This window comes from Cololabis saira, chromosome 20 (genome assembly GCF_033807715.1).
Source record: "Cololabis saira isolate AMF1-May2022 chromosome 20, fColSai1.1, whole genome shotgun sequence".
Classification (NCBI taxonomy): domain Eukaryota; kingdom Metazoa; phylum Chordata; class Actinopteri; order Beloniformes; family Belonidae; genus Cololabis; species Cololabis saira.
The window spans coordinates 29127327-29389400 of NC_084606.1; the positions used below are offsets into that span (position 1 = coordinate 29127327).

Below are 262074 nucleotides of genomic sequence, written 5' to 3' on the forward strand. Positions count from 1 at the left end.
TCAATGATTATTAGAGATGACCCTACCACCTTATGTCAGTGTCCTTGACAAGACATTGAACATTGAGTAGCTCCGTATCGACAGGATTTACTTTAAATAAAAGGATAATGTGTGTGAGTGAGGATATTTGATGGGTAGAAGTTCAACATGAAAGCAACCAATTATTAAATGAAGTGGCACCAGTATTTTCTAAATTACCCATAGCAGTGAGTGTGTATGGTTACTTGTGGCCCTGCAATGGACCTGTCTAGGGAGCTACTACTACAACTACTACTACTACTACTACTACTACTGTCATTTAGCAGACGCTTTTATCCAAAACTTTTATCCGAGAGCTCCAGCAGATTCTCTTTGTCCCTGAATAGGAATAAGCAGGTAGAGAGGATGGATGGATGGATGGAATGAGTACTGATCATTGTATAGGTGATCAAGTAGGAGTAAGAAAATGCTGCCATCTTTTGAAATATGAATGAGAAGCATTTTTTCAAAAAACCCATTAGTTGATGTCGATGCATCCCAGGAAGTTCTAGCAGCACAGCTGTCCTCAGCCGCAACTGACCCATCACTGACCCCAAACTAATGATTTGAGAAGGAGCATGGACAACCGAATGATGGGGTTGACCCCATGCTGAATTGCAAAGATAAAGACTGCATGAAGATCATCACACACATATATACACACAGAATAAGACCAAAGTATTAGTTTAATGTCAAGAAGTCAACACAATAAAGATATACTGACAGTCATACCTAAATGAGAAACTGTATAACTTCTTACCTTATGGGATGGAAAATAATGAAAAAAAATCTTTGCACATAAAATTTTCTAATTTTATGTTCAAATAATTTTGCACATTTACTAATTTACAAAATGTATTGATTGTTCTGTGAAGATGACATATTTTGTAAAACTTCAGCAACAATAAATTGGAAACAATTAATCTTGAACCGAAATCAGTGAAGAAAAGCACACGACACATTGCTGGTTGCAGGTGCAGCCTCAGCCCACATGGAGGCACAAGCAGGAAGTCTAATGACTAGAGGAGGAGGTTACTCCGTGTCACATTGCTTTGATTTCATTTGTTTTGCAGCAGGATGGGGTGGCATCAGCACTGATGATGCATGCTCAACATCATCCACAAAATCCAAAACAGCTGCAGTTTTTTGTGTCCATGTATTACATGTCTGTGTTGTGCAGAATCTTTTGAAAATGAGTATCATTATCTAAGAAAGAGGATGTTTATATTTGCTTGGGATAAAAAAGAGGGCTAGAAATATTGGACTTTTTACCTTTTTAAGTTCAAATGAGTTAAAAAGCAACCTTATTACTACAGAATAGTTTTTCCCCATCCTTTCATTATCTATACCTGCTTCAGTTCCCTGGATAGGTCACCGATCCATCGCAGGGTCACATATAGACATGTTTGATGTAACAAAATGTATGTTGTTTATATTTGATTGTCATGTTTTGGTTTCAAAAACAGGAAGAAAAAATAAGCTGTTCTGCACCAGCTTATGCATTCACAAAAGAGGACCACCATGACATTAGTTTTACTTTATAATAATACATTTTGATAAAAACATGGTCGGACTGAAAGCTTCACTTGTTATCATCCATTTTGCTTGTTTGTAGGATTCCAACTGTGTGACATGGGGTATGCTCATTGGTGAATACTAAGCCTCACAGATTCTGAGAACAAATAAACCCTCAGAGGTGAAAGAATAGCCTGGAGGCATGTGTTCACTGGCCTGTGCTCCATTCAGCGCACTTCTTCCATCCACTTTCTATAGCATAAAGAGACTCACTCAACTTAATCATAACAAAAGAAAATGGATTGTGTGCCAAAAGGTAAATGAACCCTTATCAGTCAAACCTCCTCCCCACTCATCTTTATGTAGATTCAAGGATTTTACCTGCTCGTGCTTTTTTTTCGTCTTTGAAGCCTGCAGCAAACTAGACTGAACTTGTAGAAGCACTCACACAGAGGAGATGACCGAGAGTAGAATAAGAATCGTTGGTTTTAGAAATGGTCTCGTAAAAGGCAGCAACAAAACGTAAAAGCACCATGTGGCTGAGTGAAACACCTGTAAGTTCTAGGTGTGGAAAAGGAAGATACACACTTGTCTGCATAAAAAGGATTTTATGAATATAACTGTTGAAAAAGATGAATTCAATCTGTTTCTCCTTTTTTTCATAACAATGTAGAGTTACTAATAATGAGTTAACCTGCAAGATTTATGTAGTATTATAGAGATAAAAGGTAGCTTTACATAGAAAGTTTTAAAAATGTATTTCCTTAAATCCTTTTACTCAAACACTCTACTTATGTCTTGCTTAAACTGAGTATAACCTATTTATGTAAGCTTTCTACTTAAATAGGGACTAAAGGGAATTATTTTACTCACGACACCACTAAACGTTAGTGATCAGTTACTTTAACTGTGCAGAGTTTAGATAAAAAAACAAAAAACAAAAAAGATTAACTCGGAAAATGTTGATGCTGTCTGTGAGTTATTGAGTCTCTTTTTTCTTAAAATATTTGAATCAGTTTTAATACAATTAATAATACAATACAATTTGTGATAGTCCACATCTCCACGAAAAAAATTAAAATAAAAAAAACAAAAGAAAAAAGGCCCAAAACTGGAAATAGACCTTGCTAAAGCAAATACTACATCCCAATACTACACAACCCTTCAAACCCATTCCTCCGTATTAATAATGTAGTAATGTTATACATGATATATTGTACTATACACAAGGACAACGCAAGAGCTTTTTTTCTATTTTAACAAGACATTGCCTTTATATAATTATGAATTTTACCTAAAAACAACCCCCTCCCCTCCCTTTCCATCTCAATGCTGAACTGTGACCTATGCTCAAACAAATTGTATTTAAAAAAAACAAAAATAAATCTGCAACAACTGAGGCTTTTATTGTGAAAAGCGCACCGGATATGGCTGTGAACTCTATTACTACAGAGGGGACTTCTCTGCGGTTTCAGGACGAGTTGGAGGAATCTTCAAACACCCTGGATAACACTTAAACAGATCATAACTTCTGTACATTTTAGGGTTTAAAGCCGCTTCCGTGTGTTTCGACCATTTGAAGTGAAGCTCATAGTTAAAAAGTGGTTGTTTTTTCCGCTTTCGCATGCGTCGGGAAAGTAATTTCCTGTGGGTCTCCGGGGATAACGCACTTATTTGGAGGAGAGTTAATACAACAACTTTAGAAAAAAAGCCTGACGGAATTTCCTGAAGTTTTGGAGTGGATAACCTGGGATGACCATCGCCTGCTTCCCGTGGAAAACAAAACACAGCAGTCAGTCCGACCGGGACGCAAAACAAAGGGAATCTCTACCTGGGCGAGTTTTTTATTTATTTATTTAACAAAGGGCAGTGGGAACATCCCCGCGTGTTGTGATTTTTTTTTTTTTTTTTTTTTTTTGTAGACTGGTAATAAAATGAACGAGTAGGACTTTATAAATGAGTGAGTTTCCAAACAAAGGGCAGCTCGGTCGTGAAGGGAGAGAAAGAAAAAGCGCTGGGAGAAATGGAGGAGGAGGACAACAACTCCCCGGCTGAAGCTCCCATCTGGCTCTGAGGGCAAGTCCTGCAACAAAGCTGCGTGTTTGGGTCTGAAAACAGCCGTCCCTCCGCCCATGCAGCAGTGCTTGTGTGGGGTGTGAACATGAGGGGCTGCTGGCTGCAGCCGGCGCTGGTCCTGCTGGCTCTGCTGGCGAGCGCCTGCCTCGGCAGCGGCGGCGGCGGAGCGCCTTTCCCCTGCAAGTCCTCCGAGGAGCGGCCCCGGAGCCCCAAGAGCCCCAAGAGCCTCTCCTCCTCCCCCGACCAGAAGGTGGTCTGCAGCAGCACGGAGCTGCACCAGGTGTTACCGCCGGAATCCCTGCCCAACAGGACGGTCACGCTGTGAGTACACCAGAGATGATACTGCCATCTTAACCACTGGAACCTGTATGTGAATCATCAGAGATCATGCAATCATCCATCATGTGTCACATAATCCTTCACACTAACATGCATGTCATCTTCCTCAGTCATATGGGTGAATAATAACGTTGGCATAGCTGACTAATAATAGTCAGGAAAACCCCCTTTGTAAGTTAACAGAATATTTTGTTTTTGTTTTTGTCTGCATACATATTAATGGTTAATACCAAGTTGGTAAAAACTTAAAGCATATATATGTATTTTAATATATATATATATATATATATATATATATATATATATATATATATATATATATATATATATATATATATATATACACAAACATTGGCATAGCTGACTAATAATAGCCAGGAAAACCCCTTTTGTAAGTTAACAGAATATTTTTTTTTTGTTTTTGTCTGCATACATATTAATGGTTAATACCAAGTTGGTAAAAACTTAAAGCACATATATGTATTTTAATATATATATATATATATATATATATATATATATATATATATATATATATATATATATATATATATATATATATATATATACACACACATACACAAATAAATATATATATATACACACATACACAAATACATATATATATATATATATATATATATATATATATATATATATATACACAAACATTGCCATAGCTGACTAATAATAGCCAGGAAAACCCCTTTTGTAAGTTAACAGAATATTTTATATTTATATATATAATATATATGTATTTTAATATATAATCAATTTAATATATGTGTGTATGTATGTATGTGTGTATATATATATATATATATATATATATATATGTATACACATACACTTTTTTATATTTACCGGTAATATAAACATATGTGAGGGGGTCGGGGTGAGCGATTGCATCCGCTGCTAGTCTAAAATGAGAGAAACGCACCACGGGCACACAAGCCTTTGAAATCTGTAAGAGAGAAAACAAACAAACAGACACGAGAACAGGCAGAGACACAAACAGCAACCATTTCAGGTCCCTGAGACTGAATCAAGAATAGGCTACTGCGATTAACTGTCCCCCAAAACTGTGGAGTGAGTATGTAGGTGAGTGAGCAGGTGTGTGTGTCTGTGTAACTGTGTGTGTGCGAAGTGAAAACAAGGCTTTACCTGAACTGCAACTACAGTGGAGGAGGGAGGGCACAACCACACCACCAGACCAGAAGCCGACAAGGGAGAGACCCGTTAACAGAATATCTTGATTACTAAACCAGTGATCACACATGACACCGTATCTGCAAGGCATGTATACGAGCTCACAGCCCAGGAATTAAGCCTTGTACTTTTTGTTTTTTTTCCCCTCTTCCAGACTGTAACATAAACTCTGATGGGATTAAAATTAGTTTCAGCCACTGACAGTTCACCAAAGTAAGCCTCCTGCTTATCCTCTTTAAGAATTACATATATCTGTGCCTCAATTATATCAAAGTGCAGTTTTCATTTGGCCAAAGTAATACTGTTAAAGTTGTTCCTGGAAACCGGCGTCTGCACATTCTGCCTTAAAGGGAACCTTATCGCCCATCACGTCCCCTCACAGGACAGAGACCCAGCAGAAGAGATTCATAATTGCAGAGTTTTTTGGAGTTTGAGATTTGGTTCATTAAAGCCTTTTTGACAGAGCAGACCAAGTGGCACAGATATAAAATAACAAAACAGGCAGAAATTCCAGGCTTTTGCATCCACAGCACTTGTGTTTTGTGCCGGTGAACAATGAAATATGAGAATACCAGGATAGGGTGTAGGAATAAGAGTAAGTAAATACTGGACTCCAGGGAGGGAGGGGAAGAGAGAGAGGGGGAGCGAGCGAGAAGAATGACTGGTACGGGAAGAGTAATGAGGCCAAAGCACTTCCTGTTTTTCTGTGCTATTAAGTCATCCCAGGACAGAACAAAACTAAAAGTGGTCCAATTATTCAAAAATGGCCAGCGCTTGAATTTCTGGGAGGTCCAAAAGGACAATATGCTGCACAGTTAATGCAGATGAGGGCGCAGGTCGATGATGAAGAATTGGTTTTTAGGTTAATGTCTAATCTTTTAAACAGTTGCCAAACCATAAAATACCCAAATTGGCTCCATTAATTTAGCTGTGATGGAACTGAACACCTAGCAGCTCATCAGAGTGATCTGACCCTTAAGACCTGCCTAATAAAGCATACTAAATGCTTCTTTTAAAGACTCAATACCACTCTTAAAACAAGATTTTATTCTTTATGTACTTCCATACGGTTATTTGTTAGGCATCTATCATTTTTAAGAAGCTAGTACAAATGTATTTGCTAATCTTGTCTGAGTCACTAAAGAAGTGCAGCTCTTCACCGACACATGAATGTAATTTAAAAGCGCTTTTTTCTTTGTAGACCAGGTGTTTTCAACATCTGCAGCTCTCAAGCGAGCATGAGGTCAGACATCTTATACTTAGACGTAGAATGAGGGTTGCCAGGGATTCCTCATGACTAAGTATTAAACTTAGACACTGTAATGTGGAGGATGGTCTCAGTAGAAGAAAGAGAATTTAATTAGAGAGCACAAAGCAGTGCTGCTCTCACGAATGTCTCCCAGGCTCCGATTTTGTATCTTTGGTCAGTTATTGTCATGAAAATAGAGGAACCCAGTTGTAATTTGTGTCGCCTCTACAGTTTCCTGTTGGTAATTTATGACTTGTAAAATCAACGAGTCCTTGGTGGCTGTGTGGTGGTTTAGTTTTAGTTTTACTCCTCTCACACCACTTCCAGGTGTGGTTGACCTTGGCCTCGGCACAACTGCACAGGACTCTGAGCAAAGATCAGAGTCTCATTTCTTTTTTCTTTTTTTTAAATGCAAATTCCACTACCATAATTCGTATGTGTATGGACATGATATTCATAATTTGTCTTGATTGTGATGTTGGTAAAGTGACAAATGACTTAATTGAACATTAAATTGTGCTACAACTTGAGCATATTATTCAATTTACATTCATTGGGATCCACAAAGCTCTGCTTTCTGTAAAAAGATTTGAATAGTAAAGTGTGTTCACAATTTTGGATCCTTTTTTTTTCTTTTTTTGTCAAACCTACAGATGTCTAATATGACACATGGATGAGCTCACATATTATTCGGGAAGGTTTTTGGTATAGATTTTGCAATGAAACTTAGAAAACAGGGTCTTGGGCTACATGAGCTCTCTGGAGTTGTTTTCCATTTGTAATGTTATTTCTTTTAAGCAACAGAGATCTTGCCAAGATCTTTTGCAAAAGTACAGAATTAATGAGTTGAAAAAAGGTGTGTTTTCTGTTTTTCATTGAAATGAAAGCCCCTTTTACATTGGTGGGTTTGACACGTGACCTAGCGTGGCGCCTGTCCTTTATACACTGGCTGACGCCTGGTGGCGTCTCGAGCTGGCCCTGCGAACAACTCCCCCCCGAGGGTTTACTTTTTGGTACACTGTTTGGCGGCATATTTCCTCCCGCTGATGTAAGGCGTAAAACGCCATCTCCACATCCACAAGTCTTACGTTATGTTATGCCGATAACGCCTCCCGACTCGCCTCAGCTCACCTTCAGGCACGGGTGGCAAATAACACGCCTTGCGTTTTATAGCAACCAACTCGCGTGAAACATGCAGTCATCATCCAGGGATAATAGCAGGATCCATTCTGAAAACGCCTGAAGATACACTTGCATGAAAGGATGGATCTCATACCTGTACCAAACTATTCTGCACAATACAGGAACACTTAAAATCATAAGATAAAATTGAGCTATGGGGTAATACGTAAGAGGTGCACAGATGGTGTTCCACAAAAACTTCCAGCTTCATACTGCGTCCCGTAATTCATTGGGTCACCATTATGGAAGTCGATCTCAGCAGTCATGTGGCTGCTTTATACTGAAGCATGACGACTTTTACAATTTCATACTGTGTACTTATGACACCACATCACACTGAATTGTGTGTACAATACATAAAACTAGGTTTTTATGCATCATTTGAGTGAACTGAAGGGAGCAGTTACATCAGAGTTTCTTTCAGTCACCATCAAACCATTGTACCCAGCAGTCATTGACGTGAATGGCCAAAATCTCTCCAAATTGATTTTCATTCATCGTGTAATGGCGTTCTTTACCTGCTGCTCAGGCGTCGTGGTGCTTGATGTGTTGGTCGCCCAATCAGAAGGTTTCCCCCACAACAGAGACTCAGTGGTGATTAGAGGCCCATTCTGTTCACAACACCGGACCCATTCTTGTGCAGAAGCCTTTTATGTTTTCATGTTTTCACTTAGAAAAAGCTTTATTTTCTTTTAAGTATTTTCTCTTCCGTTGTGGTTGAATCACTGGGATAATTGGTCTGACTTTAAGCCACAACAGTTACTTTTAATTTGTTGTCTGTGCGTGGAAAATCATCATAACGCTTAACTTGAACCATCCATGTTTGAATATGAGCAGTTGCGTAGCTATCTGGCTTTAGAGATTGGGTGTATTACTTTACCTCGACGCTGAGTACTTTAAGTTATTCATTGCCGCTCTGTTCTGAATGCCTCTCTGTAGAGAAGAAAAGTGAGTAACGCATTCCCCGCGTTTGTGCTCTCCAATTGATACCACATACCTAAGCTGTCCAGGAAGAAATGGCAAAATGTGTTTACAGCTGGCCTGTCCACTCATGTCAGCATGAGACGCGGCTAAATGAAAGGGGTTGAATGGAGCCATTACCTCTCAGAACAGATAAAGACTGGAACTGTGAGAGTAGTTTGTATGGCTGCGTGCATGTGTGCTTATTTATCTGTACCTGTTTTATGTTTCAGCGTGCATACCCATGATGTCGGGAATTGACTATATTTAAGCTTTCTTGACTTACTCAGCTCGTATTTCCTTACAGAGCTTTGTTTACTGTGATCCTTTCACAGGAGCACCTGGGTCGAACAGTGCAAATAAGCACACCTGGTTTTGCTCTCTGCAGACAAGCGCACGATTAATGTCGGAGAGAAAACAGGCATTTCCTTCCTCGCTGCAGAAAAGGCGCATAAAGGGTCGATGACACATCGGAGTGCAGTAAACTGGTTACACAACATTGCAAACTTGGAGTTGGGGTTGGACGCTCATCTGGTTTCTTAGACATTCGCTTTCCTAAAGGCATGCCTATGGAATCATTTCCTCTTGGCTTTCACTACCCATAAATCTCAAGTTGATTGTAAACGCAGTCGCGTCATTGCAGAGTGATGTGACCTTACGTCACTTATTGGATTTATTTTTCTGTGTCATGATCTGGCCTTCTAATTGCTTGTTAACAAGGACACGGATGCCTGCTGTCATGAATGTTTTAAGTGGATTTGGTTCTTGTATTTTCCAAACAAGGTTTGCTCTGAGGCGGGAAGCTCCTGTGTAGTTTTTAACATATTTTGCAGTGCTTGTATTTGAAAACCAAAATTCTCTCAGGGATTACCGCTGTGTGCTTTTATTTTTAACAATTCTGCAGGCTTTGCATACGAAAGCCAAATTCCCAAAGGCAGGGCATAGACAGCTGCGTTAACAGTCAGTTTGTAGCCTTTTCATTTCATAAATCAGTTTGTGCTTTGACTTTGGCAGCTTGGCCCAGGTATCAGTTCAAACCCAAACAACTAATTTTGTCTGGTGTGCAGACAAGGAAAAATGCCCCAACTCGTATGGATTCCTTTCACTGAATCGATAAATCCTCTGTCATGCTTCTTGTGAGCTCATTTTTACGATATTTACATAAGAGACAATAAAACTCTGACCGCTTTTGGATGCGGTGCTGCATAACTGAAAGACTTACTTTGGCAGGTTGCGGCACCTCTGCAACTGCATGAGTTCCTTTTCCTACCTGAGCAGAGGCCTGTTTTCCATCTGCTGTTTTTAGTGAGTTTTCATTACCACTAGAATTGCGCAAAACCTAAATATCACAAAGAAAAACCAGTCGTGTAAACGCCTAGAATTTGAAAAAAAAAAAAGAGTATAATGTCGTAAAAACCTTACAGATGCGTCGATAGTCCACTTTGGTGCAAAAGTGTAACTGAAACACCTTTTTTTGGCGTTTGCATTTTCTGCGGTGTCACTGGGTGTGAGGTAGTTGGTAATATTACTATTTGAATGATCACCTGCTCCCTCAGTCTTATGTTTTTACTGCTTCTGCAACAGCGGTGGCTGGAGTCGCAATATTTGATCCAAATCTAATCTTCTTCGAAGTCCAGATCATTGAGAACAAACTTGAATTGCCTTGTTGCTGAAATGTGCTGCACAAATAAATTGGCCTTGCCTCTGCAAACCTTCATCGTCTCATAGGATGAGATTTTGCAAGAAATTCACTCATTGACAAAACAGTTTAATAAAACCCACCCCACTTTGTCACATTTTCAGAAATGTTGCTTTTGTTTTGCAAAAAAGTGTCATGGAAATCCTTCTGAGGATCTAACATTGTTTCTATGATGATTTTGTTGTTGTTGTTTTTTGTCTTTAGATAATGTATTTACCTTGTGCTGCCAAAGATGTAGCTTCTGCGTAGAAACAGAAGTTAGGATTACCTTAAGCTGAGTCATATTTACTCGCTTTTAAGTCAGAGTGAAATCCAGTCTAATGCTTTTTATATTACTTTGTGACTAAGAGTGGAAATTCCGGTTTTCATCAGTATATGTAATTGAGATTTGTCTTCGGTATCAATAGACAGGATGTGACATTTGGTAGGATCCCCCTGCAGCTTTTTCCTGGCTTCAGCTCAAGCGGGTTTTATCTTTTGTATGCATCAATATCAGGAAGACTACCCCCTTGTAACCTATGAGGTCTAGCTTGGGGAGAAAAAAAAATTCCATAGATTTATTTGGAGACGTCAGGCTGATGTCCGGAGTGGAGCAGCAGGGAAGCAGACGGTCCGGCTGCAGACGTCCTGAGGGCAGTAGGGGACGGCCTGACCCGCTGACGACTGACCCGCTGATGACTATTACTTTTATAGTCAGCAGGTTTGGCGCTTTCACACCGATGTAAGAGAGCAAGGACTTTACTCTTGGACCAAAGGCATTTCTAACATGGAAAGGTCACACTCCTGTCATGAGGAAGGAGGAGGGACGGGGTTAGAGAAGGCGGGAAAACATGCACTGAAAGGGTGGTGTGTGTGTGTGCGTGTGTGTGTGTGTGTGTGTGTGTGTGGGTGGGTGGGGTAAGCCGAGGGAAAGGCTCATGACTCTCAGGAGAACTCTCTTTCACAGATTTATTTTGACGACCCACAGTCACAAGGCCTGAAATATGCACTTCTGCAGCCAAACTCAAATGGTTCCAAGATGTCTTATTTTAAATTCATAATCTACTTTCTAAACCCAATTCTTAAACTTTCAGTGAAGATGAAAGCCATTTTTATAGACTCGAATAACTTTATGTCAGAGATATTGAGGGACTTCTTTTCCAATACAGTCTTTTTTTTTATTACTATATTACAAATGGCATCAAGAGAGCCTCGGTCTTCCTGTCAGCTTATTACATCACGTAGCCGTTTATCTGCCTTGATTTTATTACTGTAAATATTGCCACATACAGTATATGTACACGTAAATGCCAATATACTCTAAATGCATTCATTTTTGTCTAGAGCATTCAAAAGTAATCTTATAAATGTGAAACTTTTATGACCACAATCCTCTCCAGTCGTGGGAGCCCTAGTGTCTCTGCGTATATCATCAGATCATGTGCATACATGCAGCGTGTCTTTGCCATTCCAGTAGTCAGAGCGCTGGAAAACATAGAAAAGGCTCTTTCTTAAAGGCAGTCAGCCAAACACCAGTTCTTGAGCAAGCCTCCTCCATCCAGCCCTGCTTTAAAACAACCCCAGATCACTCGGTAATGACTCCAATCTGGCCATAAGTTGTGGGTGCCACTAATATGTATGACACCCACCACATCCCCCTCCCCGCTGGCCAGAAACATGTGCTGACCACAAGTCCCTGCTCGGAGTTAACAATGGAGTTGGTTTGGGATCTCTTCAGGGGGGAACGTTTGGAAGAAAGACTTTTCGGAATAGGGATCCAGAACATGCAGATGACTTCTGAAGTTGGGCATGTTGTCTATTAGCGTTGCTGGTAACCAACTTGCAAATTGGTTCATAAAATGCAGTTTATTACCCAGGGAGGAAGTTATCCAGAATTCACACTGATAGTTAGAGGTTTTTCTCAAGCTTTGAAATCACACAAGATGACATTTCAATAGGAATTTGAGTTTTTCCTTGAAGTGAGTGTGTATTGTTACAAAACCAGTAATTATCATTGTTTTTCTCTTAAGCCCATTTGTTTCTGGGAGAATGCATTTAATTCTGCATGAATTATAACTGTGGGAGATATTTTTCATTAGTTTATAACCAATACTTGATGCATGTTTATTCTAAAGTACTTTGGGTAATACAGGCGTTCAGCTTGCAGGGTTTAGTGTGGAAGCCTGCTGACATGCAGGGATCTGCTCAACTTCAACCTTCCTGTGTCCGTTGGTCTGACCATGGGAAGTTGGGTCGAGTTCAGCTTCAGTCCGACGTGCATCTTTAAAGCTACAATTTCAGTCAGACTAATTTGGTAATTTGCCTGCTTTATGGAGATGTAGTTTCCATTTAGTCATCGCTTTGATTTGCAGTCCTCCAGCGAACGCGGCATCTTCTTCGATGTCAGGCCCCTTTTGGCCGACGTTCCACCAGCTACTTCATCGCTGCAGATCAGATTTATGACTTATACACCCGAGAGCTCATTTTTAATCTCTTCTTTGTGACCTCTTGTAAGCTCAGACGCTACCACTGTGACATGAAAGAGAATGTTGACGTCCTAGTAGTTCACGTTCCTTCGAATCTGGAAGCTGAGAGTGGAGAGAAAACAAAGGAGGGAGACTTAATGGTTTTAGCTAATAGCTGTCCGCTGTCTTTCCACTAATTTAAGGAAGAAAAAAAAAGACACTGGATCCTTTTATCCGACATTCATATTTGATGAACAAATATTCCTCTCAGATGTTTAGAGTGCTTCATCTTGTTTTCTGCCAAGAGGGAAATTGGACTTGATGTATGATAAGTTAACAGAAACACTTATGCTGTCATACACATCCTGCACAACACTTTTTAATGTTTTTTTTTTCCTTCCCCCACTTCAGATGCGTTTTCTATTGTTTTGTATTTATATATATTTTTCTATTTACAGGATTTTAAACAACAACAAGATTCAGGAGATCAGAAAGGGATCATTCTTTGGATTATCTGTTCTGGAAAAACTGTAAGTACGACTTCTTCGAGCGGTGATTGTATGGATCCATGCAGTTAGCACTCCTGACAGATTTATAAGTGCAACGCGCATCTGGAAAAGATGCAGAGCAGGTGTCTAAGTAGCACAAATCCACCAAATAACACAATTCTCCCCACACATCCGCCTTGCTCTCGCTGTCAAACCCCTTCAGTATTTCATATTATATCCACCAGTGCATTAGAGGAGCCATTCATCACTCCACAAGCGTAGCTTTGACTTGCGGAGCGGGAGGTTTGTAAAACACACACTGGCGTGTTGCCAGTGGATCATCCAGGTCACAGAAAATGAGTAGGCCCCCACACAGCACTTGGCCTCAGTCAAAAATATCAGTCTGTGGTGGAAGACCGGCGTTGGTACTAGAAAGGGCTAATTATAGGAGCAGCGCTGAGGTTTGGTAGTTGTCTGCCTGGTGGCACACTCTTGACGTACAGCTGCTGGGTTATTCCTGGGGTGGGGCCGTCTTTCTGCACTAGCAGAGACATAAAAGCAGAAGTGTGGCTTGTTTAGGATACAGGGAAGATAGCAGCTCTTTCATGATTCCTTAAAGAATGGAGGTCAGTCATGCCCATGTGACTCTCGTGTTCGAGGCTGGAATGTTATCACCCATGTTTCCTTCCCAGAGAATTAAAAAAACAGCGGCAGCTGCGGGCCTGCACACATGGACCACCAGTGATTTATCACTCGAAAATGGCCTCATGCAGATAAAGTAACCAGGCCATTAATGGCCTCGCTATTGGACGCAGCTACAATAACACATGACTGAAGTTATATGGAATTCATAGTGCGTTTCTCCTGCCAATTTCTTTTTCTCATGATGCTTAAAAAGGCCAACAATTTAGTAGTTGTAAAAGCAGAAGTCACACTTTTCTTTTAAGCCATGTGGTGTTTTGTTTAGAAAGAGTATTTAGATTGAATTAAGTGCTCAATTGTCAGATGTTATTGAAAGCAACTGATTTGAAGGGAGACTTTTTTTTTTCTGGACCAGGAATATTTCTTGCTCGTCTCATTTTGCAGTCTCGTTGAGCCCCATAGAAATAATATACCCAGCTTCTGGGATTGTTTACAGATTGTCAGGATATTCTCTGTGGGCTCTTTTAACTGGGTCATTTGTTAGTTTTTTAGAGCGCATGCCTTGAAGATAAAAAGCAGGATGTGTGCTGAAACTGTAAAAAAAAGAGACATCTTTGATCTTTCTTCGCCGAGAAAGGCCTCGGAGGCTTTAAGTGTTATGTTTGTGAATGGCCAGCCACTTTGGTTGTAAACCGTGCTCTGCCTGTCGTTGCATGAATCCACAAGCAAAGTCTACCTCCAATAAGCTGCTCCCATTGTTCCTCACAGACCCCACCCCGCCATGGTCCACCCCTCGACCAGTGAGGCGAGATTGCTCCATGGCTTTTGTGATTGTAATGAGGCCAAGCCAAGGCCAGAGGTGTCAGCAGTATGATTCCCACACGCATACTGTGAATGCCGAAGCCCCTCCCTTTTCCAAAATGGCCCTCCCATTTAAAAATCCCACATCCAAACTCTCAATGAGGGGGAGAAGAATGGTTCATGGGACTGTTGGAGAGCGCTGAGGCTTTCCATCTTGCCACCCACCCCTCCTTCCTCCTGTATCCACAAAAGGAGTTCTCCCTCATTTGGGCTTCCTAAATGGAGTGGCGATGACTGAGACAGCGACTGGCTGTTAGCGCCAGAGAAGGGTGGAGAATTGATTACGCCTATCCCGGCATTCTGCGTGAAATTGAAAAGTAACTGTGGAGACTGCTGTGTTTCGTTGAGGCCAAAGGTGTCCCTTCTTGTGTATAAGCCACTCAGAATCTCCATTATCACTCGTCTTATAGAAATGGGAGGCAGGCCTGGCGGCCGTCACATGCTGGTTCCTGTCTAAATCCACTGCTGTAGAGGAATGCTTAGCGTGGCAAATGGGGAAGGCAAAACACAGCAATCGTATGTGTCCTGTCCTGGAGGACTGATTGTTTTGTGCAATATATTCAGCGTATATGCATTCATGTAGAATTAGATTTTGATGGATGTTAGGGCTGTTCGATTAATCGATTTTAAATCGTAATCGCGATTATGTAATTAAAACGATGTTAAAACGTGAAACTCGTAAAATCGATTTTTCACTTTTTTTTTTTTTTTTTTTTTACCTTGTCTGCACACATATTAATGATTGATGGAAATACCTCTCAATACCTAGAAAATGTCTGTTTTATTCAATTGGAAATATAACTTACTGTACGTTTGCAAGTGCTGATTTGCTGATTTTTTTTTTCAGAGATAAAACTTTATATTTTATTATATTTTTTAAAACTTTTTTTCAACTTATTTTACAGAGTTTTGCACTTTATTCATTCATTTTTGGTTTAATAAGAGCAAAGTTTGCACTTAAAGCCCAATGGGCCAAATGTTCAATAAAAAAACTGCATATTTGAAATAATTTCTTTGCCTTTTGTCAATTCACAAAATAATCGTAATCGTAATTGAAAATCGGATTTTGAGAGAAAAAAATCGAGATTTTATTTTTGGGCAAAATCGAACAGCCCTAATGGATGTTGCATTTCAGCCTCTACTTCATGCATTTTTGGAGAAAAGAAACCTCACTGAAGTAGTTGAGAACGGTTTTGTTTGGATTTAATCTATATGCAGATATTGATACTGATGCTGCATAATTGTTCTTATTGACACCATTTCCTGTAATTTAAAGCAATCGAACAAGAAATGTCCCGTTACTTGGAGCTGAACATGATATTATATGTGTTGAATTGTGCTATATAAATAAATTTGCCTTGCCTATATAGGAAGTAGCTTGTCTGATGAAAGCTTGAGACACCTCACTCACAGGTTTAACTTGTGTTAAAGTCATGCTCACCAGTGGGGAAAAAGCTTTTCTCTAGCCAGTTTAGACAAAAGGTCCAAGTCGGGACACGTGTCATGAGGAGAAGCCGAACATTTTGTTGTAGTCTTCAGAGAAAGTGGCCAGTGGTCAACAGGACAGTACGGATGAAGCGGTCCTGAAGGAAAGAGTGACGTCTGTTGCATTCAGGTTTTTGGATATGATAAGTGAGATGTACGGCACAAAAGGGCTCTGTGTAAAAACGCGCTGGGATCCAGTTGTCGTGAGAAGAGGCAACACCACAAACCATCACCAACATTTAAAGGAGCACCACAGGCCACTGCAATGAAAGTAACAAGTCATTTCTGCAACGTCAGTCAGTCTGAGTTGCTTGTGATGGCAGCACAAACAACCATTACTATTACCCTTTTCTTGGCTGAAGATATGCCGTCTATCAACACCGTGACGAGGGTTCACTCTGAGGCAAAGCCGCCTCGTAGCCACGCCGGATTGAGCTCTAAAGTGTGGATTGTTTGTCTAGGTGAGGGGGCTGTTTCTGACTCAACCGTGGTCTCTGGTTTCTGGTTGGAGGAGGTGTGCAGGCAAGGCAGGGTGTGTACAGGATGTATCAGTGACACACACATGATCGCCAGGAGGAACTCTGGCGATCATTGAACGTTATAGTGGGGGAATCCAGAAATTCATAGATTTGAGAGGGCTGTTAACTGACCAGGAAAAACAATCAGTAGTGTTTGTTTTTAATGTTTCCTGTGCTGCTCCTCCTTGTACTGATTGTCTGAGATTACAAAAACAAACAAGCACTCGATGTAGCAACGTGATAACTTATGTAGAAGTGGCAATCATACTGAAGCTTAACTGATACTGCAGTAATATGAGCGCTGTGCAGCGGCTGGATCTGGGGGGAGGCTGTCCCGTGCCTCGGTACAGCATGGTACAACCTGACTAGTGTGAGTGTTCACAGGGCGTAGGTTTGGAAATCTTATCAGCCCTCTTGACTAAAGAGAGGCCATTCCCTCTAGCATGGATTTGTGAAAATACCCTTCAGAGGTCTATAAAGAAGCTATGAAAACAAGTTGAATTGGAGGTGGAAAATGAGTTCAGTGTCACAGCACTTGATTTGTTGTTAGTAGGAGGACTGACCCACATCACGCTTCCTCATCTCTCACTGATGATGACTTTCAGCTGAAGAGTCCCTGCCTACAAATACCATACATTCCTGTTTAACACACCCCGTCATTGTGGTGATACTTTCTAACATTGATGATGTTAGAAATCTTATCTAATACCGACTGGATATTGAATTTGGGTTTCATCATTTCAAATTTAGTTCTAATATGAGAAATATTGCAACATTATAACAAGATTGAAACGTTTAAACCCGTTTTGTCCATATAAACCCACAGTATATGTGAGTTGCTGCTACTTGAGAACCTGACATTATGTTCAGTTTGTGTAATACAACTCCTAAAGAGCCCTTTCCTCAACATGAAATGACACATTACATTACAGATGTAGTCCTCCTCTAAAAAATGGATCGAATGCACTATAAATATGATAAAGTTATCAGTTGTTGTCGAGATAACCGTCAACCTTTACTCACATGGAGGCATAACAATTATACTCAGCAGTTTGTTAACAGTTGGCTGCAGAACACGGTGAGCAATGTAACTGGTGGAAGGATACATATAACACTGGTGTTACCTTATAAGCTGACAGGAGTGTTGCTTCAGTGTGGAAGCATGTTTACTGCAGCAGAGCTTGACAGCCCGGAGGAGGCTGAACTGCAGCGATAACCGCTTTTCCAAGTTGGTTGTATTTGGGAGGATTTTGTTGGGTGATTCTCTTTAATGTAACTCATTTTTGTACATTTCACTGGATTTAAATGATTTTGAGGGAATGATGTTATACTTCATAGAGTTTGGCCATTAGTTACCACACTTGAAAGCACTTGACTGATGCCAGGAGCTTCATCATTAATGGGTAGTTATAGAGGCTTTGGTTTGAATAAATAATAATAATAGCTTCCACCTTTACTTGTCATGAAACATAAAAGTACTTAAGGACCAAGCAGTATATAAATAGGGGTGGGTATTGGGAAGGACCTCACGATACGATACGCATCACGATACTTGAGCCACGATACGATACACATTGCGATATCCCGATTATGCGATATCCCGATTATTATATTCTACATAGTTCACCGAAAAATTTAATAAATGCATTACACATCTTAAAATCCAAGTTGTATATATGTACATCAGATGATAGTGATGGATCTTAAAATCCGAGTTGCACGTTCTTCAGATTATAGTGACAATTCATGGGACAAACTGAGTCAAAACAATGTTTTATTATAACTATACAAGCTAAAGTTACAACATATTTGTATATGTTTTTCATATTATTTACATCATATGAAATTAACATTAAATTTAGTATGAGGTTGCTTTAATTATGTGGCAAATGATAATAAACACAAGAAAGATGGGTACTAAAACCAAGGACAGGCACAGTGATCAGTCAGTATAGATATAAATCCATAAATAAATAAACCTCTGTCCATTATTTTTCATTTTTTAAGGACAGGCAATTGTGTTATATAAAAAAATAAATTATAAAATGAAATAAAACGTGAAATAAAACCTGAGCTCAGTGCAGGGCCCTCCCAGGGTTGGTAGAGAGTGGCAATGCCCAGGACTGTCACTTAGGTAGGAGCACTGGGTGATATAATGGGAAAAAGATCGGGGATAAAAAAAAAAAAAAAAAAAAAAATCGATATTCAAATTTTGAATATTGATATTGAATCGGCTGGAAAAGTATCGCGATATATTGCCATATCGATATTTTTGCCCACCCCTATATATAAAGCAATACCAGTTAAGCACTGTTTAACAATAGCTATCTCTAATGATCATTGTCATTAATATTCGACCATGTGACTTCAACAGTCGTCGTGCAAATGAAAAATGTACGCAAGGGAATATTAAATGCACTCTTGCCGAGCTGAGAAAACTTAGCGAAGCCCTTTTCAAACACATTCTTCTCTCCATTAATCTGACCTCATCTGAAGGTGTCCCCAGCAAGTCTGAGGCAGGGCTTTGCTCAAGTCAAGACAATAATCCCTCTGAAACATGCTTATTGTCACGTGTTGAAAGAGAAGTTTGAAGTACATTCAGTCGTTTTCTGAATGAGGCACATGCCTGGCCTTTCAGACGTGCAGCGTCTGAGCCACTCGCTCAGGACAAACTCTGCTGAACATCACAGTTTTGGGCTTTGTGATGGGAATACTATAATTTGCATGTCCACAAAGTTGTCTGTGTGCACTTTTGAAGAGGAGTATAATCAGCCTCTGACGCACACACCTAGCTGACAGTGAAGAGGCAACAGTAAGGACAGCTGAGGCGATTTATAAAAGGTTTTTCTGCAATATAATACAATCAAAAACCCCTTTTATTAAGAAACCTTTGTAAGACCACCTGTTCACACAAACATGCATAAAGAAAAGCCATATTTTGAACTCCACCCACCATCCATTGATGGCTGGTTTTATAAAATCACGGTTCACTTGTTTGGTTAATACATCACATCTCACTTTACTATAGGGTCCAGCTTTTGTTTTGAAATTTCCACGTTACGCTTATTTTGTTAGTTAAATCCCAGCAGAAAGTATTCAGACTGCTGGCAAAGAAATTGAATTAGCAACAACAACAGTTGTATGCTCCCATTTGACTTTAGTAAGCCTGTGTTTTGGTCTGGTAATGGTTTTGAAACATGATTGTAAATGGTAACACATTTTGTATCACCAAAACAACAAACAGAACATTGTGCTGTTCAAACAAAGCAACATGCAATATATTGGTCAGTATTGAAACCAGACCCCAAAATGCAACCTTATTGCCAAATCTAGTCGAACGGCCTGGTTACCATAACATGTTTTCAATTTTTGGCCAGAACAACACATTTGACCTTTTAAAACTGCTGCAGTTGCAAAACCATCTCTCTGTTTGGGCCCAGTTCAAGAATAGTTCTGGAAAATAACAAGGCATACTCTGCCAGCTGTTTCAGTGCAAGTATGTCAGGAAAACCTGGTCTGTGTGAGTATAAAAGGTTCCAGGTCATGTGTGGTCTGCTCTCTGAAATCTGTGGTGCAGATTGATGAGTCTTTAGACTCTCCATCTGCAAGTGTGTCAGAGTTGCAGTTTTCTTATTGGTCATTAGAAGCTGTGATTCAGGCACTGGAATGCAACTTATTATAAGCATCTTATAAGCATTATAAGTCATAAGCATCCTGACGATATTATCCAGTAACGGTTTCCTTCTCATTTTTGAAGCCTAATGAACCTGACGCTGAAATTTAAACACGAACATTGTTCTTTTTTTTTGTGTGTGTTGTAGGGCTGGGCGATATGGACCAAAAGTCATATCTCGATATTTTCTAGCTGAATGGCGATACTCGATATATATCTCGATATTTTTTCTGTGCCTTAATTGGGGTTTCCCCCAAAGCATTATAGCATAGCATCTCTGTTAGCTTCATTTTTTTCTGAGGCAAACCCTTAAAAAAACCGTCAGTTTTAAGTCAAAGCCTCGTGCCAAATGTCACACAGGTACCTTTATTAACAGAGGTCTGCACAATATCAAAATGTATAAAACAAATGAAATAAAAATAAACTGCCAGCATATATAGAATAAAAATGCTTCTTGAATAAAATAAAACAAATATCCCTTTCCTGCATAACAATTAAATTAAAATACACTGTGCAATTAATACAATGTAGACAGTAACAGGCAGACTTTTCCACTGAGGTTGACAGTTGTGCAAATAACAAAACATTTGTGCAAATCTCAAATAAAACATTCAAGTCAATTTGTCACAAAATAAGCTATATCAAAATCGTAAAAAAAAAAAAAAAAAAAAAAATCATAACCATATCGCGTTTGAAAATATATCGATATATATTAAAATCTCGCTATATCGCCCAGCCCTAGTGTGTCGTAAAAATTTGACCTTTTTGTCTCAGAAAAATTACCTCTTTTTGCACTCGGCCACAGGAGAGGTTAGCAGATTGAATTTGTGTCCTACAACTATAACCACTTCAACTCTAAGCAGTTTACTTGCTTGGGTAATTGCTGGACTTAACAGGTCTCCAGAGCATATGCACTACTCTTCACATCTGGCTCTCCCTAGAAATGAGAATTAATATTTGGGCTTACTTTGTTCTGGCTTCTCATTTGTCTTTCAACACTACCTCACAGTGATACCAGCTCTGCTTGCTCACATCAAAACTTTGAACAAGTAAAAGGGCTGGGACTCATCTGTTGCCACAAACCCACTTTTAGATGACAGTTCCTCAACTTCAAAGGCGCAGAATTACCCCGAGGTCCTTTTGTGCGGGTTCAGGTGGCGAGCAGAGAGCCTCGTGAACCTCCAGTGTAATGAGTGACTCGGCACTGCCAGCGCAGGTGAGCACCGCAGGAATTCTGTGACCACAATCCTTTGAACCTCTCACAAGGGAGGGGAGGAGGGGTTGTGAGAGCAAAATACCCCTTTGAGGGTCAAGTTGTGGCAGCAGTTATGTGGTGGTGGTGGAGTTTGAAGGAGGTCTGGCCGGCTGTTGTTGGGAGGAAAAAGTGCAAGACACACTTTCCTGAAACGTATTATTATGGGTATGTCCTGAATAGTGTAACTAGCACGTTCAAAGATTGGTCTGCACAATACCGAACCCACACTTGCTGATATTTCGCAAGCCAGACATTCTATTTGCAATGAAATGTCAGTTAAATCACCAGAGTGGAGTTGAGTAAAGCCAAATTCATTATCCTTCACCGTCATTGGATCATCGCATGAGACAGATGAGATGATGTGATGCTTTGATGAACAGCTGTTTGGGTTGTAGTGGGTACACAATGGACAACTGATCAGTTACAGGGGGTCACACACTACAAGATTATTCACCAGACTCTGTAACCCCACCCCAGTTCTGCCTGTCTGGTCTTTATGAAGCAGTTACAGCTGTCATGTCGACATTAAACAGATACGTCTCTCTCCTGTCATTAAGGTTGCAATATTATAAAAATATTTTTATTTTTAAAAGAACTGGCAGCTCCTCTTCACGCCGTATCTACAACGTGCAATTTGTTTGTTGTATTCTTTTTCTTCCACCTTTTTTATTTATTTATGTTTTTGTTTTGATATTTTTATTAGGGGGTAAGGCACAGTTGAACAGGAAAAAACAAAAAAAAAAGATATACGGTCTACCTCCTTTCTTTTTTTTTTTTTGGATTAAGAACAGAACAAAAAATCCACACAAAACAATGACAAATACACGAAAATTATTATATTCTTATATATAAGTAATATTTAAGTATTTAAGCTAAACAGTATGAATTAAAAAATAGATGAATAAAAAGGGGGAGAAAAAAAAAGAAAAGAAAAAAAAACTAAAGCAAAAAAACCCCCAAAAACAAAAGAAAAGTAAATAAAAAGTTTATTTATTTATGTTTGAGAGTTTTTCCTCCTCACGTGTGCGCTCTCTTTGATTCCAACTTCATGTGGCCTCTCTCAGAGATTTATCCTAGATATCCAGCACAGTATGCTGAGGAATGCTGAGAGCTGAGCTGAGGAAAATGATCAAAAATGATAAAAGTCAATATAAGGACAAGATTGAGTCTTGTTATGGAGGATCTAACACCAAGGACATGTGGAAGGGCTCAGAGCCAACACGAATTATAAGGGTAAAACGTAAGCGTTGGGGAAGTGTCTGCCTCTGTGGGCGAGGAGCTGAACTTGTTCTATGCACGTTTTTGAGAGACAACACCAAGCCAGTAATGCCTCTGGACCAGGATGACCGTCTCTTCCAGCCGACCCAGACAGATTTGTGCAACACCCTAAAAAAAGGTGAATGCTCAGAAAGTTCCCGGTCCGGACAATATTCTTGGTAAAACTCTCAAATCATGTGCCAATGTGTTGGCAAACGTCGTCACAGATATTTTCAGTCTGTAGTTCCTGCATATCTGAGGAAAACAAAAAGAAACAGAGTGTGAGGTGTTTAAATTACTATCGCCCCATTGCACTCGCCTCCACCATTATGAAGTGCTTTGAAAGGCTCGACAAAGCTCACATCACATCATCTCTGGCAGCTACACATGACCTGCTCCAGATGATGCTGTGGCATTCGCACTCCACACTGGCCTCTCAACTGGACCAGAGGGACAGAGCGAATGCTGTTTGAAAGCTTTTTACTGCGTTTGACTGTCCACACTTGTTACTAAGCTCAAGGACTGGAACATCCATCCATCACTGCAGATGGATCTGAACTTCTTCTCAAACAGGCTGTGCAAATTGGTAGTATTCAATTCAATTTTATTTGTATAGACCCAGTACATGACTCCTGAGCAATTAGTATCACTTCCTCCACACTGACTCTAAACACGGGGCCCCCCAGGGCTGTGTCCCCAGCCCCCTCCTTTTCTCTCTGCACACTTATGACTGTACCTCCATGCACAGCTCCGTCATCACCATCAAGTTTGCAGACGACACCACCATCATCAGCTTCATCACCGACAACAATGCAGCACTCACTTCATGGAACAAAGCCAACAAGCTTGTGCTCAGCGTGGGCAAGACCAAAGAACTGACCGTCAAGGCCACAGAGATGAGGACGGGCTGCCCTTCACATAAAGAGAGTCAACTACTTTAGGTTCCTGGGGATAAATATCAGTGAGGATCTCAGCTGGTCAAACCATACTGACGTTATCAGGTCCGGGAGAAAACGTCTCTTCTTCCTGCAGTGACTTAGAAGGTTTGGCATGGACACCAGGTTACCCGTTAACTCTTATAGATGCACTATCAAGGGTATCCTGGCTGGGAACATCACGGCCTGGTATGGGAACTGTACCGTCCTCGAACGCAGCACTGCAGAAGGTGGTAAAATCAGTTCAACCCAGTACCAGGCCAGAGTTGCCAACCAGCCAGGACATTTACAAGCAGTGCTGCAGGATTTTTTATTTATTTAATTATTATTATTATTATTATTATTATTATTATTATTATTATTATTATTATTATTATTATCATTATCATTATTATCATTATTATGATTATATTTTTGTGCACATCCAAAATTTGTGTGATGCAGTTAGTCAAAAAGTGAGTTAAAAAAAGTCACTGCAAATGGTCAACATGAGTTCCTGATTTGACAGAATTTATGTAAAGATGTGTATTTGACAGGTATTGCAGGCAGGAATTGATATTTAGTCCAGAAAAATAAGAAAAAAGTCTAACTTATGTATTGTTGTTCATTTAATGCTGCATTTAGTTTTAATGTGTAATAAGAGTAAGGTTGTTTTTTCCCCCTGATGATAATAAAATCTTTTTTTCTTCTAAGTGGTGTGTGGACATTCTTTTTCACACTACTGTCGCAAATATTTTGCAGTCATGGTGGTCATTTGAAGTATCCCTAACCTAAAATCTTTTTTTTCCCCTTCCCTCCAGGGACCTGCGGAGTAACATGATCAGTCGTATTGATCCCGGGGCATTTCTGGGCTTGCCAGCACTGAAAAGATTGTGAGTACCTTTTTCTATTTATCCATATGATAAAGTTGTAATGCACCTTTTTCCAGTTTATTCCGTTAGACAGTTTAAAATGCTCTATTGAAGTGCTCTTCCGGTGTTAGAAACTTACGGAACTCATGTTCTTTCAAGAATAAGTATATCAGATAATCAAGTCAGGAATTGGAGGTAGTCAGAACCAGCGACGGTGTTTCCACTGTTCCACTGTTATCAAGTCCAGGGAGCTTTCTAAGTATCACAAAAAAAGTATATCTTTTTTTTCCGTCCTCTGCTTTGGTACTAATTTACTCGTATTACTGCCTCAAACCACCAGAACCAAGGCTAAAAACTTGTTCTGGAAAACAGGACATCTATATTTTTTCCCTCAATCTTTTCCAAAGCAATACTCACAAATGTATGACAAAGGTCGATTTGCTTATTGCATATATTTTGTGGCGAGCAGCTTTCATTTCATCTCTGGAATTTATTTGTGTGCAAGTTTTTTGTTTTGGAGTGGATCCGAAGTCCATATGAGGATGGTCAAGCAGCAGTCTATTTCTGCTTTGTTTTTTCTGGCCCTGTGCCACAGACCACCGGAGACAGCATGATGTCCTATAGACTTTCACACACTGGAGGAAGAAATGCAGGGGCTTGTATGTGCACAAGTGTGTGTGATGTCTGGGAATCTCAGGTGGAGATAATTTCGACGTGGAATACACAGAGCTGCAATTCTCCCGGGCTACTTGGTGTGTGTCTGTAAGGGAGGTCAGCAGGAAGTGCAGAGCCGCGCGTTTCCGTTGCGAGTGTGTACATTGGTATGAGGGGAGAGCAGGAACGCAGCAGGAGTTGGAATCATCCCACGGCACGGAGCCGCTGCCAACATAAACTTGAGCTTGGCTGCTGTGGAAGAGCAATAAGAGCACGACAGCAGGACTGTCAGCTCCTTGGCCCGGGCCTGATCTAGATTTCTCCTCCTCCTCCTCAGCATACTGTATATTAGTGCATATTTCTTTTCTCAGCACAGAAGTATAAAACATCACACGGTAATACTTGAACAGTTTGGATTTGCTCCGTATTAACAAAGTTTAATGAGCCCCACCACCTCTCCGTTGGTTTGAGAGGGTAGGTGTCATTCACTCGGCTGTAAAAGTGGGAAAGCATGAGAAAGAGAGTAAAACCAAGGACAACTTTGAATGACTGGGGATATGAACACAGAGCAGTACATCCATCTCCCGTTGGCATAACTACTTACACGTCAATATTACTTTTTCCAGAAGTTTTTGGAAAAAGTAAGTGAAGTTAATTGGAAGACAGGAATGAGAAACTGGATTTAACCAGGTTGTATGACTAAAGGTTTGCCAGGGTTTGAAAGGTTGTAAAAACTTGGAAAACGTATGCATGGAATCCCAAAGTTCTAGCCAGTCTTCACTTTCCCTCCATCTGTGTCCACCATATCCCCATCATTATTGACCAGTTAAGAGTTGTTGTTTTTTTTGTTTCTGTCACACCATTTGTTGTGACAGCGGGTTAAAACTGAAAGCAGCAGAAGTTTGGATCCTGATAATATGGCACATCAAATGTTGGTTCTTGTTGCATGATAAACTATTCCTGGATTAACACATCTTGCGAGGCTAACGCGTCCAGGAGGCTATGAACAAGTTGTTAACAGTCTAAATCAGCTCAGCCTGAAATGTCACAACTACTCGTCAAGCCACATCTTTCAGTGCACTTGTCTCCAGTATTATTGCAGTATTTTCTGTTGCTATGAGCCCAAACGGAGATGACCTTTTGAAGATAGAACTTAACCATCGCCATGGTTACTTTTGCAGTTTTTGCTTTCTTAAGGTTTATAAATCTGAATATTTATAATGTTTTTTTTAATGCAGTTTAGAATTTGACAGGATGAGTAATGTTAACGTTAAAAACCCGCAGACAGGTCCTTTTCAATACCGTATAATAGTTTGATACTTTAAAATTGGACACTAATTTCAGCCTCAGAACAGGACTAATACGGTATACAAGTGGTCCAGTTTGTCTTAAACTAATTTGTCTGGTAAAAAGTTGCCTTCACCATAAAGAGGCAGCATAAGTGTGTCCCTTGTTTATTTTCACACAAATCACACACAATCTTCAGCTTGAGATTTCAGAACGTATTTAAACACTTGGCCCTCAGTTCTGTCTGCAGCTACCTTTACTCTGCATTCCTCCGACAGCTGAACAGTCCCCACTTGAAACTAATCACATTGGGCTATTTTTGCTTTTGCTCGTCATATTATACACAGCAACCGGTGTGCTACTCTAAAACTCCCTCCAGCTTGTTAATTTGCGACATGCCTGTGACTAAAAGCCATAGATGAGACTTGAGGCATTCATAAAAGTGCATTTCGGTGCATTTTTAATTGTTTGTTTCTTGGTATAAGGATTCCTAAAGGAGTGACTTACAATATTGGCCATTATTGTGTCTTAAATCCTTTGTTGTGGCTGTAACTGGAGTATTTAAATCCTGTCTACCAAATTAGGCGACTTTAGCCATCTGCATCCCTCTCTGCACCCCTTCACCTCGACTCCGATATCCTTCCCATGACACACAATGCACGCTCCAATTGGCAAACTTGCAAAAGGCTGCTATTTCGTCTCCTCCAAGTGGAACTAATAACCTCACACAGTGAATTCCCCAGCTGGTATCTTAAGGACCAACACCGATAATTACATAAATGCTTGGAAGTCGGAATATGCCTGCCAGTTGTTTTCCAGGCATCATTTAGTGTTGGTATCACATTCCATAAGTACCCCTGGATTTAACTTGGCTGGTGGGCCGTGGTAATGGTGTCTTCTTCTTTCTTCTGACAATTATTTGATCATTAACAGGACTAGTTCCTTGGAATGTTGTCTCGACAGCATAGTGGGCTTGTTGTTTTATCAAGACCGGGGCTTTTGAGTGTGAAGTCTGTGACTGTTCCCTGTACTAGTACTGGCTTTCTCCGCCTACTCAGGCTTCCTCTCACAGTCCAAAAACATGCATATTTGGCTAAAATATGACTCTAAATTGACCTTGGGAGTAAGTATGATTATGATTGTTTTTCTTTGTGACCCTGGCACTCACTCACGGGTTTTAGATATAGCCAACAATTGCAGATACGTGCTTGGCTCTGTGTTCTGTCATTCCTGTAACAGTCTTGTCGTGCCAGCTGGATGCCAGTGAAAATGGTCGAGGCCTCTGCAGCAGATGCGGTCATGTGAAAAGTTATTACTCTTTAATCCTATGTTGTTGTTTACAAGAAATACAAGAAAATGAGGGAAAAAAAGTTATGTCGGCAATACTGAGGACCCCCTTCCATAGGATTCAAGCGGGTACGCTTCAACCATCCTGCTGATTATTAACTCTAGGGCCCAGCATGAGCAGGAGTTTTTGCTCTGTGGTGGTCTTAGGCGTTCAGGTATGTATTAACACAATGCCAAGAGGGAAAAAACATAAACAGGGCTCTTAAAGGAGCAATTGTTGCTGCACAATAATCTGGATAAGACTGTGAGAACCCTTTCTGTTTAATGTAATCAATGAGAAAATGTATTCTCAAGTAACACTCATGACTTTGTGCCAATAGGGGCGTTTCCTCTAGCGGGAGTTACAGTAGATAATTTTGGGGCCGGGCCATTTGTGCATGTCTCCATTACCAGGAACATCCATGTAAAAGTTGCATTCAGGAACCTTTTACAGGGTGAAAAACAGCCCTGTAGTAGGGATTTTTAGATCGCGTTAAGCACTCTCACGTGAACATGAATCATGTGACCACAAATCATTGAAGCATTTGGATCAGAAACATTTTGCTACAAGGACATTTGATGAAGTTCATTTAATTTCATTTTCATTTTATTCTTTATTTCATTCAAAAAACAAAATTTAATACAAACACAAATACAAATGTTCCTAACTTATGAATGAAAAGGGAGCAGAAAGAAGAAGAATCTTATCTGATCTGCCCCTTTCACAAATAACATAAATTAATAATAATAAAAAAAAAAAAACAACTAAGTGAATAAAAACAACTAAAATCAAATTAGAATAACATTAAATAAAATGACCACCGCCTACGGGTATGTCAATCAAACTCAACATTTTTCGTTATATTTCCTTAACATACAGGCTTTAATTGTTCTTTTGAATGTAATGTTTGATTTGGATTCTTTGTTTTCTTTGTTCAGATTGTTCCATAAATTGATTCCTTTCGCAGAAACACAACGTTCCATCAATTTTGTCCTGCATCTTGGTTTTATAAAAATCTCTGTTCCTTTTAAGTTATACTTGCTTTTTCTTTTTTCAAATCTTTTCTGAATGTTAATTGGTAAAGTTTTTTTATGAGCTTTAAACATAATTAAGTTATAGTTATATAAATTATAAATTATAATTTAATTTAAATAAATTATATAAGTTAGCGATTACGTGAAAAAAACCATGGATGGACTGATGAGTTGGTTCAGGTCTTGTGGGCGTATTACGCCAATATAGAGGTCCGGTGCTGGATTTCTTTTAATATCGAGCGCTACCACTTCCGTATATGTGTATAGCCCCTTTTCCATCATACAGTTTAACTCGATTCGGCTCGGTCTCCGTCTTTTTCCATTGGAGTTCAGTACCACCTCAATGTGGGTGGGGCCTTGTTCTCATTCTGCGTTACCCCATTGAACGCCATCGAATGCGGTTGTCTGCCACGTTTTATGCCGTTGGCCATTTGCGAACAGCAAATAAATGCTCATTACCACCACTTCGTGCAATTTTTTTCAGTCAAAGGTTCTTGTGTGGCGCTACGGCGTAATGGAGACACGCCGGCTGAAGGGGAGACGGTCCGCCCTGTTAGAGGTTCTTGTCTGGCAGATATACCCTGAATTCCTGCTAGTGGAAACGCACCTAATTTTTCCAGGAGTGGAAAACCCTGCTACGTCTGTAATTATAAGTCCACGACAGTACAGTTTGAAGACTGAATAAGTACGGCTGGTTTGAAAGTGTTGTCAGGAGAAAGCTTCTTTTTCCTGGCGGAGGTTTTTTCAAAACTTCATGTTTCCCTGCATGTTTGAGATGTTTTCCTGCTCTAACAGGCATGATTCAGATAAATGGCTCGCTATCAGCTTGTCATCTGTACAAGTCTGTTAAAGACCCATTTATTTAAATTAGGTGTGTCAGAGCAGGAAAACAAATAAATCATGCAGGACAATGGCCCCTAAGGGTCACAAATGAGGAGCACTGGGCCTGTCAGAGTTCAGATCTCAGCCAAGCTGAAATGCTGTGGCGGAGCATTCACAGAGCTGAGCACAAGCAGATGCCCTAAACCCTCAGTGAACTGAGGTTATTATTCTTATTCTTATTATTAGCAATAATAATAGTAATTATGTAAAATAAATGATTACTGTGAAAGAGGGAATATTTGGCTTTTTGTCTGAGGTTAATTTGCCTAACACGCCTCTCGTAAGCAATTAGAAATAACTATGAATATGAGAAACAAAAATAAAAAGGTTGAGGCACTAATTAAAAGTGGAGGTACAAACTTTAACACGACTATTTATATATTACTGACAGACTCGCTTTGCTTTCCAATATTTCAAAGATAGGCGGTGATTAAAGACAAACCAAAATTTGTCAACCATGTAAATGTTCTTATTTCTAATGTTTTTAACTTCACTCATTCCAAGAGAGCAACATTTAAGCTGCTCTTTGAAGTCATACTTTGCTGGTTATTGCCAAAGAACAACCTGTGCTCACACAAAAATGTTTGTCTAAAAATAACCGTCAGTCATGACCCAGTAGAAGTGTGGGGTGCTGTTTTTTATTTTTTTATTTTTTCCTGCGCTCACTCATCCTTGTTCTACATGTGCTGACTTTTTTAGCATTAGATTATGTAGAACACAACAGGTTTGAGACGGCGTGTAAAGAAGATTTGACTTCTCTGATTTATGGCGACTGATCCACTGACTACAGTCTGTTAAACTACCATACGTTATTTATGCGACTGTCGGGTTTCAGCTAGTCATCCGTGCACCGATGACTATTGTTGGAACGTTAATATGCACATAGAGCTTCCTGTGGGTATTTAATCTTCAGAGACACTTCTAAAACGTTAGCACACTCAGTAATTGACAGTGGAAGTATCTGTCTCTTCTACATTCATCTCCCGAATCACCGTCCTTTTCCCACTGAAAGGCGTCAGGTGCGTCGGATATTTCTGTCTGATATTTGCCAGAGACATCATGTCAGGTCACATCCAAAGTAGAAAAACACACTTTTGATGTATTTGACTCTAATCACGGGTGATTAATCACCTCTCACAGTGTTGCTCTGCCTTTGAAGTGCTGGATCCCCTGTGGGCCCACACAGACATTATCTAATATCATCTTGAACGTTGTAAACCTGTCGGCTGGATTTCGGAGATCTCTGCCCCAACCTGCCTCTTAAACTTGGCCGTTTTTTTTACCCCTTCTTTTATACCGACTGTGTTTTCACCACCAACATTTCTCCATTAATTCCTTTTATCACTGCGATACTATGACTTCCGTGGCTCATTTAGCTGTCAAACATCCCCAGTCCTGAGAAGATTGACCTTTTTTCTCTGTTACAGAGACCTATCCAACAACAGTATTGGCTGTCTTAACGCAGAGATCTTCAAGGGCCTCGCCAGTCTGATCCGCCTGTAAGTCTTTTGTATTGGCACAAATGTAGTAAAATACTCGCTTTGAAATAAACTCATTAAAAGGATCATTTCTCCCCCCAACAGAAACCTTTCAGGAAACATATTCTCATCATTGACTCCAGGAACCTTCGACAGCCTGGTGTCTCTGAAGGCACTGTAAGTATTGCATTGTAAGGTAACCATAAATTGTGTTAGTCACTGAAAACTGCAAAAAGAAATAAAAATATCTGTCAAGTAGGAATGGGCGATATTTTACCGTTCACGATAAACCGTCAAAAAAATTCCCCACGGTAAGAATTTGTCATCTTGCAGTAAAAATGATAAATTCCCATTGATGACGTTTTTGTGTAAAGCTGATTTTTGGTTCTGTGTTAAATCGGGAAGGAAGGAAGGAAGGAAGGAAGGAAGGAAGGAAGGAAGGAAGGAAGGAAGGAAGGAAGGAAGGAAGGAAGGAAGGAAGGAAGGAAGGAAGGAAGGAAGGAAGGAAGGAAGGAAGGAAGGAAGGAAGGAAGGAAGGAAGGAAGGAAGGAAGGAAGGAAGGAAGGAAGGAAGGAAGGAAGGAAGGAAGGAAGGAAGGAAGGAAGGAAGGAAGGAAGGAAGGAAGGAAGGAAGGAAGGAAGGAAGGAAGGAAGGAAGGAAGGAAGGAAGGAAGGAAGGAAGGAAGGAAGGAAGGAAGGAAGGAAGGAAGGAAGGAAGGAAGGAAGGAAGGAAGGAAGGAAGGAAGGAAGGAAGGAAGGAAGGAAGGAAGGAAGGAAGGAAGGAAAGAAGGAAGGAAGGGAGAAAAGAAGGAAAGAAGGAAGGAAGGGAGAAAAGAAGGAAAGAAGGAAGGAAGGGAGAAAAGAAGGAAAGAAGGAAGGAAGGGAGAAAAGAAGGAAGGGAGAAAAGAAGGGAGAAAAGAAGGAAGGGAGAAAAGAAGGAAAGAAGGGAGAAAAGAAGGAAAGAAGGAAGGAAGGGAGAAAAGAAGGAAAGAAGGAAAGAAGGAAGGAAGGGAGAAAAGAAGGAAAGAAGGAAGGAAGGAAGAAAAGAAGGAAAGAAGGGAGAAAAGAAGGAAAGAAGGAAGGAAGGGAGAAAAGAAGGAAAGAAGGAAGAAAAGAAGGAAAGAAGGAAAGAAGGAAGGAAGGGAGAAAAGAAGGAAAGAAGGAAAGAAGGAAGGAAAGAAGGAAAGAAGGAAGGAAGGAAAGAAGGAAGGAAGGGAGAAAAGAAGGAAGGAAGGAAAGAAGGAAGGAAGGGAGAAAAGAAGGAAAGAAGGAAAGAAGGAAGGAAGGGAGAAAAGAAGGAAAGAAGGAAAGAAGGAAGGAAGGGAGAAAAGAAGGAAAGAAGGAAAGAAGGAAGGAAGGGAGAAAAGAAGGAAAGAAGGAAAGAAGGAAGGAAGGGAGAAAAGAAGGAAAGAAGGAAAGAAGGAAGGAAGGGAGAAAAGAAGGAAAGAAGGAAAGAAGGAAGGAAGGGAGAAAAGAAAGAAAGAAAGAAAGAAGGAAGGAAGGGAGAAAACAAGGAAAGAAAGAAAGAAAGAAAGAAGGAAGGGAGAAAACAAGGAAAGAAAGAAAGAAAGAAAGAAAGAAAGAAAGAAAGAAAGAAAGAAAGAAAGAAAGAAAGAAAGAAAGAAAGAAAGAAAGAAAGAAAGAAAGAAAGGTAGATAAATTCCCATTGATGATGTTTTTGTGTAACAAACATGGCGGATCTGAGAGCGAGATAGATTTATAGTTACAAAGATGGAGTTGAATTGGTATTTTTATATCGTCATTTTTATCGTTATGGGGATAAATGCCAGAAATTATCGTGATACATTTTTTTAGTCCATACCGCTCATCCCTACTGTCAAGTGTCTATTTGTTGATCTGTCCCGTGTGTTTTCAGAGACTTTCAGACACCGTACCTGCTGTGTGACTGCAACCTTTCATGGCTGCTGCGTTGGATCAAAGAGAGAAACATTGCTGTGAAGAACACTAAGTGCTCGTACCCACAGTCTCTCCAGGGTCAGCTCATAACCTCCATCAGGCCAGAGCTCCTCACCTGTGGTAGGGACACACTCCCATACTCACACTTGAGCTACACAACAAGGAACATGTGTCTGACGCAACACAACACCAAGGTTTCACCCTGAACCCTGAAATACAGTATGATTGTTCATCATTTTAGCAGTGAAAATGTGCACTGTCCCTTTAATTCTACTGTTTTGATGTCACCATGGGCTTGTATTTGAGGAACGGGGGCTTGTGCAAGAACACAGGAGATAAGACGAGGGCTGCCCAAGCCAGAGCTGCCTTTGTTTGTACTTGCTCACGTCTTATCAGTTTGGCAGTCATCTCACGGAGAGATTATAAAACACGAGGCACATATTTAACAGGAGCCGGTCGCTTGACATGAATTGACAATTTGCACGAGAGCAAACAGAAATCCAGACTCAGTTTTAGCTGTGTTGGTTGTCCAAGTGTGTCAGTAGTGAAATGAAATAGTTTCCCAAATCCACTGGACTGAAAATCTAATCTGGTGACCCGCCTCCTGATTTCCTCAGATGCTCCACTTGAACTGCCCTCGTTCCAGCTGACTCCCTCCCAGGGTCAGGTTGTGTTTCAAGGGGACAGCCTGCCCTTCCAGTGTCAGGCTTCCCTGGTGGCCGACGACATGCAGGTGCTGTGGTACCAGAACGGCCGCATGGTCAAGCCGGATGCCACTCAAGGAATCTTCATCGAAAAGCGCATCGTGCAGAACTGCTCTCTGATTGCGAGGTATGACGATGCAGATTCAGTTTACCTCAGTGCGCCGATTTTATGATCTGCTCTTTTGAGTCGTGAACCTAACTTTCCCTTTTCCGTGTTTTCCATCAGCGCATTGACCATCTCCAACATCCAGCCGGGTTTTACTGGGAATTGGGAGTGTCGGGTGTGGACTAGCAGGGGCAACACCACCAGGACCGTCCAAATCGTGGTCTTGCAGAGTTCAGCCAAGTATTGTGCCCCTGAACGCGTCTCCAACAACAGGGGAGAGTTCAGGTAGGTTTTCACCTGACAGAACCCATCCACTAATAATGGACTTATTCAGAATCCCAAAGTCTCTATAAAACTCAATTTCATCCAATCCAATCCAATCCACTTTATTTATATAGCACATTTTAAAAACAACAAGGTTACCAAAGTGCTGCACAATGAGTAAAGCAAGACATAATAAAATAGTAAAAACTAAAAACAGAGTAAAATAGATAAGAGCACATAAAAGCACGAAATAAAAACACACCAGACAGACAACAACCAGTGATTCATAAACATAAAAGACAGAACAGAGACCACACAACTCTCATGCTGGATTAAACGCCAAAGAATAAAAATACGTTTTAAGACGAGATTTAAAAATTTCGACTTTTACGTTTCATGTTGAAACGTTAAAGTAACATCTTATTTTTAAAGTAGTAGTAGTAGAGTGCAGATGGTTTATGTATTCATCCAAAAATGCAAAATTGGAGGCTTGAGTCCAATGATTGTTGTAATATGATACAAAATGTGGCTGAATTCAGACCATTTTGTGGTGAACTCTTGCTGAATTGATGAAGTTTTATAGTTGTGCAAACGGCACCACCTTGTGGTTGAATCTAACGGTTTGTGCAGCACTTTGATGCATACATTATGGCTCATATTACACAAAGTAAACAGGACATCAAGACTTTGCACGGGTCATTTGCACACGATTTTATTTAAATCCTTCCAGATGGCCGCGTACTCTGGCAGGAATCAGGGCGTACCTCCCCTGCAACAGACTGCCGTCGAGTGCGGGCACCTACATGGGCAGCTCTGGCGAAGAGCAGCAGGCGTGGCGGTACTGCAGCCGCGAGGGGCTGTGGACGGAGGAGGACTACTCCCACTGCCAGTTTCAGAAGGACGTCACCCGATTTCTCTACGTCATCAACCAGGCATGTCTACAATTGTATTTATCTCTCCTTTCTGCAACAGGAACTCTTTCATCCTGCATTCCACCACACTCTTATTTATGCTCCTCTTTTTGAGCAAGAGAAGCCACCTGCGGCTGTACGTCTAACCGACTTGTGTCTTTATTTTATCTACTAGATGCCTCTAAACGAGAGCAATGTCGTCACCAAAGCACGGCGCTTGCTGCTCTACACGATAGACGCCGCCAACTTCTCAGACAAGATGGACATTATCTTTGTGGCTGAGATGATCGAGAAGTTCGGCAAGTTTGTGGAGAAGTTTAAAGATGTAAGTACCGTTTCCTCCTGACCGACTGGGAAACCAAGCTAGCTGATTCCCAGGAGTTGTTTGTTCCAATCCAATCCAATCCACTTTATTTATATAGCACATTTTAAAAACAACAAGGTTACCAAAGTGCTGCACAATGAGTAAAGCAAGACATAATAAAATAGATAAAGTAAATAAGATAAGTAGATAAGTAAAATAGATAAGAGCACATAAAAGCACGAAATAAGAACACACCAGACAGACAACAACCAGTGATTCATAAACATAAAAGACAGGACAGAGACCACACAACTCACATGCTGGATTAAAAGCCAAAGAATAAAAATACGTTTTAAGACGAGATTTAAAAATTTCGAGTGTAGGGGGGAAATTTTGATGTGGGGAGGAAGGTCGTTCCAGAGTTTAGGGGCTATTGCTGAAAAAGCACGGTCGCCCCTAGTTTTTTGCCTGGTTTCGGGAACGACAAGACGTGACTGAGTAGAAACCTGAAAGACCTCGAGGAAGTGTAAACATGTAGGAGGTCTGAGATGTACTTTGGTGCCAACCCATTTAGTGACTTAAAAACAAACAATAGTATTTTAAAATTAATTCTAAAAGAGACAGGGACCAGTGAAAGGAGGCCAGAATGGGGGTGATGTGATCATGCTTGCGGGTTCCTGTTTGTTGAACGAGAAAGAGTGTCCCATCAATCTTCAGCTGTAGATAAATGTGTTTCTAAAAGTCTCTTGTATCTTATACTTCCATGCAAGTACCATGGCGTGTGCTGTGCTGACTGTAGGCAGAGTCGGGGTGTTTCATGTGTTTAGTCTGGATGTGCTCACTCGTATTAACCCCTCTCTTGTTTTCCAGCTGGGTGAGGTTATGGTCAGCATGGCCAGTAACTTGATGCTCGCTGACGAGAGAGTTCTGTGGATGGCCCAGCGTGAAGCCCTGGCCTGCACCCGCATCATCGCCTGCCTCCAGAAGATCGCCGTCTACCGCCTGGCTACAGCTCAGGCCTTCTCTCTGGTCGGCCTCATTAGCAGCGTTGCACCATGATGCCTTTCAGATTTTTGTGTGTATACTCATTTTGACCATCTTTGGTCCTCCAGACCTCCCCCAACATCGCGCTGGAGGCCCACACCATCAAGGCCAACGACTGGAACGGCATGAACTGCATGTTGTTCCAGAGGGCCGAGCCCCGAGCGCACGCCGGGCCAAGACCGCCAACTCACCTTCAAATGTAACACGACCAGCTCCTTCACCAGCATCTTCTACAAGGTTAGCTCAAATGATCTTTTGGGGGGGTTCATTGGGGATTTCTGTTTGGAAATACAATTTTGAAGCATTTTAAAATGACCAGAACAAAAAAAGGAGTAAATAATAGGCATGTGTTGAAAAAATCGATTTTCCGATTCTAAATCGATTCTCATATTAATTCCTAAAAATCGATTCTTATGTCTAAAGATCTATTTTTTTTTTCTTTTTTTTTTTTTTTCATCATTTTTGCCAGGTGAACTTTAATCCCAGTAGTTGGACACACAGTTTGTCATGGCACTTCTGAAAAATGCCAGGTGCTTAATGGCAACATGTGTGCGTGGTGACAGAATAAATTAGTTAAGCTAAAATGATTTGTTTACTGCATGAACTGTTTGAGTTATTTATTTCTTAGTTATTTCACAATAATTATTGTGAAATTATTATTTCACTAGTTATTTTACAGTCATATAATTCAGGCAACTGCTCAAAAAACATTTTAAATAACACTAAGCCAAATCAATATCAAATTGAATCGAATCATGATAATCGATTCTAAATATTAAGAATCGGAATCGAATCTTGACATTTGAATCGATACCCAGCCCTAGTAAATAAAACAATTGGTTGTACTTCGGTTTCCCTCCAGAGCACTGTGTTTGAGGCCTCCCTGCAGCTTCCACAGTCTCTCTTCACCCAGACTGCGGTCCCGGGGCAGGCAGACGACTCCATCTACAAACTGCACCTCCTGGGTTTCCGCAACGGCAAGTTCTTCCCCTCCACTGGCAACACCTCCCAGCTGGCTGATGGAGGAAAGAGGAGGAGTGTGGCCACCCCTGTCATCATGGCCAAAATAGGTGAGCTGCACAGCTTGTTTGTGTGTCAGAGAGTGTGAAAAGACATGTGACGACATCATGATGTATGGCTTTGCTTCCCATCAGACGGCATGTCCCTGCGCGTGCTGAAGACCCCCATTAACGTCACCCTCCGGCGGTTTGCACGGGGCTCAGACGCCGTGTCTGCCTGCTGGAACTTCAGCCTGGCGGGAGGTCAGGGGGGGTGGAAGACCGAGGGCTGCCGCATCCTGGACCATCACGACAATTTCACCACCATATCGTGCAACTCTCTGGGCAACTATGGTCTCCTCATGGTAGGTTGGACCTTGATGTTTGTTCAGCAGGAGATCAAACGTTAGTTTCCCTTCAATCAGCTTGAGAAAGGAAAGCTTATTTGATTTCTTTTTTTTCTAAAAGCAATAATACAAGTTGGCTTTGTTTAATTTACGTGTGTCGCCCCCTAGTGGCCGTTATGATACACAGGAAACTGGTTATATCAGGGCAGTGAAGTTCAAAACTAGAGAGATTGATCTCCTCGTCTCTGTTGCAGGACCTCAGCGGTGTGGAGTATTTCTCTCCGAGCATCCAGCCTCTGCACCCGGTCATCTACGCCACAACTATCACACTGCTCCTCTGCCTTCTCGCCATTATTATTAGCTATATCTATCATCACAGGTAAACAAATAATATGAATGTTTCTCATAGATCCTGCTTTTATTCTCCCTTCTTTCCCCACTGATTCCTGTAATGCACCGTAGACTCGTGTTTTCCCAATCAGGTTTTCTTATATTGTGAGTTAACATCCTTTTTATTTGAGTCCTGTTTTTCCTTCAGTAGCTCAGCACTTTTAGCTTATTCTGCTCATATCTTTAATTTTGTCCTCCAAAGGCAATCTGGAAGTAAAAAACAAGCAAAGTAGTTTTTGATTAAAAGATAACTTGAATCGCGTAACAAGAGTGAGATGTGTCCTATGTGGTTTGCTGCTCATCCTTAGTTCCTCATCTAGAAATGCTATTAACATATGTTTTTCAAATTAAGTTTTCTATTACTGTTGGACTGTATTTCATCGACATATTCATATCTTTGGTGTCGGTATCTTAAAAATATTTCTGTACTCTTTGAATTTTTGCATCTCCCAGGATTGATCAGTATTTTAATGTCATGAAGCCACATATTCATGTGCACCGGTGTCACACCAGCCCTCATTTTCATTTGAACTGTATTTGTCGTGTGACTGCAGGTCTGTCCATGTGAGCCGCAAGTTTTGGCACATGCTGGTCAACCTCTGCTTCCACATCTCCCTCACCTGCGGGGTTTTCGTTGGCGGCATCAATCAGACGCGATACGCAAGCGTCTGCCAAGCTGTGAGTACACGCCGCGCCTCCTGCACACTTCAAACACACTTCCTATGTGCGCTCTGCCTTCAAACTTTACAGCCCACTGCCATAAATGAAACAGATCTTCATTTGTGCTTGCGGGGAGGAAAAAAAAAAAGAGGAAGACTGGTCTCATCAAAGTAGGACAAAAAGTTTTTCTGTTGTTTCCGTTGCTCGAGGCAAGGCGCACAAGGTTTTGTATTGAGACGGTACATATTCATTTTTTCATTGCTCTCTATCTGTCAAGAGTTTGACAAAAAAAAAACAGAGAACGTAATGCTTATTTAATCCCTCTGGCGCAAAGCTGCTTGCCGTAAGGCAGCTTTGAATCTCATGAATCAGCCGATGACACCCCGACCAGAAAATTCCTTGACATTCATGCTGATTAAAACACGCTCTACATGTTCTGACCCCATCCTCTGTTTGCAAGCTTATTGCTATAATAATATGATGTCATAGTTGGATTTGAGCATTGCATTTTTGTACACAACTGTTCTAGGTGGGCATTTTGCTGCACTACTCCACTTTGGCCACCGCTCTATGGGTGGGTGTGACCGTGCGCAACATTTACAAACAGATGACACGCAAGGCGAAGCGCTACGAGGAACTGGACGAGCCACCGCCCCCGCCGAGGCCCATGCTTAGGTTCGATTTCACTAATCATCATCATTATCATCTATATTTTACTGAATGACTGACATAATGTAATGTATGTACAGTGTCGCATCAGCTGTGGCTTTTGTTGATCTCCATGCAACATTTACATTTCTGTCATTTCAAGTAGTCCTTTATTAATACAGTTACCACATGATGTCAGTGTAGAGACCTAAAACACCACTGACATGCAAAGAGAGAGAGATGAGCTGAACTCTGTCTGTGTTTTCCCTGAAAGGTTCTACTTGATCGGCGGAGGGATACCCATCATTGTCTGTGGGATCACGGCAGCAGCCAACATCAAAAACTACGGCAGCCAGACAAACGCGCCATAGTGAGTGTGCTGTCAATCAAACTATTTGAAGGAAAAGCTTTGTGATTTTTATCTGTACAATTGTATTTACCGTAATAAGGAAACATCCAAGCAAGGGAGATAATTCAACATTCGGATCTCAACGACACGATGAGGCTTAACCAGTAGTAAATAACGGATATCTTTTTTAGAACGGGAGCAAAGTTTATTCCCCCAAACTTGTGCTTATGGCAGTCTATTAAAATGTGCATCCAAGCAACAAGCCACCGCTGCCGGTTTACAGCGAGCTCCTCCGCCCGTCTTCCTGCAGTGGCAGCTGTTTAGATTGTGTAGCGTGGCTGACTAAGTGAGAAATTTGGACCCGTATCTGTCTCGCAGTCTTTGGAGTTTAATTAATTCTGCTCAAGCAAGAGAATTTCACTCTGGTATTAAATGTAATGGGACAGTAACTTTAGAAATGAGATGCAAATGTTTCTCTGAGTTGTATTAAGTTTGTGAATATTGAGAGATGATGTGGTTTTAAGTAGCGCTTGTGTGCCTCTTCTTCCAGCTGCTGGATGGCATGGGAGCCGAGCATCGGGGCCTTTTACGGCCCGGCTGGATTCATCATCTTCGTGGACTGCATGTACTTCCTCAGCATCCTCCTCCAGCTGCGCCGACACCCTGAACGGCGTTACGAGCTGAAGGAGTCGACTGAAGAACAGCAGCACCTTCCTTCAGCCGTCAGCGAGGTCGGACCCGGTGGCCCCGGTGGTCCTGGTGGCCCCGGTGGCCACTGCCACCCCGTCACCCTGCAGCTCCAGCCACACGAGGCTTCCTCCTCCATAGTGTCGTCCCCCCACGCCGTGCCCCTGTCCGCCCTGGAGAACGAGCACACCTTTGCCGCCCAGCTGATGGGCGCGGCGGGGGCCCTGGGGCTCTACACGGCTCTCTGGGTGTTCGGGGCCATGGCCGTGTCGCAGGACCACCCCTTCGACCTGGCCTTCACCTGCCTGTTCGGGGTGGCCGCGCTGGCCCTGGGGGCCTTCATGGTGGCGCATCACTGCGTCAACCGGCAGGACATGAGGCGCTACTGGTCGCAGGCCTGCTGCTCCGGGAGGAGAGCGTACTCTGCCCAGGAGGACGCCCTGCTGCCTCAGCCCGGCATGGCCATGACGTCGGCGGCCGGCTCCGACAGCAAGGCGGACGGGGAGTCTATAAAGTGCGGCCACAGCAGCGCAGACTCCTCCTACACCAATAAGACCGCCCCGAGCATGCGCAACTCCCCGCACGGCAGCAAGCTGACCAATCTGCACGCAGAGGCGGCGCAGTGCAAGTCTGCGTCAGCGCCGGTCATCACCACGGGCACCGTCGTCTTGGACAACAGTCTGACCGAACATTCGCTCGACAATGAGATCAAAATGCACGTGGCGCCGGTGGAGGTGCAGTTCCGCCCGCTGAGCAACATCAACGGACACGCGGGCAGGCATCACAAGAACCGAGCGCGGGCGCACAGGGCCAGCAGACTGACGGTGCTGCGGGAGTACGCCTACGACGTGCCCACCAGCGTGGAGGGCAGCGTGCAGAGCGCCCCGCACCGGCGGCACCATCATTACGACATGGCGGCTCGCAACAGCCGGCGGGCGGCGTACATGGCCTACAGGGAGCGCCACCAGAGCCAGGTGCAGCAGGACAGCAGCGACAGCACCAGCCTGCCTCGCCGCTCACGCCACTCCGATAAAGGCGGCGGTGGCGTCCCGGGGAACGGGACGGCGGGGACGGCGGGGGCTGCAGAGGCGGAGCAGGCCGTCGCTCCCGGAGGCTCCAGTTTGGAAAAAGACTGCAGCCTCGTACGGCCGCCTGGCGGCACAGAACTGGAAGGCCCGAATAAGTCGTACGGGCTCAATCTCATCACTCAGAATGGTGGCTCACTGAAAGAAAACGGACAAGCGGTGCCTTTAATTAGCGGCGACAATGCAGCCAGTAAAAAGAACAGCCTGTGGAAACATGAAACTACTGTGTAGGAACAGTTTCCCCCCCCCAAAAAAACTGTTTACTGAAACCTATGACTTCAAACTGTGAAATATACTTCAAATCTCCTCTGATTGTACTTTTTTTTTGCAAAAAAAAAGCAAAACAAATCCTTTGAAATAATAATCGGAGAGTTAGCCACAACACTGCCACTGAACTGTCTTTGTAGCCATGTTTTTGTAAATGTTTTACGATTTTATTTTATTTTTTACAACTTTTAATCTTCACATCTTCATTCGTATGAAGATGTTTGTTCATGAACCGACACGGTCCGAGCTGTGGCCCTGTGCAGACGCTTAGTTTTGTACTTTTCGCTCGTTGTCTAGTTGGTTCCGACCATTAATAAAAGTTTAATTTGCCTAATTTAAAGTTTGTGTTCGTGCAACATCACCCTACAGCTTCTTCTTTTTGCCTTCTGCCACCTCCTGCGAGGTGAGCCAGAACTGCTTTTGCCTCTCGGAGTTACTCTTCCCATCAGTATATGACAAGCTGGTAATTGGGTTATTTTTTCCCCCTGACCTTCAGGTGGCCTCGGTTTCCTTTCTTCACAGCGGTGCAGCGCTTTAATTGCAACTGGCTGTGACTTTGGGCTCTATAGGTGTTTTCTTCCCGCGTGCTGGCAGGTGTGACGAGGGAGTCGTGGGTTTGTGGGCTCCTGCTCACTGCGTGCCCACTGACGTGATTGACAACTGACTCTCGGGGGCAAGTCGAGTTGAGAGGGGGAGAAGAGATAATGAGAGATGAGTCTCTGTCTTCTTCCTCCTTCTTCCTGTCGTTCTCCTTCACAGCCAACAAGTGAACTGGGGTCCTGCTCGCAGCTTGCTGCTGGGGAGAAGGCTTGGAAGACACAAATTGCGATTTGACTACTGAGTCTTTAAGGGGGATTAGCGTCACTTTTGCTGGATGAATGGCATGTATCTGACTTGCTGGAGCGGCAGCCGACCGTTAGGAGCTGATGGGGGGTCGGTTCTCTATATTTCTGGGGTTTATGAGTAGCTGAACGGTCATGAAAGAAAAACTCCCTCTGCATAAATGAACGTGCCAGTGCAACACTGAAAATCTTCTCATTCGGATCCTGTTGAAGTTGATAAACTGGATGTATCATGGACATTTTTTTAAACACTTATCTATCAGGATCAAAAGTAAACTAACAATAATTAGGCTCTTATTAGGTATTAAATGGACAACACATCACATATTTCACAGTAGGGATGGGCGGTATGGACTAAAAAATGTATCACGATAATTTCCGGCATTTATCCCCATAACGATTAAAAAATACCAATTCAACTCCACCTTTTCAACTATAAATCTATCTCGCTCTCAGATCCGCCATGTTTGTTACACAAATCGTCATCAACGGGAATTTATTCTTTCTTTCTTTCTTTCTTTCTTTCTTTCTTTCTTTCTTTCTTTCTTTCTTTCTTTCTTTCTTTCTTTCTTTCTTTCTTTCTTTCTTTCTTTCTTTCTTTCTTTCTTTCTTTCTTTCTTTCTTTCAGGCTCATTTCCTTCCTTCCTTCCTACCTTCTTTCCTCCTGCTCTCTCCTTCCCTCTTCCCTTCCTCTTTTCTCCCTTCCTTCCTCCTTTCCTTGTTTTCTCCCTTCTCCCCTTTCCTTCCTTCCTTCCTTCCTTCCTTCCTTCCTTCCTTCCTTCCTTCCTTCCTTCCTTCCTTCCTTCCTTCCTTCCTTCCTTCCTTCCTTCCTTCCTTCCTTCCTTCCTCCTGCTCTCTCCTTCCTTCCTTCCTTCCTTCCTTCCTTCCTTCCTTCCTTCCTTCCTTCCTTCCTTCCTTCCTTCCTTCCTCCTGCTCTCTCCTTCCTTCTTTCCTTCCTTCCTTCCTTCCTTCCTTCCTTCCTTCCTTCCTTCCTTCCTTCCTTCCTTCCTTCCTTCCTTCCTTCCTTCCTTCCTTCCTTCCTTCCTTCCTTCCTCCTGCTCTCTCCTTCCTTCTTTTCTTCCTCTTTCTTTCCTTTCTTTCTTCCTTCCTTCCTTCCTTCCTTCCTTCCTTCCTTCCTTCCTGTACGTTGTGGATTTAACGCAGAACCATAAATCATTTCTTATCGTGAGGAATTTTTTGGACGGTATATCGTGAACGGTAAAATATCGCCCATTCCTATTTCACAGATGGTGTTGCTGTTCTCTGTTTAACTTTTGGATCCACTTTCAGCGGCTGTAACTTGATGTTATTGATTTTGTGCAACCTTATTAGACACAAAGAAAATAGTTTGATGGATCTAAAGGCCTTTCATTGAAAGTGGCAAGACAGGACACTTGGGTAAGAGTCACAGGCGGGGATTCAAACCTGCACGAGGGCGGTAGCCTCTGTATATGATGCGCCTGCTTAACCCACTGAGCTACCCGGCCTCCAGAAAGCAATTGTTTGAGATGGTTATGATTGTCTTGAATGTTTTCAGCTCGTGAATAGTCTCTCTCACTAGGATAATTGATGGGCAGCGACAGTTTCTTATCTAAGATCATTGCTGATGTCTTTCCCCTTTGGCCTTGTCTGAACACAGCTGAATTCTCCAGACCAGCAATCTGCTTTTATTGAAGTGCTCACACTCACAGATGATTACTGAAATGAATTTGATCATCCACATCTGTGCAACCTTCCCTCCGAATCCATTAGGAAGCAGCGAGGGCGGGCCAGGTTTTACACACCCCGCCTCTGACAGCAGACTCAGATTTCGTTCAATAAAACCGCTAGAGTGCAATATATCATGTGTTGCTATTCATCTGTGGTATTGTTCGGCTGTGTGTAGGAACTGATCACTAATCAGCACCCGGAGATCACCCTCGTCACAGCAGCAGCAACCAGCGGCTCCGATTTTTCATTAATGACACATTAATAAAACACATATTTCACTCGGGCAAAGATGCATTGCCCGGCTATCATGTATGTGACAAATTATAATAAGACTTTTGAATTATGGAAAGAGCAGTTACGCCTTGATTAGTCGCAGTCCCTGGGATTCCCTCGAGGCTGGAAAGAGTGATCTTCAAATAATCGCCAAGATTCTCAAGCGCCGCCATCTGTTGTAAAGTTCATCCAAGGCTCTCGGCGAGGGAGGAAGGACCGCCAGTCCGAGGATGTTTGTGTTTAGAGAGGGGAGGAAAGCCGGTCAAGCCTAATACGCTGATGGCATCTATTCTTTAAGATCACAGGGACACCTTGGGAGAAAAATGATGGTAAATTAAGATAACAGCAAAGTCATTTTAGCCTTTATGGATTCTACTTCAACAGTCTTGCGGTAAGTAAGACCCCACCTCTCAGAAATAATCAGAGATTAAAGAATCTTTCAGATCAGATTATGGTGAAAGTGTTCTTAGATACATTTTTGATCCCTCCTGATATTTGAGAAAGTTTGCACAAAGCATCTGGCTGTGTTGTGGGAGCCAGGCCTCTGCATTTGAAATGACTGTGTAGCTGGTAATGAGGAGCCTGTGGCTGTCCGGGGGATCCCCCAGTATTTGTACCTGCTGTATGTTAATACCGGAGAAATCTCTCAGACCCGACACATGGATGAAAACGTTAATTAGCATCCAGGGTATTTGAGGATCACTGTCACCTTTAAGCAGCTGTCTGGAGATAATTGGCGACTTTTCTAGAGTTGGGTACGTTTACTTAGTTTCAGCAAGTGTCAAAGCCCCGACTGGTGCCGTTTGCAAATATATTTCAACACAACAGCTTAAATGTTTTATGAAAGCAGGCTGCAAAGACTCAGAGATCTTGGTTTGTGATCATTTATTGGGAGACTCAGAGCATCGTCCTGGGGCCACATATTTTTTTGATCCATAGACTGTGGTGGATAACCTCCCTGGTGATGGCCAGAAAAACCCGCGGTTTGTTTTCACACCACACGTGCTGAAGATTGTTCCATCTTCTTCCCGTTTCATCTGTACGCTTTGATGAATCGAAGTGATGGCATTCTAATATCGGCGCACTCTCCTCATTAAACACATGGAGAGACCTTGTGCAAACCCCAAATATATCATGATTAAACTTTGGGCACCATCAGAGATGAGGACAGAAATAGATGCTCATTTGGTTAGGGGGGTGGGGGGCTCCGTTGCTGGTTTGATCATTAGATGGAGATTGTGCAAGTGTGTACGTGAGAGTGTGCAATCAAAAACATGATTCCTTTTATTTGGACGGCTTAAACTATCAGTGTTCACCCGAGTGGATAAGTTGCTTATCTACGGATTCTTCCTGTAAATGTACCTTCATTAGTGATGCTAACTTTCCATACTTTCTTCCACTGATTAAAGCAAACACTGCCTTATAATGATGACATGAAGCCATCTGCAGAGCTCTCGTCATGTGTTGGCAGACGTGTGCTTTCATTAATGCGCTCGTATGGCCATCCATCTACCTGTGCCAGTCTGTCTCTACAGATTTGGCTTCATTTTTTCCATCCAGGTGCTCCGTTATTTATAGTGACATCAACAGCAGTATCAGTCACTGTCGCAGGTGACAGCTGCAAACAGTGTGTGTGTGTGTGTGTGTGTGTGTGTGTGTGTGTGTGTGTGTGTTCTCCTGCTGAAATACAATGTTTAATAAGTCATGACAGCAGTCATTGAGAAAACATCAAAAACTTTGTAACAACATAGAAATCAGCTAAAGCTGGGGATTTAATTTAAATTTTTTTTTTTTTACTTAAAGGAGCTTGAGGCTCCTTTTAAGAAATTACTCTCTAGCTCCACCCTTCACCACGACGGCCGTTGGGGGTACTGCAGCCAACAGTGAAGCCGGCACGGGAGAACGGGGAGAACGCACATGCAGCGTCATGTGACGTCACATCCGCAGCCCAGCGCGGGAAATTCGGGACCGAATTGCAGCACATTTTGCAGCACACAGCCTGTTCAAGGCAAAGGAGAGATACACTAGAGGGCTCATTCTTTTGGGTTTGGAACACTTCATCTGACATTATTACTAGAAAACTTAAAATGTATACGGATTTTTTTCATAAATTCTGCCACAATCCGGCCTCAAGCTCCTTTAAACATCACTATATTTTTTTTTTTAAATAGCCAACTGGTTGGAACATATCAAATGTCTGGGAGACGCTGCACAATTAATGATGCTTTTAAGATTGCTGGTACATTAATTTGAGACTTTTCAAATCTGCTATGATTAACATAAGTTTTACAAAATGAATGGATGAATAATATAAAGATTTTTAAAAGGCAAAAAGTGAAAAAAGACAATAACTAAGGTGTTTTTGCTTCACTGTTTCCTTTACCAGCCATCACGACGTCCTCTTGTCGTTTTTTTTTTATTGCTTGCTTGAAATCTCAATTCTTTTTATTCATCATACTTTACATTTTATCACGAGAAGAGTTTCATGTGCTGCTGTAATAATAAATACAGTACTGTAACAGTAAGATAATACTTGTTGTAAAGCAGAACATCAACTACATTGTCTTGCTTCATAGAATAAGGTTCTTTCTGGATTGGTGATATACATTGTTCCATTTTTATTCATTCAAGTGTTAGAAGGGCCTTTATGGATGCCATCCATTCCTACAACCTTAACCCACCATGAATACTGACTTTTTAACTGTCCACTGACGGCAAACTGGATGGTTTCTCTTTCCTCTTTATGTCTGATTTACAAGAAACATTTCAGGGTTTTGATTCTCTGTACTATTGGACAGTTTCTCACCTAATTATTAACATTTCACATCAAATCCTGTTAAAGTTCCTGAATGGCCTGGACCATATATTTAGAAAAGCAGAGTCCAGGCCATACACAATGAGACAATGGGGACAATTAAATACTGGGTTTAAATCTTTCCAAATTGCTGCTTTTGCTTTTTGTATTCACATGAGATGTTGGCAAATCAGACTTTAGTCCAATTATGTTTCTTTTCTGTGACGGTCAGTTTCTTGGCTTAAACCCGTTCTGTTTTGTTATATCTCTGAGCAGTTTTAGGATTTATGTTTAGTTTCTGTTCTTGTATAGAAATCTGTTAAAAGACCTTTGGCCTTAACGACTCGCTCTGCAACCTGACGGTTCAGAAATCACATGGACATCATTTTTTCCCCCTAACTTTGTTCAAATCTGTGTCAAGTTGTGAAGAGGAAGTAGACACCGGCTTCAAACATTGTCTCATCTGCATTTGAGTTACGTATATTCCAAAAATAAATCCCATATAAAAATATTCATTAAACTATCAGATGCTCGCAAATACATCAAAGGTGTATAAGGATGAAGCTTCTATTTTGAGAAGTGTCAGCACTTTCCCACACGGCTGCCGAACAAACAGATCCCCGTTTCATGATTTGTCTAAAAGCTGCCTATTGTGTTTAAGCGAACAGAGTACGTTTTACATTGTGACAGACAAAAACAAACACAAAATCCTTTGGTGCTTTTGAGAGACAGCTCAACAATCATTCGCAATCACTGTTTTTGCAAAACACATGCACGTTGTTCTTAAAAATGTTCTAATTTTCAGATTTGCTGACAGGCGGGTTGACCTGCTGAGAATCACGCCTGGTTTGTCTTTTCATTGGGGGGGCTTTCTTGTCTGCTCTCACCGAGTAGCTGCAGTATGTGAAATCTCTTGATTGATTTTGCTCCACACAGTTTACACATACAGTCCTCCAACACATGAGCAAATGTTTATTATCATTATAACCATGTGTGCATGGTCTCATATACGTGTTTGTGTGTGTATATATGTATATATATATATATATATATATATATATATATATATATATATATATATATATGAGAAAGACAGAGCAGAGACGTGTGTGTGTGTGTGATTGTTTGTGCCTTTCTGTGCAACCCCATTTTATCATCCAGAAGGGTTTTGTCTTGGTGCAGAATTATGTAACTGACTAAACCATTTATGGTGGGCTGAAAAACTTTACGCTGATTTATGATGAACCAAGCTTAGGGAATTCAAAAGTTTCATTTAGCCCACGGCTTGCCAAGTAAACCAACTGATATCATAAATTCGGAGTGAGGCGGTGGTTACGGCTGGTTATCACTGTCTGTGTGAGTGGGGTTCTCAAATACCATCTAGTCAGATTATAAGTGTATGCATGCGATGCATTGTCAAACATGCCATTCAAAAGCAATAAACATTAAAGTTTCCTCATTCGGGCAGGAAAAGGATTTATATAAATCCTTGGAATCTGGCTAAGCTTCAAAAAAGGTCAGCGGTTGATTCTGGCTGATGCAACCCAGCTTAAAGAAATCATGCTACATATAATTACACAATACAGTTTTTCACAATTGTTTAAACACATTTCCTGATAGACTACCTCACTTTCTCAAAACTCTAAACACAAATTACAAAACTCACACACAAAATGCAAAATCCTACACTTCTCTTGCAAAAGCACACTCTACCCTCAAAACAGTGTTAACTCTTCACTAAATGGTATTTCATTCTCAAATGCCAAACAGCAGATGGAGACACTATTAGTATGAATGTAAAACCCTATATGAATGCTCAGTAGAATCCTGCAATTGTATGTTCAGTGGTTACACCCTTCAGCTGTTGGATGTATATATCACCATATAGTATTCTTATGTATAGGCTATCAAATAGAAAACACACACTCCTCCTCCTCCTCCTTGTCACCTCTCTCTCCTCCTCCTCCTCATCCTTGTCCTCTCACCTCCTCTCCTCCTCCTCCTTGTCCTCTCCCTCCTCCTCTCCTCATCCTTGTCCTCTCCCTCCTCCTCCTCCTCCTCCTTGTCCTCTCCCCTCCTCATCCTCCTCCTCCTTGTCTCTCTCTCCTCCTCACCTTGTCCACTCTCCTCCTCACCTTGTTCCTCTCTCTCCTCCTCCTCCTTGATCCTACTTGATCCTCCTCCCCTCCTTGTCCTCATGGAGACACTTAGCTCCTCCTCCTCCTTGTCCTCTCTCTCCTCCTCCTCATCCTTGTCCTCCTCCTCCTCCTCCTCCTCCTCCTTGTCCTCTCTCCTCCTCCTCCTCTCCTTGTCCTCTCCTCCTCCTCCTCCTCCTTGTCCTCTCCTCCTCTCCTCCTCCTTGTCCTCTCTCTCCTCCTCCTTGTCCTCTCTCTCCTCCTCCTTGTCCTCTCTTTCCTCCTCCTCCTTGTCCTCTCTTTCCTCCTCCTCCTTGTCCTCTCTCTCTCTCTCCTCCTCCTTGTCCTCTCTCTCCTCCTCCTTGTCCTCTCTCTCCTCCTCCTTGTCCTCTCTCCTCCTCCTCCTTGTCCTCTCTCCTCCTCCTCCTTGTCCTCTCCCTCCTCCTCCTCCTCCTCCTTGTCCTCTCTCTCCTCCTCCTTGTCCTCTCTCCTCCTCCTCCTTGTCCTCTCTCTCCTCCTCCTCCTTGTCCTCTCTCTCCTCCTCCTTGTCCTCTCTCTCCTCCTCCTTGTCCTCTCTCTCTCCTCCTCCTTGTCCTCTCTCTCTCCTCCTCCTTGTCCTCTCTCTCTCCTCCTCCTTGTCCTCTCTCTCTCCTCCTCCTTGTCCTCTCTCTCTCCTCCTCCTTGTCCTCTCTCTCCTCCTCCTTGTCCTCTCTCTCCTCCTCCTTGTCCTCTCTTTCCTCCTCCTCCTTGTCCTCTCTTTCCTCCTCCTCCTTGTCCTCTCTCTCTCTCTCCTCCTCCTTGTCCTCTCTCTCCTCCTCCTTGTCCTCTCTCCTCCTCCTCCTTGTCCTCTCTCTCCTCCTCCTCCTTGTCCTCTCTCTCCTCCTCCTTGTCCTCTCTCTCCTCCTCCTTGTCCTCTCTCTCTCCTCCTCCTTGTCCTCTCTCTCTCCTCCTCCTTGTCCTCTCTCTCTCCTCCTCCTTGTCCTCTCTCTCTCCTCCTCCTTGTCCTCTCTCTCCTCCTCCTTGTCCTCTCTCTCCTCCTCCTTGTCCTCTCTCTCTCTCTCCTCCTCCTTGTCCTCTCTCTCCTCCTCCTTGTCCTCTCTCTCTCTCTCCTCCTCCTTGTCCTCTCTCTCTCCTCCTCCTTGTCCTCTCTCTCCTCCTCCTTGTCCTCTCTTTCCTCCTCCTCCTTGTCCTCTCTTTCCTCCTCCTCCTTGTCCTCTCTCTCTCTCTCCTCCTCCTTGTCCTCTCTCTCCTCCTCCTTGTCCTCTCTCCTCCTCCTTGTCCTCTCTCTCCTCCTCCTTGTCCTCTCTCCTCCTCCTTGTCCTCTCTCCTCCTCCTCCTTGTCCTCTCTCTCCTCCTCCTCCTTGTCCTCTCTCTCCTCCTCCTTGTCCTCTCTCTCCTCCTCCTTGTCCTCTCTCTCTCCTCCTCCTTGTCCTCTCTCTCTCCTCCTCCTTGTCCTCTCTCTCTCCTCCTCCTTGTCCTCTCTCTCTCCTCCTCCTTGTCCTCTCTCTCCTCCTCCTTGTCCTCTCTCTCCTCCTCCTTGTCCTCTCTCTCCTCCTCCTTGTCCTCTCTTTCCTCCTCCTCCTTGTCCTCTCTTTCCTCCTCCTCCTTGTCCTCTCTCTCTCTCTCCTCCTCCTTGTCCTCTCTCTCCTCCTCCTTGTCCTCTCTCCTCCTCCTTGTCCTCTCTCTCTCTCTCCTCCTCCTTGTCCTCTCTCTCCTCCTCCTTGTCCTCTCTCTCCTCCTCCTTGTCCTCTCTCCTCCTCCTTGTCCTCTCTCTCTCTCTCCTCCTCCTTGTCCTCTCTCTCCTCCTCCTTGTCCTCTCTCCTCCTCCTTGTCCTCTCTCTCTCTCTCCTCCTCCTTGTCCTCTCTCCTCCTCCTTGTCCTCTCTCCTCCTCCTCCTTGTCCTCTCTCTCCTCCTCCTTGTCCTCTCTCCTCCTCCTTGTCCTCTCTCTCTCTCTCCTCCTCCTTGTCCTCTCTCCTCCTCCTTGTCCTCTCTCTCCTCCTCCTCCTCCTTGAGCTCCTCCTTCTTGTCGTCCTCCTCCTTGTCCTCTCTCTTCCTCCTCCTTGTCCTCCTCCTCCTCCTTGTCCTCCTCCTCCTCCTTGTCCTCTCTCTCCTCCTCTTACTCTCACTCCTCTGACTTGCTGCTCACCTCTCTCAATATTGCCACCATCCGTTGTTCTCCAAACAAACCAGGAGCTCACCTGTGACCCTTTTATGGCAAATTGCATATTGCACAACAGCCTTTGGAGTTTAGAAATGTGACGGACTGTGTGTTCTGTGTGAACAGCAAGAGAGGGAATTCGGGAAGAGTGTGCAGGATATTGGGGATTGTGTGTAGTGTTGTGAGAAATGTGTGGTATGGAATGGGAATTTGAGTCTAGAGCAGTAAATGTGCTTGGAGTTCAGCAGGATTGGTTTAGCCACCTGAAACATGAGTTTGATGTTCCAATAAATGTGTTTAAACAATTGTGAAAAACTGTAAGCAGAGGTCTTGTGTAAATCTGGCCCAGCCAAGGATGAGCCTTTTGTGTAAAGCTTTGTGATAAAACATGCAAATGTACAAACTAGGGATGAACAACGCAAAGGAGGCACGCCTAGAACCGAATTAAATGACATTTGCAACTTAAAAGTGAAAGAAAATGCAGACCTTTTAGTTTAGTTTAGAGTTTATTTACAAATAATTAAAAAACACAAATACAGATAATAATCAATCGAGGTTTGTAAGATGGGACTCCCCAGAAGCTACTGTAGCTTATGAATAGGGGCCCCGTCACACAGCAGAACAACTATAAATTACACATATAATACATATACATACAGTATAATAACCTTATAACCTAAATAAGAAAAAAAACAAAACAAAAAAAAAAAACCCTCAGATTTCCTAGATACAAATATATTCTTATAAAAATAATACATCAGGTATTGGTACATAAAAATTTTAATAAGAGACATATTTTAATAACAATTTTTGTTTTAGGTTTTAGTCTTTTTTTTAAAAATTGAGAGAGATCCAGACTCTTTTACCAAGCTCATTCCAAATGTTTGGACCTTGGCAGGTTACACTGAAACTTGTACATTTTAGTTTCCTTTTCTTTCCCTCTAAAAGTTGTTTTCCCCTTGTGGTGTGTTCATGAGTGGGAGCTTAAATGGGGATGAGATGACAGAGTCTATCATTGAGTCTAAAAACTATTACACAGGCATTGTGGAAAATACTCTCAGTAAGTTTCAGAAGCTTATATCCATAAAAAAGAGGATCAGAGGGAGCATTAAATTTGCTCCATGATATAACGCGAATCACTTTCTTTTGTAAAATCTGTAGTTTGTCAACATAACTTGGAAACGTACCTTGTCTACATGATGGCCATCCCTCCCACGTCACCGCCAGGCGCGCTCCCGCCGCGGAGCAGCGGGCACGAGCAGAAGTTGAGTTGATGAGTGGCAAGTATCGCAGCTGGTCCGTCTAGGGTTGGAGCCTGTCGGCGTTTTTAACGGGGAAAAGTCTTTCTGCAGGAACCGAGAATGGACGCGAAGAGAGTGGTGACCGTTTCTGCTCAGGTGGACGCGGCGGTGCCGTCAGCTGGTAGGAAAGTGGTGGCATGTTCACACGAAATGTGAAGACTGATTTATGGTTCCGCGTCACACCAACGCAGAGAGTACGGCGTATGGTACGCGCAGGTACGCCGTAAGCTACGCCGTCTATTTAACGCGGAACCATAATTCAGGCTTTAGGCTGCTCCTCTCGCGGAGGAAGCGTTTGCATCATTCCCAAAGTTTAATATTGCCTTTATTAACGTGTTACATACTTTTAAATTCAGGTTTGAGGTGTTTTTTATTTATTTTTCAACTCAACTTTAAAGTTAACCTGTATCTAATTCTATTAAAGTCAAATGGTTAATTGGCCCCATTTTTCATTGCTCACTTCTCATTACTGCTTCAAAAGGCAATATTAAACTTATATTTTAAGCTCTATTTTTATCTTTTCTATCACCACATTTCTGATGCTTAGATTGTATTTATTTATTTTTGTCTTGTGGAAACATTTTCATAGTCATGTCGAGACTTTTGCCTTCCATTAAAAGAAAAACATTGGTTGGTTGACGGTTTACAGAAAGTTACAGACATCGTTGTTACAGTCTGTAATAAGGGCTTTTACACCACAACATACACTGTGGATGCATGCACACCAGAATCCTGGATATGATTGTATTTTTGAAGTGTCTTTGGTGGTAGTTGAACCTGTAAATGTCTTTTTCAGTTTTTAGGACCTATATAATGTTTTATTCTAGTGTGAAAGAGCTCGACCTGCCACCTACAGTACTGAGTCTGTAGTAAAGATCACAATGGCTGATCTACAGTATCTATCTATCTATCTATCTATCTATCTATCTATCTATCTATCTATCTATCTATCTATCTATCTATCTATCTATCTATCTATCTATCTATCTATCTATCTATCTATCTATCTATCTAGGTGCACATTCAAATCACCATGCATACAGGGATTATAAAAGTAATGTTTCTAATGATTCATAGTGACACCAGATAGAATATGAACAAAACAAAGAAAAGGAAACATTGTTGTTGGATTTCTTAACAATAAATATTGAATTCCTAACACTACAATTCCAGTTAATCCATTTATTTTCCTCTCTTCCCCAATTTTATCATCTTGACTTGTAAGTGCAGTGCCAGATTATAGCTATGAGACCACTTTGAATATTTTCCCATTGTTCTTCTGTGAGTGAAAGTCTTTTTTATAATTTTAAATCTTAATCCATATTTATATATAACATAACATTATTTATTTATAGTTTGCAATATACTTGAAATTATAATTATAGATCAAATAATTATCTCACCAAAGGTTGGCACTGTGTGGGGGGAAAAAAGAGAACAACCCACAATCCATCTGCTGTTTCAGCACCATGGACAGAATCATCCGTACGCATCATACACTATAATGGAACGCTTCTCCTTCAGTTTACAAACAAATATGATTCTCAATATTTTCAAACACTGTCATTATTAGAAAAAAAAGAAGAATATATTGAATTCAACTGCATACATATTTTCATGGATTTCTCCCTTCCCTGTGCTATGCTTGTCTAGTTTCTCAACAATGGGCCATTTATAATCTATATAGGTTCCCTTCTGGATGCCCCTTTGTCTCACTCTCACACCTAATTGACTTCCAATTAACTTGTTGTAAAGTTATGAGTGACTCATTCAAGATGTGTAAAGAGACTTTAATTGTTCATAGATCTCAATGATTTATTGTTGCTAAGGACTTTAGTTTTCCCATTAATTGCCGTAGCCAGGATGTTGTGTGATAAGTTGCTCCATGCAACTGCTACCACAGATGCTATTGAGAAGAAAAACTCACTTCAACTAATGAGGACATGCAGACTTTGACAGATGCTTCAGTGGGGGTTGAATACAGATTGTGAAGGTGGGTAATGTAATAATTATGAAGGTACTAGGAGTATACAGTTTGAGCTATCTTTTTTTATTTTGCAGTAATTATGCAATAAGATTATCAGAGGTGGCATTTGTTATGATAGATGAATACTGCTATTCTCCACTAAAACTTGTTTTAAAACATTTGTAACAGCAAGGTTTAGGAGTTCTGCATTTTGCCTTAAGCAGCATGTGACTCAGCCCCATCTACTGAATTTTCTCTAGACAGCTTTAGACACAGCCACTTCAGGCAATGCTTTTCATAATTCAGATATACTTTATTTCACCAGGACAAGATGTTTTGTTTAGGGACTTGTGACATGTAAGCATTTGGCACTACTTTGTTCAGTACTTGTTTCTTGTAGAGTGAAACTACTCGCTGTCGCTTCTCAACTCCTTTCATTTTCTTTCCACATACTACTTTTTCCATGGGGGATACCACATCATGAACCCTCCCCAGGGAAATTTTTAAAAACATAACAATTACTCGTTAAAAAAATGTCAGAGCCACCCAGCCATGGCTTGGTCCTCCCTAGAGTTCCTTCTTTGGTGCTGTGATTCTTTGCATCAGTGCCTTGGAGTTGTCACAGATCACCACCACATCTGCCTGTCTGCCAGCAGCTTCCCAAGACATTTCCCTGCTCGAGTGCAAAGTTTTTGATTTCAGAGAGGTGATATATGAAACACAGCCTCTATAAAGATTTGGTTTTCAGATTTAACTGCAGTTATTAGCTCCATCTTTTATAAATCATTGAAACAAAGCTTTCATCATTGTGGTTATTTTGGTAATTGCTGTTTTTAGTTCATAATTAATAAGAATTACACAGATGTAACTATGGCTCCTTTAGGAGCTCTAATAATGCGCATTAAATGATAAACAGTACAAATACAAAAATTATACTTTATTTCATAATGTTATTGGTGGTTAATGCCATTTTATTTACATTTGATTACCTGGGATCTCATTTAACCCGCTGTATGATGTAATCTTCCCAAACAAGCTAGTTTATGAGCTAGAAAATGTTGACACTTGTGTTTATTGACAGAGTAAGTAATGCATGTAATTGCACTAATCACTCAGTCGGTTGTGGCAAGTGCAAGCATATACGTCTGAGAAATACGACCACCGTTAACATTTCCATGTGCATGACCCAATTAACTGGACTGAGATTGTTCTGCACTTAATGGTGAACATTAGTGCTTAGTAAAGACACTTGGAGTAAGTGAGCCGTGTACTGTTCGCCTATGATGTAACCAAGTGCAATATCCGAGTTGCAGTATTTAGTAATCTTACCATATTCTCAATATCTCAGTGGGGAGAAGTGTATAGCTGCTTGATGTTTACAGCAAAAAGTCAACATTTAGTGGTGCTTTCACAAAGGCCGTGGGTTTATTTTGCATCTGTTCTTTGAAATCAGCATTAAGCTCATCTGGATTTGAAAACTAATAACAGTCAGTATATATTTGCTTTTCTTCCTCGGCATCCATCAGGTCTTTTGAGACGGTGATGCAGAGGTGCAGGTTGACAAAACTGCTCCAGTTCTGTCAGACAGAAGAGCGGTGTGATCCAGATTTTCAGAGGAAACTTTTGGCACAATGCAATAAAGGATCACAGATTCTGCTTTTTCATTAGATTTTTATTAGACTAGATTATATTGTACCTGGTGAGAAAGTGGAAACCTGCTCACAGGGAAAGTAATTAATAGATTTGTTTTTCATATCTCACAGTTTTGGAAAGTATCAGCAGTTACAGCAACACTTTCAGGTGGTTGAACAGGTTCATTTTTTTGTCTCTCTCTAGTCTACTCTTCAAAAATAGATTAAAAAAAGATGAATTAGCCATGTATGAAAAGCATAAAATCATCTTAGCAGCCCAACAGCCCGGGAGTTAATTGTATTTCTCAAAATAAAGAGGTATTTTTGTTGTGAAATAAAATAAAAAAATATCTTCATATTTGCTTGTTTTCTAATTGCACCATGAACACTCCTTGCTCATCTCCTGGGCATCCTAAAGCAGATTTTATTTGTTTTGGATCCAGGTTTGTGTTGTTGTTTTTTTCTTCTCGCATGGACTGGGTGGGGCGCATCTGCTCACATGGACCATCTGTCTTGGGACTCAAGCCAGAGAAGAATGATGGAAGGAGAATTTGGAGCTCAGAAAGAAAAGAGGAAAAATAAAGGAGGGCTGACAATAAACGCAGAGTCCACAGAACGAGAGCTGGACTGAGGTAGTGATGTATGAAGAGAGTTCTGCTGATTGAGATGTTGAGCAGAAAGTCCAGGAAAGGGGTCATTGTGCCGTTTCTATGGTCATAACTGCAGGGATGGTTGAACATAAGGTGCTTGTTTGTGATTTCTGTGATTCCTGAAGGCTGAAAGAAGTGGACTATCCTTCATGTTTATGTTTCCACTGTCAGGCTTGTTTATGCCACAGATCCTCTCTATTTGACGTCTTTGTATAGAGTGCCAAACAGACGGTGCCAAGTGAGGGACAAGGCTTGGTCTGAGCTTGCAAATGTGTTTTTCTTTGTTTGTGCCAAGGTGACATCAAGGATGAGCTACATTCCTTTAAAGAAAAGAAATCTTGATCACCTTAGTCATCTTTACCTTTTGTTTAGCAAATATTTATATATGACGTGTTTTACAGTACTCGAGAAGCCAGTTTTTAGGCTTTAGCAGCATGACTTTTTAATAGAAACTGTAACCTCATCAGCTTTAGATAATGGACTTGTGTTGGTATTTTTAGACATGAAGATATTAACAGCAAATCCTTAAAGTCCTGTTATCTGAGAAATGGGGCCTACCTAGGTTCTTTTCAGCACAGTTCAGTAGATGTATTTGATCTGATTGAGATATGGGCAATTTGGAGGGATTGTCAATGCAGTTTTTTTACCGTATGGCAGGATGCATCATAGCTGAAAGAGCCTTCTGCTAACAGGGAATACTATCGCTATGAAGAGGTGTACAAAGTCTTCAGCGTTTAGGGTGATTTTTGGTTTCAAAGTAACATCCACATAATTGCCAGGACCCGAGGCTTTCCAGCAGAACTTTGCCAGGAGCTTCTGCACACATCAGAGGACACATCATTCTTCTGTAACATGGTCTACTTCTGACATTTACTACTTGCATAACATTGTTTTCAGGACTGGACCTCGTCTTAAAAAAAGAAAAAAAATCCCAGTATTTCTAGTTTGAATGATGAAACAATATAAAATATGATACAACTGTATAAGTGGAGTAAATATTCAATTGTCTCATTAGGAGCCGTTCTGTGTTGAGTTTACATGTTCCTGTGGTTGGTTTTCTTCAGGTACAGCAGCTTCCTCCCACTGTCTAATGTTAAGGTAAGTTGGTGACAGGAGTAAGTGTGAGCATGTGTGGCTGCTGATCTGTGCGTGGAGCCGTGATGGACTGGCCACCTGTCCAAGGTGTACCTCTGCCATTTGACCAAAGAGAGTTGAGAGATGCTCCAGAAAACCGCCGGGGACTCTAAATAGGATTAAGTGGGTGCAGATGGATAAGATACACCTATTGACATTCCCATTACTGACTAAGATAAATGGACGATGTAGAGTTGACTCTTCAGGCAGAAACCGAGAAAACCCTTCACAGCTTTTCTGAGAATCTCCAGGATTTTTGATTATTAAATGAATAATTCAACATTTTTATAGTCAACAGTACTTCTGAGTTATTTTTTTATTTCACGTATAGCAGTGAAACACGTTTTTTGCAACTTCTGAAAGGCTGTTTTTACCACACTCGTCTGTCCACTGCGTCTGCATATTTGTGTGAAAGAAGCTGCTGCTCTGAGATGGTGTAACCTGCTGTTTTCAAACATGCTGTGTTAGAATCCAGCCGCCGTTCACAACCTTGTCTGATAATCTGTAGAAGAAATTGGATGCATGGTCTCTGTTTTTAAGCCAAGTTGATTTGTAACTCCAAATTATTAAATTGATAATTTTGTTTGTTGTTTTCAGTTGGTAACCTGGCTTTCTGTAACATGATTTGTTGACTTTTAACTATGCGTTTTTAAAAACTTTTAATAATTGGAGTTAAAAATAATTCCTTACTCTAATTATTAATTGTGCAAATTAGTTACACTGATGTTAATCACAGACCATCCCTGAATCACTTTTAAAGTAAACACATATGTGTTTGTATATGTGTGTGTATATGTATATATATATATATATATATATATATATATATATAAATTGCTGTTTTTTAAGGAAATCAGAGGAAGCAAAAATCCGTTTCGTTTGGTCAAATATTGTGAAAATAAGTCTGAATTGGCCTTTAAAAAGGACATTTGGTGCATTCCCTTGTAAAGCTACATTTCAGTACGTGCAGCAGGATGAGTTTTTCCAAGACCTTCTGGATGAAATGGTGTCAGGGTTGAGGATCACACAGGCCATATGTGGAGGCAGGACTGGCATGATTGGCCAACTGGAGGGTCCGTCTGTCTTTCTTCTCATCCCAGTAGTGGGGAGGCTCATGAGCCTATTCTGGGAATTCATTCCTCCACATGTCCATGTCCTACAGAGCACTGCCAGCCCATACTTATTATAGACACAACAACATGAAACTAAAGAGATGTCATTCCGCTGGTAGAGAACCACATGAAAACTGCATACAGACAGGTTTTTACCAGGCTGGATCAATCTCAATATTTACGCAGAACTAGATAGGAAGAGTCACAATGCTTATCTGCTTTATTTTAATCAATGATTAGCTGATCATATCAGTTGTTCAATTAGCACATATACTGTATCTGTGTGAACTATGGAGAGAATGAATCAGAATGCCAGTTGTGGGATCGGTGCAGTGTAGAAGGCTGACACCAAGTGGTGGAACAAAGGAAGGACTGTTTGGAAGAACAGCGTGTCCTTCAGTCCAGTTGACGGATGTAGTTCTGTCATTCTTTAAATTGTCCTATTGGAGTTGGTGGAGTTGGCCTCAAAGAGCCTCATAGAGCACTTGTCTTTTTCTTTGTGGTATAAATATTTTTAAAAATGATAATTTAATTAGGTTGGACTGAGTAATGTGGACAGCGTTGTCAGATGCTATTGAATTACTTACCATACTTTAAATGTTTAGGATGACATATAAAGTGTAAATATAGCAAATATAATGTAAAGCTGTTTTAATCGCTTTAATTACTAATGCGACAGCTGAACATGTCCACATTAAGAGAGTAGAAAAGGCTGATTCCTGAAGCAAATATTTAAAGTTTGCAACTTATATTCCTATTACTTTTATATTCATATTAGTTGGCAAATGTGCTCTTAGGCCTTCGAACCCACCTTTTTCTAAAACTATGACTGTACCTTGAACAATTATAGATGGCTGGTAGCTATTCTGATAAGCCCGCATTAGCTATGCAGTGACAAATTGCTCTTTGTTTGAGCTGAAAATCAAAATGTGTCCCCAGAGAAAATTAAAGTGACCTTACAACATAAACCCGCAGATGGGATGTATTCTTTTGTATGCTTGGCTGCCACAGTGACACGCATCCTTACACAGAAAGTGGCTCAAATCCCTCTAGGTGCTTGTATAGTCACCTGCACAAGGCGTGTGTACACGCTGACCGATAAAGACCTGCTGTTATCTTCAGATAGCAGGCACTGCGGCTGAATAATTTATGGAGGCATTCCAACATGCTGACTGAGAAAACTACATACCCCCGACAGAGGGCAGGGCAGCAGTAAAAGGCTTGCATGTGTCTTTGGAGGAGTGCGGGTGTGTGCAGTCTATTTCACTAATGCAGGAAGAAATGTGTGTGGAGGGGAATTATTTTTCTTTGCTATTTTGAATGCAATTTCTAAAATGTGCACTTATATATACAACTCGCTCTTAACAGTGTTGTTTGATTTTTTTTTTTTTTTTCTATGATTTAAAAAAAAAAAGATTTTAAACAGGCTGTTACATCCCTACCCACATAACAAGAGGAAGAGACAGCAATTGTACCAAGTTGAGATAATCACGTAATAAGTTATGAGCCTTATTTAAGCAATAATCAAATGTATATATGTATATGAGAGCTCCCGTGTTTCTACAGCGAGACAAGAAGTACATCAGTGATATCCACACTGCAGCTTTAGGAAAAGTTATTCAACACTTGCAACATCAAGAAGCTGCACACAGGCATCGCTTTGCAGTTACTGTACTAGTGTGTTGCTTGAAGCATTATAAGGAAGAGAAAGATGGAAAGCCGAGCTATGAGTAGAAAAATTAATGACCAAATTGATGGCTTTAAGTGATTTGTGGAGCTGTAGTTCTGTAAGTCAGCTGGCAGGGATTTCAGCCGGTGCCTCATGCAGAACCATTTAAAATGTGATTGGATGTTCATGACTGGTTGTGGAAGTGCTTGTGCGGCCTGAGTTGGTGTTTTACTGCATACAAATAATTTGTATTTACATCCACTATCGTTCTTTCAGAATTCATCCACCCATCTTTTTCCGCTTACTTCTTACTTTCAGAATTCACTGATATAATTCATCACTTTTTTACTACTAATGTGACAAAACCGGTTTTTATTTTGTACGTTTCCAATTTAAAACACGTAGTTACTTTTGATTCCTTTAATAAATATCTGTTTTTTCCAAGGAAATGTAACAAACTGGAGATCAGCAATTAGTTATTTTCCTGCTTTGAAGTGCGCTTGTATTCCAATGGGATCTTTTAGGCTAGAAACATGATTGTATGATGATGTCACACCACAGTTATACGGATATATTACACCATGAGTGTGGGTTTTTTAAATATTTTTGTACCCCAAACTCTTAAGAGATAGTTTTGTAACATTTTTTCCAGCCTGTTGAAAATCATGTCTTTCTTTCATCAGACATATCATTTGTTTAGTTAACCGTGTTTTATTTCCATGGGTGAGAATTTATTTTAAATCATATTTATGCTGAAGTATAAACCACTGTACTTTAGTTCCTTGTGATCATTTTGGATAATTATGAGAACAGTTTTTATTGAGCTTTATAAACCTACCAGATAATAATTATTATTATAATTAATAATAATTATTCAGAGGCAATTGTGATGGTTGGATTTTCCGAAAAAACCTGCTGATCAGAAGTTCTAATACCATTAATGCTAGTGTTCTAAAAAATCAATAATAGTATAATTGATTAATAATAATTTAAAAATAATAGTGACATAAAAGGAACAGAAAAGGACTTCACTTTGAAGTCCTATTTAATGAGGTATTATACCCACGTATCTTTAAATACTGCATTGCAGTGTATTTACTCCTTGATGCTGCCTCCCTCCTGTATTCTGCTAATTTTAGCTGCCAATTTGGAGGACGAGGTCAGGGTTGGCATATGAGCAGTGGGGAAGTAAGTGTGTGTGTGACACAGATGCAGACAGCCTTGAAGCCCGCCACTCAGTGTGTCTCCAGTCTGGCCTTGCTGTGACTGTCAAATGACCTGCTAACACAGAGAGACAAGTGCTTTGACTACACAGCGGCTCTGGAGAGGACTGATGGCAGAGACGGAGCTCGTTTCAAGCTATTGCAGCAGAAATTAACGAGCACTCTGGTTTATGACTCCAACTTGTGCAGGTTTGTTGCAGAGTTCTTTTGGGGGTGGGGGGTTAGGCAACTCTTGAATGAAATTGATAGTGTCTAAATGAAATTTCTCCCATCTTTTCTGGAGGACTTCACCGTATATTTTTAATATTTTTCTGCAAGGAAAAAAGTATAAATGGAAGCGGTATTAAACATAAATTTTATGCAATTAAGAGAACAGATTTCAAAATGCCAACACTCTAAAACATATAATTCATTTACACATGTATTTTTTTTAATTTTTTTTATTTGTTATAGAGGGACAATGTACATTAATGAACATTTAAAAAAAATGTAAATGCACCCAATTGTAGCCAAAAGGCTAATTTCCATTGGCATTGACATACTGTACAAACCAGTGGCAAATAACTCCAGTAAGATATGAGCACACAGTCACATTACACTACAAACATACTGCAAAGGAAAAGCAAATAGAAGGCTTTACAAAAACAAAAATGTGCCTTTTATTCTTGATTACACAACAAAGAGTAATATTTTACTACAATGCTGTCGTTTTATTTAATGAAAAGGATTTTTAAATGTGGATACATGGATGTAGATGTACAATAAAGTCATGCATTTCATAACAGAATGCATGCTTAATTCAGATGAAACAGCTAAGTGCCTTTATGCCAGCTCAGTGTTATGTGCTGATGCAGCTGGGTAGCTATTGCTATGGTTAATGGCTTCTGTGATGGCCATTTGCGTTATCTCTGGGAGTTATATGTAAATGGTGGCCTTGGTTTAAATGAATCCTGTTGTCTTGAATGTGTGAGCTTCATCAATTACACCAGGGTTGCTAATATCCTTTGGCCTCTCCAAATCCACACTCCAACACTGGCTTACGAGTCTCAGGTCTTCTTAAAGAGCCAGTGGACATAAAGGTGTTTGAAGGGTTGACAGTCAGACTCGTGTTTGACTGCACTGAATATCATATCATGGTACTGAATCTATTCTAAAAAGGTTCCCTCATTTCCATTTATTGTTATAAGAGATGCATAACTGGTCTGCTTATGATTTCTGTCCAGCTAGATCCATATATATATATTTTTTTTTTTTTTCATCTTCCAGGTCAGTATGGGTGTCATCACAGCACTTAGAATGATTTTCTTTGAGATTGTCTACAAATGCATCAACATTGATAAAAATACATTATTTATCCATTTATTTGTCTGTCAATGATGTTGTTGTCACCTAGAAGCATTTCTTTGAAGTAGCTGAGTTGATTAAACAAGTCCACAATTCCCAAATAATCTAATCGTGTGGAATTTTACGATGCTAGCTTTTCATTGTGTAAACATTTTCAAACTGATGCAAGCTGTTGAACCAACAAATACATTTAGTTAGTTAGTAAGTATGTGCATATGTACATATGATTTGATATTCATGCTTTTTTTATTAAGGACATTTTTAAATCAAAGCAGCATCACCACTTGTTACTTCAGGAACCATGAAAATACGTCACAATAGTTGTCCCTCAACGTCAGGGGTTTGGAAGTACTTGTGTATATACTGTACATCTTGCAAAGTGACCAATGTTTTATTTATTTGTTTATTTGTTAAAATGTTTTTGCTAGATGTGAAACAAGACCGTGCTGGTAATATTGATATGGCTGAATTATATTTAAGGTAAGGCCCCTTCCCATTCTCTCTGCAACAACCTGGTGAGATGGAGGCTGGTTTATTACTGTTTTAATAATCTATAATTTTAGTGAAAAATTGGTAATTCGTTTTTTAAATTTCAAATCTCCTTAATGTTGCAAAAACAATGTTAAACCAAACAACCTAAACAATACCCTTTTGTATGTATTTATGATAAATTTCATGTGAGCTCATTTATTTAATTTTATTTAAGAATATATCCGTACATAATTGATCTGTGTCTGTATGACAGGAACAGGTCAGTCTTGAGTGTGAAAGGGATACTCAAGCTACCCTTTTGCCTCTCACGTGAACCATTTATCACCTTAAGTGCTGAATTCAGCAGGTCATGTACTGTATGTGGGGTTGTCTTTCTGCAGCTGATAATCTTAAATGAGAGACAGGGATTGGAAAAGTACCCATCGGGGACGCGGGTGTCCCGGCTTTGCTGGTCCTGCTTCCTGGCTTCGGCCTCCGCTCCCCCTCTTTCCCCCCCTACACGATTCATACGTACATAGGCGAAGGGCGGGGGGTCCGGGTCGTGGGGGGCACTGTCCCGCGGGGCCCGGCACTCCCCGCCTCACGGTTTTAACAGCAAAATAGACACTGCACATTCAACACTTAATAAATACATTTGACAAAGACACGTAGTTCGGGAGGGGGGGGGGGTCGGTGTCAATCGATACTTGGCCCTCCCCCCTCCCTGTTTTTATGGCATTAATCACACGCACTCAACACCAGGGGCGGGAGGGGGTCCCACATCACCCGCGTTCCCTCACTGGCCTGGGACAGGTGGGTCGGGTTACCCGGGCCTGGCGGGGCCCGCCGTGCAGCCTGGGGTGCCTTCTGGCGGTGCTGGACCCCCCCGGGGAGGGGGAAACGGTGCGTGATTGTATGTCTGTGTCGGTGAGAATGCGGTATGGAAGGGTCCTGCCATGGAGGATTTGAGCCTCCATTGGCAGGACATCAAAACTTAATAATTTATGAATATTATATTATACAAAGATGGTTATTATTATTATTATTATTATTATTATTATTATTATTATGTATAGTATATTATATTATTATTAGTATAGGTATCTGATAGGTGAATGGATGAATGAATGGGATGCCTGGGTCTGGGGCCCTCCGTTGTCGGGCCTGCACGGGTGTCGCCTTGTTGGGGGGTTCCCTCTCTCCGGGCCCGTCTCCGGTCCCCCCCGCTGCCTCTGCGGCGGGGCGCCCCTCTGGTCTTGGAGGGCCACTTTCGTGGGGGACGGGTGCGCCTGCCCGCGTCGGCGGCCGGGGCGGCTCTGTCTCTCCGGGCAGGCTGGCCCCCTGCCGGGTGGGGGTCGTTGGCCTGAAGGGTGAGGGCCTCCTGGCCGCGTGTCCGGCCCGGACCGGGTGGCCGGGGATTGCCTGGGTCGCGGTCCGCCGCCGCGGGATCCCTGGCTGCTTCTTCCCGCGCCGTGGGGGCCCCGGCCGCTGCCGGGGGGGGGGGCCTCGCAGGCGGTGGGTTGCCTCCTCCTACTTCTCCCCTCTGTGGGGTTGCCGGTGGCCTGGGTTCCGGGCTCTTCCGTGTCGGCCTCTGGTCTCGCGGGTGGCGGGGTTGCTCCCCCCCCCTCCCCCACTATAGATACACTTCAGGTGGAGCTTTGTTTGGTTTATTACACACACACACACACACACACACACACACACACACACACACACACACACACACACACACACACATATATATATAGTCACTTAGTCACATGCATTTACACACACACACACACACACGCATGATCATATACATACACACACACACACATAGATATACACACTGGCTTGTTCACCTGCATGCTGGCTCTCTAGTTTTTGGGTTTAGGTAGCGGTAGCGATAGCTTAGCTTAGACTGCGATCAGATCTCAAGATTTAGGTCGATTGCTGTTATTGTTTTGGTTGGCTCCGTGCCGGTTTCGTGCTTTGTTTGTGGTTTTTTTGTTGCAGATTTCCAGTGCTTGACGTGTGTCTCCGTGTGTCCCTGCTTCCTGGATTGGCAGTGGAGGTCGTCACCCCCCCCCCCCCCCCCCCCCCCCCCCCCCAAAAAAAACAAAAAAAAAACAAAAAAACACTGGGTTTGTATGTGTATATTTATGTATGTGTACGCATATGTGTGCGTATATATATGTATATATATTAAATATAGTAATAATGCACACATATACACTTTTGGTTTCTACCGTCATGGTATCAATCAATAATATGTGTGCAGACAAGGTAAAAAAAAAAAAAAAAAGAAAAAAAAGTACCCACCTATTCCCCATTTACAAGGGTCTGTACTCGGACCACTGTTGTTTTCCATGTACATTAATGACTTACCAAACTGCTGTCTGCGTGTCAACTGCCAGATGTATGCTGATGACACTGTCATCTACGTGTCTGCAAAAAACACCAAGCTTGGCAGGCGAGCAGCTGACACAGGCACTACTAAACATTCATAAATGGCTTGAGCTGTCTTATTTAACTCTTAATGTAAAGAAAACTGTCTCCATGTGTTTCTCTATACGTGATAGGGCTGCTAATGACGTATTTGAAGTATGGCTCGACAATGAAAAAATTGATGTAGTGACCGAAGTCAAGTACCTAGGCGTTATTCTGGACAAAATTCGACAGTCAGGTTAAGCAAATTTCCAATAAGGTCAAACCAAATCTAAATTTATTTTGTTATATTCGAAGGAATTTGTCATGTCAAACTGCTCGATTATACATGCATGCAATGATCTTTTCACATTTGTCATATTGCGTCACATCATGGTCATTTGCCTCTCCAACAACTGTAAAACCTATAATATCATTATACAAGCAGGCAATACAAATTAAGGATCAGAAACCTATGAGATGGCACCACTGTGAAATTTTAAGAAAACACAACCTTTTCACTTTTGAAAACTTTGAATTTTAGTAGTCTTAAACTGGTTTTTAAATGTTTACATAATCATGTTTCACCCCTGTTCTCTGAAGTAGTTATTAGGCATCAGAGCTCTGGTAGAGTAACCACACGGGCCTTCACCAATGGTGATTGTCGTATCCCAAAGTATAAGACCTCTCTTGGTGAGTCTGTCTTTTCTGTGAAGGTTGCAAAACTCTGGAATTCTTTACCCACTAATTTAAAATTAGAAATGCGTGGCAATATTTTCAACAGAGGACTCAAACTATGGCTCAAATCTAAACAACAGTGCCTACATGAATAGGTCAGGTCTGGTTCTGCTCTTGAATTATGTTGTCTTTGCTTTATATTTTATGTCATCCTCTAATTTTATTGCATATTTTTATTGTCTGTACTTTTTTTAAAAGCCTCCTGTGGACAAGTGTTGCAAATTAGCATGTATCCTAAAACACTCAAACAGTGCATTTGGTTTGTCCTATGTAATTGTGATGTCCATACCAAATAAAGAAATAATAATAATAATAATAATAATAATAATAATAATAATAATTAATCCTGTTTGCTTTCTTATAAACTGCATGCACCAAAACCCGTCATCATAGAAAATAAATGAATTATTGGTACACATGTTGCCAGCATTTTATCTGGTTTTAAAATTGTGTGATAGCTTTGTTTTAGACTTGAAATAAAGTTTTGCATTTACACTGACTCGGTCTTGACTTCAGAGTCAATGATACCGGGTCTTTGAGTTGACTTGCACTTAACTTGGTGGTTTCAAATATCATGTTGCCCAGAATACCAATAGTTTCTTTAATATGAATTATTTAGCATTGGGGATGAACCTGTCAAAACTTCTCCCTGAGGATTGGGACATGCCTCAGGATGTGCGTGTTGGTGTCCAGTCTGTGCAATATGTCCATTCATACATTCATCGATAAACATGCCATCACAGAGTAAGGAGTCTTCGCCCCTGTTTCAATCATGACCATCTCCATCTGCTAAAAAACTGGAAAAAAATGACTATTCCCATTTTTTGCACCCACCCACTCTGTCTCCTCACAGAAAGAATATGTCTTTATCATCTCAAGGGAAGCAATTAGATTCAGCAATACTGCATCCCCTTAAGCATAACCATTTATCATGGTGCAGAATTTGATGCAATGTGTAACTAATTGTAAACGTAAGCCCATTTAGCCAGTAAGCAGGGACAGAAACGTTCACATACAATCTGCAGACATTTTATTATATTTACCATATGTTGAAACATTTAAAACAGAATAGTGTCAGTGATGACTACGCTGCAGCAGCTAACAATTTCTGGGAGACATTAACAGTGGAACAATATAACATGGTGTTATAAAACCTATGCAGTACTGGCTGTGTTGCAGTCTGCAGTCTGTGGATGATTTTAAAAGAACTGATAGATCATATCACAATTTTTTTAATGAAATTAATTGTACAATGTACAATAATACACTGCAATATAATACAATCATATTTTCTCCTATCTGCCTTTGACATAAAGGAAACTCAGGCACAGTTTTTTTATAGGGCGAGTTTTCAGTTTTAATTCCAAGTGACTTCTTTTCAGTGTGGAGGAAACTACATACATTTAACAACAGCTCAGATAAATCTGAGGTTAATTTTATTATTGGTTAATTTTATTATTGGCATGTTTCAAAATAGTATATTTTCACCAAAGCTATTTTATTTCACAGCAGCCAAAACAGTGTGTAGGTTTGTGCAATAATATGTGTCCTATAATTTGTGGACATGAGGTTTTCTTTCTTTAGAAGTGCTATTTAGCTTCAGAACTTCCCACTTGAGTGATCTGACTGGCAGTTTTATATAATTAGTGAGTTATTGATCAAGCAGCTTTAACATACATTCTATGAATAATACATTGATCCAGTGAGACATTGAAAATATCTAAAAATGTACAAATGTACTAAAGCTCTACTGATAAAACTTAACGGGCTCCAGTGTTAACTATACTTTGATCAACTTGTCCTTTGAACCTCAGACAATCCAGATTTTATGCAGAAACCATCAACTCACTGTATGTGTTTGTGTTTTCTTCTAAACTAGAATTAGACATATTTTTGCTTAAGTTCAGATCCCTCTTGTTATCTTGGCAGTCAGGGTTAATTCGAATTTGAAATCAAGGTGGTTACTGGGAGATGGTGCCTGTGACCATTCCTCCTGAAATGTTCTCCTTGGTCTTCTTGCCTTTGAAGGCCAGGTACGAACTGTGCACCAGGCTGTCGACTGCTCCACCTCTTTGACTCATTGTTGCTGACGACAAAACTTTACTAGATGCTTTGAATTGAAACTAGCAGAGCAGTCATGAGTCAACTGTGTAAACAGTAAGGGGCTCAGTACACACCCTTGTTGCGATCTTATTGTGCTCACTGTGATTGTTTGATATCGCACGCTATGCCAACTCTGACTCTCTGCAGTCTAAAGTCAAGTTGTTGAGGGTCCAAACTGGTTGCGAGGCATGACATTATGCAATCCATAACAAGCTGCTCTAATCATTTCAGGGCTATGGGTTCAAGGCTAAGGGGCAGTAGTTGTTTGTGGAGGCTGGGTTAGGCATCTTGGGAAATGGTTGTATGGAGGTGCTTGTTGAAAAAGATTTTTGAAACACAGGCACTCTGGGCTAGCTGAGAGAGATGTTAAATATGCCAGTGAAGATGTAATCCAGCTGTTCTGCACAGCCATTCAACACAGAATATGATCTGGACAAGCGCCCTTCTGAGGGTTGATGTGAGGGGGAAAAGAAAAAAAAAAAAGAAGTACATTCGCACTGTGCGCAAAGTAACTGGGTGGCTAGGGGCAAGGTCTGCAACCTCAAACCAAGAAACACAAAGGATTGAGGTTATCTGCAAAAGGGAGGGATTTTTATTCTGTCTGTCTGTCTGAAATCCCCTCACAAAGCATATTATGTCTTTGATGTCATCAAAATTGCTGGACAGCTCCACATCAGGAGAACATAATGTAGATATCATCCTGGCATCACAGCACCGCGACATGCTAGTGTAAACAGCCAGACCTCCAAGAGCTTACCTGATATGGACAATACTCTGTCTGCTCTGTGGAGAGAGCAACACTAGCTCAATTCTGGAGTCCGGTATTGTTTCTGTCAGCCAACAACTGTTCGTTACTCCACACTGTAGTCATCTTCACAGGCTGACGTAGTCCACCAGAGAACAAACGTGCAAGTAGAACGGAGGGAACTGCAGGTTTGATGAGGGCTGCCTTCAGCCTGGCGCTAGCTCCTCTTCGCTTCCAGTCATGATGCTTTCTTAAAAGATTGCATTTTGTGATAACATTTAAAGAAATTGCATGTCAGCACACGAATGTGATATTTCATATTGCCGGAAGTGGACTGCATGTTCCAGACAATTTAACAGTTTGGGAGGGGGAATATCTTCAGGTAGTAGAATATTGGTTGATCTGTGAGGCTTACGGGAATGCTTCTGGTAAAATTCAGCTACCATCCCAGAAATAGTTCACGCAGTACACAGTGGTGATTTTTAAAATGTGTTTCATAACATTTCTTAATAATGTGAAACCACAGTTAATATTTCCATGTTGTGTTGTCCATTATTTCCAAAACAGACTTGCAGCAGCAGCACTTTGTGGCATTGATCTGCATTGTCCTGCAAAGGAAGTGGGCTGAAGGCTTTCATGTGTTTGTCAAAATAATGAATGAGAAGGATGAAAGGGCTCCACTGCCAGCACAGCCAACAACACCTCTGACTCTTATGTCTGATGTTTGAATAAAACAAGCATGCACAGTTCTCTAACTTGGAGTAGAAGGCAGTGTCTTCTGGCAAGTCTCTCTATCTCTCTCGCCCTCCCTCCCGCTCATTCTCCCACTAGCGCTGCTTCATAGAGCAGCCCTCGCTCTCCTCTACCGCCACCTCCTCCTTCCATCCCCCTTTACACTCTGTTGATCAGCCCAGGAAGGGGAAAGTGCTTGTGTGAAACCTGAGGATCACTTGCAGACTGAGGAAGCAGCAAGAACGCGCACATCGTGTTTTAGCCTCCAGGTAAGATGATGCCCAAAGGAACAGTTGATAGCAGTTGGATCTTAGTCTCTGTACATTTATTGGCAGGTATTTCTCATACTGGAAAACAGACCAAAAAACTCAGCAGCTGAACTAACTTAATTAAAACTAAGACCTTCATTGTGATTAAAGTCATAGTCAGTCATTGCGATAGGATGTAACTTGGCTGAGTTTTAATTAGCATATGCTTGTTTTTATGTCTAAGATTAGTGGAGAAAATCACTGTTTTTGTTGGTTTAATTTGAAATATGTTAGTGTGTGGCATACTTATGGCATGAAAACAATGTGCTGTGCTATGGAAAAATATCTGACTTTCTTGAAACAGCAGCTCAGGACACATTAGCATTTTCTAGTTCAAAAAGGGCACTTTGAAATGTCTTGCATATCATTATATCTTTACATAACTGAGGCCAATAAAAGGTAAATTAGCATATATTCCCAGACATAGTGCTTTAACCTTTGGCTGTTGTAATAATCACTTCTTGATTTCAATATTCAGGAAGTCATACTCACTGCAGTTTTATTTGTATGTGCTTTTGGGGTTATCCTTCATACCTTCAGATTGTTCTTTGAGTATTACTAAAAGGAAATCCTATTTTTGATACATATATAGTGAGCTTCCAGCCATGTGCACACCAACCAAAGGGACCCAGTGTAGGGAGGGCCTGCAGCACATCCGTAAAGACCATGGCTTCTCCAAGAAAGTCCTCCTCAACTGCTGCCTGGTGCGGCGCATCGTCAGCTGGGCGTCCCCCAACCCCAAAGGTACAAACAATCACTAAACTATCAACATCTTCAAAAGAAAAACTAAATGTTAAAAGTTCCAAATTGTACTCATACACCATATTTTACTATTTTAAGCCAAGATAAATAAATAAATAAACAACCAAAACTAGAGCAAATGATCCAGAAAAACTGCTCAGGTGTCAACACCATTTTAAACATATTCATTTGTTATTGATCAGTCACTGTTGGTCTGTGAAGGAATGTCAAAGGTAGATTTTTACTGGCATGAAATAGGATCACCACAGACGTGTCCTAAGTCACAGTCGACAGCTGCTTTGAAACTTGATCAATATTGGTTCGTTGTCAGATTATATATTTACGACGGTCGGCTAACTTGTCTCACCACTTACACGAGCAGGAAAGTGCAAGGACAAAATGACGGTGTGTCTTTGTTCAGGTCTATAGAGACAGGAATTAGGCCCTAGTCTGTAAGAAGACTCATTTCCTGATAGCTATGGTGTTTACTGACTGTCTTGTTCATTTTTTTTGTTTTTATTTCTCAGTCAGCAAAAGTGTGTTCGGCTTAACTTGATGGCAAATCAGTTTAGGTGAGGGGGCATGTTGTTGATTTTATTACTGTAAGTATGCTCATATACTTGGTAACAATCAGATGTGGACAGTTTGAAATTGAACCGTCTTGTCATCCTCTTCATTTCACTCTTTATTGATACTTCTTTTGGGTCTCATTTTTGAATTACTGTATATCTTAGGACACGTCAGGCATTGGGATGAAACCTGGAGCTCTTTACAATGGACAGATGTTTTTACCATTCGCTGTAAAGATTCTTAACAAACTTCTGCAGTATCTTTTTTTCTGTAAGAGCAAAACTGAAGTCATCCAAACAATTTGTCTTGTTGTGAGTAGAAGTAATATGAATATTCAGCTTTTCATTTTGTAATGAATGCTGTCAACAAGGCAGGTGCAGTTTCTAGATCAGATCATCAGTAGTTTTTCTTTTATATTATTTACCTTGGCTTGACTGTACCCCCCTCCTCACAGTTATCATTTGAATCTGCTCCTATTGACATTTCCGCCTCTAGCCGCAGCTGCAGCTGCAGTTGGGCCCAGGTGTTTCTGTCAGCTGTGTTGAAATTACACTTTCATTCATTGTACTGCCTCGTCTCACATAAACAAGCTGTCATCTGAGAGCAGGTGCCAGTTGGTCGCTTTATGTTGTAGCTAACAAAAGACAAAAGATAAGGTGTTGATTTTTACTAAAAAAGATTGAACATTTTATTTTAGTTTTTTACCGAATATTAGTAATGGAAGTAGTAATAGAGTGCCTTATTGTTATCTTAATCTGTTTAATTTAGACCTCATGAAACAGATTTCTTCACAAATTAACGCAGCTACTGTTTCCAGTCTCCTCTCATACCATATGTTTCTGTTGTCCCTTCTCTTTAGGTAGCCTCTTAAACTAATGATATTATCCTCCTGCGTTCCCCAAAATAACCTCTCAGCATGCAGGCGCTCACAGTAAAAACCTGCAAGGTAGCAATGGTGCCCTCTGGATGTTGGATCAGTCTCCAGAAAATGAACACGCTCAATAAAGTGGGCGTTGTGTCCCTGAGACAAACGTGTGCTATGAGAGTTTGCAAAGCGCTGCTGTTTCTATGGCACTCTTATACAGGATGATTTGCTCTTTTGTAGGGACATCCAGTAGTTTTTTTTCACCAAGCTGTTGCCAACCATTTTAATGATATTTATTAAAAAAGTAAACTGTTTTTATCTATTATTACTAAAATGCCGTCAGGCTTTTAAGACATTAATGGAAACACAGGTACTCTCAATAATTTTTGTCCTCTATATTTATTTTCTATTACATCTATTATTATATTATTTTCATTTTTTGCTATGTATTGGTAGAAACTCATTTTTAATGTTAAAAAAAAAATAGTTGCACCATAACATACCTGCCAGCAGAGGGCAGCAAGGCACAGACTAATTTAATGACTTTAATGTTGAATTCACTTCATTCAGGATTTTAATGTGGAGTAAATTAAGTATTTTAACTTTGTTAAACTACTGTGCATCACAGTTTCTGTACATCTTTGAAGTATGCTCAAGTACTTTAAAGAAAAAAAAGTCTTATCTTCTAAAGATTAGTATTCAGATTTTCAGTTCTTTGTTAGAAGTTGTGTATCTGGTTACACACACACACACACACACACACACACACACACACACACACACACACACACACACACACACTCAGAGAGAGTCAGGTCCAGAAGAAATGACAGTTTTTACATTTTTAACATCACCACAATGGATTAAGTAGAAGACTCAAGATATGATCAGAATCATGTTGTGGACTGAACCTTTCATGTGTACCGCTAGTGAGGGCTCTCTGGATGTAGGTTTGGACAGAGATATGTTATTGTATTCTTACTTTTGTTGGTGTCGTGAAGGAGAATTTACACATCATGGAATGCAATCATCCACTTCAGTCTTTTTTTTTTACCCCATATTCCCATTTAGAAATGTGGTATTTTTATAGATTTGTTTTTTGTTTTCCCCCCAGCAAATTAAAGGCATCTTTAACTTGCATTGGAATCTCATTGAACTTCATGTTGGCATCTCCAGTCAAACCGCTGCCAAAAGCCACCTGAGTACCTGATATCTGATTGTGGTGACAAATAAAGGCAAATCATTGTGTGTGTGTGTGTGTGTGTGTGTGTGTGTGTGTGTGTGTGTGTGTGTGTGTGTGTGTGTGTGTGTGTGTGTGTGTGTGTGTGTGTGTGTGTGTGTGTGTGTGTGTGTGTGTGTGTGTGTGTGTGTGTGTGTGTGTGTGTGTGTGTGTGTGTGTGTGTGTGTGTGTGTGTGTGTGTGTGTGTGACTCGTTCCAACACTCAGGCAGGGGTACTGTCATAAATTCTGTGAATATCTGCACTGCACCAGAACGTAAGTGGCTCCAAATTCACACACTGGCAAAGATGCAGTTCTATTCTTACAGTAAGACAGCACAAAAGTTAAATATGGAGACAGAGAAAAGTAAACATGCCTGCTTGATTGGCACATTGGACAAAGCATATAAGCTAATTCATGGCAATCCACATGTCGCACATATTATTATTCCCATTTAGGGTCTTTTTATAGGCATACATAGAATTCACATAACTTAAAGGATAAACAATTTAAGCGAGTGAAAATTTCACCTCAAGTTTTAGTTTAATTTCTTCCAGATTCAATCTTAGCTTGTGTATCTCTTACACGTTTGAGGCCAGTACAGTAAAGATCAATGAATTGTAGCCTTAAGCATTCCAACTGGACTATTCCCCAGCTGCTGCTTCTAGAAAGTGTTCCCACATACTTGCTGTAGTTCTGTGTGCTACAAACGGCTGAATCTACTCCACTTAAGACCATTACTCAGGGTCGTGTCCTTCAGAGAACACAGAAATGACCAAATTGATTTACCTCCGTTTCGTTCCAATTCAGTGGTAATGAATCCTCTTGAGGAAGTCCATCTATTATTGTTGTCAGGCACAGAACTTGAGCTTTAGGATGGATTACCACATTTCATAGTTGTTGCCTCCAAACCTAATTGATATTTCTGGCTAATCTGAAATAAATAAGATAATATGCTTTTGTTTTGATGCCATATCTACCAATTTAATATTATGGTATGATTCACAGTTTAAAGTATCCTTAAACCTTAAGATACATTACCAGAAAGTATGTTACTGTATCCTAATGAACTTGGATGTAAATGATGGAACTGCGAGGTGTATGTCCTCGATAAACATAATGATCACAATTTCTTGAATCAGAAATCAGAAAACCTCAGTTTTCTAATTTAATTGTTCCTGTTTTCAGTTAGTCCAGAGTACAGGCCTCTGTTGAACCAAGGGGGAAATGGGAAAAGGCAATGATGGATTAAAGGGGAAGCTGAGGCAGCATGTTGTCTCTCCGAAAAACACCAAGAACAAAAGGAGAGATTGCTGGTCAGCGGAAATGCAGTCATGTCCTAATGTTGTTATTCATTTGATGCATATGCTGTGTGAACGGCTACCGGAGGTGACAACAACATGCTGCATCGTCATGCTTGTAATAGTGCATCTAATTGATACACTGTTACTGACAATGGTTCAGTTGTTAAAGCAAGAAAACTATGTACAGCTGGCTGGCGCTTTGTGCTTCCACATGGGTGACTGTTGCAAGAAGTAGGCGTACATTCACTTTTCATTTGACATAAACAAATCTTCAAGTATCTCCTTTTGAAATGGTGTGATGCTCTTTATTAGAGTCAATGTTAATTGCGTCTTTGTCTTAAATGTCACATTCCTGTAACCGAAGAAGCCCTTTCCATTATGCCACACAACAGTGAGCCTGCTGCTGTTTCTCAGTGTTGACCATGACCTGCACCCCTTTGTTGATGGACGAGGATTAGCAGCTAACAGCCAGGGATTAGTGTGAGAACAGCCAACCTCAGCAAGTCATGTTTGTATAACACCTTAAAGTAGCTGTTGAGACAATAACTCTCACACTCCTTGCTGTCCGTTGGGTCTGCCTAACTAAGGATGCCAGTTGTCTGATTACATGAGTGTTTGCTGGTCTTGGCTGTGAGCAATACAGATCTTTTTGTTCAAGCTACAGGAATATCTCACAGCGCACATAATTAATTATTAATGTCCAGCTACTTGTAGATGCTTCTGTTTCCCACAAACTCTTCTTTACTTTATTAAACGGCTAACCTAGGCAGTGAATTTACGGCTTTAATATGAAAACGAGGTGAGATCATAATATAAAAACAAGATCATATATTACATTTATCCAGGTACAACAGAACATGACAAAAGGCCATGTTTATTTAATTAATTATTTTTTTGTTGATGTATTTGTTTGAAATTTGCACCTATTTTCTTTTTGTAGAATATGTTTAACTATAAAAAATAATGAATTGATGCGAACCCCGTCATAGCTCAATCTGTGGTTTAGATGTTGTTGCAGATCAGTCGTCTTTGCTTTAGAAATCCACCCTCAACCTCACAATCTTTTTTGATTGAAATTTATGGAAAATCATACAGCAGCTAACTTTTGTCTTGTTTTGTTTCTCTCTGTTGGGATCTGACACTATTACTCGCAATGTTTCTAGCTTTGACAGCTGTAGATGATCAATCACAGACCGGCAGACAGGTGTCAGTCAGGTGGTTACTAGCTTGTAATATTAAAGCAACATTAAGTCTCACAATAACCTCTGCTGTGATTTTAAATTCATTCACTGATTTTGGTGAAAGATTTATCCCATGTTTAAGCTTTTTATTATGCTACAGATTCATCATTATGTGAAAATTGTAAACAATTGGAGTTGCAACAGTGTAAGAACTGTATGGAAAACATCAAAATGTGATAATGTATGGGATTACTGTTATCAGCTAGAAGAAACTTCAAAGAAAGTAAAAGTGACTATAATTGAATTTATATATAAAAACAAACCAAACCATTTAAAGCTGCAAGACCTATAGAACTGTAACTGATAACTTTTGAAGAGTCAAAGGAAACTGATCCATTTAAATCAAAGCCATGAACTGAAAAAGTATGACAGATTGACAAAAAAAAGATCAGTTTGTGTGAAGAGCAGAAACATTTCTGCTTAATAACATATGTTGCTTCAAAAACGTATTGTTCGTGAAGTAGAACAGAGAGAGAGCCATTTTGAGAGATTCAAATTCTGAATGTATTCATAAAGTGCATCTTTACCCTTGGAAAGTTGTCCTGAAGTGGAGTTTGATTAATCATCTGCTTCTGCATAATTCATTCTCAACTTCGCCAACTTTTACTTCTCACGCACCTTCTCTTAATGTCTGCTGGTGATACAATCGTTTTCCAGTAACCTATTTCAGTCAAGCATTTGTATTTTTCCTAATTCTATAAATAGGCCCCCCTGATTGGTACCAAGAACAGTGAAACCTTGTAAGCCTTTGACTGCTGCAGCAGAGAAATGACTTTCTTGTCCTTGTATCGCATGCTTTAACACACCTGTCCCTGCCATGATGTCATTTATCTCCTGTGCTTTTGTCAGGCAGCAGCAGAACAGCAGACGTGAGTTCATGACCCGGGCTGGGAGATCATGCAGTCATATTTCCCTTGAGATGGTCTCTAGTAATTTGTGATACATTAATATTCAACACAACTGACGGACACTGAATGCCAACTATTTAAATATTTCTGGATGAGTAGAAGGTGATATATCCCAAAGATCATATGAAACAAATCTTTTCTGAAATTGTAGCCATATGATGAAAACTCGTTTGTCATTAAAGGGCTAAAGACGTGGCTCATAAGGGAGATTTTGCTTTAATTTTGAAGTTCTGACTAAAGGTGCTATTTTTCTTTGTAGTGCTGCATAAACTGAACTTTCAACATGTTGGTTTGCTTGTCGCAAGGTCTGTGGTGGGTGCAGGGAGCGTCAACGATATTGCAATTGATTTAATGTCACCATCTGTACAATTCCTCAGAAAGGCAGCTTGTATGCCAAACTCAAGTATGGCCAAAAAAAAAATATTCTAACTGAAGTATGGCAATAAATAGTTTTATCAGTACTGCATCCATCAAACTAGCTCTTTGGCTAGTTGCATCTCAATGTACAACACAGAGACAATCATGTTGACATCTTTTACCACTTGTTTTGAGGCATCCTTTGGGAGCAATCCTGTTATCTTGCAAAACAGGTGGATTATAATAAAATCACACTCAAGAGAATCATAAGATCCCCCATATATGTAATTTTGTGGCCAAAACACAAATACTTACACCAGCCAGTGTCCTATCCGGGTGGCTCATTCCTGTTATGGTTTTGATTTATTGGTTTTATTTTGAAATTCATATTAATTTGAAATGAGCTCATCCAACTAGCTGCACCTGTTCTTTGAAACAGCTTGTTTCAACAAACCATCTGGTGTATCAGGTCTGAGCTACATATCAGTGCAGCATGTATGATCAGCGTGTCATTTGAAACAACAGTTTGACTGTAATGCAAAAAAAAATTCTAAATTGGTATTTAGAAGAATACATCTGTTTAAGGTTTAGATTTCAAAGTACATATTTGAAGACAAATGACTGTCTGCTAGTTAAATTATTATGTAGGCTTCTAAAAGCAATGGCGTTGCAGTGAGATGTATAGTAATGTATATCTTGATTTTCAACAATTCTGCAGTTAAATGTGTTAAATGTTTTAGTATGCATGTTGTTAAAGAAGAGCTGTTTTCTTTTTAAAGACATTTGTCTCCACTCTGTCCTGTAGTTGGATCAGTTCACTAAAAAACATGGACAGACAAAAAAAACAGTCATAATTAGAAACTGAAGGCTTTTGAGGCCTAAATTTGGTTAAATATAAAATGACGTTATGGGAGGCTTTTAGAGATATTTTCTGCTTTGTAGAAGATCATTAGCACTTTAGCCGTTTGAATACTCTCCCAGTCAGCCCATTCAAAGCTCTTTCATGTGCCAGTACCCTGCAGTTGATCCCAGGAGACTAGTATTCAGGGTTTGATGTGTGAATGTGGAAGCAACCTCACAACCTTGTTAACCATTAACAACCCCCATCACCCCCCCCCCCAAAAAAAAAAGTGAGTTCAGGATGTTAAACTGAAAGAAAGACATATAAGACATTAGAGGAGACGAGGGAGAGAGGGTAATTAGCAGGAGCACTGGATATATTAGTGAGGACGAAGTATTCATGAAGGAAATGAGAGTTGGAGGAGGTCGCTCTGTTTGAAATGGAAGAACAAAAGAACATTTTACTGGGCAAAGCTGACAAGCCACACAAAAATAAAAACCGTTCCCTTCGGAACACAAGCAGAAGTCTGTTGACCAGATTGAAATGTCCTGGAGCCGTTCTGTTAAAGTTCAGACTTTTGTGAAATGTTCAATCAGTTATGTGCACAGCTTTATGAAAGCATACGGCTGGACAACAGGAAAGTGTGTTTCGACGATCGCTACCGATACTCTCATAAACAGAACATTTGTGTTTTATATATCTGTAATTCACCAAATATGTGCCGTGTTTTGATTATAAATCAATAATAGCTCAGCTATAAACAGTTTTTCAGGTGTATTGATATGCGTTTCCATGTTAAACATTCAAGGGTGTAAACCATATATGTCCATTCATCTACTTCCTATTCCCATTTAGGGGTCTGCTGGATCGTGTCTCAGCTCTCTTTGGGTGAAAAGCAGGGGTTCCTCCTGGACATGATCCTATTCCACTGCAGGGCCATTTACAGAGCAACATTCACTTCTGTTGGCAATAAAGAAGTTTTGTGAGGTTCCACCAACCTCTATGAAAGTGCTGTTGTTTTGCTTCAAGTACGGACATTACAGGTTAGGGTACATTTCCAGACAGTAGTCTCCCATTTAGACAATGATCAGTTTCAACTGGCAATGAAATGGAGTTAGTTTGTTTCTTCGGAAACCCTTTTGAACTAAGAAGTGTGAAATAAAAAAATACATTTTATCTTTACGTCATACTGAAGGTCCTATTGCCAGTCCTTTGTTGGCTTTTTCACAATGAAGAACGTTCCCTTAAGGCAGTGGTTCCCAACCTTTTTTCCTTGGAGCCCCCCCTACTTGTGTCTAAGACCAGCCGGGCCCCCCGACCCGTACGTACTAGCACCAAAATAGTCCTTAATTGAAAAAATGAACATTAATTATGTTTTTTTGATACATTTCGCTTTGGTTTACTCTGTATACATATGACTTGTTTTTTCTCCAATGTCACCAATGTATAAAATACGCACAAAAGGACATAAAAGGATATTTCTGAATTTTTTTTTTACATTTTTCCTTTAACAACCTGTCGGAGTAGATTAAATGTTGAGTAATGATATAATAATAAGGAATGAAATCATTTCCTGTGTTTGTCACCAGTGTATAAATAACACAAAAAATATTCAAGACATTCATAAATTATTCCTAACAATGTCTTATGAATGACTCATTCGCAAATATAATTTTTACAACTGCATATTTACAAAGCAGACAAAGTTTTGCGCCCCCCCAGAGATCTCTGGCGCCCCCCCAGGCCAATCTCCATATTTGCTGCTCCATTAATGGCACCAGACCCATTTGTTCTCACTTTGGGGGGAAAGCAGGAGTGTCTGGTTTCCTGGTGGATAAGAACTATCCTTCATAAGTTACTATTTGAGTCTGTTGCGTATTGGTCTACTGCCAGACATGCACTCTGTAGAGAATAGGTCAACAAATACACCTGGCCTCCCTCAAGAAACCAAACTAAATGAGGTCACGAGGAGGAATGGAATACGTTCTTGCCGTTGTTTAACATTATGAAAGACGGTCAAGTAAAATCACCTATTGTGCTTTTTAGAAGCTTTTTTTTTCTCCTCCATATACATGTGTGTGTATATATGTGTGTAATAATAATAATTTGTAATTTGTGTGAGTGTGTGTGTGTCCTCACACATCCACACACAAAACTCCTGAAAGTATGATAGCAAAATAGTCTAAAGATGTTCTAAAGAAAATTTTAAGAGAAATATACTGTATACTAGTTTTTCTAGCATGTGCAACCAGGGGAGAAATTGGCTTTTTTTTTTTTTTTTTTTTTTTTTTTGTTGCTAGATCAGAGGACTAAACCACATAATGGAGTTTATCCTTGTAACTCTAAAAGTGCTTACTGGCAATCCAATTCCACTGATGAATTTCAAACATGATGGTCTCCCAGTAATTATAGTGCTAATGATCATTTGTAATGTGTTAGTGGGTGTAATTTGACCATTCCCATGGCAGCGACTATTTTGTCTTGTTTTTCTCTTCTTAAAGGCAGTCATTCAGTAAATAGCTTTTTTTTTTACATGATAAGTTAGGGCTGTGTCACTAAGTGTTAAAGTTTAATGAAGGCCCTCATGAATGGATGTAGACTAAATTATTTTGAAATGTGCTCATGGGATGAGTGTCTAAGTGCAGGATATTACTATTCTTCTACTGAAACTCACATCCCAAGTTAAGGTTGCAGAAGTTTCTTGCCTGAAAATATCCACAGTATCAAATACAGCCAGCAGCTGCATAGCTCCCAAATATAAATGACATCACGAAAATTAATAAGGAAATGTGTGATGTCCATCAGAAATCCTAAGCACAAGTTGAAACATCATCCAGTAAGGATAAAATATGGTATTCCAGTCTCGCCACAATGTATTCAATCACACTGGTCTAATATGACTAAATGCACATATGTCAACTAATTGAAGTCAATTTTTCCACTGTATTTGATTTTGATGCTGGAAGGTGCTACCGAGCTGAAACAGATGTCCCAGGGATGGGCAAATGCTGCTGCACCAGCTTTGTCATTCTGGGAAAATGTTTTAATTGGTTTTTAAGGGAATCAAGAGTCCTCCTTGGCAGAGATGCAGTGGTGCGTATTTATGGTGTATTACATTCACCTCTGGGCACATACCAGCCTAAAAATATCCACAGATGGGTATAAGAGCACATCTGGCAAAGTAAGGCCGCAGGGCCAGCATGTTACAGCGTTGACATGCAATCTTTTGTGTTTCCTGTAGAGTTTGGCTTCAGCCTTGAAGGTGATGCTTCCTCCCAGACGTCATTAGCGCTCAGGCAAAACAATTATATAAGTGAAGATAAGTACCGTCTAAAACATCCCTTTTCTTGTCATATATAACCCATAAACTCAGCTAAACTATATTTACAGTCAATCTCAATTAATTAATATCTGAATATAAAAACTGACTTTTACAAAAATGTTAATGAAACACACATGTGCAGTGTGTATTTTATATATATATATATATATATATATATATATATATATATATATATATATATATATATATATATATATATATATATATATATATATATATATATATATATAGTACATGTATGATATATTAAACCTTTTGAGCTTACTCACAGCATCATATTTAAGCATGAAAATGTGTATTCTAGCGACGCATTGAATGATATGCAGGCATCTGTGCACAAAATTAAGTGAACAAATAAATTAACATGATTTTAATTAAAATTGTTATGTTTCGTTAAACGAAGACATTTATTTCCTTTGGACTGTGCGGTAACTTCTTAAAGATAACATGTTTTATCACACTAAAGATTAAAATGAAAATTACTGAACATAGAGAGCAACAAGTTAGCTAATTTAATCTCATGTAGCTCATGTGAGTTTCCTCTGACGGTGGATCAGTGATAAATGAGGAGGAATAAAACGGTGTATTGAATACATGCCTATTTGTCACAACTACACCCTCCCCCCTTCTTGGTCAATGATGATATATGTGCTAAATAGATTTCATCTCTTCACTTTGATGCATGGATAAAGTTATCAACAAGGTCACCTTCTACATTACTACCTGCCAAAATAGATTTAATCGGATACAGTGGCTCCCTCCAGCAACTACCACCTTAAGCCACTGTATAGATCGCCTACAGCCAACGATGTAATGGGACTGTAGGTCGCTACTCTTATACAGATCTGGGAAGATACTTTCCTTGTAAAGAACGTTTTGAATAGTACAGTACACAGAATTAATATTTAGCTATCTACATGAGCAACATATTAGCTTTGTTATTGACAATGAAACCAGTAAAGATATTTTACTCTACAGTGTGAATAAATAAAACTTTAGTTGGCTAATTAGATATTTTTGATGTTTAAAACTCAAATATGCAGAATCAAAATACTCAAATAAATTGGCTGAAGGACAGCATCCATTCACCAGAATCTCCATGACTTTAGTGAAGACTGAAATATCTGGACAATTATTAGACTTGGAGTCCACGCAAGATGAATCCTGATGACAACAGTGACCACTGCTTCTGTTGAACAAAATCTCATCTTTCCATGAACCTACTTGTAAAGAGGAATTCTATTAATGATCATGTCATGATGGACATTCTTGTCACTCTTAATAGTAATTTTCTCATAGGCAGATATTTTCTCATGTGAATGTGCTGCAGTAATATTGGGAGCCACCTGACTAGTAATGTGCCATTAACAGTTTTATATAATTTTCCCTGTGAACAAACGTATCTTGTTCTGTCAGTGAGAGTTCAGTGTAGCCAAGTCTTTGATCTGCAAAACATAACTCACTCTGTTTTTTGCTGAGTAATTCTTCCTTCGGTCCTCAAGAGCTTCTTTTGTTGCCACAGTCTGCATGATGCATAATAATGGTTGCTGGTGAGACTTTGCAGTTTACTTCTAAATCCTGAGGAAAAAGCAGCTGCAGATCAGGAAACCCAGCCTGCAGCCTTGTGTTTTTCCTCTCCTCTTCATCATTGCTCAGGGCCACTTGGGCCATGTTATTAGAGACCCAACAAAAGGTGGCCTTGCTGATTTTGCCTCAGCGCACTACATCTTTTATTTATGATTTAATGCTTCGGGATTGATAGTTGCCCTGACAGCCCGTTCATCCTATGGTCTAATGACTCAAAGATTTGCGAGAATTCGGTGTTTAAGGACTTATAAAAGGAGAAAACAGAATAAACAAAAGTTATTAATACAGTTCAGTCCCTTTTAAGAATGCCTACCTGCTGACTGGTGGTTTTAAAAAATGGTACCTAAATGAATGTTTCATTTGATGAAAACTCACGCCTCTGACAAAGTATCTCTTCCTTACTTTGCAGGGGCAGAGGAATAAAGAGCATTTTTCCTGGCTCTGGATATTATAAAAATACTGTGTATGTACAATGTTTGCTCAGTTTTCACTTGCATTCGGCGCTTTGAGAAGACTCATTAGCTAAACGTTAGATCAACCAAACTCTCACAAGTTTACCATATATGCAGCTAAGACTGTAAATGTAATTAAAAATGTGTTAAAGTTACTAGATTTAAAAGAACATTGGACTTTTGGAAAAAAAAAGGAGCATCTTTTCTTTACTTTGAAGAGAATAAGCTTTAGTTGCAGCACTCTCACTTGGCTTATCTGTAGGGAGATTTCTTGGCCAGCTTATTAAGATCAATAACCTTGTATATCTTTGATTTTATTCAAACCAGAGATTTGTGTGAGATTTGCATCAAATTTCACATAATAAAAAGCTTTCTGGGCACATCCAGACCATATAAAGTGCTAAAATAAAAGAACACACCTTACAATGGACAACCTTATCAAAACCTCGACAGTCTGTGAATTTCCAGCCTTTTTAAATCTCTTTTTCATAGTATTTTTCATTTTTCAAGTATAAATTAGCCAAGGTTACAACAGTAACCACAACTAGACAAAAGATGAATATATTAAAAAATTATAATTAAATTAAAGTAAAATAACAAAAGAATAATGAAATAAAAAAGGAGGCAGAGGCTGCCAGACACCTGTAGAAAATATCTCCTTTTACATTTGGCTCTGGACCAGCATCAAGTTAAACTAAAACAGTTACAGCAGCAGTATAAACTCACTAATTTAAATCCCATCTGCTTGATTATGTAAAAAAAAAATCATAATCATGATAGGGCTGTTCGATTTTGCCCAAAAATAAAATCTCGATTTTTTTTCTCTCAAAATGCGATTTTCGATTACGATTACGATTATTTTGTGAATTGACAAAAGGCAAAGAAATGATTTCAAATATGCTGTTTTTTTATTGAACATTTGCCCCATTGGGCTTTAAGTGCAAACTTTGCTCTTATTAAACCAAAAATGAATGAATAAAGTGCAAAACTCTGTAAAATAAGTTGAAAAAAAGTTTTAAAAAATATAATAAAATATAAAGTTTTATCTCTGAAAAAAAAAAATTGCAAATCAGCACTTGCAAACATACAGTAAGTTATATTTCCAATTAAATAAAACAAGACATTTTCTAATTAAACTAAACTGGTTCTTTGCATGCTAAATAATAATGCAACCCATGAAGGAGGTAGAGGTGTGTAATGTCAGTCATTACATTTGCTATTCACATTTGCAAGTTTTTTGCAAGGAACACGAGCCGGTCTACCCGGTGGCATGTTAGTATATCACCATGGTTACAACGCCCCCTCCTACACTAAAGAGCCTCTCCGATGGGGCACTTGTCGCAGGTATTGAGAGGTATTTCCATCAATCATTAATATGGTATCAATCATTAATATGTGTGCAGACAAGGTAAAAAAAAATAAATAAATAAATAAATTAAAAAAAAAAAAAAAAAAAAGTGAAAAATCGATTTTACGATTTTCACGTTTTAACATCGTTCTAATTACATAATCGCGATTACGATTTAAAATCGATTAATCGAACAGCCCTAAATCACGATTATATGGACATTGCATTATTTTTGTGATCACTAGAGCCAAAATTGAAATCAGCATTTAAATTTGATTAATATCTATGATCATCAGCATTTTCCTGAGTGAGTTTTGTTTTCCCCACCGGGTCCTGAGATTGATGATGTCTGTGTCTTTAGTATAGCACGTCTTCAGACCTGACTGATCTAAGATTCAGTAAATATGGAGGACTCACACTTTCCAGGTCATTATTGTTGTTTTGCTCTCCCTGCAAATAAACACGAACCCCCCCGTTCAATCAATCTGAGTGATGATGTTGTGAAAAGGAGGATGAAGTTCATTACTGCCTCTGAGTTTGATGTGTTCATTACTCAAATATATTGCGATTTCTTCTTTCGTTCTTTGTTTTTCCCCATTCTCTCTTTCATTACCTCGCCACGCTTGAGTATCATAGAATATACCGATGCAGTGAAAGAAAATCCCTCACTGTTTTTAAAACTAAGTGGAAGAATTATTTTTCCCATTGGTAAAGATGAACGGGCACTATAATGCTTGGAGATGACATTAGTCTTCCAAGTACCATGGATTGTGTCAGCTGCTATTGGTTTTCACATAATGTTGGAGTAGCAGTAATTTTTGGTTTTCCTTTACTCTTGGGTTTCTCCTTCTATTATCCATTTAGCTCATTGGGGGTAGAAAACATAGTGTTTTGATTCATTTGTGTTTGCTGCTGTGGTTGAGTTCCTTTTAACCGTCATGGTTTGTCCGAACACATCTGCAGCTGCAGGTCTTTCATATTTGAATTACCTTTGATGTGTGCTATTTCCACAACAGTAAAGGGTAACACTAAAATGAGGTGAGATGGACTTGGGCTCAGAATGTTCAACATGTGGAGCACATGCAGAGGGATTTCTGAAAAACACTTAACCTCTTACAGGAATAAACCTGCATCCAGTTTTCTGGAGCTTGATTGTGTTTCATCATCTGTGCTTACGCTTGTTTAACCCCATCAGACCTAAAGCTTTGCTTTTTCTACATTGTTTTTCTATAGCTCAATAGAAAACTTTATTTTCTTGACATTTCTTAAAAAATGTAGATCATTTTTTCTGACTTTACCATTGTGTTTATGAGTCCAAAATGTTCCTATGTCTTGAAAATGTAGAAGCATTTTCCATGTCACATCAAGCCTGAATGGTAAAATGCAAAGTTAATAGCAGTAACCGGTACTAAATTCTCCCCTTTGCTAGGAGAAACTTGAAATTATTTGCATCCTCTGTGCAGTCGGGTCACCCACATGCAGTAGGGAACCCATGCATTCACCTTTTTGCCCTCATATTATAAGACAAACAACACTTGGATGTAATTCTACCAGTTCAGGTGTTTTCACACTGACAGTATTTAGGTTGTGCCAAAGAAACTCTGGGGGTGTGTGGTTCACTTGGGTCAGTGTGAACACACAACCACAGTCCGGTGTGAACCAATACTGAGACCTCTAAGAAGAGGTGGTCTCTGTAAACTGCAATACAGTCTGTTTGTGGTATGCAGGGTGGTAGTCCACATGTTTAAGCTTAAAAGGCATCCGTCTATAGTAGACTGTGTAGTATTGCTAACAGTCGTGGACAAACTTCCAGCTGCAGATGCGCTTCATTTACAGACTGTATAGTTTGCAGAGAATGATAGAAACAAACACAATAGAATAAAATTGGCAAACTCTGGGTCAAAACGCACAGTTGTTGTAGTATTGTTTTGCAGCTCTTCCTTTTTAAGGCTGGTTGTAAGGAAACATGAAGTATTGACCAATGACATCACTAACCGTTGTCACATGGCTTGTTGTGTGGCATTTCAGAGAGAATTAAAACAGCGAACATGAACTAAAGTAACCAAAAAAAAACACTGGTGTTCACCAACATATGTGAAGATGACTTTAACCTGAGGGATATAGCTAATGCAGAATATAGTAAAGCACAGATACAAAAGTAAGGTTATATGTGATGTAAATCAGTGCATCTTCGTCAGGAGTTAACTTTTGTATAACTGCATTACGTGAAACACTCACAACTTTGATATCTGGTTTCAGATCTATCTCTTTAAAGAAAACCCATATTGGATGCTTATATTCAGTCTCTTTCCTTTTCTCAACTCCCCATAGCTCATGGCCACTAAACAAGAGAGCAGGTGCCTCGCTCAGATTAGGGATGGCAGCAGCTCATTCTTGAGTCACGCCTGAGGAGCAGGTTTATAGGTAAATGTATGTTTGTTGGGTCTTGGACACAGTCCGATTGAGCAACTCAAGACCATCCTCCTGCAGGAAGGGCTGTAAAGGTCCAGTGCAATGTGGACTGTGGGTGTTTTAATAGTCCAATCTCCAGCTGCTCTAAATGGCTAAGTGATGTCATATTTGAATTTACATAACTTTCATGTCCCTCAGGGACTTTGTGACACTTCTGTATGAACAAAGTTGGCAGCACTTTCAAATAATCATAAAAAACTTGCAGTAAAGTAATAATGAGCCCTTAATCCCTTTTTTGCTTAGGAGCAGAAAACTAACCCACTTGTTGTAACTGCCCTTTTTATATATAACTCAAATGTCCCTGTAAACTTTAAGGATGATATTTTTAATTTGTTGAAGCCTAATCAATGCTTCTCCATTGAATCGGCAACGTCCCACGACAGAGTCTGTTGACGCAAAGGCCCATCTGCAGACATCATTGCCTGATGTGCACTGCGTGTCACATCGACTTGGACTTCAAGAAACATGATTGGTTGATTATGTTTTTCCAATTTCCTCCTGCTTTTTCTTCTTTGTCATTTTCAAGTCGGATAGAACGATAGTTTGCTGCATACACTACCGTCTAGCGGCCAGTGGTGTAATTACAGAGCCAGGCAGATAGTCAATAGTCATGTTTCCATGATAGTTTTTGACTGGGGGTTGGTGTTTCTATTGAACAGTATTTTTCAAATAAGCGTCATTCTCATAGCTCTTAGTGGATCTCGTCATGCAAGACTTCTCTCCAAAACAACGAAAAAGAAAATCTCAACGTTGAGGAAGAGGAAAAAAACCATCTCAGTTTTTGACAAATATTGCGTTTGCCACTACCGTTGTTAAGAAATAGGCAGATGATGAAGGCAGCAGATGATCATTCAAATGATTATTTAGAAGCAAAGCCCTTATTTAATGCAGTAATACATGACGATTAAGTAGTTTAAGTAGCTGGAAACTAGATTTTGATGACTTTAGATTGATGGACTACATCACATCCAGCGCTGCCAGAGATGAGAAAATGCACAAAAAAACGTTTCCAATACACTCTTGCATTAAACTGGATTACCAAATCCCTTGAAAAGCCAACCTGTGAGAGTGCAAAAAGGTGTTTTGCATCTCCAGTACAGGTTTTCCTTTTCTGGGGGGGGGTGACGACATTCCCTGCCAATCCAGGAAGCAGGAACACACGGAGACACACGTCAAGCACTGGAAATCTGCAACAAAAAACCACAAACAAAGCACGAAACCGGCAGGGAGCCATCCAAAACACGAACAGCAATCGACCTAAATCTTGAGATCTGATCGCAGTCTGAGCTAAGCTATCGCTACCGCTACCTAAACCCAAAAACTAGAGAGCCAGCATGCAGGTGAACAAGCCTGTGTGTGTGTGTGTGTGTGTGTGTGTGTGTGTGTGTGTGTGTGTGTGTGTGTGTGTGTGTGTGTGTGTGTGTGTGTGTGTGTGTGTGTGTGTGTGTGTGTGTGTGTGTGTGTGTGTGTGTGTGTGTGTGTGTGTGTGTGTGTGTGTGTGTGTGTGTGTGTGTGTGTGTGTGTGTGTGTGTGTGTGATAAACCTGAAGTGTATCTATAGTGGGGGAGGGGGGGGAGCAACCCTGCCACCCGCGAGACCAGAGGCCGACAAGGAAGAGCCCGGAACCCAGGCCACCGGCAACCCCACAGAGGGGAGAAGTAGGAGGGAGGCAACCCACCGCCTGCGAGGCCCCCCCCCCCACCCGGCGGCGGCCGAGGGGGCCCGCGGGCCCCCACGGCGCGGAAAGAAGCAGCCAGGGATCCCGCGGCGGCGGACCGCGACCCAGGCAATCCCCGGCCACCCGGTCCGGGCCGGACACGCGGCCAGGAGGCCCTCACCCTTCAGGCCAACGACCCCCACCCGGCAGGGGGCCAGCCTGCCCGGAGAGACAGAGCCGCCCCGGCCGCCGACGCGGGCAGGCGCACCCGTCCCCCACGAAAGTGGCCCTCCAAGACCAGAGGGTCGCCCCGCCGTAGAGGCAGCGGGGGGGACCGGTGACGGGCCCGGAGAGAGGGAACCCCCCAACAAGGCGACACCCGCGCAGGCCCGACAACGGAGGGCCCCAGACCCAGGCATCCCATTCATTCATCCATTCACCTATCCGATACCTATACTAATAATAATATAATATACTATACATAATAATAATAATAATAATAATAACCATCTTTGTATAATATAATATTGATAAATTATTAAGTTTTTGATGTCCTGCCAATGGAGGCTCAAATCCTCCATGGCAGGACCCTTCCATACCGCATTCTCACCGACACAGACATACAATCACGCACCGTTTCCCCCTCCCCGGGGGGGTCCAGCACCGCCAGAAGGCAACCCAGGCTGCACGGCGGGCCCCGCCAGGCCCGGGTAACCCGACCCACCCGTCCCAGGCCCAGGCCGGTGAGGGAACGCGGGTGATGTGGGACCCCCTCCCGCCCCTTGTGTTGAGTGCATGTGATTAATGCCATAAAAACAGGGAGGAGGGAGGGCCAAGTATCGATTGACACCGACCCCCTCCCCCCTCCCGAACTACGTGTCCTTGTCAAGTGTATTTATAAAGTGTTGAATGTGCAGTGTCTATTTTGCTGTTAAAACCGTGAGGCGGGGAGTGCCAGGCCCCGCGGGACAGTGCCCCCCACGACCCGGACCCCCCGCCTTTCGCCTATGTGCGTATGAATCGTGTAGGGGGGGCAAGAGGGGAGCGGAGGCCGAAGCCAGGAAGCAGGACCAGCAAAGCCGGCCCTGATAAGACACCCGCGTCCCCCCACCGGCCATCCAGTAGACGGGGGCCGGCCCCCCGAGCCGGGCAAGGGCCCCACCGTACCTCCAAGGGCGCCCCCGGCGCCGCCGGAGCCCCCAGACGGAGGGGGAAACGGTCCAACATCCTCCCATTCATACTGACAACATAAGACATAGATACCTGGGAATGGTGCCACCCCGCCGCCGCGCCCGCCCGTGCACCCCCCGGTCAGGGGAGGCCCGCTCCCCGGACCCGGCCCCACCCCCCCCCGAGGCCAGGTTTTCCTTTTCAATTTTGGGGTTTTGTGCAAATCTAGGAGTAATGTTTATGCGACTGATAATGCAGGACTATAAACGGCAGCAATGACATAGGGGCTGTGCGTACCCCGTGTGTGTTACTGATACACAGAAGCATGGGTCAGGCTTAACATTTACAGGCCAGGATATGTCATCTCAATGTGACATTTTCTCTGTAACAGTAATGTTAGACCTAATCCCTTTTCCAAAAGTGCTGTGACTAAATTTTACCGCAAAGGGGGAAATATAATCTCGGAATTACACTTTTTTCTTGTTTTGGGGTTAAATTGGGCAGAAAGTTCCTTTTTTAAAAATGTAAGAGTTTCCAGTCAGTTGTATCTGAATGGACATAAAGAACAGAGCAAATAATCCTTATTGGTGTCTTGTTCAAGAGACTTCATCTGCCTGAATAGCCAGGCAAGACGCTTGAATTTAGATAAAAACGCTGGCCATGAGCCAGAGGAAAATTATCACAGATGTACGGTACTCCGTTCTCACCAAAAGGAAAAGCAGAACCTTTCAGGTTTCCCATCAAGTATCCCATCAGCACATTTATAATGAAAGGGATTATGTTGGTAATGACCTTTTCAAAATTCAATTCTGAAGAAAGATATTGAATTCCAATGAAGTTGGAACACACTACATCTTAAAAAGCATTAAAGTAGTGTTTATATTTTTATGATAATGATCCATCATTCTGTAGATTAGAAGATAAAAACTGTATCGAACTGAGCTGTAAAATGCTTGTACATACAGCAGCATGTTAAATGTTAATGTTGCTGTAAAACCCATCGTTGAGTCCCGTTAGGGAGCATTGTACCTACATCCATACAGTGATGTCATAATAAATTCATTACCGTCTTCACGTCTTCCAGCTCTTATCTGCTATAACACCTTGAACTGTGGCAGCTACTGTTAACCTTTTGCTTTGGAAAAAAACACCCCGGCAGATCTCAAGTCCTAAACAACATTGAATTAGTTAAGTTTTTTTGTTATCTCCATAATTCTTGATGATCTCTAATTTAATTAATCATAAATCATATGGCGTCCGTATTAATGGTGCCATCGGTGTAAACCGGAGTCAAGTTCTCTCGTCTGATTTATGTCTGACCTGGCAATAAAGCTTTTCTGATTCTGATTCTGATTCTGATAAACACATTCCTAAACCAATCAAGTTCAAAGCTCTGCTTTTGGCGACCAAACAATTACCCAAACGGCTCCTCTCTACCTTCACTCCTTCATACAGAGCTATACTCCCTCTACTTTCACTGCTTCATCCAGAGCTACACTCCCTCTACTTTCACTGCTTCATCCAGAGCTACACTCCCTCTACTTTCACTCCTTCATCCAGAGCTACTCTCCCTCTACCTTCACTCCTTCATCCAGAGCTACACTCCTTCTACCTTCACTCCTTCATACAGAGCTACTCTCCCTCTACCTTCACTCCTTCATCCAGAGCTACTCTCCCTCTACCTTCACTCCTTCATCCAGAGCTACACTCCTTCTACCTTCACTCCTTCATACAGAGCTACTCTCCCTCTACCTTCACTCCTTCATACAGAGCTACTCTCCCTCTACCTTCACTCCTTCATCCAAAGTTACTCTCCCTCTACCTTCACTCCTTCATCCAGAGCTACACTCCCTCTACCTTCACTCCTTCATACAGAGCTACTCTCCCTCTACCTTCACTCCTTCATCCAGAGTTACTCTCCCTCTACCTTCACTCCTTCATACAGAGCTACTCTCCCCCACCTTCACTCCTTCATCCAGAGTTACTCTCCCTCTACCTTCACTCCTTCATCCAGAGCTACACTCCCTCTACTTTCACTCCTTCATCCAGAGCTACACTCCCTCTACCTTCACTCCTTCATACAGAGCTACACTCCCTCTACCTTCACTGATTCATCCAGAGCTACACTCCCTCTACCTTCACTCCTTCATCCAGAGCTACACTCCCTCTACCTTCACTCCTTCATCCAGAGCTACACTCCCTCTGCCTTCACTCCTTCATCCAGAGCTACACTCCCTCTACCTTCACTCCTTCATCCAGAGCTACACTCCCTCTACCTTCACTCCTTCATCCAGAGCTACACTCCCTCTACCTTCACTCCTTCATCCAGAGCTACACTCCCTCTACCTTCACTCCTTCATACAGAGCTACACTCCCTCTACCTTCACTGATTCATCCAGAGCTACACTCCCTCTACCTTCACTCCTTCATCCAGAGCTACACTCCCTCTACCTTCACTCCTTCATCCAGAGCTACACTCCCTCTGCCTTCACTCCTTCATCCAGAGCTACACTCCCTCTACCTTCACTCCTTCATCCAGAGCTACACTCCCTCTACCTTCACTCCTTCATCCAGAGCTACACTCCCTCTACCTTCACTCCTTCATCCAGAGCTACACTCCCTCTGCCTTCACTCCTTCATCCAGAGCTACACTCCCTCTGCCTTCACTCCTTCATCCAGAGCTACACTCCCTCTACCTTCACTCCTTCATCCAGAGCTACACCCCCCCTTACCTTCAGTCCTTCATGCAGAGCTACACTCCCTCTACCTTCACTGCTTCATGCAGGGCTTCACTCCCTCTACCTTCACTCCTTCATCCAGAGCTACTCTCCCTCTAGCTTCACTCCTTCATCCAGAGTTACTCTCCCTTGTATATCCCTTGTAGCTTTCTTGTATAAAAGGACTGTTGTATTGGGCTGGAAGGGAACAAAAAAAATGAAAATAAAATTATGGCACTGCCATGGCAGCACCTGTGCCCAACTGGACTCACATCAGTCTGACCAGCACTTATCCAGCTGTACCTTTCTATTTGATTTTGTGCTTGTGTTCTTCTCTCAGATGTAAGTCGCTTTGGATAAAAGCGTCTGCTAAATGACAATCGTAGTAGTAGTACTAAACCTTGAGGACAGCCTTCCCACAAGAGTTGAAGGTGTAGCTGCAAAGGGTGGACCAACATCATATCGAACACTATGGTTTAGGAATGGAAAGTCACTTACGGTGAGCAAATACTTTTGGCAATATAATGTATTTTACTGGAAAACACCAGCCCAGTTTGGTTGATTGATTATGTGCAATCATGTTGTCACTTTGACCTTCTACTTGGCTCCCATAAGATCACAGACTCACCAGAAAACATTCCAGTTGTCCACAGTGTAGCAGCATTACAATCTATGGGTAGAAATTGGATGCCTTTATAGCGTCTCATGCTAATTTATGGAGGGCAGCATCGATGTGGCCAAACACTTAATCCTAACCGCTGTAACGGAGAACAATGGTGAAATAATTGTGGAAAGTATTGCATGAGGTGGGTTGTGAAATGTTGTCTTGAGGATGGGAGTCAGCAGACTAATGCCCTTGTGAACTATTGTTTCCCTTTTATAAGCATTTGTGGCCACATCCACACTGTGGAATATACACCACCAGACATCAGACATCTATTTCATAACAGATGTCTGCGAGACGTAAGCTGCATCTTGTTATGGAAGTGCTTTCTCTGATCTTATCTTATCTTTCCATAGCTATATCAGTTCCTTCTCATGGTCCAATAACATTGGTGTCCATTTTTTTATTCTAAAATCTATTTAGGCTGGTTGTATAACTGACTCAGCATTAAGTGGTTATGGAAAAGAGCTGAATGGATGTTTTTCCTAATTATGGATGGATAAAATCAATTGACCGTTTTGATTATTGACGGCACCTGTGCAGTTCGTCTCTCTGTGAAGGAAACTGCTGGAACCATTTGTCTTGATCACTCTGTATTTCCTTGGCCCCCTTTTGGTCCCACAGTCCAGATCCAGAATGTGAAGGGATTTTGTCTTGATTTTCTACATTAGGTGACATACAAGACCCTTCTTGGGAACAAATGTGCATGTGTATTGGAAGTTTCACTGGTTCACCCCCTTACAGAAAATACAAAACCAGCAAAAATATGAAATCCTCCAATTGAGATGCTTTTTTGTTTTTTTGTTTTTTTTTAAGCCTGTATTGTTTTGGATTGCGAAAATGAGTTTTGATATTGGCTGTGGAAAAGTGTTTGAATTAATATTCATAGCATTTTGTAACATGTTTTCTTGCCCCTCTCATGATGGATATAGATTAATTATAGATTATTAAAACAGATTCTGCAGTCTTCTATAGTGTATTTTCTTATTTGACTGTCTGATCTGTTTTAATGAGACGATCCTGTTTAACTGTCCTTACATGTGTCTGGCAGCACATATATCATATTACTACCGTATTTTTGAGGCTCATATGTACCCAGTAAACACATCTGGGCAGAAAGCCCAGACGTAAATGTTCCATTAGGATTTGAATGCATCACCTGGAGTCTACAGTTTTTTTTTCCTTTTCCAACTATAATTTTTCCCCTTACTGTTAAAATTGACTGCAGTAGAAGTGTTTATGCAGCCTCCTACGCCCCCCCCCCTCTCTCATGCTCTCTCTCTCTCTCCCTTTTTTTTTTTTAAATCAGAGAGGGTAAACAGAAGTGAGTTCTGCAGATATCTTCTACTCCCAGCTCTCTGTGTGCTCAGCAGAATGCCCTGTGTTGAGCAGACTTATGTTGACAAACTCATAATGTATTGAATGGGTTTTTCGTGAAGCAAGGGAAAATGAAAAAAATTTGACCAATGTATTTATTTATTGCATTGTTGTGTGGTTATTGCTGTTGATTTTGCAAGTGGATACACTTTATAGTCATACACATGAGAAAAAGTTGCGGGGTGGAGGGGGGGTGTCTGCTGGACAGATCATGACTGTTGAGGGCATTGATGTCATACCTTTTACTTTCTCATGTCTGTTTTTCATATTGTAATGTAGGGCTGAACGATTTTTGAAAATCTAATTGCGATTTTTTCCTCAATATTGCGATTGCAATTTAATATGCGATTATTTTTTCAAGGTCCTGTTCTCATGTATTTTTCAACTGCACAAGCAATAAATCAGTCCGTTTTATAATAAACAATGTCAGATTTATTTAAAGCACAAATTACAACAATAAAGAAAACAAATCTAAAGCTTTACCTCTTTAACACGTCTACACACGTCTGTACACACGAGTGTTATGGGTCGTTCTCTCTGAACCCAATCGCACGACACCAAACCGGGTTAAACTTTAGCCAAAACGAGGCGTAGTTTAATAGAAAAACCCAAAAAAAACTTCCACATGGAACAAAAAAACCTTCCTCACAGGGAACTCAGAACTTCTTCACAAGTAACTCAAAAATCACAGGGAGAAAAGAACCATCAGCAAACTAACAAACAAACCAACAAAGCTCAGAGTTAACAAAACAAACCAGCAATGAACCACTCGCAGCCCCGCTCTTTAACCTCTCCTCCTGATGAGCTGACGAGCTGCAGGTTCAGGCTCACAGCGCGACTCACTTTCCGCCGTCGCGCGCCTGGCTCGTGCTCATATATTTCCTCCGCAGCCCGCTCGAGCCCTAACACTGAGGCCATGGTAGATGGGTTACTGTTCACTTTTTTTCCCCTGCCGGCTCTGCTCTTCCCGCTCTGCTCACTCGCACATTACGTGACCTGATCACGTGACTGGTCAAATTGCAGCCTTTGCGGTTAGAAAATCTCGTTTTATCACATTGCGATATTATCGCAAATGCAATGAATCGTTCAGCCCTATTGTAATGACATATTGGCGTTTCCCTCATTTACCAAAACTCATCTTTGCTGAGCTTCTACACTAGATGCTACCTATATTGCCAGTCTCGCTGTAATCTGTTGTCATGGTATACTTCAGGTGTTGAAAGAAGTGGGACATTCCCCTGACAGCCTGCAGGTATTGTATGTGCAGTGTGTAAAATGGAGGTTTTATTTAGCATTTCTGTGTGTGAGGTTTTTTTTTTTTTGTTCACTGGCAGTATGTTTAATCATTCGTATTAATTGTTCGTGTCTCCTGCATCTTGGATGCAAATTGGACACAAACATTAATATTCTGTCTATCAACTACTACAGGGGTTCGGTTCTGTAATGCTTCGTCACAAAACAAGCGCTTTTTAGAATTTTGAAATTGAAAGTCTTAAACATGAACCCTCTAATACGCCACTACAACAACTTTAAGTCAGAAATATTGGATTTTGGGAGATGAACGGCTTGCGTCTTATCCTTCAATAGCCTTTATTTGATTTAAGGTCAGGACTTTGAACTGGTTCTTCCAGTTCTAACATTTATTCCTCATTCACTACATTTTGATATATTTTCTTCTGTTTAAGACCCAGCTTTACTTTTTCGCTTTGAACCCTATTTTAAAATTCAGTTCAAAGACAAGTGTCCTGACAACTTATTAGTTTCCCCATAAATACTGTCAGGCCATCTTGACTCAAAGCTAAACATGTATAGAACATGATACTACCACCGCCATGTTTCACAGATAGAATAGATTATAAATAAGTGTTGCTGCTCAGTCACCTCAGAAGTTGTTGAGACCTGTCAGCTGGTAGGAACCTGGTTATCTAAGAACAAAGACGATTCTCAAGCAGACTTGTTACATCAGCCACATGTTTGAAGTTTAAAAATCTAAGTTTTGCCCTAAAGTACACTCCTTGACAAAATAAAAGCACTAAAGTCTGAATAGTTCCACAGCAGGTGTAAACTGCTTAGTTAATTTGCCCATATTAATGTTAAGGTGCATAGCTGGGGTAATGATGCCAATTGAATTTAGATTAAAATCAAATCAAACTTTCTTTGTATAGCACTTTTCATACAATAAAATGCAGCAAAAAGTGCTAAACAGTTAAAAAGAAAAAAATCAATCCCATCCGTCCACCCACCCTAATCCCAAACAATTTTAAAAACAGAATCAGACATTAAAAGAACCAGGGACGAGCTGACCGTCGCTCTATCAACCAGTCAACAGCACTCCCAATATAGAGGACTCAAGAAACACTGGCGTTAAAAAGTAAAAAGTATGGGAAAATATAAAAAAATAATTTTTCCTCATGTTTGATTTTAAAAAAGGAAAAAAAAAAAGAAGCTTTTTGGGGAAAACAATGGTAATGGTGCCTCAATCTGCTGGGCATCCGCAGTCACTGTTTGAGATGGGTCTATATATATATATATATATATATATATATATATATATATATATATATATATATATAGAACCATTTGATTCTAATTTGAGATGGCTGAGGCACAAATGAAGTGAACTCTCTTTTCATATTGCAATTTTCCCCCATCTCAGCTTCAAAGAGCCTGCCAGACCACGAGAATGTGAATATTAGATATGAACAAAGTGATTTTAGATTCTTCTCTACAGGAACAAAGGTAAAATTAGTCCACGCTTCATCAAGGGAGCCTTTTAAGCTCACAGCGTATACATTTGTGAAATAAGGCGACTGTTACTTCAGCTCAGTAATGGCATCTGTCTGTGAAATTTAAAAAGAAATTAAGCATCTTAAGCTGAAGAACATGGTGTTTGAGCAGGATCCCAAAAGCTGTACAACCAAAGACTAGTTTCTCTCTGTGTCCACAAGGCCTGATGGACTGGAAAAATCACAAGTACATTGAAGGATACCGACTATTGATTAAAGGAAACCATCAAATATTAAATAAATCTTAGTTTGAGTTGTTCCTGTCTCTTTAAACTTAAACCCCAAATCCATTTGATTTACAGATAACACTTGGATATTTTTGGATTTGCTAAACTTGCCCTAAACTTTTTAAAGATTTGAATGTGTAAGGTATTTTCCATATTCACTCTGCTCATTAAGATAAACAGGAGTCATGGTGAAAGTTTTTCCTGACTGTATATGGACTTGGAATGTAATGATTTGTTCCACACATCAAACCTCAGACTCAATGGGGGGTTGGGGAGGCCTTGAGAGTGATCTGCGACTTTCTTGTAGGCTTGGAAAATGCCAGACTTTCAGTTTAAGAGGACTGTTTGCCTGAAACACACACTTGAACGGTGTGTTCGGGTCAGTCAGCCTTTGCTGTTCAAGTGCCACCGGCATTTCAGAAAAATTGAGCTGTCAAACCTTGCTGAACTCATTTTGTCATTTGTGTGTGTGTGTGTTCATTGTGCGACCTGAAAACGCTCCTGCGTTGCCGTTACAGGGTTTCCCCATGGAAATTACAGAGACTTCAGGGCGTGTTTGTTTATTGGATACATGGATAGGAATGGAAACCAGGGGCTGTGTGACAGGTGATGAAGTTGCATGCACACTGAAATTAAGTTTCCTCCCCAGGGTTAATAGGTGGCCATGGCTTGCTATTGTGCTGCAAGCCTGAATCCACAAAGAGGTATGCCTCCTTCATCGCTTTCTTAAAAAACAAATAAAATAGCAGAAAATGTAAAGGACTAAACTATGCAGATCTTTACTTTCAATGTCATTCGCCATTGTCCGTGAAACTACATCTTGCCACAAAAGCTCCACTTTTCCCCGACAGGTACTGTACAATGGCAATTATTGACCCAATTCAGAAACGGCACTAGTTTACTGTGGTGGTTTTGCCACAGTAAAGAAACACTGTATTTCAAGTCCTTAAAATGTTTATTTTTCTCTTAGCACATATTTTTTGTATACCTGCCTGTGAATGCAAACTCCTAGCTGCTCATTTCTGTTAGAAATGATGTGTACTTGAACCCTCTAACAAGAACTCCAAGGTCAAACCCTGCCGTCTGTGCACATGGCAGGATCCACCAAAATAGAACTACCTCTTCTCTACTGACCTGTTCAGTCTCCTTTTTATAGCTTATCTAAGCTTAAACGATCTCATACCCGAATCTGTCAGAATGATGGACATGTGATGATAAGAAAATGTGCCTATCACTTTTTTCTTCAGGGAAGACACAGCAGAAATTGTCATGGGTTTGACTCCATGACAAGCTTTTGGGATTGCAGAGCTTGGCATTGATGGATGAGTGCGATTTGAAGCACGCTGCAGGCTAATTAATGGAAATGATGATGCACTTGGCTGGTCCTAGTGTCATCATAGATGCTGGGCGTCAGCTGTCTTAGCAATTCTGATAATACTTAATATTTTGATGCAGGAAAAACAAATCTCTTTGAGTTTCTCTCTGGCTTTTTAGGTGTATTTGTTACTTGTTTCAAGGGTTATTTCTTCAAGCACTTACCTTTCTGTCTGTCCCTGGAGCATTTCCTGTGGCATCACAATGGTCCATTACTCTTATACACTTTATAAATATGAAGTTGCACATGATACTACCAAGCTATGATTTACTGCCACTGCTGATTCACGGAGGTGGATACTTTACCCTTAATTCTCCTTTATTTCTCCCCCTCCTAATGCGACTTCTATCTCTCCACTTCTTCTCCTCCTCCTCTGCTTGGGCCAATCAGGCCACACCTCCATGGCAACCGTCAGCAAGGGTAAAACATCCACAGATGGTGTTGAGTAGAGCGAGCTGCAGGCGCACTACGAGAGCAAGTGTGGGTTTGTTTGTGTGTCTGCGAGAGACGGGGAAGGAGAGACCCACTGTGCTGAGAAGCCAGCAGAGCAGTCTCCAGTAACACAGTTGAAGGATAGGAGAGTCAGTGTTTGCTCAGAGGAGAAAAAGTGTCCAGAGGAGGAGTGAGGGTTGGAGAAAGAGGAAGGAGGGCAGTCTCTTCCCAAGAGAGCAGGAGGTAAATTGCCGGAAAGCAAATATTAAAGACCTTACAAAAGACCACAAGACGTCCCCGTGTTGAGCAGACAGCCATAGCCTGGAGCCACGCAACAGAGGAGCTTGGATACACTTACACACAACCACACCCCCCTCTCGCTGCTGTCCACTCACTGATGAGCATCACTTCTACTACACACAGACACCTGAAGGGCCACTTTGCCACATCCAGAGGTGTGGAGGACGAAAAGAGGACACCTGCCCTGTTGAGGCACTCTGCCAAAGTAGCAGTCTTCTCTGGATTTTTGTTCATTCATTTTCTCAAACCCTGAGACTAGAGTCTTCTTCTCGCTCTGACCCCTCCGAGAGCCCCCTCCCCGAGGAGCAAAGATGAGCTGCAGGAAAAGGTGCAAGCGTGAGATCTTCAAGTTCGCACAGTACCTGTTCAGACTAATCACAGGCACACTTAACACCGGTAAGACCGTGACTCTCTGGTGTTTGCGTTTGCTGTGAATAAGTCTCGTGCAGTCCTCCCCAAAGTTTTTATTTTTATTTTTTTTTTAAATAAAATTGGCTTAGCAGAATAATAACATTTAACAAACGGAGCTTTCCTACTATGACTCCCGTCTGGCTGACCAGTCAAGTTGAGTACACAGCCTGCAGTGCTCACTTGAGAACTTTGAGGATTTCCAGAGTGGGCTTAAATTTATCACCTCCTCTGGGTCATTTGTTTGACTGTGTGTGCATTTGTAAAAGGTTGACAATGAGTACAGTCAAAGTAAAAACCACTACAGTGGTGGAAAAACGATAGTCAACTAAAGCTTTAACTTCCTTTTCTGTTCAGTTCTTAATACATTAAACAATTTTACGGTAATTGAAATTGCACTCACAATTTTCCTTAAGTTTTATTTTCATTAGTTTGAATGCATTTTATAAAAATGAACCACTTAAATGATATAGTCCTATGTTCTGATATTGAATCCCTTTTTGAAATCACCTCTGAAGAAATAAGTTGTTGCAAACTGTACCCACTCTGCACTTTTCATCTCCTCACAGTACATACATGAGCTACTGTGATGCCACAAAGTGAAAGATATTTGTTTTGTTTTTTTCTGTTAGGTGATTTCCTAATAGGACCGATAGTAGTCAGAGGGGTTTAACAAGATTAATCCTTGGATTACGGAGGATTCCCAGTAGATTACTTGGTGAAAGTTTCAATTAAGGATAAAGGTTACCAAAAGCAGCGTGGACTAATCCTTCCACATCATTCTTCAAGCTTGCTGCAATACTGTATTCAGACCTGTGATGTAGATAGCATGTCATGTTTATTCTTTGGCTTGATAATGCGTTTGGTGTGGTTTTTGAACCAGTGAGCTGTGTGGATGAGGTGTTTACAGTGGTGGCAAACATAGACACCCTTGCATCGTGTAGCTCTTGTGTTATTGTCACATTAATTGAGCTGCTGTCAAGTTGGCTGATTATCACTCTGCATCGTGCTAAGCCTCAGAGCTGCTTTATGACATGCTCTTGAAAACCACAATATTTCTGAACCTGTGACATTTACAGTATCACTTTCATGTTGATCGAAATAATGCCAACCATACAGCTGTGGCCTATTTTCTTCAGATTCCCTGACCTTGAAGATGGTGAGAACAAGTGGGGGGGTGAGCACAGCCCCATCAGTGAACTGCTCTATATAAGGAGTACAAGCTTTCCAATCATAGCAATTATTCCAGAGTATTTGCTTAGAAGAACATATTGTTGGTTTCCACAGCGACCAGCAAGTCATTCAGGTCAGATTGCAATCCCCATTAGATGACATGATTAGTGTCTATTTTGAAGTAATTTCTTTTAATGTCCTCCAAGCTCTTGTTGATGAAATGTGACAAGGCATTGTGCTCTGCAGATGGCTGTAGAGTGTGCTTGGGTGCCACGTCTTCTTTCTCACTGTCACTAGTTGTTTATCGATCATGCTAAAAAAACAAGACACTTCTTCCCGATAGACAAATGTTTAAGTGAGAGAAATATTTTACTTAAAGTGTATAAGATGATCCGATACATGGGGTAGAGCATGTTTTAAGGAATGATGCAGTTTTATTCACATGGTTTTGGTGCAGTCGGATGCACTGATGCAGTTCTAGCCAGTTGTTCTCAACGGGGGGGAAGCCGTTCCTACGTTTAAATATATATATTTAACAAAAGCAGAGACAACGACAAGGGTTTTTGTTAGTTTATAGCACAGAAAAAAGATAGAAGAGAAATGTCACACCACATAATTCTTTATCGAAATAAATGCTGTTATCACATGCAATTATGTAATCAGCTTTGTTTTCAACTGCAGATTAGTTGGAAAATCTTTAATATTCAGGTCTTTTTTCCCCGTGGTCTTTATCGTTTCTTGGTTGCAGACCTTTCCAGACTTTTCTCCAATAAATGAGGTTCTAGATTTGATTAGGGATTGTAAACCATGTCGGTGTCAGGCATCAAGCTCATTGTTTTTACCTCGCTAGCAACAATGTCCTTGGGCATTACACAACATCGTCAGTGCCTTAGTGTTTAGATGATCTGATAAATGGCCTCTTCTATAGCTGTTGTGTCATTCTGTCTGAAATGTTGGACCTAACAGATGGATACATGGCTATGACTGAGTTTTCTAGCTTAACAAACACAGACCATTTCCTGAAAAGTCACAGCAATAATGACACCTCTTATGACAGTTTCAGATGTTTTCGACTAAAGGAGTTTAAAGTGGTCTAACAAACACTGCAGCGTGTTCTGAAAAGGGACGTTATGTGCAGCACTATCTCTGCAGGCAGAAGCAGGCTGCGCCCTTCTCGTCGCAAATAACTTATAGTGACCACAAAATAAACAAAAAACCCTTTAGTTAAGTCTTTAAACTGTAAATTCACCCTTTTGACCTGCTAATGAGGGGTATAAAATAGTAACAGGTGTTTTTAATATGACAGTTTTATCTTTTAGTGTTAAAATCAGGCTCTCGATTATAATTTTTTACGAACTGCAGTTATGGAAGAGTATTAGTTTGATGGGAGTTTTCTGAACAAATTATTCGCACGGATGTGGTTCCTACTTTAGCATGTTTTATGTACACTACTTGATTGTTCTGAGCCCAGGAATGCCAGATTGATTTGGGTAATCAAACTATTATTGATTCAGTTCAACATTAAGAAAAATACTGGTTTGATGCTCGCAGCTCTTGTAGACTGTTTCTATCCTGCATCTCTATAATACATCTGGAAATTCATAATGTTTAGCTTTCTTGACTGATGCTGCTAAATTCTGCTTATAAACAAGTCCTTTTTTACATTTATTGTTTAACTACAACTTCTGGGAAAAAGACATTACTTGTATAACATTATGAAATCCATTACCACTCATTTAGTAGACGGTTTCCATTTGGGTGGAACCATTTATCTATAAACATATCATATGAAGTTTTCTTCCTCAGCATGTGGTGCAGATTAATATAAATAGTTTGACCAGAGCAAAGCTGGCACAGCCATATTTGGGTGACCAGGGAATGAGAATGATAGATGGAGTCGGTTATAGACCCTGTGATTTTAATTGAGATGTTCATTGTCCTAAAACACCCCACTCATCGAACACTGTTTCAAGGGCCAACCTCACACATTCATGAGCAGATTTTGTTTAACATCACATCTGTATTGCCATAAATGGTTTTTTCGAGCTCACAAGTCTCTGAATAAAATGAACGCTTAAATCTGCCTTTGATATTCTTGTGTACTCAAAGTATCTTTTATCCATTGACCAAAACAGACCCGACATACTTAAACTGTCAAAAGAAACACAAGCCCGTCTCATTGGTATTCATGTCATCCTTGTTGCAATGCCGGACTTGAATTTTCTGAATGTTGAGGAAACAGATTACAGATCCACCGGTTCCCAGGTTATAAATCTGAGCAGCAGTGTCAGCACATATCCAATCCTTTGAAAAGCAGAGAGATATTGGTTGCACGCACCAGGGGAAATCTTCAATTCCTCTTGTGTTCTTCACGTGGCCTCCGTGACAGACAAGCAGGGAAAGCTGCTCTTTCAGCAAGGTATTCATCAGCATCAATTCGGGTCATTTTAATGCTGCTTACTTTCAGGTGACGTCTCTGTTTGTGGTGAAATCAGTGCGGCCCTTTTAAAAAACGCCTGATCATTTCCTGCTCGGCAGAACACACTAAACCTGCCATTTGTTTTCAGTCACTGATACTTTTTGGAACCGTCACCACATTTTTACAGTTTGCTTCCTCCCCAAGTGCCTGGGTGTCAGATATCCCATCCTTTGCAATACATCATCCTTTTGTCAGGATGGACCTATACGCCTCTATCCATTTCCTAGCATTTTCCTTGACATCACACATGTGTCCTTAGAGCATAGAATGATAATATTTTATTCCTTTTTTATTGCACTACAAAGGTGTTGTTGAGCTTTTTAACAGCTTTTCATTGATTTCAGTCAGGTTATTCATAGTTTCAGTGGGGCTTTGGTTGCTGTAGCTGTTTGGTTTGTTTGGTGTGTTCTGGGCAGTTGCAGGGTTTATTATCTTAAAAATCATTTACAATATGTGTACACTCCTTCAAAATGCTTAAAAAAAAAGTTCAAGGTGCTTGGCCTCATGTGGTAGGATAGTTTGAAGTGAGTGTCTATTTATATGTTGTGTAAAATCTTCGGGAAAACATGGAAACAAAAGTTGTAGTAAGAAAGAAAGGTGTTAAACGTTTCTGCAGACTGCAAGTTCTTTATTTCTCACAGTCTACAAAATAGATCTGCTTAATCTTGGGTAAGACGTCAAGAACGGCGTGCTTAGACAGTACGATGATGCCTTCTTGCATCATAGGCCAGATGTAGCGGGATGCAGAGGGAATAATAGTGAAAATGAATTGCCATATCATTGTTTTTAGATGTACCAAAAATGCTTTAAATGCTTTCACAGTCGTGATTGAGGAGAAGAGACCAACTTTGAAAGTCACATTTATACGTCATTTTAATTGACATTTTAATGAGCTCGTCAGTAGACTAAACCGTACGATTGCAGGGATGGTTGGGAGAATATATCAGGCAGTCTTTGGTCACAAGACCAGTGTGACGGTGGTTGTGGCATCACTCACTGTGCATCGAGAGACAGCCGAAATGGACCTGTGGTGATGGATAATTCCACGATTCTTTCACAACGGTCATCTTTCCTCTGAGGCGGCCAAACATGTGCAGTGTTTAGGAGCCTTGAGATTCTTTACCTTCGGTTGATGATCCATCCATCCATCCATGCGCCACATGTCACATGTCTTATCAACAAAGTGATTATAAAAAAAATAACATTAATTTAAAAAGTGAAGACTAAGCCAAATATTAACATTTGAGCACTTTTCACAGATGAGGGTGAGGCCAAGGTTGCTCACGTGTAGTGGTAGTTGATTGTGGTGTGACTCGCAGTATCGTTGGATCTGCCAACTCTCATGATGACACCAACCTTATGACCTAAACCGTTCACTAAACCCACCTTGTTTTTGTTTAAATTCTCTGGAGCCTTCTGGATACGGTCTCGCTTTCTTCAGATGTCTCACCGTTTCAACTTCCACACAGTTCCAGTCATTCACCGCTGTGAAAATCTGCTGCACGCTGGATCTAAATTAATCACAACACTTTTTCTAGCTGTTGAGTGGGTGATTATTTTTCACAGTTCTTTTTTTTTGCCACCTTGCATCATCGAGGTGCCAGCGTCTTCTAAAAAGGTCTTATCCCTTCCTTTTTTCTGGCAGTTGTGTGAAACTTACATCTTGCTTAACACTCATTTTACAGATGAGAAGATTAGATGGTTTATTCTTCTTGTACTAAAAATGTAAACATGAGTCCAACCCATTTCAGCAGCTACAATCTGGAGAAGTTGTTGTTGGATCTGGATCATGTTTCATGCTGATTTCTCTCATCAGACAAACGTCTTATACAGTTGTTGGTATGTCTTCAAGGTCTTTAAAAACCATCTCTCAGGGTAATTACTTAAATATATCATTTATTTGTCTGCTTAGAATAACTTAGAGGTTTCAGTTGTTGAATTTGTCAGGCTTCTGTAGTGTCATTGTAATAAAAACACAAATTTGGTGGCAGCCGAACAAATATAAAGAACATGAAATAGCTCTGTTGTGGTCTCAGTAACATTACACGTTAAGCTAAAGAAAAAAAAAATTCACTGACTTCTCCTCATTTACATGTGAGCATGTGTGTGGACTCCTGCCCAATGATGCGAGGGCCCTTCTTTGTTTCCCTCTTTGGTTTCCTGATGACTAGCAGGTCAGGTTCCACCTGTCCCGTGGGGACGGTACGTTCAAAGCCCATAATCCCTGACCAAACACTGAATATTTGATACCAGCAAGCAGGTTGGGTTGGCATGTCGTCCGTGCAGCAGGATCCTTATTCTAAGTGGCGTGAGACAAAGCAATACTTTACTCTGCTTGTTTTTACGAGTACATTGATGTAAGGTGATCCAGGCAGTGATAAAACTTTGCAGACATTCATTTCAAACGAGTGTTGGCAATCTAAAACCTGAGTAATTAAGGAGTTTAAAACAAACAGGGGGGCATTTAAAATATTGTCTTAGATTTTACTGCAGTTGCTAATTTGGAGCATTTCTTTTGAAACTATTATGAAGTGAAAAGTGCTTGCTTTTCACACCACGCAATAAAGCATCTCATCCCGGCGCTGTCCCTGAACATTTCTCGCATCTTTGTTTGGATAGGCGGAACAATAACAGATGGAAAATCATGTTGCATAACGTTTTCTTTCATACCCACCAAACTAATGTGGCATCTGCTGCACTCACCTGACAAGCAGGTTAAATGTTTGTATCCATGCCGTGCAAGACGAGGCTCCACAGTAGCAGTTAACTTCCAGTGTGTGTTTTTTTTTTTTTTTTTTTTTAATTTAAACCAACCCCTATATTTTTATATTGTACTTTGGGGGAATTATTTTATAGCAGCCCATTTGTCTGTGAAAGGTTCATGGAAAACACGTTAAGTAGTATATCTTATTATGATACATCATGGGTTTACTTAAAGCATAATAATCATTATTGCCTGGAGCAATCTGCATTATATAAGAATCTTCCATAATGGAACAACAACAACAACAACAGTCATCTGGTAACAGCTTTCTTTTAACCTTGCACCTTGACCTCCTTTTTTGGGTTAAGTGCATTTGGCTGGTGCAGAATGAGGACTGTGATATGTGTGTCCGTATCAGCTTCCTTGCAAGCCCTGCCTCCTCTTTGGTTTCTGGTTTCTGCTTCTGTATTGTGGTCCAACACTCATTCGGCACAGATTCTTTGGCTTTTATTTTGGTTTGGCTGCGTCTTAGGCGATAGAGCCTCGCTGCTGATTCCCTTTACAAACGCACTCCCATCCAGATCCTCCTTTGTTCGAAATTGAGCTCATGCTTGTAAGGGCCTGTTTAAGAGCATCTTGGCTGGGTTACGTCACTAAGGAAGAGGGAGGTGTGCTTACTCTAGTGGAAAATGAAAGTCACCATTCAGTTCAGAATGATAGTCTTTGAAAAGGTGAACTAGTCAACATTGGCTTTACTGAGGTTGTTGTTCCTCTCTCCCCTTTTACTTGTATTTCTGAGCAACACAAGTCCACACATCTCAACGCTGTAATCAAGTTCCTCCTCTGCACAGAAGTTTCTCTGTCCTTCAGCAGCCCTGTAATTTCATACCTTTATTAATTACCAGCGGTAATTAGCTAATAATGAGCTCATCACTAAAATGTCCCTGTAACAGATGAAAAGAGTAATTAAAGTCTTACATGCTGAGAGGCTCCTGTCAGAATTTTGTGAGCACGAAAAAAAATTCACTTTATCATTGAAATGAATGCGCTTTAGTGCTGTTTTCATAATGAGCTAACTTGTTTTGCCAGATAACCGGGCATATTTTTTACAGTGTAAACATTTCCAACTCACTTGTGTCAAACGGGTCTTATTCACATGCATGAGGGGGCTGTGCTGTGCAGCTACTCAGCCTGAAGAGTTGTGGTTTTTGTGCTTCTGTCAATAGGCCACCACAACATCCAGTGACGATTTAGATCTCCTGACTGGCATTTCTTCTCATTTGTCTGCATTTGCAACAAACATTGGCCTGGCTGCATGTCTCCTGCGCAACTGTCCTTCTGAATTTCTCCCTGGCAGCCCGAGTAATCAGTTTTCCCATTTGCTCTAATGTTGGTAAACGAGAGTCCCCCTGAGTGGAAGGAATGGCTGGTTTATTTTTAGTTGGCTGTGTATGGTTGCGCTGCAAGCATCTGTGTATGAGGAATCACTTTACTTGGGTGAATTGAGCATGAAATTCAGTTCCATGGTTATCGATTTTTCCATTGGAGGAAAAAAAAGGGTTACTAGAAATTTGAAAAGAAGGAAATAGGATCTATTGGGTGAAATTAAAGTTGACTTTGTTGTCTTTTTTGAGATAAAATGCTTTTCTGTGATTTTCCTGACTCTTGAATCTTTCATGTGGTAGTAGGGTGATATTTATGTGACATACCTGTGTTGTTGCCGTTTTATGATTACTGATTGCAAAAAAAAAAAAAAATCAAAACAGGAAGTGACCTCAAAGAGGTTGTCTTACCTCAGTGTGGCCAGAATATTTTTTATTTTCATTGAAAGGTTTATTTCCTGGTAATAATTTACTACTCCTGCTTGCATTTCCAAGTTTTAAGTCCCCCTTTCTCCACACCAGCTTAATTTTCCTCCCACTTGTAATCTCTTCGCTTCAAGGTCCTGTTGGGAAACATTTCTGGTTGTCAGTTTCCTAGGCTGTGATTTAAAAAAAGAAAAAAGTGAGCTGATCAACCCAGATGTTTGGTTATGCACGAGAGAATGTCCTCTCCACGCGTCAGTAGGTGGCACTTACTGTGCTGAAGAAAATCAATATACCTTTGACAGTTAAACACTCACAGGGAACAAGAAACGGTGTCATTGATGTGTGTTCCTTTATTCACCCACAGCTACAGCATCTTCTTAATAATCTCAGTAAAGTTCATGAAACAGCTGAAAGTAAAAGCAGAAGTCCTAGTATTGAACGCTTGATATATTATTTAAACTTCTTTTTGCTGCAGTTCTGCAGGAATATGAGCGCTTTGTGTTTTGCTTCCTTTTTTCATACATATCTTTTGTTTCTCCATCACTGTGTGGATGTTTTGATGAAAATTACTGTTCTCAAATGGTTTACATGTCCGCAATGATTGGTTGCAGGCTGAAATTTGAAACAGATCAATCTCCTTGACTGAAATGGAGGTTTGTGTGAAATGTCAAACGGTTGCATGAACAGGGAATGAAAAGCCGGACAAGAGATGGATGCAAATGACACACCATTATTCCCTCAAACAGGACTTTCTGACATTTTCACTATGCAGTGCTCTCGCTACGTTGAATGATTAAAATTGCAGTCAGGTAATTATGTCGAGGTCAACTTATTAGTATTACAAGCTTCAGGGCTTTTGGGCAGGTAATAATAATGCTGTACAAAGTCTAATATTCCTTTGGTGGGATTGTTTCAGCTACCAGCTTAATTAACTACACTGTGAGGGGGACTACATTTTTACAAGCATGTTGTATTAAGTCAGGCTATATGGAAAGTGTTACATTTTTAATTGCACCATGTTGGATCCAGTCACTTTGCACGTTGACATGTCGTCAAGTTCAGCTGCTTTGAAATCAGATATTTAAAAATGTTACTGTCCAGCGCAGAAATGGTCTCTGCTTTGCACCTGTGCCTTGTTTTTTTTCGTAGTTTTTGCGTCCTCAGATGAAGATGACAAAAAGTGACATATTTTCAATAAAAGTGCTAAACTTGACCCATATACTTAATTTTATCCAATTAATTCCCCGTGTGAATGAAAGAAACACAGATGAATGTGTGCTGTAATTACTGCGGTAAGTCGTAACTCGTCTCATCTTCCGGAGAAGAGGCAGGGCTCTCATGAAAAACATGCATCCTCACTCAGATATTACTTTACTTGCTCCTACCCTAAAGGTTTGCAGATTAGTCATCCCTGCATAGTTGTTGACAGTCGTTTTAGTAGCAACCTCCCCCAACAATGCAGCAGTGGAGCTTACAAACCTGCTTAGGAAAGGGTTAAAGAACCACGCAAGGTCTGAGGTGTTCACCGGCCTCCAGATCCCACTGATGTGATGGAATCTGAGACACAAACTGACTGAGTAGATGATAATGAAGCGGCTGATCAGTGTCGTTTGAGTCTGTGGAATGGAGTGTGTATTCTCAAAAGGCTGTTTAGGCAGTGGTCCTCAACCTTTTTTCAGTGATGTACCCCCTGTGAAATATTTTTTCAGCCAAGTACCCCCTAACCAGCGAAAAGCACTTTGGGTTGTAAAAAAAATACCTAAAACAGAGCACTGTGCCATCAGTAACTGATTTATTAAACATAAAAATATTGCTGCTATGCTTCAACCACGACTCCATCGTTGGTCCAAGTGATTGACAGGTGAAGCCAGGTGGCATTTGACAGGTTAGGTGGAACCATCCTGATGCTCTGCGGTTTTAGGATAATAAATTGAATAGCCTACTCCTGAAGATAAAATTCATTTTATGAATTTAGACTTATATTTTCCTCAATTATTTATGAAATAATTATTTTTAAAGGATTTTTGCATGGATGCTACTTTTTAAATATATGTATATTTTAAAATCTCACGTACCCCCTGGAGTGTCTTCACGTACCCCCATTTGAGAACCACTGGTTTAGAGCATCCATCCATCCATCCATCCATCCATCCATCCATCCATCCATCCATCCATCCATCCATCCATCCATCCATCCATCCATCCATCCATCCATCCATCCATCCATCCATCCATCCATCCATCCATCCATCCATCCATCCATCCATCCATCCATCCATCCATCCATCCATCCATCCATCCATCCATCCATCCATCCATCCATCCATCCATCCATCCATCCATCCATCCATCCATCGGTTTTCCTGAGGATCTCTTTCCAGTGAGAAGTGGCTGAAATACCTTACCTGGTAAATGTCAAGGAGGCATCCCAACCAGATGCCTGACCCCCTCATCTGGATCCTCTCAGTGCAGGGGAGCAGCAGCTCTACTATGAGCCCGTCCGGGATGACTGAGCTTCTCACCCAGCCTCTTTTTTGGTGCTTGTATACACAATCTCATTCTTTCGGTCCCGGCCATGTGAGGCCGGGAACGTAGATCCACTGGTAAAGAGAGTAAGAGAGTGCATTCCCTTGACCCCCCTTATGTTTTTCTGGTGTTGCAGGTTGCAGTGTATAAAGTCAATCAATCGATCAATCTTTATTTGTATAGCACTTTTAAAAAAACAACTAGTGTTGACCAAAGTGCTTCACAGTTAAGATCAAATAAACACATAGACTACAGTGTTGCTGTGTTACCAGAATGTTTCGGCCCGTCCTCTGTACCCAATCCATGATCTTGACAGTATAAGCTCTCAGTCAAGGGCACTCAAATCTAGACACATATCTGTGGGGGCTAGTATTTCTTCTGTTGTAAAGAGGTATAATCACTGTCTCTCCTTTGCAGAGCTTGTCGTGGCTGGCGATGCAGAAAATACAGCTCTGTTTCAACGCATTAAAGTGAGGCTGACAAAATGTTCACAGTCCAGTATTGTCTGTTTGTATACTTGAGCCGGAATTTTGACTGCTCTCACTGAGGCTCATATATTGTGAGGATTACACTGGATGCTTAAAAATAATTAGTATATCGGATGTAATTGACCTTGTAAAAAACAAATTATCATTATTCCCTTAGTTGTCACTTGTTACAAAACTCCCTCTTTATTTCTTTATGAAAGTGATTCACAGTCATTTGCATTAAGCTGCATCCATAAGAATTAGCATCAGAACACATCTTAATACAAATGCTGGAGCCCTGCGCACCTCTGATTACAAAACGGCTTTTATCTCGTCCAGACATCTGGCTGATTTGGCTGACCTTGAAACAACAATGCAGCCTCGCATGTGTAGACTCCCGAATTGTGATTCAGATCTCAATATATAAAAACTTGTGGGGAGGGAGCAGAAACCACAATGAACTGGACACCGATGAATGCATCTTTTCATAGTGTACATGGTACAATGGCTCCTGTTTTAGCTCTCATTCTTTCTCCAACCAAATGTCCTGAGAAGACAAGTTTGCAAAGCTGTTTTCTTTAATCTAGATACAGAGAAGAAAACTTGTGCGGATTACATTTGCCAATGTTGTGACGAGGGTAGGAGGTGATGTATGACACTCTGAGCAACAGAGCATCCTCTGTGAAAGCAAGGTGCCATTTACAATTTTATCTATAGTCTCCTGCTTATTCCATGCACTGCTGAAACCACCGCAGATTCAATTTAAATGCAAAGCAAAAGGGGAAGAGGTATTTTTGTTTGTCATTTCTGGTACTGCTGCCTCAGAAATCCCCAAGCTGTGGCCAATGCAGCAAAGGCCTGTGCTCCTTGTACTCCCCTGTACTGCCTCGGACCAGCTGCTCGACGCATTAGATTTGTACCTAATAAGGATGGATCACCCTTTTGCTCTTGTTCTTCCTTTTTGGTTCTTCTGGCTATTTTTCCTTCTGCCATCTTCTGTGATTAAAGGTTTCTCCCAAAGGAAATGTACAGCTTTTTCTCTGGGCTGTTTCTTTTGTTTTCACTGATATGCAATTATACTTACTGTCATAAGATGGAATTAAATTGTTGATCATGCTTTATTGTCCAGAGATAAGGTTAGATGGGTTAAGTAATAAATGCAACAAGCTGAGGTATTTGTACTTATTCAGTGATTTATAAAAAAAATAATTCTGAATTATTATTTAAAGTGTTATTGCAGTTAGCAAACAGTTTAAAGAGGTTGCGTCTGATATCTTGCTTGAGAACGGGGGGGGGGGGGGGGGGGGGTGTGACTATTATACATGGCTGTCTCTTGTCTCTCTCAGCTGGTCACGCTGCCTCACATCCTGTGTGGCGTCCAGAAAGACCAGTGGGAGTATGAGGAACAGTTAACTTGAAAGACTCATAGCATGCCAAAACACTGCACTGCAGTTCATAGTACTACAAGTATCGATTTCACAACTGTGGAAAGTTTTGAGATATCAGCAAGACATGAACAAAGAGGATTTACACAGCAAATATTGTGCAGTTTCAGATGTATTGTTCAGCCTGGAGATTTCCTGTTTTCTCGTGTACAGCTCTAATCTCTTATACACGGGACAAACACATTGCAGTTGTGGGGAGAGGAGAGACAGAAGTGTAATTCAAGCTTTGTTAGAGTAAATGGAGTGGTATCAGTGGTGCAGAGATGGAAAAGCTTAAGGAGAAAACAGAGATGCAGACAGAACAACATTCATTTCCTGTATTTCAGTTCTTCTCTCTCATGAAATGTAACACTTGATGTCGGCAGACGAGCCAAACGCTGTTCTCAGGAGTCCCGTCCTCTGTGTACAGTGCCAACAGAAACTAAATAAAAAATGGTACTTGTAATATTTGTTACACACACACACTCACGCACACACACACACCACTGAAATAACTTGAAACTGAAAAACAGTAATAAATAATGTACTGAAAATTAGAAATTGCTTGAGATTGCTACAAATTATATTGCTGTTGACAAATAAGTTAATACTCTTAACTTAGTATTTTGTAGGTGTTTCAGTTCTGTTCTGTGTTTTGTTCTTAGCCATGCTCTGTGTTTTGGGTGATTATATTATTGGACCTGCAACTGAGCTCAAGGTTTCAGACACCGGGCAGCATGTTTCAGTCCAGAAGTCCTTGGTAGTTGTTATGACCTGGCTCAACCAGGGAAAAGTGGAAGTAACATTAAAAACTAGATCTTAAAAGGTTTGACACTTAAGAAGTTTATTGTCCAGTTTTTGTATTTTCTTTAGACAAAAACAATAGTAAAAAGCAAAAGTCATCACAAACCAAAAGACTAAATAATGTGATGAGAATGAGAGCTATAACCAGAACTCTTAATCAACAAAACAAAACTAGACAAATCTAAGGCCAAGAAACCGAGTGGCTGCAAACCAGTAGCAGTAAAAGATCAATCTAAACACAGTCACATGAAATCAAAGTTATCCAGCTAGTTACAAAGTTATGCTGCAAGTCAAATCCTGTCAAGAAACACCCAGCAAAGAGGCACGTGGCACAAAAACACAGCTGTCCCATCTGTGAGGATGTTCTCGCTTAAATAGGGAGGCCTCTTCAGAGATTGGTAGAGCCATTAATGGCACTTTTGCACTAGGACTTACTGAGCTCGGCTCGTCACGCCTCTACCTGTTTGTTTTTCCACAGCCAGGTGAGAAGTGGGCAGGTTGGGGTGAAGCTGCTGTGACGTACTCGATTGCGCAACCGCTTTGTTCATGTCGGCGCTGATCAGAAATCAGCTGGAGCCGCGATCGGCTGAGAGTAAAACAGCCCGTCTACAACCCTTTTTTAATTCTCTCGTCAGCCACCAGGTTTATGAACATCTGCACCTCAGAGTTGGATCACCAAACAGACGTTTTGCGCTTTATAATAAAATCGCCGCGAGCCGCGGGTCGCTCTCGTGCTGACTCCCGCTTCCTGATTCAAACGTCTGACGGCCCCGCCCCCCGACCAATCAGTGGCGCGGAGGATGGTGACGTCAGAAATAGTCCCGGCTGAGCCCGGATAGAACCTCGCCAGAATGGTTACAGAAAAATGTATCGGCTTGGAGCGGCTCTACCCGTCTCAGCCCCTAGTGCAAACGTGCAAGACGGGGCCGCACCGAGCCGAGCCGGGCGGAGGCGGGACTAATGCAAAAGCGCCATTAGTGAGGATCCAATCAGCCCTGCTTAAGCCTTAAACAGGAAGTGATCCAGGAGGAGGTCTGCCCCAGTTCCCACGGTGGAGCCAGCAGGCAGGATCTGCAATTGCACCTGCAACCAAACAGAATGGGGGGAGAAAAGACAAGACCCCTGGCCGTAACAATTATCCTGAAATTCTTCCAGAAGCTTTGTAGATTTTCAATCTGCATTTTGACGAATTCCAATCTGGCTGTAAGGCATGTGGAATCCTCCTAAGTTGTCTGCTTTGGTTCAAACAGAGACAGATGGAGTGATCTGAGTCGGAAGTACCTTGACCTTGAGCTTCACCTCAAATCTCTTGGTAGTTGCTCAGGACTCTTTGGCTACTATTTGTATTTGTGTCTTCAGCAGTTTTCCTCCTGCTGCCATATCCAGTGAGGTTGGTTACAGTCCTGTAAATTCTGTTTGGGTTCGAGTCCCTCAGGTCCGAGTCCTGTAAATTCTATGATCTTTTATTTTATTGCTTTTTTTTCTTTAAACTTTAAATCATGCTTTTTATTTATGTTTTTATGTCTCTGTAAATCAATGTGAATCACCTTGTTGTTGAATTGTGCTATACAAATAAACTTGCCTTGCCTTACTGTGGACCCAAAACTTCTGAATGACGTTCGCAACGATAGTCACAGGAACATCAAGCTGCATGGTGGCTGCAGTTCATTAACTAAGACGTGTATCATATCTCAGATTGCAATTAAATTCGAGCTTGGATATGCTTAAAGGTCGCTTAAAGGCATTTTGTGTTTGAGGAGCTGACATTTAATAAGAGGATTCATTTTACATTCGTCCACAGTAGCACGGTCCAAAAGAAAATTAAATAAATGCATAACCAGATTAATAAAATTACCTTTTCAAAACTATGTTGCTGTGCCAATGTAAAGTAGAATGAAAGAGCAGAATTAAAAGATGAAAAAAATTCAAAACATTAAATAATTCAAACCATTTTAAAAAATTTTTTATTTTCTGAAATTTTGGATGTTTAATATCTTATCTTTTTCAACCTTTTTCTAAACTAATAGCATAATTTTTTTTCTAAAGAGAAATCAAACATTCATAACGCCTTAGGGTTAGGGTCAGGCTAACCCTAACCCTAGCAGACGAGAACAGACCCACCGTATGTCAATCAACGTTCACTTTGGTTATCAGCTCCTTGAGCAGATCCCCGCTGAAATATCTGCAAAGCCGACAGCAGACGTTTATAGCAAAATATACCATTTAGCATGTTCTGGTCATGGAAATAAAAAATGACTGTCACGTTTAGCTGTCACTGGCTTTGCACAAACAGTTGATTGCTTCACTAAGCACAGTAGCGTGACAGTTACAGATGAGGAAGTGATAGTGGCTCGCTATTGACTGAGCCAACTGTCAATCAATCAAATTAAAAATACATTTATTGCTTTAGATATGTTCTCCTGGTGTGGTAGAAAAAAACTACTCTGACCAAAACACTGTTGAACCAGGCTTTAAATATGTTTGTCTGCTCTAAAGTTGGACATTTTAACATGAGAGTCAATGGAGATTGACTCACTTTTGCAGCCAGCCTCTAACAGCCAGTTGAGGAACTACAATGAATCTTAGTTCTGGATGAGCTTCAGCCCAGAAATTAAAAGGTTGGCCCTTGGTCTTTTTAGTTTTTTTTAGAGGCAAACATTTATCATTTTATATTGAACAATATCCTTAGGTGTAGCCTTAAAAGTAGCACTTGTCTGTACTTACATTTATAGGTAATTTACCGCTGATTTAAGGTTTTTTTTTTTCCCTTTCTGCTTGAATGCAACAGGGTCAGGGTTAGGGTTATGGTATGGATGCTTGACTAGTGACCATTGGTTATAATCTACTTTTTATAACCCACTGTGGGAAATTTTGACACTACTCTAAAGGGGTTCACAATTTTTCACTACAAAAAGGTGACCATAGAATATAGAGGGTGTATCTGGTCAGAAGTCACATGTATTGATGTTGGTAGATTGAGACTTTTTGTCATCATTGTAAAATTACAATGTAATTTCATTGGTGAATGAAAGAAAATCTATATTAATGAATAATTGCATGAAGATGCTCATCACTGGAGGAATCCAAATGTGCACAGCAGTGTGTGGATTTCCTACCGGAGGAGTGTAAAATTACTCATTTTCAGTGCGTTCTCTGAGACAAGCATGTGGTGAAGTCTCTCATTAGAGAATTTCACATTTCAAGAACACTGCCACTAAATTAGCAACTAAAGGATTTTCCCAAACCAAAGTGCATTTGTCATTACTACTACATCACAGCTTTAGTTTGTGTTTGAGATTCTATTTCACTTAAACTGTGATGTATCACATTTATTACACACTAAATCCAGATTATCCCCCACCCAAAGCAAGTTTAGAAAGATGCTCACATGGCTCTAATAGTTTCAGGTGGGATTGTGTTTAATACTTGTGCTTTTGGCTGTAGCTGCTTAATTTTGTAAGGTAGAATCATTCTTCAATCAAATTCGCATACTTCCTACTCCTTTTTATGGTCTCCGCTCGCTGCAGATTGGACTTCATGACTTTTTATTAAGCAGTCTTTTAACTTTTCATTAGCTTTCTGATTTACTGTCTGTCACTTCACTTGGGCTGTCTGATGAGCTATGACTTCACACGTGAGGGGAAAATATGAAGTGTTCTCTCAGTGGCTGGGACCGAAGCGGTGTACTCCGCGATGCTCTGATGGAAAGTGCCATTAAAGACGGGCCCTCTTGAGATTGGCTGATATTGTCTGTCACGCAGAGCCAGTGGTGTTTTATTTCAGCGCGCTGCAGGAGGAGGCTGGATTTCTCTTAAGCTTCACACTGGCAATGTCTGTGTAATCAGATGCTCGTGGGCTTTGATTAGGTGTCGAAAAAATGGTTAGTTGCCAGTACGCAGCTGCTCTTAAATCTCTATAACCTGATTTTTCTTTCTTTCTTTCTTTTTGCACCCGATATATAACCAACTTGAATAGATTAGGGAATCAGAAGTGTTTAAAATGTAATATACTGGTATAAGAGACCCATTGTCTCCAGGTTATGCTTCTTGCATTATAAGAGTCAGTTGAAATAAATGTCTAAAACTATATTGTATTTTATATATGTGCAAATGAAACTTCAAGTATTTGTCTATTTCTAGTCTCACTGGTTCCAGTAAATAAAGTAGATACACCATATTGCCCTGCCTCCTGCACAGTGAACGCAGTGACAAATTAGAAAATTATAGCCACATCAGCAATTATCAGGATCCTGTCTTTGACCCCCAGGCCATCATTTTAAATTGTAGATTAAGCACCGGGCTGCAGCACACTTAAAATGTATAATGGAAAATACAGAGCTGGGAAATGTGTTTGACTGCACGTTTCATGTTGTGTAAGGAATTAGTGCACAAAACCGTATAAGGGTTTCAGAAGAAGGATAGATTAATGTGGTGCATTCATTCTGTATTCAGTTTCTGCTTTGAGAAGCTTGAAAAGGCATGTGTACCGCCTGTGCAGTCTGGGACTGTGCTAAATGTATGAATTGATTGTTGTACACTTAAAAAAAGGAGATAATCAAATAGCCAAATTTAAAGGCTTTAAAAACCATAATCTTGTACAATGCTTGGTCTTCAAATTGGGTTTGGTGTCATTCATCGGTTAATCATCTTAACTCCAATCCCCTCCATCCTGCGTGTTTTGATGAAAGCCTGTGAAAAATAAAATAATAACTGCAGAGATGGAGGCGAGGAGTGATCTTCAGCTGTGGCTCCTCACAAAATCAATATTAATTTGCTTCTTTTTGTCGTTCTTGAAAAAAAAATGTGGATTAGGAGTTGGATAAGGTATATTGAGAATGTATCTCAGAGCCGTAATTTCAGGTCCACCTAAATAATCCTGAACACAAAAATTGTCACTACACTGACGTCATGAATGAAAACTACATGTTTCAGCCTTCGTAGCATTATTTCCCCTTGTAATATACAGTGTCACTGAATTCCCTTTTCTCTACCTCTAGCGAGCTCGTCCCATTACTTCACCTTGAGAAAGCTGCGGTGGGAAATGGATTCCTTATGCTGACTTCACCCTCTTATAGTAGCTTCTTCATTTGAACAGCTTTAAATCTGGTCTGCTGTGCTGGTTCTATTAGTTTTTTTTGTTTTTTTTCTCCCCTCTATAGCTTTAACCTTTTGTCATGGTGTCCCTTGGAGTCTGTATCTTTATAGTATCACCTGCTACTTTGTGGAAGTGATGGCGCCAAGCTAAATGACAGTACCTGCAGGTTCATGTTTAATGGAGCACCCCATTACACATGAAAGATGGGCCTTGTTCTTTAATGGCTGGATAAATCCAGGCCCTGGAGCAACCACACAAAGGAGACACTGGTGGTGACGTCTTGACTAAAGATGCCATGTGGTATTTTGTGATGTCTTCTGAGAATATATTTCTAGGCGGTGCCACGCTGAGTGAAACATTCCCAGCATGTTGATTTTATATGGAAACAAAACATAGATTCTATTTATTGCGAAATGAATATGCTTGCTATTGATTGTTCATTGTGATGCATAGTTCTAGTAAATTGAACATTACGATCAGAAAGTTTGGTTGATTTATGAGTTTTCTCTTTCTGCAAGTCAAGGTGCTAATTCTGTGTGAAACATGGAGAATAAGTAAGACAAAGTATGAATATGAATCTGAGTTGAGTTTAATTAGTGTTAGTTATTTTAGAAGAGTTTGGCACAGAACCAGCATGATTTTTACCAACAGAGACATATTTGGTGTAAGTTTTATTAGCTAAAAGAATGCTAGATGTTGCCTTTTGTCCGGATGGAGGTTTTGTCTGCCTTGAAGAACTCTCAGGCCCAAATAGACTGTAGTGAAACGGATAAAGGTGAAATTTAGCAGATATAAAATTGTCCACGACAGTCAGGTGTGAGCAGATGGACCAACTGGAACCTTTTCTCTTCACTGCTTGTTATTGGAAGTGCATCATTACACCAAGACCAAAATGAGTTTTGATTCACATCAGACTGAAAAATTATACAAAACCATTACAACAGAGCGGGGACTCCACTAATTCTACATCAGGGTGCGCTCAGACCAACTGAGTTGTGCCATGCCCCCACTGGCACCCATTCACCTAATTTCCTTATTAAACCCCTTTGAATGCAATTTTCTGGATCTCGTCATTGCATGAATTGCCCATTTTTTAACTTGCAGCATCCACCGTCCCAGAGAAACAGCACAGTGGAGAGCAGCACAGAGAGTACAATGGCAACTCTACTGACATAATGGCCTTTTTGACTTTTTTTTCTGCACTTTTTCTTATTTTTTTTTTTTTAACTGCTGAATTATGACGCTATCTTATCTTGATGAGCTGATGCCTTCTTCCACTGCATGCGCCATTGTTCCTTGCAAAAGGGCACATCTTCCAGCCCTGCCAGAGATCAAGCATCTTTACATGCTTAATAACGATGGGAAGGCTCGCTCACATTGGCCAAACAAACCAGACTACAGGGCTCAGTTGTGCTTGGAGAGGGTGCAGATTGTCTAGTGTGAGTGAACTCAACACTAGACGATTCAGGACCATTGTCTGTGAGCTGGAACTCCTTGAATCTGATGTGTTGGACACTTACTGAACAGATTTGATTGCTTTTGTTACTTTACAAGGACACCGGAGCAGATGCTGAAAGCAAAGTGTTTGTCTATACTTACGTTATCTCACTCTCCTTTGTGGCTGCTCGGGCGAGAAAAAACAATCATTTTTCAAGAAATCTGAAGGATTTTCAAACTGTCAAGCTGTAGATATCAGTGCAAACACAAACTGAAATGAAAGCTCAAGAAATGGGTGTAATGAACTCAAAATCGCACAAACACAGACTAGGAGGAAGCACATAACGCATCAGAAGACGCTCACATTTCCCGTCAGTCTCCTCGCTGGCTTCATGCTGGGCTCTGATCCTTAACCCTCAAATGCAAGCAGACAAATTGGTTTTGAAGAGGCCCAGAGGCGATCAGGAGCTCACCACTGGCCCACAATTACTTGTGTGATCAATGTGCTGAGTGAAGTTGACCAGTGTAAGCAGGGACACACTAAAATAGACTCTCCAGTTGGCTGGATAAAGCTCTGGAATAATGAGGAAGATGAGGTAAATATTCGTAAAGGCGGTCAGTGGAAAGGTCTCAGGATTATGTCGAGTTCTTTGACTCAACATGTAGGACGACTGATTGTAGTGGTGTGTCAACCCCTTTGATTTAGAGTGCAAGTTATGTCTTTTAGGCTCTGATGAAAAGAATGACTAATTACATATAGTACAATACTTTAGGCAGATAGGCTTAATTTGAGCTGTTAGGAAATGAAGGCTCACCCTTTGATCACTAATTGAGCAACATTACTTTGCTATGGTCTCCCGGTGCAGTCGCTTCACGTGCTACTGCTGCTCTGATTGCCTACCACTGTTTTATAACCTTTGCTAATATTAATTACCCCTGCTTTGTGAGCCTGACCAGTCAACCATGGCGTTATGGGATTTCAAAAAGACTAATGAAAGGGGCAGTGGGTGTTGCTGCTCACGTGTCTCCAGACTGTTATGCACAACATGCAGTGGAGCTGTTGCCACAATTAACCAAAATCTGTCAGGCGGTCACTTCAGATCGGCTTTCCCTGGAGGTTTGAGTAGGTTTGTGTTGCGGTGACAGGGCTTTTGCAGCAATGCCAAAACACTTTTACTTGTGCATGTGTGGGCTGCAATCATGCACCTGTCTAGGGCTGAAACGATTCCTCAAATAATTCGATTACACAAAATGATCGAGGGATTTTCTCTGCCTCGAGGAATCGTCTCATTTTGCCAGCTCAAAGCAGGTATTTCGCCTGGACTACGTTTAATGCGGCACAACGCGCTGACGCCACGCAGAAGAAAGATGCGGCGGATATGTTTGGTTTTAACTAAAAGAAAAGGCAGATTAACGTTACGGTACCTTGCTAACATAATGTAAGGCTGGTGTAGAGTTAAGCCGTACCTTATTAAATTAAACCTTTTTGGGGTCGTGAGTAGGATAAACACGGGCACATCTTCTGCTGAGTTCCAGTGTACTTTAATGTCCCTCAATAGTGTAGGATTTTAGAACATCAACACAGCACCTAGTGCCGTACTGTGGCCTATCACTCCACCCAATCTAAAACAGACTAATCACTACAGATAAACTGACTAGTGTCATTATAGTCCCTGATTTACATCAGAATATAAAGAATATATTTATAAAATAATGAACCATGAATTACCAAAATAACCTTCTTAACAAAAATAAATCTCCTCTTACAATAACGTTAGCCCTGTGGAGGTCTAGGTTTATGACTACTGTCGGTGCGCATTTAATCTGTAAAAACACAGAGCTGTAGCGTGATGAGGGCGAAAAATAAAAACGTAATAAAGCTAGCTGGGTAGTTGTCAATTTTAGCTCTGTAGTCATAAATGGATAAAACATCAAGCAGCACTGGTGCCTAATGTGCTCCAATACAGCAGGTCTCTGAATTTTATTTTGAACAATGCCAAAACTCAAAATCTTATCAAGACTTTAACATTAAAACTTAACTAGAACTTCAAAGTTGCTTGACACAAATGAAAGTTAAATTGAAACACGTGGGAAAAACACCTAACCTTTTAAGTGATGTGTGTTATCAGGTGTAATGGCATTTTTAGGTTAGAAATAAGAACATTTCTTGGTAAGATCCTTAGTCGATGGAATTTTCAGTAGAATACTCGATTACTAAAATATTCGATAGCTGCAGCCCTACACCTGTCTGACAGATGAAATGTATTATTTTATGCAGACTCGTTCTGGTGCATTCGTTCAACTTTGGTTTTGATAAAATAGCTTAACTTCATTCAGCAAGTAGCAGATCCTCCAGCTATCCTTTGTACTTTTTGTTATTTTTTACAGTGGAGACCACATCCCAGCGCCTCGGCTGATCTCTTATTCATTAACTCAGCATGACTTCTCTTATCAACCATTGGTTCCAGCACATGCGCTTGTACATACAATATATTCAGGCTTTATGTTGACTCTATCCTTGTTTCCTTGTATCCTGGGGGGGGTTGGCCATCACTTTCTCACATTTTCTATTGCACATGTACTGCGTGCGTGTGTGTGTGTGTGTGTGTTTTGTATTAATAGCTGGATTTTTGACATATTTAACATCAATTCCCCACTTTTGGACAATGACATAATGTGAATAATTCATAAGTCTTGTCTGAATCCATGAATAAAGAGACTGTGTCTCTGTCTGCATTTAAAGGGTTACAGTCCTGAAAGCGGTAGAATAAGGAGTTTATCTCTGAAAAGCTCTATTTAGAGGTGGGAATATCTTTTCAACCCTGGTTTATTTTTGGAAACAATTGGATTTGTTTACACTCAACTGTTAAATTAGATTGCCTTACTGAGAAACCCCAAAACTGCATGTTTATTGGTTTTAAATGAGGAAAAAGTAGCAAATTAGGCTGTTTTTCTTCTTCTCTGTGCTACAGCTCTTGGAGATGCTTACACTTTTGTGCTAGATGTCTGCAGCTACAAATTTATGTGCATCTCTAACACAGTCAACTCTGACATTTTTAAAGTTATGAGCTGCAAAAGGGGAAAAAAAATATTAAAGCATAATGTCCATAAGATTAAAACGCTTGCTGTCAAAGAACTTTTCGTCCACGCCAACATAGACTACATTATATTTCTGCTGTTTCTTGTATATGCTCAAATCTCGTCAACTTGAAGAAAAGGAAATTAATTGCTCATTAACCTCAAGCACACGTATAAAAAAAGGAGTGACCCTTGCCTGAACATGAAACGGTATCTTGTCACACTTACATAGGTTGCCCTTTTTGTTCACTTTTAACTCTTTCTGCACGGTTTTAGCGAAGGCAGGTGCCTGAGAGTCAGGAGGCTCGTCACTGGAAAGAAGAGCAGGTTCGGTCTCTTTGTGGATGATAGGACATTATCATGCGTCACAGTAGCTCGTGCTTTCCTGAAAGGCACTTCAGCGACTCAGACACCTGCCACAACAGGGGCTCTTCCAGTCGAAGGGCCGTCTGCTTAAACCCTCTACGTACCCGAAGTACAAGATCAAACTTGTGAAATTTTTAATTGCTGCTGAACTGCTGTCAAACTTTGTGCCAGTAAGTCCCTTCACATATCCAGTCTGTGTGGGTTTGCGTCCCCCAGCTCCCCACATCTGATCGCCCACGGGTTGTGGTTTTTTTTCAAGTCTGAAATACAAGGAGACGCCATCGTGGTTGTAAGCCTGTCGGCTTCTGTAAATACACAGGCTCCCTCATTAAGTCAAGCAAGCGGCTCTCAAAAAAATGAATCCTGAAAATGAACACGGTTTCTCATGCTGGTGGTTTATGTGGGTTACAAATGTGTCAAGTTTTTAAGCTTCAGCTGGCGACTGCGTGCAAGCGTTAATGATCAAAACAAGTGCAACGCTTTGTGTCTCAGACATTGGAAACTGGTCAACAGGAGGGACGGCAGAGGGATGCCAACTACTGACTTCAAGCATAAAGGTATTTGAGAAATAGAGAAAGTTACTTTTAGTCAGAAAAAACAGACCTCTTTGAAAGAAGGAAATACAATGACAGCTATGTGAAACTTAAATTTATTTTTTGGGAAAGCAAAAGCCCCCCATTGTCTCCATCTCACTTCCAGAAAGCTATTAGCCACATGTGAGTGAGTTATTAATGGTTAAACCTTACAATATTAAAAACCATAAAACAAATAGTAGCCATTTTATGATATTATTTAGTGAACAAGAATGTTAAGAAACATCTTGGATTTAATTTCTTCTGTATGTATGTTGTTTTGGCGTGTCATGTTCCATAGACCAACAGTGTTACAGTTGTCCTTCGATTCTGTCCATATTCTTGCACCTCAGAACGTTGATGTACCATTATGTCTCATATATTAAACCTGCTTGGTCCCTCAGGTCATTCCTAAAGAGCTGGAATTATTATGGGCTGTAACCAGGCTGAAGTATGACTGACAAACTGATTTCCTTCACCAGAAAAATGACACTGTGCTGCAGCCTCTAACTGCATTAAAAGAGCTCCGTCTCATCATCTCTCTACTCTCCTGAGCCGTGACAATTCTGAGCTCACCTCAGGCTGATGTGTGCACGTGTGTTCTTTCGCATCAGCGTGTGCACATTGGCATCAATTTCCCGTATTAATACTTGAGTGGCATATGTTTGCACTGCTGAGGCGAATGAATGCCAAACAGCACTGATTTGAGGAGGCTTTGTAACAAAAGTTCACACAGTGCAGTGAGCCTGCCGACGCTCCTAATTGACCCCTACAAACAGTGTAATAGATATTAGCTGCATAATTACAGACAAACAGCCTTGCTTCCAACGTTATCTAATTGTCTAATATACCTGATTTAGAAAAATACAGTCTGCCTCAGAAAAAGGACTGTTGTGGCTCACAACATTCTTAAGCTTGCCTGCGGAAATGAATCTCTACCTCAGATGAGTGCAGACATCCTGGAATGCAGTCACCTGCTGTATTTGTCAGTACAGTTGGTGGGTGGAAGTGGAAATATAGTGACTCTGACGGGCGTTGCAGTGAAGAAAGACTTGCATGCATGTGAGTTTATCATAATGAGCTGACTTGATGATTCAGAGACTTCATCAGCTTGACGAGAATCAATGAAGGGGAGTTTGATTGGTGGAAAGAAAAGGCAGAGCTGTCTTCATGGATCAATTCATTGACAGTATGCTCTATTGAAGACAAGAAAAAGAAGTATGGTTTTTGTCTCTTTTACACATAATTCTTCTTGTAGCTGCTCCCTCTGTTTTCCTTTTGTATCTGGCTGTACTGGCTTTCTGTCTTTTTTGTCGTGCCTATCTTTTACATCATTTCACGTTGTAGTTTTAGGACTTGCATCCTGCACTTTTACCCAGACAATTCTCAACTCTTCTCCATCATATCTATGGCATGCTAACGGAGCCTAAAATACCTAAAATATCTTAGCCTGCTCCCAGAAGACCTGTTTGACTCTCAACTGACGAGCCTCGTCACTTTTCCTGCAACCAGCCTTACCACATGCTCTCTCACATCCACATATGGATTATCAATGAGCCATGACTGGATCACTTAAAGACAGCCAGAACACTTCACATCACATTAACAGCCACGGCTCCCATCATTAATATGGCAACAACACCGTTTTCCTAATCCATAGGTGCTGAGAACCGTTAAAACCTTCCCTGAGGCAGCACCATGGTGCTTTAAATGTTGACCTTATATTGAAGTGAAATGTTTTAGGAAGCATTGAACCCTGAGGTTAGTGTTTACTAGGGATGGGCGGTATGGACTAAAAAATGTATCAGGATAATTTCTGGCATTTATCCCGATAACGATAAAAATGACGATTAAAAAAAATACCAATTCATCTCCACCTTTTTAACTATAAATCTATCACCACATTCAGTCTTTGGAGCCCCCAAAACAGGTTTTCTTAGCTTATAAAATCACAAAGTAGAAAAAAATACAACTTGATAAATAAAGAAACAGGTCAAATAAATAAAAGTTCACTGAAAATAAAATCCAATCAGTGATGACCTCTTCTAATATAAATGAAATGTGCAAATTAACATGTGGTTGGAACATGCCACAAATTAGATACTATGCAATTTTTTTTCCTAATAGTCAAACGTTATATCAAAATGTAACAACCATTTCCTTTTGTTTTTGCAGACTCTGCATATAATAGATGATGTTTGCTCCTCGTCTCTCTTTATAAATCCAAACCAGTTCCCGAGCTGGAGCTGGAGCCTCGTTTAATGAGCTCCTTGCTCTCAGATCTGCCTTCCGCCATGTTTGTTACACAAAAACATCAACGGGAATTTATCGTTTTTACCGCGAGATGACAAATTCTTACCGTGGGGAATTTTTATGACGGTATATCGTGAACGGTAAAATATCGCCCATTCCTAGTGTTTACCATGTAATGTATAGTGCATACAGTAATATTTGCCAGTGAAGTTTACTTCATGTCAATTTTATCAGCAAGAACTCTAGAGGCAGCTTTGACAAGGTCCAAAGTCAGTCAGTATATTAGTCAGTGGAAGTGGGTTTAAAAGTCAAGGAGTTAGAGTGAGAAACTGTGTGTACAAAATCAGTTAGACATCAGAGTATAACTGGTTGATTAAAGAACCCATGACTTGATCACCTGGAGTACGGTGGTTAGAATCTGAGTAATGCAAAAATGGATATGCATTACTGTCACATTACAAAACAGCCAAACATGAATGCCAAGTTTAAAAGATCGGTCAACAAATTTGACAACGTTGCTTGAATTGTGCAACTTGACACTTCATTGTGGGCTTCACCTGCCAGTGATGTAGCTGTCTGCATGGGGAGAATGCTTAAAGAACAGTCAGTGTACATGTAGCAGTTAATCCCCGACGTCTCTAATGAATATTTGTTGAGATACCATGTGACAATAAGACTAGTTGTTGGCAGTGATTCTCAGGTCTGGATCACCGTGGCGCTGCACAGTTAATCAATTCTCTTGCTAGGTGCATAGCTATCAAACCCCTGCAGTGCAATGTTAATTCCTTGCAATATTAATCTACAATGTGTTGTTTTGCATACGGTATGTGTTGTTTCAGTCACTACAGTAAGTGAACATAAATTCCCATTATTACTCTCCACTGAGAGTAACTCTTATACTCTGAGCTAGTGTCAGCCAACTCCAAATTCTGAGGTGCTGCTTTTCAGTTTCTTTGGTCACAAAAATCATACATTTATTTTTCGTTTCGTTTTTATTTTCTGTTATTTCAGTTTACAGCCCAATTTTTGCACATTCTGGAAGCCAGTTAAGATGTAATTTTGTAAGGAGGAGACTTGAGCTCAGTGCAGGGCCCTCATGAGGGGGTTGGTAGGGGGAGCAATGCCCAGGACTGACTTAGGTAGGAGCACCAGGTGATAGGGATGGGTTAAAAATGTCAATATATCGATATTTTATCGATTATACATGTGTAGGAACGATTATTGATACATAAATCCAAGTATGGATTTTAAAAATCGATTGATTTATTTATTTTTTTTTATCCCGATTTCTTTTCCCAATGTATCACCCAGTGCTCCTTCCTAAGTCAGTCCTGGACATTGCTCCCTCTAACAACCCAGGGAAGTCCTACACTGAGCTCAGGTCTCCTCCTTCTTCTCACCAGACAGGGTGGAGCTTCTCTGGCCGGACATAGAGCGTGGAAGGATCCCGTTATTCCGTTATTGTAACTAGAATATCGATATCGTATCGGAAATTGTATCGTCTTAGGACCTAGTGTATCGAATCGTATCATATCGGGAGGTCAGTGATGATACCCAGCTCTACTGGGTGATAAAAATATTGAAATAAATTTAAAAAAAAAAAAACTGCTGCAAAACAGTTTCTGTCCATAGTTCACTTGGAAATACTTAATTCAAATTTCGGTCACGGTTTGGGGTTCTGTTCCTGTTTTATTTTGAAAGTCCTTGTGCTATGTGTATATCTTGTCATGTTTTTCCTCCCCATCCTGTTTCTGGTCTGTACTGTTTTCTCCTGACTGTCATGTTTCTTGTCTTGGTTAGTGTGTGGTTTTGTGAAGTTTGGCCTCTTGTTTTGGCTTTTGTCAAATAAATACCTTTAGTTTTGAAGTCCTGCCGCTCTGTCTCCTACATCTGGGTCCTACATTGCCAGGTCTTGACAATTTTTAACAATGTTTTAAGCAACTATTGACCTGACAATAGTTCCATCCAATAACCAGGGTTGACTTGAGTAAGCAAGTATCTGAACTTTATTTACCTAGATTTACGATCCTTTGTGAAAAAAGGGCAAGAAGCAAAATAAAATATGTACTAAAGATGAAATCGATTCAAAATGAAGCCAAATGCACAGCTAAAGCATAAAACATGGAAAAACAAAGACACACAGTTTGGGTTCCTTAGTTCAAGCTTTATAGTAAGTTAAAGATAAATTGATGCCAAAAAAGGTGTTAAAGATAGAATATTTCCTTTTTTAAACAATTTTAGCAATAGAACATGTATGATTTTTGTTCTGAAGAAAGGACAGGAGCACCAAAGTTATGTCCCGAAACTTAATTTGAGTTTTGTTGTTTTGAAATAATGATAGAAGAAACAACTTTCAAATATGTTTGAAATACACTTTCTTGTTAAACCATTCTCTCACAGGCAGCTAATGATAAAACCTCTAAAATGGGATAACCACTAGACTACTAATTTATCGACATCCAAATTCTACATACAGACCTCAAAAGAGCAGCACTCGCAGTGCATACAGGAAAGCCCAAGTCTCTCTGGGGAATTAGCATAATTTCTTTGGTGACAATTGCCAAAAACATCCCCATTGTTCCATCATAGTGAAGAAATGTTCCGTACAATAGATACAGAAGCATTCGTCTCTCAATTGTCTCAGCATTGTACAGCATCAGTCAAGCTTTGTTCCCAGCTTTGATGTGACGTTTGTGGATCAGAATTGGTCTGTCGGATATCTACTGAGCCATATCCACTCAGATGAAAGTTTGTAGCCGGCAGTGGTCAATTGTTTTTCTGTCATTGCAGACTGTAGATGTTAAAATTAATATGTATGTGGTTCAGTCTGAATCCTTGCGTTAGAATAATGTAGTCCAAGGCTATTTCTTGAAAGTGAGAGTGTGAACTAAAGGTTTTGTCTTATACCTAGAGCAGCTTTGAAGATTGTACATATTGACTGTCTTCTGGTTTCATACAACTGATCCTGGGAATTACATGGTCTGCAGACTGGATTTAAGTATTTTATTACCTGTACATGTTCTACAGAGTCAAGAAACAAAAGTATAGCCTTATTTCTTTTCTCAGACTGCAAAAGTTAATGCCCAGAAACAGGGGACTGGAATACAGAATTTAGATTAGATGATGAATACATCTCTTTATAGTCATCTAATCTGTTCTTGCACTGCTGGTATTCTTATTGTCTTCATGCAGCCTATCAGATAAAACTGATGATTAAAAATAAAAGAATGAATTGACTGTTCCCACTACATATCATCATTTTAAAGCCCCTCTAAATCTTCTGAGAGCTGGCTGAACATGATGAAATTTGTGCTGCAACTTCTCAGTGTTGACTCGTAACGTGTCTTGGGGAAACGTAAGAGAACGTGTGATACATGAGTATCAGTATAGCTACGGGCAGAGATCGCATCTGGTTACGGGCCGCAGGTCTGTGAGAGAAGAAGGTTTCCAACGTGTCTCACCGTTTACACAAGGAAAAAGGGTTTCCCCATCCACTCTCTGGTTTATTCATAGGGAGCTGGCGCATGTTGGTCAGGGCTGGAGCACTGCTGCGCTCTTAGCATCACTGACACGGTTTGTGTTTCACCTGTCACTGCTGCTGATAAGCTTTCATCAGAGCCTAATAGATTTTAGATGAGACAGTTGATGAATGTGTCATTCATGCTGCTTCATGAGACCCAAGGGCTTTTAAAGGTTGTATATCCAAGGACGCATTATTTTCTTTTTTTTCCCATCTGAATTTTTGAGCACATCTTGAAATAAGCTAAAACCTGAGGCCAGAAAAAACAAGTTTGATTTAAGTGCATTAAAATTAAACAATCGCTTCCACTCAGTATACATTTATTAATGCTAGACTGCTATTCAGCAAACATAAAAACCCAAAGGGTCATGGGAAATACACAAGATTTATGTAAAATGGGTCAAAATCTATAAAATACTTTTATTAATGATCTGAGATTTATGACCAGTGAAACTCAGCTTTGAAACATTATTTGCTATGATGTGGCTCATATTGGGCAACGTGAGCGAGTTTTCAATGAAATGACTCAGTGAAATAACTCAATGACTCAGCTTGCTGAGTCATTAACAACAAATCCTCCAACCTTTATGACCTCATGAGTTGCTATTTCATACTCTAAAATATGACCCAGAAGTTTAGTGTCCACATTTACGGTGCTACAGGCAGTATTTTCCCATTTTCAGGTTGAAAACATGTTTTATTGCATTTCAACAGTAAATTTCATCATGAAGTTTCTTATAAACAAGTGTCATGTTCATAACACGGGAATCGGTGGTGAGCCCAAACTAAAGAAATACAAATGTTGGAAACTATGATGCAATGACTTTTATTACTACTTTTCATTCATTCTCTTTTCACTTGTTCTTTCTTTAGACGTCGGTGTTACAGCTACTGGGGCTGGGTAAAATAACAGTTTGCTTTGTTTAATGTAGGCAATAACTGCCAGCTGGGTTAAACGCAATATTAATGTAGTAGTAGTAAGTTAATTATATTGTGTGTTGTGCATTTTCTTCTCATAGCTTAATTTGAACATTCTTTCATAAGTTGAAGGAAAAGTTGAGTAACTACTTCAAATAGGTCCCAGCATCCAGGTGAGACACGTTTTAACTTGGTATAGTGCAGTCGGAGGGATGTTTGGGGGTCTTGGACCAATCTGCATCCCAGCCATAATTAACTTTTTTTTTTCCTTGGATTTCACCTGATTAGGACTAAAAAGAATGAGTACATTTATTTCTGCACACATTTCATTTATTAAGTTGTGAGGTGATCTATAACTGAAAAAATGAGATGGAACTTAATAGTTTTAATTGAGAAAAAAAAATAATAATTTGGATAACACTGAGACAAGCTTTATATTTTGTCATCCATGTTTTCTTTGTCGTCCATTTGAACACAGGTGTCATTTAAAAAGTTTCATTACAAGTTGTAAATGTGCAGGGAGTACTGCTCCGTTCCTTCCCTGTATGCTTTTTTTCTCTTTTTATAGACTAGATAAAGCCCCTCTCCCAGTTGAGTATGATGTACAACTCAAATAAAAGGGAACTGATTAAAGTTTGCATATTTAATGCTGCTTTAGAACTCTATATAAATTATTATACATTGGACTAAACTTCACCCTTGCTATCTCAAGCGGAACATAATTGGGTGAGATAATGTGTTGAATGGTAATGTACAATATTTCTAAAAGGAAGTGGAGTGAGGAGTAATATTTATTACTCTTGCGCTTTAGGACCATGCCAGTTCAAAGGCACCAGCATCTGGATTGATTATTTAACAATATTTTTGTCCCAGAGTAACTGCAGCAATCACACTGCTGCTGATACCATGAAAGATTTTATTGCGTTCATCCTCACATCTCAGCGTGAACTTCATAGCTTTTATTTGGAGATAAATCTGGTGTGAAAAGTTATTTATTCAGAGTGAACACTGCTCATTACACTGCTGCAATGTCGTTTCCACCACATTAGGAGATGAAAAAGGAATGTGGTTGGAAAGCCATCATTTCTTTGTCTTCCTGGCCATCTGTGCAGATTTTTCATTTGTTGCTGCTTCGAGAAAATTTTGGTCATTATTTAGTTTGACACCACACATTTGTGAACTGATGATCTCGAAAAGTGGCGTTCTTGCGCCTTTTTTTTTATGGTAAATGTTGGATGCTGTCTGTTTGATGCACAGTCCTCGTCATTTACAGCTCAGTGAACAGTGATCTGTAACTGTGGGCTCAGTGTCACAGAGACACCAGCTAAGTGTCAGGGTGTAATGAAAGAACACGACACGAAGCCTATAGAGTGCACAGTGGCAGCAGGCGGGGCTGTGTTAATGACGGATCAGCTGGAGTGGGAGGTATCGAGCCTCACGCCTAACAGGAACGGCTCCACGGACGCCCGTGTCGGACAGCTCCATGGAAACGGTGGTGCAGGATGTTGGGATGTCTCTCTGCAGTCACACTGCAGTAAAAGAGAAATTGTTTTATAAGTGTCCTGTAATGCTCAATTTGCTGCTTAAGCTCTGCGGTGCAGTAGACCATGTTGATTAGAATCGGGATTGGCCAGCTCTGCTGTTTTAATCATTCCTTTAGAAATATTGCGCACTGAATGTGACATGACTTCAATTTACAATTAGAAGTTGAAAAATAGATGTTCCAACATGTATACAACTTATCAAAGCTTTGTGTTTATATAATTGTGATACATTGCTGGACAGAAAGAAAGGGGAGTGCAGAATAAAGTTTTCCTGGGATTCATTAAACATGAATTAAAAGAGGTAAGCTGTCCTGATCGATCCACAGTGTTCAAATTTGTCTTTGGCTCATTTGAAGGCATGTTAGGATGTACGTTTTTATTCTGGGCCATATTTGTCTGTGATTGATATCAGGTGACTGTTATTCACCGCAAAGCCTAATGCCCACTGATTTGGACCATCTGTGCAGGCTGCACAGCCCAGTGTCGCTGGTTAGACTGAGCTCAGGACCATCACAGAAACACTTAATTAATAAGGTAAATATCTGCTGCTTTGGAGTCTTAAGTGATTGTTGCAGAGGAATTTATTTAGTAGTTTCCTTATTTGAATTTGTTTTGTGTAAAAGTGTCCAAGCCAGCCCTCATTCAGTATGTGTCAGACATTAACGGGGCTGTAAAGCTTCCATGTGCTAATCACATGCAATCTGCTATTTGTGCTGTCAGAAAACTTATTTGCTCAGTTTGTTTTGTTTATTTCCCTGTTTGTTTTTTAATGTCTTTTTTTTTTTAAGACCATTTTCAGTTGGTTCTTCGCTGTCATTAGTGGGCTGGTTCATTTACGAAATGAAAATGTTGGGTAGGATCATGCAAAATGCTGCTTGTGAATCTGTTGCCGGTTCTCACATCTTAGCAGCAGTTGTCCATTAAAATCTGTTTAAAATTGATGAAAGCATAATACAATCCATTTCCTCATTTACAAATCTAGTGAAGCAAATGGTCCACTCCCTGAATTGCTCCTTACACTTTTCACATAAAGTCCCAAGCTGATGACTTGACACTGAAGCAGCTCAATGTCTCCCATTTGCTCGTCCCATTTTCAATTTCATTTCCTCTTGAAACATCGCCGCCGTCCTTACAATTCCTGGGTAGTTTTCAAGAGAATGTTGCTGAAAAGCACGACTGCTGCTGAGTTCCCCCTCACCAGCATGCCTCTCTGCAGCCATCAAACAGACTGGATCATCACAACCTGGTGCTTTCTGCATTTGGAGGCTCGTCCAGAGCTGACGTAGAATTCCAATATATATTGGAAAAGATTTATGGTTTGTTTTAAACCATTCTCTGACACCTTGCAGTGGACTTTTTGCAGGCAACGTAATACGTCATGGAGAAGAAAGAAGGATGTCTGCTCTCTGTTATTTACATTGTTCTTTTTGTCAAGAGCCCCTGTCTTTTGTAATAACATTGAAGTTGCATGTGATGTGCAGCTGCTTAAAGGCAGAGTGGTTTTCATCTGAATACTGTTTAGATAGGAGAAATGGCATCACAGCACGCATGCTTTTAGCAAGATAAAATGAGATTGTTGGAAGGTAAACAGCACAAAAGATTATACCTTTTTCAGAGACGGTATGCATCTGGAAGTCAAAACTGGGACTGATACCATTTTATATTTCAAGATCATTTGCTCCCTCTAGTGTCCAAAATGCCAATGCATTCTCCTTTCATTGTTCATTAACTTTCTTTTTGTCTTACTTTTATAATGTAAGGCTTTAAACTGATTTTTAAAGCAACAGAGCAGCAGGCATGATCTGTTAACGATAGATAGATGGATAGACGGATCAGATTGAATCCAAGAACATCTGTATATCAGTGCGACAGATTGGAGTCACTAATGAATCCATCATCAATTCAATTTTATTTAAAAAGGGACAGTGTACAGTTAAAACATAAATGTTGCCATCTGATGCACTGTACCAGATTATAGCTTTAAGCTAATTTGCATCTGCAGTCCCTTGAAAATTCACAATAAAAAAGAAATACAGTAACAAGTAATACAATACCAAGAAAAATACACAGATTTTCAGGAGGACATCAACTTGAATAAGGTTGATGTCCTCATGCCGTTAGCTCTTGAGATGCAAATACATTGACAGATGCTTGTTTAATACCATTTTATTTGTCCAGTCTGTAACCTCAACATAAAACTCAACAGTATATAAACGCTGACTATATTGTTCCTGTTGTGAAATGCAAGCCTGAGGACGGTGTACACTGATATGGTTTTACTGCCACATTGTGGACAACACAAGTAGTGCTTTGTTTGAAGTAAAACTAGTGGACAAATTGAGCCGTTACAAGAAAAAAAAAATTAAGCACAGTTCATGAATAAGTAAAACATAAATACTTAACATTGGTATTAGGATTCAATACCAATGTTACATATAACAGTACTTGGATATATGTATAATCAACAAGTTTTCCATAAATACATTTGTATTCAAATATAATGATGCAAACTATTCTGCTTTAATGGTCTAAAACAGAGCAGATTTTGGCATTTGTCTTCTGAAATGAGCTTTGTTTTGCTGCATGTTTCAGCTGTTATCCTGCTTCAGCGCACCGTGATACAAGTGACTGTGTCATTGTACACACCTTGATGACATGCTGATGATGACCACTAATTTGAATCAGGTGTGTTGATGCGGGGAGAAATGTAAAACATGCAGGTGGGCAGCCCTCGAGGACTGGAGTCCACCGCCTGTGATCTACAGATAGGCGAGTGACAGGTGTGACGTGGTCCCTCTCATATCTGCAGTAGAAGGTGTTGGAGTCGTCAGCTGGTGCTTCGTTGGCTTCACCAGTGGGGACGGGGCGTCTCCTGTAGCTGCTGATTAGGCCTGTGTTGAAAAAATCGATTTCTCATATTAATTCCTAAAAATCAATTCATATGTCTAAAGATCGATTTTTTTTTTTAATTAAAAAAAAAAAAAATTTTATTTGTTTTGTTTTTTTTCATCATTACATTACAAGTTTTGGTTATTTTTTTGTTTATCCCCAAAAAAGGAATGTTTTGTTGGACACAAGTCGAGAATAACTGGTGCTATGTTTTTGCCTTTAAATATGTTTAAAGGTATGAAAACATTAAAGTGTTAGGTTATAATTGCATAAATTGTCTATATTTCATTACTTTATATACTGTCTTGGGGTTACATTTGCAAAAAATGCTAAAAACCAAATGCTCAAAAATTAAAAACCAAAATAGACCGAAAATGGAACAAATAAAAACGGAATGTGGGAAAAAATAAAACCGATTTCATCCGTCTCTGTTTCCTCCCTGGATCTGTTTGATAATTCTGACCCACAATGTTTCTGAAAGCAGTTCTATCAGCATTCTGGGAGCTGATTGGTCCTTACAGCATCATTAGCTGCAATACTTGCTGTTGAATCTCAATATAATACTAGTAGTAATATTTTGCAGAACTCCAGTCATATAATTCATGCAACAGCTCAAAAAACTGTTTTAATAACACTAACCCAAATCAATATCGGATTTGAATCGAATCGAATCAAATCTTGATAATCGATTCTGAATCTTAAGAATCGGAATCGAATCGATTCTTGACATTTGAATCGATCCCCAGCCCTACTGCTGATCTCCTGAGGGCCTCTCCACACTATTATTGCTGGATAAGAAACACAAGGGGTTTGATTTGCCACCCGGGCCTGAAAGCGAGTTGAGGGGAAGGAAGGCGAGTTGGGAGGTGTTATCCGCATAACATAACATAAGATGTGTGGGCGTGTAGAAAGAGGTATTATGCCTACATCAGCAGTCAGACAAGTGTGATTTTTTTTTTTTTTTTTTCCAAAGGAGGATGGATGAACACCGGGATTACCGTTTTTATGGCTGGATTTTGCTTCTTGCAAGGCTCGGTTTGTCGTTATTTTAGCCAGTTCTTCAAACAATGGACTATCCTTTGTGGTTTCTGGACATATGCTGGTTTATGCCGTCCTCGGCTCAGAGGCTGAGTCGCTCGCAGCTCTGCTCGTCTCCCCAGTTACACATTTGCAAATATAGGCCCAAACTGTGACCTCCTGCCGATGCTGTTACTCTCATCAGCTGTTTCATTGTCTTATTTAGGGGAGGAAAAAAACCCTCCCCAGGCGGGATGCACTCAGATTACGTGATCAATAAATCCCTCCCACGACCCACCACCCCGTGTTAGTTCTGTTTACATTAGTCCTGACCACACAATTAACTGTACCCTCGGTTATTCACAGGGCCAGCTGGAGACGCCACCCCCCGCGTCAGTCAATGTTAAAAGGACAGGCTACACGCTAGATCTGCATGTTAGACGCGGGGTATCAGCCAATGTAGAAGGGTTTATCGACACAGGATCGTTAGTTGAACTGTTGTCCCTCAGCTTATCAGAATAGTGCCTTTTGGCCACTCTGATTCCCTCGATCAGCGTGTCCATGGCTTGACTGTACAGGGATCTGTCCCCACTCCTGTAGGTTTGCTCCCTGGCTCAGAGTTTTGGGCTAAACCAGGGTTTATTGTTCTTAAATGTGCAGAATATCTTGGTTTGATCCACACCAAGAGCATCAAAATGGAATCAAGGCAAACTGCTGTGGATGAGGTCAGCATCTGATTTTCATGACAAAGTGTAGAAATTACAGCTTTGACTACTAAAAATAGTCATTTTATCTGGTAGAACACAGGGTGAGTCAGTTTTAATGCTGAATGATGAGTAGAAAATGATCACTGTATTTTTAGGGAGGTGATGCATTTATTTCAGTGCTTTCCATGAATTTATGGAATATTAATTGTGTAGTTGCATATTTGGTCTCTTATTAACATTCTGCCTACTATCTAGCCACTATCCTTTCTTAACACCTACTTCTACAACTGGACAGATATGCTTTTATTATTTACCAGACAGCTTCACGAATAACTGTTGGGCTTCCCGTTTAGACTTCAGAAGTGACTGATTTTACTTGACGTTTGATCACATTTCCACTGAAAATGTCTGTTAGGATTTCATCTGCAATCTCATGTTCAATGATTAAGAAAGGAAGTGTGCATCTGCTGCTTGCATCCTAGCGGCACATGGGAACTAACAATCTGAGTCACCCACGATGACCGTCCAGCTCGCAGCCCGGCTGCAGGTGTGCAGCTATAAACTGGCAAAAGAATTCACCTATCAATGCTTTTTGTGTCATATTTAAACCATACGTTTCTTTTTTTTTTTTTTATTTAATGATTTTTTTTTATTGGAAATAGTTTCACATTGTACAACAGTAGTAAAGCAAAATAACTGGGAATACTTCCATCCTTCCATTTTTCCCATCTTTTTATATCCCTCCCACATTCCCATCCCCAACCCAGCACTCACAACAGACCCAGAGACAAGAAAAACAACCAAGAACAGTATAAAGAAAAAGAAAAAAAAATAAAATAAAAAATTATAATAATGATGTTACTCATTTTGTTTTTAATGCTAGCAGTCTGACTGCAAGCCTACAAATGAGCAAAGGCCTTGCTGGGGAATACCAGAGATTTTGTCAGACTTCATAGACATTCGTGGGTTAGCCCAGTGTATAGCACATCAGTTCCTGGGGGGAAAATCCAGGACAATGCTTCCCAAGAAAATTCCTTCCCTTCCTTAATGGACATATTAAGACTTGGGGGGAAAAAAACAGTAAGACTAACCCTTAACAAGTTCCACACATATTTTTCTTTTTTTTTTCTTTTTTTTTCCTTTTCTCTTCCCATTTCTTATATATATATATATATATATATATATATATATATATATATATATATATATATATATATATATATATATATATATATATATATATATATATATATATATATATATATTTTTTTTTTTTTTTTTTTTTTAAATAAACCATACATTTCTGAAACCTCTGCACCACCCACATAATCAAATGAATACATTTTTTTTTAGACGGTTAACAAAGTTCTATAAAATAAATAAAAATAGAAATATAATGACTGATTTACTTCATAAATTCGGGCAATAAGAGGTTAAGAGAGCAATTCTTGTGTTCAACATAATTTTATTCGTTTGTTGATTTAATTATTTTTTCCTGTGTGGTGACTCCAAAGACAGAAGTATAGTTATGTTTGCTGTCAGAAAAGGGCTTTGTTTCATCGAGAAACAGTCAGATTATTCTGAATATAGTGTCTTTTCAAACTGATATTGACATTCTCAGATTCATCTTTATATGATTTAAATGCCATTTAAGTTATGTTAGCACTGCTCCCAAAACGGTTGCTGGTTTGATTCCCAGTCTTCACATGTTTTTACTGTGGTTGGAATTTTTCCTCCACGTACTCTGGTTCCTCCCACGGTGCATGTTAGGTGAACTGGTGAATGTAAATTGGCCATAGTACTGAGTGTGAGTGTGTGGTTGTTTGCCCACATGTGACCCTGTGATGGACTAATGACCTGTCAGGGACAACCCCCGTCTTTTATGTAAAGAGAGCTGGTTTAAGCTCCAGCAGATCTCCAATAACCATTGAAAGGAAAAAGCAGGATTTGAAAATGAATGGATCAGCTGGCTCTCTTGAAACTCTGATCACCTAAAGGAATGGGTATCTATTTAAAGCGAACCTAAAGAAACTGCTCAGTCCATTTTAATGTTGCGCCTCCTGTTTTGGTTTTCACTGAGCCACTTCTGTGCAGCTCAACCTGTCTGATTCATTGCTCTCATCGTGCTTCAACTGCTGTTCACAAGCTCCCTGCAGCTATGGCTCAAGTACATTTCCATTTTCCTTTGCACACCGTTCAAAAGACAGCGGGGGCATCTACTGCACCCACCTATGGCTCAACAGTCTGTGTGTGTGTGTGTGTGTGTGTGAGTCACAAATGGCTACAGACTAGCAGATTTCTTTTAATGAGGTTCTGTATACGGCATCAGATTGATGGAGGACAGGGAGAAAAAAAAGCTTATGCTGGTCAGAGAAAAAGGCAAGAAGATCAACACACAGGATAATAGACATCCGGGGGTGGTGGAGCACCTAGGGTTTATTTTTGTTAAATAACAAGATCTTTATGTAACATGCAGAACATTTGTCCTTGAAGTTACCAGGCCTGGTGGTTGTTGAGCCGAGCGTTGCTGAATGCTCTAAAAATCAACTTTGATTTATGAAACAGTCTACTGGCTGAACTTTCTTTCCGCCCTCAAACCTAAATAGTTCATTGTATTGTATTTTTTATTTAAGTTGTAGATATATCAAGAGCTGTGGCATTAGCCATAGCGTGTTGATCTTCAAACTGGACCTACAACGTAAGGGTTCGGTGTTGATTGAGCTGCTTGAAACGTTAGAAGGTTGTTTAATTGAGCGTGCATGTTTTTCCTGCACCGCTGTGGGTTTCTTGCAGGTGCTCTGGCTTCCTCTTGCAGTGCAAAGACAGATTTAAATGGCAATTCTAACTTGATGGTAGGTATGAGTGCAAGTGTTTTTGGTTGTTTTTTTGTCTTTGTGTTGAAATGAGGTGTTTTTAGATCTAAAAATTAGCATCTGCAGTTTACAAGATATCAAGGTGGATGAAACAATATAGTTGATGTTACTCAAACGAAAACTAATCACCTTGTTTTTTTTGTAATTGTACAGACCACTGCCACTGCCACAACAGTCCATCTCTTGTCCTTTGTTGCATCTTCTCTGATATCAGTAAAACATAAATAGATGTCCAAGGCAGAACACGAGTCTACATGCTGTTTTATTTATTTATTTTTATTTATTTATTTTTTTAAATATTTTTATCCCGGTTTTTTCCCATTTTTACCACCCCGTGCTCCTACCTAAGTGACAGTCCTGGGCATTGCCATCCTCTGTCAACCCCGGGAGGACCCTGCACTGAGCTCAGGTCTCCTCCTTGACCTGAGGAGTGAGCAGGCCGCATCTTTTCACCAGACAGGGTGGGGTTTCTCCGGCCGGACGTAGCGCGTGGAAGGATCACGTTATTCTGGCCGGATCCTCCCCACCCCATCTGGCGCCCCAATTAGCCAGAGGGGGCATGTGTAGCCCAGGACTGTGTGCATGTTTTTGTGAGGGTAGCTCACATTAGCTACCCAAGGGAACACGGGGAGAACATGCAAACTCCACACAGACAGGCCCTTTCGCCAACCCCACCCATGGTGTGGGCGCTGAAGTCATGGGGGAACTAACACGCACTCATGCACATGCTGCTTTATTTTGGATTCATTTGGTTAAAACTAGCTAAGAAACCAGAAATGTATGAACAAGAAGGTAGTGTTCTTCCCTGGTATTGTTCTGCCTCCATAAGGGTTTGGTGTTGACATGCAGGGTTCATGTTGAGGTAATGGAGCTGTATTTTATTTCCAGCCTTTTTTTAAATATTTTTTTTAGAAAACTCAGTTTAATGGGTGGGGACCCTGGCCCGGCTCAGCGGACCGGCCCCCGTCATTCTGGGCGCCTATCAGGGCCAGTACCACTGGCCCTGCCTCCTGGCTTCGGCCTCCGCTCCCCCTCCTGCCCCCCCTACACGATTCACACACTCATAGGTCCGAGGGGGCGGGGGGTCCGGGGCGTGGGGGACACTGTCCCACGTGCCCCGGTACTCTCTGCCCCACGATTTTAATAACATCTTAGACACTGCACACTCAACAATTAATAGATACACTTAACAAGGATACTTAGCGTCTTTGGAGGGGGGGTCATTGTCAAATATGATACCCTGACCACCTCCTCCCTGTTATTGCATTAGCCACATGCACTCAACACCAAGGGCGGGAGAGGGGCCCACACCACCCACCCTCCTCACCTCCCACCCTTCCCTCGTCGGCCTGTTGTCAGTATACTTTATTATTATTATAGAAAGATGGATGGATGGATGGATGGATGGATGGATCTCCGGTCCCCCCCGCTGCCCGTGCGGCGGGCGCTCCTTTGGTTCTGGGGGGGGCGCTTTCGTGGGGGCGGGTGCGCCTGCCCGCGTCGGCGGCCGGGGCGGCTCTGTCTCTCCGGGCAGGCTGTCCTCTCGCCGGGTGGGGGTCGTTGGCCTGGGGGGTGAGGGCCTCCTGGCCACATGTCCGGCCCGTGCCGGGTGGTCGGGGTTCTCCTGGGTCCCGGTTCACCGCCGTGGGTTCCCTGGCTGCCTCTTCCCGTGGTCGTGGGGGCCCCGCCCGCGGGTCCCCTCGGCTGCTTGCTGGCGGTGGGTTTCCTCCCGCCCTCTTCTCGCCCTCGGTGGGTTTGCTGGTGGCTGGTGGACTTTGACTTCGGCTGCACACACAGTTTCTTGTGTGTGTGTAAGTAAGATACAGTTTTACAGAGCTTCTCCTACCAGTAGGACTTGGTTGACGGATGCTGGTAAACTGTATTGTTTCAGTGTGACCTTAGTCTCGGTTGAGCAGAGACGTCTTACTAGGGGTGGGTATTGGGAAGGACCTCACGATACGATACGCATCCCGATACTTGAGCCACGATACGATACACATTGCGATATCCCGATTATTATATTCTACATAGTTCACCGAAAAATTAAAAAATGCATTACACATCTTAAAATCCAAGTTGTATATATGTACATCAGATGATAGTGATGGATCTTAAAATCCGAGTTGCACGTTCATCAGATTATAGTGACAATTCATGGGACAAACTGAGTCAAAACAATGTTTTATTATAACTATACAAGCTAAAGTTACAACCTATTTGTATATGTTTTTCATATTATTTACATCATATGAAATTAACATTAAATTTAGTATGAGGTTGCTTTAATTATGTGGCAAATGATAATAAACACAAGAAAGATGGGTACTAAAACCAAGGACAGGCACAGTGATCAGTCAGTATAGATATAAATCCATAAATAAATAAACCTCTGTCCATTATTTTTCATTTTTTAAGGACAGGCAATTGTGTTATATAAAAAATAAATTATAAAATGAAATAAAACGTGAAATAAAACCTGAGCTCAGTGCAGGGCCCTCCCAGGGTTGGTAGAGAGTGGCAATGCCCAGGACTGTCACTTAGGTAGGAGCACTGGGTGATATAATGGGGAAAAAGATCGGGGATAAAAAATATTTAAAAAAATAAATAAAAAAATAAATAAAAAAATAAAAATCGATATTCAAATTTTGAATATCGATATTGAATCAGCTGGAAAAGTATTGCGATATATTGCCATATCGATATTTTTGCCCACCCCTACGTCTTACAGTTTTAGACAAAGTCCATGTGTCTGGCAGGAAGCAGGTTAATGGAGTGGGTGCAAATGGATGCTTGATTGCAGTGGTTGGCTGTTCTTTCTGAATTCGACTGCCGTCACGCAGTTCATGAATTGAACTGTGCGTAGGTGGCTCTGGTAGCGGAAGTAATTTTTCCTCACCATTTTTGTGTCTTAGAGTGACATGTCAGGCAAGTGTGTGATTATCATATTTTTTTTTTCCCCCACCACCTCTTAGCAAAGTGCTGCAAATGAAAAAGAGGAGGGCAGCGATGTGGTTCTGACCTGTAGACCTTGTTTATAATCCCGGGGATCTTTCCGCAATATTACGAAAAGGCAGCCATAGGATAAGCTCTGAGGAGGCAATCTCTTAATTTTCCTGTCTGTCTTGTCAGCATGGGAAATAACTTTCACGCAGAAGCGGAAGCAGGCAATTAAGTCAGTAATTGCTTACAATAAATCCATATTCCATCGCAACCTATTATCTAGTGCTTGAATATGATGTTTAAGTATTTGCTGGGGCCACTCTTGTCCTTCTTGGTGTATTTTAGCTAGTTACATGCCGAACAACTATAAAAACAATTGTAAAGATGAATACCGGGAAGGTTTACTATCATTTGGAAGCATCACAATGGTTTAATTTCAGTTTGAACTTAGGCGCGTATCCACCACCGTGGATAAATCAGATAAAGTTGTTATTACCTCAGTGTATCTGTCCCGTCTTTAATCTGTTTATAAAAATGGCTTGTCAGCAGTAGGGAGCAGAAGAGCAGCCCACCGGTGATTGCCTGTACATAATTTGAATATTTATAATGGCTCCCCTCCACTCTGAGTCCTTAGTCTTTGCCCCTTTGTGCTTTGGACACAGTGGGGTTTCTGCTCCCGTCCACAGCAGGAGAGGTGGATTTAATAGCAGCTAAAGCATAGTAGTTATTTGCAGCATGAACTCTCACAGCTTCCCCGGCTTTAACCTCCTTTCATGAAGAGGGATCTGTTAAAAGGTGGCAGTTGTACTCTTCACAGCACGTTACCGGCTTTCTCTCCATGCGCTCAATTAATCCAGATGCTCAACTGGCACAAAGTAGCTTCTGCAGAGCAGAGATCAGCCACCAAGCTCTCACTTCCAAGCCTGCAAACGGGGTTAGAGAGGGAGGCTGCGGAGTGTGTGCGTCGAAATTCAAACCTCAACAGAGGCGCGCATGTTTCACTCCCACTCCTACCCTACGACGCACAGCCCACTTAACCTGAGTGAATATAAAGGAGAAGTTTGGATCGTAGAGTGGATTTTTTTTCTTGTAAGGCTCCCGATTGCTTTTGTTCTTCTTTTTTCTTTCTCCGCTTTCACTTCAAAGCCACTCAAGTGTGGGAGTGAAAGTGTGTGAAATTTAGCAGGACTTCCAGATCACTAAGCGAGAAAGTCTGGAGGGCATCATGGGAGCTTTAATGGTCATCTTTTCTCTTCAGCCGAAACAAAGACGCAAGAGGACAGGTAGGCATGATGGGAAGGGGGAGAAACAGGTTAATATGCACCGGTCTAAGATAATCAGCTAAACAAGTCACTAAGAAAAACAAACTGCTTCTATTCTGTGATTTTAAGAATATTTATCATCATTCTGTTTGTGGTTCATGTCGGCATCCAGAAATATCCCCACTAAAAGAGTTTTTTCAATAATTCCATCTTAATTGAAGCCGCCACATCAGTAGTCCATGAAATTGACTTGAAATTGAAATTGAAACATTTCAAGCTGAACTCCACAAACTTGCCAGACTTCTGCAAATTGCTTTTCCCTTTTTTGATTTCACAGTAAGAGCGCACACACACGTTGCCAGATTCACTGTGTGCAGACGTATTCATACAAATATGTCGCATCGCTGTGTCCTTGCAATAATGTTCCGATAAGCATCACAGCTCGTCACTTTAACAGGAGTCCACTCTTTATCGAACAACGTTTGAATATTTAGTGGGCTGTAAAAGCTAAAATATTCCGTTGTGTTGTAGCAAGGAGACTGCATAGATAACAGAACAGAGTCATATTTCACTGGAGTATTGTTGGAGAGCTTGAGAGCAACATGAATGAGGGACTCTGTGTAACTCTCTTAAGCAATAGATCTTAGGCAGCTGGTTGCACAGTAAGCACATTTTACAGAGATGTAGAAAGGAGAACGTGGGATACAACGTTGCAGTATCATATTTCAAAGTAGCATGTTCATGTTCAGCACAGAATCAATGTAAAATGCTTTCAAACTAACAAGAAGCAGAAAATACCAGATATGTGCTGTAATACAGATATGTTGGTGAGAGGTTTAAATAATCGTTTGTTTCTCCATGTTTCTCTGTTTGGGGATATAGACTTGAAATTTCAAGCTAAAACAGGTTTTCTACATCTAACTGATGTTCAGCTTCACCTGCTGAAATCACTTGTAACAATATTGTTATCAGGAGAGTCAAAATTACGATAAAGATGTTTTTGGATTTAGTGTTTGTTCAAAAAATGGTTACTGGATATTGTGTTTCATGTTTTTGTTTTTGGATAGATGAACGTGGGGATGGGTTTTGCTTCTTGCAAAGCCCTCGTTTGTCATTTTTGTGATCACTTGTTCAAAAAATGGATGAACCTTTGTGGTTCTGGACATACGCTGGTTTATCACGTCCTTGGCTCTGAGGCTGAGCAGCTTGCTGATGTCTTTGTCTCCCAAGTTACTCATCTTGCATGCTGATGTCTTTGTCTCCCAAGTTACTCATCTTGCAAATGTAGGCCATACCTGGGATCTCCTGCTGCTACTGTTACTCTCATTAGCTGTTTCCTTATTTTGTAATATAATTATAATAATTGAAGCTGCAAGCAGCGATGAACGGGCCCTCGCGCCCTTGTGCACGTTCAGGCGTGCTGCAGTGGAAGCTTGTATGACTTGTATGTAGATTCTTCAGGCCTTTAGCGGATGGCACTACCCACCACTCTCTATATCAAACCATTCAAAAGTTATTAAAGAAAGTAGGAACTATCAGATATCGACCAATCAGAAGAAGGGGCGGGGCTAATTAATGCCAATGAAGGTCAAGTACTCAAAACCGAGTCCGATGACACCACCCACGACTCTCTATGTCAAACCATTTAAAAGTTATGGCAGAAAATAGGGACTATCAAATATCGACCAATCAGAAGAAGGGGCGGGACTAATTTGCACCAATTAGGTTCAAGGACTCAAAACCGAGTCCGATGACACCACCCACCAGTCTTTATGTCAAACGGTAACGCTTTTGACTGAGAAAAGTAATGCGCATCGTCGCAGGATCGAGACGCACATTTTGATGTATAACACACCTGGGTGCACGTTGGCACGCTGGCGAAGAAACGGCCGAAGAAATGGCATAAATTGCGGCAAAATTACACGATTAATTCAAAATGGCCGACTTCCTGTTCGGTTTCGTTCGGTTGAGACTTTTCTCTAAGTTGCGACATGATACAGGTGTGTACCGATTTTCTTGCATGTACGTCAAACCGTATCGTGGGGCTTGAGGCGCAAAGTTTTCTAGGGGGCGCTGTTTAGCCATTTTGCCACGCTCATTAATGCAAACATCACATTTTTCGCCAGGCCTGGCTTGCGTGCAAAATTTGGCGACTTTTGGGGCACGTTTAGGGGGGCAAAAAGGCCCTCCTTTCGTCGGAAGAAGGAAAAACCAGATACAATAGGGCCTTCGCACTGTAAGTGCTCGGGCCCTAATAAATGAATAAAAAAACCTCCCCAGGTGGGTTGTACTCAGCTTATGTGATCAAAAAATCTCTCTCACGACCTGCCATCCTGTGTTAGTTCTGTTTTATATTAGACCTGACCCGTGGTTACGACTACCCTCGGAGGTGAGTTATCGTTGGGCAGCTGGACACGCAATCCCGCATCGGTCAATGTAAAAAAGACAGGCGAGATGCTGGATCCGTGTGTTAAACGTGGGGGATCCACCAATGTAAAAGGGGCTTATGAATACTAGCAGCCTATAGAAGTGAGCCATTCAGTGCAGCATGAAAACTTCAGGTCATCCATCCATCCATCCATCCATCCATCCATCCATCCATCCATCCATCCATCCATCCATCCATCCATCCATCCATCCATCCATCCATCCATCCATCCATCCATCCATCCACCCATCCATCCAGCTGCAAAACGCTCCAGTGAGAGTTGCAGGTCATGGTATGATGAAGCCAACAGAAGCATATCATCTGCAAAAAGCAAAGACCCAATTCTGTGTTCAACAAACTGGACCCCCTTCACGTCTCTGTGCCTCGAGTTACATAATTACCTGAATTAAATTTGAATAGCAACTTTCGGAGTGAAGCCTACATTTTTTTAACCAGATTTTTCATCCAAGTATGCATGTTTTGTGTGTTTTAACTGTTCTGTAGTAGCTAATGTCAAAGCCATCATCAAAGTTAAAAAAAGAGAATTAGGCATATTTTCCTGTCATCTGTAGCAGGTATTCCTTTATTCAGTTTTTTTGATTGTTTAACAGCTGCAAAAACTACTTTTGACCAAATCATTTGAATGTTCTTTCTGCAGCCCCATCACAGGTATGGAGAAAATTTTAACAAGATCTTCTTGATGTTTTAGTAAAAACAGAAGTGGACTCTTTTCAGGAAAAAGGTATTATGGAATACTGAGTTACTGATATTCCAGGAATAACCACAAATAACTTGGTCATATGCTTTGATGTTACAATGTTAATCAAAAATGTAATAAAATGTATTTGTAGATTTTTAACAAGATTGACAGTGAGAAAAGAAATCATCACCATGTGTGGGAGGATGCTCTCACCTTTTGATAAGGTTGTAAAAAATAAGCTTAAGTAAACTTTTACTTGTACTAAAAGGGTTCATATTTTCTAACATCATGACCCTCACTGACTCATACCATGTAACACTTTTTATATGAGCACAAACAATACAACACTGCCTGAGAGGCCATAATGGTGCTCTACAACCCACTCGAATGCTCTCAATTCATTTTCACAGCCACATTTATGGAGAGGAGAAGGAACGTTGGTCCAATAAGCGCTCACTGAAACTGTGGCCTTTTCACTCACCTCAGCTGGCCCAGTTTTTCAGTGTGCCACACAGCATGAATTGCCCTAAAGATGATGGAAACATAATTGCTGCTATGGAGATATGATGCATTTGTCCCTGTGCTTTCTGTTATATAAATGCCTTGCAATATTTGTTTTAGGTGTTGTTATGAGTAGAGTTTGTGTAGGAGTGGGATAGGTCCACTCAGCCTGTTTGTCAGTCACCAGCCTGGTTTTATAACTACTTCATCAAGAACTTTGAGTTGTGATGTGCACTGAATTAAATTTTTCTCGTGCGTATTTTTTGTAGAGTTAACAGAAAGGGTGATGGGAATGTCCAGTATGCTGCTTGTTGCTGGCATCCTGTCCTTGCAAGCCTTCTGGTGTTTACAGAACTGAGCAGAGACTTTGGCCAACCACAGTGGGAGCAGCTGTCATTTTTGGGGATTGCCACCCATCACCCATGCAAGCTCACACCTCCAATCTAATATGATTTAAAATGTAGTAGTTTCCTGCTGGAATCCAGACCTTGAGGGGTAAACGAGAAGAGATCACTTTAAACTAAATTTTTCTTTAGCTGTAGCTTTGGTATAATTAACATTACCTTTGAATATTTCTCTCTGTCTCAAAACGGCTAAAGTAATATTAGTCTTAGTCTGAGTCAGAGGCAAATAATTACAGTAAAAGCTGAGTGTATGCCAAAGGCACTCTGAATGCATCTCATTAATTTCCCCCCAACCCTCCCGACACGTGCGATACCTTTCAAAGAATTACTTTTCTGGTTCAGAAAGACTTGGTGGGTGAAGTCACAGTGCGACAGATTTAAGAAAACATCTCTTGCAGTTACAGCATGAAGTATCTAAAGCATCCTTACAGCTGTGTCCTTGCCGTTTCCTGCATTAAAATTTTGTTTGGAAAAACCAAACTACCTAAACCCAAAGATGGCTTTGGGTTGCTAGCTTGTATTGGGGTTCTTGCCGTGGCGTTGCATCCTCGCTCAGCTCGTTTACATTATTCATCACATTCCCACTGCGCATGGCGACCAGCATTAGGATGTTAACTTGGTGCTGGATTAATGACCACTATCCAGCTCAGAAAAGCAGCATGGCAGCATGCAGACATTGATCTCACTAGCAATGGGTCATCAGATCTTTGAAGAGCGGCTGTCATCCCATTATGCTGCACTGATTTGCCTAATATTTCATTCCTCAACCACTAACTTATCATATGAATCAAAAGGTTTGGTTTTCATGTGCACATATCCATAATGATAATAATAGCTAGATGTGAAAAGTTTCAGATGTTCTCCCCATGCTTTGAGTTTTTCTCCAGTGTGTGGCGCTGCAGAGGACTGGCAACCTGACCAGGGTGTAACCCTGCCTTTCACCTGTAATGAGCTGTGATTGATTTAAAGCAGACCCCCCCTGACCCTTTATAGGTATAACTGGGTCTAAAAACAGATAGATGGAAGTTGTTGTTAAAAAATAAATAAATAAACCACTTCCCAGCATAAATTAATTAAATTCATGTTAAATCCTACTTTCCAGGAAACTTGGTGATTTTCATGAAATGGGGGTTAAAAAAAAGAAAAAACTAAATCTGAAACCACAGTTTGAAGTAAGAAAGTTCAAGCATAATAAAACATTGAAGCGCTAGGATCAATAAAGCACATTGGCTGACTCAACTGGCTGTCGATGCATCCAGAAATTAAATCTGTAACATTTATTATACAAGGGAGAAGCCAAATATCAGTGCATGAATGCAACAGGAACACCACTAAGTTTAGTTTTTTGTTACATCCTGAAAAATGTTTGGTTTTTAGTCTTAAATGATATTTTAGGCACCCTTTTCTTTTTTTCCCCATACTTGTACTTAGTTTTTTATTTATTCATGTTTTAAGCCATATTAAGCCAATTTTTACTAGTACAGGGAATATTTCCAGTAAAATGAGGGCTTTGACTTGTAAATTCTTGTTCTGTCCTCTTGATGGCAGCACAGGCAGACAAACGAGCTTCCTGCAGGAGCTCAGGGCCTCAGGATGATGACAGATACAGGCTGTTCATCTTCTAGACATTTTTCTTTAATCGTGAGATTTAAACAGTGATTAAGTCCAGCAGAGCTTGAAAATATGGATTTAAATCAAATATGTTCTTGGAGATTACTCATGTCTTTATTCATTATAATTCATCATTTTTCTGTTCATTTCAGACATCTAGCAGGAATAACAGAAAATTGCATGTAAGCATATAATACTTCTCCCAAAGAAGTAAAAATACCTCAGTTTAACTGTCTGTGAAAGCGGTTTATAAGATTGTGTTACCTTTCAAAAAGGATTCTCACAAATTTGTTGTACCACAGTCTAGAGAGCTGAATCACATTAGTTTAGAGTTCACCGTTGTGTTTGTCTCTTGCAGGGTTACCAGGCCACCGTGGCCAGCTCATATAATCTCTCTAAACAAATGGAACACCATTAGTTTTTATCGCCACGTTGCGGCTCTGTGCTTTGTCTTCAGACAGGAATTCAATTGTAACCTGATTTGGCTCCAGAAAACACTTTCTGCCTTCACTTGTCTTTGTCACCAGAAGGATTTACTGTGCTGCAGGCCACTCGTGATAACTTTTGATTTGATGTAATCTAAACGTAGAAAGGAGCTTGACTATCGAAAGGATCAAATATTCCAGTTACATTCATTTTACAGTGCATTGTTGGTATTTAATAACTAGTGTTAAAACATTTACTTGGAAAGAGGAATGCATTATTTTAGAAAATAACTGATTTAAACGGACATATGTGCTTTTGAGCTCCATTGTGTACAATGATCAGAGGCACCAACGATACTACAGTATGTAGTAAAAAACGTTTAAGTCAAATTTAACCCAACATTTCTGGGTTATTCTTACCATTTAATTCATGATATCCCAAAATTAGCCCATAGGAAATGCTTGCAGTAAGAAAAATGAACAATGTAATCCTTTTCCTTTTATTTACCCTTTTAAATATCAATACATAATAACTTATTTGCCAGAATGTATTATTTCAGCCATTATGAAGGTCCCCAGCTGGTAGAACTCACTTCCTTGAACTCCTTCCATGTACCACACGGCAATTACCTTCATCACCAATCACACGCTGATTGATACGGCACAGTGTGTGCTGATGACATGCACAAGTCTTGATTGTTTTCATCACCATTAGCCAAGGGCCTTGATTGCACCCTATGCAAAGTTCTGAGGTGGTTGGAGAGCAGATGCTGGTAAATGGAGGACGTTTCTGTGAGATTAGGTCATGTTCGGGTATCGGTGTTAAAATGTTACCAGGCATTGAAAAGCCTGGTAACATTTTAAGATTAAAAAATAAAAAGAATATCCATGTAAATGGAAGTTTTTCCCCTCTGTGCCCACATCCTTTCACCTTTGCAACCTCTATTCTCGTGCTGCTTCCTACACAGCCACCAGGTCTGTCATATCCATCGACAGCAGACCCACACTTACGCACACACACTTTCTGAGCTCACTATATTTAGCCCTTTCCCAGCTTCCACAAATAAGAGAAAGTAATAGTGGCATAAATTAGATGCCAAATAGTATTTGTATCAGAAAGGTTGTTTCCATGGTAAAAATGCATACTAACAGTTTCTTTTGAGCCAACAGTTTGTGAAGCTGATCATGCCTGAGAGGCGGGGAATCTTATCTGCTGACCATCTTTTAATAAGAAACTACATTGTCGTGTTTTCTAATTAAGCATGCTGGATGGCTCATCTTCCCTTTGTGTGATTGTGCCAGGAAGAGGTAGACATGGCTCTGCTTGAAAGAATTATTTAGCTGGTTGTCTTGTTTTGAATATGTGACAGAATTTGCATTCTCCTTTCATCATGATTTGGCTGCAAGATTTTAGATAAGAGTTTAAACAGCCCATATTAAAGGAACATCCACCAAAAATATTGTGGCTTGGATGCAAGTTATAGCTTAGATTCAAACTGGAATAAAGACTGATAATATTAATACACTGTCATGATGAAAAACATGAAAAGTTCTACCCTCCACTGAGAGAATCAGGAGGCACCAAATGATGTCCTTCCCTTGTCTGCAGCAGCAACCTGCTTGCACATGCCAGGTGTGAGCCTGCAGGCAGGTTTTTAGTATGAACCTCAAAGGCTTTTCCCTCCACCGTGTTGTCTTTCTGTGACCTCTCCCTCTTCATCTCTCCCTGAAGGGCTTCTGCTTCATTCAAAGTCCCATGCAGGCACGGCAAGCTTCAGCATACGGGTTATTTCTTGAGGTGACATTTTCCACCCATCAGTCATCCTGCAACCTCTTTGTGCAGCGCCGCCTCAAACAGAGGCCTAATGCAATCCTTTCATTTTGAAAAAGAAATTACTTTATTTAGACTTTAGTCGGGGCGATTAAAAAAAATCATTACAGAAGATGAATCAAAAATGTACCTTTTATTAGCAAAAATTTGACTTGATAACATTTATTTTAATGACATTATTTCCCTTTGTGGATTACGACAGTATTGTTGAATTGACCTGAAATGATCTTTTTATTTCACAAATTGCGCCTCAACATTTATACTGAGTTTATACTCAGTACTGTTGAGCAAAACACATTTCTTTTTCTTGCCAAACTAAAGACCCACTATAATTTGCCAGTGCTACAAGCGTCTTATTGAACATGACATGGCCTCAACCATCGGGATTGTTGTACTTCCCTTCATAGTTGTCATCCAAGAGGAAGTGGCAAAGTGAAAAGTATTCACATTCATTACTCAGGTAGAAGTATAGATACTAGTTTAAAGATACTCCTGTTGAAGTATCAACTCAAGTTTTTTACTCAAGTAAAAGTATAAAAGTACTGGTTTCAAAACTACTTAAAGTATAAAAGTAAAAGTAATGTAAGGGGGAAAAAGCCATTAAAGACAAAAGCCATTGAAAATGAATGCATCTTAGTATAATGCAAATATATTAAAGAACCATATATGTGTACTATTGAGCATTAACATGTGTTTCAGAGAGCAGCAGATATGATGACTAGTTGCCTATAAGTATTGTAATGGTGCAAAAAGTCAAACTTCAGAGGCATGTTATCATTTATCCTAACCTTTATTGGATTGTACATCCACGTTTAGTTGCAGGAATCTGAGGGAACGGATGTAAGAACAAAACTGGACAAGAACATCTGAAACAACCACAACCAAATTCACTCTATCCGGATGGAGCAATTTAACTGGATAGTTTTTTTTAAAGGCCAAAATGAAATAGAGTAACGAGGCTGTTTTTAAAATGTAAGGAGTAAAAAGTAGAGATAATTGCGTGAAAATGTAAGAAGTAAAAGTAAAAAGTCGTCTGAAAAACAATTACTCCAGTGAAGTATAGATAACCAAAATTTCTACTTAAGTAAGGTAAGCAAGTATTTGTACTTCGTTACTTGACACCTCTGATAGTAACACACATGAGGTGAAATAATATTCAGTAAAGAGAAAATAAAAGCCATAAAAGGATAGATATGCTTAACATTTTAAATTAATTTTTAGAAAACTATTAAGATATTGCTGTAATTTCAAAAAGCAAAGATGAAGTTGTATAAACTTTTTGTTTGACAGTAGAATATAATGATATATAACATGTTTCCAAACGTGCTTACAGGTTATAATTTGCAAATTAAAATAAATCTTCATCTGTTTTAACTGAATGATTTGAACATTTAACCTGAAAATGACCACAGGGAAAGATCAGTGTCTCTGTAGGAAATTCCTGCAGCATCCATCTGGTTGTTAAGATACAGTTTTTCACCGGTGGACCTCGTGGTGGCGTTAAAGGGAAAGTCAGACACCCACCATCCATTATTTAGATTCATCTTCTCTCTTAGCCTTCTGTCCATCATCCATCTCTGTCTTTCATGATCACTTTCATCCCTTCTCCTCTGTTTATCTCCTACTCTCTTTTCACACCCCCATGTCTTTTATCGTTGCCTTCTCCATTTCCCCCCGCCTTCCTTTCTCTTCCACTCACTTCTTTCTCCCTCCCCACCTTCCTCTCTGACTTGTGCCGGGCTCTAATCAGAGCCATAGATGCAGGGCTCTTAAGTGGAGTAAAAATGACCTGCTGGCAATACTACACGCTGAGCTCTATACGGTCGGCCATGGGCAGCCTGTGACCTGTGCAGCATGTTGACTATGAACTTGGAGGGGCTGGAAATGATTGCTGTGCTGGTTGTAGTTGTCCTGTTTGTCAAGGTGCTGGAGCAGTTTGGCTGGTTAGAAGCTGACTATGACGGTAAGAAAACCGCAAAACTCCTTGTGTGGTGTTTTTTTTCTTTTTGGTGGTCAACAATTTGTTGCTAACCATGTTTGGCTGAAGAGTGACTGATTTGATCAGGATTGTTACCTGTAATTGTTCATCTGATGGTTCGTTAGTTAAAAATGTGCCTTGAGATGTTTTCCTGTGTTTCAGGGATCCCATCTGTTGCTCATTCTCATCATACATGTCGGCTGTAAGCTGTATATGAGCATAACTACAATGTTTGGCAGAATAATATGTCTATTTATGCAGCCACTTTGATTTCTGGGTAATTTAAGTTTCAAATGTGTTTTACAGACTTTATAAGGTCATGTTTCAGTCTGTCACTCAAACCAAAGTGCCAGGCAGTCTCTGCACATTTCTTACTGAATATGTTAATTAAAGATGTTGTGTCTCTCTGAGTCACCTGGTTTTGCTGCTAATTATCTCAACAGTTAAGATGACTCATGCATTGCACATATGGCTGAGTATTATGATTTCACATTTTGATTTGAAACTGTTTGTGACTATTATTTTCACTTTTAATTTTATATTCATTTTAGCCGTTCATTTTTGCTTGATGTTGTTTAAATAAATTTATATAAAAAACAAGATTGTTGGTCAAAGCTTGCATCATCTGTGAGTTGGCTCACTTGTTTATCCAAACCAGAGAGCGAGAGCAGGCTCTGCATGTTATCCTGCAGCAGCTGGCAGCTTGAGAACCTGAAATGGACAGAATAGACATGATGAAATGTTTGCCTCTTGTTTGCTTGGAATAAAAAGTGGGGGATCAAAATTGAATTGTGTAATATGCTGGCCACTCAAAGAGGAGGTTCTCTTTTGAAAAATAAGAAGTTGCCGCAAAGTAATTTAGCTGTAGAGGCCTGTGAGTAGTTGAAGTGATTTATGACTGCATATGGACTTTAGAGACTGAATATGTCTTTGCTTGGATGGATTTTTGTTTTGGTATCCTCTCTCTTCTGTGTATAGCTTAATTGGAACCAGTGTCTGAATCAGTGCCCGCTGGAGATTTGTCAAAGTGCCACGCCAAATCTGTCTGTAAAAAGTGTGAATTGAACATTTCGTAGTTGAGTCTCTGGCTCTGAATGCCACCTGTTGTTGAAGTTATTTATAAGTTCTGCTTTCTGTTCAGGCTGCCAAGCTGTATGCCTTATGTCTGGGCTTTCACAGGCAAGAGGCAGAAACGTTTTCCAACCAGCCAAGATAGAAGAAGTAGGTGTTAGTGCTGCTTTTTCAACGATAAAAAAAAAAAAAAAAAAAGGTTTTTCCCCATTTGACTTGTATTTTCAACTGGCTGGTTTTTCCCTAAAACCCCAATGTTTTTATGGCATATTAAGCTTCAGTCTTGAGGTTTTTTTTCAGTTTTTTTCTTTTTACAGAAGGTATCTAGGGTCACTATTATAGTTAATACACTATGGGAACCAAGAAGACCACTTTGATGGAGGTGTTTTCCTCATTCTCTTGCTCAGTATAAGATCCCACAGTTCAGCACCGTCCTTGTTATACTATAGTCCCGTCAGATTCTACTAAGTAAACTATGGCTGACGGATCCGGATTGGAGGCAGATCTGTTTAGCACCTTGGCTGTACCGAGAGTCCAGCTGTTGTCATGCATGCAGAATGTGGTTTGGCTTGTTGAAATAAGCAAGACCTTAGCTGGAAAAGCTTAAAAACATCTGGATGGCAGCATATGTTGCCCCAGAACTTGTGTTTATCGGTCAGTATTAATGAGGGTTGAAAATGACTGACATATTTTTGGTAGCACTCAGTGTTTTCAAGTTGTTTTGGTATATGGTACCATATACCAAAAACAACAAACAGGATGCAGGAGCAGAGTGAAGGCAACATCATAACACACACTTTATTTGTTAAATACACAGCTTATGTAATCTGCACATGCCTTGTGCACCATCACTTTGTGTCATATTTTCCATTACATGACTTCTCACACCTTTCCTCCACCGCACTCCATCAAACATGAGACTTTTCTTAGATACTGGCAGATTTCAGCTTCAGTTTTTCATCAAATTACTTACAGGGAATGAAAGATTAATTACTTAATTATCTGCACAAATAAAAATATGTTGATTGATATGTGGCATTTAAGAAATTTGCCCTCTAATTTCACATTAATTTCCATGTCATTGCACTGTGAGCAGCGTTTTGATTAATCAGTGATTGATAAAGGTGGGCTGTCTTTGGAATTTTTAAGTCATTTTAGTAGCTTTGAGATGTATTAGAATACGTTTAAACAAAGGAAGAAATTAAATTATTGTCAGTTTAAGCAAATAAACATTTTTGTCTCTGCATTTGGCCGAACTATCCCTGTGGTACATTTGACCTTCTGGACATTGCACCTTATTTTAAGTGAAGCTATCAGGTTTAATTTTATTTGTGTGTATCATTATTATAATTTTTTTGTGTTTATATATATATTTTTTTTATTTATATGAAGAAATATTACATTTTGTCTCATCAGTGATTTTGATCAGAATTAAGAAGGATTAGTTTCTTTAAATCATAAGCTTTTTTACTCCAAAGTCACTCATAAAAGAAAAATGGTTGGGTGCCCCCCCCCCAAGCTTTTTATGGAGTTGAGTTTGTTGGTCAAAGACACTTGGATATAAAGACTGCGGAATTTGGAAATTTGATCAACAATCCTTTGATTTAAGAAGGACCTCTCTAATCTTTTAAGCTACAGCCAGCTGTATTCTTTTATTAGATGGCTGTTGGAGGAAAACAGGCTTCTAACAAAGCTCGACACCATAGGTGCTTTTCATTTTTCTGAATGAACATCATAAATAAAACACTCGGTGGACGATACCAGAACCAAGATACTTTACTGTTGTAGCACCAGATGATGGTTTATTGTGCATTTTTTGCAGAAACACTACCACGATTTTTGACTCATTAAAAGCATTTAACTTTCCTTTGATATTTAGGGCTCATTTTTATACCTGAACAGAGAAATGTGAGGGGGATGCTCACAGGAGCACTGCAGTTGTTTGAACTATAAACTTTTAAAGAACTCTGCAAACTTTGTCTTTCATCAACATGCACAACAGTTAACACAAATGCCAGCAGAGGGTAGCAGAACTTACAGTTCTACCAGCCGCCCCGCCTGCCGCTCCAATATTCAGCTGGGTTTATTGATCATATTCCAACCAGTATGTACCAGCTTCTTGTTTGTACGCCCAAAACCAACAGACACACACTGCCAAAGATCGAGTTTATTAAATAATAGCTTCAGCTGTGTTATTTAGTGGGATATGAAGAATAAATGTAATTTATACTGAATTATTGACAAGGACTTTTAAAACAGATACATTCACAACTGATAAAAGTAAAAGTGCCATTGTACAAGTCATTAGAAAAATGGGCCACAGATCTTGAGAACCAAGCCCAAAACACCCAACAAATACGTGCAATTAAGTTGAAATAAAATCTTAACAATTAGCCATGAAGACCTGTTTTGAGTATAAACATGTAATGCCTCATATTTGTGATTTCTAGAATAGGCACATCACGAAGCTCAGACCAGTTAACATGAATAAACAAACGATTAAAAATATTTCAAGTAACATTTTCAGTTGTTGACTTTGCAATAATGCTTATTTTATGTGATCTCTTTGTAATACTTGTGCAAATATTCATATTCATAGCTTAGGCAACATGCTTTAGATCCAAACATTTTATTTAGCTAGGAAAGTTTTGAAAAAATCTCTTTCTTATGCTGTTTGATACAGTCTGAAGGTTCAGGTGTTAAAGGATTGTTGTTGTCACTGTTAGCTTTCCATTGAAACAATCAGTGAAGGATGTTTCTAGCAGCATGAGCTTTCCTCTGTCATTAATCACAGCAATTTCTTGTGACTCGAGAGTTTCAGAGGAAACCGAGTGAATGATGTTTGAGGTTCTTGCTGCAGGCACACTTGAAAAAGATGTTCAGTAAGGAACCTGTGTTGCCTTGGTTACAACGAAGCAGCTTGCTTGACATTCAATGAAAAGAAGTGCGACAGTGATTACAGAACTGGCCTCCACATTGACCTGATCCCATGATCTACTTTGAATTAAGCATCTCCAATCTTTTTCTTTTGGCCAAACAACTCTTACAGTACTTCTTTACATTGCAAAACAAGACTAGGAGGTATAAAGTTTCTGATTCTGTGACTGTTTAAAGTGAGATTGCCACCCATACTGGGGACAAATGATGCAGAAATCATTCAAACCATTGTTAATCACAAAAAACATCATACAGACACCATTTTAAATTTATCCCCTTTCACTGAGGTAGAGGTTTTCTGAGATTTCTTTTACCGTGGCACTTTGTACAGCTAATTCTGGGTATTTTATCAGTTTCATTTTCCAATATAGACTTCACCCAACCACACTTGCATTCTCTATTCTCGATTTCTAAATCTTTACAGAATTCTCACATGATTTCTGACACCTTCCAATATAACACAATGTCTGGTGATGTGTCGCAGACAAAAAACTGGTGGCAGTTATTATCGCAAGCTTTGGTGCTACAATCGTTTCTTTATTCACCCTGCATTTACTCTGGATGAAAATATCTTGTCACGTCTCCTCAGTTTGCTTTAAACCACTGTATATCACTAAAATTTAGAATCTGCAGATGCAGGATTTTAAAGTAAACATATTTAAAGTATTTTATGTGTTGTTTGCTCATTTGTTTTGTTTTATGTTTTATGGCCATTTAAACGTATTTATTTTAGTGGTCTTCAGTGCTTTGTTTATACTTTTTTTTTTTTATCACAAAATAACTCCCATAAATTGTTTTGCTCTTGTTTAATAGTGTTATGGTGAGGGATGTCTCTGCACAATTACCCGAAATGAGGCAGTGTTGAACACTAGAATATTTAATAATGGAGACTAATAACTTTAATCCAAAAATTGCCTCAAGAGTGCCCCCGGCTTCAATATTAACTTAAATGGGTTATCTACTTCATTTAAGAATAAAGGTAAATCAAGTTTATTTATTTGCTTAATTCAAAATTTAAATTCAACAAAATTACATTAGTTTTCTCTGTATTGTATCTGTGTTCTTAGATTTAATAATCAATAAAGTAAGGTAAAGTATCATAAAGTCTGAAATTTATAAGGCGAAACTCAGACTGATGTTTGTTTCAATGGCTTTTTTTTTCTTTGACAGATGAGAAAACGTATAGAAGCAGCCAGACATCCCAGGATTTCTGTTTACTGTGGTCAGTTTCACACCTAAGACTAATGTCCACGGCAAGGAAACTCCACCATATCCCCCACTGTTAGTTCAGAACGAGAGGGGTAGGGTGTCAGCTTTGTCTGTCGCTAATATGGGGAAATTCTCTCTGACCAAATCAGGTTTTCATCAGTTAAAAAAAGGTTAGATCAGACTGTTGAAGAGGGCTGGTCAAGTATGCACTCACATCTATGCAAAAGTAAAGCATCTGCTGCAAGATTAAATCATGTGTATAGTCTGACTTTTAAAGGTTTTGTTAAATCTAAGTATTAACCATTCATTTATAGAGTTGTTTAAATATATCATTTCATATCTGCCATGTCATTTCTCAAAAAAAATCATCATCTGTCTTGATATTCTTTGTTTTTTTCGTCTCCATTTTTTATTTGCTGGTGAACCGAGCTCGTCATATTTCATCTCTGGACAGCGGCTCCAGCCATCCAGCGCTCCGTCGGCTGTCTTATGTCATCCCTGTCTTCTCTCTTTTTACTGTCCCTGCTAATGCGTGTTTTCCATTGACGTTTGCACTTAAAGGTCAAGCATGACTGGCACTTTTCTCCTCGTAATAGGATGCCATAAATCAGATGTACAAAGAAAACCCTAATCTGCCGTCGGCCCAGGCGTGTTATCCACACTGACGGGCGTACCAGGAAAAACATGGCCAGACTAATTACCTGGGATGACACAAAGCTGTTGGACCTGAGGCAGCAAAAAGGCTGCATTGTTGCCTTTTTGAGACTTGGGAGCTTTTTAATTGAACTTACAGCACATTTTATGATTTTAACAGTAACTTCCTTTGTTCCCTGAGCAGTCGAGAGCAGCATGAATTAATCAAGTAGCTGTAGCTCGTTAGTCATCAACCAAACCTTGGTATGAGCCAAACCAAGAGAAGTGAGAGGTGGTCATTCCTCATTTATTCATCTATGTTATCTGGTACCATGACATTTTTCTTTGCCGTTTGTTTTTCTTCTTCTTCTCTTTTTCTCCAATTTCAGCCTACAGCCTAAATTTCTTTTTCTAAAAAAAAAAAAATTAACACAAAAGTTAACGGTTTCTGATTGTTAATTGACATATTCATTGACGCTTGAAGTAAAATAACTATTGTATGCCTTTATTTTATTATTATTATAACTCCCAAGTCATACTGGCAAATTCATGAATGGACGTATTTGGTCAGGCAGGGCCGACTTTTGCAGAAAAATAAAAGATGTTGACAATGTTTTTCATCCAACTTTAAAAACTGAGCCATATATTACAGTTTCAGTTAAAAAAAAAGGACCCAAAGACAACACACGAGAGCCATTTTTGATGAAGAAGCAGTTAACCTAAGTAACTCAAGCTCACGCAGGTTAGCTGGCAAATGCTCACACAGTGAGCAGGTGAAAGCCAATAAAAGTATGCACACCCAACCAAAACATGTACAGTTCCTACAAACAAGTCCAAAGAAATGAATACAGGGAAAATGGAGAGCTTAAGAAACAAATCCAGATAGAAATTGGAAAAACTTAAAGCATGGCTTAAGACAACTGGACATTAAGGCGAGTTACAAGCCTGAATTGTCACACGATGGAGAAGAGAACAAGGATGTGGGTGTCAACACATAGGAAGGACTACGAGGGACTCAGAAAAGCAGACTCCTGATATTAACTTTAAACTACACATTTGTGTTAGAATCTTGGATATCAGCTTGCATATTATGTTCAAGTATATTTATTCAAATTCCCATCAAGCCGTCTGTACATGAATAACTCACTAAAACGAGTCGCTCCACCGAGCTCCCCCGTTGCCTGCACATGCTGCTCCAATGATGGTTGTTCATCGTCCATAACTATCGTCCCCTTCTCAGACGGTCGATATGACAGCTTCATGTCATTATAGCCTGGAGAACCTGAGCCAAACTCGAGCGCTGCTTTGCATGCCAGAGAAACTCCCCGCCCCTACAGGTGTCATCCAATTATACCAGCCGCTTGTACTTTAAGCTGATGTGTAAACGGCACATTTTCATCTTCATCTCCCATCCAGCGAGCTGCGTCGCATTGATGGATGATGGTGGCATCCACGCCTCTCCTCTTTGTGCTGGTTTCTTAATGTTGTCTGCGCTGCAAGAAGGACGACGCTTGACAAATTCTTAATGGCAATTTTGTTCTTAGGGGGCTGCTTGGTATGCACATGCTGCAACGGAGACGAGCGGGAAAAAAGCTAATAAAGCCCCAGAGGTTATTACATTTTTGAAAAAAAAAAAAGAAAAACTAACCTAAGTGACTTATGTTCCTGTAATATCCACTATGGTTTTTATCGCAACGTACTGCTCCGCTGTTCAGTTAATAGCTTAAAGGCTTTCGTGGGGATGATGAAAGGATCACTATTAATTATAGTGCGCAGAAGAAACCATTTAAGCTTTCCTGCATGCAAGTAGTAGCTTCAGTTTCAGTGCTTCTCTAAAGGGTTTCTATTGAATATACTGTGTTTGTAAGAGTGACCCGTTGACGTGCACTGCTGGCAATGTCCTCGGTCCAGAAGATGTGATAAGATATTACCCTTATGAACGCTGACTGTAGAAACTGGCAGGACACGTGGACACAATGAATGAGAGAAAATCTGTTATCTGTGCCCAGATCAGTGTTGGTCTGCAGAGGCAGACGGACAGAAAGGTCGCAGGTTTGTTGTGCGGACCACTCCTGCTCGTTACAAAGATAAGGGATTCACACCCGAGTGCAGCTTGACATTTCATGCTTGGATCTTTTTTGAGAGCTGCCGTCCAGAGGTTATGGAGGCTCTTTGTGAAGCTCTTCAGTCCCGTCACGATGTGCTGATTTGGATCAAACATTGCAGAAAAGAATATTTCTCTTTTGAATGGTTCACTATTAGCATATTTTTCTGGAAAAAAGCTTATGAGGAAGATACTACGCAAAGGAGTTTACCCAGTTAAGGAAGACAAATGCCTGTTGACATAAATGGAGAAGTTACGTTGACATGAGAACATCGTGTTACACAATATTCTTTACAGTGTTTTACACAGTTACATTTGTACAGGAGGAGTCGTTTGAATATGTAAACAATAAAACTTAGTGACTTTCTATTGCTCTGAAGCAGTTTGTATGGTGATCACTAGTCTTGTCTCCATAGAAATTCTTCGGAGGACTTGTTTCATCACTCAGAAGTGGGCTACTTTTTTATTTTTTTAACCATAGTCATGTTCTTAAAGTATCCACAGGGCAATATATTGGATAAATTAATTAAAACAAGGGAACCAGCTGCTCATTCAGGAATCTTTTTTGGACTGAGAGACATTTGACTGTGTACTGTGGGGTATTCTGTGAAGAATGCTCTGGGAGTGTGGTCCCTTTGCTACAGACCTATCAGTTCCTCTACACACTGAGCAACAGTTTGGTCTGTACTACTAGCTACCTTAAGTCACAGATTCTGTTCATAACTTTAACAGACTCTGTGCGGCCAAGGAGCAGCGGGTCTGATTCTGTGGGCTCGGGAATCCATTCCTCCTCTGCAGAGGATGCTGTCATTGTGCAGCAACATCCATGCTGTCACTGGAGCAGTTGGCAGCCAAGTGGGAAGTGGCAGTGATGACAATCAGCACTCCTACATATGAGGCCATGGTGCCCAGTTGGAGAAGGGTGAAATGCTCTCTGTGTTGGGAGGGAGCTGCTGTCTGGAATAGAGGTGTTTCAGAACCAGTAAACGCTAGAGAGAGATTATCTGTCTCAACTGGCCTGGGCCAGAAGAGATGGCTGGGCAGACTGAGGTCTGGTCCTCTCTGCTTACGCTGCTAGCGTAAGCAGAGCGTTAACGGAACACTACATGGTGAGGAGTGTAAACTTGAGTTAAATGGAAGCAGTCTTGAGTTAAAATCGAGTATTTGTTAATGTTAGTACGGTCGTGTGAAGTGGGGATAATGTTCCTACAGAAAAACTGAGCTCTTTTTAACTTTTTATTTGTACAAAAAGTCCAGTTGCTGGCATCACGTAAAAATATTGCACAAGTCGATTTGGCAACGTAAGATAAAGTATTAGCATTTATAGGCGCTAAAGGTCACGTACCAAGCAGATCACGTACCGAGGGTTGTTTTCATCCTGTAATGTTCCTTTAATACAGTAGATGTATGGATGGATTTTTTTATTTATTTTTTTTTGCTTTGCTTAAAACCTGAATAAAACACGCATGAAATCTGGGAAACAGGTTGAACTGAGACTTTTGTCTTTTCTTTTCATTTAGCCTTTCTACTCCTTACATTTCATTGATAACACACACTTGAATAAACAAACACACAAAGGCATGGACTGTTATTCATAAACTATTGTAAATGACATGTTTTATAGACTTCTGAGCCCTACGTAATATTTCTAAAGGTTGATAAAATAGCAGCATGTCTAGGATGATGCTCTGTTTAAGACCAGCTGCTATTTGCTGGTATTTTAGAGTCTGAAAGCAGGTAGGGTGTGTTCAGATTATGAATAACATTTTTGTAATTTCTTTTGTTTTTTTTGCTTATTTTTTTTCTCCAGATGTTATAATACAAAATCATTTGATACGATTTCAAAGAAAAAGCAGCATTTCATCACTTGTTGTGGTTTGATAATAAGCAGAAGGTGACTGAATAAAAGTGTGTTAGTTTTTCCATCTCTGGACCATTTATCAGCGAGCAATTCGGTAAGTGCTGAGTTATGGTTCCTTTCACAGTGCCAAAATAATATCCTGCCACGATGATTGCAATTAAGGTGGCTTTGTGCATTTACATTAGTGATGTATGGCTGCATCTCCTGCAGATGGAATCAGAGCGGGGAACGTGCAGCAGTCAAAGTAATCAAATGGAGTTCAGCTATATTGTGTTTGCAGCTGTAAAAACGACTTTTTTTTCTTTTCAAAACTAAATTATTCTTGTTTACTCGTCGAAAACAAAATGACTTTCACGGCTAGAACCAGTAGGTGGTGTTGTCTTCACTCATTTGCTACAGACACTAACTACATGTTACTTGCACTCGCCCTCTCCTCCACACTGATTCCCTGTCTCCCTTTTTCCATTAAATCTCTGTGGACTTAAAACCTTTTATGAAAACAAGCAACCAATGGGATTCTTCACCTTGCTTTCCTCTAACACTGCTGTGTACAAACACTACGTACACCTATTATAGTGTTTTTCTCTTGGCTTAAGGTGTGGATGCTCAGCTACGAGCTTGTATTTTAGTCCTTTATCACTTTTTATGACTTGATGCCACATTACCATGTGACTATGATGGATTTGTTTAAGGTAAATCATTTAAAAGGCTGTTATGGTTTTGTTTGGCCAGTGGGTTCTTAAATTTGATAACATTTTGTTTTTTAATGGACTTTTTCCTCTCCAGTCCTCTTTGTGGCTATGGAAAAGTCCCTTTTACTTTATCTGAGGATATAACACTATACTAGGTGCAAAACCTCTCCCTTTCAGGGCTGCGTTCACATTTCACAACGTGTCTGAAGTTAATTCATATATGTGGAGTTAAAGAGCAGCCGCGCTTCCTCTAACACAGCACCTCCCGCTGCCTCTCTCATCTCCCCGCCCTCCTCACTTCTTCACTCACATCCACTCCCTCTCATCCTCCCTCCCTTTACTTTGCAGAGCGGCAGTCTGAGCGCCTGAAAGGGCAAGAGAGAGAGGCAAAAACTGTCGGAGAAGAACAGACTTTGCTCTGCCGGCTTTTTCCACAGCTCTCACATGTCTCATCCTTTCTGAGGACGGGAATGAAAAGGAAGAAGGAAGCGGTGCGTGGGTTCAGCATCCGTGGACTCTATTGCACTTGATTTATTTAAAAAAAAACATTCAGAGTGACTCTGAGACATCAGAAGACTTGAGGCTTCTCAGAGTCCCGAGTCCCTCTGCGGGTTCTTAGCCTCGTCCCGCCGTAACTCCACCCAGGCTGGATTTAAGTCACCCGGCCGGTGCTCGCGGGCCGGCGTAGCGCTGGAGTGGGTGCAGGGGAACTGGAGTGCAGGACCAGGTGGGAGTGCCAGTCCTGGTCCTGGCGGGACACTAGAAGGTGAAGAGGCCGGCTCGGGCTCGGGGTTTGGGTCAGGATATGGTGGCGTGGAGTGGGTAGAGGGTGGAGAGATGCTGAGCGCCATCTGGGAGACAGAGGGGCTGCAGACGGTGGGCATTGTGGTGCTGGTGTTCGCTTCCATCAAACTGCTGCACCTTCTGGGGCTCATCAGCTTCTCAGAGGGTAAGACACCAACGGACATGAGACATGAGAGAACTAAACTTCACCAGAAAGAAGCCAAACAGCTAAACGTAGGGTAAAAAGACAGGCTTGTTGATTATTGTGTTTTTAAGTCATTTCTTCTGTCATTCCTTTCACACAGAAAGCTTATCTTAAAAACTGCCTTCAGTCAGAGTAGAGATCTGTAAGTCTGTTTGAAGTCAAACCGAGAAAAGCTCAGTAACTCCTGAGTAAAACAGAGATTGAGAAGAAATGTTTACATCAGCTTGTGAAACCGGTTTAAGGACGAGGTTATTCAGGGAGTTGTGAGGCGAGTGACGCATTTCTGAATTGAAGACTTCACCAAAGACACTGCTTCTGTCGTTTTCAACCCGTCATGTTGTTTGTCTGTACCCCCCCATAATGCTTCCTCACTGTTCTTCCTGCTTTTAAGTGCAGCTCTAAATAAAATAAGAGAAAACAGAACTTTTTGTTGTATTTTAGTATGAAAACTAACATGAAAACGCTGCAATATGCAAAGCACGTCCCCTGGAAAGTTCAGAGGATAAAATGTGTCATCCTGAGGTAAACTGTTTAGATTAGACCTGCTACACTTGTCTCATTAAATGTAGTTTAGCTGCACTGTAAGCAGCTTCAACTCAAAACCGGCCAACTTATCACAGTCATACTTTATCTTGTTGTTACAATAACCAATCAAAGGCTATTGAAGCTGCATGCGTCTTCATCAAGACGATAATAAACAAGAAGCATCAGTTGGCTTGGACAAGTGTTTAAGGCATAAAAGCTTTTGTGATGGAGAGGGTGGTGGTGTAATTTGAAAAGCACATGGGGGCAGTTTTCATCTGAGGGAGCAGTAAACCACATGCAGAGCAGAGCTCTTTACACGCCTCAGTAAACAATTACAAGTTGCCTTCCCCTCCCTCCGTCTGCCCAAATTCTCTCAACATCTTATTGATTATTTGCTTTGGGCAGACGATGCAGGCTGCAGAGGTTACATTCCACGTTCTGTTTGCCCGTCGATGCGTGCTGATGCGATCCGTTTTCCACTCACCTGCCTCGGAGTGTAATTACAGACAGACTATTATCTGAAATTATGAAACCTGACAGGCAGTTGTGTTTGCAATCATGTCATCGGGGGAAGAAAGAGGGCATTCAGGAGAGAGATAATGACAGGAGTTGGAAAAAATGCTCAAAATGATCCTCTGTGTTCGACTCGAAGTTTGCATTTTAAACATTTTTAGGGAGATGTTGGAAGCCAAACTGTTAAAGCATGACAATAAGAGGTTCATAAACCAGGGAAAGTAAACCGGATGTGCAGAGTTAAAATGTCTTATTCTTGTTTGCAATGGCAGCCGAACAAACAACTACTTGCTTCGTGAAGATACCAACGTATTCAGTTCTTATCTGCGAATGCAGCCTCTGTGAGAGTCTGTCTTTGATTTCCTGCTCATGGGCTCTTGGTTTTATTAAAGCTCTGGTCTCGAGTAAATAACATATCTTTCTGGATCGATGATATATATTGAGAGAGGGAGGAGAGCAGAGTCCATGCAAGTTCATTTTGACCTTTTTTTTTAAAGTTAATTCATACCTTTTGTTTTTTTTTTATATTTTCTATCCCTGATTTTTTTTCCCCATTTTCATCACCCGGTGCTCTACCAAAGTGTCAGTCCTGGGCATTGCCATCCTCTACCAACCCTGGGAGGGCCCTGCACTGAGCTCAGGTCTCCTCCTTAACCTGAGGAGTGAGCAGGCCGCTTCTTTTCACCAGACAGGGTGGGGTTTCTCTGGCCGGACGTAGCGCCTGGAAGGATCACGTTATTCCGGGCGGATCCTCCCCACCCCATCTGGCGCCCCGGTTGGCCAGAGGGGGCATGTATAGCCCAGGACTGTGTACATGTTTTTGTGAGGGTAGCTCACAATAGCTACCCAAGGGAACACGGGGAGAACATGCAAACTCCACACAGAAAGACCCTTTACAACCCCACCCAGGGTGCTGAAGTCATGGGGGAACTGAACACGCATTCAGCGCCCACAGCGAACCCAGGACCTTCTTGCTGTGATACGGCTGCACTATCAGCTGCGCCACCGTGCCCCCCTTGTTTTTCATTTTTCTGCAGATATAAAACAGATTTCCCAGCATGCATTATTAAATTAAAAATGTCAAAACAATACTTTTTTCCTTTTAACTTATTAATCACACACATTCTTTGTATCTTTAATGCATATTAAATGATATCCTCATATAAATATCCGAGGTACCAGCTATGTTGGAGTATATTTAAATAACCCTTTTAGATGCATATTGTGTCTTTTTTACATTTTAAAACATTTTAAAACATTTTTTATATAACTAGAATGATGTAAAGAAAGTATTAGAATACTTATAGAGTGATGTTTGGTGAAAGTTCTGAAATTAAATAATAGCATTTCTCATTGTTTGGGTACATTTAGCAAAATAACCAGCTCTATTTCAAGTTTTTAAACTTTTAAGGTTAGTAAATTAAACTGTGCTCTTCGTGCATTTTCAGTAAGAAATCCACCTGAGATGATGTTAGACGTGCTGGGGGGGGGTTGTAATGTTTCATATTTCACTCAACAAATACAACACATGACATTGTACGAAGCCATTAAGTTCAGGATTCGTCTGACCTTGCAAGCTAGCGTGGCAGTCCTGCACGCTGCTGCTCTTCGATTTTATAAAACCCAACAATCATTCCTAGTAGCTTTTGCCTCCTAAAATAGCTACAATTATCTTTTTTTTACATGGAACCTCCAAGGACACGGTTTGACTGAAGGTGCACGCTCTGCTTAGCATTCATACTGTGAAACATGTTCCCAGCTGGAAGCTGCCCAATGCCATCACATCCCTCCACCCTGGGCCACCTGAGCCGCCCCACTGGGCCGGCAGGGGACCGGGGTCTTACTTGAAAGGTCTCAGCGGGATAAAATGCTCAGGGGGGTTTCTCAGCTGGACTACAGATTTAAGCTGGCAACGGTCCAGTCAGAGAGCGTGTGGACTGATCTCATGTCGTGGGTATGTTTTCCACTCTTTACTGTACAGCGTCAGCTGGCAGCAACAAGAAACTGCCTGTTGTGTAAATCAAGTTGTGACGTTATTGCGAGCAGATGAGTTCACATCTACACTCCAGTGGTTCCAACTGTCGAGTGTGAATTATAAGGACCTTAAAAAACTGTTTATGTAAAGCCTTTTTCCCTTTGTCATTGGCCCACTTTAATTTTGAAGTAAAACAACAAGGTCTTTGCACTCATTGTTGCACAGTCATCAGATTATTTTACAGTGAGACGTATCTGGCTAGTTTAATTAAGATGCGCTGAATTGATGTTCATGTTTTATTTCTGTCAAAGCCACTACAGGCACCTGTTTATTGGCTAGTAAAATGACATAAGTACTTAGGAGACCGGCTTGTTTAAAACATTTGAGTTAAAAAATATGCTAATATATTTAATTTACTTTCATATTTTCTAGTCGGATTAAATGACATGACAGGAAACAAGTTTTCCCTGTTATGCTTTTCATATAAATGTGCAATTTTGACATTCACAGTGTTTGAAAGCAGACTGCGGAGCAAAGCTGCGTAAGGTCCAGGCTAATCACGATGATGGACTATCATTTAGTTTAGCTGTAGACGTGTACAGACACCATCATTACACAGTACAGCACGCATGAGACACACTGTCAGTTTGACCTGTTTTTTAAACCATTGGGTGCAGAGAGAGTCGTAGCTCTGGTGTTATTTAACAAGGTCTCCGTCTTGTGTGTCCTTGATTGAAAGTGTGTGGACTGACAGCAGGGAGAGCTGGGACTGTTTTGCTGCCAAATGTCTTTTCTGACTGGTTAGAAAGTGTCGTGGTACATGACATAATAAGCGGTTCTTAACGGGCGTTGGGTGAGCGTGGTGATGTATGCAACACAGAGACAGAGTTACACTCAGAGGGGATGCAGGGACAATGTCTATAACGTGTTATTGTCTAAAGCCTGCATCATGTTAGTCAGAATAAAATGTAATGACCACAATTACCATTTTGCCAACTGTAAAAATCATTGAAAGGACAAAAGGATTTGAAAAGCACTTCAAGTTTTAACTCTCTCTCGCTAGCCGACATAAGCCGACAGGATTACTTGAAATATTACAGATATTATCTGATAATATGTTGAAACATGTCATCTCAAGCGTGAAGCAGATTTAGTTTTTCTTCTTTTTTCTTTACTTTTCCTTCCTTTTTTGAATTTTTATCACATACAATCAGGATTGGCCTTTCGGCTGCTGTTTGGTGGCATTTACTGTGATGTAGTGGAACTGATGTGCTTGTCGTTTTCAATCACATCATCTGGATATAAAGCTGACACTACGCATCACTATAGTTGTGTTTTTTTTAAAGAGACCAAAATTCACAATTTAGACTCGTCCTGTCAAACATGATATTTCATGGTTTGTGCTGGGAAAAGTTTGTAGACACAAAGCGTTTTAAGGGCATGACAGAAGCCGGTTTATGCGATAAGTTTGTGTAGGTTACAAGTTAATTATTAAAGCTGAGTCAGCACATTTGCTGTATTTTTTTTATATATTAGGGCTGTTCGATTAATCGATTTTAAATCGTAATCGCGATTATGTAATTAGAACGATGTTAAAACGTGAAACTCGTAAAATCGATTTTTCACTTTTTTTTTTTTTTTTAATTTATTTTTTTACCTTGTCTGCACACATATTAACGATTGATACCATATTAATGATTGATGGAAATACCTCTCAATACCTGCGACAAGTGCCCCATCGGAGAGGCTCTTTAGTGTAGGAGGGGGCGTTGGAACATGCCACTGGGCATCCCTCAAGCCAGACGCGGTAGACCGGCTCGTGTTCCTTGCAAAAAACTTGCAAATGTGAACAGCAAATGTAATGACTGACATTCCACACCTCTACCTCCTTCATGGGTTGCATTATTATTTAGCATGCAAAGACCCAGTTTAGTTTAATTAGAAAATGTCTTGTTTTATTTAATTGGAAATATAACTTACTGTATGTTTGCAAGTGCTGATTTGCTGATTTATTTTTTTTTCAGAGATAAAACTTTATATTTTATTATATTTTTTAAAACTTTTTTTCGACTTATTTTACAGAGCTTTGCACTTTATTCATTAATTTTTGGTTTAATAAGAGCAAAGTTTGCACTTAAAGCCCAATGGGGCAAATGTTCAATAAAAAAACAGCATATTTGAAATCATTTCTTTGCCTTTTGTCAATTCACAAAATAATCGTAATCGGATTTTGAGAGAAAAAAATCGAGATTTTATTTTTGGGCAAAATCGAACAGCCCTAATACATATATATACATATATATATATATATATATATATATATATATATATATATATATATATACAGTATTATGTAAATCAATGGGATTTACAAGCTGTTGGGTAAATTTAATCGGGAATGTACGTGAGGAAACACATTTTATTCATGCAAACATTTCAGATTTAAGAAGTCAAATTCAAATATTGAAGTATAGCTTTTTCAAGCAGTTTCCCAGCAACCTGTGGGTTTGTATCCCCTTACCAGTCTAGTGAAATAACTACCACAGGCTCACTTAGCCTCTGGATATTTTTCCATGGCGCTTATATTTAGAGGTTGTGACTCGATTGACTTGACCTTTTGCTTGAGTGTCCTGACGGCCAGTCCCTCTGGTGTCTTTAGAGGGAAGAAAGGATCAAGAGCTAATTAAAAGACGCGGACTCAGTCTGTCAAATTAAGTCAGGAAGGTAGGAACAAGTGTCATTCAGGCAATGGGTTTTTGTTAAAATGTGCAAGACGAGGCGTGACGGATGCGTCTGAGCCGAGGAGCTGGTGTGGATGAATGCAGCAGCAGAGTCTCCCTGTGGGGCACAAGTCGGCTTCTATTCTCAAAGATGCACTTAATTAAATGACCTATCCTGTACACCGGCAGCGCCGTATCACCATCTTTTAAGCGCCGGACACTTGTCAAACCCTCTGATGTTATTAAACATGAATATCCTTGTTGAGTTTTGTGATACTCATTAATTCAGATCTCATGCAGCAGTGTTTGACTGCAGATTGGGAGGGTCTTATTAAAATAAAGAAGAAAAAGTGGTGTGCTGTTGCCTTTTTAAAGAGTTGAAAAGTCTTTCATAAAGGCTCAACCTTCTTTGAAGCTGCACATTTGTTATTTCTACTATGGAGATGCTCAGTATGTCCACGGCTTTAATTAGTCAGCAAAATGAATAATCATGTCACCACATGAATACACACAGAAAATTCTCCATAATTAAACCGAGGACATAGGTTCCTCATACATAATGCAGCAACCTTACTGCTAATTGTAAGTTCTGTGCTCTTTTCTCCCCTCGATGGGCTGAACGTAAAAGCTTTACAGAGTCTACTATTTTCCGTGCAAGCTCTGGAAAAAATGTTCTGACGCGAAGAGACGTAGTTGAATAGAAAGTGCTGTAATATCTGAATTATCATGCACCGTCCACATTTGAAATTATAATTCCCCACCTTAGAGGACTCGGTGATGGTCTACTTTGTAAACAAGTCGTGATTATAGAATAGAAAAGGAAAAAGAAATGTATTCCAGTGTTGGTTTGTTTAGTACCTAGCTGACTTTTGTGTTTTCTTCACAAAAGTAGCAACCGTTTCAAAGCCTCTCCGTCACACAAGTCCTCGTGCATGATGACCTGTCCGGGTCGCTTAGTTTTTAATTGTAGTCTTGTTTAATTGGGAGTTTTTCCACAAAGAATCTCAGTGTTGAGGGCTGTAAAGGGTTGTACTGGGGGGGCTCAGACGCTTAATGTCGAGTATAACCTCTATCTACCCTCGCAGAACAAAATCCATGTGATTGTGAGTTTCCTGTCTGCAGCTGGAATAAAGATGACTCACTTGGAAGTGAGTCACTTTCTCCTCTTCAAATATCCCTCTTTTCTGCAAGGAATGCTCTCGGCTGTGTAGCGAAAGTGTGATAAAGCTGCTTCCTTCCTTCCTTGTCCCATTTTATAATCTTAAAAATGATTGAAGAAAGTGCAAAGAGCCTTCCACTTCATCGCTGCAGCGAGGTTTTCTCTGGAACCGAGCATTGTTGAAGCACTTCCAGGTGACAAATGATTGCAATTAAAGTCATAGACCGTTCTTTCCCCCAGATTCTAATAAATATCTGAACCGTCTGATGGCGTGTCATTATGGCCGGAGTGAGTCGGGGCTAGCTCATAAAGAATCTTGGCATCTGGTCCCCAGACCGGCGGTCAGCGCAGTCCTTCACACTCGGCTAAGAATGGAGAAAGGTGGCTTTTTTAAACAGTTTTTATTCACATCTTGAGCATTAATGATGTGACTTTTTTACAGTCACTGTTCACATCTGCTTTCAGAAACCGATTAGAGCCACCGTTGATACCAGAAGCGAAAGACCCCTTGCAGTAATTACTGTCAAAGTCCATTTGGCTGTGAACACGAGGTCCGTTCCCATTATTTTTGGATTCATATTAGCATCTTCCTTACATTTCAGTATTGGCAGCAAAGCAGAATAAGTCAGGGGAAAAACTGCATGGTATAAAGGGTGAAAAACAAAATCCAGAATAAGAGAAAAGTTTGATCTGTGTGAACAAAGAAAAAGAAAATGGATTTTTCTGTACATAGTTGGCGGTTATTGGACAAACAAAGAAACTAACAACCCTGCCTTCTCCAGCCATTTCTCTTGATGCCAGAAGGCTTTCAAAGCTTCTCTCTCTGATTGCAAACGCAAGGTTTATTTGTATTCGCACACACCAAATGGGAACAAATGGCAAACATACATCCTCCACCTTCGTCATCCGTCTGATTCCTTCACAGTTGAGACTGTTAGAATCACTTTCTCTTATTGACTTGTATATATTTCATACTAAGAAATGTCCACTTTTGGCTAAAGGGATCGATCCATTGTATGACAAGAAAAGCATGTTTTTTGTTTTTTTTTTAAAGATTGGGAGCATTAAATGAGACAACTGCTTCCCAATTCCAGCTTCTGTCGTCACTAAAAATGTGCGTTTTGTGAGCAAGTAAAATAAAAAAGCTGACCTCATCATTCTCCATTGTCTTACAAATTATCCAGAATTGGAGCAGGTGTACATATTTAAAACTTCCCATTCCAGTGAAACACAGGAATGTTTAACTGGTCTCTACACACAGAGTATCTTAACACTTCACACATTATTTCCTTCTTATCTGGCTCATTGTGAGAATATTTTTTCTTCTGTCATTAAATGTTGCAGGTAAAGCTCATGCGTGGTCTTTAAAATACATGTTTCTGACCAGCTGTTGTCTTCATGCCACAGCATGGTCAGTTTGATATCACTTGCAATATTTTCTATTTTCAAGAAACCTGCCAATGATCAGAGGTGTCAAAAGTATTCACATTCATTACTCGGGTAGAAGTATAGATACTAGAGTTTAAAAATACTCCTGTAGAAGTTGAAGTATCAACTCAAGTTTTTTACTCAAGTAAAAGTATAAAAGTACTGGTTTCAAAACTACTTAAAGTATAAAAGTAAAAGTAATGTAAGGGGGAAAAAAGCCATTAAGGACAAAAGCCATTGAAAATGAATGCATCTTAGTATAATGCAAATATATTAAAGAACCATATATGTGTACTATTGAGCATTAACATGTGTTTCAGAGAGCAGCAGATATGATGACTAGTTGCCTATAAGTATCGTAATGGTGCAAAAAGTCAAAGTTCAGAGGCATGTTATCATTTATCCTAACCTTTATTGGAATGTACATCCAAGTTTAGTTGCAGGAATCTGAGGGAACGGATGTAAGAACAAAACTGGACAAGAACATCTGAAACAACCACAACCACATTCACTCTATCCGGATGGAGCAATTTAACTGGATAGTTTTTATTTAAAGGCCCAAATGAAATAGAGTAACGAGGCTGTTTTTAAAATGTAAGGTGTAAAAAGTACAGATAATTGCATGAAAATGTAAGGAGTAAAAGTAAAAAGTCATCTGAAAAATAATTACTCCAGTGAAGTATAGATAACCAAAATTTCTACTTAAGTAAGGTAACGAAGTATTTGTACTTTGTAACTTGACACCTATGCCAATGATGTCCACGTAGGCTGCCACTGCTGATCTCCTGTCCTCATTCTCTCTTTGGGTTTAATTCCAGTTAACTTGTGGCTACCTTGTGTCAGTCACAGTTCTCTGTTTAACCTAAAAACAACCCGCGGCCAAGGGAGTAAAACCTCCGAAATAATACCGAGCTTACAAGTTGCAGCTCCTGGGGATTCGGTTCGATATAATTGGTCCAAGAGGCTTTAGTATGGCCTTCTGTAAATGATCCTTGGTTGGACTGAGCTGACCTTTACACATATGGGGGAGTCTAAATAAAAACAATCTAAAAAGGTGTTGACAAAGGCCTTCATTGAATTCAACCTAAATATCATGCAATCAAAGCTCATATGTTGTTTCATCGTTCTTACAGCTCTCGGCTGAATTAGCAAATGTAACGTTTGCACATCCTTGTGAAGATGCAGGCTGCGGGCCATTGAACATCCACGAGCAAAAGGAGGCGGTGTGTCACGGCTGAAGACGGCGTGTTATTCGACTCACTTCATTTTAGGTTTAATGAAACAGGCAGTTGTCTGATTGTGATGCTATCTGTGTCGAGGTCTGCAGGACACAGATTAAGGTTTTAAGAGATTAACACCTGGGAAAAACTGACTTTAATACCTGGTGTGAGGACTGCAATCGGGTCGAAATGATAAATAAGCTCTGTCAGGCCGCGTTAACGTCAGCGTCCATGGTCTCCGTCACTGTCGGGTAAAAAGCAGAGAAAAACTAGAACGGATTATGAAAGGTTTAGACTTCTCAGTGTGTAAATGAAATCAGCTGCTTCAGGACTGGTGAATGATCAGTCTGAAAAGAGGTCACAGTCTTGGTTTTAAAAACATTTCTAAAGTGCCTCGAGTTTGATACTAATGAATCCCCAAAGTGGGATGTTGTTGCAGTGCAATTACTGAGAAAACGTCTCGCTCTTAAGACGGAACAACTATTCCTTCACTTCGTAGTGACAATATTTGATTTGATTCTCGATGTCATGTGACCACTGATTTAATTACTTCTGATCTTGAAGACGGGAGAGACGGGAGAGATGAGAAGCGGCGGTTTCGGCTCTGGAGAACGTTTTGGAAGATGACCACAGAATATAAAGCTTTAAAGAAGTGATACCATCACGCTCAAGAATTCATTTGAAACTGAAGTGCAGCTTTCCCTTCACGCAGATAAATCCTGCTCCCACTTACCACCACAATCTCTCATACGCTTTACAGCAATGGAAATAATTCATGGCTGTGAACATGTTTTGTCCATAGATGGACGTAGACTAGACAGAATAACGTTCAGATGAACTTGATATCCTCATATTGGTGACTTGGTTTTTTCCCTTATATGTTGTATTGCCGGGACAGCAAACACACTATATTAGGAGCGGTTGAGATAAGCTCTTCCAAAACAGGTGGAGATACAATCAGCAAAGAGTTTATTCTTCAAATGTGAGAGTCTGATTCACTAATGCATTTTTTGGGGGGACAATCTTGGATGTTGCCATCAGTCACTGTGATCACATTTCCAGCTATTGCAGCATTTGTGATGTGATGATTAAAAACTACCGTGGTCAGTTTTAGCTATTTAAATACACTTTCTCCACTAAAGATCCATTTAATGATTGTATTTTCAATCTCATTCTGAGTAAGTTCTGGTATTAAGCTCATCTGTCCCATGCGGTCCCTGAGGGGATCATTCGCCGTGTCCAGAAAGAAGCTGCCAGCTCAGTGGTGCAGCTCATCAAACTGTACGCTTTAATGCAATAACACAGACCAAATGTATTGATTCCAGGCAGCCATGCGGGGCGAGGTGAAGAACATTGTAGTTTTTACATTCCCTACATTTATCAAATATTTATTAGCCCCTCTTTTGGTTTAGGAAAGGACATTAGAGATTGGTTTTACCCTTTCAGATAAATGAAACCTGATTTATGGGACTTAAGAGATGAAGCAGCTGCGCTTTGATTAGTCCAGACTTGCTGTGAAATGTAATATTCTGACTAGGGTTGCCACCCGTCCCGTAAAATACGGAATTGTCCTTTATTTGAGAAAAAAATGTTGCGTCCCGTATTGAACTAATACGGGACACGATTTGTACCGTATTTTCATGAATTTTTACACCATATTCTAGTTGAATTATTGAAATAAATTAACTTTTACACCATATTCTAGTTGAATTATTGAAATAAATTAACTTTTACACCATATTCTAGTTGAATTATTGAAATAAATTAACTTTTACACCATATTCTAGTTGAATTATTGAAATAAATTAACTTTTACACCATATTCTAGTTGAATTATTGAAATAAATTAACTTTTACACCATATTCTAGTTGAATTATTGAAATAAGTTAACTTTTACACCATATTCTAGTTGAATTATTGAAATAAATTAACTTTTACACCATATTCTAGTTGAATTATTGAAATAAATTAACTTTTACACCATATTCTTCACCTGTATGTATATTATACATCTGGGCTGATGTGGATATACAGAGCATAGGAGGATATTTCGGTTGCTATATGGTTGTCTGTCTCTACAGTCATGAAAGTTCAATGCTATTAAAGCATTTTAAACTTTAAATCAAAGCATTTTGTTTTTCATATAAAATAAACACATTTTTATTCAGTTTAGAAGTTTTAGGGCTTTTTTTTTGGCTCCTGCGCTGCTGAAATCAGGGCGTCCCTTATTTCTATTTCTGAAAGGTGGCAACCCTAATTCTGACTATTTTTTGTAAGGGTTTAAGAGGTTTTGTGGCCTTGCCTGCTCGTTGGTGAAGAAGATACTATGTGACCATTTTATGCCTATAGTGGAAGCAAGTTCCACAGTGTCCCATGGTCATTAGATCGTGCTGAGAGATTGTTCTTAAAGACCCTCACAGGGCTCTCGCTCTCATTCTCTTGTATTGCTGCGGGGGAAAGTGGCCAGGGCAGCTTTGTTACTCAGAGGTGGCTCTGAATTACAATGCTGACGAGCTGTACACTCAGCTAAAGCCTCCAATTATTGCAGCCGTCATTCAAGAAGCCGCTTGGCTCCGAATCTTTTTTTTTTTCTTTCTTTCATGGAAGGCAAAAGTAAGACATGACTATGTGTGTTCAGCAAGAGCTGAATAAGTGAAATTTAGCATGTTTTATAATTTACAGAATGTTCTTGCTCATACGTTTGGTTCTCCAGGACAACAACACCCCTTCATGATGTCCGGTAGTTGGATGACAGTGTTACAACAGCAGCAAAATGTTTGGGAGCTTTTGTGAGAAGGGGACCCAGTATGGATACTCGCTCTGCGATGGGGGACACGCACTCCGTCAGATCCACTTTGTCAATAAAATTAAAGGGCAAGCATTTATCAGACAGCCCTGACTGCATGAATGCTCCTTTGCTGCCCGATTAAGCACTGTGCCACTCAGGCCCTGCTTTTCTTCCACTTTACAGATCTGTTATTATTGCCAGCTTATTACCCAGCTTCACACTAACACTCGCGCGCTCAGCTGTATTACGACGGTACGTCGTCATGTTTCGCTCCGTTCTTCACATTTGCACCTCAGCGTAAACTCAAGCCCCCACCGGAGTGTCCTTGAGCTCCGAGGTAATACGGCTGCATCGCTGTAGTCCAGTCAAGCTGACATCCTGTCAAGACCTAAGATACATCTTAATAACACGAGCAACATTCGTCTAGCTCAGTCTCGCGGAGGCCGCTCAAAACCACTCTAAACTCCTCTTAAGCATGAAAGTGATGACACGATTCCAGTTTTATCCTCTAAATCTCAAATTTATCGCCTCATCATAAACACCAATGGGAGCCGTTCTTCAAGCACATCAGAAGGGGATTTTTATGACATAAGCTCGTTTATGAACACTGTGCCGAGTCTGAACGCTAGCTGCTCCTGAATATTCCTGAAGGCCATGAACGCAATGTTCTATACCAGGAGTCGGCAACCCGCGGCTCTAGAGCCGCATGCGGCTCTTTAGCGCCGCCCTAGTGGCTCCTGGAGCTTTTTCAAAAATGTTTGACCTTTTTTTTCTTCTTCTTTTTTTCCTTCTTTTTTTTCTTTTTACCTTTTTTTCATTTTTTCTCTTTTTTCTTCCATTTTCCTTTCCTTTTTAATCTCAACATTTTGACTTTTTTCACAAAATTTTCAATATTTTTCTCGACATTCGCCTTTTTCTCAACATTTCGACTTTTTTCTCAACATTTCTACTTTTTTCTCATTTCGACTTTTTTCTCAAGATTGTACGTCAACATTAATCTTGTCATTTCGACTTTTTTCCCAATATTTCAACTTTTTTCTCGAAATTGTACTTCAAGTCTTCAACATTAATCTTGAAATTTTGACTTTTTTCTTGACATTTCGACTTTTTTCTCGAAGTGCATAATGAAAAAAAAATCTTCCCCCAGTTATAACTAATATATATACATGCAGCATGTGTTGCCTTCATTCTAAGGCTGATACAAGACTTTTATATGATTTTTTGCGGCTCCAGACATATTTGTTTTTTGTGTTTTTGGTTCAATACGGCTCTTTCAACATTTTGGGTTGCCGACCCCTGTTCTATACTCACCCCTGTACATTGGAAAGTATATATATGACAAATACTTTGAAAGATTAAGAATAAAAAAACATAATTTGGCTTAGCTGTATCTCTTTAACAATCATGCAAGTCAAAATATTCTGAACACATTTCAATGACACAGCGTTTTTTAAATGTTACTTTTCTTTGTCCCGACAGTTTTGTTCTGCAGTTTCAGATTTATGACCCAATTTTCACCACCTTTTGTTATATGATGTAATTGTTCCCGGCGCATCCCTTTTACAAGCCAGATTTATGGAGCCCTCTTACAACACATATCGCTTGACATTTTTTTTTATAAATGTGCCTTGGGCTCTTCCTCTGTTTTCACCTGTGAGTGCAGTCTTGCCGTTAATTACAGTAACATGATTGACAAATGATTTGCTGCACCTGAGGACTCATCTAAACACCCACAGCTGGCATCAAAGTCAAATTAAATCTTTGCAAATGGCCCCGAGTGAGAGGGGAAATGACTTCCTTCATTCGGAAGCGAGGGCGTGGACTCGTTATTTATTGATTTTGATGCTTAAAAAGGTGCCGCACATGAGACACGGGTGTTTTGTGAGTACTGTGGTCATCGGTTCATAGCTTGGATGTGCTGGTTCAAGGGCTCCTGATTTACACAGTGCCTGGTGCCGCTTTTTAGCTTAAAGGTCACGTGACATTTGTTAAAAAAGTTGAGACAATTCCCTGAATTATTCATGACATATTAGTGTCATACTCACACATACAATAGAAAAGCTCCCTTTTCAATCATACACTCGACTCCATTCCCCTCGTCCACATGATGTGCCTTTTTGACAATGCTGTTTTGTCTTTGTGCCACCCACATCAGAGCTTAAACAAATGCAGCAGGATGGATATCTGGGAAGCTTTAAAAATAGGGAGGTGAATAATGTGGATGTGCGATGTTACTCACATGAGTTCTGCAAATCTCAACAGAATGACATATTTCCAAAATGAAGTGATAAACTGCTGTCCTGCAGTTAGTCTTTTTAGTCATTTGTGATATTTCCCCTTTGATCGGGTACAAAGTACCGTGTTGTTGTCCTGAACAACCAGAGGTGGCCATCTGTCTGCTTGAACTTGAATAGACCTTCACCTTTTGCATGTCCAGTTTCCTAGAATGCACCGAGGCTGTTGCCTGGGTAACCACCAGACCTGATGCTGTATTTCCCAGGTTACCCTCAGGTTGTCCACAAGCGCGGGATGAGAGCTCGGCTCATGAGGCTCATTCCTTGCTCCACAGGCAAAAAGCCCAACTCCAGTAAACAAAGCAAGTGGATCCCCCTCTTTGTCTCTGATAAGTTTACCAAGTTTTTTGTAATTTTTTTTTCCCGTTTGTAGCATTTCCTGTTCTTTTTTTCACATTAAGTTTTATTTATCCTTTTCAAAAGGTAATATCTAAGAATATTTTGGTTTCAGGGCTCCACATTACGACATTTTGTTTGACATTTTGCAACCATTGTTTGTCAGTAATATCATTATTGTGTTTATTTGATGCACGGTGAGGAAGAAAGGGTAAGGATTTAGTGTCCGTCATGATGGAGAGAGAGAGAAAGGAATACTGACGCTAGTCTTGTCATAACAAGACCAGCTGGGATCAGTGATGGATAGGTTTTCATCTTTTGTCGCTGAGTAAGCACTTGATGTCACTTTAACGTTGCGTGGAATTTGAAAATAACTATTAATTTTTCTAAAGAAGAGATCATTTAGATGTTTCTCCAATAAAACATCACCAATCACGAAGGAAGATTAGATGTGTGATCAGTGGGTAATCTGGAGTTTAAAAAAACCATCTCTCCTGACACGGAACGCTAATGTGGTCATTTCAAAATAAATAAAGAAATGTTTACTCAATTAAATGATAAAATCAGTCTGCTGGCTCGACCACAAACTCAAGAAATGCAACATCAGTGTGAGACATTCGTGATTCAGAAACAGATGTACTGATGAACTGCAGCAAACCTGCCGGCAGTTCTTTAAAAAAAAAAAAAAAAAAGCAGGAGTCAAATAATTTGTGTCTAAACAAAAAACTGAAATGACAGTAAAATTCAATATATCCAATCAATATGTGAAAACAAAGAGGTACTATCAACTGCATACGTGGATGTCAAAGGAAGAACCGAATCCCAAGCAACAACTACATCGGAAATGATTATTTTTACATTTATTTCACTGTGAAAATTGCAATGAGATTAAAAATCCTGGAAGTGACGCAGATGTCTCATCCAACCATGCAACTTAAGTTACAAGCAACTACTTTATTAATTTAGATATACAAACCATGCAACCTACAGAAAAAACTTTTTTTTAAATAAGCCATTATTATTATTTATAAGTATTAGTAGTAGTAGTGGTAGTAGTATTGATTTATTTATTGAAAAATAAAAAAGCTTAACATAACGATTTTTATGTCTGTAAAACTATATAAAATATCATGTTTTTTACTTTCTTTAGTCTGCTCGTAACACTTTTTTCTGTCATACAATCAAGATAAGAAAAAGATGGAAATCTTTGCGATAAACTTGATTTATTGTGATGTTCCTTAACTCTGTGATTATGCTCTTAAAAATATTTAGCACCAGTGCTACTTGTGGAAAAAGTTATCCTAGAAATATGTTGACTTAATGTGTGGACTTCTGTTCTTTTTACATGTGTTTTATTGTATTTAATCTGTTATCCACAGATTAACGTAGTTACACAACCTCATGATTATATCCGATACCCACAAATGACAGAAAAACACAAATACGTTCCACAGGTCTACAGCTTTTCTACTAATATAATGATGCAAATGAAAATAAGCAGCTTTTTTTCTTATCCTTCATATGTAGGCAAATGGCTCAACGTGGTTTGCTGAAAGCTTTGGCCTTTAAGCTGTAGGGCACAGTAAAAGTATTGATGCTAATGAGGCACTTAGACAGTGTGTCACACTTCAGCCGTATGAGAGTGGAGCGCTGCGCTGCGCTGCGAGGACCGCGAGGACCGCGAGGACCGCGCAGCCGGTGACGGCGCCCAGACAGCACCCGCCATCATTACAGGGCCATTAAAACATTCCAGTGTTCAGCTGCAAACCCTCACTCAGAGATGATCTCTGCCACAAGAACCTCTGCTCTGGGGTCCCAACAACACTCATTACCTCTGATGTTACATTTGTTGTAGAGAGCAAGAAGGGTTTGGTTTAGTTTTGTGAAAGAACAAATAAGGAATCTGATTAAAATGAGGTGAAACAGGAATCGATTCACTTTAATGAGTCTGGTGGCATTTTATAGTCAAATATTGTCCTTCAGAAGTGAGGTTTTTGAAAATGTTTGTGTGAAGCTTGGAGATAGGGCTGGGCGATATGGACCAAAAGTCATATCTCGATATTTTCGAGCTAAATGGCGATACTTGATATATATCTCGATATTTTTTCTGTGCATTAATTGGGGTTTCCCCCAAAGCATTATAGCATAGCATCTCTGTTAGCTTCATTTTTTTCTGAGGCAAACCCTTAAAAAAACAGTCAGTTTTAATACAAAACCTCGTGCCAAATGTCACACAGGTTCCTTTGTTAACAGAGGTCTGCACAATATCAAAATGTATAAAACAAATGAAATAAAAATAAACTGCCTGCATATATAGAATAAAAATGCTTCTTGAATAAAATAAAACAAATATCCCTTTCCTGCATAACAATTAAATTAAAATACACTGTGCAATTAATACAATGTAGACAGTAACAGGCAGACTTTTCCACTGAGGTTGACAGTTGTGCAAATAACAAAACATTTGTGCAAATCTCAAATAAAACATTCAAGTCAATTTGTCACAAAATAAGCTATATCAAAATCATTAAAAAAAAATGTAAAAAAAAATTATTGTGTTTGAAAATATATCGATATATATTAAAATCTTGATATATCGCCCAGCCCTACTTGGAGATTTGGAAGTGTAATGGGTTCTCTTGAAGTCGAGCTTCAATCAAGCATCTGATCATGGCTGACTTTCTCCCTTTTGCTCTCCAGACAGCGTTGAAGATGAGCTTGAGCTGTCGGCCGTCCGTCATCGCCCCGAGGGCTTGGAGCAGCTCGAAGCACAGACCAGTTTCTCCCGTAAGGAGTTACAGATCCTCTACCGGGGCTTCAAGAACGTAAGTCTGAGCAGAATATGTTAGGTATAACAGTCTTAAATATGTCTCTTTCCTATAAACATATTTTACTTTTCATGGTTTTATTCTTTTACAGCCTACTCTAGGTGGTAGGGCTACTTCTACCTGAGTACTCTAAAACAGCTCATCTCTCGTCCAGCTTTTGCTGCTTCTGTAACATTTAAATCCTGTGGAACATGAATATGTCTCTATTGTTCTCCGTGTCAGGGATTTTTGAGTTGTACCTTGACATCTTGGAGAGTAATATAAAACCTCCCTTCACTGGCACCTCTGTTTTGACGTGATGACTTAAATGGAACTTGGCTTAAATGTTCTTGCAATGAAAGAGGATGGTGAAAATCCTGTGATAGATGTTCCCACAGGGTTTTAGTTTTCTGCTCTGAGTGCCAGTCAGGTCCCTGCGAAAACCTTCCCATTAGCCGGCTTCCACTGGACAAAGCATTAAAGTGCACTAATGAGGGTTTTAATTTTCCCCTGCACACTGTGCCCGACTTCCTCCGAGGTGGACAGTACCACAGATGTTTATGGACTCTTTAACCGGCAGATGTGCCACTTCATTATGAGCTGTGATCCCCGGGTGAAATCAAACTTAGTCTTTTTATGATTCATGTCATATTATATGATTATTATATTATTTAATACTATTTTGATTTATATTCCTGTGTTTCCAGTTATATCATACGTTGACTTGTACTTTAATAGTGGCATAAAATGAACCAAGGAAGGCGGTCGATAGTTAATCTCATAACTTTGTAATTGTTAAGATTTTATTTTTAATCCTTTGCCAAAATTAGGTCAAATTTTTTCATCAATCCCATAATTTAATCGGAAAATAACATAAGACCTGCTAAACCAGTGACATTTCATTCAGTATACCTTGTGCTTAATCAATTGGGATGGTAAAACCTGTCTTTATTACTAGTGTTTGATGGGAACATCATTTGTATGCAATTAATCTTTATTTAACATTCCCATGATATATAATATTAAACTTTTTTAACTCAATATTCATCTCTGTCATGCATTTGAATGTTTTCAGGGCTGAAGACTGTATAGGGACATAAAAGAGGGTGATGGCTCTTAAATTACTATTCAAAATGGTTTTTGTCCATCTGTTGGTGTCGTGTGATTTATTTTTATAACCGCGAGGTTGAAATGGCACGTCTTTGTCTCGTAGCATCGGCAGAGTGAAGGACGGATATTATGGCCAGTGAGACTAGAAGCTGGCTGCGTTCCCGGCATGACTAGTTTGCCCTTTTGTCCTTTGTGTCCAGAGTTTTGGAGCAAATCAAATGCCTCCAATGCAGGTGGCTGGACAAGGTCAGGAGTTTTTAAGGCAGTCGCTTCCAGCGCAGGTGGTGGTCGAAGTGGAGTTGTGTCTTCAGTCTGGAAATATGTCTAACACCATAACAAGACCTCTGATCCTGACCTTAACTGTTAGAGAGAGTATATATGCACCCCAGAGCACGGAACGAGACCCTGTTGTCCTCACGTCTGTCTGAATCCACTGGGCTTCCCCGGTTAATACTCTTGGGTCTGATTTGAGCATTGGACTTGATATTCCATCACTTGTGATCCCCAGACCGGGCCAAGAGGCACACCGGTGCAGGGTGCAAGACAGAATTTTAAAAAACGTACGTACAATTATGACATTAAGTCTTTGATTAATGCAGACAACAAACCAGTCTCCAAGGGCAAGTGGAAAATGTGCACTTGTAGTTTATTGTTCCATCTGTCACGCCAGTTCCCCTGAGTCCTTCATTTCAGTTTTATTTTCTCATGCAGACATTCATCAGTAAATACTGGGGTTGGGGTACAGATTGGCTTAAAGCTGAAAGATAATCCAATAATTACTTTTTAAATAAGAATATTCATGTGTAAAGTCTTTCATGTCCTCATTTTGCTAATGAATGTATCTATTTCTGTCATGGATACGCGATGAGAGAGAACCTAAAGCCGCGTTTATACTTGCAGTTCAGAACGCGTACGCGAGACGCAGGATACGCGTGACGTCACGTCTCGCGTATCCTGCGTATCCTGCGTACATTTGACGCGTCGACGTGCACGTTCTCAAAAAGACACTGAACGCGTACGCGACCTGCAGTTCTCGCTCTGGCCGCTAGTATCGCTGTTCCCGGTCTGATCCCAGCTGGCACGACTATGCTGCTCTCCCCTGGAGAAAGTTCCCCGTGCATATATTTATGCAATATTTAACTTCCCCCCAGGGTTTCCGTTGTCCGGTAAAATATGCCGAAGTCCGGTATTTTATAATCTCTCCGGTCAAAATACTCACTGGTGCTGCGGGACTAGAGTCCCCGGGAGTACCGCGGATGGCGAGCCCCGGCCGCCGAGCCCCGGACAACCCCCGGCGGCCGAGCCCCGGTGGCCGAGCCCCGGCCGCCGAGCCCCGGTGGCCGAGCCCCGGTGGCCGAGCCCCGGCCGCCTAGCCCCGGCCGCGGAGCCCCGGCGGCCGAGCCCCGGCGGAGGTACGCGCCGAGCCTCGGTGCCTCCCGGAGCCGGGAGGAAGCGGAGCCGGGAGCCGGGAGTCAATTGACGGGACTTATTTTATTTTAAATACTCTGTTTTTCAATAAAAATACTATTGAATGACTTGCAAATGAATGACTTGGAATCATATTAGGAACAATACATTTTTTGACCATGTTAATCTTTCTTATATATTGACATCTACTTCTCCATATGAACCTAAAATTAACTGGATTTATTGTTTCGTCATTCTTGTTGAGATGGGTGAGGAGAATGCTGGATAAATTAGTCTGGAAAGACTATCCACTTTTGATAATAAGCAATAATAATAAGATAAGATAAAATAGTCCTTTATTACTCTCTCAACGGGGAAACTCACGTAGCAGAAGTACACACACACACACACAGGGAAGGGGGTAAAACAGTAATATAAATAAGTAATACACATTAAAAAAAGAGTAATAATAATAATAATAATGTTATGGTTTTCTTTAGCTTCCTTCTAGGCACCCAGAGCTTTACAGAGATCATTATTCATTCACACACATTCTCCCCGGTGGTAGCTCCGTCTGTAGCCGCAGCTGCCCTGCAGACTGACGGGAGCGTGGCTGCCATATCGCGCCAAACGGCCCCTCCGACCACCACAAACATTCATACACACTCATACACATTCACACGATGTTATAATCTCCTACATCATCCAATATTGTCCTGTAAAAGTGTTCGTTTTTCTAATCTGCTACCGCTGCTGCTGCTACTACTTCTGCTACTTAATATAAGTAGCTTTTCCAACTGTTGCTCTGCTTACTGCCCCCTATCGGTCACCATCGGTATGACATGCTCTACTCGGGTGGTACGCGACGTACGCAGTGGAGCATGAACAGACACAAAGCAGGCTACGCAGGCTACGCAGGTTACGTGCGTAGAGTATATTTCCGGCTTAAGAGAACCTTCTGGATAGAAAAGCGGATGAGAGTCCTGACTTTATAAGTGATGTAAGATCAAAGTTTGTCCTGATGTAGCCTTTAGTCACAGTTAAGTTTTCTTAAACTTTAAATTGAATTGCAGGAGTAGTGGATGGTGATTAGATGACACTGTTCTCCTAGACACACATAGAATACAATCACACCAGGGGTTGTTAACCTGCAGTCCTGTCTCATGATTATGGAGACGTGTGGACGTGTTGTTTATCTGGTTGTATTCATTTAGACTGGCTTCTGTGGATGCATTGCTTTTTTAAATTATTTATGTCTGGTTGTATTCTCTTGTCCAGTTCAACACTGCCCGTCCAAGAGGAAAGTCACTACTATTATATCGGGACGCCTTTAGCTCATAATCGCTGCTTATCGGAATGATAAGCTTCTGCATTTTTTCACTTAGGCAAGTCAAGGCAAATTTATTTATATAGCACAATTCAACACAAGGTAATTCAAAGTGCTTTACATTGACATAAAAGCAGCAAGACATAATTAGACAGTAAATAACAAATAAGATTGAAAAAATTAAGAATAAGATGATAAGAAAAGAAGTCAAATAATAAAAAGCACAAGTTGTTAAAAGGTAAGGGCAGTAGAGTACAGCAGGTAAGTATTTAATTTAAGAGTAGCTTCAGTAAACAGTAATGTTTTTAACCCTGATTTAAAGGATCTACAGTTGGAGCAGACCTCAGGTCTACAGGAAGTTGGTTACACCGGTGAGGAGCAGACTAACTGAACGCTGCCTCACCTTGCTTGGTTCTGGTTCTGGAACCACAACAAACCAGATCCAGATGAACCTCAGGGGTCTGGGAGCTTCATAGGAACTAACAGATCAAGCATGTATTTTGGTCCATTTGGTCCATTTTGGACCATTCAGGTCTTTGTAGACCAGTAGTAAGATTTTAAACTCTATCCTTTGCCTCACTGGAAGCCAGTGTAGTGATTTCATGACCGGTGTAATATGGTCCAGTTTCCTGGTGTTTGTAAGGACTCTGGCGGCTCGTTCTGGATCAGCTGCAGCTGCCTGATAGATTTCTTGTTAAGGCCTGTAAAGATGCCATTGCAATAATCCAACTTAGAGTTGCATACTTTTTTCGCCAACATCATTTAGTGATGATGGGAGAGTTTGGCTGCTGCTCAGTCTTCTCCAGCACATCCCAAAGATTCTAAGTGGGGTTCAGGTCAGGTGGCCAGTCCATGTTTGAAAATAACGTCTCATGCTCCCTGAACCAATTTGAGCCCGATGAATCCTGGCATTGTCATCTCTGAATACGCCCGTGCCGTCAGGGAAGAAAAAACCCTTTGATGGAATAACTCGGTCATTCAGTGTATTCAGGTAACTGACCTCATAACGTTGCTGGACCTGGACCTGCCCGACTGCAGCGACCCCAGATCACAGCGCTGCCCCCACACACGTGACGGGAGCATCATTCCATCCACCTCTCTTCTTACTGATCAGCCCATCGCTCTGGAGCAGGGGAGATCTGGACCACATGACTTTCTTCTGCTCCACAGTCCAATTCTTTACTCCCTAGCAAATTTGAGTCTTTTTTCTTTTTGTTTGTTTTTCTTTAGTTTTCATCTGCTGTTATTTCCTTTCTTCAGTGTCAGATCCTTGTTTTTGTTTCATTACGTTTTGGTTTCCTGGTATCCCTGGTTTTCTTCCCTTCCTCTGCCTCTGCACCTGACACGCCGCTTCTGACAGAAACAGGTTCAAAGCCAACTTGAAACAAACATTTCCATTTGTGTGTAGTTCATATTGAAGGTGGTGTCTGACTGTAAAATGCACAAGAAAGCGAGCTGAAACAGTGCATATCCAAACTCCCTTCCTCTCCATTGATGGTTAATTACATGATATTTGCTAACACAACTACAAACAGGTTAAATAAGGTTGACTGGGAGCCTGAGCACTGCACTGTACCACAACATAAACAAAGAGCTAATTAACAGAGGTTCTAGTAACAGCCAAGACACACACTCTGGTTCAGATGTACAAACATGCTGTCAAAAAGTTCTGCTCTGTGGGTTGATGTGTTTGATATGAGTGGGGGTTTGATTTTCTTCTAAAACATCGCAGAATAGATATAGTTTTGAACTTCACCACTAAAAAGGAAACACGAACAACAGATACAGTAGGATATAAATGTTTGAAGTCATTTGTTTTCTTACAAAGAGTTGAGTAGGAAGATTGATAATCAGACTCACATTAGAGCAAAATTACTGTTCCAACAACTCTCTGGCTTGCTAATGATCAAACATATAAATATCCAATTTTGATAAGGTTACTTATCTGTGAGGTCGGTTTAGTATATACATAACATTTTTAACCAGTCTATATATTGAATTAAAGTTTATTTGCATTGTATTGATAACAAAATGTTTTTTTTCATTCTAGAATGTGTCTATAATATCTAAAATGCAACTATATTTTGACTTTTCGCAGAGCACTGGAACAGTAGTATCTCATAAATCCACATTTAAATTAATTCTGCTTTGTCACTTTGTGAGGGACCGGAGCGGCCTCCCCTCGTAAAAAGGGATAAGGCAAACTGGACCTGGGTGATGAGGTGGAAAGGAGAACACGCAGAGCGTGGAATGCCAAAAAAAAGGCTTTTTATTTGATGTAAAAAAAACACAAAGACATCCAAATGGAGTTAAAAATATGGCACATTGAGCATAGCCTCACATCAAGCTACCTCCACTCAGCATCCCCTTTCTGGTATGCAGCCGCTGTTTATGAAGCCAGGCAGGGTGGGGAGGCTGATTGGGCACAGGTGCAGAACCAGGCCCACCTGTGTGCTGCTCCCCCGCAGACCACGCCCAATCCTCCACCCTGCCACACACATTAAAAAAGTCCGGTGATGGTGAGAAGGGGAGGGGTTGCTCACTTTCTAACACTTATTTAAATCAGTGTATATCTAATGAGAGAAGTTATTTTAAAAGATTCATTTTTTGTTGGAAAAACATTTGTAAAATTCAGCCAATGTTTCAGTCTGGCCCGTGAAATATAGAAGTGGTAGTAACTTGATTAAAATTCCCCCGTAGCTCTGAGACTCATTAACACTCTGGGTTCACTGGCAGCCAACTTCTCAAGGTCTCATTCTTAAAAAGCAATATTAAGACCCACTTTTTATACCAGTCAGTTTTCACAAATGGAGAGAGTTGTCCAATCACATCAGGTCCACAGGTGGAGTGTTGATTTATATTCAATGTAATGACAGAACCAAGATAAATCTGACCATAGAAAATACTCATTTATATTTTAGCTTTTTATATTTACTTTGTCATTGAGTTTTTAAACCATCCATCGAGCCATTTCTCCTTCCTTCCTTCCTTCCTTCCTTCCTTCCTTCCTTCCTTCCTTCCTTCCCATTTAAAAATGAAATGAAACTGCCAAAACAAGCCAAACTGAAAGGTTAATTTGCTTCCTGATGCTTGTGTACAGTATATGTAATGCCATGATTGAATCAAAGAGATATGGACATCCTTCCTACCTGCCGGATGCTTCGTATTGTTTGATATTCAGTGTCCAGACATGAAAGCAATGCCAAATGTCACGTCCATGTCGTAGCAATGGAGCAATTTCTTTGTTGCCACAGATCATCACAAACCTAAAGCTAAAGAATTAACAGCCTAAAAAGTTTGTACAAACCATTCTTCTGTGACCAGGATGAATTAGAGGCTTAATTTTCTGTTCATGTATCTTGCAAAGTTTTCTTCACGGTGCTTCATTATCCAGATATGAGTCCAACTAATTAAGTTAATTTAACCAGATCACCGACTGCCAGGCACTATGGAGAAATATCTATCCCTTAATGTTCCCTAACTTCTGTCTCACCTCCTCCTACATGATGCTCGGCTGGGTCTGTGAGACAAAAAAAGCATTTGTTTTTTCCTCTTTTAACGGACCTGTGCAGACAGCCTTGAGGCATCTTCCTTTGTACGAAAAACAGGATGTTTCTCTGAAGAGACACTAGTTTATGTTCAGTATTTTCTCATCCCCACTGCTCTGTTTCCCAAAATGGATGTTAGATCAAGTCACAAGAAGAAGTAAATGTAGTTTATCCTGTCAATCTTGTCTATTGAGTTTAAAAACTGCCCTAGTGGGATAAAACTTTAAACCAAACAGTGGCAAGGAAACCTTGAGCAGGACCTGGATCATAGGGGGGGCTCTCCTGAGTGAGTGCCACTATATTTTACCGGTATGGTGACCGTGACTGTCATGACCAGTACTCGAGTTGTAAAAAAAAATCAGGGGGGATGGTGGATTTTATCATATGGGGACAGATAATTTGTGCTAATTACAAATAATATAATATATTATAAATAAATAATAGCGCTGACCAAAACACCTGCAGAAATACTGCAGGAATGACATAGCAGCAGTTAAATGCAGCCTTCTGTAAGCTTTAAATATCCACTGGGCTTACAGCAAATACATCAAAACACAACAATAAAAAACAGTTTTCTGAACTTATCAACATGACTCTGTCCTTCACAGGATAAGTAAAATGGATCACTGCAAAAACTCAAAATCTTAACAAGAATATTTGTCTTATTTCTAGTTAAAATGTCTTGTTTTAGTAAAAAAAAATCTCATTACACTTAAAACAAGACTCATCACTGGAAAAAAAAACAATTTTCACCTGTTTCAAGTAGATTTTCACTTAAAATAAGTACAAAAATCTGCCAGTGGAACAATATTATTTTGCTTGTAATGAGAAGATAAATCTTGTCCCATTGGCAGATTTTTCTACTTATTTCAAGTGAAAATTTACTCAAAACAGGTGAAAATTGTCAAATAAGTTATTTTTCTGGTGTTATTTTTCTGGTGATGACTCTAAATGTTGAAATAGCAGTAAAACCACATTCATTGATGAAATGACATAAGGGATGGAAAGGGGGGATGACAGTTTTACAGGGGGGATGATTTGGACCGTTTTTATTTCAGGGGGGGATGCCATCCCCCCTCATCCCCCCTCAATTCGAGTACTGGTCATGACTATACATAGAGACTTTTATTATTATGAATATGAATATGTTTTATCTCTGATGTCCAACCACAGACTCCTTTATCCCCATTCTGTCATAGAAACAACTCCGGAAAGTTCAAAGAAAAAGAATTTCTGCCGTTTCTCAATTACATTTCTTGTCACGGTGCAAAGTGCAGAGTCACTCCAGAGGAAAAAATGAAACCTTCACAGCTACCTTACTTTATCACTGCTCAGAGCAAGGTCATCTCCAATATATTTGCTTCTTAAAAAGAGACAGACAGAGAGACAAAAGTGTCCTCGGGTGGGCGTTGCGTGAGAGTTTTCTGTACCAGCAGACGGCCACAGGTGCGTGGCTTTGAGAAGCTCCGGATAAGATTTCATTTCTAGTTTCCGTGGTCGGGAGCTGAGCGACATCAGTCCGGGTTCACGGGCAGTTATTACACTCTAAAGATGGCGCTGTATGAAATAAATCCTCTACGGAATAAATCTGCTCTCAAAATAAATCTTCCCCCCGAAAGTTATACTTGACTGGCAAGTATAAGTTTGAGCCAAGGCGGTAAATAACTCGTACGTTTGTGTCTTCCAGGAATGTCCCAGCGGAGTCGTCAACGAGGAAACATTTAAAGACATCTACGCACAGTTCTTCCCACAAGGAGGTCTGTGCTCGCTGCTTTTGGTTTTTCGTCGACTCTGTGCTTTGCTGTTTGGTTGTTTGCCAGGACGTGCCCTGACTTGAGATGTAGTAATGGTGGGAGACAGATCGAGACATACTCTGTTTCTATGCAGCCTTGAGTTTTCTCCCCGTTTGCTTTTTATCACTGTGCAAAAGTCCTACTCCAGGACAAAGACGGAAAACACCGAGGCTTTGATTCATCCGCTCTGAGAGTAGAGAGGCGGGCCGGTAAACAACGGCAGACCAGACTGGAAACAAACCTCCGCGCATCTTTGTCTCCGCTCTCATCACAAGCCCAGATTCTTTGAAGCTGTACAGAAAAGCTTTATTTAAAAAAAAAGAGAAAAGCTGCCTTTGAAGCTTTTTCTTGTTTGCAGTGATGTTCCTGCAGTTGTTACTTTGGCTGTAATGTTTTTTTTAAAGTTTTATCCTTTTCATGTTCTCTTCACAGATGCGTCGACGTACGCTCACTTCCTGTTCAATGCTTTTGACACAGATCACAACGGCTCCGTGAGTTTTGAGGTAAGCCGGGGGGTTTTTTTAGTCTTACAAATAGTCAAACACCTTTTGGCTTCACACTCTGTCCAGTTGTATAACAAAAATAGATCCACTAAGATCAATATGGGATTTGCCTATCAAGTTTCAAGACTAAGTACTGAAATACAGCCTCAATCATTTCTATTCAGCCTAACAAGTTCACTGGAAATAGTAACAACAATAGTTTAATATTCATGAAGGGCACATATTTGCTTATTAGGACAGAAAAGCTGCCATCATGGCAACTACAGCCCGCTGGTTTGGTGCGGCCCGTTCTGCTTAAAAGCAAGGGCATCCCCTGAGGCCGCAGCCAGAGCATGGAGCTTCCTAGCATTTGAATAATGAAGTATTTACGATTTATAGCATCTGCACTCTCGCCGTTCCATCATCTAATTAATAGCCGACAAGGTCGTGTATGCGTGCAGACACGTTGACGCACGGAGGAGGCTGTTTTTGTTTACCTCCCGGTTCATGAAGAGCTTTTCAGTGTTATTTTGTACGGTTGAGAGTAAATCTTGTTTCTTATTCCAGGATTTTGTGATGGGGCTTTCTATCCTCCTGCGAGGCACAGTCCAGGAGAAACTCATCTGGGCTTTCAACCTTTATGATATCAATAAAGATGGATATATTTCTAAAGAGGTTTGAGTTCTTTCAGTTGTGAACATTTATGAAATGTGTTGAGTTTCGTGTTTGGGGATTTCCTTGGACTCTACAGGACTGTCTCAGAAAATTAGAATATTGTGATAAAGTTCTTTATTTTTTGTAATGCAATTTAAAAAAACAAAAATGTCATACATTCTGGATTCATTACAAATCAACTGAAATATTGCAAGCCTTTTATTATTTTAATATTGCTGATTATGGTTTACAGTTTAAGATTAAGATTCCCAGAATATTCAAATTTTTTGAGATATGATATGAGTTTTCTTAAGCTGTAAGCCATGATCAGCAATATTAAAATAATAAAAGGCTTGCAATATTTCAGTTCATTTGTAATGAATCCAGAATGTATGACATTTTTGTTTTTGTAATTGCATTACAGAAAATCACAATATTCAAATTTTCTGAGACAGTCCTGTATCTATCTCTCTCTCTTTCTTTCGCCCGATATTTTGTCACAGTCCAGCCATGAAAATGCACGTTCCTGATGTATTGCTTAACCTAAGCGCCTTATTCATTCACATTGGTGACCTTACAAAGAAAGATAAGAGAGTTATTGGTGCAAAAAATGGTCTAATTTATCAGATCTGATTGAAATTCTGAAGCTTTGCAGCTTTGCCCTAAACTTCGACTGTATTTTCAAATAAAAAATCTTGTGATTATTAAGTCATTGACCAAAGTTTGTGGTAGATTTTGATTAGATATTGGACCAGGATTAAAAGTTAACTGCATGGCCCTAAATTCTGGAGCAGAGCTGCTCTAATCTCTACTGAAGCCATTTCCTTATTGTGGAAAAAGCATCCACAAGTATTGTGAATCAATAATTTAAATTACCAATGTTTTCTTGCCACGGTGACCCTTGGCCTTGTTTGCAGGAAATGCTGGACATCATGAAGGCCATCTACGACATGATGGGTAAATGCACATACCCCGTCCTCAAGGAGGAGACGCCTCGTCAGCACGTGGAAGTATTCTTTCAGGCAAGTGTGTGGTTGGAGTTCATGTTGCTGTCTAGGACACTTTAGAAATCCCCCTTGGTTTGTTTTTCCATCTTTCCTTCTCTCCCCCCCCCTCCTCTGTCCCCAACAGAAAATGGACAAGAACAAAGATGGAGTAGTAACCATAGACGAGTTCATTGACTGTTGCCAAAACGTAAGCCGGATCCAGAACCCTTTTGTTCTCTCGTTGGCGCGACGTCAGCGTTGTTGGTGACATCGTCTCCTTTTTTCCTCAGGATGAAAACATCATGAGATCGATGCATCTCTTTGAAAACGTTCTTTAACTTTTGGGCGACTGCGGAGGCTTTGGAGGAGAAGAGCGACTTCGGCGTGGCCCGGTTGCCGGCATGGACTCGGCCCGTGTACAGTGTGCTATGCAGACCGTTGACCGTAGATACAATATTGTTCATTACCGTGGACCACAATTACTGTAGGAGTAGGCTGCATGGTACCAACACTCTGGAATGAGTTCAGTTTTTAAACATTTGTTGAATGCAGTTGGAAAAACACATAGAAAGCAGAGAAAATTGAATAAAAAAAAACAACCTTTTGATTTCCACTGGACTGGTTAAAACACACTGAGAGGGTACAAAAGGCTGGTTATAAAAGGGATTGGACTTTTATTTTGCCTCTCTGTTAGTCTTGTTTCATGTACTGCCAAGTGAAAACACTGTGACTTCGGACCGAGGTAACGTCACATCTGTTTTTAACATCCCAGGCCGTTTCTCCGTTTTAGAGTGTTCTCACACAACTTAACCAACCAGTGTGGTCTTGTCTTTTTGCTCTTTGAAAGGGACAAAGAAAACATTGGACCATTTTAAATTGTATATATTATATAGATAAAGTATTATATTAAAAAAAAAGGAAACATTTGACTTTTGTTTGCGTTTACTTGCCAGCCAGCCTGTATTGATGTCAGAGTCGGGCCGTGATGCTGGTTCTGTACCGAAGCACAGAGTAGCTAGATTTACGGAGAGTGTCACCTTAGACCATGTTCCCCTTGTCATGAGAGAAATGCTGCTTTCAGTGTCTTTTAATTCATCTTAAGTATGTATATTTTCTGTAAAGTAAATCTATAAACATGTTTTCATTTGGTTTCTGGAGCGCCGTTTAGGAGTTTTCATTAAGAACAGTGTTTAAGGTTATTTATATGGTATTATGTTAATTGTACAAAAGATCCGGTTGTACAGTATTAAATGTAAATTCACTCTGGGATGAACTCCAGGTCTTTGTTTGTCATTAATGCAGTGGGGTTCTGTTGTCGATGAAGGACCTCCTGTCAGGTAACATCCAACGTCACATCTATTCAGCCTGATTGGTGGCTAAAGCAGAGTGAAGCATGCTGGGTAAATGTTCAATATTTGGAAACTGCCTGATTATTTAAAATAACTATTTCTGAGCATTTCCTCTGATTTATTCTGTTTTTTCCCTCTTACAGTGGCTTGAATATTCTAGACAGGGGGTTTCCACCAGACTAGCCAGAAGTAGGAGGTGAACATTTTGCAGCATTTGGACAGTTAATTGAATTGTTTGAAAGTAACACGGGGTCAAACAGCTAGAAGCTCAAAGAGGTATGTTTAAAGTAGTGAGGAGAACAAGACATTTAATGTTTTTAAAGCTTCAAATCTGGAATATATTACTTGATGGTATCTGTGTTACTCTTGCATGTTGATGTTGGCTTGATTAGTTGGACTTTAACTGCAGATAGATGATAATTAAGTAACTTCAAGGAGAAAACAGAAACAAACTGCTGCATCATCATACAGTTCCGAACATTTGTGCAGTGTCTCCGGCACAAATTTTAACTGTCTCTTCACCGGTTTCAGGAATTATGTATCTATCCACATAAAGTGGTATGAGGATAGATACAGGACTGTCTCAGAAAATCTAAAAAAATTAGAATATTCTGGGAATCTTAATCTTAAACTGTAAGCCATAATCAGCAATATTAAAATAATAAAAGGCTTGCAATATTTCAGTTGATTTGTAATGAATCCAGAATGTATGACATTTTTATTTTATTTTAATTGCATTACAAAAAATAAAGAACTTTATCACAATATTCTAATTTTCTGAGACAGTCCTGTACATATATCCTGAAACCGATAAAAGGTTTTCAGTGGTTTTTGGAGTTGAGATTTGTCTGAATGCTACTTGAACAAATCAGTTACATTTTCTGAAGGTCTTGTGCCATCATAAAATTGAAAATACAAAAGACTCATCTTGCAGTCAAAAAAGCTGTCGAGGACTAATTATTTAAAAATGGTCAACTTACGCCCCCTTGTGGTGGAAACGGGGAGCTACAAAGAAGAATCAACATTGATCTGGAATTATACAACATACGGCCAATAACAGAAAAGAGTTTTATTAGATGATTTTTTTTTTGTAAGCATTGGGGATGAAATGCACATGACATACCAATCCTACTCCACCAGCAGTCCTCCATCTTTCCAGTTTGACTCAATCACTGCGTTACAACTTGGAGTAGTGAGGTACCAAATCACCTGAGATAAGTTTGCATACAAACCAAATAGAATTAAAACTCATGTTTCTCTGACATGAACATTTATGATACCAATCTAAGGCAGGTGGTCATATTTCAACACACATGTTGCACTTTTCATTTACAAAAGAAACAAGAAAAGTTGGCCGCACAAATGCAGGATCAGACATTTATCAAATGAATAACATGAATTACATAGATATATTAATTAACTGTGTATATAAAAAAGGGGGGATTACAGTTTGATGCTATAACTGTACATTACCAAGACTGAAATTTTAAATATCTTTTCTACACAAGGTTTGATTAATTTAGTGAAACAGTAAGCTGAAAAATTATCAATATTTTATTGTATTTATTTTCGGACTCTTTGGCAAAGTTTGGTTTTGTTGTATTAATTGGGGTTTAACTTTTTTTTCTTAATATTTCTACTCATAAAAAAGTTACATTGTTACAGATGGACTGTGGACTAAATCACAAATTCAGAAACACGTATAAAGACAAACTGAATATTTCCCTTTTGAAGCATTCCCATCCATTCTGCCATCTCTGTACTTGCATTTTCAGCAGCACCACTTCCTCAGACTGCCGAAAAAGAGAAGTAATTTTTAATCCGAACAAGCTAGTTGTTCACCGTGTGCTGCAGGGCGACAGCTGCGTTCACTTCCTTGTGTACTCGGAAGACCAAAACAAAATGCTCTCTGCATCATCGCACGAGTGAAGAAAGAGGCTCAGCCATAAATGGTCAAAGAATTTGATTCTGGGGGGGGGGGCATGTGTGAAACAAATGCTTTGAATCAGTGATGGTGTAAAAACAGCACAGATTTTCAGTTCTTAAAGCTCATGTTTGAATCTCAACGCTGTTCTTGTTATCTGTGTTCATACATTTAGGATAATGCCCGTTCCAGTCAGACAGCTACAGTGAGATCAAATGTAGAAACTCTTTTAGCTTTTGTTAAAAAAAAAAACATTTAAAGTCCGAGTAAAGCCAATCTAAATATGCAAACAGTCTTTAATGTCACAGATAAATCCATTCTAACCTTTACCCATTCAAAGTGTTTCTATTGCAATTCAAGAACAAACTGCAGATATCAATCTTTGTAGTCACATTCCAGCATCAGACTGAATGAATAAAGTTATGCCAGTAACACTTCCAGTGTGGGCGAGTCCCGCTGTGATGCAGCCGAGCTGTTGGCCCTCGCTAGTGGGAGAGGGAGAGACAACCCGTCATTGCAAGCTGTCTCTGGGAAAGGTTTCTCCCTCCATCATCGTGCGTCTGCCCACAATCAGTCTACAAAGCGTCCTCGTACTCGTGTACCTCTGACTAACTTTGGTCCCTCGCCACCAAATGTGTGCAGAGCAGTGTTGGCTCTTCACAAATATCTGATGTGTTTTCCTCCGGTAACTAAGCACACATGCAGTCCCACATCAACCGCAGCCTCAAACCATCATCTTGGCCGTCTGATCCAGCATCATAAATCTGATTCTCTGAGCTGGTGTGCAGCCTCCTCCATTTCATTTGAACTTCCCTATTCAAACAGTTCAGTCACGTTATTTCTCTGCAGTTAAAGCAGGAAAATACAAATTCTGCCATCTAGTTAATGCTTTGTTATTAAAATGCAGAACCATTCACAAACAAAAATGACTTTTTCTTACTTCAAATACTCTCACTGAGCCTGACTTTAGGACCCACCTGAAAATCCTGAACCAAAAAAAGAAAAAAAAAAAGTTTAGCAGTCCAATTCTACTACTTAAAATAAACAATTCTCAGGTTCTTTTTTAAAGAAATACTGTCCAACTCAAACCATGTTTCCATGTGAATGTTTGCAGTTGCTTTACTGGGACTTTAAAATGATTTGCTGAGCCTCCTCATGCACTTTGTCTTCTTGGGAGAGTAACAAAGAACGTCTTACAGCACAGCCCATAAATAACCATTTGTCTCATCCAGATGCTATAAATTTACAAAGTGAAATAAAAAAAAAAAAAGAGAATGCTTGAAGTAATTTAATACACAGTGGATGTTGTATTGCTTTGTGCCAGCAGGCCCGGTGCCAAAATGCATTTCAGCGCGAGGCAGTGAAGTCCTTCCAGTCAGTCCATCACACTAAGCATCTGAGTGGAAAATTCTGTGTTGTCCAATTCATTTCTCCAGATTTACAACAACCCTATTTAAGTGGCAAGCTGTAAGGTCATGCTGCGTGTGTTTGTGTACCGAACGGTGCCAGAGGCAGCTTTGGACCTTGGATTCTCTCTGTTCAGGTGTCTTTCTGAAGCGCTGCTTGCATCATCTTAAATATTCAAATCAAACCTACTGACACAGACCTTGTGAGTTTTCTGCACAGTCCATGAGATGCTGCGTTTCTCCCAGTCCACCTGAGCGGGGGGTCGGGGGGGGGCGAGCCTGGCCCGTTAAGTCAGCAGCTGTCTGATCTCTCTGTGGACGTAGCAAAGGAAGTCCATGTAGGAAGCCCCTCCGTGCAAACCTTTGTCCTCCACCAGGAACTGACGGAACAACATCTCCGGCTTGTCTTTCTGCCTGACGATCTGCAGCTGAGTGGGGCGGAAACAAAGAGCTTAGTGACACGTTTCCAATATCCGTTCAGCACAGTTGGCTCTCTATGTACCTACACAAAGGTTTGGTAACTGCCAGGACTGGACAAACCCTTCTTTTGGCAGCTATCAAAGCGTGCAAACACTGTTTTTAAAAAAAAAAAAAAAAAAAAAAAAAAAGAGTTCTTCAGGGTTCCTGTGTCATTGTTTGGTGGGTTGATTCTTTGAATTATCAGTCCAGCTAAACTAAAAGCCTTTGTTTTTCCTCCCCCCTCTCTGAGTATTCAGTTGTTTCATTACAAACTGGGAAAATGCATTTTGTGACCTGCCCACCCGGATAACATGTTTCATGGACAGTTGTGGCTCATGTCGTCTATTATAGATAAAAGCCTTTTTCAGGCATCAAAACTGCTCATACAAGGATATGCCTGCTTGTTAACGCGTAAATTTAGCATTACATTAATGAAGGTTATTTACTGTTCTTTACTACAGCTGCATTGTCAAACTTCTGAAAGTCACTGCACAACACTTAGATTACAATCCAAGCTCTTCTGTATAATGATGTTCACGTGCACTGGACCTGTGGTGTGCTGGGTCCTTAATCAGGGATGCCATTTGCTTTCTAGAGATGATTTGACAATTTACACAGTAACATCATCACTGAGGTATTTGTGTTACTTCTCAGCTCCACCAGAGGGCAGCAGAGCTCTAGTTCGTTTCTTCACCGTTCTCTCTTGTACTTTATAAACATTTAAAATAGTAGAGAAAGAAAATGATTGGGGTTAAACTGAGGATTGTATGGTGTGTTGTAAGATTTGTTACCTTCATGGAGTTTGGCCTCTTCTCCAGAAGGTCGGTGATGATGGTTCGGACCTTCTTCGACAACGGGTTGTCCAGCTCTGGAAGCGTACACTGAAAAACAAAATAACACAACTGTAAAAAACGGCTCATTAGCATCGGTGCGACCCGAGCATTACACCAATCTCTCAAAACGTACAATCATTTTCTTCCCATTGGCAAATGTGGCACTGGGAGATCTGCTTAGATTATACATGTCTTATACTTTGAGTCAAGTTAATTTAACATTAATTTAAAAACATTAAGTTTCGGTAGTTTTATAGGTTAAACGTGTTGATTTTAAATGAGTTTTTTTTTCCCCGTGTAAAAAGGTAACATTTGCTGAATTATAATGTGCTGACTTTCCTTCTCTTAAGTGCATTTATGAGTCCGTTGCACACAGGAAACATCCAAACAGTCTCCTGCCCAGATGTGTTTCCTCTAGGGATGAAAAGATGATCCACTTCATCTAATATCAAAATGAATTCTCACCATGAGTCCTTGCAAGTGGGCGAGGGAGGGCAGGTTGAACATGCTCTGGACGAGGTCCGGGGGGCTGGCCTGGCCCAGCCACAGAAACATGGCGTTCCCGTTCTCCAGCAGGAACATGCCGGAGTCTGCAAGACGCTCCTCCGAGCAGCGGACGGGAACAGGCACCGCCTCGCTTCCTACATCCATGTTGTGCTGAGAAGAGAAGGTACGGGTCAGTGGTCTGATAGCTGCTGCTGAATACTTCACCTGTGAATCAATTCATATAACAAGACAACCACGGTGAGTGTGTGCTCCTACCAGTGGGAGCAGGCGTGGGTAGAGCAGCAGCTGCGTGTCCTCCACCCCCATGGCCATGACGGAGAGCCTTTGGTGGGCCCGGTCATCAGTGGAGAGCTCCGTGCTGCCGACCAGAGGGGCCGTTTTCATCAGGCTGTTCATGTAGACCGGGAACACCTTCATGGCATCAGGCAGGATCAGCTGCATGAGGAGACACGCTGACGTTAGTTTCTGAGAGGCGGCTTGCATATGATGGTGTGTTTTCACTCTAAAGATCAAGGTACAAAACTAGGCCTGTGTTGAAAAAATGTTTTCCCAATTCTAAATCGATTCTCATATTAATTCCTAAAAATCGATTCATATGTCTAAAGATCGATTTTTTTTTCTTTTTTTTTTTTCTTTCATTTATTTATGTTTTTTTTTTTTCATCATTACATTACAACTTTTGTTTATTTTTTTCTTTATCCCCAAAAAAGGAATGTTTTGTTGGACACGAAAATAACTGGTGCCATATTTTTGCCTTTAAATATGTTTAAAGGTATGAAAACATTAAAGTGTTAGGTTATCATTGCATAAGTTGTCTATATTTCATTACTTTATATACTGTCTTGGGGTTACATTTGCAAAAAATGCTAAAAACCAAATGCTCAAAAATTAAAAAACCAAAATAGACCGAAAATGGAAAAAATAAAAACAGAATGTGGGAAAAAATAAAACTGATTTCATTCGTCTCTGTTTCCTCCCTGGATCTGTTTGGTAATTCTGACCCACACGATGTTTCTGAAAGCAGTTCTATCAGCATTCTGGGATCTGATTGGTCCTTACAGCATCATTAGCTGACAATACTTGCTGTTTAATCTCAATATAATACTAGTAGTAATATTTTGCATAACTAGTCATATAATTCATGCAACAGCTCAAAAAACAGTTTTAATAACACTAACCCAAATCAATATCGGAATCGAATCAAATCTTGATAATCAATTCTGAATCTTAAGAATTGGAATCGAATCGATTCTTGACATTTGAATGGATCCCCAGCCCTATACAAAACATAAATGTGCTTCCTGGTCCGTCATGAACTGACCTGGCTGGCGGCCGACGGGCTGGCACAGTTTTTCCTGTAACAAGCCAACATGTGGGCGCTCTGGTTGACTAGGATGTCCCTCACGTTCTTCACAGGCTGGTTCAGTATGGCGCGGTACGCTGAGAGGGCATGAAAAGAGTTGGGTTATGAAAGATGGAGGAGCAGGGGAGAAAAAGAAAGGTGGCTTTACAACAGTCTTCCCATAAAGAGACCAAGAGAAAAACACTAATAGGGAGAGACGTAGCACACAGAGCAGCTGAAGGGCAGCGAGACAGATGAAGAAAAGCAACCGGGTCAGCAGTACAGCTGTATTTATGTGGAGATTACAGGAGGACTTAGTGTCAGGTGAAGCATGTGCTCCTTATTTCCACAGGTCACTCTTCTTTTCTCATAAGTTACTGAGCTTTGGAAGATTATAGAAGGATACATGGGGTCATTTCAGAAAGGTTGGCTAATACCTGAGCAAATATCAGCAGACTGCATGTCTACACTTCATTACTGCTTCATCTGTTCATCCGTCTCTCCTGTACCAGCTTCTTCCTTCTCAGGGTCACATGGACCTGCTGGAGGGCGTCCACCCTGGACATGTCACGAGTCCAAACAACCACACACACTCAGAATACTTGGACAACTCAGAATACCTCGTCCCCTTTCACCTGACATACACGTTTGTGGACTGTGGAAGGAAACCGGGGTAGCTGGAGACAGCCTGTGCAAGCATCAGCGTCATGCAAACTTCAGAAGGAAAAGCATTAGGGGTGTAACAATATATCGTGCCACGAAATTTTGCGATACAAAAACGTCACGATACGTGTCGTGGAGGTAACAAACTGTATCGTGATATTGGGTTATTAATATTAATATATTGTGTTGACTAGTAACGCGCAGTGTATTGGTGCCGACCGCGCCTCGACCCACGGACCAAAATCTTACTCCGCTCAGAAGAAACTAGTTCCATTTTGCGGTCCCGATCACGGGACTCTTGCAGGGTTTTGAGCTCTGAACTTTTACTTATGTAAGGCTGGTGTAGAGTTAAGCCTTACCTTATTAAATTAAACCTTTTTCGGGTCGTGAGTAGGATAAACACGGGGACAACTTCTGCTGAGTTCCAGTGTACTTTAATGTCCCTCAACAGTGTAGGATTTTAGAACCTTAACACAGCACCTAGTGCCGTACTGTGGCGTATCACTCCGCCCAATCTAAAACAGACTAATCACTACAGATAAACTGACTAGTGTCATTATAGTCCCTGATTTACATCAGAATATATTTATAAAATAATGAACCCTTAACAAAAATAAATCTCCTCTTACACTTATAAGGTGAGCATGAATCAATCTTTTTTATGATGTAAAATTGTATGTATTTATTTACTTTTACTTATTTATTTAATTTTAGTTGTTAAATTTCTGGAAAAGAAAAAAGTCAAATCATACATGAGAGAAACTATTCAGTTTGTGGCAAAATATTTGTACTTGTATGAAACTGAAGATGCATAATGCAAACCTGACATTTACTTTTAGTTCAGTTTGTGGAAAATGGTTGGCCTGGCTTTCTCTTTAAAACTTAAACAGTTATAAAGCTTTACAAACTGTAACAATAGGGCAAATGCACAGCATTGTTTTGTTTTTTGTGTCTTTCAAATAAAAGACCATTTTTTCCAGTCATATGTTCCTCATGCAAGGTTGTTAAAAAAATACTGCTATAATATCGTATCGTTATCGTGACCTCAAAATCATGTATTGTACCGTATCGTGAGATTAGTGTATCGTTACACCCCTAAAAAGCCTTGGCAGAGATTTGAGCCAGGACCCTGTGAGGGAACATCCCAGAAAGGCAGTCCAGTTAAACCAGTCCAGGACACTGCTGCTTCTATACAAATATTATTCTTAATATTTGATAAATCTGTAACAGACCTGACAGTGAGAAAGAGCAAAACAAAGGGAAACTAAATCCACTATTCCTGAGAGAAAACAGCCTGATGAGTTAATACTCAACAGCCTCTCGTTAGTCAGTTCTGTAGCAGACTTCTCCAAGTGTAGAGTCTCTTAAAGCCTCTTGTTACTTGACCTTTACCTTGTTTACCCACCAATACTCTTAAAAGGTTACCAGACTCACCTGATTTAGCAAAGAAGTTAATGAGTGAGTCGGTCTCGCAGCTCTTGTAGAGCTCCGACAGCTGCGAGCTGCAGTTCAGGCTGAGGTTGTGGATCCGGAGACGTCGCTGGCCACTGATGGTGGTGTACAGCAAGGCACACTGGGAAACGGTGCAGACAAACATCCATTTAAATGTACTGCTCTATTTCCTCCTCCCTTAAAGAAGCTCGCGTTGAAACGCCAGATACCTGAACGAACGCCCCGGTCTCCTCGCTGAGGGTGTCGTCGTGTTTGAACTCCACCGTCACCGCCTTATCGCAGTCCACCGCTGCCATCTCGATGTCTGTGGTGTTGTTCATGTGGACGCCACCGAAGAAGTCTGTGGCTCTGAAGCCTGGAGGATGAAACACGGGTGCATGTTGTAAATTACACGAAGCCCAACTCCAGCACCCAATAGAAACACGACACAAGACGTTTCTTTACCCGTGCTGGTGCGGACACGCATGATGGCATCAAATCCAACACTCTTCTGTACATCTTTCCTCAGATCTCGGAGGAAATGCTCACCGTCCGTCTCCATCTGTCAACCAGCAGATGTCAGTGTTGGCACCGCTTGGATTTGTGCCAACAGACACTAGGCAACCTTTACACTCTATCCTTACACACTTCAGTGGAATATTACATTTGGTCAGTCATTAAAAAAAATTAAAAAGGAGGGAAAAGAGAGAATTTGATTGAAAAGCTCATCATTGGATAACGTTTATCTACTTGTGTTTAATGTCTAAACTGAACTTTTACATTATCAAACAGTTCAGTCCAGCTTTAAACTGTGTGACTGCTACTTTAGTGTTTGGTACGTTTGTACTTTTTGGAGCAACTTCCTGTACTCGTTGCGTCAGTCCTTTGGGACAGTTTTAACTCGACTGCGCAGACTCTGCACTCATTTGCTGAAGCCCGCTATTATTAGGATGCAAAAGATTTTGCATCAGTGAATAATCATGAAGTGTAATCAGAAGAGTCTGTGTACAACGGTTTTTCTCAATATAGGAGTCAAAATATAATTTGCATTTTGTTTGTAAATTTGTAATACAAAAAGCTAGAAAAGAGACTAAAAGGAGACGTATATCTGTTGTGGGAGTTAAATTATGGAATGACGCTAATATAGATTTACAAATGTGCAGCTCTTTCAGTTTACAAAAAAAAAAAGATTTGTAGAGCAATCTTTCAAAGCTACAAAGGTTCATATTTATTTGTTTGCTGCTGTTCTATGATATTTATATATATAGTGTATGTATGTATTTTTTATATATTTTGTGTATTTTTTATGTGTATATAAAAAAATATATATACATATGAAAGAATATAAAAGGATATGTATGAAGGATACATATATATATATATATATATATATATATATACATATATATACATAAAAAAAGTCTTTATTATTATTATATATGTAAACCTATATATGTAAACCTTATTGGTCCTCCTTTTCTGTTTTTTCTGGGTTAGTTTTTCTATTGTTTGTTTGTATGTAGGACAGGCATCAATATAAGCACTATGCTTCTGCCTGTGCCTTTTCAGTCACTATTGTTTTCGGTAATGTTTTTGTTCAATGTTTGTAGAATGAAATGACTGAATAAAGAATTTCAATCAAATCAAGAGAGGAAAATGTAAAAAGGTACTATTTCCATTGTTTCAACCACTACGAGTCTGCTTGGAGCACATTTTTGTTTTAAGATGGACAGTTACAGTGTAAGTGGGTGTACCAGCTACCTGGAAGTTTCCGTATTTGTAGACGGAGCCTCCGGTGTGTGAAGGCACATCAGCCATGGTTGCCAAGTCCACGTACTGGCTGGGGAAAAGGAAGAGATCCACGCAGCAGCCTTGTGCCACACAGTCTTTAGACAGCTGCTCATACACGCCCTTGTGAGGCTGGAACAGCGTCTATAGAGAAGAAGGAGCAGAAATAAAGCACAGTTTTGGGTGAGCCAGCAGTCTTCTGCAGCAGCGCTCTTCAAACAAAGCTTGAAGACGGATCCCGCTGCAGCTTATCAAACACTTTCAAGATTCTACTTTCAGTTAAGTATTAAAAGTTGCAGTGGGTTTATTTCAGATGTAGCTGCTTGAAACATTCAACACAAAAGAAAACGTATGTTATCAAAGACATCAACAACTGCCTGGGCTCAAAGGGAGCAGGCTGAGCCCAGACATCTGCCAGCGCGCAGGGAAAAAGCCAACACAAGGAGCCGCTCACTTTCTCCTTGTCAGTGTTGACCAGTTTCTTGTCGTCTCTGTTCTTCAGTTTTCCAGGAGCCTCTGCAGTGGGCATGGATGAGTGGAAGAGGAAGAGTTTTCCACTGCACTCTGCTGCCTGGAAACAGGAGGAAGATTTCCAGAAAAGATTGATTTAGACTGAGGTGCACAGCAAACCCGTCACGTTCTTTCAAGCATTTACTAAATCACGCCGAGTACAACTCAATCCCTGAGAAAACATTCAATACTCAAGTTTACTTTTTCCTTTTAAATAAAGAAATTCAATATTGGACAATAAACAGATATGAACAAACAAGTTAGTCTTTGGGTTTTTTTGCACCGTATAAATACACAACTGCTTCCAATCAAAAGTTTTCTGTGAACTTTTAGAAGCGGAACACATAAACGCAGACCTATTATCACTGGAACAGTTTCACGGAGTTAAAGTAAATACAAATATATCAGGAGGGGGAAAAAGGGAAAAAGAAACAGCTGCTTCAGTAATAAAGTAAATTATTTTGCCAAACTGAAATAATAGCACGTAGTTTTAGAGTTAAATCAGTTAAACTTATAGAGAAGTGCATTATACGAGTTGCTGGCAACAAGTCAGACTCGTAATTATAGGAATAAATAAATAGAAAGTGACGAATAAGTAAGCGTGAGGTCGAGCTGGAGGTCATTTAAGCATAAAAGCGACCACGGGTGATTCCAGGAGGCTGAAATATGTCTCGCTACACGTGCACAGATGTCACCAGCTGGCCAACCTTAAAAGCCTCCATGCCGGCTTGGATGACGGGGGCAAAGACCGTTTCACTCTCGTTGGTGTCTGCAAACATGTCAGGGATCTGGTCCAGGAGACTGGGGGGAAAAAAAGAGAAAGATTATAGTCTGGTTTGGGCCCCCCACCTTCAACTGATCATCAGTGTTGGGTGTAACGAGATTACATTCGCCAGTAACGCAGTAGTGTAACGCGTTACAGTTGTAATTTGGGTAATCCCGTTATAGTTACTCACACCGTACGGTGCGCGTCGCCGGGTACCCTACGGCCGTAAGTTCTGCGTTGGTGTAACGCAGAACCATAAATCAGCCTTTAACGTGATTTTGTGGGATTTGACGGGACATTACGAATACACATTTGTGCTGATCTGGGCACTGCAATAATAAGGTTCCAACTACATGACTGTCTCAGAAAATTTGAATATTGTGATAAAGTTCTTTATTTTCTGTTATGCAATTAAAAAAAAAAAAAAAAAAAGTCATACATTCTGGATTCATTACAAATCAACTGAAATATTGCAAGCCTTTTATTATTTTAATATTGCTGATTATGGCTTACAGTTTAAGATTAAGATTCCCAGAATATTCTAATTTTTTGAGATAGGATATTTGAGTTTTCTTAAGCTGTAAACCATGATCAGCAACATTAAAATAATAAAAGGCTTGCAATATTTCAGTTGATTTGTAATGAATCCAGAATTTATGACATTTTTGTTTTTGTAATTGCATTACAGAAAATCACAATATTCTAATTTTCTGAGACAGTCCTGTATATGTTGTTCATTGGCAATCGAGTTATGGTGTAGCTCAGGTGATATTGCGGAGTAATCCAAAAGTAATGTAACTAGTAATGTAACTACCGGTAGTTACTTTCAGCAACCAGTAACTAAGTAGTGTAAGGGATTACTTTTTTTAAAACTAACTAGTAATATGTAATGGATTACTTTTTTTGAGTAACTACCCCAACACTGCTGATCATACACGGTAACAATGCTGCAAAAGCAAATATAAGGATTTCTCCTGCAAGGATATGAGAGTGACATCAGTTTTGTCCTGCTTGATAATGGTTTAGTGATTAAATGCTTCGTACTTGTAAATTACGGCCCTGGAGTCCTGATAGTTAACGAGGAAGCCGTCGAGCAGAGGCACAAACATCTCCGCCGTGTCCGACACCACCATCATCTGCGGCTGGGCCAGAGCGCTCTTCACGTTGTAGAAGTGGAGCACCTTGTTGTAGGTGACGAAGCCGACTTTTATGGCAGAGCTCTCTGCACCTTCCTCCCTGGTGGGAAAGAGAGATAAACCACTGTAGTCCAGGTGAGAGGTTATGAGCCGTGGCTGCTCGGGTTAAACTCTGTAACTGAGCCAGCACTCAGAAGAACAGTCGGGATATTTACAAAAAGAGGTCACAGCTTCATGAACCTGCTTTATCTTCGGGCTTCGCTTTAGAGCGTTACTTATTTACTGGAAGACCGTCCAAGTCAAATAATTGGACATAAACATCATTCCAGGACTGGAGTAACAGCCATGAATAAACAAATAAAATGTTTGCTACAGGTTTGCCTTTTTCTTCTTTTTTTTTCTCCTCACCGCCACTCAAAGCCAACAAATCCACTGATATTTACCAGGATATTCAGGTCTAAGTCATGGAATTGAGCCAAACTGAACCCATCACTGTCTGAGCAGATTGAGAGCATGCTTTCCTGACACTGCCGACTGCGGTTTGTACGTCTCGCTTCCTAAATCATTCAGATATGCCAAGAAACTGTAAGTAACCGAACAGTTGTTTTCTAAATCCTAGCAGAACATACCACTGGTTGCTGACATCCCCTGGCTTCAGGAAAAAATATGGAAAACCGTGCACCATTTCAACCCAGATACTGATTAACATATACAAGTTAGGAGGAAAAACACTGCGTCCAGAGACTGGGACTACACCTGGATTTATTTAAGCTGGGCTCAGGCTTTATCTTGAATGAATTAAAAACACACGTTTTGGCAAAAACTGCAGAATTACGCCAACCACATAAAATGTGAATGATGTCCACAAACAAAAGCAAAGACGGTCTTATCTGGAGTACAGGTTTCAGACGTGCTGAAATGATGATGTCACGGCATCTCACAAGTCCTGACATGTTTCTGGCACTAAAACTCCTGAGAACAGCAAACAGCATCCAAGTTGTTTTAGGAGTAACCAAGTGGAGTACTTCATCCTCTCAGTCTGGATAAATCAAAAGCCTGAGTAAGTTTGACCACAAAGCTCAGATCTCATAGGTGGGGGGTCAGGATGCTCTCAGAAAACTCTTCTGGCAGCTTTTAGCAACCTCCCTCTTTTAAGGGAAGCTTTTTTTCCATATACTGTATACTTGAAGATAAGTTTAAAGAGCCTAACTAACAGAAGATTTATTTAAGATTACTGACAAGGCAGAAGTGTAAAATGTGGAGGAGTTCTTCAGCCGTGGATTAAACAAGTCTCCACAGAGGATGAACCTTACACACGGTCGTATTTCTTCATCCTCATTCTTATTGTACTCATTGTTATTCCGATTACCTGGGCAGATTCTCCAGCAGAGTCTTCAGCTCATCACAAATCAGTTTGACCAGGCCGCTCTTGATGTTATTGTAAGACACGTCGATCATGAAGATGAAGGCTGGAGGATTGGGAGGTTTGTTGTTCTGTGGGGAGAAATGGTTGAAGTTAGATTTGATTAGTGCCCATTTTAATCTCTCCTATGAAAACAAAAAAGTACAAACTCCATCCATCTGTTATCTATACCTCCTTATTCAAGGGTCAATTCAGATTCAATAAGAACATTCCTTGTGGAAGTCATAGGCACACTTAATTCTGCCTTTTTTTTATTACATCAACAGAAGACACAAACTTTGGGTCTAATTTTTTACCCCGGCACTTTAAAGCAACACTGTTGAACATTTCAGCTTAAAAATCCTACTTTCAAAATCCTTCCAATCAAGCTAATGGACTGGCTTTCAATCATAGACAAGAGGCGACAGAAGAAATGGGATGATGTTGAACTTGCTGGACTGTTGAGTGATATCTTATCATCGGTAGCTGACTCATGTGGGTCGTCACAGCGGTTCCTTATTTTTATATGCCATTAAAGTTCTCCTTTCTGTAATTCTGGCCATTTGCTCAGTTGTTAGACATCTTGCACACACACTCCAGCGCACTCAGTCTGATGTGCTGACTGATGTCCAAGTGAAGTGACAGAGCCATGCTGACTTGCTCTGATCCTCACGCTGTTAACAACATCTTAAACGAGCTGGGGACAGAGTGGATTTACATCTCTGGACTGTCTGAGTCTGTTCTGAGTGAGCTGATCTGAGGTTTGGCAGCGCTGATACAGTCACACAGATCTTAATGATTAATGCAGGGGACTTGCAAACTGGGTTTTTTACAGCATGGGATTGATCAAACATCTTTAACACGCAACTGTTTCAATCAGTAAATTATTCTGCCATGAAGACACTAATGAAGTGATAAACATGTGGCAGATGCCGAGCGAACCTTGCAGTAGTCCAGAGTGGCTACGAACTCATAGGAGCCCAAGGAGAGTTCAGGCCTCTCGTAGAAGTCCATCCTCCGGCCCATGTGGTCAAGATGTTGGAAGTAGAAGACCGGCACTAGAGGGGGGTAATAAGAATATATTTCAGACTTGACACATCATAGAACTATTTTTCAGTAGATACCAACCAACTGATTCTCCAGTTAACTAGTGACTTGTTTTCAGACAAACCCCTACCCTCATTGACGCAGTTGCAGAAACTGCACTGGTAGCGGCGACCTCCATCAGAGAACTGCATGTAAGGACACATGTAGGCTTTGCAGCGATTGCAGCGGATCGGGCCCGTCTCACCGTGATTCACAACATACAGTGGAGTCTACAAAAAACAAAAACCGCATACTGGTCAACCTGAGCAAAGCTTTCAAAACAGATTATACTGAAAACAGTTGCAATGCCACCATCTCCATGACGCCACAACAAAACAGAGCCTGTTTAAATAAAGAAAAGTAAAAAGTTAGTATAAATATGTTTGGTCCACCACAGCACCGTTAACTCAGCACCAAATGCAGACCTGCTGATGACAGAAGTTATTTGAGGGTCTCTGCAGGCTTTGACAACATAAATGGAAAATGTTTGATTCAAATGAACTGAACTACCATAAAAACACATACAGACAACGGAGCGAATAGTTTATTATTAGACCAGTGACCTCAGAGAGAGGGTTTTCAGTATCCTAGAACCGTTTACCGAGAACACTGAATGAAACCTTTTTAGGGCTGCAGCTATCGAATATTTTAGTAATCGAGTATTCTACTGAAAATTCCATCGATTAATCGGATAAAACATATTTTTGTTTAGTTAAAGAGCAATTATCCATACATATATATATATATATATATATATATACATACATACATACGATGTTAGATGTTAATTGACATTACTAAGACTAAATTATATAATCCAGTAGGTTCATGGCTGTGAATTTAAAAACCCTGAACTTACACCAGTTGACCAAATTCACTGCTTTCACTCAAAAAACTAAAGATCTTACCAAGAAATGTTCTTATTTCTAACCTAAAAATGCCATTACACCTGATAACACACATAACTTAAAAGGTTAGGTGTTTTTCCCACGTGTTTCAATTGAACTTTCATTTGTGTCAAGCAAATTTTAAGTTCTAGTTAAGTTTTAAGTTAAAGTATAAGATTTTGAGTTTTGGCAGTGTTGAAAATAAACTTCTGAGACCTGCTGTATTGGAACACATTAGACACCAGCGCTGCTTGTTTTATCCATTAATGACTACAGAGCTAAAACTGAAAACTACCCAGTTAGCTTTATTACGTTTTTATTTTTCTGACATTTTCTGCCTTTTCTTTTAGTTAAAACTGTAGCGGGAACAGATGTTTAGAGGAACCTATGTATGTACCGGCTTAGAGGGGGAACATATAGGATAAAAGGAAATAAAAGTTAAGCACTGAGCTACATGTGTCTCCCGTCTGGGCCATTGCAGACTGCCTGAGCATGGCATGTTACAAAAACCAAACATCCGCCGCCTCTTTCTTCTTCTTCCTTTACAGGCGCGGCGTCAGCGCGTTGTGCCGCATTAAACGTAGTCCGGGCGAAATACCTGCTTTGAGCTGCAAAATTAAACGATTCCTCGAGGCAGAGGAAATTCCTCGATCATTTTTTGTAATCGAATTATTTGAGGAATCGTTTCAGCCCTAAACCTTTTGGACAAAATGACATCCGTGCAGGTTAATTTGCTCAGCTCAGTCATGCGTGAACTCAGCACACTGATCAAGTCTGCCTGGTTCTGATTTTGGTGAGGATATCAAACCACCTTCTATGGTCCCAGCAGATCCAAAGGAGTCAACTGGTCTGAAAAGCAAACGAAAGAAAGCTAACATTGCCTACATGGAGAATGGGGGGCATCTTGGATGAGGTTCATGGACAACATTCTTTTAGGTACAGGCCATTGTTTCCATTTAAGTCAGACTTAATAAGATGTCAAACACAAATAGGAAGTGTAAGACATATTTGAAGAGATGCTATAATTTAATGCAATTACTGCATGAAAACTGGCTCTTAAAGGTTTTTTTTTTTTTTAAGTCTCAATAGTTGTGATGAAAATGCATCTCTTAGTTACAAGTACAACTGTAACCTACCTCATTCTTTGGCAAAGTGGCGAATGGTTTGATGACGGTGGCCAGCGGTACTTGGCACTGCTTGGCCAGCTCAGCGGTGCAGGGGAGAGAGTAGGAGGTGCAGCGCATGAACCTGGGACTGGCATTTCCTGGGGGTGAAAAAACAAGCACCAACATCCTCAATGGCACTACAGAGCAGACTTTCACCATCAGCACAACCAAAACATGAGTGGAAATGGAGTTTTATTAGATTTATTTAATTCTGTGTTACTGGAGAAACTTAGTAATTCAGATTTTTTTAGAACAATTTAATAAAAAGCCTGGAAATTATCAACAAATGACTCAGAAATGACAGAATCTAATGTGTTAGACAACCTGGATGCATATGGGCAATATGTGAGGAGCCCTGCAGAAGTTTAGGCACCCTCACAATTAACATTCTGTTACCGTGCCCAGAAAATGTTAATTCAATGTTGAATTATAGTCAAAAAGGTTGATTTTTGGTTAAAGTCGACAGTTGATGGTGGGTCAACCATCAAACAATCATCCAATTCTAGCCAATCAACCAATGCTGAAAAGATGTCATTAAATCAATGTTGTTTTGTGGTCGAATTTTAATGTTAACGTCTAATCAATGTTGAATCAACGTCTGCTCTTTGACGCCAGCCAGGCTTCAACATGGATACAATATTTCTGCCTCACCATATTTCAACGTTGATTCACTCATATTTCAGGGTGAACAGTTTATTTTGCAAAAAAAATATTGGATGTGGTAAGAAAAGATTGGAGCGGGGCAGGCAGAGGGGGGGCCGGTGAATCATGCCTCGTCCTTGCATTGAAACGCTTGGCACACGAACATTTCTTGGATATTAGGAGCAACGGCCTCATGTAGATAGCAGCTTATTTTAAAGGAAACCTCACACAATGTTTAAAGGCTAAAGATAATATGATGAAAAATCTGTAGATGGATGCTAACGAGTAACGCATGCAAAAATGCTGAAACCACACTATTTTTTTTAGAAAGAACAGAAGAAAATCTTGCAAACTTGAACTTGTTCAATCCATCAACTTGAAGGTGGTTGTAAAACAGTTCTGACAATAAGTGTGTGGAAATAAAACAAGAAAAACAAAGTTTGTACCAACTTCAGCGTAAATTACATAATTAACTCTTTAAAAAAAAAAAAAAAGATGTACAGATCCTTGTCTAAACTCGTTACAGACAATCTATCAACTACTTTTTGTCCCTCGGAAGGTCCCGTAGTTTTGTTTACCTTGATCCTGAACTGTGAAGTCCGTGGTAACAAGAGGAGGGACCTGTCCTCTGATATTGGTGCTGAACACTTGTCCTCCTTGCTTGGTCTTGTCATCTTCGATGACTTGGGTCTAAAAGGAGACAGGTTTTGTGTAAAGATTGTTGGGTACATAATAAATCAATGTTTAAAAATTAATAAAGGATTTTTTTGCCAGAAATGATTGAAATGTTTCTAACAGCAGGACGGGAAAGACAAATGTGTTGTTTTAGTTTATGAGGATATGCAGGTATGTGGCTACTCACAATGCTTGGGATAGAGTCAGGGTCCAGTTTCTTCTGCGGTGGGCCCGACAGAGCTCCCGGGGCTCCGGGGAACGCTCCTGGCATTCCAGGCTGGGGCCCTGCCATGTGTCCTCCAAACTGACCTGTACATTAAAAAGAAAAAAAAAAAATTATATACAGTACACACATACGTATACATACACAGCAGAAAATTCCTAAAAAACAAAAACATGTAGATTCTTCCCAAATGTACTCCTCTCCAACTCATCTGATAACCCAACAGATGTATATGATGGCGTATTTATCTGGCAGAAACGCAGCCATCTGCTGTCAATATCCTTTTCCATTTTATTCTGTTGTTTGGGATATTTCTGAGCTGTGATCTTTGGCCAGAACGTGTATAGACACTGATGGCATGTGCTTGCAATAATGAGCATATCAAACTGCAGTCACTGACACATTTATACGCCGTCAACATCGGGTTGTGGTGACTGTGGGCTCAGATTGTAACCACCGTGAAACTGTTTCTATTTTTTGTGTCTTGGATTTCAAGCTTTTTTTTCATGAATGACCATTGTCTGTTTCTCAAAAATTGAAATTGATCCGATTGAACCGATTTCTGATGTACATCTACTACACAGATGGAGAGGTTCAAGTTTGAAATGCTCCAATTACAAACAATGAACTTACTTTACCTTTACCTGTACTGTTTGTTGGTGGGAACTTATGGGCTGAGAATGATTAAACTGTGATCAGAATTCTGTTTTATAGGAAGCATTTACTTCCTGTTGTCCGTGTTTAAAACTTTTAAATGTATGCAAACATTTCAAAAGTTATCACTGGCTGTTCCTGTCCTAAACTAAGGGGTCGGTGACAGAAATGTTGTATGGTGTTCACATTATAGGGGCCTTGAGAAAAGTGAGCAACTTGTGATATTGAGCTAAATAAATAAAAATATAAAAATTTAAAAAAAAGACTAACAAATATAGAAGATGCAAGCGAATCAGGGCTTTCTGCGTCTTTGAGAAGAGCAAGCTCAGTGTTCTTACCTGGCTGCTGTGGATATCCCTGTGGACCAACTGATCCTGGACCAGGCTGCTGGAAACCTCCAGGACCTGAAGGTGGGGGTCCGGGGAAGGGTCTTCCCATGCCTGCCATCGGCGGGCCAGCCATCGACTGACCAGCCATTGGAGGCCCAGCCATCGGCTGCCCTCCCATTTGTGGGCCTGCCATTGGCTGGCCTGCCATTGGAGGCCCTCCCATCGGCTGGCCGCCCATCATCTGGCCTGCCATCGGTGGGCCAGCCATCGAGGGCCCAGCCATGGAGGGCCCAGCCATCGGCATGCCTGCGGGGGGTGACTGTGGTGGGGACATGTGGTGCGACTGCTGCATCTGCATCTGAGGCTGGCCCATCGCTGGAGGAGGTGGTGTCTGGAACGGCTGCTGTGCCCCAGGGCTCGTTGGAGGAGGACTCTGCATAGAGCCTGGCGCTATCCAATCAAAGAATGGAGATACCATCTAGTGAGTAGACGCTGACATTTTTCTCATGCATTCCACCAAACAACTATAACCCCAATGAGTAGCTACAACAAATCAGATAAGAGCAAACCTACCATATTTCCCCATGTTCATCGCACTCATTTGATTAGTGAGCAGTTGTGTTGGAGCAGGGCCGGGTGGGGCCATGCTGTTGTATGCTGATTGAGGAGGCTCACCATGAGGAGCAGCTGGGGGTGCACCGTATCTGAGTGACACAAGAACAGTCAGAGATATACAACCGTTTCACTGCTGAAGAAATATTTCCAGATTTCTGCAACTGGGACTTGTACTTGAAGCCGCTCTTGTTGCAACACTGGCCAAAGTTAAAGGGACCTATTACGGCATCTAATACCTATTTTAAACAGGCCTTGAATGTCTTAAAAACAAGCTTTAGATTGTTTTTGCTAAATAAATTAGAAATTCAGCCTCTGAGCCATGTCTGTATCTTCTCATTCTCTAACCTCATTATCTACGCAGGATTCTGATTGGCTGCCTGAATGACACGATACTCCGCTACGAAACAATGGCGGAAGCTCTGGCAGGCGGAGTTAGTTGTGGGCGTGGTTTCACGCATCGGAGGCCAACTTATGTAAATCGCTCCCGTCGTTACGTCACGACGGGAGCAGAATCTGAACGGCTCGTAGATCCACCTCACACTGGACGGCTCATCCGGGCGGCTGTACAGACACTGCAGAATTTGGTTGCTTTCCTCCTTCTCTGAGGTGACAGGCTGAGGGGAGACCACTTTATATATGTTAAAGCAAGAAAAAAAAATAATAATGATAATAATAGGTCCCCTTTAAGCATTTTCACCTATATGTTTATAGCTTTAACAGTGAACACGCGTTGTGGTCTATTATAGGAAGATATGATATGATCGGTCCTAGGTATATATTGTGATTATTATATGCATGTATATTATAAATTTAATAGTAAATATATTCTAAATCACTGTAGCCTATGAGTGTATATATAGTTTAGAAGTATGAGTATATTATAATGTATGAGTATATTATGATATGTAGTATATTTATACTACTATAAATAGAGGTATGGGTATATTATAAATGATAAAGTCGTTGCAAACTATTTTGCTCAAAAGTGGATACAGATCTGGTGATAGTAGCAAATATTGTTACTTAAGATGTGGATGGTTGGTTAATTACTCTTTTATTTTTGTTTCAATTTATTATTTCAGGAATTCTAGTGAATGTTTTTCACCCTTTTTGAGTTGTATTATTATCATCTTTTGTATGTCTATGTGTGGATCCCAGGAAGAATACTCTTCCCATGGTGAAGACTAATGGGGATCCTTTTTAAATAAACAAATAATACTACTGTATACTTTGTGCTGCCAGGCAAAAGAAAAATAACTTTTATCCACAATATTCTAATATGATGAAGATTGTTACCTTTGTGGGTGAGCGCCGTTCAGCTGGACATTTGGATTGTACTGCCCGGGCACTGGAGGTGCCGTCATTCCAGCGGCTGCAGAAGCTGGGGGCTTCATCATACCTGTTGTGAGTAACGGACATTATAAGGTAGCTCTTTAGAGCGTTGTGATGACTTTTAAAAAAAAAAAAAACTATTGACTGCATCTTCACACGTTTTGCTGGTACTTCTTGGTATATGAATGCAATTTGTGTAGTTTATCAAAATAGTTGCCATTTAAGATGCAACACGATCTGTTAAACAAGTCAGATTAATCCAAACTTCATCTGTGTAAGCTTGAAAAATGAGGACTTCAATTGTTTTTAACTGTAAAACTTACTGTACATCCTTTAGGTGGGAATACTGAACAAGCATATTATTGAGGAGACGCTGAATACAAGATGAAAATGTCTGTACTACCTGCCGGTGGAGCATTGTACGGCTGAGCCGGCCCTCCATAGTGTCCGTATGCAGGTGGTGCCGGTCCGGCTCCAAAGCCAGCTTGGTAGCCGCCCATCCCCGGCTGGGCCTGGGAGTACGGCGGCGCGGCTACATAACCCTGGTGGCTCATTCTCAGACGCTGTCACTTCCTTCTCATGCCAAAAATCTAACTCCTATGATAAACCTGTGGAGTTGAGAAGATAACATTTCAAAATGTACAGTGTAGAAATTTGAGTTTTCCCTTTAAAAATAACAGAGTTATAAAAATGAAAAAAAAACATCCAGCAAAAATGGAGTACATTACTATGACTAATCTATCAAGTTTACAAGCCACACCAACAGCTGATATCTGACCCCAGGCAATCGTCAACACTGTGCAACATGGACCTTTGACTATGCTTATTGAGAGATAAAGAAACCTATCTTTGGTCATATGTTTTGAGGAAACTACCAAGACTAAATCATGCTCAGGAATTAATTAAAAACTTTAGTGAGGACTCCATTAATCCCAATGCATTATTTAATCAATAATTGGTATTTATTAAGACAATAGGACTTGGATTGAAACTATTTCAATGTGTTAATTGTATTGTTTTTCCTGCTTTACTTGCACTCTTTGCTGCCATTAAGAACACATTAAACAATCAGAGCAGTGATAAGCCTGTCAACTTGGCACCGCTGTCACAGTCCAACAGCTGTGTAACTCCTTGAAATCCCTTTATTACGACTAAATAAACCATTTTAGTACGTTTTACCCAAGCAAAGGGCCTTTTGAACACGTATAATACCGGTTTTGAGGTTTCAATCATGACCCGTGTCTGCGACTTCCCAGAAATGCCACGTCAAAGCCCGTGATGATGGAGAAAAGGAAGAGTTGCAATACCTTTCACTAATCAATAACCCCCAACACACACGTGTTTGCATCTTCATTAATTCAGAACGTCTTTGCAATGACGTTGAAATCACAACGTGGTATTTTAGATAAACAGAGCCATTAAGGACTAGGTGAAGGCGTCTTGCTAGCTGCGTGGAAATTACAGAAAAAGTTTCCTTGACGACGGAAACGCGTTGAAGGAGAGCGTAAATACCTGCGACTACGGAGTTCTCGGGCAAAAGAAGCCCTGTGTTTAGCTGATATGGTAACTCGTTGGGGTTATTTACCTGGAGTGGGCAGAGTCCTGTGGTGTGGAGTCTTCAGTGGGAGCAGAGTGCCACGTCAAACTCTGCAGGAGAACCGCTGGCTCGGTGATGAAAACCCCCGCGATCAAGCCTCACACACGCACCCATGCTGCTTCCGCTTTGGATTTTCAAAACAAAACCACACGGCACACATTTGTATTCCATGCCAACGTCAATTTCAGTTTCTCATAATCTATATTAAACACATTAATATCTAAATACTTTATATAGTCATCACCTCATCATATTACTTTCTTATACACAATTTATTGGCGTTAATGCTGCAATGTGTTTTATGATGAAGCGTTCAAAGTCACGCTTCCGCTTTTGACATCTTGCTTTCAATTAACTTGACACCGCTCTCTCGTGTTAACCGAGGCGCGCATGCGTGAAACAGAGGGACCCCATACACGTCAGCACAGCAAAACACAGGGGTGCTAAATGATCCCCACACCACCTATTTCATCACCATGAGCCCTCAGAAAGTTCATTGACCCTTATAATAAAATAAATAAATAACATAAAAATAAAAAATAGATCTTACGTCCTAAATCCTGATCATGGTCTCTAATGTGTTGAAATATAAGTTTCCACTGTATTACATCGTCCCTAAAATTATATTTACAGTTTATGAATCTGAAGTAAATCACCTTGAATCTACTTAGTTTCAGTTAATAATCTATTCATTAATTTCCCTCAAACCTCTAGGGAGTGCTTACATATTTAAAGCGCAAACTGATTTCAGTTCAATATTCAGCAGTTATAATGCGTTCTGGATAAAAAGCAACATCAGAAGTTGCGAGAGGATTCCTGTTTCACACTTGTTTCAACTTCTTTAGCTTTTTTTAGAGAGAATTTCATTTCCCCTAGGCTCCAAAGTTTCTCACGATGCAGCAGCTTATCGGTTGAGCAAGGGTTCAAGAGCGTCTAATAAAGGCTGATTTATGGTCCCGCGTTACACCAACGCAGACGCTACGGCGTAGGTTACGCGGCGAAGCGCGCCGTACGCCGTACCCTACGGCGTAGGCTTCTACGTCGATTTAACGCGGAACCATAATTTAGGCCTAACCACCAGGACGCACCGCCCGCATGCGGGCGGGCCGTGCGCCGTGACGTCTCCAAAAGCGGGCTGGACTCTGGCAGCTCCCAGATGATGGGGACTGCACAGCGGTGGCGTGGAGGAGAACAGTGTGGAGGGATGTGAGTGTGGCTGACAGCTCCAGGAGCGCTGTGCTGAGGATCTTTGCGCACCATGGGCACCGGGGACTACATCTGCTTGACCCTGCGCGGCGCTGCGCCCTGGGGGTTCTCCCTGCAGGAGGGAGAGGGGGACACCCACACACCCTTTCTGGTTTCACAGGTATATATGTATGTGCACCCTGTTTGCTTACATATCTATACATGCTTTTGGAAGTTTTTTAATCACGTTAAAGTTGATCCTGTGTTCCTCTTTGGATCACCAAAGGTGCCAGGTGCATTTGCAGTTATGCTGGTGAATTCAGAAGGGAACAAAAGCCTTTTCAAAAAGTTGGATCTGTGGTTGGGAGAAAAATATATTAGGAGGGGTGCGTGTGGCTGCATTTTTGTGTGCTCTGGCCATGTTTTGGTGAGAGATTCCTCAGCACCCTTATATGGTCAAGGCTAAGAGAGAGTATGAAGCTCAGGGCAGGGTGATCTGTCATCAGTTACGGAGATTTCACCAAGTAAGTAAGGCTTTATTTTCGAGATTTAACTAACCCGAGGAGAGAAGCGTGTTTAATCACGGGTGCTGATGCAGGCAAACAAAAAAGGTCTTAGAGGTCATCCTTAAACTATAACATGACCATCCAGACATCACTTAAATAGAACATTCAAATGAGAGATATAGGAAAATATTTCTTAAACATGATGGTGAGGTCTTAAACTTATTGTTTGGGAGTTTTTATCCATGATGGTGAACATGATGATTCAGTTTTCATGTGATCTGCAACAGGCCTTCTTTTACATTTTGTAAGTGTCTATACCCCCAGTGCATCAGCCTGCATGTCAGTTTTTATACTTTTATCTGGCAAATTCATTTGCAACTCTGCAATTTGTTTATGTGTTGTGCATTATATCAAATGAGCCCAATATTTTTCCTTGTACTAAAGTAGTAAAGTAAAAAAGTCATTAATAGTGGCATGCACAATAAAAGCAGTAAAGCCAGGTGCCTATACTTGAAGAGCTATTAGACTAGACTGTATATGGTGTTGCAATAAATGTTCACGAGTACTGAAGCCCCACGGATCCCTCATCGGCTTGTTGTCCAAATGTTTTTCCCGAGCTGCATTCCTGTGACATCAAAGCTCCTTCAGACACTGAAATCTTCAGCAGATCACTTCAATGACAGATGCTCAGCCTGTTTTTAATAGCCGAGGCTGCAGCTCTGGAGGTCATTTGTGACGTTTATTGTGATTTCTGTGGAATTATAGACAGAATTTGAACATTTCTCCATATGAAATAATCTGGTTTTATTTTTACTGAGGCCTCTGGTGCACAAAGGTTATATCAGAGCTTGTTTCTTTTCTTTTCTTTTATCAGGAATCCGGAGTCCTTCTAATATTAATTTAAAAAAGTACCTCATGCAACCTTGCAAGAGGCTCTGCCAAAACAACCAGCATGAGAAAATGGAAAGTCTAATGCCTGTTTAGTTTCAGTTTTATATTTTTCTTGTGAGAGTGCCGAGTGTTGCGTTAAATTTCTCTCGTTGGAGGACTTGAAAGCATGTCTGTTTGTTAAAAGTTAAAGAACAACTATCATATCATGGCAAACAATCCTCAGCAGCACAATCACCTGCGTCTGACTAAATATGATTTAAAGCTTCTGTTGGAAGTAGAGGAGTCTGTGTTTTGTTTCCAGAGAGAAGGTAGTTGTTCGGCGCGCTGACAAGCGGTGCTTTGTGAGGGCACGTGGTATCCACTCTTACAAGGTTCTCTCCATATAAGGGAGGTTGTATTTTTCTTCTTATTTGGAGTCCTGGCCTGACTATGAAGTTGATGAGATCACTTTATTTTTGCAGAAAGAGAACAATACAAAAGTGTTTAACTGCTTGTGCCCAAAAACTCTCCTTAGGGTGGTTATCTTTTGGAGATTTTCTGAGGGAATGTGCATGTATGCCAAGCAGATATTCCAAAATAATCATTATTCACATAACCAAGAGATATTTTGGCCTAATTACTGAGGTATTCCATCTTGGTATGTGAAATGTCAACATGCATCAGATCAGATTTAAAATACCGAATCACAAAGCAATTTTAACCTTAGTGCAAGTTTGCAACATTTGCAGGTTTATAGCTCTTTTTATGTGTTTATTTGAACTAATACCCAGTCCATGAAATCATATTCATGGCTTGAATGAGGTATAAAAGAGTGCTTTTGTTGCTGTTGTCTCAGCCCTAACAGTGCACCACTCGGGCCGCATTAAGCTGTCAAGCAATCAGTTAAATGCCTTTGCCTCAGTCATTCATGTGTTTTCCCGAGATGTTCCCACGTCCAATATTGGACTTGTTGCATTCAGAGGATCTTTTCCAGTACGAGGAGCGATAACAAATGCCAGAGGAAGACTTGTGCTTGTCCTCCACTTCTCTGTTTCACAACATCGGAACAAATAAAGGCAGGGTTTTTTAATCCAGCAGCTTTGTTTTGATAATATTTCAAGAGCGTTTCAGTGGTTCTGGTTCTGGTCAAGAGTTTCACTTTCATCTGACCATCCAGATGATAAGGGAATATGGTTTAATGGTGTTTTTATTTTTGTTATGTGGTCCTCCTGAGTATGTTATCTTTCCAGCACATTCTTGTGATGGCAATAGGAAGTGATTGGCTATAATACATTAATAGTTTTTATGCTTCACTGACATAAATCATATTCCTTCACCACTTGTCGCTTCTGGATCTAAGATAAATGTATCTTGATTAAATATTATATAACAGAACCACATATCCATTATATTTATCCTATCTAATAATTTGGTCATTTTAATATGTTAAATCATTTTCAAATTATTATAATTTGTGTAATTGCGATAATGAAACATTGATTATCTCGTTATCTCTGGGTGAACTAAGCTTAATGCTGCTTGGCTTGATTGTGCTAAATCACTGTGTGTTCTGTGTTGATCCACAATTGAACACAATAGGATTTTATTTTATTTTTTATTTTTTCTGGAGGTGGAGGTAACTCCTTTGCTTTTAACGATGAACAGTGATAACTTGGAGGCAGTCGTGGTCCACTGTGCTACATAAGAAAGGATACTTAAAGCCTCAGTTTAACATCCAGTGTTATTTTTCATGTGATGCAGGACATATCTTTTATTCAACTTGTCAGGTAACCAAGCACTTTATTGAAAAATGTTTTAGTCAAAGGCAAGTGTTTTTGTAAGCCCTCTCAAGCGTTCCCGGAGGGAAACACTTGGACATGGTTGATTTAAACTGTCCATGTGGAGATTTCACTAACAAAAGTTCAACGTTTTCCTCTCTCCTTATAAAAAAGACAAAAATAAACGTTTTGTCTCTTAACAGCAGGTCATTGTTGTTTTGCATTGATCATCCTCATGTATCCAGGCTTGTCTCTGGTTCCTGGGTGGGACAGTTGGTGTAAATATGACTTCAGCAACTTGCCCAGTCAGGCTTCAGCACATGACATGGCTGGGGATCCACCACCATCCTATAGCCATCCATTCAGGTTTTCAGAGGAAATGCTTAAACTATTACTATCTGATTTGGTTTATGCCTCATTGCCACTGCACAGTAGAAGTATAATCACGTGAAACCTTGTGTAAAGAAAGAAAACAAGACTCTATTGTGGAAATTGTTCTGTCGTGCTGTTGATGGTCAAAGACTCTGCAGGGTACCTGAGTTCTGATTAAATGAAATTAATTCTATTATACTTGTACTCTATCTTTTTTGTCTTTCACAAAATGGAATATCTGGACTTTTCATAATGGAAAGTATTTACGCTCTTAAACAATAGAAGAACAATGAGGGAATGACTTCATTAATGCAAACCTTACCACATGCTGTGTTTGTGTGTTTTACCTGCAAGGAACCTGGAAGTTGGCCAAAAATGTAAAAGCTTGATTGCTCAAAGCTGTAAATGGGTTAGTGCCCTGTGGCCACACCATGCAGTGCCATACTTCCTGCAATTTTCTGCAGTGTTTAAGCTTATTAAATCGATAATTTGAAAATGGTTTCCTCAGACGTGCAGTTTTATGTAACTAGAGCCCCAAAGAAGTCATCAGAACACTGGGCCAATGCGTTAGTACAAACACTCCAGCTTGTTTTCACTGGGGTTTGTACAGTAAATGGTGTCTTCTTTTAGCATGACCTAACTGTGTATCTTTGAGTTGAAGGAGAGGCAATCGTTTCCCTTCCTTTTTTGGGATACGGAGTGGTTGCTGTGATTTTCCAGACAAATCCGTGCTCCCTGTAACGAGGTGTGTGTCCCCAGGGAAGGGCACGCTGCTGCCTTGTAGGGCTTGTTTACACGCTTTTAACTCCTAAAAACTGCAGCGATGATGGACTCGGGAGTTTTATATGAAGGTTACCAGCTCTAAAATGCAACTCTTAAACTATTTTAGTGTATATAATAAAACAGGAACGTTTTGCCGTCCTGCACGTTACCTTGTCAAGACTTTTGCTTTTGTTTGAATATAAAGGCGAAGACGTAACAGAAGTGACAAAACACCAAGAAAAGAGTTTGAAAGTGTTTGTTAAAGAAATACTTTTAAATGCAAGTTCTGCAGCTGGACATCAATCAAGTTTTGTGTTTAGGGACTTGGGTCTTTGTTTATCTGTGCTGCTCATGTTTTCCTCCACCTTCAAAAGTCAAAGCTGGAATTGCGGCGCCATCTAGTGGTGGAACCGATGTACTACAAGCCTCCAGAACTGCGTTTGGTGAATTATGTCAACTATTGTCATATAGTTGTATTATCACTCATTTGGATTTCACTAACTAATCCTATATAGAAACCTTAAAAGATGAATGCTTTATTTAATTACAGCTTTTGGGTTTATATGTGTTTCCATCAGTGTGATTATAACTGACAATTTAGTCTGTTTTTTTTCCCCCTCTTGTAGGCAGCACAATCTTTTTCTCCACTTCTGGATTGTCCGTGTTAAATCCAGCAAGGCATTGTATTGTTGTTAAAATGAATAGATAAACCGACAACATAGTTATTGTAAGATTTACATTCTTGACGTGAGCACACTTTACAAAAGGCCAGTGCATACAAGAAGATAAATGTGTGTTTTTCAACTGAGGAAACCATTAAACAGTGGTGTAAAAGTAACTCCGCTTGTTGCCACTTTAGCAGAGGGACTTTCATTGATTTCGGCATGACATTATTTACTTGTAGTGTCACTGATCAACTTTTATTGATTGTGATGTCATTTTTCTGTAGCCGTGTTAATCAATCCATCATGGGAATTATCCAGGACATCCACACAGCTTGAGGGTTGAGATTTGTAGCTCTGTGTCCATCAGTATTTAAAGATCATTTCATGACGTTGCCATCTGAGACTTGACAGGGGAAAAAATGGGGGATTAGGAAACTAGGATCAATAGGGTTAGAAATCAAAGAAACATTGTAGACTTTATACATCATGCAAGTTTTCTCCGCTACCCTCTTTTTAGTCATATTAAATAACTATTTAAACATATATTTCCTGGGAGCATGTCCTCTAATTGTGTGGTATTAATGTGATAATTTATTCCCTCAGCCATATAAGTGTCAGTTTGTGCAGGATTTATAGTGTATTTCCCCGTAATAAATCCTTTTATTAATGAACCATTTGGCTGCAGGAACCAATTACGAGAAAATGAAACCATAAGTCACAAGTCATTGTTTTAACTCAGTGGCCTTTAAAGAGATCTGCACTCTGCTGGCCTGCAGCTATAACACACAGCTGAAAATAAAGATGGGATGAACTTTTATTACCGAACACCTAACCTTTGGCTTCCATTTCAGTCAGACTGTTTGTAATTGTTGGCGTGAATTGTGCAAATTATCGGCTGACAAAGCAGTGACTTCACATATTTTGAAGGAATTTATGCACTATTATTTTCTCTAAAATGGAAATGAGCCCGTTTCAGTTTATCAGCCGCCGTCATCTTTCTGGCATGTCTTTAAGATGAAATATTACTGACTTTTCAAAAAAACAATCACATAATAAAAGAGACTGCAAAGATGCTAACAGAAAACAAATGATTCAAACTTGAGTTCTTTTTTTTTCTTAATATCGTTATTGTTAGCAAAACGAACTGTACTGACATATTTATCTTTTGGATTTGATATTCAGACTGGATTTTTTTCCGCTTGCAGTGCCTAAATTTTCTATTGTTTCATTCTAAGATAAAACATCTATTTCTGATTCTTCCAAATGGGACTTTTGTGATATCAGTTACAACTAACAGGAGGATTTATTTTTGCAGTCTTACTTCCAGTCTGCATGGGATGTGCTCTTTTTCTGAATTTCCATTTTTGTTTAATTTTATTTAGGGTCTCCTTCCGTCATAGTTGCTAATTAGGGCTGGATGGGAGATCTTTTGTTGTTATATTTAGCCGAGATTCTCTTGATACACTTTCAACTAACAATTAAGAAAATAATATCACAAAAATGTTAATCCCCAGTGGAACTGATGGGGATCGTAAAACACCATCTAGTCATTGTGTATGGCCCTAGCAAAGTCATAGGAGATGCAAGTTTGCAAAAGTAAAGGCATGTATTTTAATTGTTTAATTTAATTGTTTCATTTTAATTGGCCTGTTTTCTTAATTTCTCTGACTCTTGATGGTTTTTCCAATATTCCCTACCCGTCATTTAACTCGAGCATACATGTAGTGACACGATTTGGCGTGATCTGACTTTGTTTCTGTTCTCTACAATTGTATCCACCACAGGTAGAGGAAGGTGGTCGGGCCTTCCTGGCCGGAATACAGGATGGGGACGAGGTGGTGTCAATCAACGGGAATCCGTGTGCCGATCTCACCCTTTCACGAGCATTTGCTCTCATCGACACGTCAGTCGACTGCCTGCAGTTGCTTGTCAAAAGGTAATTCTACCTACAAGTCCTCAGCTGACACGGCGATAGAAATGTGCACTTGTGTGGACTTGGTAATGCAGCACTGCAGCTCCTTGCCTTTGGAGTTGTAGTGAAAAGATGATATTAGCATTTAGATAGTGTATTCTTTTATGACCTATGCCCTTTTCAACCATCCTTGTGCATCCGTGTCTGCTAGTGTTTTAATTAGATACGTACAAGCCAACGCTGACCTTTCAGTCGGCTAAGCTGAGGCGCCTTAATGATGGCTGCATCCTACTGGCGGGAAGGTTTTCTCTGGTGCCTTCTACTCATGTGAAACCGAATCATCATTAATGCCTATAATTGTCCTTTTCTGGCTGCAACATGAAACAATATATGCTGCCAGTTATTCTAAATGTATACCACTGTTTTAGGAGGGAAGCAAAAGTAAATATTTTCCTTAGATTTATTAATTTTAGATTTAAATACCATTTTGTCAAGTGTATTTGTGTGAATATTGCTGCTGTTACTACACATGGAGTATATGACTTGAATTTGTAGTTATCAATATATATGAATATGTGTCAATCTTTTCTTTTTGGAGATAAGGATTAGACTTTAAAGTCTAATTGACATGAGCTTCGAGGCTCCATTGAGATTTTGACATCCTGCGATGCTCCCCCAGGCTCACCTTGAAAGTGGAAATTAGACAAAGTGGAGATTAAATTTGATCACTTTCCACCTCAGTGCCCTGACCTTCTGATTAACTTGCCGTCTGAAGATTAGATCCACTTGACTGCTCTGAAAACGTGTTCATCACAACGATGGCTCCAGTCCAGTGGCTACATTGCTCAGTTGTTACAATCGCATTGTTCAGTAATGTTCAAAGTAGATTCATCATATGGATGTTCTCCTGTCTAAAGCTCACTCAATGAAGTCCTTTTTAAGTGCAAAAGATTCTCTGATAATTCATTTATCTCAATTCTTTTCAGCCTTGTCCCTCCAAATGCAATAAGAAGCAGAAAAAAGAATTATTTGTAATATAAAGTAACAGTGACTTATTGCAGTTCATTGCTCATTGCAGATACCACTTCACCCCCCATGGAGGCTGTGAATCAGAAGAGACATGCTGCGTCGAGGGGGCTTCATCAGACGAGCCTTTAGAGAGCACCACCCTCCACATACTCTCCACGAGGCACAAGTCCCAAATCCCTGGGGAGATCTACCTATCTACGCCCCGACGCCAGGCCAGCTATGAGGATGTGGATAGCCGCAGAGATTTTCCCAGGAGATCCCAAGTGCCTTCCACGCAGCGGTATGCTCCAGCTAATGATCAGGGAGGCCACGAGCTGGTTTTTGAGAGAGAAGTTATGGGAGTACCGTTGTCCTTCTCCTCGGGAAACACGGTGGAGCTGCAGGTGTCCCTGGCTGAGCAAACCCTGGATGATTTGGGCTCTACTTCTCTTGGGAGCGCTCGTGGGATTGATGGGGAGCTCTCAACGAGGGAGGCCGTCGAGTCTACCACCACCAGTACGTTGCACTTTGTGCCGTGCCCGGCCAGAGAGCCCCTGGGCCAGCATGGAGTGGTGGTCGGCTCCCCCTCGATGCTGGGGCAGGTGGAGGTCATTCTGCAGCAGCCGGCAGCACCGGGAGAAGGGAGGGGCGTCCTGAGCGTGGGTGGCCCCGGGGTCAGTAAAAGCGATGAATCCCAAAGGGAAGGACAGGAGGGAGGAGGGTACTGTGCGGGTGTCCCTGGGTCTTTTACTGTCTCATTTGAAATTCCATCAGAAGAGGCGACACCAGCAGAAGAGCAGGACTCAGATTCGGACGGGGATCGAGACAAACCCAACAAGCATCGGGCGAGACATGCAAGTAAGTACCTCTGGACCGCTTTTATTTGTCCCCTATGAGTATAATCCTACTGTGCATTGTTGCATCCACGCGAGTAATAGAGATTTTTACAGGGTAATCTACGGCACTAAACTGCGTTGGCCAGCGTGTGTGCATTCCAAAGCCTGATGTGTGTGTAATCCTCAAAATAGCAATTGTGTCCCACTGCAGTTGGAGACGAGGGGCTTTCATGCCTTTGAATGAAAGCAGATACAGCCAGGTTCAACTGGAATCTGTGCTGAACTTAAATACTGATCAGAGAGTCACCAAAAGACAAATATAAAGATTCAAAATGAACAAGATAAAAAACAGATGTTGTAATTATGATATTATAAGCTACTACAGTTTGTAGAACATTTAAAACTGATCATTTAAAACTATCTTGATGGTGAATATGGATCCAGAGTGGATCCTCTGAGTTGCGTTGAAGACATAAATATAACACCAGCAGCACGCTCATGATGCCTGCACAAGTAACGCTTTGACAGACACCAGCATGTGCTCTCCGAGGCTGTTACCTGATCCTTTCAAACGAGTTGCTTTAACTGAGCCGGAAAACTGAGTCTGTTGCTCACTCCTGTTGTCTCCTCCACCTTCAGGTTAGTTCTGCAGGAATAGTACAAAAGTAAGGCTGCTTGCTGTGTTTACGTTACCCTTGCATTACTGGATTGTTTGTGAGTGGATTTATCAGGCGGTGTATGTTGAGACTTTATACCAAAAATGTTATTTCTTTTTTTCGGGTGGGAGGGATAGCTCGTCTTTTCACATATAAGGAAATGCTATCATATTGGTAAATTTAATGCATGCAAGCTCTGTTTTAAGTTCGTATTCTTGGCAAGTTTATTGCTGAATAACAGATTTAATTAAGTGCATTCTCAAATGAGAATATTAGACAGGGGTCAGAAAATGTCATTACTGCTTTATTGGCTGAATGTATTATGTGCAGCTGAGTAAGCACATATGGTGTTAGACAATCCCAAAAGTACAACGTGTATAGCTATAGGCATATGAATTTAAGTGCACTAAGAATATAGATAATTATTTCCTATTTAAAGGGGTAATTTAATTTGCACACTTTAGGATCTGCAGTGCATGACGTATTAATAGTTTATTGTTATTTGTGTCTGTGCTCTTCCTGTGAGCGCTGGGTAGAATTTTAAACTCGAGTTTGAGTAAATGTTGATAGTAGTATAATGTTACAAGCTGAAACTAAATTCTGTCGGCCTTGGTCTTCTTTCAAAACTTAATATGCATTCATTTTCTATCCTAAATTTGGGGCAGGCGTGAGTGGAAAACAAAGCTTCATGATTTATAGTAATCTTAATGACTATGGATACATAAGTAATGTAGAAGTAGTTTTGCAAGGACTTCCCTCAACTTTTCCTGAAGTCATTGATCAAAGAGATGGAAAGTACAAGCAAAACCTTGACTAATTAAGGCCTTGGGGGAGTTTTTTCTTTTTCCCCGCATTCTTCTCTTACTAAAAAGTATTTTTACATGTTTTTTGCTCCATTGTAAGTAACTTTAAACAAGATTAAGACGTATCCAATCGAAACGTCTTTCCAAAACTCTCCATATATGCAGTACCCTTTCTAAACCTATTTTAAAAACAGAACTATCTTTTTTTTCTCTGTACAGGGCTGAGGCGCAATGAGAGCGTGTCTGACAAACAGCTGAAGGAGGCCAAGTCCAAGTGTAAACGCATTGCTCTCCTTCTTACGGCGGCACCACCCAACCCCAATAATAGGGGGGTGTTGATGTTCAAAAAACATCGTCAGAGGGCCAAGAAATACACACTTGTGAGCTACGGGACTGGAGAAGAACAACAGGAGTACAGTGACGAAGAGGACGAGGAAGACGAAGACAAAGAAGAAACTGTTACTGGTGAATTTACCTTTGTGGCTTCAGTCAGTGCTAAATTAAACAACACTTATCTCACTGGTGACACAAGTAGCAAAGGTGTGCTAACTGTTAATGTGGACAAGGGTCTTCTTGAAATTGAAAAGAGCATGAACAACCAAGCTGAGATGGAGTCTTTGCCGGACACCCAAGGCAAGGGTGCCTTGATGTTTGCTCAACGACGTCAGAGGATGGATGAGATTTCTGCTGAACACGATGAGCTTAGACGCCAGGGGATCCCCGTGGAAGGACTTCAGGAGGCTGAAAATAAGGTAGTGGAGCAGACATACATGCAGTCCACAACAGACGGCCATGCTTACATGGATGTAAATATGCACCAGCAAAGCCAGCAACAGCAGTACCAGCAGTATCAGGAGCAACAATACTATGAGCAGCAACAAAACTACCAACAGCAACAACAATACCAACAATATCAACAGCAGCAGTATGAACAAAGGCAATATCAACAACAGCAACTGTATCAGCAACAGCAAGATTATCATCAAGAGAAACAGCAAATGCAGCAGTACTCTACAAATGTCAACGGTATGGTGCAGCACCAAACCAGTGAAATGCAAAGTTCTTTGAGCAATCGTACTGCGAAGCCTTTCACTGCAGAAAACATGATTGCAGCCCCTTATTCTCATACAGTGAGTGGGACCACTCTAGATTCTGTGGGTCAAGGAGAGCAGATAGCTTCCCGTGATGAGCGCATTTCTACTCCTGCAATAAAGACCGGCGTTCTGTCTGATTCAAGGAGAAAGAATACTATCAAGCCGATGTTCACGTTTAAAGAAGCTCCAAAAGTATCGCCCAACCCAGAATTACTGAACCTCCTCAACAAGAGTGATAAAAAGATGGGTTTTGAGTCAGGACCTGAGGAAGACTACCTCAGCCTAGGGGCGGAAGCTTGCAATTTCCTCCAATCTCAACGAGTTAAGCCCAAGATCCCCCCCCCAGTTGCCCCAAAGCCTGCGATCAACCCCAACTCTCCTCCTTGGTCTCCACAGATAGAAGGAGCCAATCCGGACATGCCTCAATGTGCCGAAAATACTCTGTCCACACCTGCTGTAGCCCCCACCGTGGAGACTGCCCCTGCTCTAGAACTCAAGCCAAGCACTGCACCTGCCCCTCAGCCCCCTCCCCCTCCCGCCCCCCGCCCCCCAGGAGACCCCTGCCAGCGCCAACATAGCCGGACAGCATGCGTGGACTGTCCCAGAGCCAGAGTCTCAGCCTCCGCCTCCGCAAGTGATCCATCAGGAGGCAAATGGTCCGATGAAGTCCACTCTGCAGCCCGAGCCTTCCCATATGACGAGCTGGGGTGTGGAACAAACACAGGCACAGCATCAGTCATCTTCCACTTCTTGGCATCATGCTCAAGTGCAGCCCCAGGAACCAGTTTCAAGTCAGTCCCCAACACAGTCCCCATGGCTAACACGTCGGCCTACTCCGAACCAGGCACCGCCTCAACAACCCACAAATACTTGGACCCCTCAAAGTCAGCCATCTTGGGCTCAACCACAAGAACAAGCACAAGGCCAGAGCCAGCCTCAGCCACCCTGGGTCCACCCTCAAGAGCAACCACAATCTCAAGTCCAAGTTCAACCACCGTGGGGACTCCCTAATGATCAGCCACACCATCAGCATATGCAGCCAGCCTGGAGTCAAACCCAAGAATCAATGCAGCCACAATCACAGAACAAATGGCAGCAGCCATCTCAAATGGATACTCAGCACCAAACACCTTGGGTGCAACAGCCGCAGCAAAAACCCCAAGTGCAGCCTCCTTGGGCTCAACAAGTTCAGCCAGAACCCCAGGCACAACCACCATGGGTTCAGGAACAACAGCGTCAGGCTTTGCAACAGCCAGAACCCCAGGCACAACCACCATGGGTTCAGGAACAACAGCGTCAGGCTTTGCAACAGCCAGAACCCCAGGCACAACCACCATGGGTTCAGGAACAACAGCGTCAGGCTTTGCAACAGCCATGGCCACAGGCCCAATCACCTCATCAACCGCAACCACCTTGGGTTTCAAGTCAGTCTCCACAACAACCTCCAGTTAATACATGGCCCCAGTCCCAAACACAAACCCAAGTTCAGCCACCATGGATCCAAGTAGCTCAACCACAACCTCATGTACAACCTCAAGCACAACCTCCGGCACAACCTCCAGCACAGGCTCAAGCTAATCTGAATCCATGGGCACCAGTACCTGCCCAGACGCAGCCCCAACCTCCATGGACTCAGCATCCTATAGAGCATGGTCAGCACCAAATGAATTCATGGGCCCAAGAGCAAAATCAGGCCCAACATCAACCACCTTGGGCTCAACCAGCTCCATCCCAGCCTGCACAGCAGCCAAGCTGGCACCAGCCGATATCAAATCCTCCACCACAACCACAAATTGACACATGGTCTCCGTCTCAGGCTCAGGTTCAGACACCTGTGAATTCCTGGACAGCCCAATCACGGGAAACACCTGTCAATGTTTCCATGTCTACAGTTAACACCCGTCCCTCTCCTAAACCTTGGCAAGCAATGCAAAATACGCCACAAAATCAGGACATGCCTCCTCCACCACCACCACCACCACGGCGAATGCTCTCTTTCACCCTTGGTGAAAGATCTGAATCCCCTATCAACCCCATGGCCACTATCTTAAATCCCAAATCATCTCATGGTTCAGCTTTTGAGATGCCAGTTGTCAAGGGGAAAGGAGCGGATATGTTCGCCAAGAGGCTGTCTCGTATGGAGAAGTTTGTCGTGGACTCTGAGACTGTCGAGGCAAACAAGGCGATCCGATCAACATCACCAACTCCTTCCTTACCGAATGAATGGAAATATACTCCCAATGTACGTGCTCCGCCTTCACGGGCATATAATCCTATGCAGTCCCCATCCTATCCCCCAGCAGCATCAAAGCAGCCCCCTGCAGCTAGTCTTTCAAGCAAAGCAAAGAAAAAAGACCAAGCAAAGAAACCTGCCCCTAAACCTCTTAATGTTATTGATGTCATGAAGCATCAACCCTATCAACTAGATTCGTCGCTCTTTATCTTCGGGCCAGAGGCTGCCAAGCCCCCTGTGCCAAAGCCCAGCTGCCCACCTCCTAATCCACCCGCTGACAGCCAACCAGTTATTTATGAGCAAACTGGCCCAGCACAGCAACCTGGACCATTTAGTGCACCATATCCCCAGCTACCCTATGGGATGACCATGCAGCCTGTAGTGCATGATGGCAACTATCAGCCAACCCAGCCTAATGTTTATCCTTATCAGCAACCTCCAGGTGGCCCATACCAGCAACAATATAACCAACAGTATCAACAACCTGTTCACCCTGCTTATCATCCCCAATCGTCTCAGTCCTCAAACGCTCCCTATCAACAGTCACTACAGGCTGCTTACCAGCCAGCAAACAGCCCTCCCTACATGGCAGCTCCCTCTGTACCTTACGAGCCACAGTCTACCAGTTGCTATATTGCTCCTAGTTTCCCTGTAGGTGCTAGGCCTCCATCTGTATGTGGTGGTAACCCTGTAGCTGCTCCCAAACCTAAGTTTACAGCTAACAAAAGCTCAGCTCAGGTGTGGAAGCCTGCAGTAGTTGAAAAAGAGTGATTCTCATAGAATCATGGCAGTCTTATTGCCGTATTGGATCAAAACCTGTTGCCCTACACTGCAAAGTGGAATACATGAGCACATGCAGTAAACTTGTTATTGTTACTGGTCTTGTTATTGTCATAGGCCAGAGCTCTGTTCAAGTGATTTTCTAGTGATGGGTTAAGAATGTAGAGGAGCATGCTCACATGCTCACTATGAAAGGAAAGTCTTAGAGGGGAAGAAACCTAACGAGTGAATGGCTTCAGACCATGAAAGCTCGACATTTATTTTTGAAAGAAGGGAAGTAATTTAAAAAGTATTTTAAAAGAAGAAGGTTGAATTTGGTAAATGAGTAATTGTTAAAAAAAGAAGGCAAAAATGAAAAGCAGATGAAGTAAAATGAGACAAGGGTGTGGTTTGAGTGTAATTGTATGACTAAATTTGTAGTGTCAGGCGGGTCAGACATTCACAACCCTGCAGTTTCAGGCCATTTGTAGCTCTGAATACAGCAGTTCCCTTTGTTATCATGAAAAAAGGTTTGCATAATCATACATTATTCAGTTATTAATGTAACTTTTTTCTGCAGTGTTTTTTCTCCTGTATATTACCATTAGCAACTACATAAGTGGGCAAGTTTTATTTTGAGCTTTTTGACAGCGGTTGCATCATGTTAGATACTAAATTTAAACTCCCTCATGAGGGGTCCAGTTCTGAGGTCCAAAGAGCAGACTCAGATTTCAACTCAACCCGATTAAGTCTTCCAGACCTTACATTCACATCTTACAAATCATAGTTGAAACAAAAATAAATATTGGCAGAGTAACATGTGAAGGAAATTCTAAAAATTGTATTTTTTTGGTACAGGGCTCCTTTTGTTCTTCACGTTCTTTTTCCTTTTTCTTTCTGTTTTTCTCTTCATTGTGCACATTCTGTATGATTCAGTGCTATTAAAATGTCTTTCATCCTTGTTTGGTTTCTTTCCTTTTCTCCATCGATCCTGCTTGTATGATTTCTTCCATTTTTATTCTCTTTTCATCTTCACCAGTCCTCCACCATGTACTATTACAGAACACAAGCTGTTGTATAAAATTCAACTATCAGCCAGATACAGCTCATCCTCCCAATAGTTTTTCATTCAAAAAGTTGAGATGAGTGCTTGAGTAGCACATTTCTGCAGAATGACTAAGCAATTATGCATTTATGGAGGATATTATTAGATACGAGCCTTCACTCCATCCCATTAGGTAATTTTGGAGGCCACGTGAATGGGAATAAAATATACATCCATGTTGTGTCATGCAGTTTTAAAAAGGGATTAAGGGGAAGTTTTGGTATCAAATCAAACTTATTGCAACTAAAAAACAATCTGTACATCAGCCGTGGATAAAATAAGTTTTAAGCACTTATTACCAAAAAAAAAAAAGGAAATAAAATGAGACAAAGATGAAAACTTTAATCCATGACTGAAGCCTTCCCACTAATGATTCAGTCAGTGTTGAATACATGTTGATGTTGAATCAAGCTTCACTTCAGAAGAATACATCCCAGTTTGACATACCTGTGCAGATGGCTCGACCGACTTTAATGCAGTCTTATGCACTGGATGCCATTAATCTACATAAACGTGACCTTGATATTCCAGCATAGCTTCATGTGCAGACTATTTTAAAACATCTGCTTCAAATCATATTCTCTTCATCAATATTAACAGCTATTGAGACCCGCTGTGCCCTGTTTCTCAGTTACAGTATGTTCAATTCAACACATTAGAAGGTGGATGAAAAGAAGTGGCAACAAAAAAAAACATACAGGCAATCCACTTTAGCCAAAACAATGAGTAGATAGTCTGCCAATCTGCTTATGTATCATTGTGTCTTCCCTAACTTCAGGGAGGCTTCTTCCAAGTACAGTATTTGAAGCTTGGAAAACACCTGAGTCTTCTGGTAATACATTCCTTTCTGTCTGATTTATAGTTGAACTTTTTCACGACTGCTCTGTCCTGTTTCTTTTCTGTCACTTTTGTCAACTTTCATGAATAATTAGTAATAGGAGTACATACTCTCACCAGAGGATGGCAGCACTATCCTTTCTGCCTAAATGCTGGTTTTAACGCAGTGCATTAAAGAAACTAAGGCATATTTTCACCTCATGTAACCCTTGGCTGTCTGGATCTCTCAGGGAAGGCTTTGGTATTAGTCATTTAGTAGTCACTGGTGTTGTCGTCTTGCAAAGCAGATCCAATGAAAACAAGTTGATTTATTCTTGTTCAGGCCTTCTTATGAGTCAGTTGTTCTGAGAAATAAGAGGATTGTCCACTAAGTTTAGACAAACTCTATACCACTGGACTGAAGAGGCTTACAGTGGAGACGATGACTAAGACTTCAATATGTTAAATAATACGTTTTATGGAGCACTTGAGTGCCTTGAATTTAATTTCTTTTTCAGGCTATTTTTGTGGCCTATTTCAGAGAATATATTTATAGATCAGAAATAAACTAGTACAGGTTTAATCATGAAATACACCATAAAAGATGAGTATGTTGTAAAGAACTAACCAATTTCCGTGTCTTGCAAGCCAATATGCAAATCAGCCAAAAATTAAAAAAAAAAAAAAAAAAAAGCCCTTAAAGTAAATCAATCAATGAAATGAAAATAAATTCTGGATCCTTCTTTGCAGGCATTTGGCAGGAGCTACTCTCTTTCTCCACCAGCCAGGCTACCGTTTGCAAGCCAGAAACCAGCTTCTGCTTCCTCCTCTCCCAAGCCTCCAACCCGGGCCTCCACGATTCTCCCAACATCCTGGCTAGAGAAGGGCTTCAAACGGCCCACCCCCTGGGAGGCCGCGTCCCGGCACCCCCTGGGCCTGGTGGACGAGGCCTTCTCTTTTCAGAACCTCCAGCAGTCTCTCGCTTCAAACGTCTGCCTGGCGGCTCAGCGTAAAATGATGCCCGAGGCACCAGCGGAGTGGAAGGTCGGGCCTTCTCTACACGCTCAACAGAGAACCGGCAGCCAGACCTGGGGCCGAAGCTGCAGTCAGGGTCGAGCTCCCCTCCCATCGTTCATCTCCCCAACAAAAAGCCCTGTCTCCTCCCCAGTAGGTCACGCGGCTTACAGGTCTCTGCCCAGACGGTGGCAGCCTCAGAGGTACGTGGCAGAGGTGCAGCCCTCGGCGTCTCCGTCCACCTATAACAAGCATCTGGAAAAGGAAACTTTCAAGTCTGGTGCGAGTGCGAGCAGCACCTGGAGGTGGAGGCAGTAGGATGCGGCTCGGCCTGCGTGTTCATGAACGAAGACCTGTTTAGTCTTGGAGTCAACAGTACAAATCAGAAGGAGACTTGTGATAAGCTGACGTAAGCTTAGAAATTACATCAGTTACATTACAAGTGTATACAAATGTGTGTTTCTCTTTTCTTTGGTAAATACACTGAAGTTGGCGTGTACTGTAGTTCAGCGTGAGGAAATGAGTATGTTGTTCAGAATGGATATGAGTATTAATAAACACCCATCAGCGGCACACAGTTTAATCCTCGCAAAGCTATCAGGAGATAAAATAGAATAAGAATTTTAAAAAAGAAAGATGAGAGGGATTAGGTAATAGTGTATTTAAGGGTTAGCGCAGGTTTTAAGATGTAAAATCAAGATACATGATGGGTGTTCTATAAAAATGGACATAGACTTTGAAAGATTTTTAGAAAGCCAGTAGTTACTGATGTGCCAAAGTGGCCTGCCCTTATCGGTGCCACACCAGTCTTCAGCTGTGCATGAGTGAGCGTGTTACTTAAACTGAGTTAAAACTGGCTTTTGCAAAGAAAAGTGAGAGTTTGACCGCAGATTCAAACACGACGACTTCTTTTTGAGTTTTGTTTCTCACAACGTTTCCTCCTCGAGTCCGTCATTTCCTTGCATGTAGGGTTTGTCTTCCTCAGAGCAACAAACATGACATGACATTAAAGTCATTTGCTTCTTGAGGTTAATGAGGACAAGCCTGAGCAAACGCTAGTTTTACATTTTCTGCTTGTGACCAGCTTAGACTTCAACTCTTGCCATTTTTTTTTGTATACATTATGTGTCACACTTGCAGACGTCTGAGCTCCACGCCACTGTCACGGTCAACAGATTTTGTTAGCTTCCTTTCGCTCTGTTTAAGTGTTGACTTTGTCTTTTGCATTTCCATTTTTGGTGTTTTAGTTGGTGTTGCTCACTGATTTATTTTGAAAGTGTTTTTCTTCGCACCATCTGTTGAGTTTTGTATCCCACTCCGGTTTCCCACCAGTTTTTTGGTTGCTGATTTGTGATTACTCCACTAGATGTGTTTACACTTACCTTGCCTTATCTAGCAGTTTGGGTTTTTGTGCCCATTTGCTGCAGTTGAGTTTATCATTCCAGCCGCTCTTTGTTTGGTTTTTGTTGGGGCTTATTTGGACTCTTTTGGATTGCCTGCTTCATCAGCAGCAGCTTTTATTTAAAACCAAAAAAAGACATCTTATTTATTCCCCCTCCTTTAGCCTCCACCCTGTGAGCCTGAATTTAACTCCTCTTTTATCAAGACAACATGCACATTCAAAGAAGTGATGGCAACTTTTAAAATTCAAGTGATTTTAAACTTGCGTTATCTGTTCATGCTGAAAGTGTATATTGAATTTAAAGTCAAAGAAGTTAAAGAAGGTACAACTTGTTTGCAAAGAGGCTTAAGGATCCTGAAGGGTAGATATTGGATGTGTCCAAAATTGCCCCCTAGTTACTATATAGTGCAATATGAAGTGTGGTCACCATTTTTTAGTGCTCTCTGCACTGCAAGAACAACCCCTCTGGAAATAAATCTAATATTCAAGGAATCTAGTCAAAATTATCTCATTTTAAGAAAAAATATCTTAAAAAAAAAAGTCTTAAAAAAAAAAGTCTTGACTAGAATTTTTAAAACAGAAACAAAGCTTTTAGTTTCTTAGAAATTCGTTTTGTAGTGTGGTAGTGAGGCTTGCTATACCCACACTGTGTTCAGTGCATCCCTCGATAAATCATGTCAATAAATGTACAACCAACAGTCACAACATTAGCCGGGAGTAATGTGTTTATGTTTTGCGGAGCAGCAAAGATGCTATGAACAACTCTGACAGAAAGTAGTGTCTCAAATTGAATTCTGCTCATGAGCTCATTTCATTGTTGCCTACATAGAGCTCCACTATGTAGTGATCACGAAGCAGTGCACGACACAATCCTTATGAAAAAAAGAAGCCTTAATGGCCTATTTGAAGTAATTGTTCACTCATGCCAAATGGCTGCAGAGCCAAACACGGACGCGTGCCAGTGAACAGCATGCAGCCATAGTTCATCAGGATTCACAGTGGATGATGTTCATGAAGTATTTAAAAAATATAAGCAGAATTTTTTCATGGTTGTGATTTTTTTTTCTAGATTAAACATCATGCATTTGGTTTTGAAGAGAGAAAAAAAAAGTGTGAAAGCAACGGTGACCCAGCCATCATCTTGTGAGGCACAAGGGATTTTCTCCTGTGAATGATTTGCCTCCGACATGCTGGTTCCCAGAGTGATTGTATGCCCTTCTGCGCATTTTGTTTGGTGTGGAGTCCACAAAGCTGGAGGATGGGGATTTATGATGTTTTCACAACGGCAAATCATAACATCAGAGAGCAATTAGTTGTGCATTTGAGATGAGGTCTAAAACTCTGGGAAAGGTTAGCCACATAAGGCAGCATGCTGTGGGCGGATGCAATGTTACATAAGCTCTAATAAGTAACATTAATGTGCTTATTTGCCAACATGTGGCTACTTATTATGCACATGATGTGAAAGAAAGGAGTTGGTGGATATTTCCGTTGTTCAGCGCTTCTCTTTGCCCTGCAGGACAGACGAGTGGATTGTTGCATTGTCAGCTGCACATATATCTGCAATATTTAGACATATAATGGAGTTTAGATTAGAAGTAAAGTTGAAGAGTAAACAGTCACACATCCTACAAAATAACTGCTTTCATGCTTACTGGCTACATGCAGTGTTCTGTGTGTCATGGGTTTGTGGGTTATAATTGGTTTAGTCTGTTGCTATAGTCTTGTAATCATAATGAAATACTAAAGTTATGTTTTCTTTTCTCTAAAGTATCAGCATAATGCCTTAAAATGACTCTAACTAGGAAATCTCTCCAATCTCACCACCATAAATAAGATTTACTGCCTTGTATTGTGTTATGTTCTCTTCTGCATACCTGTGATGATTTCCCTGTGTTGCTGCCATTCCCACAATTATTGCATTATGGTCATAATACGATACAAATTTCTGTCCTGAACTCATTCATATATAGATATATGGGAAGCATTTTGCAAAATAAACACAGCCACGCGAGCACAGTTTCTAAAACTACTCCGTCTGTCTGTTTGTGCTCTCGACTCACTTAAAATGCTCTGGGTCATTTATTGTTTACTGTTGTGCCATCCCACGTCTTGTAGAGTCACTCCACATACAGCGCAGCGGTTGGGAGGAGGACTTGTTCCCATGGTGACTAGCGGTTACATAATAACAGTGGCCACTACAGCCGCACCATTAGAGAATGAGAGATAAGGGCACAGGGGGAGACTTTCATCAGATTTAATTTGGCCAACAGTTTAGATTTGGAAAACAGTTTACGGGATCTGAGAGGTTGGTGCTCCAAGTGGAATGCAAGCAAAGACCATAAATAGAGCGTAATTTGCAAAATATTTAAATCTGTGTGTATATTCACCTATTTACCCCGTACTGCAGTGTTTCAGTGCAGCTCAAACTCCCTCCCTGTAGCTCTCGCAGGAGTTAAGAAATGTGTCATTTAATTCTATTTACAAGGGTTCATTAAAACATTGCAGCTGTAATTAAAGGTGAGTTGACAGTGTTCATTCATCCCCAACCCTAATAATATACTTGGTCTGCAGGTCCTAAGGGGGCTATAGTCCCACTGATTATATTTACCGCTGCAGTTGAAGAAGGTGATTGGAGCTTAAAGTGCTTTGTTCTTCATACAAAAGCTTTGTCATTAAGTTTGCAGTTACTGCATATTAGTTGTGCTTCGACAATTGGGTGATATTTTGCACCAATGATCAATTTTTAGGTTTAAGGTTGAACTTTAGATTTGCACAAATGGCAGCTGTGTATTTGACTGTCAAGTAGGGATGGGCGGTATGGACTAAAAAATGTATCACAATAATTTCTGGCATTTATCCCCATAACGATAAAAATGACGATAAAAAAATACCAATTCAACTCCACCTTTTTAACTATAAATCTATCACCACATTCAATCTTTGGAGCCCCCAAATCACTGCTCTAAAAGATACTAAATGCTACTAAACTACACCAATTAAATTGAATTAATAAAAAACAATTAAATGAGTTCACCTGTACTGCAAAACTGTAATGACTCAAGCTCCTCGCTCTCAGATCCTCCATGTTTGTTGTTTCTTTCTTTCTTTCTTTCTTTCTTTCTTTCTTTCTTTCTTTCTTTCTTTCTTTCTTTCTTTCTTTCTTTCTTTCTTTCTTTCAGGCTCCTTTCTTTTTCTCTTTTTCTCTTTCTTTCTTTCTTTCTTTCTTTCTTTTTGTCTTTCTTTCTTTCTTTCAGGCTCCTTTCTTTTTCTCTTTCTTTCTTTCTTTCTTTCTTTCTTTCTTTCTTTCAGGCTCATATCTATCTTTCTTTCTTTCAGGCTCCTTTCTTTTTGTCTTTCTTTCTTTCAGGCTCCTTTCTTCTTCTCTTTCTTTCTTTCTTTCTTTCTTTCTTTCTTTCTTTCTTTCTTTCTTTCTTTCTTTCTGGCTCATATCTTTCTTTCTTTCAGGCTCATATCTATCTTTCTTTCTTTCAGGCTCCTTTCTTTTTGTCTTTCTTTCTTTCTTTCAGGCTCCTTTCTTTTTCTCTTTCTTTCTTTCTTTCTTTCTTTCTTTCTTTCTTTCTTTCTTTCTTTCTTTCTTTCTTTCTGGCTCATATCTTTCTTTCTTTCAGGCTCATATCTATCTTTCTTTCTTTTTATCATTTTTACCGCGAGATGCCAAATTCTTACCATGGGGAATTTTTTGGACGGTATATCGTGAATGGTAAAATATCGCCCATCCCTACTGTCAAGTACAAGCAGTTCAAAGATTTCTCTCCCTACTTCCATCGTTTTTTCCCCCCATCACTTACGCATACCAGTCATGTATGTATCATGTTAAGGTATCTAGTTGAGCTTCAAACAACTTCTTGCTGTCGCCACCTATCTATTTCATCCATATTTATTTTCTTAGTTTGTCCTCTTCATGGAGTTTGTACTTGACTCGCAATCCACGCAAACTTAGCCGCTATGCAACAAGTCCGGTCCTGAAATCAATGGAGGGCAAAGCGCACAGTACTGGCAGGGCTCTAAATTTAGTCGCCCTTCCGCTTGTGAACTAAATGCCAATGACAACAGACAGACCGACACCCACCCACCCACCCACCTTCTCACTCAGTCACACTGTCACTTAGGTCAGGCAGCAGCCCCCTCTGCCAAACCCTCTCCCCACATACTGGCTCCAGTATTGGGGAGTGCGAGTCCCTCACGCAGACCACACCACAGAGTCTGACCCCTCTTGCCTCTCACCTTTCTAATTTCCCACCCTGAGGAGACAAGAACAACTTGAGACTACCCCCTGAGGGTCCTTCAGGACAGGTAAGCATCACTTGAGTCTCTCCATGGGTGTGCTGTCTCGTTCTAATGTGACTCTTGTACTTTAAATCAAGCCTGGCCCTCACTGCCTCCTACAGTGGTTCAAACTGCACTTTTCTGTTGCTTTCACTCTATTGTAGTTATTTTCAACAAATATGTTACTGAATTTTATCTCTGCTTCCCTGATATTTGGATTTTAATGGTGTTCTAATTGAATCTAAACATTCTTTTCCATTAAATATTTTCTATTTTAAAAGAATGTAATAGTAAAAACAACTAACATTTCAGCATTTTCTAACAAGTGTTGCTTTGTTCCATCAAGAAACTTTGGATTTGGAAAACTTTCCTTTATTCTACTTCATCCACTATCTACTGTAACATGTCTGCTGTGACAGCACCTGATTCTCCACCTGCGCCCTTTCAGCCTACTTGGGCAATTTCAAACGTATTGATTCTCAGACCCCTGACATAGCTGGCTGCCATGTCTGAAGAGCATGTGCTTGGTGTTTAACAGCCCAAGGTTATTTAAAGTGATGTGCTAACTTTGCCCTTTTCACTACACCAATAAATTCTGCGTGCTTCCATGGGTCTTTGTGCATGTGATGGATGCTTTATGTTGACCACCTGATGGTCAGAATGCAGGAGTGCTCCCTTGCGTTTTTCTCTTGTTATTTATCGGAACAGCTTGTACTCGTGTACACACTGTCCCCCGTGACTTTCTTTTTTTATTTTTTCCTTTACTCCAAACTCCCAGGGCAGCCATGTCGCAGTTCTCCACCATGACAACCAGGGAGAGGAAAATGCAGGCAGCAGCAATCTGCAGGGAGGTTCAAGGCCAAGAAGGTACCTAGGACCATAATCTTCTCTCTGCTTCCTTATTTCACCCAAACCTCACAACCTCTCAGGTTTTCTTACTGCATCTTTTTCTTTACGTTGATTTTCATGCAATCTTTTCCTCAGATTCCACTTGTCTCCCTTCATTTTGCATAAAATTGATGACAGAGGTTAAAAAAAGACACATTTTGGCCTTTTTTTTCCCAAAATTGACACAGTTTCTGACATGTTTCAGTCACAGACGAAAAGTACCCTTATCAATCAACTTCATGGCTGTTTTCAAAGTGGGCAGTTAAAGGGGGCGGAGTCAGTCATTCCACTCCTCCATAAGGTTATACATCTTTTGAAGTCACTGTTATATCTTTACTCCACCCAGCTCTGTGCCATATCAAATGGAGCCTTATTCAAACCGATCACTGAAAATACTCTTTTTAAACTCTTGCAGCCTCAAAAAGACATCTTTTTTCCGATTAGGTAATCACTTGAGGCAATAAAATATATTCTCTTCAGAAAATACACTATTTTAAAATTAAATATCTCCACTTTAAAACATTTAAAATTTAACCTTGTTGCTAAAATGGTATTGTAGATGCCAAGTCGCCCCATTCTGAAACACACTGGCCATGTTCACTTTATAGGAGGTATGAAGCCACAATTTGCCAGAGCAGCAGTTGCCAACCCCCCCCCCCCCCCCAAAACCCAGACTATAAATACGTAAATGAATACTTTTATAGGCCCAAGTAACTAATCTCTTTGTCGTTGAACATGCTATTTCAAGGCAAGGACAACTGTGTATAGCGCTGGGATAGCGAGACTCTGAAGGCTACTGACAGCTGAAAGATATTCTGGCAAATTATGCATCTCATACTTGGATATAGGCCTGTGACATCTCCATGATCAGTATGCAGTAGCTAGCATGAGGAGCAAACCACAAAACAAGCACCAGGCATGAGTTGATTTGGAGGGAAGATGATTCCTCGTTCATCATACTGGCAGGAGTGCAACATCAGCAGTCTGTGGAAAGGGCTTCTTTTTTTCTTTTTTTTGCAGTAAGGCTTTTTTTTTTCTTTTTGGTGTTGATATAATTTGTAGTCAGCAAAGTGTGAGAGGTGGGATTATAGCATTTAGGAAAATAAATGTGTTTTAGATCACTGTACCAATAAAAAGCAAGATCTTTAGTATTTTCTCCTGTCTTCTTCCTCCAAGATGCACAGATGGAATTTGGGAAGAAAATGAGCGTGCCTAAAGACATCATGCTGGAGGAGCTGTCTCTTACCTCCAACCGGGGATCACGACTCTTCAAAATGCGCCAGAGACGCTCTGAAAAATTCACTTTTGAGAGCATCCAGAATGAAAACAACATACGGCTTAATGTAAGAGGAACTGTGGTGCAGTGATCTCAAGTGGGTGATGGTGGCAATAGTTGAACATTTACATATTTGCTCTGTGGCGAATTCAAGGCTCGCAAGTGGGCTTGGCTCTGCTTATAGTTGGAAAAACAAACTTATGCTTTAAACTTTTGACTTTAAAGCTCTCTAGTATAGAAAACCATGTCAAATCCCTTCATTTTTGTCCAACCACTTTTTTCATCATTACACAAGCTTGAAAATAAACAAAAATATAGCTCAATTTGCAACTTTTATGGGACAGACAGCATAGACGGTGTATGAAGAACTGGACAAGCCGTGTGTGATCACTGCAGGATGAAATGTTGCAGATTGGTTGATGGACCAGCCTTATTTTAGTCACAGTTAGTGTCTTGAGCTAGGTTGTCTTAGTTTATGTTAACCTTTGATGCAAATTAATATTGCTTAACATTTATTCTGATCAAATCTGCCCACACATCATTGCAAGGGTTGCTTCTGAAACAGCATTGGCCGCCAGAGCTGAAACGAGGACAAGCAGAAGCTGTCACCCACAGCCACTTGGCCTGACACTCGCGAGGCTAGACCCCTCCAGGCGTCGCGGGCTGATTGATTGTAGGTCCCAGCGGACTTCTGCTTGAAAGCATCCTAAAGTGGTTCACCTTGGCAGCTAGTTCCTTTAGTTGATCCATGCTGGATGAGGTGTGGTGCTGCCGGGGAATATTTGCAACAGGACCTCCCATCTTAAATGTTGTTTCTGTAGCCAATGGACAATTAACACAAGCTGCATGCTGCTAGGCTAAGCTCCATCATCTGATTCTTGTAGGCCAAACCACAGCCAGTCACATGTAGTACAATTAATAGTAGGCTACATCAAAATGTATTTTCACATGAATAACTAGCTCAGTTAGGTCTTTAATCAGAGCTCAGCAGCTATGCTCAGAAGTCAATAAAGGGCACTTTTAGATTAGATCCTGTTACTTATCAACTTGTGTTTAACGCTCACTGGGCAGTGTAAATACAAGCGGCCTCCCCGGTGCCTGAAGCCTAATTGAGGGGAGGGGAGAGGAGTCAGGAGGCGTTTTCCACTGCTACTGCGTAACGTGATTGCCCTGCGCGACTGGTTGGACTTGCTGGCTTCATCAACATCAGAAGAGCTGGCTGATGCAGTGCAGGGTGGGGGAGATGGAGGAAGTGCGACCCTGAATAGCAACAGGTTTTTCTGCCGTGGCTCCTCCCAAACTGTTTAGCACATATCGAACCACATCTAGAAAGATGTAGGGTCTGAAAACGACCCATTGGGCCTCCCGGTCCAAGGCACAGCATCAACGGTTGCTTTTCAAACTCCCTTTGCACGTTGTTGGTTGGCCCTACGCAGAGGTGTCAAAAGTATTCACATTCATTACTCAGGTAGAAGTATAGATACTAGAGTTTAAAAATACTCCTGTAGAAGTTGAAGTATCAACTCAAGCTTTTTACTCAAGTAAAAGTATAAAGGTCCTGGTTTCAAAACTACTTAACGTATAAAAGTAAAAGTAATGTAAGGGGGAAAAAAGCCATTAAGGACAAAAGCAATTGAAAATGAATGCATCTTAGTATAATGCAAATATATTAAAGAACCATATATGTGTACTATTGAGCATTAACATGTGTTTCAGAGAGCAGGAGATATGATGAATAGTTGCCTATAAGTATTGTAATTGGTGCAAAAAGTCAAACTTCAGAGGCATGTTATCATTTATCCTAACCTTTATTGGAATGTACATCCAAGTTTAGTTGCAGGAATCTGAGGGAACGGATGTAAGAACAAAACTGGACAAGAACATCTGAAACAACCACAACCTAATTCACTCTATCCGGATGGAGCAATTTAACTGGATAGTTTTTTTTAAAGGCCGAAATGAAATAGAGTAACGAGGCTGTTTTTAAAATGTAAGGAGTAAAAAGTACAGATAATTGCGTGAAAAAGGAGTAAAAGTAAAAAGTCGTCTGAAAAATAATTACTCCAGTGAAGTATAGATAACCAAAATTTCTACTTAAGTAAGGTAACGAAGTATTTGTACTTCGTTACTTGACACCTCTGGCCCTACAACATATCAGAGCAACGTACAGGGTGACATATTCAGCGCGATGAAAGCGAGTCAGTAGGAGAGTGTGATTTGAGTGCTGTCTTCTATTCAATTTTCAAAGAAAAAGTCAGAATCTTTAACTTTAAGCTGATTCGAATGGCCGGTATACCTCAGCTGCAGCCATTTACACTGTTTACATCCAGATTACAAAGTCGCCGCTCTCTCATCCTCGTGTTCAGCCCGCCCAGAGACCCTTACAAGGATAGACTGATTTCATTTGATTCATGACTTTTGGGCACAGATGAGCTCCAACGGCAGGTGGCTCGACGTACGTCCACAGCAATTTAATTTAGCAACTGGTGTGTCTATATTTCTAGGCTAGAGGCAGTATGCTAAACTGGGGTATTAAACAAAGTGTATCCGGCAATGGATAGGGGGTTATTAATAGATTTTGGGGTCAGCCCCCAGGGATCCGTCGAGGGACTGCAACTTTTTCTTACTTCCGCTTGGCTTTGATCCAAAAGATACTGCTGGTGCTTGAATTTTTTTATTTTATTTCTGCTGCTGTGCTAACATGCTACGCTATGTCACTTGTTGCCAGGGCCAACTTTCATACGCAGCATACACTTAAATGGGATTTTTCTTTGCATTTATTTCCGCAAGTATAATTCTAAAAATTTCACACTGTCAGTGTGTGTTCTTCTGTCGTCAGTCTTTTTTTTCTCATGCCACATGTTCCCACCCACTCAGGAAAACATTTCCACAATAACTCACATCCTGAGAAAGTATATGTTGAGATAAAGCACTTGCATTGTTTACTTGACTCATACTACAGCATGGCGCTGCACATAATGGTCGTAGTGAAAGTGGTCCAACAGGTCATAATTAACTTTATTAATGTCCCTCTATGTGCCATGTGCACAGTCAGCTTTTATTCCTCTGAGCAATTCGGATCTCAGCTTGACCTTTTCATATATAGAGCAATATATCTCCTAAAGCTCTCAGTAAAACCTTCTCCTACAGCACATTTAGTTACTTTTTTGTTAGGTAGGCTATGAATTAATTTAGTTGTGTTCTGTACTTCTCCCATGAAGTCTGTAAATAAAATAATTATTTTTGCTCAAGCTTGGGAAGATTTTCCACTCATCTTTTAAGTGAGAAAGACTCACATATCTCAGTGTATTTATTGCTCTGGGCTATAGACGGATTTTTGTTTCAAGTTGTCAACATTTCCTGAGGAAGTCCTGGAGTAAATCATCAGAGGGATGAAAGTCTGCTGCCTGGACTGCAGTACAGTTCACCCCAGCTGAAAACACAGTCTCCAACTTTAAATGTTGGAAGGTTTATCTCAGTAAGAATCAGCAAACATAGTAGACCACTGCTTTACCACATTCACATACCACATATTCAAGTGACATTTTTCTTGTGTCAAGACTAAAACTTTGTGCTTTGAGTTATACATTTGAGCCTTAAATATAGATACATTAATAAAGCACCCATAATTGGAGTTTTTAGTCATTCTCATCATGAGATGGAAATGGAGTCCTTGTTACTTGCTAAACAATGCTCATTTATATTTCCTGTCTTTTTTTAACTGATGAAGATTCTGTCTCCCATTTCTTGCAACAGACTACAGTGTGTGTGTTTGTGTGTTTTAATGTAATATTTTGTCAATCTTATTTTTTTTTAAGTTTAAACATACGCAACAAATGTATGCTACGAAGGGAGTGAGAATTCATGGCATAAAGATATATGTTTTAATGGCTTTTTAAACCATCTTTTCCAAATAGTTGAATGCTCAAATGACAAAGAATTACTGAAGTTAGTTAATCCTTTAACTCGTTGTTTTGATCCCATAAAGATCTATCGAATCATATACAGGACTGTCTCAGAAAATTTGAATATTGTGATAAAGTTCTTTATTTTCTGTAATGCAATTAAAAAAACAAAAATGTCATACATTCTGGATTCATTACAAATCAACTGAAATATTGCAAGCCTTTTATTATTTTAATATTGCTGATTATGGTTTACAGTTTAAGATTAAGATTCCCAGAATATTCAAATTTTTTGAGATAGGATATTTGAGTTTTCTTAAACTGTAAGCCATGATCAGCAATATTAAAATAATAAAAGGCTTGCAATATTTCAGTTGATTTGTAATGAATCCAGAATGCATGACATTTTTGTATTACAGAAAATAAATAACTTTATCACAATATTCTAATTTTCTGAGACAGTCTACACACACACACACACACACAAAATAAGTGCTAATAGTCGAGCCGGTTGATGCAGACAAAGTCAGAGTTGAAAGAGTGTTAATTAGCTGCAGTTTTGCAGAAGAACTATGACACTAACATTTAATGCAAAAGTATTGTTCAGAGGTTAAACGTCAGTTATAACAACAATGAAATAGAAAATAAACTTTTCCTTTAGGCTGCACTGACCTCGTTGTTCTCTCTTTTAGAACAGCGTTGCTCCCCAGGCCGAGAACGAGGATGCTGCAGTCGGCAACAGCAGTGAGGGAAACATGTCAAAAGTGACTTTTGACACACCAGAGACAAAGGTTGTGCCAGACCCAAGCTCTATCGCCCCTGGTAGGTTATCGGGCATACAGTACATTACATGAAATGACTCTGAATGTGCATAAGAGCTATTGTTCCTCGTGCACAGGCTGAGTGAAAATGCTGTGCACGAGAGCCTTCGTGTATTTATCAGAATCCAACTGTTTTTCATTGTTTGTACTGACACGCGATTTGATCATGTATGAAAACAATTCCTTCATGCCTGAAAACTGTTGGCATCTCTGCATGCTTTTCTTTTCCTTTTTCTTCCTTCATCCCACTCCTTTGTTTCATGGCAACACTTTCACATTCTGTTCCTTTTTTCTTCTTCTTATTTTTTTTTTTAACCTAATTGTCTTCATGCATCATTTTAAAAATTGTTGCATTTTACGAACAGGAAGTGTTTCCTGTTTGCCTCTCATGCCAGTGATACCATCAGCATGCTCTCACATCCTCCCTCACGTCTAAATTTTGTCAAGTTGACACAAAACCGATGCCAAATCAATGATTAGTGTGCCCACAGTGGTGTGGGGTGTTATTTCTGGACCAGACACCATCTGAATGAAGTCACTCCAGCTGCAGCAGAAATTAGGCCAAAGTGCATTTGGTATCAAATGGTGAAATTTCTTTAAATAGCACCCTTGTCCCCACGTTGGTGCGTGTTTCATGTTTCCGTAGTGCCAGCAACATTTCTTAACCTGACTGTAGTCACATGGAGTTGACCCTTTTGATTCCAGCTGAGCTTGGTATGACACATGAATGTGGGTCTGTGCATGTCCTGTTCAAACTTTCTGCAGAGAGAAATATAAAATGTGTCTTCACAGAAAAGGACGGGTTTCAAAATGCTGCTTCTCTCATCTTTCAGTCCTTTTGAAGAATCTGTCTTTCATCTCCACATACAGCTTGTTGTATAACAGAACTTCCTCACAAAAATAGCTGCTCGGCTGAACGTCCCACTACATGAACGATATTCCACAACCTTGAAAAATCTTCTGCGCAATGTTTTGTAACAGATTCCCCCCCAAAATCTACAGATTTCCTCTCAGGTCTGTTTGGTTCCTCCTGCTTCCTCCTCAGGGCAAAGCATAAACTCAGGAAGAGGGGATTGTTCATTGTGAGAGATTAGGACGTGACACGACGCCCCACGTTATGTAACGCCTGAGCTTGCAAGGCCCCCCTGAGTGAAGTGCTGGGTTTTGAAGGATAGTACTTTGGATAGGCCTCTCTCATCAACACACCCAGACTCTGTGGGTAGAAATACAAGCACATGCACGCAAAACATGAGAAAGCTGATCCTTGAATTGTTTTAACAGGGAAAAGAACAATTAGTTGCCATTAACCCAGTATAGTAAAGAAAAAAAAAAAGAAAAAACAGCAATTCACCATGAGGGCAGTCTTAAGATAATTATCAATGAAAAGGAATAAATGGCGATAAACAGGTAAAATTGTTTACAACACCTGAAAACAAACAAAAAAGGAACAAAAGCCTATTGATTATGTATCAGAACTGAAGAAAAAAAGTTTCAGTGTCAAGTCATTCTTCTAGCAGTGGTGACTCAGCTCTTTTTCTCTTCAATACAAATAATTACACAGATTCCTCTTGATTTGACTTGATTTTGAAGGAATAGTACCGACAGACGCAGAAGAACATTCCTCTACATGCCACTGGGTAAGCACAGCACCAATTAGAGAAACGGAGCATGTAGGCAAAGAGACAGCAAGACTAGTTTCACAAAAAGATATTCAAAATGGCATGAAGTGGAGTTTGGGGCACCAATGAGTGAATGTGGGGCAATAATCACAGAAAAAACAAGGGAGAACTTTACCTGACTTAGAAAAGGTTTAGAATGGTGATGGTGCATGATGGTGTGATGCATTTTTATCCAGGATACGGGGGTCCTTTGAAAGACATCCCTCCGGAGAAGTTCAACAGTACCGCTGTGCCAAAGTTATACCAGTCTCCCTGGGAGCAGGCCATCAACAAAGACCCCAGCCTGGCAGCCACACTCATCGCCCAACTGCCCGAAATGGACTCCCCAGCAGACCTTCCGGGTTACAAAAGCTTCAACAGGTAATGGCCACATACGGACAACAAGTCATTGATCCAATTAACAGTCTCTGAAATTCTAGATTTTGAGAAATCCAAAATGTTCAACACACATGGAAACTATTATTTTAAAAATCTGAAAAGTCAGACAACCAAACATAATCCAGAGGGAGTAACCTGAACTGACCAACATACATCTTGAGACCTACTATCTACGTTTAAAGGGGACCTATTATGGCATCTAATCCCTATTTTAAACAGCCCTTGAATGTCTTAAAAACAAGCTTTTAATTGTTTTTGCTAAATAAATTAGAAATTCAGCCTCTAAACCATGTCTTTATCTTTACCGTTTCTAACCTCCTTCTCTATGAGGGATTCTGAGTGGGCGGGGAGGCTATAATAATGAGGCTCTGTACTGATTGGCTGCCTGAATGACGTGATACACCGCTACGAAAAAATGGCGGAAGCTCCGGCCAGTAGAGTTAAGCCTGAATTATGGTTCTGCGTTAAATCGACGCAGAGCCTACGCCGTAGGGTACTGTCCTAACTGGCCGCAGCGACGCGGCGCACCATTTTGAGCTGAATATTTGTCGGATGCCCTGCTTGTATTCTCTTCCTGTTGCTCGCGTTGAAAGCCGGGTGAAAGCGCTGTAGGAAACAGTCACGGATGAGGAACGGCTGATCCAGTTAGTTGAAATAAGAAGTTATCTCTATGATTCCTCCTCATTTCACTACAAAAACCTCAATAAAGTGGCAGCTGCTGGAGGGAGATGGACAGAGAGCGTTCGATGTCACGCAGTGCGAAGCGATAGTCGGAACTCACATGCAGTTAGGACACGGTGGTTAGTTGTGGGCGTGGTTTACATTTTGGTTACGTAACGAAAATGCGCAGAATCTGAACGGCTCGTAGAAGTCACATCACACTGGATGGATCATCCGGGCGGCTGTACAGACACTGCAGAATTTGGTTGCTTTCCTCCTTTTCTAAATTGGCAGGCTGAGGGGAGACCACTTTATATATGTTAAAGCAAGAAAAAACGTGTTTTTCATAATAATTCCCCTTTAACTTACCTGAACATATTCTTTTTATTGCTTTATTTTTTCGTGGGCTGCAGTCTGCCAGCAAAATTGTGGTCCAACAGAATGAATAAACACATAAGGAACATATGGAAGATGACGTTGGGGATATTCTGCTAATTGCAATATGCAACTTCAACACTAGATGCCACTAAATCCTGTTATTATGACCAATTAATTCATAATACAGTGTACTGGTAGTTTACAGAAATGAGACAGCCAGAAAGTTGGCTCTGTACTACTACTGTATTAATCCAGCAAAACCTTATATGATCAGTTACTATAAGATACTGATATTTCCAGATCATAAATGTTTAAGAATGTGAAAGCAAAGCCTTAGTGAAATTGCTTATAAATGTCAATTTCATTTAGAAATCTTTATATATATCGACAACATTAAAATGCTGAGGTAACAAGTATGGCCCTTCACCAATCTCATAACCTACTACTTCCCTCTAAGTAGCATCTTATCTTATTTCTAAATCTTATTTGATCTTCCTGATGGAAGTCTTGCTTGGCTTTAATTAAATGACATCCCTTCAGATGTCTCTGCAGTTTCTCTTATTACACCTGATGGCTACTGTTAACACTGCCACTCTGTTTCTTCCAGGACGGCTACCCCTTTTGGCGGTTTCAGCAGAGCACCCACTTCTGCTCCCATCATGGCATTCCATGAAGAAAACCTCCCCGAGCTGCCAGCACCCCAGGGAGAGAGTGCCGTACATCGTCCCTCCTTCAATAGGTCTGCTCTGGGGTGGGTGTCGTCGGGTGGTCTGGCTGCATTCCCAACTGTTCCCCTCGAGCCTTTGCTCATCCCTGAGTCAGACGACCTTTGAACCCATGGAGAGAAGTCACACAAGGATGTTGATTACGCTTTTGCTTCACCAGAGGTTACTGTGGGCAGGATGACATTTCTTTTTGAGTGGAGTGGGGGGTGAGAGAAAGCATTGTGCAATTGGTGCAGTTTAGACTGTATGCTCCAAATCTTGGTTTTACAGTGACGTTAACTTTTGCACCGCAGGGAAAAATAATTATATCACATAGAGTAAAAAGAAACAGTGCAGGGATAAAGTAAATAATGTTTTATATTAATATGCACAAGAATATTTAATCTTGCAAACAAAAATGATCTGCTCAATAAAGTTGTGCTGAATGGAACAAAAACAATCCTGTATTTTCATTTCTTTTCCAATATCCTGACATTGTTAATAAGACTATTGCCAAACAAATGCCACAACATGCCCCAAGGAAATGATTTCGTATTGTTTCAAAATTTCTTCTCGCCGGCTTTTTTAGTGGATGATGCTGTCACCTCTGTGCAATAGACCGATGCATTTCAACACATACGGTATCCTGTTAAAGGCCAAGGATACATGTGAGCCGCTCTTATATGCCTCAGTTTCACTGCACGACAAAATCAAATCTGCTACAGTGACATGAGCGACTTGACTGATGCATCTTTCACCTTTTGACAAAGCGCAGCGAAAAGAGTGGGAATGATGGGTGAGCAGCTTGATGAGCTGTGTATTTGCCTTTCTGTTTGCTGCTGCAACACAGAATAATTTTTCACAGCCATAACACGCCTAATGGGCTGATTATGGTCAACAGATCACTCACAGCGCCAGCAAACTGTGACAGCAGCACTGCAGTGTAACTGGGACGCCGCTCACTGTAGTGTTCCTGCTGAACTGTAGGGGGCACTAATGAGAACTACACACAGCTACACCGCAGGAACAGCACTAGAAGTACAGGAAGTACATAATTCAGACACAAATGTCCAATCTCCAGGATGCAAGAATGTATAGATTGTGTTCTCTTTCCAGGAAAATATTTAGTACATAACTGACCAGTCTACCTCTTATACTACTGTATATCCCACAAAGTATTGGACCACTGCATGTGAAGCTTTTCACGGTGGCCATGTGACCAGTTTCCACTTATGCATTATCATTAATGTTTTCTTTTGACATATATTGCTGCATTTCATTTACCTTAGAGGCCAAGGGTGAAAATAATATCACACCTGACCTAACTGCATATATATTGATGGCAAGCGGCATACAAGTGTGCCTTACATACTGCGTACTACGTTCCGTACACAATGTGCATAATGCAGTTACACTTTTTAGCATTCTTTCATGTTTTTAAAACATTTGGAATCATTGCACGTATTTAATGGGCCATGCAAAAGCCCAGAGGCCGAGCCGCTCACACACTCTTGCAAAGTCCAGCTCTACAAAAATGCCACAGGTCATGAAACGTTTAAGGTGCATAAATAGCAGTTGAAATAAACACAAGGAGCTTGTGCTCCAAAAAAGTATTATCACAGGATTAAAGCATTAGGTACACTAGGTATTTTGTCTTAAATGTTGAAATGTGACAAAAAAAGTAGCTTAAGCAAACAACAGAAACATGAGTGGTTATGATTTTTGACATTATCAATTTTTACTAACTGTCATATTTATATTCCATTTAAGATTGTTTAAAAAGAAGATAAATAATCCAATGGTTCTTTCCGGCCTTTTCTTCCCTATAACTAATTCCACATGACTAAACCCTGGATAACCCAATCCACACACATTTAACTTTATTAAATACAAGCATGTGACCTTTGACCTTTGTCCACAGATTAAGCTTTGATACTGGGAGCTTTAAATTGTACCGGTAACTATGCATTTGGTTCTTTCCCCTTTTGATGTGTCTACATTTTACAGCATGAGCTGCACTGATCAAAATGTGATGACAGGAAAGATGCACTGAAGTGCGGAAGATGATGGACAGTGGGGAGCAGCGCAGGTTCAAGCAGGCAGGTCACTGTTATGAGGGGCCAGCTGCCACTTTAAGGAGACTAAGGTTGTCAATCACTATGACAAGGGGTTAGGTAAGATATTTATAGCATATGACCAAGCTTTGACATACCGTTTGTAAGTTATAGGACTTGTTTGAAGGCCAGCTGAAGACAGAATGTTATTGATAACCATTTTTGGTTGATTTGGGCACATTTTAGTACCTTTCTACCAACAAATCTCTTCTCTTTTCATCCCTTGTCTGTTTTTTTTTTACAACCCAAACATTCTGATTAAGTTTGCCTTTCTTTAATTATTTGGAACAACCACAGTACTTTTTCATTTTAACAATGAAAACAGCTTAAAACTCAAAAGTGACAGTCTCCAAGATGTCAACATTAGATTGCATATATATATATATATATATATATATATATATATATACTTATATATAAACATATAAACATAAAAAGTGTGCAGGCGCAGGCACAGCAGATGGACAGACATTCTTAAAAAGTTTAAAGATAAAAAGATAGAATAAATACAACACGACACAACATGTACTATTTCTCGTGATCTTCCATTCCTACTGTTGGCAAAATCCATTCAAAGTATTTTCTGTATTTACAAAGCCAAATAAAAACAACTTTAAGGAGCAAACATTGTATTATATTCCAGGCTAAATGGGGTCATGGTAATTCAAAAGCTCAGCTCGGAAACCAAACACGGATGCCAAACAAAGCTGCCGCTCCTTTCGCTTCATCAGAATACAAACAATAGCAGATCAAAATTCCTGCTTCAGTTGATCAGAGTTCTCAGTAACTTGTGTTTTCACTGACTAATCACTTTTTTTTAGTGTCTATGATATATGATTGATATGTTATGGGTTACAAGGTAGCTGTCTGGTTTTATTTTTTAGCATTAGTGGTAAATTATGGTCGAGGAAAACACAATGAATTTCTCATTCTATTTTTTGTATAACTATAAAAAATAGCCATAATGATAGAAAATATAGCACAAATATTAATTTAAGAGGCTAACTCTCACCAGGAAACTTGCAAAAATTGTTGCAATGTGAAGCTTGAAATCGTGATTTGGCAATACATCCTGAGGCAAATGCTTCAAGAGCTCACATGCTTTGCTTTTTCAGGAAATCTTGACCATAGTCTGAGACTGTCAGGTCTTCGGATCAAGGCAGCCTACAGTGTACTTCATTTCATTACAGCTGGTGATGTCTTCTCTGTCTCCAAAACTGAATTAGGAAATGCCTCCCAGATTTCTTGAAGGCATGTGACTAAGTCCAGTGTGAACATTCCTCGCCTCTGTCAGAGGGTCTTTGGAATGTGCAGCTCCTGGTGCCACTCCCTTTTAGAGTTGCACTGAATTCCTCTGGCCAGCCTCCTCTCGCTGAGGAACTGCGTGTACGCCACACCGCCCTAGCATCCAGCAGTGCCAGCAGCTCTGCCAAGTACCACAGAAAAGATCGAGCAGTGTTTATCAAAAGCAGGCTTGAACTCTCTTTGAACTTTGAATGGAGGCATTATGAAAATCCAGCAGTGGAAACATTATCGGTGGGGCTGGAGTGTAGGCTGAGGGTCGAGAAGCAGACGATTTGATTTTTAATCTCTAACTAAAACTTGTTTCCCTCTTCAAGCATGTTTGGCTCAGCAGGAGGTGGCAAGGAAAAAGCTAGAGTTGGACTGCTATGTATGTCTGGGGTTTGTTTTTTTGCCAATAAGACGACCTGGTGTTCAGTTATCTGCAGGAATAAACTCTTATATTGTCCTTGAGCAAGATACTAAAGTTGTGATGCCTAGTTGTTTTAAAGCTGCTCTTGAAAAAAAGCATCAGAGACACTGACAAGTCATGTTAGATGATAATGACTTAACAAACTGCACCAAGAGAGAAAAAGTACACAAACACCTGTTAGGCATTCAAAACTAGAGTGACCACTTGTTACGTAATCAGGAAACCAGACAAGACAGGAACTTGCTGTGTTTTCCCCCCCTGTTTTGTGCTTAGCAGGTGCACAATTGATACAGATGTCAGATTCCAGCCTATTTGGTAACTCATCTGGTGATTTTGCTGTATGACCCAGCTGCGTGTGGGTTGCCGACCTTGTGCATCTTTATCAGCAGTGAACAACAACCCTTGCTGCGGCTGCAGCCACTGTAATGTTTTAAAGATAAACTCCCTCGGGTTTCCATTTGCACACACAGCAACAAGCGCCAAGCTGTGCAGCATGCTGCTGACACAGACAACTGCTAAAAGGCTGAGCCACTCGGCCAGCCAATATCCCAGAAGGATTTCTTTAAGTATGCATGGGCCAAGTGAGAAAACAAATGTGCTGTGAAATAACTGCAAGCGCACTGGGCTGTACCAAAGAGGAAGACACGCAGCCCTTTTCAGAAGTTTTTGCAAACAGAAACACATTCGAGGCATCCACTGTCACATTGAGGGTGGAGTTTATACCCAGATCTTCTACCAGACATGTTGGAAATCTAGGATTAACCTTGTAATCCTGTTTTAAAATGACCTCCTGCCACAAAAATCCTGCCAAATAACTGATGAGCACAGCTACTCTACAGTTTCAGGGTTATGGTTTTTGTCTTTCCCATTTGATGATGAGACAGATTTACCGAGTTCAAAATGTCTGAAACGTTGGCAAAGGCATGCAGTCACACTCACGCGGGAGAGTGCAAAGCCTTATGGGATATCTAAAAATATGAGAGGACTTAAAAGTTTCGTGGGTCAGTAGGGTGGTGCTGGGTTGCCGGTGAGGTGAAGGGTGTGAGGACTTGCATTCCTCTACTGAAATGAGGTGAGATGACGCAAGCGGCTGAACTGTGTTTCACACAGAGGAAAACAGAAGGAAACTTGAATCAGACACGGTGTACGCTGGCATAAGTGCACTTTAGTTCAAAAGCAAGGAATTGTGTGTGTGTTTATTTCCTTGAATGTGCACGCAGGTTCGTGGGTGTTTTTTAATTGGATGGGATCACAATGCCGGAATAAATGTCTGATCTTCTTCAAAGAACTTCTTTTAAGGAGTAAAAAAACGATTGTCAAGCAACCTGCACTCATTATCATTACAAAAAAAACCTCACACACACACACACACACACACACACACACACACACACACACACACACACACACACACACACACACACACACACACACACAGCTAAGCTAGTAATTAGCAGCTATGGAGACTTGAACTTTGAAAATGGTGCTCCTGTTTACTTGCAAAAGCCCTTGAGGCCAATTAGATCTCTTCTGTCGCAGCAATCCAACCTCTGTGTTTTGCCTCGGGGTGGGGGGGGGGGTCATTGATAATACTCACTGGTCAATATATGTTAACCTCCTCTCTTTGGTTAACGATCACCAAAGAATTATTAACTTAGCAGTGCAAACAAGACAGGTAGCTAAATAAGCAGTAGCAACCATGCTGTCGGCTGGCAAGGAAATGCTCTTTTGTCATCTAAATTACCTGGAAAAAAAGTTTACTGTATTAAAAAAATATGTGAAGATAATCTATCCTGGTAATGCTGTTTCTGAAAGACTCATGAGGAGAAACATATAAACACTAAGTGCTAGAGCCACGGCATGCTTCCCCTGTGTGCTGCAGCTACCGTGGATACAGGAGACACAGCAGCGACATATATCACACAGTCACGCCTTTGGCTCCACTCCACAATGAAATGACATACATATGTGTGTGTGTACACTCATTGAGCACTTTATTGTACACTTGTATACACTCACTACCACTTTAATAGGTGTACCAGGTTCACACAATCAAGTGGTGCCAGTAATTGTATAAAAGAATGAAGAAAATTTGAACAAATGAATTAACAGAATACAACAAAATTAGTGTGCAAAGAGCAGGCTTTCCTTTCTCATGTGTTTCTCATATGTTCTCATGGTATATTACAACAAAAATCAGCGCACAACCACTCCAGTGAATGCAGAGAAGATCTGAAAAGATCCTTATTTCTGTTTGGAGTTGTCCGTGTTTTTGGTGGGAACTCATTTTGAAATGTTCTAATATCCAAATGAAAATAAATAAATGATATATGCATAATGAAAAGTGGTTAAACTAAAACCTTTCTGCAACTAAATGTACTGCAATTGCTTTTGACAAACCCAAAGAGTGATGTCATTTCAAATCAAAGCTAAAAAAAAAACAGAAAAACATTCAATATGAAGGGATTTTAACCCTTTGTTGAAAATCACATTAGCTGGTTGGAGAGGTGGTCCCTCCCATCACCCACTGCAGCGCCGGTGCTTGCCTAATCTCTTGCGTAACAGCAGGGCATTCCCTTCTGTGTGGTTCCTCGTCAGATGTAATTCAGCAGCAACACAACAAATAAAACATATCAAACTTTACTCTGCTCAGAAACGCGT

At 40.6% G+C, this 262074-nt stretch overlaps 5 protein-coding genes across 10 annotated transcripts; 4 read left to right on the forward strand and 1 right to left on the reverse strand.

Annotated features, from left to right (window-relative positions):
- The first annotated feature begins 2996 nt into the window (after nt 1-2996).
- adgra3 (adhesion G protein-coupled receptor A3) lies at nt 2997-42332 on the forward strand. The gene is given in 20 exon segments (XM_061709780.1): nt 2997-3930; nt 13150-13221; nt 24606-24677; nt 31268-31339; nt 31424-31495; nt 33194-33354; nt 33852-34065; nt 34165-34329; nt 35039-35240; nt 35395-35544; nt 36394-36552; nt 36636-36719; nt 36721-36804; nt 37430-37637; nt 37722-37930; nt 38167-38291; nt 38857-38980; nt 39492-39637; nt 39885-39980; nt 40510-42332. Coding segments are annotated over 20 exon segments (4104 nt in total). The 5' UTR covers nt 2997-3694; the 3' UTR covers nt 41963-42332.
- Nucleotides 42333-53163: 10831 nt separating this feature from the next.
- Nucleotides 53164-197371, forward strand: kcnip4a (potassium voltage-gated channel interacting protein 4a). Of its 6 annotated transcripts, none has more exons than XM_061710331.1 (9): nt 53164-53333; nt 181865-181964; nt 184699-184819; nt 193881-193950; nt 194419-194489; nt 195036-195143; nt 196040-196144; nt 196254-196316; nt 196399-197371. In XM_061710331.1, the coding sequence occupies exons 1-9, from the start codon at nt 53273-53275 to the stop codon at nt 196444-196446; spliced, it is 747 nt and encodes a 248-aa protein (XP_061566315.1). In that variant the 5' UTR covers nt 53164-53272; the 3' UTR covers nt 196447-197371. The 6 variants fall into 6 exon arrangements, with proteins under 6 accessions (XP_061566315.1, XP_061566319.1, XP_061566316.1 ...); XM_061710332.1 differs by lacking the exons at nt 53164-53333; nt 181865-181964 and adding exons at nt 71324-71408; nt 72040-72191 and having other exon boundaries at nt 184695-184819; XM_061710335.1 differs by lacking the exon at nt 181865-181964 and having other exon boundaries at nt 53165-53333; nt 184695-184819.
- Nucleotides 197372-200387: 3016 nt separating this feature from the next.
- Nucleotides 200388-220913, reverse strand: sec24d (SEC24 homolog D, COPII coat complex component). Its single transcript, XM_061709501.1, has 23 exons — nt 220819-220913; nt 219637-219841; nt 219198-219300; nt 217860-217990; nt 217296-217736; nt 216268-216389; nt 215984-216095; nt 214734-214861; nt 212802-212940; nt 212567-212682; nt 211592-211716; nt 210131-210322; nt 209028-209121; nt 208265-208381; nt 207784-207954; nt 206488-206584; nt 206253-206398; nt 206026-206164; nt 203908-204026; nt 202842-203021; nt 202545-202736; nt 202038-202127; nt 200388-201215 (listed from the first exon to the last, which is right to left on the reverse strand). The coding sequence occupies exons 2-23, from the start codon at nt 219785-219787 to the stop codon at nt 201075-201077; spliced, it is 3246 nt and encodes a 1081-aa protein (XP_061565485.1). The 5' UTR covers nt 219788-219841; nt 220819-220913; the 3' UTR covers nt 200388-201074.
- Nucleotides 220914-222068: 1155 nt separating this feature from the next.
- Nucleotides 222069-240237, forward strand: LOC133420804 (synaptopodin-2). The gene is given in 6 exon segments (XM_061710638.1): nt 222069-222196; nt 228753-228904; nt 229959-230746; nt 232403-233805; nt 233807-235519; nt 238941-240237. Coding segments are annotated over 6 exon segments (4746 nt in total). The 5' UTR covers nt 222069-222088; the 3' UTR covers nt 239523-240237.
- A 4481-nt stretch (nt 240238-244718) lies between these two features.
- On the forward strand, nt 244719-256045 carry LOC133420284 (myozenin-2-like). The gene is made up of 6 exons (XM_061709943.1): nt 244719-244923; nt 245675-245763; nt 246961-247127; nt 251658-251787; nt 253642-253825; nt 255489-256045. Exons 2-6 carry the CDS (start codon nt 245682-245684, stop codon nt 255712-255714), a joined length of 789 nt encoding a protein of 262 aa, XP_061565927.1. The 5' UTR covers nt 244719-244923; nt 245675-245681; the 3' UTR covers nt 255715-256045.
- Nucleotides 256046-262074: the final 6029 nt, after the last annotated feature.

What these genes read in the sequence shown, in the direction of transcription:
- LOC133420284 (XM_061709943.1), top strand. Translation starts at nt 245,682, where the DNA reads ATGTCGCAGTTCTCCACCATGACAACCAGGGAGAGGAAAATGCAGGCA. An exon ending in GGAGGTTCAAGGCCAAGAAG is followed by an intron (nt 245,764 to 246,960) that starts GTACCTAGGACC and finishes TCTTCCTCCAAG; the next exon opens with ATGCACAGATGGAATTTGGG. An exon ending in CCCAAGCTCTATCGCCCCTG is followed by an intron (nt 251,788 to 253,641) that starts GTAGGTTATCGG and finishes ATTTTTATCCAG; the next exon opens with GATACGGGGGTCCTTTGAAA.
- kcnip4a (XM_061710331.1), top strand. Translation starts at nt 53,273, where the DNA reads ATGGACGCGAAGAGAGTGGTGACCGTTTCTGCTCAGGTGGACGCGGCG. An exon ending in CGCGGCGGTGCCGTCAGCTG is followed by an intron (nt 53,334 to 181,864) that starts GTAGGAAAGTGG and finishes TGTATTTCCCAG; the next exon opens with GTTACCCTCAGGTTGTCCAC. An exon ending in ACGTGGAAGTATTCTTTCAG is followed by an intron (nt 196,145 to 196,253) that starts GCAAGTGTGTGG and finishes TGTCCCCAACAG; the next exon opens with AAAATGGACAAGAACAAAGA.
- sec24d (XM_061709501.1), bottom strand. Translation starts at nt 219,787, where the DNA reads ATGAGCCACCAGGGTTATGTAGCCGCGCCGCCGTACTCCCAGGCCCAG. An exon ending in GATGAACATGGGGAAATATG is followed by an intron (nt 217,737 to 217,859) that starts GTAGGTTTGCTC and finishes TTGATTGGATAG; the next exon opens with CGCCAGGCTCTATGCAGAGT. An exon ending in GGGATATCCACAGCAGCCAG is followed by an intron (nt 216,390 to 217,295) that starts GTAAGAACACTG and finishes TTTAATGTACAG; the next exon opens with GTCAGTTTGGAGGACACATG.